This window comes from Saccopteryx bilineata, chromosome 4 (genome assembly GCF_036850765.1).
Source record: "Saccopteryx bilineata isolate mSacBil1 chromosome 4, mSacBil1_pri_phased_curated, whole genome shotgun sequence".
Classification (NCBI taxonomy): Eukaryota; Metazoa; Chordata; class Mammalia; order Chiroptera; family Emballonuridae; genus Saccopteryx; species Saccopteryx bilineata.
The window spans coordinates 66,476,750-66,765,107 of NC_089493.1; the positions used below are offsets into that span (position 1 = coordinate 66,476,750).

A 288,358-nucleotide genomic window follows, 5' to 3' on the forward strand; every position below is an offset into this window, starting at 1 on the left:
TCTCCGGCCCTGGACGGACGGGGCACCTGGAAGGCTGTGGGTAAGCCTGTTCCAGCCGCCACGGCCTGTGACAGGGAGAGAGCTGCGGCACCGCAGGGCGGGGCAGGGGGAGCAGTGGGCGGCCGAGGCCGGAGGGAGCCGGAGCCAGGCCCCAAGAAGGCGGGGGCCGCGCTGTGACCGGCCGGCGGCGGGCTCGGGGCGTGGTGTGGGCGGTGCCAGGCAGTCCAGAAGGGTTGTCCCGCCGCCCGGCTGTGCCAGCGCCTGGCTTCCTGGCTTGGGCCGCTCCGCCTCTCCGCGGCTGGCTCGGGTAAGGCGGGCGCCCCTGGGTTCCTCAGGCTCGTCGGCTCTCGGAGCCCGTGTGAACCGGCGGTTCCGACCCTGGGGCGGGGAGGGAACGAGCGCGCGGGTAGCAGTGGGTACAGCCTCTTCTTTTGCTCCAAGTTTTGCACGTGGAAAAACTGTTGTCCTGATGTCGCAGCAGTAGTGACCGAAGCCACGCATCTGTCAAGTCGGTCTTTTCGTGTGCGTGTGTGTGTGTGTGCGCGCGCGCGTGTGTGGTGGGGGAGGAGAGAATGGCGTGGGGCGAGGGCCTCAGTATTCTCCCCTGTGGTCCTGGGAGGAGCCGGCTCCCAGCGACCTCGAGACCCACCATCCCCTTAAGACAGTTCCCTGAGACTCAGAAATCAGACTTCTGTGGAACCCGCGTCCATTGAATTAATTCCAGATTGATTTCCGTAGCCAGGAAAACCGTCCCGTGGCCCTTAGAGCAGGTGTGATGGCTCGGGGCCGTCGTGTGAGGGGCGCCTGGAGAAAACTTTCTTCCAGCGCACCTGCAGGTTAGCCAGCAAAAAGAATGAGGACAGAGGAATATTGTCACTTGTAAAGTTGGACGAGGGACAGGAAAATCAAGGGATGTGTGTGTGTGTGTGTGGGGGGGGGATGTCTGCACTGAGGAAAACATGGTAAAGGAACATTGCCTTCAGCAACGGCTTCTTTCTTATTCGCCCTCATTCATTAGAACACATTTTTGGTACTAAAAATTCTCTAAGGTTTAAAGAGAAAGTTGCAGTACAGTGACCTTAACTTTTTCTTCCTCTTTCTCCCTGTTTTATCCTAAATGTGTTCAAGGTCACCTACTGGAGACTAAGTCACATGTTGGAAATACTTTTACCTGAAGAAAGGGTTTAGAAAGGGTTCTTTTCCTCACCTTTCCTATCTCTGTCCCCCACTTCCTCCCAGTCCTACCTTACAGGTGCTGTTACTCTCCACCTGGGGAGAAGACTGAAACCACTATTACCATGCAAATACTTGTGATTATTTCAGTCTTGTGACTTGTTCCTTAGTCTTGCTAAGTTCCTTCAATATTAAAATGCACCAATAGTGTTTCTTGTAAAAACAAACAACAACAACAAAAACCAAAGAGTTAAAGAGTTAGAAGAGAAAAAGAAACTGCCCATGAAATGGTCCAGTATTGTGATTAGCATTTTTTTAAACTGCAAAAATTGGGACTCTTGATTTCCAATATTTTCACCTCTTTTGGGGAAAGATATTTTAAAATTATAATATCAACAAAATATTAACCAAATATTGACTGTTAAGCCTCTCCCTGTGTGTGAAATCTCTAACTAATGAAATGAATGTCTTAGAAATCTGAGATTCTGGTTAACAGAGGCCGAATGCAATAGAAGCTCATTTAAGTTATAAAATAACTTCATGGAACCTTGACAATAATGATATTAGGAATATTTTAAGGTTTCATTATTTCTGCAGCCAAATGTCTTTGTATCTTGAAAATTCACTTATTCTTTCTGTTCTTTAATAGCTTTACAATATGTGGCATCTTTTACTAATAATTCTGTCAATGCATTATAAAGGACATTTTTCTGGAGCCCTGTTTTGAATGTATAGTTATTTTTTCCCGTTAATAATATTTTTTTATTTAGTTCTGCTCTAGACTGAATTGGGGGCAGAGAGAGAAAATAGGGGTCAGGACTAAAAGGATCTGTGCACCTCCTGACCTGTGGTGGCACAGTAGATAAGGTGTCCACCTGGAATGCTGAGGTCACCAGTTGAAACCCTGGGCTTGCCTGCTCAAGGCACATATGGGAGTTGATGCTTCCTGCTCCTTCCTTCCTTCTCTCTCTCTGTCTTTTTTTCTCTCTCTGTCACTTTTCTCAAAAATAAATAAATAAAATCTTTAAAAAAAAGAAAACTATCTGTACATGAGTTCTAGTACCAGGTCAGCTTTGAAGTCCTGGCAAGTTCTCAAATTAATTCTGAGGACCTGGCAAGTTTCTTAACTTTTATGTGTGCCATTTTTGTCTTCAAAATAAGGAGGTTGTTGTTGGTTTTACTATAGGACATTCAGATCGCTTTGAAGTTTTCTATAAAAGCCAAATCCTTATTTCTAGAGGTAAGTATCATGGCTCTAGAGAAGAATCTCTTCTAGAGTTTGGCTCTCATCTCCAGAGGGTGTCCTAACATTCTGGGCACTGCCCCTAACCTGCTAAGTAAGCAGTGTTGTGCTGTGGTTAAGAGCCTGAGTTTTGGAGACTAATAGATCTCTCCATTTTCTAGCTCTGACCTTGGGCATATATTCTCCAAGCCTCATTTTCAAGTTTAGAATAAAAGTAATAATAATGGTTAGGGTCATGAAGATCAAATGAAGTGATGTTAATAATATAAGTAGCGTAGTGTCTGTAACTTAATAAATGGTAATGTTAGAAAACAAAATTCAATTGTGTAAATTTAAGGTTCTAATTGGTGTTGTTAAGAGATTAATGAATGGGTCAGCATCCCATCTAGCAACAAGGAGTGCTCTTAAAGGTTGTACAAAATGCAAGGTCTTTATTTATTTTTATTTTTATTTTTTGTATTTTTTTCTGAAGTTGGAAACGGAGAGGCAGTCAGACAGACTCCTGCATGCGCCCTATCAGGATCCACCCGGCATGCCCACCAGGGGGCGATGCTTTGCCCATCTGGGGTGTCGCTCTGTTGCAACCAGAGCCATTCTAGTGCCTGAGGCAGAGGCCATAGAGCCATCTCCAGCGCCCGGGCCAACTTTGCTCCAAAGGAGCCCTGGCTGCGGGAGTGGAAGAGAGAGACAGAGAGGAAGGAGAGGGGGAGGGGTGAAGAAGCAGATGGGCGCTTCTCCTGTGTGCCCTGGCCTGGAATCGAACCCGGGACTCCTGCACGCCAGACTGACAGTCTACCACTGAGCCAACCGGCCAGGGCCTAATGCAAGTTCTTTATGCGAAGAAAGGTAAGGCAGGGAAGTTATTAACAAATGAACAAAAAGTTTTATTCTTAAGCAAGAACAACTTTTCTTGGGAAAAAGGTTTTTATCATGCAAATGAACCCTTTCTGTGGGGTAGGGGGGAATGGAGAGGGCCCACATAACAGATTACCTCATTGGTGTTAACTAGAAAATTGCAGACTGATTAAAATTATGTTTCTGGGAGTGTTGAAACTGCAATTAGATCAAGTATTAACTCTAAGGTTGGTATTATGGGTTTTAGCATGAGTGATGCCATTTTGGGCCTGTGGTTTTCTTTTTCACAGTAGGAATTGTTTGTTTTCAACAGTAACCCCTCTCTTCTTTTTCTTTTACAAGATGATATTTAACCTGAAAAAATGTCAAGTCCTTTGTATGGGTGTTTAAAAAATATGTAAGTGCTGGATGAGGAAGTTGTAATTAATTTAATTAATCAACCTTTTGGTTAATTGACTGTATGTTTCCTCTGAGTCAGGAGTGAGTTGTGAAGACCCAGCAAACTGATGCTTTTTCTACATCTATCCTTTGCCTTTTGTGTAGACCTCAGAGCTACAGTCAAGATGGTCATTTACAAACTGATTTGCCTCAGGGAAGAACAAAGAAGAGGCAATTCTTGGAGCCATATCATATTTATTCATAACTAAAACATTGTTTGACTTTTCTGTTAGAATTTTTTAACCTTTTGGTATATGTGAAGCTACCTGACAGCAGAAAATAAAGAAAAAAAGGCCTTGTTCCTGCCCTCTAAGCATTCATACTATAGTTCAGGTACTAGAGAGAAAGAATTAGAGCAGTGATATGAGCTCTGATAAAGGTAGAAAAAGGAAAGTTGAGAGTTGAGAAGTTCTACATATCAACCAGGGGAGGCTCAGAGTGTCACATGAAAGGGACCAGGATTTAGATGGGTCTGCCCTGCAGGGTCTGGAATGTCTAAATCATTTGATCCTAAGCTTCCTTGGTTAGGGAAAATAAGACTTTTCAATTTATGAGCTGGTTGAAAATTTCTCAGCCCTATTTAACTATGTGTCTCAGTTTCCCCAGTCTACTTGCCAAGGAATTTTCCTAGCTTTTTACTATCCTGTCTCAAAAGGAGTTAAAGTTTAGTTCCAGCTCTGAAGATTCTGTTACCAGACTGAACCAGGTCCAATCACTCAGTAGTTGCTGGCCAAAAAACAACTCCAAGAAGATTTTATAAGGAAAGTATTGCATTGTGAGCTAGAAGACAATGTGTGTGTGTGTGTGTGTGTGTGTGTGTGTGTGTGTGTGTGTGTGTGTGATTGGTTTGACCCCAAAGGATTGGATTTATGTTTATTCAGGGAAATTCATGCATAAACATTGAGGTGAGCGTCCCCATCACATATATAAGTGTGGACATTCCTGTACATGCTCAGTTAGAAAACATTGCACATTTAAATATAGCCAATCAATAATTTCCTTACTTTGCTTCCTCCTTTTCTCTATTAAATCTCTCCCTTGAGCTCATCCTGTAGGTGGAGCACTTCTAACCTCTTCCAGTTTGATGCTGCCTGATTCAAATCTATTTTTGCTCAAATAAACTCTTATCTTTTAACAGTCCATTACCACCTTTTTATGTTAAGAACTATAATGGATAAATAATTTCAAGACTATGAAAATATAAAGACTGCCTGTAGAGACCTGGTTAGAGTCTAAGCTATCTTAAATATTTTAACTGTGGATGTAAATTACCAGCTGAATATTGTAGTAATTAAAGTTCTTTTTGAGAAGCCCTCCTTGATCTTCCCAGACGGGGTTAGAACCTCGCATAAGTGTTCCATATATGTTGCAAGAATCATGCCTCAACCCTTCTCACTGTGGTGATGGTGGTTCTATGGTCCTGTCAGCATTGTGGGCCAGGAACTGGGGCCTTCCTCTCAGTCTCAAGGGGGTGACCAGAGTCAGACACACAGTACATGCTTTGTAAATACTTGCTAAGTGTAAATACTTGCTTTGTAAATACTACTTTTGAAACCACTGTTAAAACAAAATTCATTTATTTTCTGTAGCACATTTTATAATTTTTCCTCTCTTTTAAATGTGACAAACTGCTACTTTTACATGTTTGCTTTTGAAAAGTACAGTGTATTCAACAGCAATCACTATTTAGTGACTGAAAATAAATTTTAATAGCATTATATATCCTTTTTTGTTTGTTTGTTTTTTAGTTAAGAGAAACAGTGATTGTGATTAATAATACCCCATCATGTCTCATGGGCATACAGACACTTACTTTCTAATCTTCTTGAGGCACTGGGGGGTGAGCATTTGAATCATCCTTTTTTTTATGTGCATTTTGATTTCCTATTGAACAATAAATACAAAAAGGAAGAACTCTTTTCTTTTCTTCTTTTTGTGAGATCGCAGATATAAACCAAGTCAGAGCAACTCTCTTGAATAGCTAATGTCTGTCTCCTGAAGGAGAAAATTATTTTCTGCCCTCCGTGTTCATATGTCTAGAACATGTGTTCTGAGTAGCTGCTTTTCACTGCCTCTTTTTCCAGTTGAAGTGCAACATAAACTATTTTAATTAATATTGTGTCACCAAAAGGGATTGAAATAGCCAATTGAATTCTACCAAAATAGAGTCTTTTGATGAAAACATATCTTTATTGATTGTGGATGAAGAAAATCATTCTTAAAATGAAATCCAGAGAAAAATCGTATCCCTCAGAGAAAATTTTCTGAGTGGCAGGCCGAGATTAACATCATAAAATTGAATTTGTGCTGCAAGCCTTTGATATAATCAGCAGCTGGGAGATGCTGTTGCCCTCGCTGTGCTCCCTCTGATTCTGGTGAATTATTGTGTGGAATGAAATAAGTGTTTCTGCTGTCCCTCCTCCAAGAAATACAAACAAGGCATTACTAGGTAGTTTTTTGCTAGTTAAAATGGCTTGGATCGATTCCAGACCTTTCAAGTTCACATATACCCATGACCTATGGGAGTTGGGCATTTATTTGTGCCCCAGGGACAGAATTTCTTGATACCACTGGATAGTGACTTTGGTCAGTAGAAACTAGAGTAGAGAAAAGTGAAGTCCCTCTTGCCAGGGACTTTTTTTTGTAACATAAGCAGAGATCAGTACATATCAGAAAATACTACATTTGCCTGGTTTCTGTTGGCTTCTCTTAACATTCATTGCATTGAAGTCGCAGTGTAGAAATCTCACCTTGTACTGTGAGTCTTGCTCCATGGCACTGGTGTTACTGTGGGCCTTTTTGCCATTTTGTATTAAGTCCTGATGGTTTGAAAACACTCTTGCCCATGCATGCATGTCTACATGTGTAATGAATAGGTTTTAGAGATTAAGTAGAGAATATCTACTTTTACATATACCCTCAGAGTAAAGAGTGATTTGGCATCTTAACCACCACTGTGGTTGAACCTCAGTTGTTTTTGTTTTGTTTTGTTTTTAAAAATAGAGAAATAGGTGAACTGGCTTGTCTGTGAACAGGAACTGTAAACTATGAGCAGTGAGTGATGTCATCACTGTGTATTTTCACTCTCAAACCCTTTGAGAACTGGGAAGGATGGTGCTTGAAGTCAGAAAGATCTAAGATGTTACCCAAGCCAAGAGACTTAGATTTACCAAGCCCCCTTTCCTAATAATACCAACAGTGCATGCACTATTAAATGAGATAATACACGGTAACGTTCCCAGCACATCTGAAATGCCCATGATTCTAGTTACCATTCAGTGAAACACTTGTAGAATTGGATTTATAACACTATGTCTTAAGACTAGAAAAAAGGGAAAGGACAATTAAAGTAGAAGGTGAGGATGTGTTCTGAAATAATAAAAGTGGAAGGAGCCAGGATTAGGGAAAAGGCTGTAGAGGTAAGATAATATCAAAAGGAGCTAGGACTTGCCTTTGATCATGACAGACAATCCATAAAGATGAGAATGGTTGCAAATAGCTCACTTGCTCTGTCTTGAATTGATGTTAGAATGAGTTGGAAGTATCTTTTTTAAAAATTGACTATTCCAGTAAGGCTTTTAAGTTCTATTGGATTATGACTCTCAAGTCCTAGCTCTCTTCTTAATATTCTTTCCAAACTATCACATAATTCTACATCCATAGCTTTCTTGATGTATATATGTGTGTTTTTTAAGATTTTATTTATTTATTTTAGAGAGAGAGAAATAGCGGGGCATGAGCTCATAGTAGTTGCTTCTTATATACCTCAATTAGGCAAGCTTGGGTTTTGAACCAGCGACATCAGCATTCCAGGTCAATGTTTTATCCACTGTGCCACCACAGGTCAAGTTACATAAATCTGTTTTGGCCAAGCTTCTGTTAGTATCCTAGTGAGAGGGTGGGTTTAAAGGCTTTCTTAGCAGAGATATCCTTGTTTTGTGGGCAGTCAGAAAGTACTCTAGTCACAGGCATTAGGGTAGTTTCTCCAAATAGGAATGTCTACATAAGTCTACATTTCTGCCTCTGGAAGTGACTTCCATGTTTATTCTGAGAGGAAAGGAGAATTATCATAATTACAACGGCTCATGGAAAAACAGAATATTTTTAAGAGGGAAGCGTCAGTGTAAGGGATATGCCATTGGCAACATTGAGAATGAAGTGAGCTTTTCTCTTATTCCTTAGAAATACTCATTGCATCCTACTCTGCATCAATTATTTATATATTTATGACTTGATTTATAGATTATGAATTCCTAGAGGTTAGAAACCTGTGTTTTCTCATCTTTTTAAAATTGGGGCTTTTAATACAAACCTGTTGAATGAATAAATGAATAATTAAAAAAAACAGGGAACCTATAATGTGGGTAGAAAGGAGATTTATTACACAAAGTAGAGAACAGAATTTACTGTATGACTAATTATGTGATTCAGACTAAAATTTAAATATATGTTTCAAGAATTGGTACATGCATGAAGCCGTGCATTCTTACTAGGGAGAATCAAAATCGGCCAGATGGTGTATTAGGTTACTAGGGCTGCCAAGACACACACACTGTCACAAACTGACTGGCTTAAGTGACAGAAGTTTATTACCTCACTGTTTCAGAGGTGAGGTGTTTGAAATCAAGGTGTCTCCAAAGTCAGGGTGTCAGCATAGTTGCTTCCTTGTGAGGACTGTGAGGAGGAATCTGTGCCATGCCTGCCCCCAGCTTCTGGAGGTTTGCTGGCAATATTTGGCGTTACTTGGCTTGTAGAAGTATCATCCTAACTCTGCCTTCATCTTCACATGGCTTTCTCCCTGAGTGTGTCTTTCTCCCAGTATCCCTGTTTTATATGGACACCAGTCATATTGAATTAAGGACCACCCTAATTCAGTATGACCTCATTTTTATTTAGTGAATTCTATCTACAATAACTCTCTTTACAAATAAACTCACATTTTGAAGATCTGGGGGTTAGGACTTCAACCTATGAATTTTGGAGTAGGCTCAATTCAACCCATAACTGATGAGAAGGTGGTAGGTTTTGTTCTACTTTACCAATTTGGTACCTATATAGTTTTATCATCATCTCCCCTGCTTAACTCATTAGTAGATGGAATCAACTGTAAATTATGAATAATAAAATGAAGGATTATAAATGACAAGTGTTCTACTTATTGTACTACTTATCAGGAATTATACACAGATTTTGAGATTTAAGAAACCTGCCAGGCCCTGGCAGGTTGGCTCAGCGGTAGAGCGTTGGCCTGGCGTGCGGGGGACCCAGGTTCGATTCCCGGTCAGGGCACATAGGAGAAGCGCCCATTTGCTTCTCCACCCCCCCCTTCCTCTCTGTCTCTCTCTTCCCCTCCCACAGCCAAGGCTCCATTGGAGCAAAGATGGCCCAGGCGCTGAGGATAGCTCCTTGGCCTCTGCCCCAGGCGCTAGAGTGGCTCTGGTCGTGGCAGAGCGACGCCCCGGAGGGGCAGAGCATCGCCCCCTGGTGGGCAGAGCATCGCCCCTGGAGGGCGTGCCGGGTGGATCCCGGTCGGGTGCATGCAGGAGTCTGTCTGACTGTCTCTCCCCGTTTCCAGCTTCAGAAAAATACAAAAAAAAAAAAAAAAAAAAAAAAAAAAAAAAAGAAACCTGCCAATAATAGCAGTTAACATTTATTGAATGCTTACTACCCAAAGATTTCTCTCAATTATCCTACTTTGATATCAACTCTTAGATTGATATAATTATTTATTTATTTATATTTTATTTATGAGAAATCCAGCATGCATCTGTACAGTAACTTACCCAAGGACAAAAAGTAGTAAAATCGGCATTTCAATTCAGGCTGATGATCTCTAGGGCCTCACCACTGGGTTCCATACTTTCTTCTTAGTCTTATTACAGGAAAATAAGGTAGAGGTTATTCCCATTTTGTGGATGAGTAAAATAAAGTCGGGAGTAATAAGGAACTTGCTGAGTCACAATATGAGCAAGTGTATCACATTTAATGTTATCTCCCTGGGGAAATTCTTCTCATACTGGATTTCAAACTCTACCTATGTTTTTTTCCCCAAATACTTACATTTACCTTACATGACATTGATTACATGTGTGGTGACTCAGGTCACACCTATCTTCTTAGACACTGGTGAGCTCTTTGAGGTTTGTGACTGTCTTTGTCTTTCAGGTCCACATCCTAGAATTTTTCATAATCTGTAGTACATAGTAGGTACTCAAATATTGTGTTTTTTTTTAATTATTAATTTTAGAGAAGAGAGAGAGAGAGAGAGAGAAATAGAGAAGGGGGAGAAGAGCAGGAAGCGTCAACTCCCATATGTACCTTAACTGGGCAAGCCCAGGGTTTTGAACCGGTGACCTCAGCGATCCAGGTCGACGTTTGATCCACTGCGCCACCACAGGCCAGGCTAAATATTTGTTAACTAAATGTATTAAGGTAAAGGCAAGGCAACCAAGGAAGAGAGAGACCAAATGAAGATACAAGAAATAGAGTTAATAAAAGGAGTGATAGAAGATAGATTTAGGGTAAAGATAAAAAATGTTATAGAAGATTAGTATAGCTATCTTACAAAAATAAGCTAAAAATAAGGAAAAGATACAGAAGGTTGAAATGATGAGAGGAAATTCACTTATGTCTAAATGCCAGGATTTCTTGGTTAGATGGAAGGAAGAATCAACAACTAAGAGTGCTTGGGTACAAGGAATTGTCTGGGTTTGGGTGAGGTTTTGAAAATGTAGAGGAAAAGAATTCAGTATGGGAATGGATTAGCAACATGTTCCCCAGTATGATTTTAGTTAGTACACAGAAAACTTGTATCACAAGTTGTTTTAATCTGTGTTCTGAAAAAAAAATCTAACAGTATATTATATTGCTTAGTTTTATGGATATTAATAATTGAAATAATTCTAAAGAGACTTTTCAATAATTTAATTTGTTCTTAAACAACTTAAACAACTTAATTTAGCCTGATTAGTGGTGGCACAGTGGATTGAGCATCTGCCCAGGATGCTGAGGATCCCTGTTCCAAACCCAAGGTTTGCCAGCTAGAGTCCTGGCTCGCCAGCTTGAGCACAGGATCATCAACATGATCCCAAGGTTGCTGGCTAGAGCCCAAAGGTTGGCCCTGGCCAATTGGCTCAGTGGTAGAGCGTCGGCCTGGCGTGCAGAAGTCCCGGGTTTGATTCCCGACCAGGGCACACAGGAGAAGCGCCCATCTGCTTCTCCACCCCTCCCCCTCTCCTTCCTCTCTGTCTCTCTCTTCCCCTCCCGCAGCCAAGGCTCCATTGGAGCAAAGATGGCCCGGGCGCTGGGGATGGCTCCTTGGTCTCTGCCCCAGGCAACAGAGCATCGCCCCCTGGTGGGCAGAGCTTTGCCCCTGGTGGGCGTGCCGGGTGGATCCTGGTCGGGCGCATGCAGGAGTCTGTCTGACTGTGTCTTCCCATTTCCAGCTTCAGAAAAATACAAAAAAAGAAAAAAAAAAGGTCACTGGCTTGAAATCCAAGGTCGCTGGCTTGAAGCCCAAGGTCACTGGCTTGAGCATGGGGTCACTGGCTTGGCTTGAGTTCCCCTGTCAAAGCACAAATGAGAAGCAATCAATAAACAACTAAAAGTGAAGCTAGTACAAGTTGATGCTTCTCATCTCTCCCCCTGCCCCCTTCTTGTCTCTCTCTCTTAAAAAAAAAAAAATAAGTGTACCTTATTCATGGTAATGCAGGTGGTTGAGGCCAGGCAGGTTCTCACTGAATTCGGGCAGACAGTAGAGGAACTGCGGAGCCGGAAAGCTTCAGGCCATACCCGGTTATTGGAGGCTCGCAAAGACAGGAGAACAAATAAATAACAAAAAGAAACAACACATGGAAAAGAACTAATAAACAAAGGAAAATCTATCTGCAGTAAGGACAAGGAAGCAGGGACAACCTCACCTCATGGTGGTGGCGGGAGAGCAATCTGGGAGAATCGTCGCCCCGGGCAAGCACCAGCAGCCTTGCATAGACCACACACACGTGGCGCTGCCCTGCACCCATGCACCAATCAGGCAAAATGCTTTAGTAGTAAATCTGTGAGCAAGCCTAACACAGCCATTTTCCCCCAATTCACCAAGTTGTTAAAAATTGTTCAATTTAATACTTAATTTAAAATCCTATATGAGGCAAATAGTTTTGCAAATTATACTTAAGTGTGGCAAAAAAAAAAAAATCACCCACCCAAGATTGAAAATAAGTTTTATAGAATTCATGAAAAATGTTTTCTCTAATAGCAGGAATACTAAGTTAAAACTTATCATAAGATAACTCACTGTAAATATGTACTTTGAGGTCAGGGACTGTGTTTTCTGTTCTTTGTGTTCTCTGCAGCCCAACCCACCTCCTTCAATACATTTGGTTTTCAATAAATATTTGTTGGATTTTCTTAAAGAATAGACTAGAATAGTGATATTTTGTTCATGTTACATACCTCTAAGTTATAAAAAAAAAAGGATTTTGTAAAATTCAGCATGGTTTATATAGAACAGAGGTCCCCAAACTACGGCCCACAGGCCGCATGTGGCCCACTGAGGCCATTTATCCGGCCCCCGCTGCACTTCTGGAAGGAGCACCTCTTTCATTGGTGGTCAGTGAGAGGAGCATAGTTCTCATTGAAATACTGGTCAGTTTGTTGATTTAAATTTACTTGCTCTTTATTTTAAATATTGTATTTGTTCCCGTTTTGTTTTTTTACTTTAAAATAAGATATGTGCAGTGTGCATAGGGATTTGTTCATAGTTTTTTTTATAGTACGGCCCTCCAACAGTCTGAGGGACAGTGAACTGGCCCCCTGTGTAAAAAGTTTGGGGACCCCTGATATAGAATATACTAAAAGAAAGTCTATCTACTTCTTAAAGCCTATAACTAAGGTATTAGAAATGGATTAGAAGTCTATTAAGTTGTTCACTGTTTGACTATAAATGAAGGAGCCACCTAGAGAGAATTGAGTTGCCCTTGTATTTCTTTAACCACCCTAATACTATCTCTTTGACAAGGACTGTAAATGAAACACACTTGGTATTAATTTGGCTGTGTGATCTTTGTTGCATTGCAACTTAATGTACAAGAAGGTGACATTTGTAGGTAATTTAGTACTTTGTGAAAACCTTTCTCACAAGGCTAGGATTGCTGAGAATTGTGATGGAAGCTTCATCTATACAGTGAAAGGGATTGTGGTTTCTTGGTTGTTCTGTTTTATGAATGTTCCAGATCATGGGTGTTTGAAATTTACAAGATTAATTTGCGTATCTGTTTAACTTTTCACTTAGTACCTGGGTTATTTTACTTACCAAAGTATTTCCTGACCTAAAATACATTACTTTCTAGAGATTCTTAAGAATCAGGTAATCAAATCACTCAATAAAATTTTTGAAGGAGTATGGCTTTGATACTGGTTAAGGTTAATTGTGAAATAGTCATGCTTCACTGGGCAGACCTGGTGGAATTTTATGTGTAATTCAAATATGCCTTGGGCAGCCTTTGACTGTAGAAACTTTAGGGTTTTGTTTGCTTGTTTGCTTTCCTTTTTCTAAGGAGTGATCTGATTAAATAAGTTCTTTTGCTTCCTGAGCATCTGCAAACAACTCTTGGGGCATAGGGGTTCCATCTGCTGAGAACACCCCAGCTGTGCACGGAACCCTGAGGCTGCCTGCTCCATATTCCCTCTGCGGTCCCAGTAGCCCTCACTCTGGCCTACCCTAACGCCCCCATACCTTCTCTCCAGCTGTGCACGGAACCCTGAGGCTGCCTGCTTCATGTTTCCCTGCGGCCCCAGTAGCCCTCACTCTGGCCTACCCTAACGCCCCCATACCTTCTCTCCAGCTGTGCACGGAACCCTGAGGCTGCCTGCTCCATATTCCCTCTGCGGTCCCAGTAGCCCTCACTCTGGCCTACCCTAACGCCCCCATACCTTCTCTCCAGCTGTGCACGGAACCCTGAGGCTGCCTGCTTCATGTTCCCCTGCGGTCCCAGTAGCCCTCACTCTGGCCTACCCTAACTCCCACATACCTTCTCTGCAGCTGTGCATGGAACCCTGAGGCTGCCTGCTTCATGTTCCCCTGTGGTCCCAGTAGCCCTCGCTCTGGCCTACCCTAACGCCCCCATACCTTCTCTCCAGCTGTGCACGGAACCCTGAGGCTGCCTGCTTCATGTTCCCCTGCGGTCCCAGTAGCCCTCACTCTGGCCTACCCTAACGCCCACATACCTTCTCTCCAGCTGTGCACGGAACCCTGAGGCTGCCTGCTCCATATTCCCCTGCGGTCCCAGTAGCCCTCACTCTGGCCTACCCTAACGCCCACATACCTTCTCTCCAGCTGTGCACAGAACCCTGAGGCTGCCTGCTTCATGTTCCCCTGTGGTCCCAGTAGCCCTCGCTCTGGCCTACCCTAACGCCCCCATACCTTCTCTCCAGCTCTCTTCTATTCCTTTTCCTTCCCAAAGTCATCTCTGCCCTCTCCCAATTTATTGCCACTTAGGCTAGCTAACTTTGTGACATCATGCAAACTCTGATCTCCACTTTCTCTGTTTTATTTTTTTAACTTTATGAGGTGTAATTTACATATAATAAACTTCACCCATTTAAAGTGTACAGTTTGACAAATTTTAACATTCCACACTCTTTTAATCTAAACTCTAAATTTAGAAACAAACTCTTTCCGGGCTCTACATGCCCAAATTATTTTTTGTGAAAGAAAGAACATGAGGTCATTTATTTGTGTACTTCACAACATCCAGGTATAAATTTTGAAGAAGTAGTAAGATTTCTCACCACTTAGGAGATGGAATTGCAAAAGGTCACACAACTCTAAGTAGGAGATCTGATATTTCAACTCAGGTTTGTTTGTTTTTTTAAAGTTTTTTTTTTAATAGTTATTTTTTAGTTTTTATTTCTTCATTTTTAGAAAGACAGGAGAGAGAGAGAGAAAGAAGAGCAGGAAGTATCAACTCCCGTATGTGCCTTGACCAGGCAAGCCCAGGGTTTCGAACTGGCAAACTCAGTGTTCCAGGTCAACTCTATATCTACTGCGCCACCACAGATCTGGCTGTTTTTATTTCAAAGCTTATATTATTAACTACTAGGCTATTTTTACTTTCCTCACAGGTGTGACTTTGTTCAGGAAGTTATTGTGATGCATGGTCACTGAGGTCTTCATCCACTGTATTTTTTATTTGGCTTTCTTCAGTCAAGGGTTTTGAAATTTGTCTCTTTGAGGCTGGTAGGCAGAGACTCCATGTCTGGGTACATCCTTGAAGAAAGCTACTTATGACAAGGTGAACAATTTCAATGTCCAGTAGACACCAGCTCCTAACCACTCATTTTTCTGTTGGCGCCACGTAAGTCAGAAAGATAAAAACAAATTAGTACAGGGAAGAAGATGAAGTTGAGAAGGAGGATAGGGGCTGTCATGAGTGGCATGTTGTCTTTTCTTGTACTTGCCAGATAGTGTATTTATGTAGCAAGTGTTAGCCCAGTTTTTAAAGGCAAAAGAGGCTATATTGGAGCCTAAAGGCACAGCAAGTTTTATTGTTGTTTTGCTTGACTTTTTGGTTTTTTGTTTATTTTGTTTAGAAAATAAATTTTAAAGGAACTACCAACATAGCTAAGATTTTTGCTTAGCAGATTACTAAGACTTTCTGGTGGAGAAGTCTGGGTTGACTTTATCATGGTGTATGGGTGACAACCTCGTTCTAATTCTTGCTCAGCCACTCTCTTTCTGAGTTACTTTGGTCAAGTAACCAACTTTCATGGGCCTGCATTCTTTCATTTGTAGAAGAGGGGAAAGGTTGATAGAAATCTTCAAGCCTCTATAGCCCAGGGTTGCCAGTGGCCCTAGGATACTTGCAGGAAACCCAGTTCAATTCGGATTTCAAATAAACAGTAAATAATTTTTTATGCGCATGCTCCATGCAATAGACAATAATTTTCTCGTGTGTCAAATATCACACATGGACATATACAAGCACAATATTTCTTAGGACAACTTATACTTGGCTAAATATACTCTTTTCTTTTTGATTTTTAAGCTGTCTATTCCAAAAGGGGGGGAGTTGACTAAGTACATGAACTTTTTAAGTTGGGTTAGAATTAAATGTGAGTCATTTAAGCCCTTTCAGCTTCAATTTTTCTCAATACCTACCTCAGGGTATTATGGGGTGAAATGAGTGCATGCATATTATGTAGAACACAGAACAGTATTCAGTAAATTACTAATATTTTAATTTTAGCTCCCATATGTCATATGAAGTTATATAACTGGTATATAATTTATGTACATAGGTGTTCTACTTGTGGACTGAGAGCTTCTTGAAGGCCATGTGTCTTCTCAACCTGACAATTTACTGTAATATCTGGATAGGCTGTAGTCAAACATTTGTATAAAAATTATTCGAGAGTCACTTGAGAATACAGTTTGTATGTGTGTGTTTACATAATTATTTCAATATCTATACTGATTATATGATAAAACATTGATTACACAAGTTACAAAATACAATTTATCAATATCTAAGTGTTGCACTTGGTACTATGACTTAATACTTTGACTAGATCCAAATGAGATAAATTAATTTAACTTTTGTAATATACTCTGTAACAGTATCTCTGTCTGTGCAAGTGTTTCTTTTTTAATGTCCATTGCTTTTCCTAATGGAAGTGTTTATTTTAAATTGCCTTTAAATGGAACAGAAAAATCATTTAAGGGCCTGTAATCATGTCCAGAGTATTGCACTATGTCTGTTAGGTATGTACTAGCCATAGTTTTCTTCTTTTTTTTTTTTTTTCAGAGACAGAGAAAGAGTCAGAGAGAGGGATAGACAGGGACAGGCAGACAGGAACGGAGAGAGATGAGAAGAAGCATCAATCATTAGTTTTTTGTTGCGAAACCTTAGTTGTTCATTGATTGCTTTCTCATATGTGCCTTGACCACGGGCCTTCAGCAGACCGAGTAACCCTTGCTCAAGCCAGCAACCTTGGGCTCAAGCTGGAGAGCTTTTGCTTAAACCAGATGAGCCCGTGCTCAAGCTGGCAACCTCGGAATCTTGAAACTGGGTCTTTGTCATCCCAGCCCGACGCTCTATCCACTGCACCACTGCCTGGTAAGACCATAGTCTTGTTTTAGACATTGCAAAGTATCATTCAGGCACTCAAGCTTAAGATGTAATAATTATAAATTAAGGACTGTTATAGAGGTTTGTAATCTTTCCCCAAAGATTTTACAACTCATCTAGGCACATAGTTATTTGAAAGGGGGCAGTATGCTTCTGTCAGGGGCATAACATCCTCCTGCATAGCAAAGTTTCCCTTTAACTTAGAGATTCTACAATAGACTGTTTTGAAATTTATTTTTTAAAAGATTTTACTTATTGATTTTAGAGAAAGGATAGAAAGAGAGAAAGAGGGTAGAAAGTTGCTTCTCGTATGTGCCTTAACCAAGCAAGCCCAGGGTTTCAAAAAGGCGACCTCAGCACTCCAGGTTGATCTTTTATCCACTGTTCCACCACAGGTCAGGCAAGATTTATTTTTGATTAGAGATTCCTGGAAAATTGTACGAGGTCTCAGAACACATGGATTTACACTCTCTCGTATTGATAGTGATGCACTAAGTTTCAGATGTAACTTTAAATTTTGCTGCACTATAAAGAGAGAAAGAGCACCTTAGTAAAGTGACTTCTGAGATGTGCGTCCTTTTAATCAATGACTTATTTTCACTACAATTCGCTTAGTGACTCACAGTCTCAAATGATCTTAACAAGTCACATAGACCACACTCCTCATTGTGAGCTTTCTTATAAATTAGGGGGATTAGATTATGATCCCCAAGGCAACTTCTTGCTCAAAATCTAGATTATGGGAGTTTATAATATGAGTAACATATGCAAAGTATAATAATAGCATACTATTTCTATTATACCCATTTGCTTATATTTATTTTATGAATTTATTCCTTATAAGAATACTGAGATGTAGGCAATACAGGTGATGGTATCCTTATTTTTACTACATATACCTTTATAATCTAGAAATAAATGTCATCAGTGGTAATAGCCATCCTAGAACGAGGTGTCTTAATTCCAGGTCTGTTTCAACCACATTTAGCAAACTAGATTGTTCAGTTGTTCAAGATGAACTCTAGCTAAGATCTGGTTTCTTGTGGCTCTGGTCTTGGTGCTTTTCATTTTCTTTTTTCTTTTCTTTTCTTTTTTTTTCCTTTCTGTATTAAGTGAGAAGCGGGGAGGCAGAGAGACAGAATCCCACATGGGCCTGACCAGGATCCACCTGGCAAGCCCACTAGGGGGCAATGCTCTGCCCATCTGGGGTGTTGCTCCATTGCAATCGGGGCCATTTTAGTGCCTGAAGGCAGAGATCATGGTGCTGTCCTCAGCTCCTGGGCCAACTTGCTCTAGTGGAGCCTTGGCTGTGGGAAGGGAAGAGAAAGGCAAAGAGGAAGGAGAGGAGGAAGGGTGGAGAAGCAGATGGGTGCTTCTCCTGTGTGCCCTGACTGGGAATCAAACCCGGGACATCCACACGCCCAGCCAACGCTCTACCACTGAGCCAACCAGCCAGGGCTGGTGCTTTTCATTTTCTAATTCAGATGTGTTAGGAAATATCTGACTATTAAGAGTTTTAATCTATGAAATGTTTTGACATTTAATTTTTTAAACTCCAAGTGTCCTGTATTTTGGTAGGTATTAAACATTTGCAAATATTTGAGGGAGTGGATGCTTTACTAGATGGGAGTCTTTAAACTATATTGTATATCTTCATTCATTTATTCATTCATTCATTCAGCAAATAGTTATTGAGTGCTTGCCTGTCCTAAACCCTTTGCTGCACCCCGAGAATATAGCAGTGGACAAATCAAAAAGAAGTCCCTCTCTTTGGAGGAGAATTTAAAATCTAGTGAATTTGAAATGAATTTAATATAATGAGAATACAGCAAAAGTGTAATGGTGAAGAAGTTTGCTGTGGGTAATTGTTGCTATTATCCCAAGGTTGGGGAGCTAGAATTAAAATGGTAGTAATTGACTGAATACCATCTGTGCTCTACATTGCACTCATGTTCTCATTTCACCCTCACAGTACCCTGAACTAGGTATCGTTATATTTCTCATGTTATAGATGAGGAAACTGAAGCTCAAGGGGTTAAAATGACTCACGCTTAATTCTAACCCAATTTAAAATTCATACTCTTAATCTACTTCCTCCCTTTTGGAATAGAAAGCTTAAAAATTATAAAGAAATGAGTTTATTCAAACCATATTTATTATTTTTCAGTCCATAGTACTGTGTTTTAGGCACTGTTTGTTTTGTAATAATAATAAAGAAATTATTCCCATTTTTTTTTTTACAAAGGATATAAAAGAAAGAAGCATCAAGATCAGTTTGGTTAACAGAATATTTATCAAGTACCCAGTCTGAGCCAGGCTCTATGTACACAGCCTGGTCTCTGTCCCTAGGGAATTATATGATTTCATTAGGAGACATCAGTGCAAAGAAGATAATTTTAAGGAAGATACAAAACCATAGTAATACAAAGAGGCTGGTTATTGGTTGGACAATGTTACAATGATTCCAGTAAGAGAAGCTAATTATTTAGAATGACTGGGATATAAAAACTCACTTCAGGATGTAGTTAATTTTGGTATAATATTAGTTAATCATTAGAAATATATTAATTCCCTAATAAATGTTCCCCAAATTTGTTTTTGTTACAGACTAGACAAATTTCCATGACTACAGTTTCTGATGTAAAGTTTGAAAAGGTGACAGGCACATGTTTGGACTTGAACCAAGTGCACATTGCCTGTAGACAAAATATGCACAGTTTCCTTTGGAGCACTGTGAGCATGAGCATTCCCCTTTCTACCACCTCTGGGTTCTCAGAAACACACCACAGTCAAGCCAAGAGTGGAGGTCAAAATACAGGTGGTTCTTGAATGATGACTGTCACTGTAGTATCAGCAGCTGTGGTGAAAAGACAGTTGTGTTTCTTAATAGCAGATTGCTAACACACACCTACACAGGTCCTTCTCACTCCCAGTGATGGGATCTTAACTTATATCACATTTATCTGCAATTTATGCAATGAGCCATTCCCAAAAAGTATACGTTTTGATTAAAAAATTGATCCATTTAACTTTATGTTTTAGAAATTTTTAAAACTACTACTTTCTGATTTTCTGCCAGCTTAAACAAAGTATGTTGGGTAACTTTCATCTTTCATTCAGCCAGTCAGTATCATGATGGGGAGCAGCTATTCTGGACAGAAATGCAGTGGAGCCATCAAGAAGTGATAGAAATTTGGGGTGGTTTGCCCATGCAAGAGCCCCAGGATTGCCAGATATTATGGGTTTTCTTTTTTTTTGCTGTGATTCACTTTTTTTCCTGTGCTTGCTTCAGTTGGAAGTCATGTGTCTTCTTTCTTTGCTTCTTGCTCCCTTTCTCTTTAATCTGCTGATGTGAATTCAAATGAGCTGTCATTTTATTTAGAAGAATTTATGTGGTCTGCCCTGTGTGCTTTCATATGTGAAAATGTACCTGCTAATTCCCCAAGATTACATTCAATCTAAACTTTTTGCTAGAATGTGTGTGTGCCTATGTGTGTAGTTTTACTCCTCTACCCCATTTTTAATGATCAGAGTTGTATTTTATATTGATTCAATTCTAGTAAGATATATATTTATAAAAATTATTTCACTTTACCCTTCCAAATTGTGGGTATACAGCTATTTATAATATTCCCATTTAAAATAATAATTTTAGTTACACTCATTTTTTCTTTATATTATTTTTTGGTGTCTTTAATTTCTTTATCAAATTTGCCATAGGTTCATTATATTATTTCTGTTTTCAAAGAACTCAATTTAGATTTTGTAAATTTGAAACAAAATTATTATTATATTAATGTATAGTCTTATCTGTTTTGTTCTCTTTCATTCTTTGGATTTACTCTATACTTTTATAAAAGATTGTAATTTGGTTGTTTAACTCATTAATTTTCCATCTTAATATGTATTTTTAAGGTTATAATTTTCTTTCTAATACAATGCATACACCTGGAAAGTGTTTTGTTTTTCCTCCTTCTTCTCCAAGTGAGAGGAAGGGAAATGGAGAGACAGACTCCCACATGTGCCCTGACTGGGATCCACCTAGAAGCCCCTGTCCGGGAATGATGCTCTACCTGTCTAGGGCCATGTTCATAACTGAGCTATTTTTAGTGCCTGAGGCACAGGCTCACAGAGCTATCCTCAGCACCCAGAGCCAATAAGATCAAACCAATAGAGCCATAGCTGTGGGAGGGAATGAGAAAGAGAGAAAGAAAGGGGAGAGAAGAAGTGGTGAAGCAGTTGGTTGCTTCTCCTGTCTGACTTTACTAGGAATCAAACTTTACCAGGACATCCACATGCCAAGCCAATGCTCTATCACTGAGCAAACCAGCCAGGGCCTGGAAAATTTTATTATACAGAGTTTTCATTGTCTTTTGGTTGTTAATAATATTTAATCTTCATTATGTTTCCGTAGTAATCCAAGGAACATTTAGAATATATGTATGTATATTAGCCTCTAAACATTTAAAGGAGCATTTTGAACATTTGTTTGTATGTGTTGGAGAGTGGGTTTAGATTTTTATTCATTTTGTTTAAATAATGTTGCCTGTATGATATTAATCCTTTAGAATTTGTTGAGACTTTTCATGGTCAGTGTTATAAATGTCACATGTATGGCTTAATATAATGTTTTTATTTAATACCTAGGTTTAGTAATTTATATATATCCATGATATTATAAATTATGTGTTTGTTTTATATCCTTATATCTTTTTTATCTGCTTGTTCTATTTATTACTGATTGAGATATGTAAAAGCTTCCTCTTTTTTTATTTTATTTTTTATTTTTTTATTTTTCTGAAGCTGGAAACGGGGAGGCAGTCAGACAGACTCCCGCATGCGCCCAACCGGGATCCACCCGGCACTCCCACCAGGGGGCGATGCTCTGCCCATCCGGGGCGTTGCTCTGTTGTGACCAGAGCCACTCTAGTGCCTGAGGCAGAGGCCATGGAGCCATCCCCAGCGCCCGGGCCATTTTTGCTCCAATGGAGCCTTGGCTGCGGGAGGGGAAGAGAGAGACTGAGAGGAAGGAGAGGGGGAGGGGTGGAGAAGCAGATGGGCGCCTCTCCTGTGTGCCCTGGCCGGGAATCGAACCCGGGACTTCTGCATGCCAGGCCAATGCTCTACCACTGAGCCAACCAGCCAGGGCTAAAAGCTTCCTCTTTAAGAGTAAGCTTATCAACTTTTCTTTGTAATTATGCAAGATTGTATTTTATGTATTTTGATGCTCTGCTACTGTATGCCTAGAGATTGGGAACTGTTATCTTTTTCTGTTGAATGATTTATTTTATCATTATGTAATTATTATATTATTTTATCAGTATGTAATTATTATATAGTGATCCTTTTCCATCAGTAATGCTTTTATGTTAAAGCTTATTTATTGTCCAATATTACATTAGTTTACTTTCATTACTATTTGCCTAGTATATCCTGTCCATCCCTTTATTTTCAACCTGTCTTAATACTGTCAGAACTTTAAAAAAAATTTATTTAGGAAATTAAATTTAATGGGATGACATTGATCAATAAAAGTACATAGGTTTCAGATAAACATTTCTATAGCATTTGAACCATTGATTATGTTGTATGCCCATCACCCAAAGTCAAATCATTTTCTGTCACTGTGTATTTGACCTCTTTACTTTCCTCCCACTATCCCCCAGAATTTTTTAATAAATAGGTTATACTGAAATATATTCTATTTGAGAATCCTTATTTTTTAACTAGTAAGATTAATTCATCTATTTGTTTTAAATTCTGATATGTTTGGATGTCAATTTACCATCTGGTTTTGTATTTTATACTTTCAATGTTTTTTTTACTTTTTAAAAAAGAAAACAGCTTTTTTTTCTTCAATTAGACTTTCCTCCATTCCTTCCTTCCCCTTCCTTCCTTCCTTCCTCCATCCCTCCCTCCCTCCCTCCCTCCCTCCCTCCCCCCCTCCCTCTCTCCCTCCTTCCCTTCCTTTCTTTCTCCCTTCTTCCTTCCTTCTCAGAGAGAAAGAGCAGAAGAGAGAGAGAGGGACAGATAGGGACAGACAGACAGGAAGGGAGAGAGATGAGGAGCATCAACTCATAGTTGCAGCATCTCTTAGTTGTTCATTGATTGCTTTCTCATATGTGCCTTGACTGGAGGGCTCCAGCTAAGTCAGTGACCCCTTGCTGAAGCCAGTGACCTTGGGCTCAAGCTAGTGGCCATGGGGTCATATCTGTGATTCCACACACTAGCTGGGGACCCTGTGCTCAAGCTGGTGAGCCCGCGCTCAAGCTGGATGAGCCTGCACTGAAGCCGGCTACCTCAGGGTTTTGAACCTGGGTGCTCAGGTGCAGTGCTCTATCCACTGCACCACCTCCTGGTCAGGTCTTTATTTCTTTATTCTACTATCCTACTGTTTGGAAATTATACACTCCTGTTTTCCTTTTAGCATCTTGTCATGTAACCTTATGTTAAGAAAATTCAAAGTTAATTATTCTCTCTGCTCTCTTTCCCACACATGCAAGAACACTAGAATGATTTAACATAGGTTCCACATTGTCTTCTTTTATGGTCCTATCTAGGACTTTAGTTTATCTCTCAACCCTCTAATTATCCTCAACATTATTAATATTATTATTTTACAGATAATGCTTATTTAGGATTATTTTTTGTTTACTGATTTCCTTGTTCACCACTGCATTTTTTATTTCACTTTATTTTTTCTTTCTGATTTTATATATTTTTCATAAAGTACATCCTTTTATAATTTTTTCAACAACAATTATAAATGTTTTATTCTCTGAGGCCTTATTTGTTGGAAAATGTCTTTATATTGCCCTCGCTTTGAATGATAGCTAAGACCTAAGTTGGCATTTATCTCCCTTCAGCATTTTGCAGGCAATAATCCAGTAGCTTCTGGCCATTATTTTGCTGTGGAGAAATCTGTTTTAAGCATACTTGCTGTTTTGCTGGGGGGTTTATTTATTTGTTTGTTTAGGTAATTTTATTTCATTTATTTTATGCTTTGCCTTTCATATACCACAGTTTCTCTAAGATGCACTTTGGTGTCCATAATTTTCATTTTAAGCCTCCTTAATGCTTATTGGATTCTTCATTCAAAATTTTTGTATTTTTGAAACATTCTGGGAAATGATAGACTAATTTTAAATAAGGTATTTTTAAAAAATCTCAGACTTACAGGCAAGTTGTAAGTATAGCACATGGAACTATTTTTTTATTTATTTTTATTTTTTACAGAGACAGAGAGAGAGTCAGAGAGAGGGATAGATAGGGACAGACAGACAGGAACGGAGAGATGAGAAGCATCAATCATTAGTTTTTTGTTGCACATTGTGACACCTTAGTTGTTCATTGATTGCTTTCTCATATGTGCCTTGACCACGGGCCTTCAGCAGACCGAGTAACTCCTTGATGGAGCCAGCAACCTTGGGTCCAAGCTGGTGAGCTTTTGCTCAAACCAGATGAGCCCACACTCAAGCTGGCAACCTCAGGGTCTTGAACCTGGGTCCTCGACATCCCAGTCCGACGCTCTATCCACTGCGCAACCACCTGGTCAGGCGCACATGGAACTATTTTTTAAAAAAACTATTGGATAGAAAGTTACCAATCTGTTACCCCATCTTTGCAGAATACTTTAATGTATATAGTGCAAAGGTATATATAGAACAAGGATATTATCTCTTGCAATCAATAAACCTTCAAAATTTGGAAGTAAATATTGATATATTACCACCATTCAATATTTAGACTTAAGTTTTGCCAGTTATCCCAGTGAATCAATTATAGCACAAGAATCCAGTCTGAAACCATATATTGCACTTAGTTGTCATGTCTCTTGAGTCTCTTTTAGTGGAAAAGTTTCTTAGTTTTTCTTTAACTTTCATGACCATGACATGTTTGAAGATTACAGTCCAGTTATTTGTAGAGAGTCCTTCGATTTGCATTTGTCGTGATGAAATTCAGGTCCTGTACCTTTGCTATGAAAATCACAGAATTGGTGCGTGTTTTTCTCATTGTACCCTGTTAGGTGACACAGGACTTTGTTTTTGTTCCATCACTGAAGTTGTTTACTTTCATCACTTGATCAAGGTTGTTTCTGCCAGGCTTTTCCTATATTTCTCTCTGTTTGAAGCGGAAGAGGTTCAAGTTGGGATAATAGCGTCACTGAGACCAGAACTCAGAACTGTTGATTAGATTAGTACTATAATTATAATGAATATGTGTGGTCCTGATCTACTGAATTGCAAAGCTGAGAGCATTTCCTATAGAAGTCTTGTTCTCATGGTGTTTAGGTACCACAGTAAGAATAGTGTAGCTCTATTATAAGTCACAAACACTTGTATAAATATATTGGCCTAAGAATTGAGCCATGGAAAACTAGTTACTGAATTCCAAATAACTGAACTACAAGCAAAATTTTGAAGGCAATCAGTGTGTGGGTTAAATACTGTCTATACTGAATTTATGTTTACAATGTCAGTACATACTCATGGCTATAAGTCTATATGTTTATCTGTGTATAATTGAACATTCTAAATACTATATACCACATGTTCTAAAATTTTACTCACCTTTGTTATGCATTAGTACCAAAAGTCTTGCAGGATAGAAGGTCTTTATTTTCCAAACTTTCTCAAGCCAAATGTGGAAAGTAAGCTTAGTAGCTTCCTCCTCTCTCTTATCTTTGACATTTTCATTGAGATGAAATATATATTACTAAGTCACAGGAGAAAATTTACTAATTTATTCTGAGGACTTAAAACATTATTTATTCCCAAATCATTTGTATTTCTGAAAAGAATGCATATTTTAGGAGGAACTTTTAACTCAGTGTTTCACAAAATGTAATGTGCATTTCACTAGGTGATATGTCAGATCATTTTGGGTGATACACAGGTTAAAATAATAATTATGTATTCATTTTTTATATGTATTCATTTTAACCTTTATAACTAACCCATGAAGGTAGAGGTTTCATGAAAATTGTTGTTTAGGAAGATACCAAATACAAAAATGAGTCAACAAAAAATTATAATTAAAGTACAATAGTATAGCTGGAACATGAATATGACAGAAATTGTGACAGTCATACATCAATCATTGAATACCAGAAAACACTGAATTTATGGAAAAGATTTACTTTTTAATAGCAAAATTCAAATATTTGTTACTTAGGTGAGGTGACATTTTGGAGTCTGCAAAACTGTCTTCAAATTATAGTGTGTAGACAGCTCTATTCTCTTTTTTTTATTTAAGAAAATTAAAGTAACAGGGTGCCACTGATCAACAAATAGATTTTGGAATAGGATATAAAATTGAGACTCATGGACATAGATAAGAGCGCAGTGGTTATGGAGGAGTGAGGGAGTTGGGGGAAGGGTGTAAAGAGGGACAAATATAAGGTGACGGAGAATGTTTTAACTTTGGGTGATGGGATGCAAGATAATCAACTGTTCAAATGAAGTGGAGATGTTTACCCAAAATCTATGTACTCTTGTTAACAGACCTATTCTTGAGAAACCTAGTTAGGCTTTGAAGAGGTCAGAATCACCCAGAGTCAGAGCTGGGTGTGGAGTAGGTAGACTATTTCTGTCCTCCTCTGCATCAGTATCAGTGATGGAGAATTGGAATAAAAGTCATTCCTCTTTGACAGATTAACGCTAAGCATGGTCATTTCAGTGTCTCATGACTACCTTCCTTTTTAATTGATGGCTCTGGTGGAACATGTTCAGATTTGTGTCATTATAAATCCACTTTTCGGTGTGATCAGTTTCCCTGGATCTAGGAATGATTTCTGCATACGCTTCTTCCTTTCTATGTGTTCCCAGGATTCTCTCAGTATGAGGTCCTCCCTGCAGGCAGTTGCGCTCTGGGGGAAGACAGCCCCTTCCTATAGCATCACTGCCATCATGATCACCGATGACCAGCAAACAATTGTGACTGGAAGTCAAGAAGGTCAGCTCTGTCTCTGGAACCTTTCATCTGAACTAAAGGTTAGTGAAAACTATTACGTTAAACAAACAACACTCACAAAATAAGCACAGACTGCTTCATCTATCTGTAAAGACAGTGGAAGGTTTACATGATTGTTAGGGAAATGCCTACTAAAGTCATAAATTGGTTTTACTTCTGAATTTGGAGAGAATAAAATGTTGCATAGTGGATTAAGATCATAGTGAAAAATTATATTATGAATATTGCTAATCTTAGCTACCAGCTAAGTGTTACCACCCTTTAAGCTATGCTGAGTTTTACTGTTTTATATCCTGAATTATATGTTTAAGTAACTGAACTACAGACATGGAAGTATAATTCTAAAAATTATGGCTTATTAATCTAAACAAAGGGCACCCTTGAAAACCACTATTAACTACATGAGTAATATCTTAATTATCTGGGTGTCTCTGTCAGTTCACCTTCTTGCTATTCTTTTAGTCTGCTTGCCTGTGGTTTTTACAGATCGCATCACAAAACCCTAAATCCAATTTACTATTGTCATTCTTCTATTTCAGAACCTGACCTCACCTAGGATTTGGCCCATTGATTAGCAATTAATTGTTACTGTCCCAAGTCATAAACATTTAACATATTGAAATAGATATTTGCTTAGCTCTATCAGCCTGTAGACCCAGTTTGAACATTTATGCCAATGATGTACTTAAAGTTATACTGCCCTCATTAAGAAGCCTTTTAAAGACCAAAGACAATTTTCAGCCTTTAAAGTTTGTCACTTTAAAACCTAAATTAACAATTAATTGTAATTCTATTTTATGGTGTAATTTGTTAGCATCTCCCCTGACTGAACAGTTACACTACAGGGTTATTGGGAACTGCACAGGAGAGCAGCTCAGCTCAGTTTATGAACATTCTACAAAGAGGGAACTGGTATTATTTAAACAGTTGAGCTTTGAGAATGGTGGCCCTCATATTTATTATCTCTTATAATTTAAACTCAGACTCCTAAATGGCTTAAAACGTCTTGCTATTCTTTTTTTTTTACCCTAACCCTAACCTTAACCCTAACCCTAACCCTAACCCTAACCCTAACACTAACACTAACACTAACACTAATTGCTATTCTTTTTAATGCTGAAATATGTTTTCTGGCTGGAATAGTTGTAATATGTAGGTTGCTATAGCTTAAGAAATTTTGAATCCTCGCTTCTGTATTTTTTTAGGTATGCTCCTGATATTTATTCAACATTTATTGAACATGCATTTATTGAGTGAATATTATAATGAGACAGTATGCTGGGTACCTGAGTTCAAATGTGAATGAGAAGACCTGGTGCTTGCTGCCCAGAGGTGGCAGTTGAGGAAGGATGCAGGCTAATGTGATGTAGTTATGTTATAATTATAATGCAAGGTATTCTAAGTAGGGAGTGGTCTGCACTGCATCTTTAGTGGAAGATGTTACACACCCCATTTTTCTTTTTCTTTTTTTTTACAGAGACAGAGTCAGAGAGAGGGATAGATAGGGACAGACAGACAGGAACAGAGAGAGATGAGAAGCATCAATCATTAGTTTTTCGTTGCAACACCTTAGTTGTTCACTGATTGCTTTCTCATATGTGCCCTGACCCTGGGGTTACAGCAGACCGAGTGACCCCTTGCTCGAGCCAGCAACCTTGGGTCCAAGCTGGTGAGCTTTGCTCAAACCAGATGAGCCCATACTCAAGCTGGAGACCTTGGGGTCTCAAACCTGGGTCCTTCGCATCCCAGTCCAACACTCTATCCACTGTGCCAACGCCTGGTCAGGCACACCCCACTTTTCTTAGTAGCAAGTCTTTTGCTTAAGGTTAGAGAAATGGTTAACAGAGAGTGATTTTGACCCCACTCTCCTCAAGAATATTTGGTAATGTCAGCACTTTTTGGTTAGTACAATGGAGAAAGGAGGCTGCTGCTGGCATCAAGTGTGCTGTAAAGATCCTATTGTGCACATGACAGCCCCTCACAACAAAGAGTTATCTCATCCAAAATGCCAGTGGTGCCAATATTGTGCGATCCACAGTTAAAGATATGATGTAGGAGTGGGAATCCAATCAACAGGGGTGGAAGAAGCAAAGATAACCATTAAGGAGGCTTAAGTGTGTGTGGGGGGGGCATTAGATCAGCTTTGTGTTTTAGAAATTTACTGTGAGGATATGATAAAAAAGTTAATGCACATAAGATACCACTTAGTTTGAATTTGAGATTTTCCAAGAGAGTTCTCCTTAACATTTTCTATGGCTAAACTTAGGGCTAGAAAGAATGACCACTTTCTCTTATTTTTTCCCATGACTCACCTTTACATGACAATGGATAAACTATTAGCAGGAAAACTCTAGGCTTTTCAAAAATCAAGGGCATTTTTGAGTTCTCAACAATTCCTCTTGCTATCTTAAGGAGTCAAGTGAGTACTTCATCACTGATACTTTGATAATTAGTAGTTTAATTTGATTTTTGTTTGAAAAAAAAGTAAATATAAAGGCATAATTTGGGCAGAGAAAGAAGAAAGGAGGCCTTGAGGACATGGGAGATTGTAGCAAGAACATAAATGTGTGGGTGGTTGTAGGACAGCTCTAAGCCAAAGGGCATATCAGGGTGAGGACAAGGTGAGGGAGCAGGAAGTTGCAGGGGGTAGGGTGTAAAATGATGTGGAAGCCATTTATTTTCTCTTCATACTAAATTTGGAATATGCCTTCAAAGATTTACATTTGGTTCTAGGGTTTTAGACACTCATTTGCCATCATATACAGTGGGAAAACAAACCTAAGGACACTCATTTATGCAGTCAGTTGAAAAGTTACACAGATTTGCTGTTGTGTTAGGCATATACCCCTCCTTCAAGATTCTCAGAGTCTAATGTAGGAGACAAACTTGGTAAGAGGGAGTTGTAAAGCAGTAGTATACTTTGTGTTTCTATGAATATGACTATGTATATCATATAAGTAAAATCATACAGTACTTTTTTGACTGGCTTATTTCACATAGCATAATGTCCTCAAGTTTCATCCATGTTGTAGCATGTGTCAGAATGTCCTTTTCACTTTAAAGCTAAAAAACATTTCATTGTTTGGGTAGACCACATTTGTTTATTCATCCATCAATCAATAGATATTTGAGTACCTTCCACATTTTATTTTTATTTATTTATTTTTTTAGTGAGAGAGAGAGAGGAGACAGACAGGAAGAGCAAGAGATGAGAAGCATCAATTCTTCGTTGTGGCATCTTAGTTCATTGATTGCTTTCTCATTTATGCCTTGACCTGGGAGCTCCAGTAGAGCTAGTGACCCCTTGCTCAAGCCAACAATCTTGGACTCAAGCCAGCGACCTTGGGCTCAAGCCAGCAACCTTGGGCTCAAGCCAGCAACCTTGGGCTCAAGCCAGCGACCATGGGGTCATGTCTATGATCCCACACTCAAGCTGGTGACCCCACACTCAAGCTGATGAGCCTCTTACTCAAGCCAGATGAGTCCATGCTCAAGCCAGCAACCTTGGAGTTTCAAACATGTGTCCTCAGCATCGCAGGCTGATGCTCTATCCACTACACCACTGCCTGATCAGGCAGGTTGCTTCCTTCTTTAGACTAATATGAACAATGCTGCTGTAACACTGGGTGTACAAATATCTGTTTGAGTTGCTACCATCACTTCTTTGAGGTATATATCCAGAAGTAGGATTTCTTTTTTTTTTTTTTTTTTTTTTTTTTTTTTTTTTTTTTTTTTTCATTTTTCTGAAGCTGGAAACAGGGAGAGACAGTCAGACAGACTCCCGCATGCGCCCGACCGGGATCCACCCGGCACGCCCACCATGGGGCGACGCTCTGCCCACCAGGGGACAATGCTCTGCCCATCCTGGGCATCGCCATGTTGCGACCAGAGCCACTCTAGCGCCTGGGGCAGAGGCCACAGAGCCATCCCCAGCGCCCGGGCCATCTTTTGCTCCAATGGAGCCTTGGCTGTGGGAGGGGAAGAGAGAGACAGAGAGGAAGGCGCGGCAGAGGGGTGGAGAAGCAAATGGGCGCTTCTCCTGTGTGCCCTGGCCGGGAATCGAACCCGGGTCCTCCGCACGCTAGGCCGACGCTCTACCGCTGAGCCAACCGGCCAGGGCCAGAAGTAGGATTTCTGAATCATATAGTAGATCTATTTTAATTTTTTTGAGGAATTGCCAAACTGGCTTACAAAGCAGTTTACATTTTACATTCCCCATCAACAACATGCAAGGTTTCCAATTTCTCTACATCCTCACCAACACTTGTTATTTTATGTTGTGTTTGTTTTATTTTTTTTATTATTATTATTTTTTTACAGAGACAGAGAGAGAGGGATAGATAAGGACAGACAGACAGGAATGGAGAAAGATGAGAAGCATCAATCATCAGTTTTTCATTGTGATACCTTAGTTGTTCATTGATTGCTTTCTCATATATGCCTTGACCGTGGGCCTTCAGCAGACCGAGTAACCCCTTGCTCGAGCCAGCAACCTTGTGTCCAAGCTGGTGATCTTTGCTCAAGCCAGATGAGCCCGCGCTCAAGCTGGCGACCTCGAGGTATCGAACCTGGGTCCTCCGCATCCCAGTCCAACACTCTACGCTGCGCCACCGCCTGGTCAGGCTGTTGTGTTTGCTTTATAATAGCCATCTTCATCAGTGTGAAGTGGTATCTCATTGTGATTTTGAAGGAAAGGCTTTCTAAGGGTAATGTTTGAACTGAGTTCTAAAGGATGCACAGGATTTGAACAGAAAAATAATAGGTAGGAGGTGAATACAGTCAGAATAAGTGTGTGCAAAAAGCATGAATATTTTGCTTTCAAGGAACTGATAAAGTAGTCTAGTAACCTGGAACACAGAAAGCAAGATTAAAGTGATACAGGCACTTCTGTAAGGGATGCAGCAGACGGTTTGGCATTTGACATGCTGAGGGGTTTAGACTTTTTATTTATTTTTTAACTAGCAATTGCTAACACTATGTGTTAATTCAAAGTGGTGCTATTAAGGATTGTGAGGATGTTTTATTCAAGGAGATGGCATAATACTATGTTATTACATTTATGATTGAGAATATCACTGGATATTAATGTGAAGGGCATATTGAAGGGAGGGGGAGAAGAGACAAGGGGCAGGGATTATGGGTAACAGGCTTCTGCGTACTTTAATCAAGTGAGTTTTTGAGCATGAACCAAATCAGTAGCAATAGGAAAGAAGATGAGATGAAACCTGGAAATCTGTTAAGAAGAGAGAAGAGACAGAACTGAGCAAGTTGGATTAGTGGAATAAAAGAGTAGAAACGGTCAAAGATACCTTTGAGATTTGGGGTTTGGGTGATTAGTGGGATAATGGTATTGTTCATTCGTATAAAAAATAGAGGGGACTAGACAGTAAGAAATGGAAAGATAGAAGGTGATTTAAGTTCTGGACATCTTGGAGTATTCAAATATTCATCAAAGGATTGGGTACATATCTCAGTCTGTGGGCTGTAGGATATCAGCTGGAGACTAAGTCTCCCTTTCCTGGGCTTCTCATCACATGTCTAGATTTTGCATGCATCTTCCAGGTTCAGGATCTGACTCTCAAAGACCTCTAATTTCTGGAATTTTTTCTACTAATTAGAAGCCTCTCCATGTCCCATGTCCCATGCTAGGAACTTTCTCTGGTTTCCTTTGTATTCCAGAGGAGGAAATGTCCTTGATGTGCCCAATTTGTTGTTTGTCTTGCAATATGTTGGAAAGGTGGTTAAATGCTTAGGGGAATGTATTTCCAAATGTGGTGATGAGGAAACATTATATTGTTCTGAAATAGAAAGTTCTGCATTTCCCAGGAATAAGGTAGAGAGTCAGAACTTTGGTGGTAAGTGATCCTAATCAACCACAAAACTCTCCTTATAGCACTAGAAAATTAATCTGACAACAGAATTTTTAAAGAAATATTTCTGGTTATGATAAAAATAAAATAAATTGGAGCCAATTATACTATGAAATAATTTGTTCTCATTGATGTGGTTGGATTATCATCTACATACATCTACATTTACATAGTTCAGGAAAAACATAATATTCATTTGGAAATTAGATTTTTATTCCACCTAAGGCAAGTTTTATAACCACCAGTTTTCTAGTAATTGAAATTAAATTTTTAGTCTCTTAATGACAACCCCTCCTCCATTTTAGGGGATCTTGAGTGTTTTCCACTTTGTGGTTTGATTTTTATAATCATGTTTTATAAAATAATGAGAAATAGATTTCTTTCACACATGAAACAATGGAAGAATTAGCCTTTAGTGCCATATTTTTTAATTCACAGATTGGAGAAAGATACTGACATTTAAAAAAAATAGCTTGGTTACAATTTAATTAATTAATTAATTTATTTATTTTGGAGAGAGTCAGGGAGAGAGAGATAAAGAGACAGGAACATCAAGCTGTTCCTGTATGTGCCCTGACTGGGGATCAAACCGGCAACCTCTGGCAATTTTATTTTTAACATAAAAAAGTTCATTTAAGTATTTCAGAGGCAGGGAGTCAAGTAAAGTATTGTAATAGTTATAAGAAGGGTAATCTGTCATTTGTGTTTTGTAAGCTCATTTCTGAAGTCTGAAATTTGAGTATAAATATTCTATCAATTGAGGCCCATCATTTTGTACATAATAAACATCAACACTGACTTATTTGTATTTAAAACCTAAATGTTGTAAAACCGGTCTGGCAATCTTCTAGGTTTCACCATGGGTCTAAAACCAAAAACAAACAAGACAAATGTACTTACTACACAGTCCCTTTATTTAGAAGTTTGTTCTATGGATTTTGATGTATCACATACATATCAGTTTTCCTCACTTATGTACAGCAAAAAATACCCCAGATGTTTTTAGCAGAATTATGATTACATATGTAATGTATGGTTATATTTTCAACTAAAACGTGTACAGCTGTTTAAAAGCTTATCCTCATTGTTTTCAGATTTCAGCAAAAGAGCTTCTCTTTGGTCATTCAGCACCAGTGACATGTTTGGCAAGAGCAAGAGACTTCTCTAAACAGCCCTATGTTGTCAGTGCTGCTGAAAATGGGTAGGTATGATGTGTGGAACTCTGTTCCCATCTCCATTTTCTATTTTTTAAAAACTGGTGGGGTACAGAATTCTGGGGCTGAAGGAAACCATGGTGATTAACATGTTCCTTTTACGCATAGAAAAATTTAGATTTTGAATGATTGAGTAAATCTGTGATGGTCCCCAGGAATGTAATTAGTACTGTGACTCCCAGTACTTAAAAACCTCCCAATGTGTGTGTCATCAGGTTTTCTGGCAGCCTCACTGGGTAAAGGACACTGGTAAAAGCCACCTATTATAGAATTGAAGATAGAAAAATCTGGGTGCCTGTCTTTTTTCATATAGCAACTCACTTTGAGCTCTTAAGCAAACCTATCCAAGTCTTCATAATTTTGTAAAAACAATTCAGTAATTACAGTCTTTATGTTGTACACTTTTCTGAAATCATTATAAAACAAACAGAAAGTATTCATTTGTAAGTGGAATGGTGGGAGAAAGAAGAAAAAGGAATGTAGGCAGGGATTTGGGTTTTGTGTCATGAAAGTGAGGTTTGCTTCCATGAAATAAGACTTGGCCGTGGGAAAAAAGGCCCCGCCGATGGGATTGCTGCAAGGAACTAGACTCCACTGATGAGTTATTTGCCCAGGTGCCCTCACGAACGCAAGACTGATTCCACATGGATTTGTGAATGAGGAATCAGGTTTCTGACTGAAACAAGAGAACCCCTCCTTTTTTGTTTTCAATCCAAGGAGCAATTATATGGCTTTAAATTCTGAGAATCAAAAGAATGAGGAATCCAATATACAGTCCAGAGAAACTAAAAGTATATGACAAAATGCCCAGTGGAACTGATATAAAAAAAAGTACTTATTCCCATAGTTTATACCAAAGAAGCACCTATTCCCATAATTGTTATACTTAGAGAGATTGAATTTTGGATAAGGTTTTTAAGTACTGGGAGTCACAGTACTAATTACATTCCTGGGGACCACCACACAGATTACTCAATCATTCAAAATCTAAATTTTTCCATGTGTAAAAGGAACATGTTAATCACCATGGTTTCCTTCAGCCCCAGAATTCTGGGGCTAAAATGTCCTAGTACATTCTTTTTGAACAGTTGCCAGTAGCTTTTGTATAATAGGGATACCCCAAACTTGCTTGCACCTGCTGAGATATTTATTCCCACTATAGAGAACTTGGGGGGGAGTGAATTTTTCTGAGACTATTTGGAGAATTGAGAAAAGTAATAGCTAAGTGAGAAATAGATCTGAAAAGTAACTGAGTTTCAGATTGAGGGTTTTGCCCATAGTGGTCTAGCTCCAGAAAAGGATCTAGGGTTAATGGGCATATTCTTGATGACTGATGAATTCAGCTATATGAATCCTGTAAATATGACGTTCAACAGCCAAGGAGTCTGGTTTGGTCTTCCTTTTCCAACATGATTTGAATTTTTTCGAACTTTGTTCCTTTGGTGTCCAAAGCTTATCCTGCATCTAGAATATATTTCTTAGAGCCCCTGAATATATAGCATATTCTAATTTAATCTGCTGGAAATTATTAAATTTACTAGGCTTGGCCTATTATTTCTCAACAACAATTGTTTTAATTTTCAAAGGTCCCAGAAAGTGGCTGGGGACTTAGACTTTCTGCCTCTAGGATGATCAGAGGAGACTAAAAATGGCCTGATGACTCAGTTTTTCACCTTTTTTTTCAAATTATTACATCATGTGTAAGCATAAATCCTAAGATTCAGAAATCCCAGTAATTTCTAGGGTAAATGAAAAGAAATAAACAATTTGAGACCTGTTGGTGAAACAACAGAATGTCAAAGAGAGGTGGAGAGAGAAGATCCTGAAAGTAGTCAGTGAAAAAAAAGCATTATTTACAAAGGAATATTAATTATACTGAAAGCTAGCTTTTCAACAGTAGCAGAAACTAGAAAGGGGTGAAGTATCTTCAAAAAGTTGAGAGAAAATATCTATCAACTTGGAGGTATATCTCTAGCAAAAATATCTTCAAATCATGAGGGTAAGAGTCAAACATTTAAGTCAAATACTAATAAAACTTTCAGTGACTGCCAACAGACCCTCTATAAGTAATGGAATTCTAAATTACAGTATATTCTTCAGTAAGAACAATGATTTCAGAAGACATATCTGAGTTAGGAGAAGGAATATTGAACAAACACAGCAAATATTTTAAAATTTTAAATAAACACAGACTATAAGACACAATAAAATATAGTCCCCACCCCCAACCCCCACAAAATCCTAGTTGACAATTGCTTATAATAGTGCAATGATCAAATTCCACATGTTGTGGTATGTTAGGGGTGGGTAAAGATGTGGAATATTTGTAGACTTTATTCTAAATAGTGACATTTCCAGGGTAGCTGCTAAAAGAATAGACAAAAGAAATAAAAATAAAAGAAATAGAATATACAAGTACTAACGTAAAAAGGAAAACAATGTTGTTTAATCCAAAAAAGACAAAAATAAATGGACAAATAGCCCAAAATAAAATATAAATACTTGAAATAACTCAGAATAGAACAGCAATCTAAATTATGTAAAGGGACTAAGCCCTTCAATTAAATTGCAAAGATTGGACCCTGGCCAGTTGGCTCAGCGATAGAGCAGTGGCCTGGCATGTGGAAGTCTCAGGTTCCATTCCTGGCCAGGGCACACAGAAGAAGCACCCATCTACTTCTCCACCCTTCCCCCTCTCCTTTCTCTCTATCTCTCTTGTCCCCTCTACAGCCAAGGCTCCAATGGAGCAAAGTTGGCCCTGAGGATGGCTCCATGGCCTCTGCCTCAGGCGCTAGAATGGCTCCGGTTGCAACGGAGTAACGCCCCAGATGGGCAGAGCATTGTCCCCTAGTGAGCATGCTGGGTGGATCCCAGTCAGGCACATGTGGAAGTCTGTCTCTACCTCCTTGCTTCTCACTTCAGAAAAATACAAAAAAAAAAAAATTGCAAAGATTGGCAGACAATTAAAAAAACAAGCTAACAGCATAAGAACATGGAAAAGTTAAAAGTAAGTGAATGGAAAATAATTTATCAGATAAATACTAAATAATGTTGATATAGCTGTATTTATATTTTATAGTAACAAATATATATAGTTGATAAAACTTTAAGGCAAAAAGTCTTGGAATTGATAAATACTGGTATTAATAAAACTTAATCACCAGCAAGAGATGAGACTAAAGAGATAAGCAGGCACCCAGGCTTGGAGGCTTGTTGGACGATATTCCCCAAACCAAGCTTGCATCAGATTACCTGCAGAGCTTGTTAAAGTACAAATTTCTGGGCCCCACTCCTCGAAGAATGGGTTCAGAAGGTCTGGGCTGAGGTTCAAGAGCTTGCATTTTCTAACACATTCCTGTACAATGCCGGACAATTCCAGGATAGTTCCCATGCTTCTGGTTCAATGAACATACTGGGAGTAAAGAGTCTAGGAACATTGATATCACTGGGAGAGCTTTTACTGACGCCCAGGCTTCAACCCTGGAAAATGTGATTTAATTAGTCTGGCTTGATGTCTGAGTTATGTTCCAGATATCACTGTTTTTTTAAAAGCTCCCTAAAAATTCTAATGTATTGCCCGAATTTAGAACCACTAGTTTGAAAATAGACTTACTTAGAAACAGGTTAACTGACCAGGACCTTTTTAAAATTCCACATACAAGAATCCCATTACAGAGCCATAAAAGTAGAATCTCTGAGAGCATTTTTTTGAAATAGTTCCACACAGCTAGAATTGAGAACCATGCCAATAAACTCAAATTATTTATAGAGATAAAATTTTATATTGCTGACTGCTTAAGATTCAGGTGTGTTTTTTTTTTGTTTTTTTTTTACTTTTGATATACGTTGCTTTACTTGTGAGATATATTATTTCAGTTTCTCCCATTCTCCCATTCTTATTTTTCAGACAGACACACATATAAACACACAAACAGATTCTGCCCACCCCTTAGTGAGTTGCATGCCTCATGTTATTTTTAGAATAAGGTTGGATATAATCAGAGAAAAAAAAATGGATATTTTGTTTCTAGAGCATGGTTTTACAATCTCATTACTAATGACATTCGGACAACTGGAAAATTCTTTGTTGTGGGGACCATCCTATGCATTATAGGATGTTTTGCAGCATCTCTGGGCTTTGTCCACTAGATGCCAGTAGTGCGTTCCTGAATTGTGGCAACCCAAAATATCTCTGAACATTGTCAAATAACCTTTGTGGGGCAAAATCACCCCAGGCTGAGAATTACTGATTTGAAGATTGAGTCCCTGTATTTGTCTAGAAAAACAAAACAAAGAACTGGCAAATTACTAAATGCAACTAACAATATTAGCCCATGTCTTATTTCTTAATAGCAGTTTCTTTCTTAAAGCCAATACAACTTTCATTTCTTCCATGGAAAATTTTGCTTATGTTTTTAAATTGTCAAAATGGAAAAATATTATCAGATAATTTTGAAATAGCTATTTTGGTTTTCATGAACAGAAATCACAGAGATTTAAAGTGCCTTACACTAGATGTATTATTTTGCAGCTATATTTCATAATTGTATCCATCTCTTTATAATATATATGTAACGAAGTCAGAAGTTTCTAAACAATGAGAAGTTTTTTAAACATTAAGCGGTAAGGATGATTTCAAGATTTCAAAAGAAGCGAAGAAATAAATCCCATAAATAATAGACCAAATGTGGCCTCTTGGTGGCACTGTTTATATTTACAAAAATGCTACCTCGGCTCTACAAGACACAACACTTGATGCATTATGCTTTTCAGAATATGTAGTTTAAGTTCAGTGAAATAAACCGTTTTCAAGAGGATGTGGTTTCCACAGAAAGATTGTTGTACTGTCACTAACAGGTCGTGATAGCTGTATCCCCACAATTTGCTGTAGGTCAGGTTGACACGAAGTGACTAAGGTAAGGTTTGTAGGCTGGCGGCAGGGTGTAATTACCCACACACAAAGACACAGCTACTGTATGTCATTCCTGCTAATGACTACAACATTTTCTTGCCCAGTAATCTGTAACAAAAAGCCACATAAATGATCAGGCCGCATTTAAGTGCAGCACTAAAGAAAAACTTGGTGGCACAAAAATTATTCCAGCCAATTGAGTGGAAATGACAGAGAATAATATGAGGTTATCTCTGCTAGGGAGATGTGTGTTTGGAATGTCGCCAGTGGACAGTGCGTGGAGAAGGCCACCCTTCCTTACAGGCACACTGCAGTCTGTGTAAGTACATCCACTGCCCTCAGAACAGTGTGGGCTTTCTCACTCCCTTAGGGCATTTCTGCGCACACATTTGAAGATAGGTCTTTGGAGGATATTCTTTTCTTAAATGTTTTATTTTGTCATTGGAGTCTAATATTGACAATTATCCTTTTTTATTTGGGCATTTTTCTTTCCCCAGAGTTATTCTTTAGTCAATTTTTTTTTCTGATTCTTTTATTTCTGTGTCTTTCAGCATAGATAAATTTGAAAGACAATTTCCTCATTTTGCCTTTGGTGCACTCACAGAACACACACAGAGAGACACAGACACATACACAAACACCAGAAAAACTCCATTTTAATGATGTGTTATTTTATAAAGAAAAAAAAAGGTGGTTTTTGTTTGTTTCTTGTTTCCAATTTTATCCCTTGGTGGGTGGATAAATTCTTATTTTCTAAATTTCTTATTCACGAAGGGAGCAAAAGACATAGCCATAAACTTTGTAAGCGTTTACTAATATTTGAAACTGCTTTTAGCTTTTGGTAGATAGACTTCAAGCATATATAGAAGGCATTTGCATGATCCCAGTGGTGCTGACAGTTTTTCATATTTCACTCACTGCTTTTAGCTTTGATAACCTGCATGGGAACATGACAGACTTTCCTGGAACCAAAACCCTGTGCAGTGAAAGAGCTTCAAGGGTAGACTATATTACTCAATCTTCAATGAAAGCCATTCTCCAAATTTACTCAGCACCAGAATTCCTTAAATCCTACTCAAACACTTTGATTTCTTTTTAACATGTAGCAATATTGCTGGAATAAGGAACCTAGTTCTTGTTGTTATTTAGTTTCAAACAGCACTCCAGAAATGATATACTTGTGAGCTTTCCATTATTTGGAGTAAGATTCTGTTTTTCCAAAAGTTCCCCCTTTTTTCTATAGAAAAATTATGAAATACGAATGAGACTAAAGTGCAAAATCAACACTTTGGAAGTATGGAATGATGTAACTAAAAGAAATTTTACTTGCTATTCAGTCTAATACCTTAATTGAGTAGATGATAAAACTAAAATCCAGAAAAGTTTTTACCACAGCTAAAATTATGTGAATTGCTAGAGATAATTACACTTTTCTTGAATCCATTTGCATAGTACTACCACTGCTCATTCCGGATGACAGGAGAGGGCTGGCTTCTGTGTTGTGGAGAATATCAAGACATTCTTATCATTGATGCCAAAACCTTGGCTCTTATTCACACCTTCATGTCATCTCAGTCTCCTGATTGGATCAACTGCATGTGCATTGTTCACTCCATGAGAATTCAAGGTAATGGTTGGGTAAGATGTAAGACTAAGAGATTGCATATAAAAATATCACTTTTGAACTATTCGTTAAATGACTGGACAATAGTTTAGAATGCTTCTATATGTTTATCTGTTAGTGGGAAAACATAAAAAACTGGGAACACCCAGGCAAGTGGTTCAAGTCATTGGAAAGTCAACAAGAGATTAAGATAATGTGGAAAGAGGGGAATCTGTGTTTCCACCACCCAGTTCTGTATGGTACACTTTTAAAAGTGGCAAAAATGGGTTTCTTCTGGATTAGCAGGACTTTTGGAACCTTCATCCTGCTGTATTTTCTGTAATACACAACTGCCAAGGGAAAGGAAGGCTGGCTCCATTCTGATAGCTGAAGGGAGGTGTGATGTTGCCAACACAGTGGTGTCGGTGTGGTTCAGCTCTTAGTGCTTCTCTCCTTTTATGTGGGGGTCACACTAAAATTTTTTTAAGAAATTTAAAATCTTACCTAAAATGTTTATTTAAAAGAATGACAAAGCTGAATATTGTATTTTCCATCTGCATAGCCTTGCATAATCCTTAAAAGACTATGAAGTGATCTTTACACCAACCAGTTATAGCAGGGTCAACTTAAGTGCAACCTTTGTTGTTTTTACAGAAGATTCTCTCTTGGTGGTATCAGTAGCTGGTGAGCTCAAAGTGTGGGATCTCTCTTCATCTATCAACAGCATTCAGGTTGGCTTGGGAAACTCCTTTTTTCCCTTCTAGCTGTATTTCAAGCATATTTATTAAATGTTTTAAAAATTGCAGGGATAGTGCATGCTTATTTTTAGAAGTTCAAATAATATAGAAGACCATAAATTTTTACCTCCATGTACTTCCCCCATTCATCTTCCTGCTTCCAGTGTCAGGAGTGGGCATTGCTATCTTTGGATTCTGTTCTTCCATTTTCTTCTTCATGCGTATATAAATGTTTTTATCTGCACAAACACACATACAAACAGATTACATTTTAATTAAAAATAAAAATTGTAGAAGAATATCTTTTTTGTCCCTTACAGCAGAAGGACCTCTTTCTTCTGGATGTGTGTGAACAGTGGCAGGGATATGACTGTGAACAGCTGGGGCTCCCATACAACCGGGAGTCCAGTATGTTTCCCTGCTCCCCGGCTTTAGAGGCTATAAGTTGAGGTGATGGACAAAAGAACAGTCCTAGTATTTGTCGTGCTGATGATGACATTGTTTTGGCTGTCCCATGGAGCTCTGGACTCTCCTTAGGAATGTCTTGGTTCAAGAAGCCTAGGAATTATATTGGCATGCTGAGTCCAAGAAAAAGACAACCAGCATTTTCAGAAACTGATTGATAATGTAGTATTCTATATAGTTTACACTGACCACTCTTTTGTCTTTTCAAAGCACTTTGTGTATTTTTCTATTATAGTACTTAAGATCCTGCAGGGTTTTAAAAAATATTATTATTATTATTGTTATTATTATTATTTGGTTTATCTTTCTGCCAAGTCTGAATATCAGTAACTTATTCTTACCTAAACATTCTCAGCATCTAGCCGTGTCTCACACAGAATATTTGTTTAATGATTATATATAATGAATTCTCAATCCAAGTGGGTTTCCTGATCATGGTGTATTTTGCAAAATAACTTCTTCTAAGTTCAGAAAACTAAAAAGGAAACTGGGGTAGTTTTCTTTTTATAATAACGGTGTAATCTGCTTCAGATGTTCAGAGGAGTGAGTTTTCTGATATAGTCTAGTATTAGAACTAGTATTTAATACTAGTAGTAGAACCAGTATTAAAATGTTTTTTATTCTTTTTGAAGGAAAAGCAAGATGTCTATGAAAAGGAATCCAAATTTCTTGACTCCCTGAACTGCCGGGCAATACGATTTTGCACATATACAGAGAGACTTCTATTGGTGGTATTTTCTAGATGTTGGAAGGTATTATAAAATAACATAGTAAATACCAGTGAAATACAAATGTAATTAAAAATTTTTTTTGTTCATCGGAACAGTTATAAAAATATGATTTAAAATGTGATACAGACTCTTTATAGTATTATTACCAGAGCATGATGACCTGTCTTTATGACTGACTTTTACTAATTTTCTACCCCTCACATTCAGCTATTTTTTTCCTCAAGAAATTATATATGTAATAGTAAAGGCTCACATTATTAATAATGAATGAACCATATTAATAATTATCATTTCCCTAGATTATTTTTAACAGTGATGCTTGCTCTTTAGAATTAAAAAGAAAAACAACTAATACTTTTCACCAACTTAAATTCATCTCATTTATAGACTTTTTTTTCTTTTTTCACTTCGTTGCTACAGTTGCTTTTTTAGGGAACATACACTCATTTCTTGATTCACTGATGTCTCCAAGAAGATTTTTATTTTAAAAAAAGCTATGGTACCATTACTTGATAGCATCTTTTTTTCCTTTAATGTTTCATATACCTGACTCAGTTAACAACACTATATATTGTTTTACTCATGTACTTACTAAACAAAAATGCTAAGTATATGGTCTTACAAAGGCTTTCTACCATTTAAGGTTTTGTGTAATAAATTTTCAAATGTCAAGTTAGACTATTCATATAGAAAGAATAAAATTATATAGAGCTTTGGTATTTCTTGTCTCTGTGCTTAATGGGCACATTAGCCAAGCAAAGTTTATCTACAGAAATCTACGTTAGGATAAATAAGAAAAATAAAAAAGTACTTGTAAGATATCTTGATATATAAGTATGGTGTGGGCTATCAGTAATACTTAATATGTTGTTGCATTAACATTGTCATCTAAATAGTCTTGAGCACAATTTATCGTTTATTACATTGGCAGATTAGATTAGAAGCTTTTGTTAATGTGCATCATTCATTTTGTACTTTAGGTTTATGATTATTGTGATTTCTCCCTTCTGCGGACTGAAGTCAGTAGAAGTGGGCAGTTCTTTGCTGGTGGAGAAGTGCTTGCTGCTCACAGAATCATCATCTGGACAGAAGATGGTCACAGTTACATCTATCAGCTGCTGAACAGGTGGGCTCAGATGGGAGCGGCATACAAAACATTCAGGTTGGAAATGAACTTTGGGAGGCTTATTATGGAAAAATCCTTGAATGCTGCCCATGATCAAACACCAGAACAAAACAACTTTGGCACTAGAAAATTTACTCTGGGCTTGGTAGGCTTCTGCCTTTGTATAAAACAGCAGGGGATAAAGGAATGAGATTAACCATGTATAACTTGTACAGCTGGTACTGGGTTTTCAAAAAGTCACTTGTAATTATTAACCCAACAATTTCTAACTAAAGTTTAGAAACTTGAATGGTACCGTCCAGCTTTTGAAAGTGGAAAGGAAAAATAAAAACGAATAAAGAACCCCAAATTTCTAAACTTTGCTTTTTATTTTTTTGACACACAGTGGGCTTTCAAAAAGCATATACCCTGCTGATGGAAGAGTGCTTAAAGAGACCATTTATCCTCATTTACTGTGTTCTACTTCTGTGCAGGAAAACAAGGTAATGCCAGAAAAGAGGGCTGCCTCAAAGCTGTTCCACTCCATTTCTTAGATAAGTGTTGCTTTGTCTGTAACAGAGTCAGACTTGAAAAAAATGGAATTGAAGAATAACATCGAGTTGTTAATGAGAAAATCAAATCTAAATATTAATGGCTACTAAAGGAAAACATTGCCTTTAAAAAGTCTATTTTTTCCAAGTCTGATTAAACAAAACATATTTATTATAGAATAAAATTATAACTGTTTAAAAAGAGAAATTAAAATTCCAACTTTACCACTATAAATATTCACTGTAAATATTTTTTATTATGTGTCATTATTTATTTTAATTGAAAACTTTAAAAATATTTGAGAAGTTGCAAGATTAGTACAATTAGCACTCATATACTCTTTACATAGATTCACCAATTGTCAATATTTTGCCATATTTATTTTTTCTCTGTCTTTCTTTATACTCACACACATACACCAAACACACATTTTTCACTGACCCTTTTGATAGATGGTTTCATACAACATTAACATTTTGATATATCTACTCTGATTTAAAAATTTTTCCAAATAGTTTATATCCCTCTTTTTTAAATAGTAAGATCATATTCACATGTACTTAGTTCTTCTTCTGAATAAAACAAATTTAACTGTGGTCCCTGGTAGAAAATTGAGAATATAATTGTGAGCTTTTACTTGGCTGAATTATATCTTTGACACTCTACAAAGACTGGAAATTTAAGCAGTTATTTTATTATAGTAGTGTTAACCAAAGTGGGTTTTTTAAACTTTTGGACTTATTCATTAGTTAATTATCCAAAAGGCATTTCATGGAGAATGGAGGAGTTTTGAATTATTGATGCGCCAACCAAGGAAGCATGTTAAGTTTTACAGAGTGATGGTTTGCTTAATTAGACAGCATTCCATAGCTGTTGGAAATCCTATAGTTCAGTGATTTTTTTCTGCTAACATATCTATGAGGTTTGGTCCAAAAAGTTGATTAAGAAGCTGTCAGCCAAAAATTGGAACCCCAGTTGGGGCATAGGCCAACCTTAAAATCATGACATTCAGCAAGTGCTCCTAAAGTCATTTGTAGGCAGCAAGAGAGCTCTCTGTGTTGCTGTGGATCACAAAAGCAAGATGGTGACTTACTCATAAAGACACTTTTAGTTATTTTGAAAGGACCTACCTTTCTTTCTTTTTTATCTCCAGAATGCATTTTTTAAAGCAGTTTTCCCTAAAAGCTAAATATAGGTAGTATCCTATAGGAGCTTCTCATCTACTGCAAATATCAACACTATCTATAACTATGAGGAAAAAGAACAGCAATTACAAAATAACTGTAAAAATTCTAATTTTATGAGAAACTTCCTTGCTTTGTTTCTCAGTATGTGAAGATGAAGATTTATGGGTTCTCTATCAATAATTCTTATTTAGACAACCACAATTCTGTATTTTAATAGTGGGAAGTGCTTGGAAGCCAGTGCACTATGAATAGAATAATCTGAAACTGAAACACTAGGTGTACCACCTATGCTTAGACTCTTGCTTGCCCTTTATCAAGGCAAAAAAGGAAGTCAGATATTATCTCCTTACTCAAAACATCACTGCTGGTCACTACTTGTAAGACTTCTTAGTGGCTCTTGCAGTTAGAAGGTAATGAAAGCATTTTGGTGGGGCGGCTAGGTGAGTTTGATAGACCTAATGAGCTTAAGAAAGGGTGTGGTGTAAACATGTAGCATTGACTGGACTTGTTTTGTTTTGTTTTGTTTTTGTAGTGATACCATAGAATTAAATCTCAAGGTTTGATAGTAACACACTCTCAGGATTACTCTTTGTGATCTAGGGGACACGTCTGCTGATGGAGTTGTAGTAGCAAGAATGGGAACTCCCCGCTCCTTTCAGAATCTTTATGAGAGTCTTACTAGCTTCAAGTCATAGCTGATGAGGCCTTTGGGAAGGCTCCTGGCTGTTAGGATGAGGAGCTGAGTTTTCCAGGGTCTTGGATGAAGAGTAATACTGTAGCGTTGACAGGGAGTAATATATAGAAACAACCTGAGGATAGCAAGTAAGACATTGGAGTACATGAACTAAGAGTAATGACAACGGTGATGATGACAGTTCTTATTATTTTCAGACTTACACACTGCTTCATTTACAACACTTCCCATTATCATCCCATTTTAAAACTAGTGTTCAGAAAGTTTAATTTTCCAAGGTTTGAATCAGATAGTATGGCTCAAGAGTTTGGTAATGGGTCTGTGGAGTGAGTTTTTCAATTGTTCTGAAAGGTAGATAATAAGAATAGTTGATATTTATTGAGTGCATACCAAATGGCTGACATTATTCTAAGCACCTTATCTTATCAACTCAATCCTGATAGCAATCCCACATAGTAGGTGCCTTTGTTAGCCTTCTTTCAGTTAGGGAACATGAGACCTAAAGAAGTTAATTGTCTAAATCAATTAATTGGCTCCTTTAATAGATTTTGTATGTGCTAAAACCAGTATTTGAATACAGGCAATTAGCCCAAGAGAATTCACGCTAAATGACTGTTTTATTACATCTTGGAAGATGGATACTCCTTGTGATGGGTACTAGGTCCTGTGTTGAACAATCAGAATTTATATGGTAAAGGCCTTTGAGCAGGCTTTCAAATGAATTACAGAACTAGAGAGGGAACCACTAGAAAGAAGGATGATGAAGGTGTCAAGGAGTTGGGTGTAAGCATGAGAGGCATGTCAGGGCAGAAGCTGAGCGCAGAGGGAATCAGAGCCGCAGGGGAGTGTGGGCTGTAGGGGTGGCACAGGGAGCTGAGAGGGAAGAGATGTGCTGCCACCAGCTTGAGTGACCCGCCAGAAGCTTCATTCTCATCAAAACTTTGAGGGCGTTAGATTAGTCATTCCTAGGGTTCCTAAAGTTTGAGAGAGTTTGAGAAGCCAATTTAACCAAATTTTATCAACACCATTCTAACACCTACAACGATAATGGCCATGAGAACTCTAAAACCCCAAATTGCCTTATGAATCTTAAAAAAAAATTTTTTTTTCAGAGAACTGACTTCATAGAAACTGTTTTTTGCAATGCTTTCATCTCTTGGGATACAGAGTATTACATATCTTGTTTGAATTGTCTGGATTAGTTTCTCATTTTCTTCCTGGTTTAGTTTCCTTTTCTCCATACCAGGAACAATAACAATATTTACTTACTTTGCAGCTTTGTTGTGATGATTAAATGTAGCAGTATTTTGGCCCTTAATATTCTCTAAAGGTGCACTAATATATCTAAGATCAGACCTTCAAACATGTATTTTCTGACTAGGAATTGTCACTTTCCTATACTTTTTTTTTAATTAAAAATTTTTCGGCCCTGGCCGGTTGGCTCAGTGGTAGAGCATCGGCCTGGCGTACAGGAGTCTCGGATTCAATTCCTGGCCAGGGCACACAGGAGAGGCACTCATCTGCTTCTCCACCCCCCCCCCTTCCTCTCTGTCTCTCTCTTCCCCTCCCACAGCCGAGGCTCCACTGGAGCAGGGTTGGCCTGAGTGCTGAGCATGGCTCTGTGGCCTCTGCCTCATGCGCTAGAATGGCTCTGGTTGCAACAGAGCGACGCCCCAAATGGGCAGAGCATCACCCCCTGGTGGGCATGCTGGGTGGATCCCGGTCGGGTGCATATGGGAGTCTGTCTGACTGTTTCCAACTTCAGAAAAATACAAAAAAAAATTTTTTTTTTCAATTACATTCGACATTCCATATTATATTACTTTCAGGTATACAGTTTAGTGATTATACATTTATATAACTTACAAATTGATCACATCAATAAGACTTTTTTGGATGTTTTTAATTCTAGCACCAGCAGTTGGCTCTCTTGTCAGTGCCTTTGATTTATAAATCAAAAGTAGTTTTTGTTTTTCTAATCACGTAATCATTTTGATCCGTTGTGAATAATCTCTGTATATAATGCAAGTCTACCCAAAAAACATCTACACTGTATTGAGATACTAAGGAGATTCTAGCCTCATTCATGAGTGAAAACATCTTTTAAAACACTGGTGCCCAATATTCATACTCTGCCTCAGCAAAATTATAACTCTCTCTCTCTCTAAACATATAACATTAATATAAATGACACCTGTATAATATGTATTTATTTACATTAATATAATATAATAATACATATTTTAACAATTTATCAAATCATTTTTCTTTTTCTTAGTGGCCACCTAGGAAATTTGAAATCAAGTGTTTTGAATCTGAAAAATGGTAAACAGAAACTGGAAAGTGTATTAAGTATACAAAATTGCAAATATTAATTTTTGCTATTTTAACTGACAATTAAAACATAAAGAAATCAGGCCTTCTTAGTGGACAATAGAGAATTGTTAGCAAGACACAGGCTCTTGAGTCAGAATTACTAAACTCAAGTCCACTACTGTCTACATCACCTTAGATTAATCAAGCTCTTAACTCCCAGTTTATTCATCTGTAGAGTGAAGACAATGATAAACTTTCCAGTTTCTGTTTACCATTTTTCAGATTCAAAACACTTGTTTTCAAATTTCCTAGGTGGCCACTAAGAAAAAGAAAAATGATTTGATAAATTGTTAAAATAATTTCACAGGATTATTTAACTGAATATATGTAAAGCCCCTACAAGTATATGTAATATATACACAAAACATGTTCAATAAATGTTAGATATTTTTATAACACTCTGAAGTCTAACTGATGACATTTCTTCTTATTTTATAAAATTTTTTGTCTTGAATAAGAGATTATAAGTACTTGAAAACTTTGAAACAGTGGGAAAGCAATGGAAACAATTTAGTTCATCTGGGAAGCTGTGTTCCACCACTTAAAAAACAGTGGCTGTCATTTTATACTTAGATATTTTCCTACAGAAAGCTAACTTTTTGTTTTGGACTAGAGCCTTCCCATTGTCATGGGCTACATGAATGAGAGGAAAGAGCCTTTTTATAAGGTGCTTTTCTCTGGAGAAATCTCAGGAAGAATCACCTTTTGGCATATCCCCGATGTTCCTGTGTCCAAATTTGATGGTTCTCCTAGAGGTAAGGCAAGATTCACTTTTAATCACCTGTCTTCTCAGAAATGGTTTATAACTGATTTAGTGTTTTTCTAAGTTTCGTCACATGGGCTACAGACATGAAAAACTATGCAGTAGATGCCAACATAAATCACTTATACTTCTCATACAAAAATACAACCAATATAATACAAAATAACATTAATTTAACATGAGTGATGTTTTCTTGAAGTAAAATGAATGCTGGCAATACTACATAGGGGAGGCTAACACCCTATATTCATAGTTTTGGTTTGTCATGTCCATGCTTTACCCTTTTTCAGTCACTTTCTCCAGTGGGATTATTACAGCTGCTGGGAACAGCAAGCACAGGTATAAACTTGGCCACTGAAACATTTGGCACTTTGAAGGATTAAATGATTTAGCATTGGCTTATTTTAATTTTTCTTAGAATAAAAAACTGAAACCATCAAAGTAAACATTGTTGCAGGGAACGTTCAAACTCCTAAGGCTACTATGTGTTCCAAATTGAGGAAGCCTGTCTTACTTTTTTCCTTCTTATTCCCAAATCAGTGCATCGTCTCTGTGAACCCTTGTCTGGGGCACAGCAGAATCAGGGTCCTTTATACTTGAATGTCTAAGCACTAATTACCATTAGTAAACAATTTCACTGGTATAACTTTGTCCCTTTCTCAAGTGTTTTCAAAATTATTCATTTAGACGTAGATTAATAAGAAATGGGTCAAGAAATAGAATTAGACCTTGGTGTAGTGTGTGGAAAAGTTTCTTACAAGTCAATCTTGAGAGTTAAAGAGTATACACCATGCCCACTGCTGAGGCCACTGGGTGGTGGCTCTAGGACTTCTCGTGTCTGTTCTGCTTACAGCAGTAGAATTAAATGTCTAGTCAACCTTTTTTATAATTAGAACCAAAGACATTTATGACAACTCTTGGTGCTAGTCTAAGGTTTGGAGTTAAGGTTTTCACTGTCACTGTAGCTGTAACATGTATACTGTACGGTCAAGGGAACCCCTTCATAGAGAGGTAGGTTGGCCTTAACTTGCCTTCTTTGCTCCTGAATGCCAAGCCTCTCTCACTTCCTGCACATACCTGAAGCCCAGTTCATTTGCTTCGGTGGTCAGCTATATATAATAAAATGGTAATCAGTGTTCTTGGTAACCATAGATAGTTGCCTGGGGTTAGGGTATGATTTTGAGCTATTTCTGCCCTTGACATTTAAATAATAAATTCCTTCCATTTACCTCACACAACTAAAACACCCTCAGTTATTCCTCTTAACATTCATTGCTAAGGCAAGTAAAGAACTCATGAGATTGGTCTAACATTTTATAGCATTACAAGAGCTTCTCAGATTTTTTCATTTGACCAAAGTCTAAAATGAATATACTAATGCTCATTTATTCTATCGAGTCTCCTTGAAAGGACAGAGGACTAGTGACGTTGCATTTTGAATGAAGCTGGTAGATGGCAGGAGAACTCTTTGCCTACTATTAGGATGGCAAAAGAGCCTCTATGCACTCCCAACAGCTGGTGCCTTCATAATATTTTTCAAATCTATGACTACATAAAACAAATTTTTTCTTGTTATATGTTTTCTTTTTAGAGATACCAATAACTACCACCTGGACCCTTCAAGATAATTTTGATAAGCATCATATTATGTCACAAAGTATTATCGACTACTTCTCTGGGTTTAAAGACGAAGCTGGAACTGTGGTAGTCACTTCATCAGAGTATGTCCCAAGTCTTGATAAACTAATATGTGGCTGTGAAGATGGGAAAATTTTCATTATACAGGCTTTGAATGCTGCCAAAGTAGGACTTCTAGAAGGCGGTTCTTTATTAAAAGGTCATTGAGTTTTATTTATCCCTAGTACTTAATTTATCTAAATTTCAACTGTAACAATTCTGTACTATGAAGATTGCTGAAGCTGGCATTTGCTAATAAATTTGTACATGATTTAATGTTTAAGTAAAATATACATAATATAATTGTTTAAAAGTCAAACGGAGGATTAAACTATGAGAAGTATGTTTCTCTTGTTCATTTTCCTGTTCCCTTCACCAAAAGAAACTGTCAATAACTTTCTTTATACCTTTCTCAAAATTTCCTATGCATATATAAGCATATAAGAGAATGGCAATATGCATTCTTTTAGTTAGTTTATATATATGAAAACATGTTCTCCATACATTACTGAAATATTCCTAAAAAATATTAATAAAATATTATGGAGCACTTTTTAAATGATTAATAATAAATTTTAATTTTAAATAATATTCATGGATGTTTAAGTATTTCTAGGCTTTGGCTACTAAGATAATGCAGAATTAACTATCTTTGCACATATATGTGAGTGTATCTCTAGATTAATTCCAAGAATTACTGGATCAATGTTTGTGTGTATTTCTTTAAAAATATATCTGAGCCTGACCAGGCAGTGGCGCAGTGGATAGAGCGATGGACTGGGATGCAGGCGACCCAGGTTCGAGACCCGAGGTCGCCAGCTTGAGTGCAGGCTCATCCAGCTTGAGCAAAACGCTCACCAGCTTGGACCCAAGGTCGCTGGCTCGAGCAGGGGGTTATTGGGTCTTCTGAGGGCCCGCGGTCAAGGTACATATGAGAAAGCAATCAATAAACAACTAAAGTGTTGCAATGAAAAACTGATGATTGATGCTTCTCATCTCTCTCCATTCCTGTCTGTCTGTCCCTATCTCTGACTCTTTCTGTCTCTGTAAAAAAAAAATTTTTTTTAATAAAAATAAAAAATATATCTGAAAATGTACTCCAAAGAACATGCATTAATATGCATGTGTGTCCACCAACAGCCTATGCAAAGGCCTTGTTCCCCAAACCTTAGCCAACTTTATGTGCTATTAAACTCTTCAATATTTGCCAACCCATAAAAAAGGTGTGTTTGTGTTTTAATTTTTATTTTCTTGTCAATGAAATGTAAATATACTCTCATGTATCTTTGTACATTGCAACAGCAAATACCTATGAAATAAACGCTTGTGTAGTAAGTTCTCTTATGAAAAGGAAAGAAATGTAGGAAGTTATCCAGATTTGGAGATGTGCAGGTAAATTTGTATTCTATTTTTTATTGTACCGATCCTACTTGACTACAAGGTGTTTATAATCAAGTAGGTCCTTAATGGTAAGGACTAAATCTCAGTTCAAAAAAAAATAAAACTTTTTAACCTTGCCTATTATTGTTCTCAACTCTTTGGTTACTTACTAAATGCTACTAATTTGTTATTCAGTGATTGATTGTAGTAGAGAAGTGAATAGCAATGAACCAAGGAGAAGTAATGTACTGCAATACAGCTCAATAGCTGTTGCTAAAGGTTAGTGAAAAAGCTTAAGACCTTAGCATTATTTACCAAGACTGATTTGTCTTATCCAGGCAACAAACAGAAGCCTACATTTGACTTGTAAGTTTTATTATGAATTACTATTTATATTATCTTGTTCAAGGGATATAAAGTAAGGTTGTACCTGGTGGAATGGAGGTAACTAAGGATTCTTTAACAGAAGTAATAATGGCTCTTTGGCACTCATTTTAAATTTAAATAAGAGAGTTTGTGGTCTGTGGGTCCTTTCCAATTTTTTTTTAGATTTTGTTAGTAAAGGAAGAAAGAGTGTGGAAACCGGATGTCAGTAGCTTTGAGCTCTAATACAACTGTGGCATAAAATACCGTTTCCTACCCAGTGCCAAAAGAAATTATAGACTTTATCTTATTTATTCCACACAACAGTCTGATGTGAAGTAAGGGCTGTTATCTCAGTTTTTTTGAGGTGCAATACCTGTGGCTTAGAGGGACAAAGCAACTTGTCCATGTGACATACCTCATAAATGATAGACCCAGAAAAATAAAGTCAAATCTGTTTAACAGCAAAGCTATGCTCTTAAACATTATGCTGTGCCTTTGCACTTTGATTCAAGTCACCTAGCTTTTCTGAGTGTCAAATGCTTTGTCTGTAAAATGAAGAGATAGGACTAGGCAATCTCTAATATCTTTGAAAGGAAAAATATTCTGTGAAACTTTTCTTTTACACACTTCACTTGGTCATGCTATTTTAAAGCACGGCAAGTATTGTTCTAAGACTTTTTTTTTTTGGTAGGTAAAGTGTTCAAAATTGTTTGCTCTTTTAGAACAGTGTTAATTAACTGTTTTGTGGGACTGATATTGGTAACTTGCTAATATCCTTAAAGAATTAACAGACTTTGAACAACCAGTGTTAGTGCTTCAGCAGTAATGATCTGACTTATGAGGAGGCACTTGCCTTTGAGATGACCCAAGTGTTGTTTATTAATTTTGTTAGCCAATTGCCTGGCTTTTATAGTTTTCTTACATTAAAATTTTATAAAAGATCATCTCAGGACTATCTCTTGAATAAAAATAACTTCTGTATGATTTTGTGTTTGGTTGTTTTTCAGATTCCCTTCCTCACAAAGTTCTCAAAGGCCATGATCAAAGTGTTACTTCATTACTTTACCCACGTGCTCTCTCTTCAAAATTAGACCAAAGTTGGCTAGTGTCCGGGGACCAGGACTCATGCGTCATCATATGGGATATCTTTACTGAAGAAATTCTGCATAAATTCTTTTTGGAAGGTGGTCCAGTAACAAGCCTTTTGATGTCACCAGATAACTTCAGAGTAAGTTAAGATAAAGAGTAAAATATATCATAAATTTAAAAGTTGCTTAACATTACAACTAGATAATTTTTATGCATGTCTTTATAATCTTTTTATATGCATTGCATTATTATAGCTTATACAATAATTTTATTCTACAGCAAAGGTTTTGTCAATTCTTGGCTTTATAAAAGCCAGTTAATTCTCCTAAAGTACTTATATTCTCCTCTTTTCTCTCCTAGTTCTTAATTTTTAATGGAACTACCTTTTTCTTTTTAAATAAAATCATAAAAATAATGATACTCAATGCATAAGTAATTCAAATATATAGGAATTTACCAATTAGAAATTATTTTTTGTCTTCAACAATTTACTTTTATAATAATATTTATAGTTATATTTTTTTATTAAATAGATTCTTGTTTGTTCACTTAATAAATAATAAGCTTTAACAAATCTACCTTGTGCTGGAAAAAAGAAAACACTTTCAAGTATAATTTTATTGTGCTATGTAAACTTAAATTTCATAGATATTTTCTATTTGTTAAAATATAAAAAACCAACTTTTGAGTTTTCTGAGTTTGTAAGTTAGTTGATTGGCTTGTAAAAATTATTTCTCCATAGTAATATTATAAAAAATTAGCTCCAAAGTAAACTTGGGCAAAACTTATGCTGTGGTTTTGTAGTAAGACATAAATAAAGCAATATTTCAGCAATACAATTTAATAAAACAATGAAATAAAGCTAACTGACTTTACAAAAAAGAAACCACACAAACTTCTATGTGCTGATTTGGGACCCATTAATATGTCTTTTATTCCTGACGTTCCCCCTTTATCAATTTTTTAAGCAATGTTTTTCCTTTCACCTCCAGCTGGTTGTCCAAGTCAGTCCCACTCCTGATCCCTTCTGCTTCTGCTCAGTCGTAGATATTTTAACTGTAAGAATCAGATTCCAACCATATCAGATTTAGAAAGTGGGGTTATTGAAAGGGTGCAAGCAGAGATCGTTTTTTTGTTTTGTTTTGTTTTTTTGTTTTTGTTTTTTTTTTTTTGTATTTTTCTGAAGCTGGAAATGGGGAGAGACAGTCAGACAGACTCCGGCATGCGCCCGACCGGGATCCACTTGGCCCGCCCACCAGGGGCGACGCTCTGCCCAACAGGGGGCGATGCTCTGCCCCTCCAGGGCGTCGCTATGCCGCGACCAGAGCCACTCCAGCGCCTGGGGCAGAGGCCAAGGAGCCATGCTCAGCGCCCGGGCCATCCCCACTCCAATGAAACCTTGGCTGCAGGACGAGAAGAGAGAGACAGAGAGGAAGGAGAGGGGGAGGGGTGGAGAAGCAAATGGGCGCTTCTCCCATGTGCCCTGGCCAGGAATCGAACCCGGGTCCCCCGCACACCAGGCCGACGCTCTACCGCTGAGCCAACCGGCCAGGGCCCAAGCAGAGATCTTTATACATCCAATATGAAACACTATAGCAAGGACTCAGGGCAACATGAACTTAAATACAGGAGCCAAGGCTACGCCTCAAGTCTCCCTTCCTGAGAAGCCTGCTTGCTCCTTCCTCGTGCTTCTCCCTATGACTTTTAATTTTATGATTCAAATGTCTAAAAAAGGGTTCTGTTTGGCCTAATATGGCCTCTAGTGTATGTCTACTTGTGGACATAGGATCTGTGTTCCCATATTGTGTGTGCATTCACATGTGTGTCTGCATACTCTGAAGTACGTTGGACTGTCCATTCTAGAGGCTGTGGGCTGAGTAGTTCCTACAAGAGGTCATACTGGAGAGGCAGTGCCGTGTTTCCCATTCTACAAGTCTGGGCTTTCCCCATCTATTCACCTACTATTTTGTGACTTTTCTTTCTCAGACTCAGATTTCTGCAGTCTCCTTAAAAAGAATTAGGAAAAACAGCATGCTTCCCAATGCCCCACAGAAAGTGGTCAGTGATGGGCACTGGGAGATCCTCAAGGGATTCCATCTGCTGCATCTGGATAGTTGCCTTTGTGAAAGTAGGGGCATCCGTATAGCAAGGCTGCCTGCTCCCCTCCTTCTCCACCCCACCTCACTCCATTCGTGTTCATGGTCCAACTACAGCACGACTGGTGGTGGGCACAGAGCTGCCTTATAAACTCCTCACAGATTAGCCTGGGCAGCACCCAGCATGAATGGTCTTATACTAAACTGTGCTCAAGGTAACCACTTGCTGACTTTTTCTTTTTTTAAGTATCCTAAGAATCTTTGTCCTATGAGCCTATTTTTGGCCCTTGTGTCTTTGAGACTGAGCATTCATTGGGAACCATCTAATGCTTACCTCTTTTAGATTGTGTCTACACTGAGTTTCCTGTTTGGATTACAATCTGAATAGTTCTGGGAACAGCACCAAATTACTTTTTGAGGCTTTAAGTGGAAAATACAAGCTCATGATACCCTTGGGCCTAAGCTTGTGTCCACAAATAGCTTCTTTTTGTGGCAACAAATTAGTTCTGGGGTTTATTTTATTCTGCATTATTTCCGATGTCTGCCTCACTGCCTGAATTTGCTGAGTGATGGTGAAGTCCTTCATTTATCTTAGAAGTAGATCTGGCCTGGAATTCTCCTTTTAACTTGCTTCTCTTGACCTTCCTGATAGATTGTTGGGTTTAAAATCTCAGTGTGTAAAGTCCCCCTCTAGAGTGTTCTGTGGAGAGGTGCTGTACAAAGTGGAAATGGCATTTTATAAAGGGGCTTTAATAAACATGTTATATTAGTAGGGGGGAAAATCTGATTTAATTTTAGAGAGGGCATTTGATTCTTTACTTATAAGGAATGTTGATTGTTTGTTTTCACAGCTAAGAAGTAATCAGCTAATTTTCTGCGTGTGCAGTGACCATTCCGTGGCTCTCCTTCACCTTGAGGAGAAGAGGTTTCTCTTTTGTGCGCGGAAGCACCTTTTCCCCGTGAAGATGATCAAGTGGCACCCGGTTGAGAATTTTTTAATTGTTGGATGTGCAGATGATTCTGTTTACATCTGGGAGGTTGAAACAGGTAAACTGGAATTATACCCCCTTTCAACCTTTATATTAATATATGTATGCATCAAAACATTTGGCTAGGTGGAGAATTTCAGAGACTACGCTGTGATGACCTTACTTGCTTTAACTTTTGGTTGGGCTGCATTTAATGGCTTTGGTTGAAGGCAGGTGTGGGAAATAAAACACAATGACGCAAGTCAGGTCTTGACCAACTGATGATTAGCTGACAGGGCAGTGCACAGGAATGAGCTGGATATTTCTGGAAGCTATAAATAAAAACATAAGTTATCTACTTTAATTATTAACAACAGTGAAATTTAGTATCCTACTAGTTTCAAATTATCATTAAATCCTGCCTTCTTCAGCACACTCACTATCTCAGAAACATTTTGAGTTAATTGATGACCAGTGATAATGGAATATAATTAATTACAAAATTCCACAAAGTTGACTCAGGGAAATTGAAAATTGAGTGGCTCAATGGAACTTTGGATATCGTAGCAAATGCATGGTTTGAACCTCAGAGTTTTTAAGAAAGTTTTGCTATGTGATCTAAGAGTTACACATTTCAGACAAATGCTTGGGAACATATCAAATAAGGTGAGGTAATTAATGAATGTGAGTCAGGGGAGGGAGCTGGAGAGTCCATTTTACTGATGCCATGGCATTATTTTTATTGATTAATCAGTGACGGTTTTATGTTGGGCGTTATTAAGAGACTAGATAGTTTATAATATTATAGTTTAGAGTCATACATCACCAAAATAACTGCTACATTTTTTACATTTGACTTTTGTGTGTTAATGATGATGGCTAATGTACTGGTGTATAGCCGATGCAACATATATGAGTATGTTACACAAGTACTTCACTTTACAACTTTGACAGGATTTCATGCCTATTTCCTATTACGTTGTCACAACCTCCAGGACTGGAAGGAAAGGTCTTATTTTCCATTTTATTGGTGAGGAATTTGTAACTCTGATTTGTTAAATGTGCAACCAAAGTGAGGGCCTTTATTGTTCTTTGCAATATATATCATACAAAATTAGGAGAGTTTTATTTTTTTAAATTTTTTATTTATTTAATTTTTTAATTTTTTTAGTTTTTTACAGAGACAGAGAGAGAGTCAGAGAGAGAGATAGACAGGAATGGAGTGATGAGAAACATCAATCACTAGTTCTTTGTTGTGCCTTGCGACACCTCAGTTGTTCATTGATCGCTTTCTCATATGTGCCTTGACTGCGGGCCTTCAGCAGACCGAGTAACCCCTAGATTGAGCCAGGACCTTGGGTCCAAGCTGGTGAGCTTTTGCTCAAACCAGATGAGCCTGTGCTTAAGCTGGCAACCTCGGGGTCTCGAACTGGGTCTTTCCGCATCCCAGTTCGGCGCTCTGTCCACTGCACCACCGCCTGGTCAGGCTTAGGAGAGTGTTAGAATTTGTAAGTAATCTATCAACCTGAGTGACAGTTAAGTACAATGGATAAAATAGACTCTAAAGTCTAGGCTTGCCTACAGGGCTTGATAACAAAGATCTATAGGACTTTGGCCAAATTACTTGTCTGCTCCACATGTCAGTTTTCTCATCTTTGCATGGGAGTAGTAAGTAGTACACCTTCCTGTTAGGTTTAAATGAATTAATACCTGCAATGCTTGTAACAGCGCCTATAGGGTGCTATGCCTTTAGTTATAGTTAAATGTTATTACTTTTATTATCACCATTATCATCAAAGAACATTTGCTTGTGAAATCTGAGTCTGTAAAACACATATACTTATAAATCTGTGTAGTTGCATTGTTTTCAATTGTGAATACTTGCTAACCAAACATATATTTTTCTAGAAAATAAAATCTAGCAAGAATACAGAGCTGCCTGTGCACTCATGAGTGTTCATGGTTCAGTTGCCCCATCATGATACCTTTTAGCCAATGCAACTTTTTTGTTTTTAATTTACGTTTTAATGGGGGTGGGCAGTATTAGAGGGAAGACAACCCACTTCTTGATGCCATATTCTCACATTGTCTTTTCATTCTATTATTTCTTTTCAAACTCCCAAATATATAAATAAATGTTATAAAACATTTGAAAATCATAGTGAAACAAAGAAAAACAAATAACCCGATTTCACTGCCTAAAAGTAACTTCTATTAATATTTTGATCTACTTTCTGAGTCAATAGAAAAAGATGTCTATGTTGTGTTTCAGTCAGGGTCTGGCAAGAAACTGACTTCAACTCAGGTGGGTCAGATGAAGAGGCTTTAATGAAAGGACCACTTATGGGGTGTGGATAGGGGTTAGGGAACAGACAAGGAATGGATAGTGAGCCTCCCAACACCCAGATGCTGGAAGTATCAGGAGCTCTGTGACAAAGAGGAGAAAACTGTTGCCGGAACCCAGTATGAGGCTAAAGCGGGGGAGGCATGGACACTCACTGAAGTAATGGAAGAGAAACAGCTCCCACCGAAGATGCAGGACTGAGTTGAAGAGTTGGAACAAATTCTCTTCTCTCTCCTTCTGCAGCTGCCTCCATTAGCTGAACACAACTGGAAGGCAGAGAAGAAGGATGTTTGGTTATAGGCATTGGCCAGGAGAACAGAGCAGGACAAAGAAGGGAAAGTGAAGGATGGAGTAGTTTGTCAAATGGACAGTAATCAGCATAGTGACCATTAAAGACACATCCTACTTTAAGGAATCTCATATAGTTGATTATTTATATTGTTTTCTATAAAAAAAAAGTTTATTTTAGATTTGCTATATCAGATAATATGCACATGATTAGTGTATATTATTTAATATTAATAGAGTGCCATATTAACTTATAGAGTATTTGTTCTAAACAAGACAGTGAATCTCTTGGTTATCTACTTTGATGGTTTATAAACAACCGTGACCCAACTTAAGACGGAGCTTATGATTGGTGAAGATATTATTAATAATTGTATCAATGCCTTTACATTTGTGATGTGTCCTTTCACTTTTCAGAGCATCCTCTCATCTGAGCCCCACAGTGCTCTGTGGCGGTGGCAGGCAGCCTAACTTTCCTTACCATACTCATTCCTTTTAAATAAGTTTATGTGTCGCCTGACCTGTGGTGGCGCAGTGGATAAAGCGTCGACCTGGAAATGCTGAGGTCGCCGGTTCAAAACCCTGGGCTTGCCTGGTCAAGGCACATATGGGAGTTGATGCTTCCTGCTCCTCCCCCTTCTCTCTCTCTGTCTCTCTCTTCTCTCCCTCTCTCTCTCCTTTCTAAAATGAATAAATAAATAAAATAAATAAATAAATAAAATTAAAAAAAAAAAAAAGAAAACAAACTGACTTCCATGAGGTCTAAGGTCCCTTTAAATAAGTTTATGTTATTTCTCTAAATCTTGTGTCTGGTATTAACTTTGTTTTGGCTTCCCTTTAAATGCTGCAATTCCAATATTGCTTATAATTTAATGATCTAGTTTCTTTTCCCCAAGCTGGATTTCAGCTAGCTAAGATGCTTTCATCATATTTATTGTACTAAATTTCTTTTTTATCCTTTTCTTTAAAGGTAGAAAAATCTAGGGCCAGGAATCTTTTCCATGTATAGTTTTATCAAGTTAAGGAGAAAATATCAGCTAAGACCAGAACAGTTAGTCTGAATAGAGGTCTACGAGAGCATGTTTGTTCACTGATGTGCCTGGCACATAAATAAATGAATGAATGAATGAACCCAAATGTTTTTGGGCCTCAGATTAAATTCAAATGAGTTCCTCTTAACATTGGCCTACTGGTTGGCTCTTAGATCATTGCTGCACAACTGTAGATATGTTCTTAGCTTTCACCTCCTAGTCTCTCCTAGAGTTTCTCAAGTTCACAGAGAATCTCACCTCCTCAGGTATAAGTTTGTGTATTTTCTACCCTAGCCAGGTTTTTCTGGATCTTTGTCTTTAAGCTTCACTAAAAGGTTCAAACTTAGTTCGATGTATGAACAGACCCATTCTTTGCTCCATTTCTCCAGTGCTCTGCCTAAATACATGAGGAATAAATTAACAATAGGCATTTATCAGATCTTGCAGCTCTAGAGTAACTCTAGAGCTCATAGAGAAAATGAAGAAATGTCAGTGCGTTAAGGATTGGGGAAAATGGGCCTAGAAAGAAAAGTCAGGGGCAGGGGGCTGGGGCTTGAAGCCAACAGTAAGTAATTCCTAAGATTGCCAAAGTTTTCCTTGGTGGAAGGTTGAGGGAGGGGCAGGTCAGTCCCTGGGTCCCCTTATTCTAGGTGTTGAGAATGGGATATAAGACCTCTCTGGTTTTTTCACAAGCGCTTTAACAGCCTGTTCCTGCCACGAGACTCTGGTAGAATGTGCAAGCATATTCTGGAGCCATTTACCCCCAAGCTCATTTTATATTAAAATTACAAGAGGTGTTTCTTTTTTTAAATTAAATTTATTGAGGGTAAAAATGATTAATCAAATTATATAGGTTTTAGTTGTACAATTCTACAACACATCATCTATACATTGTATTGTGTATTCACCACCCCAAATCAAGTCTTCTTCCATCACCACTTATCTCTCCTTTATCTACTACCTTCACCTACTACCTCCTCTTCCCCCTTTTCCTATCAGAGATGTTCCTTTCTGTGACAGGTGGCATGGTCAGATGCATGCTGGGGTGAGATCAGGATCGTAGATGGGCATATCATCTCATGGAAGAGGTAAATAACCAAAGTAGAAGAGTATATATCACAGCAAGGGCCCTCATCTTCTGGCTCTAAAAATGTAGCGCTGCCGGTTGGGAGAGATGAGGGCCTCTAGTTTTGTGTATTGATTTGCTGAATGTCTCATGATGGTTAGGCCTGATTAGGAAGGGAAGAAATTGGAGATGTCATTTTGATTAATCTTTGAGCTCCCACAGTGTGTTTGGCACCAACAACTCTGGGCAGCTTTGTCACCCTCATTGCTATGAGACACAATAGGAATAAGGTAATACTGATTTCCATCCCTAAAACCCACACCTGAAATAAATCTCAGTTCTGAGCTCATTGTTATTTCAAAAATTAGATTTAAATAATTCTCAGGACTTTTCTGTTCATGTTAATGGACTTACATAGAAAACTTGTGTAATAATTTTTGTATGTTATTAATATAACATTATTATTAGTGAAGGTATTTTGTTAAACTTATGGCCTGCATTGTGAAAGATGCCATGTAAGCAACTGGATTTTTTTTTTTTGTAGGAAAATCAAAATTGACTTGCTTGAAAGTAAAACACCTCTGAATAAGACAAGTCAGATAAACTTTTTTGGGAAAGACTGAATAGTAAATATTTTCAGCTTTGTGGGCCATACGACCTCTGTTGCAACTACTGAGCACTGCCTTTGTAGCACCAAAAAAACCATAGACAATATGTAAAAAAGTGAGTAAGGCAGTGTTACCTTAAATCAGGGGTTGGGAACCTTTTTGGCTGAGAGAGCCATGAATGCCACATTTTTTTTTAAATTTTTATTATTTTTAATTTTTATTCATTTTAGAGAGGAGAGGGAGAGACAGAGACAGAGAGAGAGAGAGGAGAGACAGAAGGGGGGAGGAGCTGGAAGCATCAACTCCCATATGTGCCTTGACCAGGCAAGCCCAGGGTTTCGAACTGGTGACCTCAGCATTTCCAGGTCAACGCTTTATCCACTGCGCCACCACAAGTCAGACGAATGCCACATATTTTAAAATGTAATTCTGTGAGAGCCATACAACGACCTGTGTATGTTACGCATTATCCAATAAAAATTTGGTGTTGTCCTGGAGGACAGCTGTGATTAGCTCCAGCCACCCACAACTATGAACATGATCAGGGGGAAATGAATGGATTATAATACATGAGAATGTTTTATATTTTAACGTTACTTTTTCTTTTATTAAAGATTTGTCTGTGAGCCAGATGCAGCCATCAAAAGAGCCACATCTGGCTCACGAGCCATAGGTTACCAATGCCTGCCTTAAATCTTTATTTACAAAGGCAGGAAGCAAGCTGGATTTGGCCTGCACTCGTGGTTTGTAGATCCCTAAGATTGATGATAGTTCTTTTTAATGATCATTACTTTCATAATAACTAATTCTGAAGCAGTTTATAATTTTTATTATCCTTCACTGGCTATAGGGTTATCCCCATTTTGCTAGTGAGGAGGTGGAACAGGGAAAGATTGTTTGAGTCTGAGGGCTGAGTGAGCACCTGAACTAGAAGGTACCCGTCTTTCTTTCATTCTGGTGTGTTCTCCACTTTACCATATAGCATGAACACCTCTTGCAGTTGGAGGTCTGCTTTTTGAGACTGTCAAGCATGGAGTCACTTAAGAAAAGCTGTGAGAAGAAATGAAATGACTGCCAGGAACCCTGCCACAAGCTCTCCCAAATGAGATGATCTCTGTCTATCTCTCAGAGCGTGGCTCTCAATTTACACGGAGTTCTAACAGCTCTGGTCATCTGATTTCTCTGATGACAGATTGGAAACAGCCAATTACAAGCGGGGAGATTGTTAGTGGCAGGCACTGCTAGCAGCGACAGCTGACAGGAAGGGAGGAGAGCCTACACTGGGTATCACTGCTCAGAGCCATCTTTCCTCTGCTCACGGGAAGACGGTCACCAAAAGAATTTTAAATTGTGTCCCCTGTTCCGGAAGTTCTTAGATATGCCCGCACAGGTTATGGGCATCTTCCAGTTCACTTCTCATGACGTCTGCTGGAGAGCGGGGCTTTCTCCTACTTGGGCATATCTGACTTTGGAAGGTATATTTATATGTATTAATTATATCCACAATGAATTCGAGACCTATGGAAATCTCAGAAGCATCTTGGGGCCTGGAGTTCAAGGGCGCTGAAGTCTTTGGTCAATGATTATGTAGGATTTAGGGTGAATGTGAGTCTATTTTTGTTCGTTTCTTCCTGTTCTTGCTCAGGTAATATGAGCTGTGTGACCATGAGCAGGAAGCTTTACTCCTTTAGCATGGCCTGAGGACCCAGCCTCTGCTTATGATATGGTTTTTGTGGGAGAACACATTCTGAGTTTTAAAACAACCACCTTATAAACAGGCCACTGGAACAAAGCCTGTGCCTATGAAATGGAGGAAGTAAGAGAGAAGACGATACATTTTGGAGTTGTTTTAACCACAGCGGTTAAATTTTCTCTCTCTTAATTAATTTTTCTTAGTAAAATTAGTAGCAGAAAATTATTCAGTATACTATGATGCCATATAAATGAAACATTTGTTGTTCTATGGTTTCAAAGTACACAGCCTTAAAAAAGACAATTAAAAGAATAAAATTATTAAGAAAGATCATTAGAAGTTTGTCAACTAATAGCTAATAGGCCATATTTTTAAAAAATAGCCATTGTTTAATCTTCTAGGCTATATCTGTTGGCTTTCATTATTTCTGGTGAAGGGTATAGATATATGTAGGACATAGTTCCCTAGAAACGTGCAGCTAGATTTTTCTCAATGGAATAGAAACATGTGGTTAAATTCTTACTTCATCAGACAATATCACTACATGGGAAAGTAATTTTCCAGTTCACACATTATACTTGGTCACCTTTTTTTATAGTATACAGTGTATAAAATAAAAATTATAAAAATTCCACTAGTTTCTGCCTGACCAGGCGGTGGCGCAGTGGGTAGAGTGTTGGACTGAAATGTGGAAGACCCAGGTTTGAGACCCTGAGGTCGCCAGCTTGAGCGTGGGCTCATCTGGTTTGAGCAAAGCTCACCAGCTTGGACCCAAGGTCGCTGGCTCCAGCAAGAGGTCACTCGGTCTGCTGAAGGCCCGCGATCAAGGCACATATGAGAAAGCAATCGATGAACAACTAAGGTGTCGCAACAAAAAACTGATTATTGATGCTTCTCATCTCTCTCCGTTCCTGTCCGTCTGTCCATATCTATCCCTCTCTCTGACTGTCTCTGTAAAAAAAAAAAAAAATCCACTAGTTTCCAGTTCTGTTAGTCTGAGGGACGGTTGTGCTTGGTTTCCTCATCAAAGTCACTCCTTTGTGACACAAGGGTAAAGTTATGTTGTGTCAACTGCCTTGTCTGAGCAATCAGAGTATAAATTTCATTATATGAATGTTAAAGGTAGGTTTGGGGTATGTGGCATCAGACAGGTAATAGTCTCTCTGGTGTTTCATTTTCTCAAAGCCACATTATTTTGTTGGGCTAAATTACAGATGGAACCCTCTTGTGAGAGTTTTCCTAACTCACCTTTGCTAAGCCCCTTTCTTCTTCATTATAATAGTTTTTGATGTTATTACTCGACGTGTATTTTCAGTTTACTGCCTATAATTTTTTTTGGATCTTTATTTCTTTCTCTTGGCCCTTGTTATCACAGCTACACTATAATTTGGGATTTTGACTCCTGTGGTATTTTGTGTGTGCATGTGTGAGTGTACACTCAGAGGTACACACTTGTATGAACTTTATCTGCAATTTAGTTACTAAGTGTTCTCACAATTGTCAAAGTTAATTAGGAGTTTGCATCTACAGTAGTTATGACCATGAGCCCTGGGATTGAGACTTCTGGGTTTGGATTTTTGTACTACCCTTTCCAGTCCACACCACCCATCAACTTCTAATTCCTTAAGAACTGACCATCACCTAATGGCAGTTAGTACTAAAGAAATATTAAGTATTACTTATTATAAATTCTTCATACATTACCATACCAGTCTGTACTGAAAATTTCAGTGTCCCTGGCTCCATTCTTCTTCTTGAAATCAACAATTATTTCTTATTCTGATGAAATAAATGTGGAGGATATTAATTATCACATATGGCCTTCCCCCCTAAAGAGTTTTCAATATAATCAGGAAAATTTATACTTTTGAAATAATTTGAAAAAAATATAGGACAGCATATAAGAAAGTGGTGTATAGTATATGCTAACATGCCCAAATGTAGTGATGAGTATTCTGAGTTCTTGGTGGGTGGAAAGGCGGAAGTGGAACAAGTTAGCATAGGGGAGAGTTTTTGGTACTTGCTCCCATAGCACAATGTACATCCCCTTTTGTACTTGCAAATTCAGAGTTTATATTGGTCCTCCTCGTTAGCCTAAAAATACTGTGAGGACCAGAATTGCGTCTGACTTGCTCACTGTTTTAGTTCCTGAAGCTGGCACAGCACCTGACATGTGGGAAAAAAAAATATTTTTTTTAATTTAATTAATATTTATCTTCTTTAATCACAAATCTGACTTCAATAGATATTTGTTCAAAGATGCAAATGGCCAACAAGCACACACAAAGATTATTAGCATTATTAGCCAGAAGGGAAAGGTAAATCAAAATTACAATGTGATTAGCACTTTACATTCACTAACATGCTTGTAATTAAAAAAAAAAAAAGGCAGAGGAATAGGTTTTGCCTAGGAAGTGGAGAAATAGGACCTCCTTTCTATTGCTGGTGAGAGTATGAAATGGTGTAGCCACTGGAGAAAACAGTCCTGCAGTTCCTCAAAAGTTAAACATAGAACTACTGCATGAAGCTGCAATTCATTCCTAGGCATAGATCCAGGGAAATGGAAACATGTGTCCACACAGGAACATGTATATTCACAGTGGCATTTTTTATAATAGCCCAAACATGGAAACAACCCAGATGTCTATCAATGAATGAGTGGATAAACAAATTGTGGTATTTATATACAATGCAATATTATTCAACCCTAAAAAGGAATGAAGTACTGATACATTCTCCAACTTGAATAAGCCTTCAATCCTGTATGCTAACTGAAAGAAGCCAGACACAAAGATCACAGATTGCATGATTTCTTTTATATATTATATCCAGAATAAGCAAATCCATAGAGATAGAAAGCAGATTAGTGGTCGTTAAGAGATGAGAGTAGTGGAGAATGAGGAGTGATTACTTAATGGCTACAGACTGTTCTTTAGGGGTGATAAAAGTGCTTTGAAACTAAAGTTGTTGGTTGTACAACATTGTAAATGCACTAAAATGTCACTAAATTGTACATTTTGAAATGGTCCATTGTATGTTATATCAATTTCACCTCTAAAAAAATACAGATAATATAATGACAACATTTTTAAAAAATCAATAGAATCTCAACATTTGTTGATAATCTTTGTTAACAGTTGGTAGATTACACTTCCAGTGTTTTATCTTTTTTTTAAATTAATCTATAGAGACTTATATTCATATGTCATATTTATTTTTATATTGCAAAAGTCTTTTATAAGGGTTATCCAATTATTAGTATAATATTTCCATTACTAATATAACACCTGGTGAGGTGTAAAGAGAGTTTAGAAAGCCATTTCCTTTCACTGACTCCTTATCCACAGTCTCTTTTTAAGGGTTTGTGAACTCTGAATGAAATTAATTATTTCTGTCCATTTTGAATATAAGGAACACTTTACAGCAGCATTAGCAGTACCTGTGACTTTATGGTCAATAGATATCACAGATATTTTCATATCACATTACAGTTGTCAGCAATGTCTCCAACTATATTTTTCACGCCATAAACCTTTAGGCACACCACTAGCTCTTGTTACTCAATACATTAATAAGGAAGTGTGTAAATTTGGTTTTTGTTAAAGTGTTTTGATGATTGTATTTCAATATAAGTGGCCCTGGCCGGTTGGCTCAGTGGTAGAGCGTCGGCCTGGCGTGCAGGGGTCCCGGGTTTGATTCCTGGCCAGGGCACACAGGAGAAGCACCCATCTGCTTCTCCACCTCTCCCCCTCTCCTTCCTCTCTGTCTCTCTCTTCCCCTCCCGCAGCGAGGCTCCATTGGAGCAAAGATGGCCCGGGTGCTGGGGATGGCTCCTTGGCCTCTGCCCCAGGTGCTAGAGTGGCTCTGGTCACGACAGAGCAACGCCCTGGAGGGGCAGAGCATCGCCCCCTGGTGGGCAGAGCATCACCCCTGGTGGGCGTGCCGGGTGGATCCTGGTCGGGTGCATGCGGGAGTCTGTCTGACTGTCTCTCCCCGTTTTCAGCTTCGGAAAAATACAAATATATATATATATATATATATATATATATATTTAATATCCTTTATGATCATATGCATTTTATTAGCAACATTTTAAACCAATATTGTGAAAAAGTGTTCATTGTTTTGTTGTAAGGTACCAAAAAGCTGCAAATTAATATTGATATTCTGGGAGGAAAGGTCAGACTTTCCTGTCAGGTTTTCCTGTCCCGTCCCTCCTTTGAGGAGGGGAGGGAGAAGAATGTAGCAGTTTCTGGCTTACAAGAAACTTCTTGTTCTTGAGTCATTTTGTTTTAAATCTAAAATAAAGGTTAACCGAGAAACTTCTTTTTCAATAGGAGGCAGAATTTACATACCACCCTACATTGACTGTAGTTCCTCCCTTTCCTGGAATCTTGAGAATAAAATACCTCTAGGCTAGTGAGGGAAGATGAACCCTGAAAGATTTGTAAATATCTTTGATTGTGTTACCTTGAAAGTCTTAATGTTTCTGTGTATTCCCTAGAGAAATGTTATAATCTTGTTAATGATTGTGCCATAATGTCATGCTCTCCCCCGCCCATGTGTGATCAAGGGTATATAAACAGCCCCTGAAATGTATTGGGGAATGCATGATTTGGGCCTGCAGATGCCCTGTGTCAGCCATATGCGGCAGGCATATTTAAAATTTCCTCCTTCAATAAAACTCTTCAAAATTTATCTGGACTGGATGTCTCTACGTGAACTCGATGAAGTGAGGTATGGTGCCTTTCAGAATCTGGGGTGCAGTACTTTATAACAGTTTTTCCCAACCTGCTGAAGGGGTTCATCTCACTGAAAAAGTTTAGGAACTTCTAGTAATCTCAAAGATTTTTAATGTGTCAGAATTACTCAGTGGTAATACAGTAGGGGAGAATAGGTCTGTAAGGCCAGTAGCCACGGCCACCATCACAGCCGGCTGACCCATGCAGGTTCGCATTTGATTCAGACAGATGGTAATGAAACAACAGAGCCAAGAACTGGTGGACCGTTAGCTTTAATCCTAGCTTGCACCTGGTGGGCAAGTAAAAACACACACTGGGCTCCAAAATCCACTCGTTCAATGCTCACAAAACTACTGACTTATCTGAGTTTCCTAGAATCAAAGTTTCTAGCTCACCAGCCCCATTCACCTCTGTTCTCTATCTCCTTCTCTCTACACAAACTGGCTTCTCCCTCAGCATTCCACCATCTTGGCTGCTTCTCTTGGCCTCCTCCACATGGCCTTTTTCTGGTCCCCTATAGCATGGGCTTCTCCTAGAACAGGGGTCCCCAAACTTTTTACACAGGGGGCCAGTTCACTGTCCCTCAGACCATTGGAGGGTCGGACTATAAAAAAAACTATGAACAAATCCCTATGCACACTGCACATATCTTATTTTAAAGTAAAAAAAACAAAATGGGAACAAATACAATATTTAAAATAAAGAACAAGTAAATTTAAATCAACAAACTGACCAGTATTTCAATGGGAACTATGGGCCTGCTTTTGGCTAATGAGATGGTCAATGTGCTCCTCTCACTGACCACCAATGAAAGAGGTGCCCCTTCCGGAGGTGTGGCGGGGGCTGGGTAAATGGCCTCAGGGGGCCGCATGCGGCCTGCGGGCCGTAGTTTGGGGACCCCTGTTCTAGAACGTAATCACTCTTCTCTTTTAAAACCTTTTGGCGCAAAAGCCCCTCCCCAACACATATTAACATAATCACGCCCATCCCAAGCAATCACCTGGGTGATGGGGTTCCACGTGGGCAGCACCATCTTTAACAAAGTGAGCATAATATATTTTATCTGCCCAACAAGGTCAGGCAGGAGCTGGTGTTTCCAGTTCCTCTTTGGAGGATGAGGAGAATCGGGCTGGAGTTGTGATCTGCAGTCTCCAGAAGGTGAGAGCCTAGCAGCAAGGAGTACTTATTACGCTCCTGGTAGGTCTGCAATTTGGGGACATAGGGGAGTATGCCATCATGCTCTCCAGAGCAGAGCATGTTGGGCCCCCCCTTTTTTCATACCAGAGAAAAAATACAATTATAAAAATTTAACCTTATTTTCAACCAAGTTAAATACAACAATTAACACTGGGTCTCTGAAGAGATGCATATAAGTTTTATTGTATAATTTAAAAAAAATTTGATACAAAGTCTTGGTGGACACTTTTCCATGCACATGTGTACACACATGCACATTCACCCACCAAGCATGAACACATTCTCCTCCTCCCCAAACACAAGAGTATTCTGTAATTCCATCTAGGGAACATGGACCTCTGCTTCAGTGAAACTGCATAAATGTTCATTTGATCTGACAATTTTACAAGTTTTTTAAAGTGAGTAAATTCCAAGGATGTAGAAAAATTCAAGGAAATAAAAGATCTGCATGGGGTAGTTTCTGCTGTGCTGTTTAAAATCCAGATGTCATATTGAAAGGCTACTAACAAAGGAAGCACAAGTAATTTCCTTTTCCCAAATTTGGGTATGCTTATCTCTCAATCTTTATGAGTTTAAACATTTGAAAAATTAGCTATATTTTATTACAGAACTGTAATTTATATGAACATGCTTGTATATTGTTTTTAGATAACCCCTGACTTATTTTTAAAATTCTGCAGTATATGATTAATATTTATCTGGTAAAACATATACAAGATGTGTGTGTGTGTGTGTGTGTGTGTGTACATACATTTTAATTAAAGAATTACTCAATTTCACCATTTTTTAAAAAATCTCTGGCATCTTAATATCTGTTAGGCATGTTATTGTGGTATTTCTAGGATGTCTCTGGAACATTTTGCATGCTCAGAATCAAATATGAACAGCAGACAATTTCATTCTAATTATGCAAATAAATATTTTCTGCTCTTACAATTACTTTGACCAATTAAATTGCATCCTTCTCTGCCCTTATTGTTTCCTTTGTCAGTTGCTGTCTTCCTGCGTTTTACTTTAGTCAAGAAAGTCTTTGTAATCAGTTTTAGCTGACTCCTGCAGTCTGATTACACTTCTGGATCAAGTGCTGGCTGGATGTGTTTGTTACATATCTGCATTTAATGTTCATGGGGTTTATTCTACAGCAGGAGAAAGAGGAACATGTCAGCATGGCTGCTCTGTGGCTCCTCCTTGGTTTGGCCCCCTTCTGTCAGCATTTTATAGGGACATTTGGAACGTTAGTGGGTTTCACAGCTGCCATGTTTGGCAAAATAAACCCAAAGGAGCCATCTGCCCCTCCCCATGCTGCCTCCTTTCAATTCCCTAGCAACTTCCCAGTAGCCAGCTGCCACACAAACGATTGGAAAAGCAAGACTCAGTGGACTGTAATGATTGTTATTCTACGGGAAAGCAGATTCTTTGATTGGGCTGCGAGAGAAAGGATATTGGATGTACTTGATTCATCTGAGTGTATCAATAGTATCCAACTTGTACCATTCACTTTCTTGTTAGAATTTGATGTGAAAGATCTTTTGTGTTTCTAGGGATGAATCAGGTAAAAACAAATCCAAAGATCAAGTTCTAGGCTTGGGAGTGATGAGCAGAGAATTTGACTGAGAATGTTGTCAGATTTTATCTTGTGTGCTACAAAAAATGTTGGTTGCTCATCTCAGCCTTGTCAAAAAGTCCGAGGCATGAATTGGCCTGCTATTTTCCCCAGTCCACTTCACATTCAAGTGTAAGTAGTTCCATTCTGCTTTTAGGTCACTGGGAAGGCAAGGGGCTTGGACATCACAGTACCAGAAGCCCACTGAGGGACATAGATATAATATTACAGTGAGTTTGTTAGTTGAACAGATACTAAGTTGTTTTTGTAAATTTAGTTAAATGAATTGTACTTTATCCTAATAGATCAAAATTAAAAATATTTATAAGTTAAGATTAAAAAGAAAGAACTGGAATAAGATTTGACAAAATAATTTACTTTTAATCTGTGATTTACACTGGAGATGTAACCTTCATTAGTCATCACATTTATTTATTTATTGTTTTTACTTCCTTCCTGAAGTATCAACTGTAAGTGTAGTTTGAAAATCATGCTGTTACATGTTCCCTATGTTTTCATCTTCATTTTTTACATCCATGATTATTTTCCCAGACTGGTCTGTTGGCAAAGATACTCCTCAACAGTGATTTTATAAAGGAAGTTGTGCGTTTGTTAAAGCAGTGGACCTAAAAGAATCTTCAATACATTGCATTCTAATCATAAATGACATAAACAAAATAATCAGAAAAATTGAGGGTTTGAAATTAAATGATTTAGCTTACCTCTGTGGCTATAAGAAGTCAAATGCATGAGAGATATCCTGTATTCTGCAAAACAACATTCTACCAACTTATCTGAAATATCTCTTTCATTAGGTCTGGCCTCCTATCTACCAATTCTTTTAAATACAAGTCCACATATTTTTATCCACAATTTAAAATAAAAAATTATTTTTTAGTTTGTAGTATAGCAATACAAACAAACCTTCTTTATCTCACTGTCCCAAATCCAAATATCTTTTTAATTTTCAGTGCAGATATATGACATGTCTGATTACCGTCTGCTCTCCCAGACTCTGCTTTAGCTGTTATAATATATACATATGTGCATTATCTCCAAAATCTGTAAAATCCTGGATTCTAAAAACCCGTGGTCCTAAATGTTTTGGATGTAGAATTGTGGACTTCTATTATCTTTCTCTCTCCTTTTCCTCAAAGTAATTGATAGTTTTCTACAAAATTCCATCTATACACTATCTTTGTTTTCTTGCTTCATTTATTTAACACATTGTAATCTGGCTTCCACCTACACCACTCCAATGGAACTGTTCCTTTTGAGGTTACCTCCTTCCCAAGTTCGATTGTCATTCTTTTTTTTTTTTTTTTTTTTTTTTCATTTTTCTGAAGCTGGAAACAGGGAGAGACAGTCAGACAGACTCCCGCATGCGCCCGACCGGGATCCACCCGGCACGCCCACCAGGGGCGGTGCTCTGCCCCCCAGGGGGCGATGCTCTGCCCATCCTGGGCGTCGCCATATTGCGACCAGAGCCACTCTAGCGCCTGAGGCAGAGGCCACAGAGCCATGCCCAGCGCCCGGGCCATCTTTGCTCCAATGGAGCCTTGGCTGCGGGAGGGGAAGAGAGAGACAGAGAGGAAAGCGCGGCGGAGGGGTGGAGAAGCAAATGGGCGCTTCTCCTATGTGCCCTGGCCGGGAATCGAACCCGGGTCCTCCGCACGCTAGGCCGACGCTCTACCGCTGAGCCAACCGGCCAGGGCTCGATTGTCATTCTTTGGGTTGCAGGTATTTGACTTGTCTGAAATCACTACATCATCAATGTTCTTCTTCTCTCTCTCTCTCTCTCTCTCCATCCTTGCCCTTACATGGTAGGCCAGTAACTGCACTGATGGCCAATAGCTGCTATTTCTCAGATTGTTTCTCTTCTGTATGCTGCTGCATGCACTCTCTATATTATTTCCTGGGTTTATTCTCTGTACTGTCTAATCAGGTTTCACACTTGTTTGTATTTATTATTTTCTTCATTTATGTGCTTAGTTATTTTGTTAAAGAGGCAGGATTTCTTACATAAAATAGTGAAAAAAGAATAAAAGAGATCTCAATCTGTGGTGCAGAAGAAAGGTACTGCTGCAAGTTCTAGTAGTATTATTTTCCTATTGTTGTGTAAAACATCACCGCAAGTTGAGCAGCGTAAAACAACATTCATTTGCTATGTCACAGCTCTGTAAGTTAGAAGTCCAGACAAACTCAATTAGGTTCTCGCAGGGTACAAGTCAAGATAGCAGCCAACTGGGTTCTTAACTGGAAGCTCAGGGGAAGTATCTACATCTATGCTCATGCAAGTCCATGACAGAATTTAGCCTTTATGGTTGTGGGTCTGAGGTCTTTGCTGGCTATCAGCAAGCTGTCAATCTCAGCTCCCAGAGTCCTCTCTGTTCCTTGTACCAGGCCTCCTCCATCTTCAAAGCCAGTAATGGTACTTTGAATATTTCTTGTGCTTTAAATCACTCTGACTTTTCTTTCTTCCACCAGCAGGAGAAAAGTGTTTTTAAAGGGCTCGCCTAATTAGGCCTGGCCACCTGAGTAATGTCCTCATTTTAAAGTCAACTGTTTAGAAACCTTTATTATATCTTTCTAAACCAACTGTTTAGAAACCTTTATTATTTCATGTCAAATAAGTGTCCTTATTTGACATGAAATAATATAATCACTGGGGTGCTATTCCATTATATTTACAAGAAAAAGAGTCATATAAGGATGAAGGTAATGAGTGATTATTTTTAGTATCCTGCTTGTCATATTGGTGCTTAGGTAGGATAGTCCCTTGAGATTCCCCTGGGCAAGTGAGTCCATGGAACAGGATAGTGGAGAGATGGGCGAAGCCTTTTGGGACACTGAGAGCAGAAACATTTTATGAAGTTTTACAAGTGGCACTGGGAAGCCAGGACTGTAGTGAGGGAACACCAGGAGTTGGTGCTTTCAAACCAAAACCCTGACATGCCTGCTGGAGCTTTGGTTGCCATTATTTGTCTAAAGGAAACCACGCCTTTTCCCAAGGGGACACTAATTCCAGTTAAAATATTGTTGTCTTTCCATTTCATCCAGGACCTTATTCAGGAGACTGTACCCCAATTTTTCTTTTTCAAATTCTCTTCCTCTTTCCAGGCAAAGTTCCAGATCAATGCAGCAGGATAGTTAACTAATTCAATTAATTGACACAAAAGTGAATAAATGATAAAATCAAATCTCTCCCAAGGAACTTAATGTGCAACCAAGAGCATGAGGAGAGAAAAGATCTGTTTTTGAAATATTGTAAAATTGAACACTGAGCATGCCTGGTATAAAAAATTCAAACAACAAAATTAATGATATTTTCAATACTTTTTTGTTTTGTAATTAATAGGTAAATATAAAGTTTTTATATAATTTTAATGTTTAAACATTACATCATAATGCAGAAACTCTTTTCTGTAAACATTCACCTCTTAAAGTGGTTGTAAATTATATTAAGTTTAGAGTGAGCTTAAAAATTAACCTAGTAGATTCTGTGGTGTTAGTGCATGTTTCAGAAGGAGTATTTAATAAACAAATGCCTTATCCAGAAAAGTCTCCTTTAAAATTAATGCATTCTTTGTATTCCTTCTATACATCTCAACGACTCTAAAGCTCTATGTGTTTTGATTCCTATTTTTTATTCCTCCTCACCCCTTCCCCTTTATTTTGTTCTTCTGGAGGTCAATGGTCAAAATTAGATGTGAGGACTGAGTGTGGCTCAGTTGATACATCCCAGCTTTGCTCTGAATGTGCTGGAGGCAGTGGCAGAGCTGGGGTTAAGGTCATGGTAGTCAGGGACTTGGTCAAAGTGTATTCTATAAACCCTTAAAGTAGAGAAGGTTGATGCAAAGCCAATTTGAGTTTATCATATTAGGACCTTTGTAGAAGAAAATGAGCCTCATCCCCAATAGTCTATGTTACAGCTGAATTTATTATATTCAGATATATTTAGAAATGAAAGTATGTGCCTTTATGCCTAATTTAATATTTTCAGATTTATTCCCTTCCACCCCCCACCATTATTTTCTACTTAGCCAAGTTTGATACTTCTAGGATCCCCTGTTCCTGGTCAGAACCCCCATCAGCTATACATTTTCTGGAGTAAGATGCAGTAACTGAAATGGTTTTGTTAGAAAAGGAGCACCAAGACGATCTTCATACACTTTTATGAGCAAAACAATGAAAGCAAGAGTGAAGCAAGAAAAAAATTTATCTTCTTCTACACATGAAGGACATAAATGATAAATCTTACAACAGACCCAGTGGTCATATTTCTTGATATGTGAAATTTGATTACAGCTATCAGTCAGCTGATTTGTTGGAATCTGATTTAGTGAATTTGACTGCTAAATTCAGTAGGTGAGGCAAATTTTTAGTTTGTTCTGTTTTAGAGAGAATCATTTTGAAATATCACCGTCCTCTTCAGAGGCGGATTAAGGTCGGTTGAGGCCCCAGGTGCAGAAGAAAATATTGGGCGCCTTAAAAAATAAGAGAGAGAAAATAAAAATACATGTTAATCATATATATATATATATATATATATATATATATATATATATATATATATAGTATTTTTCCGAAGCTGGAAAGGGGGAGGCAGTCAGACAGACTGGGATCCACCTGGCACGCCCACCAGGGGGCAATGCTCTGCCCATCCCGGGCGTCGCTCTGTTGCGACCAGAGCCAATCCAGCGCCTGAGGCAGAGGCCATGGCTCCCGGGCCATCTCTGCTCCAATGGAGCCCCGGCTGCGGGAGGGGAAGAGAGAGACAGAGAGGAAAGAGAGGGGGAGGGGTGGAGAAGCAGATGGGCGCTTCTCCTGTGTGCCCTGGCCGGGAATCGAACCCGGGACTTCCGCATGCTAGGCCGACGCTCTACCACTGAGCCAACCGGCCAGGGCCAACTATATTTTTAAATAAATAAAAATATTATATATTATGCACATATGAAATGTTAAAATTGCACATATGAAACCAAACGGTGTCATTAGAAAAAAATGTAGAGTTGGGGTTTTGTGGGGCCCCTCAGAAGTTGGGGCCCAGGGTGCACACTGGATAGCCCACTGTTAAATCTGCCTCTGATCCTCTTAATAATTGCCCAATATCATGGTGAATTCAGTTTGAAAATGCCAGCCTAATGTAGAAAAAGACCTCTCTAATATATAATGTGTTGTTTGTTTGTGTAAAATGCAATTTATATTCATTCACTCTTGTCACATAATAGGAATTATTTTTTTTCGATTTTCTCACAATACCATAATAAGCAGAATATGTAATAGGAAATGTTTTACTTTTGTCTGAAACTTTTGTTGGTTAACAATATATGTGATTTTAGGGGACTGGGAGGGTTTTATATTCCTGTAGCAACACAATTTCTATAATAGTCTTCTGGGGACAAGCACCATGAATTATATAGTAAGATAATTACTGTCTCAAATGTATTTATGTATAATTTTTTAACTTAATTAAAAGTTAATAAAATGTTTTGTATAATGTGATAATACATTAATTATTTTGGGAATTGTGTTTGAATCTTAATTTACTTCTGGTCATTTGTAGATGGATTCATCAAGTGACTATGATTTCTTTTTAACCATATTTGTCCTTTTTGGAATAAAAATAATTGCTTTTTTTTTTTTTTTTTTACAGATTTAGCAAACCTATTATTAAGTTGGGATATAAAATTTGTCTGGCTTGGACTTTTAAATATATAATTTAAAGCCATTCATTAATTGATAGTAGACTGTGATACTTTCATTGTGAAATAATGTTTAGATAGAAGACAGCAAATATTAAATATGTAGGCAAATTACAAGGCAAAAAGATTAAGGGCACAACTTCTGGTGGTTGGAGGAAATCAACGTGTAGACTATTAATTATTCCTTCTTCCCTTTCCTCATGTAGATATTCAGGTCTGATACAAGAAAAGGCATGTTTGATCAACTAAAAGTGCTCTCCTTACTGTCAGCTTTGCTCTTCTGTCACAACTGAAGGCAGCATTGTTCGTGGTGCATTTCTTCCTTTAACATAGCTTGATACTTCAAAAATTCGATTCCATAAGAGGCACAATACAAAGTGATTATTTGCCCTATTTAACAACAAAACAAGCCTGACCAGGCAGTAGATAGAGCATCGACCTGGGATGCTGAAGACCCAGATTCAAAATTCTGAGGTCGCTAACTAGAGTGCAGGCTCACCAGCTTGAGCTGGAGTCACCAACTTGCACATGGGATCATAGACAATGACCCATGGTCACTGGCTTGAGGCCAGAAGTTACTGGCTTGAACCCATGGTCGCTGGCTTGAAGCCCAAGGTCACTGGCTTAAGCAAGGGGTCACAGGCTCAGCTGGAACCCTCTGGTCAAGGCACGTATAAGAAAGCAATCAATGAATAACTAAGGTGCCACAACTATGACTTGATGCTTCTCATCTCCCTGTCCTGTCTCTCTCTCTCACACTAAAACAAACAAACAAAAATAAAACCTGTATGTACACTATAAATATTGACCATCAAAATGCATTTAAAGTACAACTGTATTTTAGCAACATACTGATTTCCAACAGTTTCTGAATCTTCCTCCTTTCTTCTTTATGTACAGAAACTGGTAAAGGTTTTGTGCTGATAGTGCTTAAGCCTTTGTCTCTCTGCTCTGATCTCTGCATGTTAATGTTAACTTTGCATGTCTCTTTGAATGTCTTCAAACTTGACCTTTACAACAGTAGAATCATCTTCTCTGTTCCCTCTTTATCTGGGCCCTTTAAGTAGCTAGCAAACTGTCAAGGCCAAAAGAAGTTGGTTTTATGAGAAGGAGTCATTTGTTGTAAAGGATGTAAGCGTGTATTGTTGCAGAGACCTCAGGGAAGAACTGGGGGTGGGGAAATAGGCGGAGGTGGGGAAATGGGGGAAATGGGGATAGAAAGAGCCTCTGCATGGGGCAGTGGGTGCATGATGAAGTATGCAGATGATGTTTTATTGAATTGTACACTCGAAACCTGTATGGTTTTGTGAACATGTCACCCCCTCAAGAGAACAAAACTAGAAAGTTGAAACTCTCTCTCTTTTTCTCTCCTCCCCTGCCTCTCTCCATCCATCTCCCTCCTTCTTTTCCTCTCTCTCTTTCTCTATCCTTCCCTCTTCCTTCCTTCTCATCACTTCCTTTGTCTCTGCATTTTTTTTTTTTTGTATTTTTCTGAAGCTGGAAACGGGGAGAGACAGTCAGACAGACTCCCGCATGCGCCCGACCGGGATCCACCCGGCACGCCCACCAGGGGCTATGCTCTGCCCACCAGGGGGTGATGCTCTGCCCCTCCGGGGCGTCGCTCTGCCGCGACCAGAGCCACTCCAGCGCCTGGGGCAGAGGCCAAGGAGCCATCCCCAGCGCCCGGGCCATCGTTGCTCTAATGGAGCCTCCGCTGCGGGAGGGGAAGAGAGAGACAGAGAGGAAGGAGGGGGGGGAGGTGGAGAAGCAAATGGGCGCTTCTCCTATGTGCCCTGGCCGGGAATCGAACCCGGGTCCCCTGCACGCCAGGCTGACGCTCTACCGCTGAGCCAACCGGCCAGGGCCTGTCTCTGCATTTTTAAAAAAGATTTTATTTATTGATTTTACAGAGAGAAGAGAGGTGGGTAGTGAGAAATACCAACTGTTCACTGCTTGCTTGTTGTACGTGACTTGACCAGGCATGCCTAGGGTTTCAAACCAGCGACCTCAGCATTCCGGGTTGATGCTCTATCCACTGTGCCACAAGGGGCTAGGCTTTTCATTTTTTAAATTATTTTCTCTCTCTAGACTATTCAACATTTCAGTGAGACAGACTCCCATATGTGCCCCAAACAGGATCCACCCAGCAAGTCCCCTATGGGATGATACTTCACCCATCTGGGGTCACTGCTCCGTTGCTTAGCAGCCAAGCCACTTTAGAACCTGAGGTGAAGCCATGGACCCATTCTCAGTGCCTGGGGTCAACTTGCTCAAACCATTCGAGGAGCCATGACTGCTGGAGGGGAAGAGAAAGAGAGAGATGGGGGAGGGGTGGAGAAGCAGATGATCACTTCTCCTGTTTGCCCTGACCAGGAATTGAACCCAGGACTTCCACACATCAGGCCAACTCTCTACTGCTGGGCCAACCATCCAGGGCCAAGTTTCATAATTTTAGGGATATATTTAAAGAAACATTTTGCATTGGAAGTGATTTATTACATATATTAATTAGGGTCTAATCAGGAGAGAGAATTGACACAGTAATTTGAGCAGAGAAACTTTAGCATAAAGAATTAAGAGGATCAGGGATTGGTTAATGAAAACTAAAGATATAGGAATAGCAGATTAAGGAGCTACCACTACCTGTAGAGCTGAGCTGGGCTGCCCGAGACATAGGTCTTTCCCAGGGCTAAGATCCTGACCTCACTGGAGATCTCACAGCTGTGGTCACTGGATAGTAGAGAAGATGCTGTGATGTGGTTTGGTGTTGCCAGAAATATGCCCTCTAGGGTACTACGGAAAGCTGTTCATTGCAAGATGTCTCCCTGGAGGCACTCTATTATAAAACCATCCAAAGGGTGTCCCCGGGGAAGCTGCTGGCTGTCATGTATGGCAGGAGTCTGGCTGCTGCAAGAGAGCATCCCAGAACGGAGAAGAAAAAGTCCTTTCTTCTACAGATCTTTCCAGCACCTTTTATCCACAAAAATTAACGCCGCAACAGCTGTTAAAAGAAAAATATTTAAAGAGACCATATTCATTTTCTAGAGCAGGCAGTGAAAGGTGGCTTTGGAACTAAGAGACATTAAATTAATAACTGGCACACATGGGAATCCCTATCTATTCACCGTCAGTGGTTTGACTGAGGGCTTTCAAACACTGTTGTCCTGAATTTAGAAAATGAAGTTATTTTTAATATGTAATTTACTTATTTGTCTATGATAACTCTTAAAGAAATTGACTACTTTAACCACTCTTTTTGTCACATTTGGGTTACAACCAGTTCTTTGAAACAAAATATTATTTTTCAAGTATTATAAAATTAATCATGATGGAAACTATTGTTCACAAAACCACATGTTCAATATTTTGTTAGAATAAATATTAGTTTGTAGTGAAAATAGCTTATGTCTTATTTTAAATAGCAAATTTATTTTCAGATGTTTTTTGCCTCTGCACTACCATTATGTTTTTTACTTTGTGACAGAGACAGAGAGAGGGACAGAGAGGGACAGACAGACAGGAAGGGAAAAATATTTGGAGCATCAATTCTTTGTTGTGGCACCATAGTTGTTCATTGATTGCTTTCTCATATGTGCCTTGACCGGGGGGCTACAGCAGACTGAGTGACCCCTTGCTCAAGCCAGTGACCTTGGGCTCAAGCTGGTTAGCCTTGCTCAAACCAGATGAGCCTGCGCTCAAGCTGGCGACCTTGGAGTTTTGATCCTGGAACCTCTGCATCCCAGTCTGATGTTCTATCCATTGTACCATTGCCTGGTCAGGCTACCATTACATTTTAAGTAAGCTCCAGCGGGACCAGGATTGAGCTATTCTTGTTAACTCCCTATTGCCAGCATCTGGTACAGTGAATGGCACATAGGAGATGCTCAGCTGATCAGTTATCTATAAATGAAAATGGATTACAACTTTACAAGTTGTAGGTAAACTATTTTTATCACTAAAAATAAGAAATACACAAAATAGTCATGTCTGTGTAAGAATTATGTATAGAATAATATATATGAATATATAAAATAATATAAGGCACATTTCAAGAGTATTGCAGTATAATAAATTATTTCCAAAGAATTCTTAAAATCTTTAAAAAATATGATAGTTTGAAGAAACACAGAAAACCCAAGAGAAGAAAATATCCATGGTGTTACCAATATTCAAAGGGAAATTTCTCTCAGAGACAGTGAATTTTGCCAGATGCTGCAGTTACGAGTTCTGGAATATGGTTATTTTCATGAAGTAGTAATAACTATTATCTTTAGTTTGAGAAACTCTTCTTATTGTCACTCTTGAGAGAAAGGATTTTCTTGATGTTGCTGCCAACTTCATTTCTTGAAGCCATAATCAATCTTGATAGACAAAGAAACCTCAGAAAAATAACATATTTATTATGTTTTATGTTAAATATGGTAATTTATGAATGTAGGAAGGTTAAAACAAAAATAAAAAGTATTATTGTTAAAAGACTAGGGACTACATTTTTTGTCCAGTACTTCAGCATAGTAATTGTTTTTTTTGTTTGTTTTTTTTTGTTTTTTTAACTGCTTTTTTTTTATTTATACATAAATTTTTATTTTAATGGGGTGACATCAATAAATCAGGGTACATACATTCAAAGAAAACATTTCCAGGTTATCTTGTCATTTAGTTATGTTGCATACCCATCACCTCCGCCACCCTCCATCCAGTTCTCTCTGTACCCCCCTCCCCCTCTCCCTCCTTCCCTCCCCCCACCCCCCATAGCCACCACACTCCTGTTCATGCCTCTTAGTCTCGCTTTTATGTCCCACCAATGTATGGAATCCTGCAGTTCCTGTTTTTTTCTGATTCGCTTATTTCACCCCGCACAATGCTACCAAGACTCCACCATTCCGCTATAAGTGATCCGATGTCACCATTTCTCCTATCTGAATAATATACCATGGTGTATATGTGCCCCATCTTCTTCATCCAGTCCTCTATTTTTTTTACAGTGATTAAAAGCCTTTAAGCAAACTCTTGGCCAATACAGCAAGAATCCATAAATGAGAAGTGTCCTTAACATGTTCCCCAAGTCCAAGTTGGCCCCATCACCATGCCAAATCCCTGAAAAATGCAACCCAACCACAGTTCAGTCTGTTAGGAGCTGTCACAGGGAGCAGGAATCCAGGAAAGTTCCCCACAGGAAAAGTCCACATGGCACTGGAATTGTCACCATTCTATACTTTGCAGCTCATGTCCAAGTCCCAATGACTGCTGCTTCTAGCTGGTAATGATTCAGGTAGACTGGAAAAAGCCATTTGCAGCATGCGTGGATATGGAGCTTCTGTTCTCTTCTGCCTGGAGAGTTGAGACCAGGTTGCTTTTCCCTGGAGCTCTGTGACTGTGGCCTGGTAAAGAGAACCTTGGGATACACTAAGCTGGGTGGCAAAGGTAAATTCATAATACAAGTTGGCAAAAGGAGGAAAGAGAGCTCTAAATTAAGAGTAGGTCCCAGCCTGAAATATGAGTGGGGCATTGAGGTAGGAGGGATAAAGGAAACACTATATATTAAACAAAGCAGCAGAAAATAGGACTATCAACACCCACAACAGAGATCTTTGAGGGAAGAATAAAAAACCTGACTATTCAGGCAAAACATAGTTAAGTGGCCCTTGTGCGAATGAGATCAGTTTACCTGCTTCTTGGAAGAAATACCCTAGGCTCGTCCACAGTGTCGTAGATGGGGCCGACGGCCCTGGGCACCTTCAGCCTTCAGTGGCAAACCCCAGCTTTCTGGGCAAGGTTAGGTCATAGGTGGCTGGAGCAGGGCTGGAAGTGACTGAACCCTCCCTTAGAGGAGCGAGGGGGAAGCCCACCTTCCAGTGTCCCTGTTTCCTCACAGCGGAGGCCTGTAAGCCTGGCAGGCTTTAGCTCAATGACCTTCCTTTCCACTATTGAAGCAGGACCGAGATGTCATCCTATGAGACCCCTTTGGGGTGTTGGAGCCTTTAAGGGTGTATCCTAAAAGCTGGTAGTTCCCCCTGATCTCTATTGGGCTTTTTCTGCCTCTAGGTATCTTAAAAGCCATTCTCAGAAGATCTCGCTGAGGGGTTTGAGGATCCCCATCTGCCTATATAAATCTTTTCCATATATCTGGAGCTATTTGGAAAAAAGACAGAACAGTGTTATTAGCTAGATCTAGTAAAGAAGGTAGTAGTTTGCAGGCGAAAAAGATTTGGTGTCTCCTGTTCATCAGCATTCAAAAGAAATGTAAAAAATTTTTTTTTTAAGTAAAAAGCATGATATGGTAGACCCGTCGGAGTCATTGGCCTGGTGTGCAGGATTCCCGGGTTCGATTCCCGGCCAGAGCACACAGGAGAAGCGCCACCCCTCCCCTTCTCCTTACTCTTGGTCTCTCTCCTCCCGACCGAAGCCAAGGCTCCACCGGAGCAAATCCACCCTGGGCACTAAGGATGGCCCCATGGCCTCCACCCCAGTCACTAGAATGGCTCCGGTTGTAACAGAGCAACATCCCAGATGGGCAGAGCATTCCCCCCGGTAGGCATGCCAGGTGGATCCCAGTCAGGCGCATGCAGGAGTCTGTTTGACTGCCTCCCCATCCCCATCCTCAGAAATATACAAAAAATAAATAAATAAGAGAAAAAATACTAAAAAAAAAAAAAGGGGGGGGGCATTCCCTTGTGCTAAAGCTCCAGGGAGCATGGAGTGAGCTTGAGTGTGTCCTATGAAACATGGAGCTCTATGTTTACATATAAGTCTTTGAAGAAGGAGGAACTGCTGAAATAGTTTGTCAGCATTTGTCCCTAAGACAGCAGTCTTTATAGTGGCAACACCATACGTAAATATTTGCTGTCTGTCTATAGATTAAGGGGGGAATATGGCAAATGCTGAAAAGCCATGATCTTTGTGCCCCCCTCCCCCAACCCCCTCCCTCTCCTCCCCCCACCCTGTAACCCCAACACTGTTGTTCATGTCTCTGAGTCTCATCTTTATGTCCCACCTATATATGGAAACATATAGTTCTTAGTTTTTTCTGATTTACTTCTTTCACTCAGTATAATGTTATCAAGGCCCATCCATGTTGTTGTAAAAGATCCTATGTCATCATTTCTTATGGCTGAGTAGTATTCCATAGTATATATATACCAAAGCTTTTTAATCCACTCGTCCTCTGATGGACACTTGGGCTGTTTCCAAATCTTTGCTATTGTGAACAATGCTGCCATAAACATGGGGGTGCATTTCATCTTTTCAAACAGTGCTATGGTGTTCTTGGGGTATATTCCTAACAGTGGTATATTGATTTTTATTTTCTTGATGAATCTCCATACTGTTTTCCACAGTGGCTGCACCAGTCTGCATTCCCACCAGCAGTGCAGGAGGGTTCCCTTTTCTCCACATCCTCGCCAGCACTTATTCTGTGTTGTTTTATTGATGAGCGCCATTCTGACTGGTGTGAGGTGATATCTCATTGTGGTTTTAATTTGCATTTCTCTAATCATTAGTGATGTTGAACATTTTTTCATATGCCTATTGGCCATCTGTGTGTCCTCTTTGGAGAAGTTTCTATTCATTTCTTTTGCCCATTTTTGGATTGGATTGTTTGTCTTCCTGGTATTAAGTTTTACAAGTTCTTTATAAATTTTGGTTATTAACCCCTTATCAGACGCTATGTCAAATATATTCTCCCATTGTGTAGTTTGTCTTTTTATTCTGTTCTTATTGTCTTTAGCTGTGCAGAAGCTTTTTAGTTTGATAAGGTCCCATTTGTTTATCATGTCTTTTATTTCACTTGCCTGTGGAGACAACTCAGCAAATATATTGCTGCGAGAGATGTCAGAGAGCTTACTGCCTATGTTTTCTTCTAAGATGCTTATGGTTTCACGGCTTACATTCAAGTCTTTTATCCATTTTGAGTTTATTTTTGTGAGTGGTGTAAGTTGGTTGTCTAGTTTCATTTTTTTGCAGGTAGCTGTCCAGTTTTCCCAACACCATTTGTTGAAGAGGCTGTCTTTACTCCATTGTATTGTCTTACCTCCTTTGTCAAATATCAGTTGTCCATAGAGCTGTGGGTTTATTTCTGAGTTCTCTGTTCTGTTCCATTGATCTATGTGCCTGTTCATAAGCCAGTACCAGGCTGTTTTGAGTACAATGGCCTTATAATATAACTTGATATCTGGAAGTGTGATACCTCCCGCTTTTTTCTTCCTTTTCAGGATTGCTGAGGCTATTCGTGTTCTTTTTTGGTTCCATATAAATTTTTGGAATATGTGTTCTATGTCTTTGAAGTAAGTCATTGGTATTTTCATTGGTATTGCATTGAATTTATAAATTGCTTTGGGTAATATAGACATTTTAATGATGTTTATTCTTCCTAACCATGAGCATGGTATATGCCTTCACTTATTCGTATCTTCCCTGATTTCTTTTATCAATGTTTTATAATTTTCCAAGTACAAGTCTTTAATCTCCTTGGTTAGATTTATTCCTAGGTACTTTATTTTTTTGGTTACAATGGTAAAGGGGATTGATTCCCTGATTTCTCTTTCTGACAGTTCATTATTAGTGTATAAAAATGCCTCTGATTTCTGAGTATTGATTTTATATCCTGCCACCTTGCCAAATTCTTTTATCAGGTCTAGTAGTTTTTTGACTGAGACTTTAGGGTTTTCTATATACAATATCATGTCATCTGCAAATAATGATAGTTTTACTTCTTCTTTTCCAATTTGGATGCCTTTTATTTCTTTTTCTTGTCTGATTGCTGTGGCAAGGACTTCCAGAACTATGTTGAATAAGAGTGGTGAAAGGGGGCACCCCTGCCTTGTTCCTGATCTTAAGGGTATTGCTTTTAATTTTTGCCCATTGAGTATGATGTTGGCTGTGGGTTTGTCATAGATGGCCTTTATCATGTTGAGGTATGTTCCCTGTATTCCCACTTTGCTGAGAGTTTTGATCATGAATGGGTGCTGGACTTTATCAAATGCTTTTTCTGCATCTATTGAAATTATCATGTGGTTTTTCTCCTTTCTTTTGTTTATGTGATGAATCACATTGATTGATTTGCGAATATTGTACCAGCCTTGCCTCCCAAGAATAAATCCTACTTGATCATGGTGTATGATTTTTTCCATATATTGCTGGATCCGGTTTGCTAATATTTTATTGAGGATTTTTGCATCTAAGTTCATCAGGGATATTGGCCTATAATTTCCTTTCTTTGTGTTGTCTTTGCCTGGTTTTGGAATCAGAATTATGCTCGCCTCATAAAAGGAGTTTGGAAGTCTTCCTTCCTCTTGAATTTTTTGAAATAGCTTGAGAAGGATAGGAGTTAGTTCTTCTTTGAATATTTGGTAGAATTCACTTGTGAAGCCATCAGGCCCAGGACTTTTCTTTTTTGGGAGTTTTTTGATAGCTGTTTCAATCTCATTTGTTGTAATTGGTCTGTTTAGGTTTTCTGATTCTTCCAGATTGATTTTTGGAAGATTATATGATTCAAGGAATTTGTCCATTTCATCTAGGTTGTCTAGTTTTTTGGCGTACAGTTCTTCATAGTATTTTCTTACAATATTTTGTATTTCTGTTGTGTCAGTTGTTATTTCTCCACTCTCGTTTCTAATTTTATTTATTTGAGTCCTCTCTCTTTTTTTCTTGGTGAGTTTTGTTAAAGGTTCATCAATCTTGTTTACCTTTTCAAAGAACCAGCTCCTGGTTTCATTGATCCTCTGTATTGTTTCTTTAGCCTCTATGTCATTTATTTCTGCTCTGATCTTTATTATTTCCTTCCTTCTACTAGCTCTGGGCTTTACTTGCTGTTCTTTTTCTAGTTCTTTTAGATGCAGGGTTAAGTTGTTTATTTGAGCTTTTTCTAGCTTCTTGAGGTATGCCTGTAATGCTACAAACTTCCCTCTCAGGACTGCTTTTGCTGTGTCCCATAAATTTTGAGTTGATGTATGCTCATTATCGTTTGTTTCTAGGAATTTTTTAATTTCTTCTTTGATCTCAATGTTAACCCATTCATTGTTTAATAACGTGCTATTTAGTTTCCAAGTGTTTGAATGTTTTTCAAATTTTCTATTGTGGTTGATTTCTAGTTTAATGCCATTGTGATCAGAGAAAGTGCTCGATATGATTTCAATCTTCTTAAATTTGTTGAGCCTGCTTTTGTGCCCTAACATGTGGTCTATTCTAGAGAATGTACCATGAGCGCTTGAAAAGAATGTATATTCTGCTCTTTTAGGGTGAAAGGTTCTGAAGATATCTATTAAATCGAGTTCATCTAATATGTCCTTTAAGTCTGCTGTTTCTTTGTTAATTTTCTTTCTTGAGGATCTATCTAATGATGTTAATGGGGTATTGAAATCTCCTACTATTATAGTATTGCTGTTGATCTCGCCCTTTAAGTCTATCAAAGTCTGCTTTATATATTTAGGTGCTCCTATATTAGGTGCGTAGATATTTATAATGGTTATATCTTCCTTTTGTATTGCTCCCTTTATCATTATGTAGTGACCTTCTTTATCTCTAACTATGGTCTTTGTTCTAAAGTCCATTTTGTCTGATATAAGTATTGCTACCCCAGCTTTTTTTTCATTTCCATTTGCGTGAAATATTTTTTCCATCCTTTTATCTTCAGTCTGTGTGCATCTTTTGATTTAAGGTGTGTCTCTTGTAGACAGCATATGTATGGGTCCTGTTTTCTTATCCACGCAGCTACCCTATGTCTCTTGATCGGATCATTTAATCCATTAACATTTAAGGTTATTACTGATATGTAATTGTTTATTGCCATTTTTTTTCTTTAAAACTGTTTTTCCCTTTTGCTATATTCTTTTTTTCCTTTGATCTGTTTACAACAGGTCCCTTAGCATTTCTTGCAGCCTTGGTTTGGTTGCAGTGAAATCCTTGAGTTTTTTTTTGTCTGTAAAGCTTTTTATTTCTCCTTCAATTTTAAATGATAGCCTTGCTGGATAAAGTAGTCTTGGTTGTAGGTTCTTGTTCTGCATTACTTTGAATATTTCTTGCCATTCCCTTCTGGCCTCAAGTGTTTCTGTTGAGAAGTCAGAAGTCATCCTTATGGGGGCTCCTTTGTAGGTGATAGTCTTTTTTTCTCTAGCAGCTTTTAATATTTTCTCTTTATCATTTAGCTTTGATAATTTAATTATGATGTGTCTTGGTGTTGGTTTCTTTGGGTTTCTCCTTAATGGAGTTCTCTGTGCTTCCTGAACATGTGAAATGTTTTCCTGCCTTAATTGGGGGAAGTTTTCTGCTATAATATGTTTGAACAAAGTCTCTATCCCTTGTTCTTTCTCTTCTTCTTCAGGAACCCCTATGATGCGGATGTTATTTCTCTTCATGTTGTCACAGAGCTCTCTTAGAGTTTCCTCAGACTTTTTGAGTCTCTTTTCTTTTTTCTGCTCTGCTTCCATGCCTTTATTTATTGTGTCCTGTAACTCACTGATTCGATTCTCTGCTTCATCCATCCTGCTTTTAATTCCTTCCATTGTATTCTTTATTTCAGATATTGTATTTGTCATTTCTGTCTGATTCTTTTTTATTATTTCAATGTCCTTTTTTATATTTGTTATCTCTATTTAGGTTTTCGTAATGGCCATCTATGGTGGTTCTAATATCTTTGAGCATCCTAACAATCGTTATTTTAAACTCTGCATCTGGTAATTTGGTTATATCTGATTCACTTAGGTCCTTTTCTGGGGATTTCTCTTTGTTTATTTGTGTTGTATTTCTCTGCCTCCGCATTTTCTCTTTACGGGAGTGGCTGTGATCACGTGCTCGGGTGCACAAGGGTTGGTGGCCTTGGCCTTTGCCCCGCCCCCGTGTGTGACGTTATGCTCGGTCCTGAGCGCACTGGTGAGCACCTTTGCTCAGCTGCGGGTCTCCGCCTGTGTCCGAGCTTTCGCCCTGCCTTTGCAGGATGATCCCACTCAAGGAACAGCTGCTAGCCTTGGCTCTACCGCCAGGCAGGGCTGCGTGCCCAAGCTCAGCTTTGTAGCGGAACTCCGCCTCTTCTGGGCTTTTGGCTCCACCCCCAAGGGAGGAGCCGGCTACCAAGTCAGACCGCAAGCCTGGGTTGCACGGGCAGGGCAGGGATGTGCTCCAAGCCCTTGTTCCAGGGCTGGTTTCTACCCTTTCTGGGTTTCCCGCCCTTCTCCCGGAGGCTGGATTACAGGCTGCCGGCAGCTGAGCTTGACCGCTTTTGCACGCCCCCTTCTCCCCAGCTGGGCAAGATTGAGCTCACACCTGAGCCCAGTGGTGGCCAGCCGGCTTCCGCCCCTGTCAGCAGAACCGCGCTTTTGTCTCCCGCTGCCGCCCGCTCTCCGGTGCGCCCTCAGCCGCGTGGGTGGGGGCGTTGCAGCTCAGACCCTAAGACTCACTACTGTAGACCTGAAAGCTCCCTCCTTCTATGTGACTCTGCTCTGAATGCTGTGGGGGAGCTTGTTTGGCTGCTCTCTTGCTTCCCTTTGCTGGTATTGCTGTTTCTGGGGGAAATATTCACTTCAGCTTTGGGGAGTGACTCGTCCCAGGGGTTAGGGTGGCTATCTCCCAAAATGTCTCTCCCTATGCCTCCTAGATTGCACTCTCTTCCTGTTACTGTGGTTCTCTCCCCTCTCCTCCCGTCCCCAGGAGCCCCGGGTGAGTGTTTGTGAGAGAGATGTTCTGCGTGGTCCCTTTAAGAAGGATCCTGGGTCTGAGAAATCAGACTTTCTCACAAACAGTATCCTGACTTGTTTCCAGCTAAATACTGTCCTTATGCTTCTTCTGGGCTCTGGGGCTGCAGGCTGGGGCTTTGTTCCTGGGGCTCAGGACCCTTTCCCCTCTGCTAAACTCACTTCCCGCCACGCGAGACTCCCACCCTGCTGCCATTCGCTCCGAGAAGCTGGGCAGCCCTCTCCACGTTTCCGCTTTTCCTACCAGTCTCTGTGTGGCTTCTTCAGCGTTCCTGGGTTGAAGAGTCCTTTTAGTTTAGTCCAAAGTTGGTTTTTCCAGCTGATAGTTCATAAAATTAGTTTGTAATCCACATTGGTTCTGGGAGGTAGATGCTGGTACGTCCGCCTACTCCAGCACCATCTTGTCTCTCTAGCATAGTAATTGTTAATGATTCAGAATCCAAAGCACTAACTAATGGTCGCTTAGTTGCTATAAAGGAAGATATAGAAAAGAAAAAGAGAAATTAGGGTTGGACAGTCATAATCTTCAAATTGATCTACCTACCTTTATAAGGCCATAGTGGTATAGAACCATTATTTCTATTTTTTATAGATTTTATTTTCTGATTTTAGAGAGAGGAGAGAGAGAGAAAAGGGGCAGAGGAGCAAAAAGCATCACCTTGTACTAATTTCTTCTCATATGTGCCTTGATTGGGCAAGCCCAGGGCTTTGAACCAGCAATCTCAGTGTTCCAGGTTGATGCTGTATCCACTGTGCCACCACAGGTCAGGTCTTTATTTCTGTTTTCTAACAGTAATTACTTTGAATAGATATTTTCCTAATACCATCAGTAAGAATGATCTTTTTTCTTCTTAGCAAATAGTACAACTATTTCTTTCTCATTGGTAGAAAAAGAATAAATGAAATAAAATCTGTATTTAGGTTATATGTCAATATTTCTCATGTTCTTTAATTAGTAGGGTATAGGTAGTATATTCAATATGGTATGAATAATGCAAATGAACTCATAACTGATATGAGACAATGGCCATGTTTAATTCATTTTAATTGAGATTTCAATGAGCATCTGGCATTGTATATCATAAAAACACTAACTCTTTGTGAATTGTTTTCTGATACTTTTGCTCTAATTTATATTTGTTCCTTTTAACTTTAAATTGAATTTACCAACACTTTGAAATTCTGAAACTGCAAGAATGGCAGAGAAGAGGGGAAAGGAATTTTTTCCCCTCTAGTAACTTAAGAAATAATAGCCAAATGTTGTAACAGCTACAATACCAACAATAACAACACTTTCGAGTAGCCAGCATTCCTGAGGCTGTGAGAACACTTGGATGAGCTAGGTAGTAATATAAAACATGTGTGTTCTTATCTGCCCTATTTACTGAAATTATATATCAGGAATAGAAATCTTTTAAGCTTAGGAACCCAAGCAAAGCACTGTGGACTCTGGAACACTAAGAGATGACACTGAAATATTCCCTAGTTTTTTGTCATTGATTACCTGTATAATAATAAGATATTTTACTGCTAAAGGCTATTGTATACCTTGTTAATTTTGGTGGATGAAAAAGCACAGAGAGGAAGGTGAGCTTTTCAAATCCGTAGTTTCAGGCTTTGTGAGCTCATGATTTGAATAATTTAGAGAAAGCTTTCAAACTGTTTATTAGATACAGGAAGTTAGTAAGGCATGATAATTTTAAAAATTGTGGGAAAAATAAATAAGAAATAAAGAATTGCAATTTTTTTGTTAAAAGTGTTTTGTTTGGCCCTGGCCGGTTGGCTCAGTGGTAGAGCGTCGGCGTGGCGTGCAGGAGTCCCGGGTTCGATTCCCGGCCATGGCAAACAGGAGAGGTGCCCATCTGCTTCTCTGCCCCTCTCCCTCTCCTTCCTCTCTGCCTCTCTCTTCCTCTCCCGCAGCTAAGGCTCCATTGGAGCAAGGATGGCCCGGGCGCTGGGGATGGCTTTGTGGCCTCTGCCTCAGGTGCTAGAGTGGCTCTGGTCGCAACATAGCAATGCCCAGGATGGGCAGAGCATCGCCCCCTGGTGGGCAGAGCTTCGCCCCTGGTGGGCGTGCCGGGTGGATCCCGGTCGAGCGCATGCGGTAGTCTGTCTGACTGTCTCTCCCTGTTTCCAGCTTCAGAAAAATACAAAAAAAAAAAAAAAAAAGTGTTTTGTTTGCATTCTTTTGGAGTAAATATCTTGCATAATTTTCTTTATTTCTAATCTTGTTTTCCAGGCACTTTGGAAAGACATGAGACGGGAGAAAGAGCAAGAATTATTCTTAATTGTGATGATTCGCAGTTTTTAAAGCCTGAGTCTGTACTTTCAGTTGCCACAGAGACACGTAAGCACAGAAGTGTGGAACAGAGATCCTCCAGCTCCTACCAGTTTGGACCAATGTCTTGCACTAGTCTGCAGGTGAAGTCCTCATGTAAGGTAAGTTCAAATTGAGCTGTTGCTTACAAAGAACATCATCAACTTTAACTAAGAACTAACATGGCTTCATAAATATGTGGAAATCAAATATCAGTGGAAAAACAAGAACTTAGCTATGATTGCTTCTACCAGACATATCTATCAAGTGACCTTGAGCTAATCAGGATGACTTTCTGAGTGATTATTATTCTTGGTATAGCATTTTTTTATATATAAAATAGGTTCTAACTTATCAAAAGTGAGCCAATTTTAGTTTCATTTTCTTTTTTAAATTAAAAAAAAATATTTATTGATTTTAGAGAGAAACGGAGGGAGAGAGAAAGACAGGAACATCAATCTGTTCCTGTATGTGCCCTGTCTGTAGATCAAACTGGCAACCTCTATGATTCAGGACAATGCTCTAACCAACTGAGCTATCCAGCCAGGACGATTGAGCCAATTTTGTATTAACTCTTACTTAAATAGTAGTTGGTTTTCCACCGCTAAGAGGAAAAAAAAAAAACCCACTACATACTGTGGTCTAGGTCTTTTTTTTTTTTTTCTTTCCTTTTTAGTTGAGAGTATTAGACCTTTTTTTTTATAATGATAATTGTACAAATAAGCCAAAAGTGTATTAGAAAAACTGGATCATTGTATGGAGAATTCTTTAGATTTATTCTCCTATCTCTAGGATCACCAGCTTTTTAAGCTGCTGAGCCTCAGTTAATACACAGTGATAGAGTTTGCATTAAAAAAAAAGATTTTATTTTACAAAAAGGAGGGTGGGAAGAATGAGAAGTATCAACTCATAGTTGCTTTACTTTTGTTGTTCATTGGTTGCTTGTTTTATGTGCCTTAACTGGGCAAGCCCAGGGTCATGAACTGGCGGTCTCAGCATTCCAGGTTGATGCTCTATCCACTGTGCCACCACAGGTCAGGCTGGAGTTTGCGTTTGTTTTCATAAACCAAGTCAACCAGCTTCACAGAAATTTGCAAGAGCTTTATTATTCCTAATATGATATAATAATTCAACTTGATTTCTTTAAGGGACTCTTCTTTTTGTTATTTACACCCCTAAGTTATCTTCTTATCTTGTTATAACTATGCTATACATGTGCATATATTTACTGTAGTATTTTCCCATGTAAAACTATAATATATTATTACCTATTTTTAATGGATAAATTATACCCGTGTACTGTGTATATACTGTTACTCATATGAATTATTTTTCCATGGCTTAATATTTGGATTATGTTTTATGTTTCAGTTTTGTAAGTTACACATCTATAAACCTAAAACTTTTTTTTCATATCCAATGTTATTTAATAGACTATATAATTCCAGGAGTGGGATTTTTAAGTTAAATTTTAACTCTTGTTGTTACATATTATTAACATTTTCCATTATTTTAGTGATATAAAGACTGTTAAAACATCATTAATAAGGACTTTAAATAAAATTTTATTTCATCTGATGTGTACATAGAGTGAGAGAGACAAAAAGATGTGTCATCTTCAAGAAAGGCCAATCAGCCACTCAAGCTCTGCCTGAAGGCTGCAGGGTGGAGGTGGGGGCATGAGCATGTTATCTTCAGCTTTTTAGATTTAGTGGCTTGATTTAGATCTCAAGACCAGGTTTTATCAACCTTTTGAGAACTGAGTCTTACAAACCAAAAACTCAAGAAATGAATATGTAAGCTAGAATGATTATCATTTAATTTACAATGATAAATATAATTGCAATTGTGTTCATAATTGAGCACAATCTCACTGTAGCAAAGCTACAGGGAATGGGGGAGAGGAGGGAGGTGGAATTACATATGCCATTGATGGCCATGGAGATGGAGTATTCACTCGCTGAGCTCTAAATCTAATGCAGGCATCCCTTTCAGCCCATTAACGCACTATTTTCCTTGTTTAAAGCTGATATATAAATACATTGAAAAGTTCCTAAATTTTGGATTACTCTTTTTAAGACTCTATTTAGGCCATCTAGTTTGTTTATACTTTCCTCCTTCAGATCTTGAAACCAGTGATAAAGCAACAGCTGCTTTTTTCTCTTATTTAGTCAAATTGTTTTTAGATTTTCCAAAACTATTGTTCATGTTCCTAACTTGAAAGAGGTCATCAATGTGATAAAACTTTAACATTAAAAAGAAGAGGAAAGTCATAGGCCTTAGTATCCTAAGGCAGAAAAGTGAACAACACTTATATTATGAATTATATGGTTGAAATACATAGGCTCAGCTCAGTGAGTGAGCCCAGCTGACTGCCAAGCATTTCCATCTTAATGTGGCTTTGTTGCTCTCTATTCATAATAGAGTGTGATTCTAATAGTGGGAATTATTGTACGTTAGATTAGTAGGTGAGAACTTGGAGATGTCTCTTGACTCATGCATGTCAGATTCTAGGGTTTGCAGGAACAAATCTCATTCATCAAGTGCCCATTTTACTAGCTTAGTGTCCATAAGGTAAACTGATTGCTATTTCTTTCAATTTTTTGAAGGACCTCAGTGCTGTGCTTTACGTAGTAATAATAGTATACATAGATTTCATTTTCTTTATATAATTTTATTTCTTTCATGACTCCAGTAAGCAATAAAATGCCAGGGTCTTGTTTTCTTACTCTTGGGCTGGTTCCCACTTTACTTTTTAGCCGCTGCCCTTTACATCAGATGACTACAGTTTTCAACCTTCACTCTGTACAGAGTAAGAGAATTGAATTAGATACAGCTATCACTTCCTTTGTTCTATATACTATGCTTCTAATATTAAATTTACTGTTAACTAGAGTATTTTTTATTGCTTTTAGAAAGACAGAAGGAGGAAGGGAGGAGAGAGAGAGAGAGAGAAACATTCATTTATTGTTCCACTTAGTTGTCCATTCATTGGTTGCTTCTCGTATGTGCCCTGACTGGGGATTAAATCCTCAACGTTGGCATTTTGGGAAAACACTCTGGGCTAACCGGCTAGAGCCATCTAGAGCTTTTTTGTGTGTGTGCTTTTCCTAAGTTACATCTTCTTCAGTTATGTGGTGAATCTCTTCATTTCATTCTCTTAAATTTGAGCCATTGAGATTGTTTTATCATAATCTTATTTATGAATTTGCTAAGCATGGAATTTCAAGAGAACTTATAAATTCTTCATTCTTCTTATTGTTAATATAATAAAATGATTCATGAGTTTTTATTACAAAAACATTCATTTTAAAAAATAGGATTTAAATAACCGTCATTTTAGAGGTAGGAAAAATGAGGGACAATAAATCTGTGAAATTTAGATTTGTCTAAGGTTAATGTGTGTTTCAGGATTTTTTTAGTATAGATTTTAATGAAACACAGTGAAATACTTTCAAATGGTGGAGTGAACTGTCTCACTGAGAGGACAGCATGTAAGATCTATGCAGTGAACTCTTTTTTTTTTTTTTTTGTATTTTTCTGAAGCTGGAAACGGGGAGAGACAGTCAGACAGACTCCCGCATGCGCCCGACCGGGATCCACCCGGCACGCCCACCAGGGGCGATGCTCTGCCCACCAGGGGGCAATGCTCTGCCCCTCCGGGGGATCGCTCTGCCGCGACCAGAGCCACTCTAGCGCTTGGGGCAGAGGCCAAGGAGCCATCCCCAGCGCCCGGGCCATCTTTGCTCCAATGGAGCCTTGGCTGTGGGAGGGGAAGAGAGAGACAGAGAGGAAGGAGGGGTGGGGGTGGAGAAGCAAATGGGCGCTTCTCCCATGTGCCCTGGCCGGGAATTGAACCCGGATCCCCCGCACGCCAGGCCGACGCTCTACCGCTGAGCCAACCGGCCAGGGCCTGCAGTGAACTCTTTTGTTTGACAATATTTGGAATTCTTTAGCTTGCTCTATTCATATTTTCTTCTTGCATTTGAGGAATGCATATAGATTTGGAAAAGATTTAAAATAGAACAACTACAAAAATCCATTTTAAAAATGGGTACAATTTTAAATGCTAGAGGAGTTAAATTTGTGTAGCTAGACAAAGAAAAGCCTTTGAGGTAGGAGAGGGCCAAGATCTTAAAGGATTTGAAGAAATACAATATCATATTAGTGATGGGGAACTGATTTTCTCAGATTCTGCTGAGGATAGAAGGAGATAGAAACTTTTTAAATTGCAGTGGGAGAAAATCAGCTTCAAAGTAGGAAATAAACAATCTTATTAAAATCATCTCTACATGACAGAAATTTTTGTAGCTTCATTATATTTTAAGGAGAGAAGGCCTATTTTGTCTGATGGCTTGTTGGTTTTAATATCTTTTTCTGAATTTCTTGTATGTAAAATGAGTAAAGGGATCAACTGGATTACTTTAACTTAGACCCATTGTATTGTCCTGGAAATGTTTAAAACAAACAAACAAACAAACAAACAAACTGATTTTCTATATAATGGGTCCCCAGGAACCTCCCCCTAGTTCCCTATTTAAATCTTCACTATTTAATATGGTGGCCATTAACCACATTTGGCTATTGACCACTTGAAATTTGGCTAACACCACATGTTAAATGATATTTTGGATATATAAGGTTAAATAAAATATATTGTTAAAATCATTTTCACCTGCTTCTCTTTATTTTATTTTTTTAATATGGCTACCACACAGTTTAAAGTTACATATGTGGTTTACATTTTATTAGTTTTGTACATTGTTGAGCTAGACTAGGGATAAGCACACTTAAAGGACTATATGGTAAATATTTTAGACTTGGAAGGCCAGATTTTTTGCTATTTTAACTATTCAATTCTATTGTTGGAGCGAGAAAGCCATATCAGACAATTCTTAAACAGTAAGGTTGTGTTCTAATAAATTTTTATTTACAAAAACATACAGTGGGTCATATTTGATGCCCACTGACTTTGGTTTGCCAATTTCTGATCTAGATAGTACTCTCTGGACTTGGAGATAATGGGGTTCTAGGATGAACTGGCAAAATAGCTAATACCTTCAACTCTCCCTAGATATCTGAATATTTAATAAGGCAACTCACCCTACTTTCTTCGGTGCTATATGTGGAATGCAGTCCAAATGATCTTGTTTCAAGTCTGTCACCTGACAAAATTCATGAAACTCTTATGCCTGTATATCTGCCCTTTGTAGAAAACAAATGTGTACATTATAGCTCCTAATTCAAGCAAGATTTTTAAAATGGAATTTTCTTTATTTAATGCACTCATATGTGCATCATTCTCTAAACATATAAAATTGATTGCAAATAAAGAATTCATTTACATTTACTTACATTCCAGTTGAGATTTGTAAAAATATGTTTTTATTTTCTGAACGTTTAGTTGACCTTAAGGTAATGTCATTTTGGTGGCATTTGATGAAAAATCTTATTAGAACTTTATTGTACTTCCTCTCATAAAACACAGCTGATAGCCACCAATAGAAAACTGCACCACACTACTACTTATTACTTTGTCAAAACAAAACGTTAGTTCTTTCACATTGTGTGACACAAAAACTTGAGTCAGAGAGAGGGATAGATAGGGACAGATAGACAGGAAGGGAGAGAGATGAGAAGCATCAATCATCAGTTTTTCGTTGGGACACCTTAGTTGTTCACTGATTGCTTTCTCATATGTGACTTGACCTTGGGCCTTCAGCAGACCGAGTAACCCCTTGCTCAAGCCAGAGACCTTGGGTCCAAGCTGGTGAACTTTTGCTCAAACTAGATGAGCCTGCATTCAACTGGTGACCTCGGGGTCTCAAACCTGGGTCCTTCCACATTCCAGTCTGATGCTCTATCCACTGCGCCACCGCCTGGTCAGGCTGACACAAAAACTTAAAAGTAGAACCAGAGTAGTTTCAAAATGTCACCTGAAAATTTATATGTAAAAATAGTAAAATAATAATTTTGTCAATATTACATGTTGCAAATTAACTCTGTTTTTATTTAACAATATATATTTAATTATCAAAACTGAATCACTATAGGCCCCGGGCCCATTGGCTCAGTTGATAGAGTGTCTGCCCAGCGTGCATATGTCCTGGGTTCGAGCCCTGTTCAAGGAACACAGGAGAAACAACCATCTGCTTCTCTCACGCTTTCTCTCCAACTTCTCTCCCTCTTCCACTCTCACAGCCAGTAGCTCAATTGGTTCTAGCGACAGCCCAGGCTCCTGAGGATAGCTCGGTTGATACAATTAGGGTGCATGAAGGAGTTTGTCTCTCTATCTCCTCTCCTCTCATTAAAAAAAAAAATTGAATCACTATAGAAAAGAATAAACGTTACTTATTTGAAAACAATTGCATTATATAGGGGTAAATCTCAATATAGAATAATAATTTTTTTATTTTTTTAATCAGTAGTTAATTTCTGGTGTATTCTTTTTAAAGAAACTAACAGCATGTATCTATTTTTTCTAATGTAGAAAATATTTTGCATTGATTTTTCTATAATTAAAAGTAGATTTTTATTATTAGACATGCAAGCCTTTCATGAAAATATAGGAATTTCTTTCTGTAAATATTGGATTAAGGTGTTTAAGTATTTTGATTTTGTGAATCCAAACTTAAAACTTCAGTATCTAGATGATAACACCCTTCTTGGTAAAATAGACTAGGGAAATATACAATACAGTAGTGAAGAAATATACAAGGAAGTATGCTGTTTGAACACATGTGAAGTGATACAAATTTTTGGTAGAGTATAACTATTTCTCATTAGTATTTTCATATACATATTAACTGCTGTGAAGTTAAATGAAATTTTTTGTAATATTGAATACTTTGTATATAACTGCTTAAAGAAGAATGTCCCTTTTCTCTTATTGTGGTACGAGTTTAAACTTTTTTTTTTTTTTTTGGTACAAAGATATCTAAATGTTGAAGAAAACTATGAAAAGCATATCACAGCTTTGCTTCAAAACTAATTTAGGCGGTCTCCGAGTCACTATAAAAAGTAGGAAATGCACCATTAAATGTCTCCAGCTGTCCCCTTGCACACAGAAGCAACCTTGAATTTCCTCACAGGACTTCAAAGCCCTGCTTGTCTCTAGACATTTGTTGGCCGTGTAAATCAAGGCACAAAAGGAGAATGCCCGTATTTCATGGTGCGTGGCTGGTTTCAGTCTCGCATTGTGCCGCACGTGCCGGTGGGCAGTGCCAGGAACAGAAGGACACTGTTCTGACTTGTGTGACAAATGTAGTTAACACCAGATCCATATTAATGTTGTCAGTTCCCTTGATGGATTTAAACAGATTTTAATTATTTTCAGTGTCCAAAGGCCTGAAATATATAGCTTAAAAGTTCTTCGAAGAAAGCTTAGTTAATGTGTGAGTGTAAAACCTCTTGTAAAAATGAAACTTTTTTATTGGCCTTAGTCATTGACATAGGTTATTCATCAAGTCAGCAATTTGTGTGGCAAAGTGCCATTTGAATAGTGTATTGTTAGAATACTTATGGTCCACTTGACAAGGGCTCTTGCTGTAAATAGTGCAATTTGACTCCAGCTGTTAAAGAGTGGCTTTGACAGCAGCCAAATAGAATGGAGATGCCTTACTGCACCGCCGAAAAATCAATATTGGGTTCAGAGTAACCTGTTCTTTTCTCTTTTGTAGATTTACAAATGAGTATCAAGGGTTCATAAGTGGGAGTTTAAATATTATTTTAAATGTAATTTACTTGGAGTTTCAAATTTAAGACTTGTGATAAAATGGTGCAAGTGCAGTTTTAGAATATTATTTCCACCCCCTGGTTCATGTTTAGTCACAATCACAGTTTAGTTGAATTCGGGCTCTCCAGCTTCAGTAAAAAAGAATTAGTGTAAAAATAGGCTCTAAATTGTGTGCCTATTCTATGCTGCAGGGTAACTATTCTTCTTTTTGATTCCCTTGTTAGGGTATGTTAGTGTATCTTCTGTGGCCCTCTCATCTTCTCTGTGTGTATACCCTTTTCATAGAGATGGTAGGGTTCTTTGTGGCTGTGCCTATACAAATACCCACAGATGTTGATAACCAATAATGTCCTCGGTGTTGTCCATGATTTTCCTAAAGCAGACTCTTGCTGGTTTTGAAAGAATTTTCTAGCAGTTTTCTGCAATACAAGGTTGCTATGATACCTGACTGGCAGTAATAGATATTGAATCATCTGTTAATTATAATAACTGCATGTAAGGGATCTTTCTTCATTGGGTTTCTCTACTTTGCTAGCTGTTATGTTTGAGATACATGGAGCCAGGGAAATTATATACTCAGGATGAGAAAAAAATGTTTTAATAATTACCTTATATCCTGATGTTGAATAAAAAATTTCCATGTTTAAAAAATCTTTGAGATGACTATTGATTTACCAAGGTTGCAGATGAAATTTATTAAAATCATTTCTAGTTTTGACTGAATTTAATTTTGAATTTTATTGTTGTTTATCTGACATATAAGTCTTTTTCTAGGACAGAAACTCCACAATTTTTCTGTCCCAAACTCCTCTAACCCCACAATATTTGTTAATTCTTAAGAAACATGAGAATCTAAGATTATAATTTTCTTCTTAAAGCTTTTGCCTGATGTCTTCTCAATAAATTATTTAATGCTTGCTTCTAATTCCCATTTTCAGGATATGCTGACTTTTATACAGAGAAAACATGCAACACCATATTTTAATTAAAAGTTTCCTCACTTGACAAGAGGACTTGAAAGAGCTATTATTTTTAACATGGAAAATGCTGGTGAATTGTGTGCTTTCTCAGAAACCTTTTCAAATGAAGATTGTAAAAGAATCATCTTTCTATTACTGACCAACTCTGCATTTATTGGATTTGTGGCTGAGATAGCAACTGAAAATTCATAAAGCTGATAATATAATGGTGTACAAGGACCTTTAAGCTGATTCAAGGTCAATGTTATTGTTTTTATAATTGCTGATAGGCAGTTGTGATTTCTACCAGAAAAAGGATTTGTTCTGCTTTAGTTTTAGCTGGTTTCAAAAAATGTTATCTTTTCTGTTAATTCCAATATAAACCTTTTTACTAAATAAATGTTTGTTATTTTTAGTACAGATTTATCTCAGTTTCCTCCTCTAACCCCACAATATTTGTTAATTCTTAAGAAACATGAGAATCTAAGATTATAATTTTCTTCTTGAATTAAACATTCTGATTATAATCATCAATTGACTTTTGGGGTAGAGATTCTAGTATAAAAACATAAATAAGAATTAAACAAAAGGCATTATAAATTTGTAGTTAGCTTACTCTAGAGACAGTGTACCATAATTTATTAAGCATATCTTTCAATTTGCATTAATCATTTTATACAAATACATTAGAAGCTATGAATTCTGCAGTCATGTCAATCCTGTATTACCCACCTATATCCGTTTACAAACATTTTTCTCCCTCATTTCTTCTTTTCCTTTCTACTTTTCTTTTCTTCTCAGTTGTAAGTTGATTTTGCTTTTTAAAACCTGTGACTTGTCCAGGTATATCAAGACCTAGCCTTTTACAGGCCCCAAATATGGATCTGTTCATCTTACTGAAAGAGGTCTCTGTCTGTAATCTCACTTATTGACTGAGAGTGCCATCTGGACCCATTTAAAAGAACCCCAACAGGGACAATTTTTCTGTCCCAATGACTTATGTTGAAACAGGCCCTAAGAGAGCAACAAATGCAAAAATGTAACAGGAAGCAATTCTCAGGAAAAAAAATAGAGCATCTATTCTAATAAAATATTTTCCCTATGCTGGTAAAAACAAAATGTATTAAGACTTCAGCTTTATTCATAATAACTAGGAGCATGAATTTACTGAAAAATATATCCAACTAATATTCCCATCTATTTTTTGAATTGCATTTAATAGTGACTTCCTGGAGGCACAGCCAGTTCTCTGCATTTACAAATGCATTCATGACATTAAATACAAACAGTGACATAAGTGGCATTACTTGTTATTTTCTGCATACTATAAAGCTTATGAAAATGGCTGTTTTAATCCTAAACTATCTTGCATAAGCTTGTCGTCTTAAGTATGATTAGTCCTACCATGTATAAAAAAATGGTCACAAGAGGCTATTATGAGCAACAAGGGCCTTTATTTTTCTATTTCAGAGAGGTTGGAAGGGAAAGAAAGAGAAAGAGGGGAACTTCAAGCTGCTCGGGTCTGTGCCCTGACCGAGGAACCGGCAACCTCTGGTCTCCTGGACAATGCTCTACCCAACTGAATTATCTGGCTAAGACTTAGCAGGGGCTCCTTATACACATGTTTAACTCCAGGGACATCTACAGAGGAATGAACATTTTAAGGCTTTTGTTTTGTATTGTTTTTTTGTTTTTGTTTTTTGTCTTCCTATGTTGTCTAAGACCTGCTGGTTTTTTGAAGGTCATTATGAAAGCTTATGAAATACAGTCATGCTCTCTCCTTCATTACTTTCTTCCCTGCTCCCACTAGACCTCTCTGGCCATTATACAAAACATGGCCTTCATTTCCCCTCTGGTAGCAAATGTTTTGTTTTCCTTATTGCTCCTTGAACTAGTATATTAATTTGGATGCATAAGGAGTAGTAATGGAGGAGTAGAGTTCACCAGAACCTATATTTTTGGGTGTAGCATGTTAGAATGGCAAGTGGTCAAGACACCTGTTCTCTCCTTCCTTTCTTTGCTTAGATTTTGGAGCTCAGTCTTGACTGAAGCATATGTACATTGGATCCTATCTCTGCTCTCTTAGCCTCAGTGTAGCTGAGTTCACTGATGGCTGGTTCCAGCAGACCAGATTTTTCTCAACAGAGCTAAGCAGTATAATTCACATGATAATCAGTGCTTCAGTGGTACTTCACTCTCTGTAAATGATATAGCATATCCCTTAAAGCTTTTGCCTGATGTCTTCTCAATAAATTATTTAATGCTTGCTTCTAATTCCCATTTTCAGGATATGCTGACTTTTATACAGAGAAAACATGCAACACCATATTTTAATTAAAAGTTTCCTCACTTGACAATTAAAGCAGGTGTGGACAGTAATTTATGAATGATATCTGGGGGAAATTTTTAATTTATTTTCACTATTCTCTGGTGAAATTTTGTTTCCAAATTCTGGACATCTTGATGCATAATAAAAACCTAGAAAGAGCCCTCTTAAATATTTCAAAACATTCATAAAATTAAAATGCCAACTAATAGTATTATTGTGTGATTTATGTTTTATCTTTGAAACTGAGTATTGTATCTACTCTTTTCTTAGCAAGAATACCTTCTGAATTTTACATTTGATTTTGATGCTTATCTTTTTTATGTTTTATAAAGATTACACATACTCTTCAGCCACATGACTTTCCAATCTGCTGAGCTCACATCACCATTTATAAATTAGTCTTTTCAACTTCTACTAGCATGATCTAGATAAGAAGACAGAGGCTTGGAAATGAACGCTCAATTATTATTAACTTGAGTTGTATTCATCCTTGGAATACAATCTAAAATTATGAAGCAAACATAAAAAAAATATTGAAAAATGTAAATTGCATATTTTGCCACATAACCCAGATATTTAATTCTCAGTTACCTGGCCTGGTTAAAGAAATTCATATTTTCTATACTGCTCCTTTCCCACCAGACTGTTTCCTTCTGATTCTTTACCCTGGAGTGTCTATCTAAGCTTCAGTGTTACTAGCCCATACACGAAATAGCAGTCTACCTTTCATTCTTTTTCTCAGCATCCTTTTTACTTTATTCTTTATCTTTCACACCTTCCATGACAAGCTAGGTTTAAAGGGGGCAATGATCTGCTTTACCATTTTGTCACAGTATCCTCATCCTCATAGCACATGTCTGACACAAGGCAGGCATTCAAAAATACTTGTGGAATAAACACATACACTGAATAATACTGAAGTCTAGGTATGAAAAACAGATAGTAAGAAAGTGGAGGACATGTCTGTTATGGAATTGTAAAGGAAAAATATAGAAATGACTGCCAGCAAAGCATACATATTTTTAGTCAGTCAATTGCTTTAAGTCCAAGTTGGGTTTATGTGACTTGGTCTTACATAGGGGAATGACCTAGTAAAAATAGTCAATAATAGCAAAGAGGCTGTTAAAACACAACAGCACCCCACTGATATTTAGACACCAGTCCCAATCAATTCAACCATTTATAAGGCATATTTATATTGAAACCAGTCCAAATCAATTCAAAAGTTTATTAGAAAAAATATTAAACACTGGTGATGAAATTAAGGATGTTTAGGACGTTAGGGAGAAAGGATTCACAATAGGTAACATGGGCACACCAGTGAGCTGATAGAGATTTATAAAGGAAGATTAAAAGATAGCGTGATTATATGGTTTCTTACACCAACAAAGCTTATATTATTGCCTTTTTCACTTGTCCTTAAATCTCAGACTTCTTTTTCTCGTAACAAAATTATCTAAAATAAACACTCAAAAATAGCCTGAGGGTTATATTGTATATCACGGGTCCTCTGCTTCCCTTAAATAATTACTTTACTAAGCCCTCCCCTCAATACAAAAACCCCAAAGCCAGAAACAATCTAATCAACAGGTTTGTAATAACTTCTAGAAATATAAGTGTAATAAATATGAAGAGGCCTGATTTATGTTTCATTTCCCAGATGCAAAGTTTTTGGCACAATCCTGCATCCTTCAAGTAGCAAACATGGTTTCCTACTTTCTGAGATCATTTGAAAATTGCTGAACTGTCCCTGTCATCAGAGGTTGGTGAAAAGAGGATTGAGTCTACTCTGTGATGTGTATGATAGAAAATGCTTGTAGGTAACTCATTCTTGTGGGACCGTAGGGTCACATGCTGAATTAACAATCCCAGGAGACACCAAGCCTCACCGGATTTGCTCTCCCTTGTCTGCTTGCCTCCAGGAAAGAGGTGTCTCACTCAGTATTGTGGACAAACCCATGCTCCTCCTGGCTGCTGCCCTGCTGATTTTGCTCTCTAAGCATCTCTCCCAGCCCAATCCTATGAACAGGAGATGTTCTGCATTCCACCTGTTTAAATCCCACCCAAACTACATACAGCATCTGCCTGTGCTATTTAATATGCAACTGCTAATTAACTATGGATTACCTGGTTATTTTACTAGTATTTATTTGTCTTATTTTCTCAATTAGGCCTAAAGCTCCTTGACAACAAAGAAGTGCTGCGTCTGTATGTTATATCAATTTTGTAGTAATAAAACAGGAAACAGAAAACTTTATTCAGTAAATATTCAAGGGATACCTCGTATGAGCCAAACACTTTTTTTGATATTAGGAATTTCAACAAAGTCCTGGCACTCATGGCTTTTAACATTTCTGAGGAGAGGAGATAGACCATAATTTAAACAAAGGAAAATAAAACAAATCAATGTCAGATAGTGCTAAAGGCTCTATGGGGAATTAGCAACAGGTAGTATAATAGACATGCCTGGGGATTTACTCTAGGCTGAGTGGCCAGAGGTCAGAGGAGGAGGTAGCATTTATATTGTCTGAATGAGGGGGAAAAGCCAGCTAACCATGTAACTAGCAGAGGGAAGAACGTGCTTGATGCTGTAGGCAATGAAGTAAAGGCCTTCACTAGAGAGAAGTGTATGGGGAGACAAGTAGAAGTTCATATTATAGAGTGAGGTGGTGTAGGTGATGCTGAATATGCTAATTCAAAGTGCAGAGTTTGGGTTCAATTTTATATACTAAGGGGAGTCTTTTCATGGTTTTACTCTAAAAAATGATAAAATCTGATTCGGTGGTGGGATTCAGTGGGTTCACATCCATTCAGCAGAACCAATATCTAATTTTTTGTTGAGTTTGGTGAACTGGTTGTTAAAATGGCACTTGTAATCAGGGTTCTCTCTAAGGTAGGATCCTGGGCAGCCACCCAGTGTGGAAACCACAAATTTACATTCCTTTCTCTTTTTTAACGTTCATCTGCATGACAACGTATTCTAAGTGCCTGTCGTATTGTTCATTCATCCATAGGTGAAAATATTTGACAGAACTATGCTTGTAATATTTATTTATTCATTTCATAAAACTCATTATACCTTTGATGAATGTTGGGCAGATAAAATGTATTATGCTCACTTTGTTAAAGATTATGCTGCCCACGAGGAGGCCATCGCCCAGGTGATATTAATGTGTGTCTCTGTGGGCAGGTAGAATCCTTGTAGCCTGGGGCTTGGTTTTGGGATTAATCCTTTCCTACCCTTTTTGATGTGGGGCGGTACAATCCAATCATGCCTCAGAGAAGTGACTTTGTATTAGAGACTTCCCTATTTTGTATATTGGATTAGAGGTTGTGAAGCTACAATATAAAATGGGGGCAGAACAGAGTTTGTGCTCTTGGTTCCTGAGATTATCATTAGAAGAGAGAGCAGAGGAGAGCAGAGAAAAGCCACGTGGAGGAGGCCAGGAGAAGCAGCCAAGATGGCGGAGTGCTGAGTGAGATGCCAGTTTGTGTAGCGTTTGTATCTGGGATAAGGAAGGAGATGGGGAACAGAGGTGAATAAGGCTGGTGAGCTAGAAACCTTTGATTCTAGGAAACTCGGATAAGTCAGTAGCTTTGTGAGCACTGAATGTGAGTGGGTTTTGGAGCCCAGTGTGTATTTTTACTTGCCCGCCGGGTGCAAGCTAGAATTAAAGACTATGGCCCATCAGTTTTTGGCTCCGCTGTTTCTTTACCGACTGTCTGAATCCAATGCGAACCTGCATGGGCCAGGCAGCTGCTGTGTTGGTAGCTCTGGCTATGGCCACTGGCTTTACAATGAAATACTACATTTTAATTCCCTTGTGTTTGTTACTTTAGTAAACAAACATATAACATAAAGAGAAAAAGGGCCTGTAAAGCCAGCAGCCAGGGCCAGGCCCACTATCACAGCAGCCTGGCCAGAGTAGGTTCGCATTGGATTCCGACAGTCGGTAAAGAAACAACGGAGCCAAGAACTGGCGGGCCATAATCTTTAATCCTAGCTTGCACCCGGCGGGCAAGTAAAAATACACACTGGGCTCCAAAACCCACTCACATTCAGTGCTCACAAAGCTACTGACTTATCCGAGTTTCCTAGAATCAAAGGTTTCTAGCTCACCAGCCTTATTCTCCTCAGTTCCCCATCTCCTTCCTTCTCCCAGATACAAACTGCACAAACTCTGCACAAACTGGCTTCTCACTCAACACTCTGCCATCTTGGCTGCTTCTTCTGGCCACATGGCCTCTTTCTGCTGCTCTCTCTGCTCTCTCATGCTAATCATCCCAGGAACCTAGAGCGCAAACTCTCGTTCTGCCCCCATTTTATATTGTAGCTTCACAACCTCTAATCCAATATACAGAATAGGGAAGTCTCTAATACAAAGTCACTTCTCTGAAGCATGATTGGATTGTACCACCCCACATCAAAATGGGTGGGAAAGGCTTAATCCCAAAACCAAGCCCCAGGCTACAAGGATTCTCAATATACATTAATATCACCTGGGCGACGGCCTCACGTGGGCAGCACCATTTTTAACAAAGTGAGCATAATACATTTTATCTGCCCAACAGGGCCAAACAGGAGGTGACAACTTGTATTTTTTCTTTGTCAGGTATTATTTAATATTTTTTCAATAATCTTTTAAAACTTATAAAATAATCTCGTTTTGTGTACCTCATTGATTGTTCTTATTTAAGTATTAAATGCATGAAATAATAAACTACCTTTTAGTATATCATTTTTTTATATTTAAAACGGTCATTAGGGCAGAGAACTGGTTATTAAATTATTTGAATCTCACCACTGATCTGATTTATTATTTTGAAAAGATCACTTTGGTTACTATATGGAAAACTGTGTAAGTGGAGAGGGGTGTGCCAAAAAATGGAAGTTATTGCATAGTTGTATCAAGAGAATGAATATATTGAGGGAGGTAGAAGGTAAATGGGGAATAAATCATGATGAGAGGAGACTTGACTCTGGGTGGTGTTCACACAATACAATATACAGATGATGAATTAAAGAATTGTAACCCTGGAACCTATATATTTATTAATCAATGTCATCCCAATACATTCGATAAAAATTTAGAAAGAGAGAGAAAGAAGAAAATTATTAGTTAGTGTTGAAATTTTGAACACCAAACTGGTAAAGGTCATGGTATATGCTCTGGTAGACCTATATTCCAAAGTGCCAGTAGAACCTCTGTACATGGTGAGACTGATGCTGACCACGGAATGCAGGGAATAATGTTAGGTCTAAATCTTAATGGATATGCTTTTGCTATGGGGAAGAAGCAGATCCAAAAGCCCGTACTACAGTCAGGGATTGATGAGAAGTTGATATGACTGGAGATAGAATTTAAGTGGGAATGGTGGAAGATGACTGTGTCTTCGAATCCTGCAGGAAAAGAAAGTCTTCGAGACTGGCCTTGGACATCTGAGAGCAACTTGTATTTGTAATGGGAAATTACATAAGTGACATACAAACACACAATACAACCTTACAATAGAGTCCTCTCATAAAATATAACTCACCTGAATCAAAGGGATTTAACACCTTTAATTGCATGCTTTATATTTAAATTGTGGTGTGGCTAGAAAAATGGTTTTTACACATTTAAAATTTCTGTTAATTTAGAATAGGCCCAGGGTTGGCAAACTTTTCCTGTAAAGGGCCAGATTGTATATATCAGTGGTAGTTAACCTGGTCCATACCGTCCACTAGTGGGCGTTCTAGCTTTCATGGCAGGTGGTAGCAGAGCAACCAAAATATAAATAAAAAGATAAATTTAACTATAGTAAGTTGTTTTATAAAGATTTATTCTGCCAAACTTAGCGAAAATCTGATGTAAAGTACTTCGTAAGTAATTATTATTATATGCTTTAACTCTGCTTTATAAATTTTATAAAGTAAAGTGACTTCCCTACTTTATAAATCACCATTACTGTGAAACTGGTGGGCAGTTAGAAAATTTTCCTACTAACAGAGATACAAAAGTGGGCGGTAGGTATAAAAAGGTTGATTACCCCTGGTATATATTTTTGGCTTTGTAGGCTATACAGTCTCTGTCATAGCTACTTAACTCTACCTTTTTAATACCAAAATAGCCATAGATGATACATAAACAAATGAGTATTTCTGTGTTCCAATAATGTTTTATTTACAGAAAAACAGGTGGTAGCCAATGTTTAGCCTATTGGCCATGGTTTTCTAACCCCTGCGGTTGGCAAGCAGATTCCATTATAATTCAGTGCAATAGACCACAAGAAGAGGAATAGAGGCTTTTTACTGGAAACACTGTATTTGGTTATTTTCATTAACCAATATTGTTGTAATGCTCCCTCTTTATAACTGTTTTTCACTTAATTTTTGAGCAGTGGTTTGTAAAACCTATTTTGGCTTTTTGGACATTTTTATTTTCCTTACTCTTGCTTCTTTAAGGTAGTCTTACATACTTGACCTTGTTGATCAATTACTAGATATGTGGTAATTCATTGTTGTATGGTCCTTTGAAAGATCTCATGCCCTCAGGCATTTCATTAACTTTAGTTTAAATTATATAATTTTTTTTACATGAGGGTATTCTCTAGTTATTGATTTCAATTTAATAAATATGTGTTAAATTGAATTGACTACAATATCTGGTAACTATATAGAGACATACACCCAAAATGTGTTTGGCTGGTTATTCTTAATGTAAATACACATATATACATAAAAATCATTCCAAAGAAAAGAAGTACCTTTTTTTTTTTTAACCTGTTTTGTGATAAACCAGTTCAATGTTATTTTCTTTCAACCTACATCTGACCTTTGGCCAATTATTAGCTTATTAGTATGATAGTTAGAAAGCATCAGTGTCATACCACTGACTTACATGTCATAGTTGGGAACCAAAGATGTTAGAAGTGAGTCTAATGAGTATATCTATGGCACATCTCTTTTAATTAGTTTTCCTCTCTAGGGGGTGAGTACTGAGTAATTTAGCAACCCTGTTATATTAATTGACAATTATTTACAGAGAGGAATACAAAAATTGATGAAAACAGTTGCTATTTATAGAGAGTGTATGGGACAAGTATCTTTTTGCCACATATAATTTAGCTTATTAATGAAATTGCTTTTGAATTTGAAATTGAGTAGTTTTTTTATTAGTGTCACTGAATTTTTTTATAGGATGCAAAGCAAATGGAAGTTGAATTACGGTGTGTTTGTTCAGTTATGACCACCTCTCAGAAATAGGGGGGGAAAGTGGTTTCAGTGTCTTCCAGTAATTTCCCAGAGAAACATGGGGCACATAACCGTGAGGGATCTCATTTATATGGTGAAAAGAGCACTGGAGTGGGATAGTCAATCTGTGTCCTATTTCAACGGTAGCCCTTAAATAGTTGGGTTAATTAACCCTTTGAGTAGTACGAATGTTCATGTATGTCCTCATGCCTCCTGACCATCCAGAGTACGATCATAACAAAAATTTTTATTTTAAAAATGTGTAAGGTGACATTAAAAAAGGCAAATGTATGTTCTTATTTCCATAAATTGGTTATCAAACAAACATGATTTTAAGTTAATAAAACTGTAACTGGAACTAATTTCATTTTTCGAACTCCAGGGCTCAGTGAACATGAAAAAAATCACCACTCAAAGGGTTAAATCAATGGCTGAATGACTTTGAGTCAGTCACCAAGCCTCTCTTTGCTGCTGTGATAGTGTTATATATAAGAAATTTATAGTTTGGTCTTCATCTATGGTTCCTGACACACAGCTCCTCAAACCCTTGGAATTTCCTAAGTGATAAGAGCCATCAGGGTATATTTTATTATTTATATGAAGCCTTTTTAACCACATGGGAGTTTATGTTAATGAGATGATTTTTTTTTTTTTTAATTTTTTTTTTTGCATTTTTCTGAAGCTGGAAACAGGGAGAGACAGTCAGACAGACTCCCGCATGCGCCCGACCGGGATCCACCCGGCACGCCCACCAGGGGCGACGCTCTGCCCACCAGGGGGCGATGCTCTGCCCATCCTGGGCGTCGCCATGTTGCGACCAGAGCCACTCTAGCACCTGGGGCAGAGGCCACAGAGCCATCCCCAGCGCCCGGGCCATCTTTGCTCCAATGGAGCCTTGGCTGCGGGAGGGGAAGAGAGAGACAGAGAGGAAGGCGCGGCGGAGGGGTGGAGAAGCAAATGGGCGCTTCTCCTATGTGTGTGCCCTGGCCGGGAATCGAACCCAGGTCCTCCGCACGCTAGGCCGGCGCTCTACCGCTGAGCCAACCGGCCAGGGCCAATGAGATGATTTTTGAAAGGGCTCTAGATAGCCTCATGATGGAAACTGGTTGCCCGCTGAATCAACCATGTCCACTGGAGGTGGAACTTTCAGTGCCACACACTGACCTCCAGGGCAGGGAGAGGAGCTGGAGGTTGAATTAATCACCAGTGTCCAATGGTTTAATCAATCATGCCTATGTAAAGAAGCCTCAAAAAGTACTCAGAAGGAAAGGGTTCAGAGAACTTCAGGGTTGTTGAACACAGAGAGGTCCTGGGAGGGCCATGCACCTGTGATGTCAGAGGCTCACAGGAAAACCAAGAGGGACCTCAACCCAGTGGCTGTGTTCAGGTCCTTGTCACTGCACAAGAAATAATTCAAGAGTGAAACAAAAAGATTCAGGAAAGCATAGAAACTTTTTTGAAGTGAAAGTGCACACTCAGATAAGAGTGTGGGCAGACTTGAGAAGCAAATCTCCTCAAAGGGTGTTGGCGGCTAGGCTTATATTTGGGCTACTGAAGAATTCGGGAAGGAGTACATTTTGGGTGGTCTTGGGTGGAGTTGGGGTGGGGTAGGAGAAGCATTTCCTTTACAATAGGAGAAAGGAATTTTGTTTTCATCTGGTCCACTTCAGAAGTATCATGGCATTGGTGCATGATGGATACTGGTCTATCTCCCATGCTAATATGATGGCATTGCAACTAGGTCATCCTTTAGTCAGGGTTCTTGGCCTGGCTAGACAGAACTGGTTTTTCTTTGTCTTTGTGGCTTCTTAGAAGCCTGCTTCCTCTTCATTCCTTAGAGAGGGGAGTGAGGAGGAGCCTGGTATCCTAATCTAGTTATCCTGCCTCACCTGGAGAGGACATGGATGCACCATGCTCCTTCCCACATGTTTCCCTTTGTACAAATCAGGCATTTACTTTTCCTCTCTAGCTCTGCCAGTCCTAGATGGCATATAAATGTTCTAAATGGCATCCTCTTCCAATATAAGGTTGTTTTGTCTACATTAGGAAGCTCTTGTCTAGTGCAGCCATTTTTGCTTACCCTCTTAGCTAGAACTCTGGGTAACTTGCTGAAGCTCTTATATCATCACTTGCTGCTTTTCTGTTATGAAGATGTCTTCTTTCCTTAAACCTCATTATTCAGACCTTTCTTTTGCAGCTTCCTTACTTCTCTCGACCTTCCTAGAATAGAAGAGAGTTAGGGCCTTGGCTTCAGTTTAACAGAATATAAGGGCTAGATTAATCTGTCCAGCCCACTATAACTTTCTTTATATTAACAGTAAAGCTGGTTCACTTTATTATCATTTGTGTGTTGACTAGAGTGGCACTTTTAGTTTCCTTCAAAACTTTTTCTTTGTGTTTACAACTGTTTGGCACAAGAAGCCTAGTTTCAGCCTGTCTTAGCTTTTGACATGCCTTCCTCATTAAGCTTAATCATTTTCAGATTTTTTATTTAAAGTGAGATATGGTCAGAGGTCTTTGTAGGATTGCTAATTGGCTTAATTTCAGTATTGTTTTATGTCAGGGAATAGGAAGGCCCAAGGAGACAGAGAAAGAGGAATGGCTGGTCAGCAGAGCAACAGAACACACACAACATTTATTGATTAAGTTTACTATCTTATATGGGCTCAGTGCATGGCACTCCCAAATAAATATAATAGTAACATCAAAGATCACTGATTACAGATCACCATAATAAATATAATAATAATAATGAAAATGTTTGAACTATTGAGAGAATTACCAAAATGAGATACAGAGACAAGAAATGAGCAAATGCTGTCAGAAAAACCTGTGGACTTGCTTGTCTCATCATTGTAACAGACCTTCAATTTGTAAAAAAAAATAAAAATAAAAAAATGCAGTATTTGTGAAGCACAATAAAATGATATATGCCTGTATCTCTTTATCAGAAACTCATTCATGTCCTTTGTAATAAACTGGCAATCAAGTAAGTAAAGTGTTTTCTGAATACTGTGAGTCATTCTAGCAAATGATAGAACTAAGGAGAGGGTCATAGGAATCTCTGATTTATAGTCAGTTGGTCAGAAGCAAAGGCCACAACCTGGACATCCAGTTGATGTTTGTAGTTGGGCAGTCTGTGGGGGTAAGGACTTAACTTGTGACATCTGATGTTATCTCTAGGTAGATAGTGTTGGAATTCAGTTAAATTGTAGGACACCTACCTGGTTTCTGAGAATTGCTCAGTATGGCGTAAAACTCTCACCCAGTGTCAGGGTTTTGAGAGAATAAAAGTTTGAGTGGGATGGTGGTAGAGAGAAAAATAAAGAAGCAGCACAGGAATGTTTTTTCCTTTGCAGTTAATCTGTCTATTCATCCATCTGTTAAGATCAGATTGTGTAGTGTCTAGATTAGGATAGGCTAGCAACAAAGAATGCTCCAAATAAAGTAAAAACAACCCAAGTTCAGTTTTTGCTTACTCTATGCACCTACTGAGGTCCAAAGAGGGTTTCTATTCTTGATAGTCAGAGACCAAACTAATGAATTCGAAGCCATGTGCTAGAAAAGACAGAGAACTAGAAACATTTGGTAAATATGCTAAGGATCACACCGATATTAATTTCTTAGACCTTGTTATCTGAAAAAGTCTGCGAAATTTTGAGAAAAAGCCTAGTTTCTTTTTTAGATTTCTATTTCAAAAAGTTAAGAATCTCCTAAATGTTGAGATTATGGATGATTTTTTTTCTTTGTTTATATGTTTAACATTATGTAAGTAGTAGTAGTATTATTTATCAAAGGCAAAACAATATAGCAAAAGCTATTGTGGAGCAGCTGTGTTAGGCTTGCTCGCAGGTTTACCAGCTGCAAGCACTTTACTTGATTAGCGCTTGAGCACATGGCAGAGGCACACGTGCAAAGCTGTGGGTGTTTCCCTGGGAGGCGATTCTCCCAGATTGCTTTCCCATGACCATAAAGTGCGGTTTTCCTTGCTCCCTTGCCCTTACTGTGAATAGCAGATTTTCCTTTGTTTATTAGATTTGCTTGCCTGTCTTTGAGAGCCTCCAATAAACAGGTATGGCCCAACACTTTCCGGCTCCGCATTTTCTCTACCATCCACCAGAATCCAATGTGAACTTGCTTTGTCTCGGCCACCAGCATTACAGCTATTTTTCTATATTTAAGTATCTCATTCAAATGCCCCTTGTTTATTTTACTAAGTTTAAAAAAAAATCTATGAGTATATATAAATATCTTCAGTCCCTTTAATATTCAGAAGTTTGTGCTTGAGTTAACATTTTATGTTCTGTATCATTGTGATTTTATAATAATGAAACATATCTTTTCAAGTTTCCAGACTACCCTATTATTTTTTAGTTTTTCTGAATGCAGAAGTAATTCCTCCCCTGCGCATTTTGTTTTTGAGATCAGCCAGATTTATCCAGCATTCTGATGGAGTCCTCACCATAGCCTTGTACCATGACAGAATAATCTCTTCTATATTGTCTCTAATTCTGGTGGTGCCCTACACTTTGGAGAAATCTTTTGGCTTCAGTAGACAGATAAATAAGTTTATCAGCAAAAACCCTTAATTATTCCTAGTTTTGTTTTTTTTTTAAATCTTAGCTTGGACTATGTGAGGCAGCTGTGTTAGGCTTGCTCGCTGGTTTACCGGCTGCAAGATCTTTGCCTGATTAGTTCATGAGCACGTGGCAGCACCACATGTGTATGGCCTATATAAGGCTATGGGTGCTTGTATTGGGGGCAGATTGTGGATGGCGGTTTGCCTGCCTGCCACTCTGAGGGTCCATTTTTCCTGTTCATGTGCCGGAGAAGAGGTTTCCTCTGCCTGTGTTCTTGTCCGCCATTGTGAGACTTTTATTAAAGGAAATGGCCCAATGCTTTCCAGCTTCTCAGTCTTTCCACCATCTGCCCGAATCCAATGTGGACCTGCCTTGCTTTGGCCACCAGCACTATAGGCTGCTATAATAAAATACTATAGATTAAGTAGCTTATATAAAAGAAATGTATTTCTCAGTATTGGAGGCTGGGAAGTCCAAGATCAAGGTGCTAGCTGATTTGTTGTTTGGTGAGAGCTCTCTTCATGGTTGCAGGGTTTATTATTGTATTCTTACATGGTGGAAAAGAGCTAGCTGGCTCTCTGGCCTCTTCTTTTAGGAACACTAATGTCATTCATGAGGGAATCTATCCTCATAACTGCCTCTCAAAGTTCCTGCCTCCAAATACTATCACATTGAGATCAGGGTTTTAACATGGATTTGAGTGCAACACAAACATTCAGTCCATAGCAATTGAATATGTAAATTATTTCCCATAATTTTTATTTAGCCATACCTCAATTTACCATTTCCTTTTCTGAATTCTCTCAGAGCCTTTCCCTGATGTTGAATTCTGTCACTTCATTATTTTACTGCATGAAAAGGAGATTATGTTGTGCATTTGCTTTTCAGAATTATTTATAAAACCCTGAAAATTTAAAGCTGATTTTTGGCTTTTATCCCTTTTCAGAAGGTGAGAACACACTTCTGGTTGTGGTTCTTTTTGTTGGAGAAAATACATTTGTCCCTAAAGATTAGTGGACATTTGGTCTTGTCCAGAATGTCCACAGAGATATTTGGTCTGTGCCACAAAGATTTTCAGTTAGTCTACTGAGACAAGAATTATTATTGGCAATACAGCCACAACACAGTTACTGGACCAGTAAAACACAGTAATTTTTATGTTAAACCTATAAACCAAATGTATAAATAAACAGTATGGGCTATTTGAAACCAAGGATGTGTTTTCTAAGTGTGTATGTTTCTGGCAGAGTAAATATCAGGGACCATTTGTCATGAGCTGAATATGCTTATGGATGCTTTTGATAGGACCAAATCTGAAGACCCTTTTGGCATTTATCAAATATGTCCGTGGAGTTTGGGCAGGACTAAATGTCCTGAAAGTGTTCCTAACTTTTGTTTATAGTTTGTTAGCCAGTTCCCGATACAGGGTGCCCTGAAACATTTCTTCTGACCCCTTGGTTTTTGTTTACCTCTTCTCTTCCTTCATCCCTGCCTCTCTTCCTGAACTTGTAAGTTCTTCAAAAAGTAGTGAGTGGTTTATTTAACTCTAAAGCAACTATATCTGTTGTTTCTCATTTGCCTGCAACCAAATCTTTTTGCCTTACAGAAATCTAGTTGGTTGCTGAGAGAATATTTTGGAAATAACATTTTGGATACTAGTTGCCTGAACTTTATAAGCATATAAGCACTAAATTTAGAAATAAAAAGTTTTGGGCCCTGGCCAGTTGGCTCAGTGGTAGAGCATCGGCCTGGCATGTAGATGTCCTGAGTTCAATTCCTGGTCAGGACACACAAGAGAAGTGACCCCTCCCCCTCTCTCTTCTCTCTCTCTTTCTCTTCCCCAAGCACAGCCATGGCTTGATTGGAGCAAGTTGGTCCTGAGCACTGGGGATAGTTCCATGGCCTCCACCTCGGGCACTAAGAAGAGCTGTGTAGCTGAGCAACAGGGCAATGCCTCAGATGGGTGAACATTGCCCCCTAGTGGGCTTGCCAGGTGGATCTTGGTCAGGGTGCATGCAGGAGTCTGTCTCTGTCTCCCCTCCTCTCACTAAAAAAAAAAAAAAAGAAAGTTTTGAATTAAAAAAAATCTCTTTTTTAGTCATTTAAGAAATTAACTTATAGAGTTATAATTGTGATTTACAAAAAAAGTCACATTTCAAGAATGATACAGAAATATAGATTTTTTTAATACACTGAATACTCATTGCTATATTTTTTAAAGATAGAGTTACCATACATCCAGTTTCACTGGGACAATTATAGTACATGTCTATTCTTCCAATATAATTGTTAATAGTTCACTGTTCCATTCTCAAAAGTGGCCTGGTTTCAACAATAAATTATATGATTACTTTTTTTAAAGGAGTCCTTAGTTCAAGTGAAAAAATAATTATATATATTAATATATATATATATCCTACTATATGTTAAACTAAAAATGTTAAAACATTTAAATAAACCATTTTGATACCTAACACAGAGATTAATATAGTATAAAGTTGATGCTTAAACATTTTTCTTTCACATTCAGATATGTAAAGATATAAGAATCTCCTTCTAGGTGGTGAATGGCATAATTTAAGAGAAAAATTTATGTTTAAGTCAAATTAAAATCTTCATTTTTGTTTTGTCCAAAACTTATAGTCTCAGTTTCTCTGTACTACATATAACTTTTTGGTACACCATTAATTAAAAAATAAAAAACCTATGCAATGATATCATTGCACAGTAATAAAAAGTAAATTCCACAATTTAAATGAGCTATTACAATAGTAATCAAAATGCAACCAAGTAAGACACAGTGGTGCTTTCCAAAGTTCTCTTATTCATCAGAATTAAACAAAGAAGCAACTAATTCTGTTCATCAGCCAGAGTCAGAGGGTGCATTTTAAAATGAGATTTTATGGGATACAATATTTTACACTCATAAACCAGTTTAAAGCCTCAAACAATTTCATTTATCTTTGTGTTCTAACCTTTATAGTGTCACAGAAAGTGTCCATCTGTTCAGCTGAGATTGCTTCAAATAGTGAGTGGTCAGAAAGACTTAGATGATAAAGGTCAAAAGAGCCTCTTGACCCTGTGATACTTGCCAAAGCAATTGGAGCATCAGGACTGATAGACTGTTAGATACAGTTAGCTAAAGCAGGTTTTGCTTTAATTTGTAATCATAGCAAGAATACACTGTAAAGCTATTCTGTAAGAAAACAAAAAGTAGCCAATATAGTAATTTATTACCAGTCAGTGGTTTTCCCCTACTAGGTTGTTTTACCCCTGCAGTGGTGAGAAAAAGCAAAAAGATACTCTAACACTTAGCTGCAAATGGATGCCCTGCTGATACCAGAGATGCATGGTGGCCCCATGATTGCCTGTGTCATTAGCTTGGTAATGTGGTCTCTATTGTAAACTCAGCTCCCCGTGTTCTTCCTGTGCATCAGCTGCAGATTGAAGGCTTTCTCTTTTGTCATCTATTTGTGCTGCCAATCACACTGCTTTCCACTGACCCTTTGGAGGATGAGAGTTTTTACTACCAACAACTATTTCCAGCAACCCTAGGGTTCAATGGGGCTAAAAATGAATGGCTGGCACTTTCACTTATACCTTGTTTGATTTATGCGATGTTAGGAAATTTGTTCATACCTATCATTCCACCAATGGTTTCTTCATATCTTTGTAAGCTACATGTTTTCATAACCAGTATATTCCTACCTGCTATGGTTTTCTATGAAATTAAGTCATTTGTTATAAATGTTGAAATGTATTTGGTGCAATAGGAAGCAAAGCCCTTTGTAGATTTTTTTATTTATTCAATCCATAAAAAATATATTTTTAAAAAAATAGTTACTGGTTTCTGTCAATGAAGATAAAATTCCCATGGAAAAATATAAATGAGCTCTTTTGAAAGTCCAGACTTATTTTCCTTAAAAATATCTTAAGATAAAGTATGTAACACTGAGAAAAGATAAAGGATAGAATTTTCTAATTGCCAGCACAGACATGGTAAAATAAATCTTATTTCAGGTTTCCAATTATATATGGAAGGTGCAATTATTGTTTGGGGTTTGTGTCTGCTTTAAAACAGCCTCAGCCTTAGAGAATAAGTAAAACTCAATAAGCATATAGATAGTCCTGCCTTCCTCAAATGTTTGTGTTCACTTCAAGGTCTGCTTCTTCTGTGACTTAAATTTATTCCTGAAATACATAGAAAGCATTATTAACTTAGCATTTACAATTAAGCACAACAAACTTGATTCTGTTTTCATAACTTTGGGACCTGAATTTGTACTAACAGTTTATTACCATTTGCATTTTATTGGATAAAAAGTAGTCTTTTATACATTTAATTTTTATATTTAAAATTAAGTTATGTATTATCATCCTTCATGGAAATACCATTTTAATTAAAGTTTAGACATTTTAGTTTACACCATGTAAATAAATAATAGTTGGAAAGTGTTATTTTCCTTCTACTTACAAACACACACGTTTCAGCTTTTAAATTATACGAACATTTAAAACTACATCTTTAAGGAGCTAGAAAGCTCCAGATCAGTCCTCCACCAGCTCCTTTTATTTTGATCAGGTTCTCAAGATTCTCTCTGATTACTCCAAAAGCAGTTTCCAAGCTACCCCAAATATATTTTAGAAACCATAGTGCTTTATACCTCAGAACAATTAGGAACTTTAGTTTTGAAGGCTAGAATGGAGCTTTACCATCTTTTCAAGGATAGGTAGAGGAGAGGATTTATTTTTAGAAAGAAAAATAAATCCTAATAACCTGTTTCTACACTTTGAAGGATTGCTTGACTTGCTGAATTAAAAATTTTTTTACTCAATTAACACTGAATTAATAAATTAACTACTGATATGGAGATCAGGCATTCATTATGCCCTATGTCATAGATTTATAAACCAAAGAAATGTTAAGTCAACATCTGGTTTAGCTCTGACTTCAAAATTTTTAGGCCAAATGATTTTAAAATGAAATTGTGTGAAAGCTGTTAGCACTGGATAAATTTTAATTTATAATTACATTTACTAGCAATTCTTTCTAACTTGTATTTCTACCCTAGAATCAGCCAAAGGACAAAGCAGCAGACAAAGCAGGAGCTTGTTCATTAGGAGTGTGTGTCTTGTTAGAAAAATTACTAGCGTCTTAGGAAAGGGTAAACCAATGTGGGACTTTCCATCAGCTAACTGAAATGTGTATTTTAAAGGAGAGAGCAGAGTTCCCAGAATAAGTTGAATCCCAATGGTAAACAGCCTTCAGAGACAAGAAAGTAGATAGGTAAGACGTCATTTAAGTTGTACTTCCCATGAAATTTTTATGTGGTTATGTGTATGAAATCAGTTAAAGTAGATGGCATGTCTTGATATACTTGAGGGGGAAAAATATGAAAGCATTTGCTTTTCTTGGACAGCATGTCATTAATATAAACAGTAACTTGACTTTTCAGGTATGGTTTCTGTTGTAATTTAACACTTTCCAAAATACAATGTAGCAGCATTGGTTTTCCTGTATCACTAATGGATCAAGGCTGAATTTTAGGAAATGAGTGCTTGACAGTCCAGGAGGACCCTGACATTTATAGATTCTAAGCAAACTTCTCTCACTTTTCAAATCACTGCCTTTGTGTTAGTCTCCATTATGACAATGCTGTTGATGTTTCTTTCTAGACCATTGAATAAACACGTTAGGTCTCTGTGCATGTATATAAATTTCTTTTTCATATAGAAATGAAATTATATTAGAGGTGCTGTTTTACAGGTTGCTTTGTTAAGTGACTGATATTTGGCACAAATTCTTTTGTATCAGTACATCTAGATTACCCTGGTTAGAGTTTTAACCAAGCCTCAAATAAATATTGTTTTAACTTTTCTCTTTCATAAATCTTTGCTGGGGAAGCTATTTAGAAGTATATGTTAATATAAAATTATTACTAGTTTATGTTGTTAAAATGAACCCAGTATTCTTTCATCTGCCCGATATTACTGTATAAATCTAATTTAAATGACCAGAGATTAAAGAAAGGTGGCTACTCACATAAATGGACTTAGGAAACCATTGGAACTTCTCTAATATTGGGAAAAGGTATTAATCAAGTAATTTTAAATAAAAAAACAGCAATAGTCACACTGGTTTAGTTCTTAATAATATACCATTTCTACTATTGAACTTTTTTTAATGTTTTATTAAATGCCAAAGGTTAAGAAAAATAAGTAAAAAGAATAAGGATTGAAAGAATGAAACAAATAACCTTTATTTAAGTATAGTAATGGTGAATATTCTATATAAAAATATGAATAGAACAGAAAACCTAATAAAAAATAAATAAAGCTAAGCATAGTAGTGCTTAAAACAAAACTCATAATACCAAAAAACACTAGTTTGAAAATACAATGAAAAAATTCTCTTGATACTATCACTAAAAATAGAAAATAAATAGAAATAAATTTATTAAGAAATATGCAACACCCATATGAAAACATATCTTAAAAAGTACTAAAAATATGAAAAATATTTTGATTTAATAAGAAATACAAGTCCAGAGAGAAAGCACAGTATTTTAAAACTTAACATAGTTATAAATGCTTAACAAAGTTATAACAATAACTTTCAAAATCTCATTAGTGGGTTTTTGGAAATTTGATGTTTAATACAAAAATCTTCTTGAAAAATAAATGTTTAAAATAAGCTAAGAAAACTTAAGAAAAAAGAGGAATGATGGGAATGGAACTTTATTCTCAGCTGTCAAATATTATCTATCTACCTATCTATGTCCTTATCTATGTATTCATCCATCCATCCATCCATCCATTTATCCATCCATCCATCTGTAGTAGAGTGCATCATGGTTCAAGAACAGACAAATATATAAATAAAAAAGAAAGGAGCATATATATAAATGATAATATGTTCCTAGGAAAAAGGTGGTACTTAAAATTCTAGAGAAAATAAGTAGCTTTTGTATAAGTGAATGTAACTTTTGAATAAAATGTAAAATAACACCCTTTCTTTCCACTTTTAGCATAAATAAACCAGATGAATAAAAGTTTTAAATATATATTGATTATGAGAATACCATTTATAGTCATAGTTTTACTAATTGGGTTGTGAAGGGGCTAAGAATGGCAAAATTTCTTAGACAAAAATAAAAATAATTATAATTTTTATTTACATTTTTTAAAAATTTCATTTTATCTTAATTTATTGGATTACATAGATTCTAGTGTCTCCCTGAATACATCCTCCCCTCCCCCATGTTCCCCACCACATCCCCCTTCCCTCCTCCTCCCAGTGCCCTCCCCTGTTCCCTTCAGGATTTGCTTTTCTGCTCTCATCCCATCCTATCCCTCCCTTTCCCTCTGACACTTTGATCCCACCTCTGCCTCTATTCTATTCCTCAGTTCATATTGTTCATTGGATTCCTCAAATGAGTGAGGTCATATGATATTTTTCTTTCTCTGCCTGGCTTATTTCACTAAGCATAATAGTTTCCAGGTCCATCCATGTTGTTGCAAAAAGTAAGATTTCCTTCTTTTTCATGGCCTCATAGTATTCCATTGTATATATGTACCACCGTTTTTTAATCTATTCGTCTACTGTCGAACACTTGGGCTGTTTCTAGATTTTGGCTATTGTAAACAATGCTGCCACAAACATGGCGGTGCATTTCTCCTTTTGAATCATTGATGTGGTGTTCTTGGAATATATTCCTAAAAGTGGGATGACGGGGTCAAAAGGCAGTTCCATTTTTAATTTTTTGAGGAACCTCCATACTGTTTTCCACAGTGACTGCACCAGTCTGCATTCCCACCAGCAATGCAGGAGGGTTCCCTTTTCTCCACATCCTCACCAGCACTTATTATGTGTTGTTTTGTTAATGAGTGCCATTCCGACTGGTGTGAGGTGATATCTCATTGTGGTTTCAATGTGCATTTCTCTAATGATTAGTGATGTTGAGCATTTTTTTATCTGCCTATTGGCCATCTGTATGTCCTCTTTGGAGAAGTGTCTATTAATTTCTTTTGCCCATTTTTAAATTGGATTGTTTATCTTCCTGGAGTTGAGTTTTACAAGTTCTTTATAAATTTTGGTTATTAACCCCTTATCAAATATATTGTCATATATGTTCTCTCATTGTGTGGTTTGTCTTTTTATTTTGTTCATATTGTCTTTAGCTGTGCAGAAGCTTTTAAGTTTGATATAGTCCTATTTGTTTATCCTGTCTTTTATTTCACTTGCCCATGTAAATAAATCGGCAAATGTATATTGCTGCAAGTGATGTCAGAGAGCTTATAGCCTATGTTTTCCTCTAGGATACTTATGGTTTCACGACTTACATTTAAGTCTTTTATCCATTTTGAGTTTATTTTTGTGAATGGTGTAAGTTGATGGTCTAGTTTCATTTTTTTGCAGGTAGCTGTCCAATTTTCCCAACACCATTTGTTAAAGAGACTGTCTATATGCAATTGTATATTATTACCGCCTTTGTCAAATATCAGTTGTACATAAAGGTGTAGGTTTATTTCTGGGTTCTCTGTTCTGTTCCATTGATCTAATGCCTGTTCTTATGCCAGTACCAAGCTGTTTTGAGTACAACGGCCTTGTACTATAACTTGATATCAGGAAGTGTGATACCACCCACTTTATTCTTCTTTTTCAAGATTGCTGAGGCTATTCATGTTCTTTTTTGGTTCCATATGAATTTTTGGAATATGTGTTCTATATTTTTGAAGTATGTCCTTGGTATTTTAATAGGAATTGCATTGAATTAGTAAATTGCTTTGGGTTATATGGACATTTTAATGATGTTTATTCTTCCTAACCATAAACATGGTAATATATGCTTCTACTTGTTTATATCTTCCTTTATTTCTATTATCAATGTTTTATAATTTTTCAAGTACAAGTCTTTAACCTCCTTGGTTAAATTTACTACTAGGTACTTTTTTTTTTAATTGCAATAGCAAAGGGGATTGTTTTCTTAATTTTTCAGACAGATCATTGTTGGTATATAAAAAGCCTCTGATTTCTGAGTATTAATTTTATATCCTGCCACCTTGCTGAATTCATTTATCAGGTCCAGTAGTTTTTTCACTGGGACTTTAGGGCTTTCTGTGTACAGTATCATATCATCAGCAAATAATGATAGTTTTATTTCTTCTTTTTCAATTTGGATGCCTTTTATTTCTTCTTCTTGTCTGATTGCTGTGGCTAGGACTTCCAGAACTATATTGAATAAGAGTGGTGAAAGGGGGCACCCCTGCCTTGTTCCTGATCTTAAGGGGATTGCTTTTAATTTTTTCCCATTGAGTATGATGTTGGCTGTGGGTCTGTCATAGATGGCCTTTATCATGTTGAGGTATGTTCCCTATATTCCCACTTTGCTGAGATTTTTGATCATGAATGGGTACTGGATTTTATCAAATGCTTTTTTGCATCTATTAATATTATCATGTGGTTTTTCTCCTTCCTTTTGTTTATGTAATGAATCACATTGATTGATCTGCTAATACTGTACCAGCCTTGTCTCCCCAAAATAAATCCCACTTGATCATGATTTTTTTCATGTATTGCTGGATCCAGTTTGCTAATATTTTGTTGAGAATTTTAGCATCTAAATTTATCAGGGATATTGGCCTATAGTTTTCTTTTTTTGTGTTGTTTTTGCCTGGTTTTGGAATCAAAATTTTGCTTGCCTCATAAAAGGAGCTTAGAAGTTTTCCCTCCTCTTGAATTTTCTGAAATAGCTTGAGAAGGATAGGAGTTAGTTCTTCTTTGAATGTTTGGCAGAATTCACCTGTGAAGCCACCTGGCCCAGGGCTTTTGTTTGTTTGGAGTTTCTTGATAACTTGTTTCTATTTCATTTATCATAATTGGTCTATTTAGGTTTTCTGATTCTTCCAGATTGATTTTTGAAAGATTATATTTTTCAAGGAATTTGTCCATTTCACCTAGGTTGTCTAATTTTTTGGCATACAGTTCCTCATAGTATTTTCTTACACTTCTTAAATTTTTGCTGTGTCAGTTTTTACTTCTCCACTCTCATTTCTAATTTTATTTATTTGAGTCCTCTCTCTTCTTTTCTTGGTTGGTCTGGCTAAAGGTTCATCGATCTGGTTTACCTTCAAAGAAACAGCTCTTGGTTTCATTGATTCTCTATTGTTTTTTTTAGCATCTATGTCATTTATTTTTATTTTTTTTATTTTAATAATTTTATTTTTAATGGGGCGACATCAATAAATCAGGATACATATATTCAAAGATAACAACTCTAGGTTATCTTGTCGTTCACTTACGTTGCATACCCATCACACAAAGTCAGATTGTCCTCTGTCACCTTCTATCTAGTTTTCTTTGTGCCCCTCCCCCTCCCCCTTACCCTCTCCCTCTCCCCCCTTCCCCCGTAACCACCACACTCTTATCAATGTCTCTTAGTTTCACTTTTATGTCCCACTTACGTATGGAATAATGCAGTTCCTGGTTTTTTCTGATTTACTTATTTCACGTCTTATACTGTTATCAAGATCCCACCATTTTGCTGAAAATGATTCGATGTCATCATTTCTTATGGCTGAGTAGTATTCCATAGAGTATATGTGCCACATTTTCTTTATCCAGTCATCTATTGATGGGCTTTTTCGTTGTTTCCATGTCCTGGCCCCTGTGAACAATGCTGCAATGAACATGGGGCTGCATGTGTCTTTACGTATCAATGTTTCTGAGTTTTGGGGGTATATACCCAGTAGAGGGATTGCTGGGTCATAAGGTAATTCTATTTTCAGTTTTTTGAGGAACCACCATACTTTCTTCCATAATGGTTATACTACTTTACATTCCCACCAACAGTGTATGAGGGCTCCTTTTTCTCCACAGCCTCTCCAACATTTGTTATTACCTGTCTTGTTAATAATAGCTAATCTAACAAGTGTGAGGTGGTATCTCATTGCAGTTTTGATTTGCATTTCTCTAATAACTAACAAAGATGAGCATCTTTTCATATATCTGTTGGCCATTTGTATTTCTTCCAGGGAGAAGTGTCTGTTCATGTCCTCTTCCCATATTTTTATAGGATTGTTTGTTTGTTGTTGAGTTTTATGAGTTCTTTGTATATTTTGGATATTAGGCCCTTATCTGAGCTGTTGTTTGAAAATATCATTTCCCATTTAGTTGGCTGTCTGTTTATTTTGTTATCAGTTTCTCTTGCTGAGCAAAAACTTCTTAGTCTGATGTAGAAGACTAAGAAGACTAAGACATTCATTGATTTTTGCCTTCACTTCTCTTGCCATTGGAGTCAAATTCATAAAATGCTCTTTAAAACCCAGGTCCATGAGTTTAGTACCTATATCTTCTACTATGTACTTAATTGTTTCAGGTCTTATGTTTAGATCTTTGATCCATTCTGAGTTAATTTTAGTACAGGGGGAGAGACTGTAGTCCAGTTTCATTCTTTTGCATGTGGCTTTCCAATTTTCCCAGCACCATTTATTGAAGAGGCTTTCTTTTCTCCATTGTGTGTTCTTGGCCCCTTTATCAAAAATTATTTGACTATATATATGTGGTTTTATTTCTGGGTTTTCTATTCTGTTCCATTGGTCTGAGTGTCTATTTTTCTGCCAGTACCATGCTGTTTTGATTGTCGTGGCCCTATAATAGAGTTTGAAGTCAGGTATTGTAATGCCCCCAGCTTCATTCTTTTTCTTTAGGATTGCTTTGGCTATTCGGGGTTTTTTATAGTTCCATATATATCTGATGATTTTTTGCTCCATTTCTTTAAAAAATGTCATTGGAATTTTGATGGGAATTGCATTAAATTTATATATTGCTTTGGGTAATATGGCCATCTTGATTATATTTATTCTTCCTAACCAAGAACAAGGTATATTCTTCCATCTCATAATATCTTTTTTGATTTCCCTTAACAATGGTTTATAGTTTTCATTATATAAGTACTTTACATTCTTTATTATGTTTATTCCTAAGTATTTAATTTTTTTGTTGTTGCAATCGTGAAGGAGATTATTCTTTTGAGTTCATTCTCAAATGTTTCATTGTTGGCATATAGAAAGGCTATTGACTTCTGTATGTTAATTTTGTATCCTGCGACCTTACTGTATTGGCTTATTCTTTCTAGTAGTCTTTTTGTGGATTCTTTGAGATTTTCGATGTATAGGATCATATCATCTGCAAAAAGTGATATCTTTACTTCTTCTTTTCTGATATGGATGCCTTTTATTTCTTTGTCTTGTCTGATTGCTCTGGCGAAAAACTCTAGTACCACATTAAATAAGAGTGGAGAGAGTGGACAACCCTGTCTTGTTCCTGATTTACGGGGGAAAGCATTCAGTTTAGTGCCATTTAATATGATGTTAGCTGATGGTTTATCATATATGGCCTTTATCATGTTGAGATATTTTCCTTCTATACCCATTTTGTTGAGACTCTTAAACATAAAATTGTGTTGTATTTTATCGAAAGCCTTTTCTGCGTCTATTGATAAGATCATGTGGTTTTTGTTTTTTGTTTTGTTGATATGATGTATTCCGTTAACTGTTTTACGTATGTTGAACCATTCTTGAGATTCTGGGATGAATCCCACTTGATCATGATGCATTATCTTTTTAATATGTTGCTGTATTCGATTTGCTAGTATTTTGTTTAGTATTATAGCATCTGTATTCATTAGAGATATTGGTCTGTAATTTTCTTTTTTTGTGCAGTCCTTGCCTGGTTTTGGTATGAGGGTTATGTTGGCCTCATAAAATGTGTTTGGAAGTATTGCTTCTTCTTCAATTTTTTGGAAGACTTTCAGTAGAATAGGAACCAAGTCTTCTTTGAATGTTTGATAAAATTTGCTGGTATAGCCATCTGGGCCTGGACTTTTATTTCTGGGGAGGTTTTTAATGGTTTTTTCTATTTGTTTTCTACTAATAGGCCTGTTTAGGCTTTCTGCTTCTTCTTGACTCAGTCTAGGAAGGTTGTATTGTTCTAGGAATTTATCCATTTCTTCTAGGTTGTTGAATTTAGTGGCATAAAGTTTTTCATAGTATTCTACAATAATTCTTTGTATATCTACGGTGTCCGTGGTGATTTCTCCTCTTTCATTTTGGATTTTGTTTATATGAGTTCTTTCTCTTTTTTCCTTGGTAAGTCTTGCCAAGGGTTTGTCAATTTTGTTGATCTTTTCAAAGAACCAACTCCTTGTTCTATTAATTTTTTCTATAGTTTTTCTGTTCTCTATTTCATTTATTTCTGCTCTGATTTTTATTATCTCCTTTCTTTGGCTGGTTTTGGGTTGTCTTTGTTCTTCTTTTTCTAGTTCCTTAAGGTGTGAAGTTAAGTGGTCCACTTGGGCTCTCTCTTGTTTGTTCATATATGCCTGAAGTGAGATGAACTTCCCTCTTATCACTGCTTTTGCTGCATCCCACAGATTCTGATATGTCGTATTGTCATTTTTATTTGTCTGTATATATCTTTTGATCTCTGCACTTATTTCTTCTTTGATCCATTCATTTTTTAAAAGTATGTTGTTTAGTTTCCACATTTTTGTGGGATTTTTTTCCTCTTTTTTGCAGTTGAATTCTAGTTTCAAGGCTTTATGATCAGAAAATATGCTTGGTACAACTTTGATTTTTCTGAATTTGCTGATGTTGTTTTAGTGGCCCAACATATGGTCAGTTCTTCAGAATGATCCATGTACACTGGAGAAAAATGTATACTCAGTCACTTTGGGATGAAATGTCCTGTAGATGTCTATCATATCCAGGTGCTCTAGTGTTTTGTTTAAGGCCACTATATCTTTGTTGATTCTCTGTTTGGATGACCGATCTAGTGCTGTCAGTGGTGTATTGAGGTCTCCAAGTATGATTGTATTTTTGTCAGTTTTTGTTTTAAGGTCAATAAGTAGCTGTCTTATATATTTTGGTGATCCTTGGTTTGGTGCATATATATTAAGAATTGTTATGTCTTCTTGATTCAGTGTCCCCTTAGCCATTACGAAATGGCCATTTTTGTCTCTGAGTACTTTTGCTGTCTTGTAGTCAGCATTATCAGATATGAGTATTACTACGCCTGCTTTTTTTTGGATGTTATTTGCTTGGAGTATTGTTTTCTAGCCTTTCACTTTGAATTTGTTTTCATCCTTGTTACTTAGATGATTTTCCTGTAGGCAGCATACAGTTGGATTTTCTTTTTTAATCCATTCTGCTACTCTGTGCCATTTTATTGGTGAGTTTAATCCATTTACATTTAGTGTAATTATTGACACTTGTGAGTTCCCTATTGCCATTTTATATATTGCTTTCTGTTAGTTTTGTGTCTTCTTTGATCCTTCTCTTTCATTTTTCTATCTTTTGTTTTTATTTGGTTGTATTCCATACATCTTTCCTCTGTTGTTATCTTTTTTATCTCATGTGCTTCTGTGGCGGTTTTTTCAATGGTGGTTACCTTTAAGTAATGAAAAGGGTTCCTACCCTGTTCATTGTAGTGCACTATTTTGTGAGTACTTTTGCACTCCATCGTCCTTTGCTACTGTTAATCTCCATCCTCTTCCCCCCTTTCTTTTTGTTGTTATCACAGTTTAAATTTGGTTTTATTGTGTTCTTCTTGGAGCTTTTACTTGTGGCTTTGTTTTTTTGTTGTTGTTCTTTGTATCTGATTGGAGAACCCCCTTTAGTAATTCCTGGAGTGGGGTTTTTTTTATGATAAATTCCCTCATCTTTTCTGTATCTGTGAATGTTTTTATTTCTCCTTTATATTTAAAGGATAGCTTTGATGGGTATAGTATTCCTGGCTGAAAGTTCCTCTCTTTCAGGACTTTAAATATTGGGGTCCACTCTCTTCTAGCTTGTATAGTTTCTGCTGAGAAATCTGATGATAATCTAATGGGCCTTCCTTTATATGTTGTATTCTTCTTTTCCCTGGCTGCCTTGAGAATTTTTTCTTTGCCATTGGTTTGTGCCAATTTCATTATGATATGCCTTGGAGTAGGTTTGTTGGGGTTAAGAAAACTCGAAGTTCTGTTTGCTTCTTGAACTTGAGGCTTTAGTTCTTTCCACAGGCTTGGGAAGTTCTCATCTATTATTTGTTTGAGTATGTTCTGCATTCCATTTTCTCTCTTTTCTTCCTCTGATATACCTATTATTCTTATGTTATTCTTTTTGATGGAGTCAGATAATTCCTGTAGGGCTATCTCATTTTTTTTTTGAGTCTCTTTCTTCTTCTCTCTATTGTGCCTCAAGTTGCTTGTCTTCTATTTCACTAATCCTCTCTTCTATCTGGTCTGTTCTATTATCTAAGCTTGTTACCTCATTTTTCCGCTTGTGAATTGAGTTTTTCATCTCTGTTAGATTTGTTTTTATAGTTTCAGTTTCCTTGGAAATATATTCTTTGTGTTCATTGAGTTGTTTTCTGAGCTCCCTAAATTGCCTAACTGTGTTTTCTTGTATATCTCGGAGGATTTTTAGGATTTCTGTCTTAGATTCTCTGTCATTTAGCTCCAAGGTTTCCAATGTATTAAATTTTTTCTCCATAGATTTTTCCTGATCTAGCTGTGTTACCTCTCTTTCTTTTGTATCCATGATATTCGATTTTCTCTTCCTTAATGGCATCTGAGGGTGGTTTTGTTGATAGTATTAATGAGATTTAATAAAGAATAAAAATAAAAAAAATGAAAAATCGAAGAGTTGTTTTTTTAAAAAAAATTAATAATGAAATAAAGAAAAATAAAATAAAAATTAAAAAAAGGAAATTAATCCCCCCCTCCTTTTTTTCTCTCCTCTCCTCTCCGCTCTTTCTTGAGAAAATCTTGTGTTGAACTGTGAATTATATTGTACTAAATAGAACAAACAATGCCTGTAATGGAGGGCCTGAATTGGGGAGAAGTAATAAAGGAGTAAAAGAAAAAAAAGAAAAAGAAAAAAAGGGCGTATGGACCCACAAAAAGCAAATAAGAAAAAAAATTGGGTCAAGTATAAAATGATTTGCTTTTAGCTGTTGGTTGACTAAGAGTTATGATGGGAGGAATAGAAGGAAACAGGAAAATGGGGGGACAAATCATAAAATTACTATTGTACTTAGTGGAACAAGAACTAGATAAAATGGAGAGCCAGGGATGGGAGCACTGCTAGTGTGTTAAAAAGGTGAAGTAAAAACCCCCCAAAAAGCCACAAACATAAGTTTGAGTCCCAGATAAGATATTGTTCGTTATTGAGGTTTGAATGAGAGGAGACGTAAAGGAGAAAGGAAGAAATTAATATATAGGGAGAAAAGAGAGAGAGATAGAAAAAAGAAGGAACCACTAAAAGAAGAAAAAAGAAAAAAGAGGAGAGCGAGAGAGAGTTAAGGGTTTTGGAGTGCAACCCTCATAGAGAGAAAGGAAGAGGAAAGAAAAGATAATGGGAGATATAACACTTATGGATAGTGTAGTTCAAGGAGAGGAAAGAGTAAGACCAGCAGAGAGTTAAATGACCAAATTGGAGGAAGAATAAAAAATATCAAGAATGAAGATAAGAGAAACGAACAAATATAATAAAATGGGATAGGCTATAAAGTCTGCATATTATTCTTCATTTTGAGTGGTTATCTTCATGCTTTTTCTTTTCTCTCCCTCTTCCTGGTTGGTGACTCTGTACCTCTGGTTCTGCCCCTTTGGCACGCTCAGGTAGAGGTTTGCAGTGGATAAGTCTCTATGACGATGTCATGTATTGTGCTTCAGTCTCGTTGATAGTCGAGGCTCATTAGCATTTATAGGCTCCGACAGTGAGAGAGTCCGTGTTCCTGGAGCCTTTCTCCTAGTCTTTCCTTCCTCAATTAGTAGCCTGATAATCCAGCTATGGGGTTGCTGCTGCCTCTGCCTGGATAGTAAGAGGCTCAAAGAGCTGGCAACTCTCCACTCTATTCCCACTCAGCACTGGGCTCTGTGTAAGGCTCAGTCAGTCAGAGCTGCTAGCATAATCAGGCGGGGCTTCTGCCCACTCAAAGACCTCTGGCTCTGCCACTCTGTGGGATAACACGGGCACACACTGCCGAGGCACTTGGAGGAATCTCTCGCCCACTATCTGCGCACGCAGATCAGGATATCAGGCCAGTAGTCTCACACTCTGAGTGAAACCCCCTCCTGCACGGAAAAGTTCCAGAGTTGGAATTGGCTCTCGCTCCGTCCCCGGGCGTGGCTTTTTCAAGGCGCTGGGGCAGCCTGAGATTCCGTTTTTTGGCCCACACAAAGACCCCTGACTCTGCCCCTCTGTGGGATAACACGGGCGGGCACTGCCGAGGCACTCGGAGGAATCTCTCGCTCACTATCTGCGCGCACAGACCAGGATATCAGGCCAGCCGCCTCACCCTCTGAGTGAGTCCCCCTCCCGCACGGAAAAGTTCCAGCATTGGAATTGGCTCTCACTCCGTCCCCATGCATGGCTTTCCCAGGGCACTGGGGCTGCCCAGAGATTCTCCTTTCAGCCCACACAGAGGCCTCTGACTCTGCCCCTCTGTGGGTTAACACGAGTGCCCACTCCTGAGGTGCTGGGAGGAATCTCTCGCTCACTCTCCATGTGTGCCAACCAGGATAACAGGTCAGCCGCCTCACCCTCTGAGTGAATCCCCTCCCGCACAGAAAAGTTCCAGCGTTGGAATTAGCTCTTGCTCCCTCTCCGTGCGCGGCTTTCCCAGGGCGCTGGGGCGGCCCGGAGATTCCACTTTTGGCCCACAAAAAGGCCTCTGACTCTGCCTCTCTGTGGGACAACAAGAGCACACACTCTCGGGGCTTTGGAAGGAATCTCTCACCCACTATCTGCGCGTGCCGACCAGGAGATCAGGGAAAATGGCTGCCCCGCTTGTCTTTCTTTGTCTGGGTTTGGCGCGAGTGTTAGCTTGTATTGCTCGGGTTGCCACAGGAACAGTTTTTCCTCAGCTTGGATCTCTGTGCCACAGCCTGGTTCGGCCGTTTGTGCCGCGGCCTGAATCTATTCACCTCCTTTGCCCGTCTCAGTTTCTATATTCTCAGTTCCCAGTGAAAGCCACCCTGTTTAGGTTAGTGAGGAAGGTGGAGCATTTCTTACTCCCTATTTCCTTCGGGGTTTGATTATATATTTAGCCAATTTTTCGCTCGACCATACCTTCAGGTGTATTGCAAAACATCTGGAGGCTCCAAGGATAGGTTTTTCTGTTTCTGGTTAAAGATCTTGTTGAGTTTGGGGGGAGATTTGTCAGTATCGCTTCCTACTGCGCCATTACTCTGACGTCATCTCTATGTCATTTATTTTCCCTCTGATATTTATTATTTCTTTTCTTCTTCCTCTGGGCTTTACTTGCTGTTCTTTTTCTAGTTCTTTTAGATGCAGGGTTAAATTGTTTATTTAAGCTTTTTCTATCTTCTTAAGGTGTGCCTGTAATGCTAGGAACTTCCCACTCTGGACTGCTTTGGCTGTGTCCCATAGATTTTAACTTGTTTTATGCTCATTTTTATATGTTTCAAGGAAATTTTTGATTTTTTCCTTGATCTCATTGTTGACCCATTCGTTATTTAATAACATGCTCTTTAGTTTCCAAGTTTTTGAGTGTTTTTCAGTTTTTTATTATAGTTGATTTCTAGTTTCATGCCATTGTGGTCAGAGAAGATGCTTGATATGATTTAAATCTTCTTAAATTTGTTGAGACTCATTTTATGCCTTAATATATATATATATGTTGTCTATCCTAGGGAATGTACCATGAGCACTTGAAAAGAATGTATAATCTGCTGATTTAGGGTAAAAGGTTCTGAAGAAATCTGTTAAATCCTGTTGATCTAGTGTTTCCTTTAAGTCTGCTATTTCTTTGTTAATTTTATTTCTTGAGGATCTACCCAGTGATGTTAATGGGGTGTTCAAATTCCCTACTATTATATTATTTCTGTTGATCTTTCCCTTTATGTCCATCAAAATCTACTTTATATATTTGGTTGCTCCTCTATTAGGTTCATAGATATTTATAATGGTTATCTCTTCCTGTTGGATTGTTCCCCTCTATCATTATGTAGTGTCCTTTATCCCTTATTATAGCCTTTGTTTTGTCAGATACAAGTATTGCTGTCCCAGCTTTTTTTTTTCATTTTCGTTTGCATAAAATATTTTTCCCATTCTTTTACTTTCAGTCTACGTGTATCTTTTGAGGTAAGTCTTTTGTAGACAGCATATGTACGGGTCCTGTTTTCTTATCCATTCAGCTACCCTATGTCTTTTAATTGTAACATTTAATCCATTTACATTTAAGGTTATTATTGATATGTAGTTGTTTATTGCCATTTTTTTCCTTTAAATCTACATCCCTGTTTTACTAGATATTTTTCTCACTTTGTTCTGTCTACAGCAGGCCCCTTAACATTTCTTGCAGCATTAATTTGGTTGTGATGAATTTCTTGAGTTTTTTTTGTCTGGGAAGCTTTTAATTTTTTCTTCAATCTTAAATGATAGCATTGCTCGATAAAGAAGTCTTGGTGTAGGTTTTTGTTCTGCATTATTTTAAATATTTCTTGCCATTCCCTTCTGGCCTCAAATGTTTCTGTTGAAAAGTCAAATGTTATCCTAATGGGGGTTTCTTTGTAGGTGATTGACTCTTTTTCTCTTACAGCTTTTAGTATTCTTTCTTTATCTCTTTGCTTTGGTATTCGCTTGGTGTAGGTCTTTTGGGGTTTTTTAATGGGGTTCTCTCTCCTTCTTGAAACTGTGTGACTCCTTCCTGCTTCAATTTAGAGAAATTTTCAGCTATAATTTCTTCAATCAGATTCTCTACTCCTTGTTCTTTCTCTTCTCCTTCAAGAATCCCTATTATGCAGATATTGTTTCTCTTCATGTTGTCACTGAGCTCTCTTAGAGTTTCCTCAGAATTTTTGAGCCTCTTTTCTTTTTGCTGTTCTACTTCCATGCTTTTGCTTATCTTGTCCTCTAAGTCACTGATTTGATCCTCTGCTTCATCCAGCCTACTTTTAATTTCTTCTAGTGTAGTCTTTATTTTGATATTATGTTTGTCATTTCTTTCTGGTTCTTTTTTATGATTTCCATATCCTTCTTGATGCTTACAATTTCTTTATTTAGGTGTTTTTTATGTCCATCCATTGTAGCTTTGAGATCCTTAAGCATCCTAACAATTAATATTTTATACTCTGCATCTGGTAATTTGATTTCTTCCATTTTATCCATATCTTTTTCTGGGGATTTTTCTTGTTGATTCATATGACTTAAGTTCTGCTGTCATTCCATTGTTTCTGTGTGTGGCTTGCAAATTTGTTTGAGTTGTTGAAGAGCCGCTTTAATGTCTTTATTTGTCTGTTTTCAGTTTACTTAACTCAGTAGTGGGCTTGTTTACTGATCTCAGCAAGGGGCTTATTTGAAACTATATCCAGGAATGTGATGGCTGTGACCTCTGAGAATCTGAAGGCATGTTATGCCAGCTGCTCTCTGGGGTTGGGGCACATTCTCAGTATCAGTAGGAGGAGGTGTATCTCAGATCTTCCTCGAAGCCTGAGTTACTGCCCCTCCCCCCTACTTCCTGCTGTTGGCTGTATCTTTCATGCTGATTGGAGCTGGAGAGCTTTTTGGAGGTGGAACATCCAGAACCACTTTATGCTTGTGCTGTATAGAGGGATCATCCCCTCCCCCAGCAATGGCCACCTCCACCCTGGAGAATGAGTCAGCTTCTCAGGTCAGCTCAAGCAATACTCTCCCTGTCACCATCTGTTTTGCTCTCCCCACTTTCCTCGTGGAAGACAAGCCAGTCCTCTCAGATCTCCTTGCCCCCAGAGCCCCAGGCAAGTGGCTGTGAGTGATATTTTCTGCTCTGTCCCTTTAAGGTACCCCCGCCACTTCCCACATAAAGAACATTCACTCTTCTCCTCACTCAATGCTTTCCATCTGTCTGCTGCAGTCTCTGGATTACAGTCTTCAGTTCTGAGATTGAGGGCCCCTGTCTCTCAGGGTCTCTCTCCTTGTAATGAGACCCCTTCTGGACTCTCAGCCTCAGGCTCCCCTCACTTCTGAGAGCAGGGAAGCCCCCACCATGCTCCCCCACTCCCTACCAGGATCAGTGTGGATTCTTCTGTGCTCCTTGGTTTTTGAGACCTATTCTTTTAGTCTAAAGTTGGTTTTTCATGGTGATTGTTCCTAAATTAATTTTTAATCCAGTTTGGTGGTGTGAGCTGGCAGTCTGTGCATCTGCCTACTCCACTGCCATGTTGGAAAAATCTATTAAAATTTTAAAAATATATTGAAAGCCCCCAATCTAAAAATTTAAAGCCTGTTGAGATTTGAAAATTATTTGCAATATATTCAATACAAGATTAATACCATTACATACAAAGGGCTCTTACAAATTGATAAAGAAAACATGAATAGTAAAATAGGGAATTAGGCAAAGATTAATACTTATCACAGAAAAGTACAAATAGTCATTAAGGTTTTTTTGTTTGTTTGTTTGTTTTTACTAAATACTTCAATGTGAAGTTTTTTATAGATTAATAAATATTTTTATTTATTATAAAAATGTTAACTTTTTAATGGTTCTAACAAAATAACATAACATTTACTTTTGATTGAAGTGTGGTTTGAAAAAACCTTGGTGGAGCACAGTTTAATAATTTAAAAGTATATACTTATTCACCATGAAATTCTACTTTAAAAATTTTTAAGAGAACCAGAAAAGTGTTCAGGTGGTTTTAGAGAAAGAATAGAAAACAGTGGTTTTTATTTGAAACCTATGGAAAAATGGCTTACTTATAAAATGCTTTTGTTCTTTTCCAAATTACTCCAAATTCTGCATTGGTAAGATTTTGAGAAGACATACTTCAAAGTCAAATCAATGATATACAAATATACAAATATACCAAGAGTGGGGCATCTTGAGTGAAGCCCTGTGTAGATGGGAACCCACTGACAAAGGCAGTCTGCTATGGAGCAGGTTGACTCTTGACTGACCCTGTAATTAGGTGCTTAAATGGGTTAGTGTTGTGAGACACTTATTTTTCACTTAGGAGACAGTTTTTTAAGTGAATTTCCCTGGTCACACAGAGGTTAGCAATGGGTTTGTGGAGATGTGCAGAATTAACACCCAAGGGCTAAATCCCAAATTACCGTAAACAAACATATACTTAATAATAGCTTTTAAAAATGCCCTGACTTTTATTTGTTATTTTCCCAAAAGACCTGGGATAACATCTTTTGGCCATTATATTTCAGTACTGAATGTAATCAGTGCATTTACCCTCAATGGTTATGTAACTCAGCTCAGCTAGCACTTTTGCACTCAATGAAGTCTCTTACAAAAACCTCATATTTTTTGAAATTTCAGCAGAACAAATTCTTGATTGTGTAACGCACTGAGATTGAGATAAGCTAGCTTTTTAGAGACTATAATCAACAAAAATAAGTATCCTTATATATACATACGATGATGACAAAAGGTAAATTGAAAAAAAAAGTGTCATGAAACATCCAAGAAAAGCAAGATTACAACTGGAAAGGGAGATTAGAGAAGGTTTATGAGGTTTAAGTCTCTCGGGAAAATGAGCTTTCTTTAGGGGTAGAATTTCTGTTGATGGGTGTTAGGGCATTCTCAATGTGAGAAGAGGCAGAAAAAGCAGAAAAGGCTGAAAGACCAAGACCAAAAGACGATCACAGCCGAGGAATCAGGCAGTAGTGCCAAGCACAGATTGCAATTAGGAGAAGAGGTTGGGAAAGAATTCGAGTGAGAGGAACTTCACTGGAGGCTGCATGCTTCAGGGACTCTGTCTTGCCCACCACTGAGTCTTTCACAGATGGCTCAGCAAGCAGCTCATAGTAGGTGCTTAGTAAACATTTGATGGATAGATAGATGATTGAATGATTAATGAAATGTAAAGGCAAGGACTTGGTGTGGGAGGCACTGAAGAAAGAGAAACTAAGAAAAGAGGAAAAAGTGTTATTCAAATGTATGCCTGGTTCACTAGGAGAATGCCTCCAGGGATGACAGTAGACAGAACAGACTTGCTTAGGAACGAGACTGGTGCTGCACTATGGTTTAATAAGCATATTTTAAAGCACAGGTAATACCTTCTTGATATTTTAAACTTAGAATATTTGTCTGACTTTTCAGTATATTTCCCTGTGATTTGGTGAAAAGCATCGCCAAACAAAGAATGTGATGAGGAGAAACATAAAATCCTGATCACAAATCTAAAAGAACATTTGTGGTACCAGTGACTAAATGTCACTTTTCCTGACTTCTGGGACCATGTTTAAGGAAGGCTTTGCTATGTTGCAATGAAGTAGAAATGTCAGGGGTCCTTGTGTCACTTTTCTGTTTTAGGGTAACCCTCTGTTGTCTGAATGAAAGGAAAAGAAAGCCCTGTTAGATTAGAATTTAGACCTGAGAATCTCTGACTTTGCTGCGGCACTAAAGGCAGTGATAGATCTGCCTTTAGTTAGCCTTGTTGTGGTGCTGAACTTTTTCGATCTCACCCCTAAACAAAGACTTTGTCTAATGTTATAATAAGAGATTAGCCGCACATATCTTAAGAACTGTTCCTAGTTTTATGTTGGTCATGTGGAGACAGTGAGGCTGAAGCTTACTTTTGTTCACTTTTTCTCTTAGTGGAAAACAAACTGCTATTTTATGCATGTGATTTTCTGGTTGTGTAGAAGATTTAAAAATCTTTCATTAATTTTCTTAAGTATATACTATTTGTAATTGATTTGAGAAGTAACCAAAAGAATCAGACATGAATTCCACTTTCAAGTACCTCACACCAGAAGTTAAAAAATATAGTTTCTTTATTTTTTTTAATGTGTTTTTCTGAAGTTGGAAATGGGGAGGCAGTCAGACAGACACCCGCATGCGCCCGACCGGGATCCACTCAGCATGCCCACCAGGGGCGATGCTCTGCCCATCTGGGGTGTTGCTCTATTGCAACCAGGGCCATTCTGGCACCTGAGGCAGAGGCCATGGAGCCATCCTCAGTGCCCGGGTCAACTTTGCTCCAATGGAGCCTTGGCTGTGGGAGGGGAAGAGAGAGACAGAGAGGAAGGAGAGGGGGAGGGGTGGAGAAGCAGATGGGCGCTTCTCCTGTGTGCCCTGGCCAGGAATCGAACCTGGGACTCCTGCACGCCAGGCCAACGCTCTACCACTGAGACAACCGACAAGGGCAAAAAATATGGTTTCTTGATTAAAGTTGCTTCACTCCTGCCTGACCAGGCAGTGGCACCGTGAATGGAGCATCGGACTGGGATGCCGAGGACCAGATTCAAAATCCCAAGTCGCCGGCTTGAGCATGGGCTCATCCAGCTTAAGTGTGGGCTCATCCAGCTTGAGCATGCGTTCACCAGCTGAACTTGAGCTCCCTGGCTTAAGCCCAGGGTCATTGGCTTGAGTGTGGGATCATAGACATGACCCCATAGTTGCTGGTTTGAGCCCAAAGGTCACTGGCTTGAGCCCAAGGTCGCTGGTGTCACTCGGTCTGCTATAACCCCTCGGTCAAGGCACATATGAGAAAGCAATCAGTAAACAACTAAGGTGCTGCAACAAAGAACTGATGCTTCTCATCTTTTTCCCTTCCTGTCTGTCTGTCCCTATCTGTCCCTCTCTCTGTCACACACACAAAAAAGGAATATAATATTGATACATAGTACAGTATAGGTCCCCAAAACTACACTTAAGTACAAGAAACCAGATGCAAAAGTCCATATTGAATGGTTTACATATATTTAAAATGATGAATACGAAAGATGATTCCATTCTTTGAAAAATTTGAGTGGAGAATGTCATCTGAAGAAGAATCATAAGAATAGATTTGGAATCTTGCCTCAGCTATTCACCAAATGGATAGTTTTGAACAAGTTACTTCGCTGTTTCTCATTTTCCCTTCATTAAAGGGAAAAGGGTCAGATTAGATGATTTCTAAACTCTTGTCACTATACCATAACTAAATATTTAAAATATTTTTGCAGCTATTTCTATATGTTTCCTCACAAAGTATTTAAATATTTGTACTAGATATTATTGCACAAAGTTGCAAAGTAAGAAGACAGAGGTAGTTTTATATTTATTTATTTTTTTAAGTTGGAGGAGGGGAAATAGAGAGATAGACTCCCGCGTGTACTCCAACCAAGATCCACCTGGCAACTCTCCTCTGGGGTCCATGCTCAAATCCACCAAGCTATCCTCATTCAGCACCTGAGACCAAAGCTCGGACAAATCAAGCCACTGGCTGCAAGTGGGGAAGAGAGAGAGAAGGCAAGAGGGAGGGGGAGAGAAGCAGATGGTTGCTTCTCTTATGTGCCCTGACCAGGATTGAACCCAGGACACCAGAGAGAGAGATAGTTTTAAGCAAGAGTTTTGCTGTATGTATAGAATGGGGCAAAAGTGGGTTTACAGTTGTTCATATGGAAAATAATACAACTATTACTTAAGAATAAACTCTGTTTCTCATACTCACAGCTGTAAACACGCACTGTATTTTATGGTTGTGGTAGATTGGGCAGGTCAAATCCTTTACGACAAAGTCAGTGGGTTATCCACTATTTTTCAGAGAATATGTTGCTAGGGCATTTTTATCATTGAAGACAGGGGCTAAAACTAGTCTTGTTTAACTATTTTGTCTTTCTGAGTCAGAACAGGAAGAGGCACGAGCTGAACACAGTGGGATATAAGAAAAAAATGAATAGACTTTTTTTTTTTGTATATAAAGGTGTTAGACTTATACCTTCAGACCAATTACATTTTTTTCCCCAAATTTTGGGTCCTTTGGTTTCCCTTGTTATATGTATTTTGGTTTGTTGAAAGTTTGAATTTTGTATTGCTAACTTTAGTTTCCTGGTCAATTATTCTTCATCTTGTGGGGAGTAGAAGAATAACGTCTGCCCGCTGGCCATCTGGGATTCAACTTGCCAACTTTCTGACTCAGTAGCTTTTCCCAAAGTCTTTGTGCTCCAGACAAAGGGCTCATTTCTGTGTGCCCCTTTCTACTGTTCACCTGCTATTATAGCATTCACACATAGCTATGTCAGTACCACTTTGCACCCCAGCCTCACCACAGTTCAGAGGCTGGAATGGAAGGTTGTCCTTTCCTGCTACCCTCCAGCTCTCCAGATAAACATCACCTGCTTTCCAGATTGTAAACACCACTTTTTCAACCTGGAACCTCAGAGAGTGGGAGTAAAAGTGATATGCCACCAGGGAAAATACCAGCACGTTTTGTTGTTGTTGTTGTTGTTGTGGTGTGTGTGTGTGTGTGTGTGTGTTTAGTGAGAGGAGGGGAGGCAGAGAGAGACTCCTGCATGTGCCCCGACCAGGACCCACCTGGCAAATATACTAGGGGTTGATGCTCTGCTCATCTGGGGTCCTTGCTGCATTGCAAACAAAGCCACTTTTTAGTACTTGAGGCAGAGGCCATGGAGCCATCCTCAGTGCCTGGGGCCAACTCGCTCTAATCAAGCTTTGGCTGCAGAAGAGGAGGAGAAGAGAGAGAGAGGGAAGCGAGAGGTGGAGGGGTGGAGAAGCAGATTGGTGCATCTTCTGTGTGCCCTGATCGGGAATCGAACCTAGGACATCCACACGTCAGGCTGATACTCTACCACTGAGCCAACCAAGAATTAATATTATAAGCATTTATTGTTATTCTTTGTTAATTATGTTAAAATAATGGTAGATACTCTTTTTAAAGGCCTTTGATAACATGACTTTAACAATATACTTACTATTTTTAAAAGAAAAAATTCAATAATAACAGGCTAGAATGATGATATTTAATCATTTTAGTATATTAAAATATAACAATGGTTTATGCTTATAGAATTATTTCCAAATGGGAAATAATTTTTCAGTATGTTAAATTACTTCGGAATATTATTTATGACTTGAAAAGAATATAAAATATCCAGTTATTCTTGAGGCTTAACATGACTGAATTTCAGGACAGATTTGTTTACAACAGTGCAATGGGCCTATTGTGTCTCTACAGATCACAAAATGAGAAGATTAAACCTGGTCAGGCAATGTGTCATATTTCTAGAATTGTTGTATGGTTTTCATTGGCCCAATAATTGAGGAGGTCTAGACGCTCTGGCCACAGAAGATTATAGCTTTGGGGAAGTAGAAGTGTATAAGAGAACTAAATGCATGGTTTATACATTATTTTATATGTATTAAACGTTACATGATAAAATAATGTAAAAAACTCTTTTTACTAAATTAATAGGTAGTGAATAGTATTACTATCTTAATTTTATTTCTTGGTTACTACTAGTTGTAAATATTTTTCATTTTTAATTTGAATGTTATTCTTTTTGAATTGCTATTGATGTTATTTACCTACTTTTCAGTCTGTGTACTTTTTTTATCTTTTATTTGCAAAAATTACTTATTAATAATTATACTAACCCTTATACTATCTTATTGGTAAAATAAAAGTAAATTTTAAGTTTATCCCCATTTTGGTTTTTATCTTTAAAAAATTTTAATGGTTTGTTTTTAAAAAAATTTTTATGATTATAAAATAGATATCATCACTACAAAAAAAATCCGAAAATTTCTGCAATAGGATAAAAAGTATAAAATTCCTCTTATTCACCTGACCAGGCAGTGGCGCAGTGGATAGAGCACCGGACTGGGACGCAGAGGACCCAGGTTCGAAAACCTGAGGTTACCAGCTTGAGTGTGGGCTCATTTGGTTTGAGCAATTGAGCCCAAGGTCGCTGGTTTGAACAAGGGGTCACTTGGTCTGCTGTAGCCTCCTGGTCAAGGCACATATGAGAAAGCAATCAATTAACAACTAAAGTGCCTCAGCGAAGAATTGATGCTTCTTATCTCTCTCCCTTCCTGTCAGTCCCTGTCTGTCCCGCTCTCTGATCTCTCTTTGTCTCTGTCACACACAAAAAAATAATAATAATAATAAATCCTCTTGTTCTAATTAACCCTTTGAGTAATGAGTTTTTTCATATTCGTTGACCCCCTGGAGTGAGTTTTTTTTTCAAAAAATGAAATCATGGGCCCTGGCCAGTTGGCTCAGTGGTAGAGCGTTGGCCTGGCATGCAGAAGTCCCGGGTTCGATTCCCGGCCAGGGCACACAGGAGAAGCGCCCATCTGCTTCTCCACCCCTCCCCCTCTCCTTCCTCTCTGTCTCTCTCTCTTCCCCTCCCACAGCCGAGGCTCCATTGGAGCAAAGATGGCCCGGGCGCTGGGGATGGCTCCTTGGCCTCTGCCCCAGGCGCTGGAGTGGCTCTGGTTGTAACAGAGCGACTCCCCGGAGGGGCAGAGCATCACCCCCTGGTGGGCCGGGTGGATCCTGGTCGGGCGCATGCGGGAGTCTATCTGACTGTCTCTCCCCATTTCCAGCTTCAGAAAAATACAAAAAAAAAAAAAAAAAATGAAATCATGTTTGTTTGCTAACCAATTTATGGAAATAAGAAGAACATACATTTGCCTTTTTTAAAAGTTGCCTTACACATTTTTAAAATAAAATTTTTTTTTATCTGTATGGTCAGGAGGCATGAGGAAGTACATGAACGATCATATTACTCAAAGGGTTAATTGTTGTTAATATTAATATTTATATCCTTCATAAATATGATGTATATATTATATATAAATGTATATATGTTACTATGTAAAAATGTCTAAACATTTATACACACATGGTTTTATTAAAAGGGGATTATTTTTATAACTTATAGAATACATTTTTTCACAAATATAGTTTTATAACATTATTTCAAAATATTTGAATAGTATCCCATTATATACATATGGTAATCATTCATTCAACAAATATTTATTGAGCCCTTAATAATATTGTATAGAAGTCTTTTTTTATAGGCACTGGAAGCAAAGCAATATACAAAACTCCTGTAAAGGTGGGCTTTGAATGTTTTGGAGAAAATATGCAATAAACAAATATTTTGTATAATATGTGTATTAAGAAGAAAAAAAGTATAGAAGAGGATAGATAGGTTGGCAGGAGGCCTTATAATTTAGGAAAGCTTTATAATTGAGCAGGAACCTAACTGAAGTATAGGAGTCCACCATGCCAATAATAAGGGCAAATTCATTTTAGGAAGAGAAATAACAAATGCAGGTCCACAAGATGAGCTTTTAAAAATATAAAAGCAGCCTGACCAGGCATGGCGCAGTGGATAGAGCATTGGACTGGGATGTGGAGGACCCAGGTTCGAGACCCCGACATTGCCAGCTTGAGTGCGGGCTTATCTGGCTTGAGCAAAAAGCTCACCAGCTTGGACCCAAGGTCGCTGGCTCAAGCAAGGGGTTACTCGGTCTGCTGTAGCCCCACGGTCAAGGCACATATGAGAAAGCAATCAATGAACAACTAAGGCGTTGCAAGGTAAAACTGATGATTGAGGCTTCTCATCTCTCTCTGTTCCTGTCTGTCTATCCCTCTCTCTGTCCCAGTAAAAAATTAAAAATATTAAAAATAAAAGGATGAAAAATATAAAAGCAATTTGATTTGGTTAACATTTAGGTTACTTCCAATTTTTAAAATTTTAAACAAAATTTTAAATAATTTTAGAGAGACTTTCTAAATTTTTGCAAGTATACTAACTGCTCTTCTCCTTAATTTTCAAACCTACTTTTTCCCTTGGGTGTCTCCATGGCTATGTTGATAGGAAGATGTGAACATATATATAAAAGAATGTGTCAATTTGGTACCATATTATTCCATAGGTTCTAATTTATATTTTTAGAGGAAAAGAAAAGTTTTAAAAACAAAAAATGTTTAAATATATTAGAATATATAATTTTTAATTTAGAGGGGAATTTTTTTTCACATATATGAGATTTATTTCATATTTTCCACCAACTTTGCCATTTGACCCATTATAACATTTATCAACTTTCTGAGATGAAGTGGCAGATATCTATAATACAAGCAGCTTTGGTGAAGATTTAAAAATATAATGGAAATTGGACTCTGATGATTTATAGAAATGAAAAAAGTAGGATAAATTCCTAATGCAAATTTTTAGTTGGGACTATTTATAGTTAAGAAAAAAATTGAAATGCCTTGTCTTTACTTGTACTGCTATTAAATACTTATGCCATTTTACTATCATGAGACCTTGAATAAAATCACTTAAAAATAAGGACTTTGAAACATAGACACATAAAGGTTTTTTTGTTTGTTTTTTTAAATCTCCTTTAGGTTGCTGATGACAAGCCGTTCTCAGGTCCTTTTAATGTCTTGCCTGTGAAGACAAAATGGAGTAACATTGGCTTTCATATTCTTCTATTTGACTTGGAAAACCTTCTTGAACTTCTGCTGTCGACTTCAACCCGTGATAGTGACCCTTCTAATTCATTCAGTGGTAGTGAGATCCTGAGAAGAGCCAGAAGTACAGTAGAGAAGAAAACATTGACACTAAAAAGAAATAAAACTGCCTGTGGTCCTCTCTCAGCAGAGGCGCAAGCCAAGCCTGCTAGTGAAACCCCAGCCCAAGGAGATAATTCCATCGCAGTTTTAGAAGAAAATGATGGCATTAAAAGGCAGAAGAAAATGAAGAGCTCCAAAAAGACACACCCAAAGCCATCAAGAAAATTTGATGCCAACCTCATAATAGATGCAGCCAAATTGCTTCTATCTTGCCTTTTGCCATGGGGAGTGGATAAAGAATTCGATAATCTCTGTATTAAGCATCTCAATATTTTAAAGCTGCAGGGCCCTGTTTCTTTAGGACTTGCTTCAAATGAAGAGCACTTTTCATTGATGCTGCCTGGCTGGAATTTAGACAATGCTGAAATGAAAAAAGACTGTTCAACAGTAAATCTGTTTTCCAGAAAAGTTTTGGACTTGTCAAATAAATACATATCCACTCTTCCAAATGAGGCTGGGATGGCAAGAGGGCTGGAAAATAATTGTGATTCTTTGCATGAGTCAAACACTATAGCTTATTTATTAAGAAGACTATTTTTAGTTAACAAATTCGTTAACATGCCTGTAGAATTGGCAAGTGGAATTGATAGGTAAGGCATGCCTAAACGTTATGACTATTCTTATTTGAGACATTTAAAAAAATATTATTTGCTATATTTAACTCTCTAGCTTCTTTCCTCTCTTTCCTTCCTTCACATGAAGAATAAATGTGCAGCAACCTTTAGCTCCAAACACATTTTAGAAACTCTTTCTTTTAATTTTTGATATCTGAGGATAATTTGGGCAATAAATCGATGTTTTAAAATTATTCATTCAACAAATATCCATTGCTCTCATAATATGTGCCAGAAAAATCAAAGTTCTGGACACTGAATGATTCAATAGACAGATAGATAGATGATGTTAGATAGATAGATAGGTATATAGATAGATAAATAGATATACAGATAGATGCACACATACATAGCTACATACATACACACATACATACATGTATGCATACACCTTGAAATCCATTGTAGTTACTGTGAATTAAATATGAACAAAGAACATTTAAGTAAATGCTTATGATGATATATTTTATATATCATAAGGAAAGGAAAAGTTTAAGAATTTCATTCCTCATATCCCACCATTTAATTTATACTTTGGAATATTAAAATAAAAAAACCATCAATAATTTATAGAAAGTACAGTTTAATAATGATAACTATTATTTTTGAGTGTTTAATATCTACTGTTAACCATGTAAACCCTTTACATACATGATTTCATTTAATATATATAGCAAAGCTGGGTTAGAGGTCCTATTATCTTGCTCATTATATATGTGAGGCTATTAAGGCTTATGGAGAGAAGATACCAACCCCAAGATGAAGTCAGCTTCTTAGAGTCTGATTCAAGGCTGAACACCATTGTCTAATTCTAGAGCCTGATTAATTACTAACCATGACTCTGAGTGTTTACCCTTTCCCACTGCTAAATTTCACTGTAGTTTTTCATGGCCTGACATTAGAAGATTTAATTCAATTCACCAACTACTCACAGAAAATGTCCTAAGCACTAGCCTACAGGAAAAATATAAATACATTTCTCCTTTGAATATGAGCTTATTTAAATGATAAAGATAATGCACATGAAACACAAAAAAATATAGAAGTAAGGTAAAGAAATTAGGGAAAACATTTATAGTATAAATATTATAGGTGATCAGTGTAAAAAGAGTAATTAGTGCAACATGAAACATCTAGAAAGCCTTTACAAAAGAGATATTATTTAAACTACCCAATACATGGTGGTAAATGGTCCTTGACATTTCTGGTCTTTGATAAGAGCTCAATTCCATACATACCTATGCCAGGCACTGTCACAAAGTTCCCGCCCTCGGTGAACCTGCAGTCTGGTAGCATGGCAAGTCCATGTGGATTCCGTAGGATTCCGTGTTGTGCTTCCTTCTGTTATAATGTTTCTGTGTTACTGGGTTTTTCATTTTCTGTGTGTGACCTTAAAACTGAGAAAATAGACTGGAAAATTTTAGTACTTTATTATCCTCTATTTTCTTCTATTTATTTGATTTTTTTTTTAATTTCATATAGGCTTCTTTTACTTTCTTTTCTATTACTAAGAAAATTACATACCTAAAGTATGGTTTAAAAAAAATACAGTCATCCTAGAGCCTGAAAACCCTGACATGAATCCTGATTTTATTGTTTATGTAGCTATGTGGCTTTGGACTAGTCACTTGATGCTTTAGACGTTTCTTTCCTCATTTACAAAGTCAGGTAAGTGGGATAGGTGATCATTAAGATGTCTTCAAATCCTTTTTTTTTTCTTTTTTTCTTTTTTTTTTTTTTTTTTTGTATTTTTCTGAAGCTGGAAACGGGAAGGCAGTCAGACAGACTCCCGTATGTGCCTGACCGGGATCCACCTAGTATGCCCACCAGGGGGCGATGCTCTGCCCATCTGGGGTGCTGCTCTGTTGCGACCAGAGCCACTCTAGCGCCTGAAGCAGAGGCCACAGAGCCATCCTCAGTGCCCGGGCAAACTTTGTTACAATGAAGCCTTGGCTGCGGGAGGGGAAGAGAGAGACAGAGAGGAAGGAGAGGGGGAGGGGTGGAGAAGCAGATGGGTGCTTCTCCCGTGTGCCCTGGCCGGGAATCGAACCTGGGACTTCCTCACGCCAGGCTGACGCTCTACCACTGAGCCAACCGGCCAGGGCCAAGATGTCTTCAAATTCTTAAAAACTGGGGCTGCTAACAAATTATATTCATTTGCCTAATTGTGATCCCACAGCAGGTCAGCAGGTGAGGGACTTAGTTATTGTTTGCCAGAGGTGTTTATTCTGAGTTTGGTCTTGATTATGAAATAGTGAAACACAGGTATGTCTTGAGCACTCTAAGGGAGGTGAAACGCTTTCACCATGCCTTCTCATTTAAATGGCCTCAAAATCATTACTACATCTTAGTTAATTCTTTACAGAATTATTCATTAATACAAACATTGTTAACAGCAAATCACATGAGACTGCATGTCCCTTCTCAGAAAATCAAAATAATGTGTATTAGATTTGTCACCTCAAATTCTTCCAACAGATTTGACCATTTCACTAACATTTTACTGTGGTTATGAATGAAGGTTGAGAAACCCTTCTCTGCTTAACAGTTGTGTTCATGATGTCACTGAATATTAAGAAAAGAGCTGTCTGCCTCTGAGAACATGCTTGGACAGTCTCTGAAAGTGGCCACGCAGTCCCTGGATTAGAGGAAAGCCTGCCTGCAGCAGCTCCTGATGGCACCTGGGGAGAATTCTTCGGCAGATGTCAATGTATTAGGATTCAAAAATATATTGCATTAGCCACAAATTGCATGACCTAAAGTAGCAAGGCCCCTGCTGTAAAAGTGAGTCCAAGAGAATATGGGTAAACTAAAATTCACAACTTAATTAGGACTAAAGTTTTAGGGGAGAATAAGATTCATCAAAGAGGTTCATATGAAAGACATTGCTTAAAATAATGTGTTCACTTCCCAAATTTGTTAAAGTGGTCATGCGTTCATATCTTCAATTTATTTTTCAAGATATTCTTCATACACCTTCAAAATTATTCTTTAAAAATTTTTTAAACAGCTCTTTCAAAATGGAATCTGTGCATAACAAAGTGAAAGATCCTGGGAATGATATTTTGCATTTTTCAAGCTTCTACAGTTACTTACGAAGTGGTAAGATGTTAAAAATACAGTGTTTCTTTCTTTCCTTTTTTTTTTTTTTTTTTTTTTTACTTCTATGATATAAAATAACTGGTATTTCTGTAACTGGATTGCACTCTACAGTTTGGAATGAGCAATGTGTCTAATTATTGTTTGACTTAGTCTGAATTTCAATGGTTATATTTTTTGTATTCTGCCAATATGGAAACATAGATGAAAACTTTTATTAAGTAATATCTTATAAGACATGTAATATGATGATTTCATCAAATGTTCTTGAAATGCCTGGTAGTCTGCAACTTTCTGAAAGTAGTCTGAGATATTTGTATGTTAAATGAAGGTCTTATGTGATTTATGGGGAAGTTTATTGCATAGGTACCTGTATTACCAAATAAGTAATTATTACATGAAAGAATTTTAGAGCTATTTTGGGAGTCATATAATGGTTCTTGAAATCTTCTGGATGTTCAGATACCTCCTCAAATCTTTGACATCTTAGTAAGTAGCAATTCTAGCCTTCCAGGTGTTAAGACCAAAACTTTGGTGTTTTTGACATTTTCCTCTCTCTCGTACCAAGATCTAATCTCCTAGTGGTCATGTTGGTTCTACCTTCAGAATATATCCCAGATTTTGACTCTTTCTCTCCACTACAGAACCACCCTTCTTGACCCTTAATCACCTGTTGGACTTGATAACTACAGGAACCTCCTAACCATTCATCTGCTCCTATTTTTGGTTCCTACACTTTATTCCCAATCAAGAAACCAGAATTTTCTATTCAAAACTAAGTTAGAACTTCATGCTTTGACTTCAAAACCTTTTGGTGGCTTCTTTGTCACTCTCAATAAAAGCCACAGTATGTAGGGTAGCTCACAAGCCACTAGATGACCCGGCTTTTCTACCTACATCATTGCGCACACACGCCCATTTGACCTTACCTCTCTGTGCTTATTTTCTGCTTCCGATGGTCCAGCTACCTTGGCCTTTTTACTGTCACCCCTACGTTTCAGGCAGATCTTTGGGCCTTTGCACTGGCTGTTTCCTCTGCCCGGAATTCTCTTTCCCCAGATTCCACAGCGTTCAGCCTGCTGCCCCTTATTTTCACTCCACATCCTTCAAGTCTTGCTCAAATGCCATTTCATCAATGAAGGTGCCCTCCCTTCTCCCAGCACAACCTATCCCTTGCCCTGTTTTACTGTTTTCCACAATCTTTTTCACCATCTGACATACGTATATATACTTTTTGCTTTTTATTTACCATCTACCTCCTGCTAGTAAAATATGTCTTATAGATTTTATTTCTTTCTATGACCGTTTTATGCATTGCTATATTTCCAGTTCCTAGATCAATGCCTGCAAAGAACTAAGCAAATATTTTTGAATTAATAGTTGAATAGTAAAAAGAACAGTTATTATGGAGATAGCTAAAGTTTATAGATCCAGTTCGGCCAGTTACTGCTTATATAACTTTGGGCATGGCTTTTACTTCTTTAAGGACTATATTTATGCATTTGTAAAATAGGAATAATATTCCAGACTTGATGTGCATATTGCCTCCAAAGTTGTGTATTATATTACTGATACATTGGAATGACCTGAATGACATTGCATAGGGGCCCTCACAGTGCTACTGAAAAGAACAATTGGGATGTTTTAAAGTGGTATGTTCAAAGAATTATGCTAATAATTTTGTGTATATTATCTCAGTATTTATAGGACCCTACATACACAGTAGGAGAGACTCTCTCTGTTTTACTCTTAGAGCAGCTGGGAGTCAGGACTTAGATAACTTACTCACAGTCATAAGCAGAGAGGGCAGGATTCCAGTCCAACTCTGTCTGATTCCAAACTCCTTTCATATCATGTCAGGCCACTTTTCACATTTGTGATTACAAGTAGTGTCCTCCCTCTATGGCCCCGTTTTGGGGCGCCTGCTTTTTCCTTAGGTAGTGGTCCTTCTAGTATTTATCCTTATTTTCATCTTTTGTAACACTAGGAAATGGATTAGAATTTAAGGCATAATACAGGTGGTTTGACTGGAGTTGTTGACCAGAGGCACAGGCGCCCCAGGGTTTCCTAAGGCTGCCCCAACCGAAGCAGCCTGAGCAGCTGGTGTTACTGCTGATGTCTCTGTAATGTTTACAGTTGGCACTTATAACATTTAAAGTCTGGTTGGGTCATAAAAAAATATGATTTTGTGTTTTAATAATTGGAAGATGAGAGGTAAAAAGAAAAGAGGAACTTATTTTGTGCTATTAATTCTATAATCAAATCCTAAAGAATAAAATAATGCTGCAGTGCTTATTCCAGAGGGTTGACAGGAACAATACCCACTTCTGTCAGCAAGAATGGCAACTCGATACTATTGGTAAACCAGGGATGTTTTCTTTATATCTTTCTTTTTGAAGTTGCAATTAATTTTTTAACTCACTGACATTGCCAAGAAAAGTTGGCTCTCATTTCTGCCCGATATTAAAATTTTAAGATCACCGTAAAGTGTGCTGTGAAGTATCCCATGATGCCAGTAAGCAGCTGTAGTTGAGACCAGTCCTTTTCTTTGAAGGTGGAGTCACAAGGTCATTAAAAGGAGAGAGGAAAGAGGAGAGAGATCAAAAAAAATTTTCTCTGACCTGCTGTGCTTATGACTCTAAAATCATAGTGCCCTATCATACTTGCAAGTTTTCTTGGTCAGTTCAAATTCACATTTGATGTTTCATCAGGAAAAAATAATGATTTAATGAGTGATAATTTTCTCATATATTTTTTTTATGTTCTCAATTTACAGTATACCTAGTACCTTCTAACACATTTCTCTTGACCACAAAGTTAATACATATGCACATATGCACACATATCTATTAATATTTAAAATGATTTAATGAAATACATATTGGACTAGTACTAATTTAAAAGGTTGATGGCGGGATTTTAAATGTATATTAATACATTAATTTAAATAGACAATTATAGTCATTGTTCCCTTCAACACAAGCGCTCGTTGTTTTTACCTCATTCCTGGGACCTGGAACCTCAGTAATATATTTTACCTATCAGAAAGCCTTAATTCATTGATTTTTCACTTGGGTGATAATACATACATTTTCAACTAACGAAAAGGTACTTTTTAAGTGCTTTTTTGTGTAGGACACTATAGATCGATTTAAATAAACCAAGCCCTAGCCCACTCTTAAAATTTCACACTGAGCATTAAGGCAAATGAATAGAAAGGAGATTCAAGAGGGCAAACTTAAAAGAAAGAATACATAACAAAATGAGGCAAGTTAAGACTGAAGTGCTGTCCCTATTGATCAGAGTAGTACAGCCAGGTAAGGATAAATCCAAGGAAGTCTTATATATGATTTCTGTGTAACAGAAACAATTTCAGGAACTATTTGTATGAAGAAGGAATTACGTATAAAATTTGTTAATCTGTTTTGTGTAGGAATATTAGTCTTTTTGTTGGCAAAAAAGTACAAAGATGGATTTAAGGTGTAAAGATGAAGTTGATTTAAAGTGAATATTGTTAGTATAATTATTGGTAATACATATAAGTTAATTAATGGTTCTCGACTTTGGCTATACATGAAAATCATCTGAGGTACTTTTACAAAGTATTAATGCCTGATCCACCCTCCTTCTGAGACCCATTAAACCAGAGTATCTGGGAGATTGACCTTGGGCATTGGTGTTATTGAAAAAAATTTCCCCAGGAGATTCTATTTTTTTTTCCTTTTTTTTTTTTAAAAAGTGAGAGGAGGGGAGGTAGTGAGACAGATTCATGCATGCACCCTGACCAGGATCCACCTGGCAACCCCTGTCTGGGGCTGATGCTTGAATCAACCAAGCTCTCCTCAGCACCTGAGGCATAGGCTTGGACCAACTGAGCTATCCTTAGCGCCTGAGGCTGATGCTTGGACCAGTCAAGCCACTGGCTGCGGGGAGAGGCAGAGAGAGAGAGAAAAGAGAAAGGAAGGGAGAGAGAAGCAGGTGGTTGCTTCTCCTGTGTACCCTGACCGGGGATTGAACTTAGGTTTCCATATACTGGTTGATGCTCAATCCACTGAGAAAACTGGCTGGGGCCACTCCCCAGGTGATTTTAAAAAAAATGTACTTATTTATTTATTCATTTTAGAGAGAGGGGACAGAGAGAGAGAGAGAGGGAGAGAGAGAGAGAGAGAAGGGGGGAGGAGCAGAAAGCATCAACTCCCATATGTGCCTTGATGAGAGAAACCCAGGGTTTCGAACGGGCAACCTCAGCGTTTCCAGGTCGACGTTTTACCCACTGCACCACCACAGGTCAGGCTCCCCAGGTGATTCTAATGTGCCGGTGGAGTTGAGGACCACTGGAATGCATCCATCTTTAATACTTTCAAGATATGTGTTCTAAATGTTTCTAGGTAAGAACGAACCCCATATACCCGAAGTTGACGTTTCACTGTTGAAGCTCATTTCCTGTTGGAGAGACCAGTCTGTGCAGGTAGGATCCTGCTCCTGTTCTAGAAATTGTGGGAGCTTCTTGCTGCTGGGGTTCATGCGTACTCCCCTTTACTTGAAAGTACAAGTAAATAGGTACTCTTGTCATCACACAATGTCCTCTTCCCACAGCATTTTAACAGGGCTCATGTAGAGACTAAAAATAAGTGGGGGAAGTGGAAAATAACCCGCGAGAATGCACCGAGTGAAGGGGTACGGATGGAGGGAGCTGAGGAAGGAATGTCCATGTTATCAGTAGCCTATTGTTCATTGAGGTTTTAGTTTGTGGCAGAATTGTCTATTGTTTTATTTCAAAATGTGCCACGATGTAAAGGCCCCCTAGGCTTAGGAATTTGGTAAGTGTAGTTAGAAATCATTTTTCTACCCTGAGAGTACTGCATCTGTGAGCTGATTTAGAGAGCTGGTTTCAATGCCCGATTTAAGTCCTTTCTCTTTTCGTGCTTTTTTAGGTCCTAAAAGCTATGTGGCTAGCTTTGTACATTGATTAGATAAATATTTATTGGGACTTTATTTTTCTTCATGAGCTTAATGCATATCAAATTCACAAGACAAGAATAGCAATAACTATAATTAAAAATGGTTATTTTGGGTTACAAGGAAACAAAGAAAAATTAACTCAGAACAAACTGTGGGGGATAACCCTATAAAGCAAAATAAACATGATTGAAATGGCTATTGCAATTGCCTACAAGTTTTTATATGATTTGTTGCTAGCCTCACCTCTTTGCTCATCATTCCCCCTCCTAGTCTTTCTAGCCGCATTGACCTTCTTTATATTGCCAGAACACATGAAGCTCATTTTCACCTCAGGACTTGACTGTTCTCTTGCACTGGAACCCTCATCTTTCCATTCACCTTTTGCTCAAAAGCCGTATCCTCAGAGAGGTCTTCCCTGATCACTCCACCTAACAGTGCCACCTCACCCTCCCCCATCCTGTGCCTTCAGTCACTATCACATTACCCACTTTTATTTTATTGGTTATACTTGTTTTTGATGGGAATCATACCATTTTTTGTTATTTATTGTTCTTTGCTTGCTTATATTCTGTCTCCTTGCTGTTATAGCCATTTTTTGAGAGCAGGGATTTGGTCTCAATCACCCTTCCTTGACCAGTGCCCAGAAAAACAGTAGTGACAATAGATAGTCAATAAATGTTCAATGAATGAATGGCTATGCAAAAAACCTCTGTGATAATCAAATGAACATTAATACATGTTGACTTTACCAACATATTAGTTATCACCCTAAAAGAGTCTATCTAGTGAATGTAGACTTTCCCCCCTAGTAGCCAAAAAAATTTCACAATGGGGGAAAAAAAACCTTAAAGAAGAGAATTCACTAGAACATTTATTCTGAATTGCTCTAACAAAGGATCTTTGTAGCTGTTCATTTGACCTTCAGATAAGTTTTAATGTGGTTTGGACATGTTTGGACTAATGGATCTTTAAGGTTCTATGATTTTATGACCTTTTACAAAATGCTGGGAGCAGAAAAAATACTACCAGAACACTTATGACTCGCACTATAAGAAGTCCAAGCATCACAGTTTTCTTTTCCTCTCATCTCTGCCACTACCCTGATGAATGACTGGAAGATAGGTTTAACTTGACTGTTTATTCTCCTCATGTGCAAAGTGGGAATGAGAATCCCCCCGCCCTTCAGGAAAAAACGGAGACTTTGCGAGTATCCATTTAAATGCTTCATTAACCAGTCCTCAAATTACTAATAAAGCTGTTTATTTAAGCAGTTAGTCTAATCATGTTAACTTGAATCAACTTTTCAATGTATCTTGGGAGCACTGGGTGGGAATGGAGTGCTTTGGTAAAATAGAGCAAAATCCTACTTCAGCACTTGAATGGGGTGCAGGGGTTCCCTTAAGGAAGGGGTTAAGAAGGAGCATATTTTTTTTTGATGAACAAGTTTGTCTGAAAACTGCCTCTTTCACTTCTCACACACTAAACATACCCAACATAGCGGTAAGTGCTGGAAGAGCAACTGCAAGGTTTCGGGGTGCTAATTTGCATGTTTCTGAAGTTGCATTAAAGTTATTGGGATTTCCTAATCTAATTCTAGTGGGTGAAATATGATATCCTGTAAGGCAGAAGAAGTGCTGCTTCTTCAGGAGATGCTGCAAGGACACGAAGGGCCAGTGTGAGCTGAGTGTTAGAGAAATGCTTTTATACCAGAAAATCTGGACATCAGAACTACAAGCAGGCCTTGGGGCCTCGAATGAGCTTTCATAATATTTGGTGCTATTTTACTTTGCTGTTTCAAGGTGTTAGTCGAAAACCATTAAAATTTTTAGCTTGCCTATGGCACTGTAATAATACTTCTAGCAATAAGCATGTGTTCCAGATTTGTGGCTGTCTCCAGCCAATGGATTTGTAAACCTTATTTTAAATCACTGCACATTCTCTCATATGAGTGTAATATTTGCATATCTATTTCAGAGAAAGTTGCCTTTGGAAGACAGCTTTATAGGCATAGTGTTTTCAATTCTAACTCATTATTAAAATTCACAAAATTTGTAAAATACTGTAGAAATTTCATATTTTGTTGGGGTAAATTTTATCCTGCCCATTTATAAAATTTATCTACTGTGTTTATATACTAGAGGAACTCAAGTATTAATGGTTAGAAATTATCAATAAATTCTACTTTCCTCTATTTATTTTAAAGTGTACAGAATCTATTTTAATTCCATTAATATTTATTTAGTGCCTACTGTATACCAGATTCTGTGATAACGTTACTACTTGCTAATAAGCAGTGTCATTTCTCTGAGTGGGGACAATGCTTTATTGTTTTCACACTGAACGTAAGCATGTATTTTGAGTTTGTTTCCAAGTAGGCATGTGTCATTCAGTATTCAGTTTTAAATTTTATGGCTCTGAGTAGCCTGCTCATTATGGGTAATATGTTTTATTCTGTTATTTTTACTTTCTTTTGTTTTTTAATGATGCTATTACTAATTATTCTTACAATATGCATTTGTAATGACAAATACATAAAAAATTTAACAGTTAAAATATGTGGTCATACTAGATGAATCCAATAACTAGAAATGTTAGATAAAAGTACATACATCTCTGTATATTTTTAGAAAGAATATTGTTGCAGGTTGTTATAGACTGTTATGTCCAGTGATTTAGAGGGTATTCTAAATCACAATTGTGGGTGCTCCTCAGAGATGATAATGATCCCACTGAGAGGACAGCCATAATTCTGTGGGGCATGTGGCCAAACTGCTCATTCTCAGGGTTAGACCATATTCTAAATGCACCATGGGCCTGGAAATCTCTTCCAGTAGCCCTTCTGAATTATAGACAGAAGAAAGTTGCACACAGAATTCTGTGACTGGAAGCTCTCTTTCCAGCCTCTCTCAGTATCACAGACTTTGTTTTATGAGTACTTAAGTTCCAGAGTAGCACCTGAGCTTGTCAAAGGTTGCATTTGTAGTTACTGTCATAGTTGGATCAGGAACTCAGGCTTTCTCATTTATGACTCAGAGCTCCTTTTACCACAACATCCATATCTTGTATCGGTGCTGCCACATAAAATGTGTGACAGAATTAAAATAAAAGTCAGTGATGCAAAATTGTTCATGAATAATTAATATAGCTTGTTTCATCATATGTAATTTATAAGTGAGCATGGTTCATCTATATTTTGATATAGAGTATATATCGGTAAACATTTTTTAGTTGTTAATATGATATATATTATAACATGGTAGATATTAATAGGCATGATTCACCCTTATTATGATATGTAGAACTGTATGTTAGATTCATGGTTTCGTAATAGCTGACACAGTGTGGAGAGTCTCATCGTGTGATGCGCATGAGTAAACATTTCATACCTGAATTGTGACAGGCAGTACTACAGTGTTCATAGACATGGTATGCAATAGTAAAAATCACTTTATTCATTATCCTTTCTTTATAATCAAGCCAAGCATTTGAGTGTAAGCATTTGGGTGGACAAGAACAGAGGGATAATCAGTGATTAGGAAGCTGCTCTGACACTTTTGGGAAGCTTCCCATATTAAAGGTGAAGGGCCCAGCTGTTCCTACCCCAGTAGTTCAGTAAGTATCTTCCACACAACAGCTGTCTGAGTGTCCCTGGAGTCTAAAAGTCTCCTATGCTTCCATACCACATAAAGAGACTAAATAAATACTTAGATGACTACATGTTCTGTTTCTTACGTCACCTTTCTCCATCACCAGTCTCAGTTAGTGTTGTTCCAAAACCCAAGCCCTATAAAGCCCTAGGCATTATCAGGGTAGCCTGAGGATAATGCAGAGGGGGTCATGGCAGTTGTGGAACAAGTCATTGGGAGGCAAAGTTTGGAGGGAAAAGGAGCAGGCATTGGGCTGTGGTATATGAAAAGTTTAATTGTCAACCAGAGAAGGATAATAATAGGTGTCCCAAGTTCACCTAGATCAGTGGTGCCCTTCCTTTTTTCTCCCTCATTCAGCACTTGGTTTCCATGAGCTTGACCTAACTCCTGGACCTCGTCTTATTTCTTCCCAGAAAGAGACTCTGGTACACTGGCTTTTTCCTTGGGGATAAGGGTATAGAACTTGAGATAAGATACACAACAAAGACATAGAAGCAAGACTCAGAAGGCCTGTCCACCAAGTCTGTGTAGATCTTAGGATGGCACATCCCAGATTCGTCATTCTAAAAATGAAGATAGTGGATTCAATGCACTGTGACAAACATTCCCCCCCTCTTTCCATTAAACCACATGTCCTTGACTAGGAATGTACAATAATTTGAAGTTTAATCTTGCAGTATTTTGAGCTATATAAAGCCACACACACACACACACACACACACACACACACACACGTAGATTACTGAGATTTATTATTAAAGTCTTGCTTTTTTTTTTTTTGTATTTTTCTGAAGTTGAAAACAGGGAGGCAGTCAGACAGACTCCCACATGTGCCCAACCAACTGGGATCCACCCGGCATGCCCACCAGGGGGCGATGCTCTGCCCATCTGGGGTGTCATTCTGTTACAACCACAGCCATTCTAGCGCCTGAGGCAGAGGCCATAGAGCCATCCTCAGCACCCGGGCCAACTTTGCTCCAATGGAGCCTCGGCTGCGGGAGGGGAAGAGAGAGACAGAGAGGAAGGAGAGGGGGAGGGGTGGAGAAGCAGATGGGCGCTCCTCCTGTGTGCCCTGGCCGGAAATAGAACCCAGGACTCCTGCATGCCAGGTTGATGCTCTACCACTGAGCCAACTGGCCAGGGCAGTTAAAGTCTTGCTTTTAACTTTCTTATCAAACCTAGTTTAAATAGTGTTTTCAACTAAATAGTGCTTTGGAGCTAGACATTGCTTGAGAGGCTAAAGTTGTTATAAAGAGTATTATGATATATTCAAATTAATTCTCTTTATTTTCTTGTAGAAATGAAAATATCTTAGGAGAAAATTCAGAACTCTTTTCAACTTTCTTCTATAATCTCTTGCATTTGCAAAAGAACAGTGTGATGGTTTAGGCACCAGTTTTCAATATCTGCATTTCAATTGTTTCAGGTGCTAATTTTAGTGGAATATAATGTTGCAACCTATTGGAAACTTTTCTAATCAAAATTCCAGGCTTTGGGTTTTGTGCAATACTACAAACCTTTGTAATAGTACTAAATGTAATTTATATGGAAACACAAACTTAACAGGTAATGGAAGCAATACAAGCTGTTCTCTTGGCGGAAGTTCAACAGCACATGAAGATCTTGAGAAAGACACCAATCAACAGTCAACCAGGGACCATGACTGAGACTGGTAACTATCAGATGTTTCAGATCCCACCAAAGACAGAACTGACGGAGGAGCTAGAGTTACAGTGTATTACTGACAATTTGCCTCTGCAAAGTAAGTGCAAAATTTATTGGCCTGCTCTTTCATCAGAATTTTTTCTACTACTTAGAACTTGTTGAGAATATGAGTTCACAATATATCATTTCTGCAAACACTGTGCCAAGTGTCCTATTTCTGACCTATTCTGCTATCAATTTCCTCTTATAATTGTCAGGCTTTTAAAGAACTTCTAAATTTTATTATAATCACTAAAAATTTTTCAAAATTAAAAAAATGTATTGAAGTTAAGATATTAAAAATGAAAATAGGATAGCTTAATGGGATATATACATTATAAGGATACTCTGATAATAATAGCTTCTAAGTTTGTTTCCATTTGATACCTTGATAGTAGCCAAGTGCCAGATTTTTTCTTTTATTGGAATAAGACATGTAATATGAACTAAAATTAAATGGGTTTATAGTTGGATTTTATAACACATTTCATCATTTTAACTTTATAATGATAATATTTATAGTTTATGGCTAGCAGGTGACTCTAAATTTCTGCCGTAAAACGTTTACTAATCTTTTAGCCATTAACTGTGACTTCAAAAAAAGAAAAAACAGTAAAAAAATTAAGTACAAATCTGATTTTTAAATTTAGTAGTAAGCTTTTTTTTTTCTTAAGTGAGAAGTGGGGAGGCAGAGAGACAGACTCCCTCATGCACCTCAACTGGGATCCACCCAGCAATAGCCTACTGGGCAATGCTCTGCTCGTCTGGAGCCATTGCTCCATTGTTTGTCAGCTGAGCTATTTTAGCTCCTGAGGCAGGGCCATGGAGCCACCCTTAGCACCCAGGGCCAACTTGCTCCAACTGAGCCATGGCTGTGGGAGAGGAAGAGAGAGATAGAGAAAGAAGAAGGAGAGAAAGAGAAATGGAAAAGCAGATGGTCACTTCTGTGTGCCCTGCCCAGAAATCAGACCGGGGACATCCACATGCCGGGCTGATGCTCTACCAGTGAACCAACCAGCCAGGGCCTATTCATAACCTTTTGATGAATAAATTGATTTATAATATGATTAAATGTAATTTTTTTCAGAAAAATGTTAAAAATCTACCGTTCTTTCTATTTATTTGGGACTCACAGAATTGTTGCTATAAATAAATGTTTTAATCTTAGATGAGATATCATTCCTAAAAATGCATTATACTTATTTCTTCTTACTATTTTTATAAGATTACTGATTGGAGAGAACTATGTAGTGAGAGAGGATATTTAGCAGAAAAGTGCTTCTTCAGTGAAGGCCAGAAATCAAAATAGAATATTTTTTGATACCAAGACAGTTACTGAGGGTGGAAAATTCAATACATAATTTGATAAAATTTGATCATGATTTTAAATTGTTTATTTCTTTGTTTTCCAGGATTTATGATTATATGATAAATTCACCCACTTGGAGTTTTTTTTTATCATATCACATAATTGTAATTGTATTACACATTTAAGCAAGAAGCATAAAAATTTCTTTTTAAATCAATTTCAGTGACTACATATGAGTTCTTGATTCATTTGGAGAGGCACCCATATTGTCATTAATAGGTTTCTTTCAACTCTCCAAAGACAGCTAGTGTCATTCATCATATGTTAATGCTCATTAGGTGGCGTTTCTGTACCTTATTCCTAATCTTGAGTGTCTAACAGATCCACTGGCTCAAAGCCCTCTTTTCTAAGTGAGAAATTCATGGCAGGTTATCAAGGTGAAACTTTTGATGAGTTTTGCTGTCACATGGTTTACCCATTATTTGAGTAATAATTAACTGTTCAGTCCCCAGTTAATTATTGGGTATAAGAACTATTAACACTATGAAATTTAATCTTTCTCTAAAGATTTTCTTACTATAACTAAACACCCAGATTTCATTTTAGGAATTAATGATATTTTGATTATTATTGGATGATTCTTTGCCACTGTTAAAAGAAAATTGAGGGTTATTTTGTGATAAGAATTGGAAGACAAAAATAATATAGTTACTTAATATGTCAGTAGATGAAATTTAGAATATTTAAAAGAGATATACTCACAAAGAACTGAGTGTATATATACATGTTTGTTTTTTGCAGAAATATTGCCTGTAGAAAACTAGTAATTGCAATTACAATTAAATCAGAAACACATAGCATTCATTGAAGAGGAAAATTTCCAAACAATATTACATTGGATATTTACATTACCTTTTTCTTTGTTTTGGAAAAGTCTTATTAAAAAAACATTATTTTACCAAATATTTTTATAATAAATGGTTTATGTCATTTAATTTTATCAGATCCTTGCTCATGTGTTTTCTGTAAGTTCCCCTCCACTCCTTTTAAAAAAATTTCTTTTCATTCTTAATTTATTTTTCCTAGTTACTTGATGCATCCTCTTTGTTAACCACTTGAAAAGTAACAGATGATGGTTTTATTATGTACAGATACTAAAAACATCCTTTTATGGCAGGGTATAGTGTATTTGGTTTATTAGCATTACAGTAATACAGCAATAATAGAGAAGAAAAATAATGACAAATGTGTTCTGAGTATACTTCAACATGATGCTAAATACTTTATGAATGTTACCTCAATTCTTTTTTCCTTTGATTCTTACATAATTCCATGAACCCTAAATCTCTGTTTTCAGTATTTGAGTCAGTTGTGTGAACAATTTTACAGTTTCTTAAATGTCCATGGTCATGGAAATGAAGTTTCAAAGTATAGCTAAAACAAAACAAACAACAAAATAACTACTCTCCGAGAAAGAGAGATTCATGAAAAATTGCCTCCTTAATACTTTTTGACATGCTAATTATATATCTTCCTCATAAAAATTAAATAAATAATATTTGAAAAATAGTCCATCACTGTACCAGGTATCTTGAATGCCACCAGTGGTGTGTATCTTGCACCTTAAAATACACTTTACACTATTATTCCACTTTTTCAATGAATACACTACTTTAAAGAGGGTATGTGCATGGTCCATAGTAAAAAAAATTACTAGAAACAGAAACGCAAACTCAGATATTTTATAAAACACTGTGTTCTTGTCCAGTAAACTGCATTTTCCATACAGGCAGCTTGAAGAAAATTTGTTCTAAATCAGTTTGATATAAAAATTGAATAATTTATTGAGTGGTTTAGATTTTCATTTCTCTCTCATAAATCATATTTTCTGTTACCAAAGAAAATGCAGAGTGTTTAATTGTTGCTTTCTCAGCCCTTGTAATAAAGAAAACCACCTGAGTTATTGAACTATTTGTACATGAGGTACATCTAGAAGGCAATGGGAATTAAGTGAAATGAAAGTTGATTTATAATGTGTTTGAACTTTATAATTTTGTATCTTATTTATTTTGTGTTTTCATTTCTTACATTTCACAGCATTTATTTTATTTGAGGTTTTAATATTTCTGTATTGGCATTTTATAGGAGAGTGGTGGATTTTATCTGAGTTTACCTTTTCATAATGATTACATTACTATCTTCCTTAAATCTCTTTAATAAGAAAGTATATAATTAACACAGTTGAGGCTAAGATTCATTGATTTAAAAATAGTAGTGGTTTTCATTATTAAAATACATTTAAAAGTTATTTTCCTTTAGTTTTTGAATGTTATTTGGATCAGTTTAAGCAAGTGCTATAAATTGTTCTATTAAATAAATTGGTTTAAATAGAAACGGAGGCTTTGTAGATAAAGCTGTCACCTGGAATTATTGGCTGAATTTAAATTCACATTAAACTGTGGTTGTGAAGATGATTCATCAAATATGGATGGGTAATGCAAATAATCTTTATTAGTTGCATCATTTTCAAAGACTTATCTACAAAATTAAATAATGAAAATGTTCTCTGTTTAAATAAAACCATGAATTTGTAGTAAATCAAGGAAATAAACATTGATTCAACACAAACGTTTTGTGATCCTGGTGGCCAATCACAAAAGGACTTGCTTGGGACAGGCTTTCTTTGTCTCCTGAATTTTTCAGAAGAAAATCTGTCTAGCTGTTGAAAGGCTTTGAAACATAGTAGACTACTTCACAGAGAAACACTTTCTTGACTGTCTTTATTTATAGTAAATGCATCTTCCACCACCCTCTGTGAGGTCTTCAGGTCAACAAATTCTTTATGGCCAAAGAAGTCATTTGGAGAGGGTCTGTGTGAGGTGAGAGAGCGAGGAGCAGAGAAGTAATGGGAGGGGGTGCACATCATAGAAGGCCTTGCATGTCATAGTGAGATCTTAGGTTTTTTCTCTGAGATGGAAAACCATTTGAGCAGACAAATGGCATATATTTTGATAGAATCATATTGTCTGAGGTTTAAGGGTCAAGGACAGAAGCAAGGAGATCAGTTGGTAGACTATTATGCTAATCTTGATGGTGGAAACTTATATCAAATATGGTGGTCTACCTCAAGAAGATGAAAGTGATTGGATTCTGAAGGTATTTTGAAGGTATAGCTGACAGTATTTGATGATGAATTGGGTATGGAGGAGTAAGATGGAAAATCTGTACTTACATTATTTCAAACAAAAACTATTTGATACAAGATTGACCCTGGTGTTTTGGCTTGATTCTTATGCTGGGTAGTGCAGTGTTGCATATGACATTCCAGGTATGCTGAAAGAAGAGTGAAAACCCACTCCACATTCCCACTCACCCCTGCTGTGTTCAGTTTCACGTGTCCCTGCTTAGAAGACTTCTAGTAGTAACTAAACTAACCTTCAGAAAATGAACAAATGTGTCCTGCCAAGAAACTATGGATTGAAGAAGATAATTATAATGCAAACGTAAGCAAATAAGATGTAAATGACATTGACAAACTTATCTTAAGCTACATCAGAAGCTGTGTGTATGTGTGTGTAATATTCTTTTGAAATTTCTGCTTTTGTATATATTTTATAATGGGCATAATGTTAATATACTAATAACATATATGTTGTTTGTAAACAAATGTATATATTAGTGATGCATGCTTTAGACCACCTCCTTGTTATATTCTGTAATGAAGTATCCCAAGCACAGCCTTTGGGTGAATTGAGCTAAGTAGGCAGATATGATAAGCTTCTGGTTATGTGGGGTTGATAACTTGATAGTCTATATTGCACAATGTGCTAACTCTAAAACTTTTAAAATCTTTATATATCATTCCTTTGTATCACTTGTCTCTACCTCTGCATTCATCTAAGAATTGAGGATACTGTAGAGAATTAATTGTAAACCTTTGGTGGAAGACACAAACTAGCATCAAAGTAGACACACAAGTGGATCTGACAGCCCAGAAGAGGCTGTAGGAGCACATCAAAGAGGCACCTAACTCAGTCTTTGGGGTCAAGAAGGCTTCTTGGGGAAGAAAAGATGTCTAATTGTGGTCCTGAAATACAAATATGATTTAGCCAAGCAAAAAAGTTGGAAAGGGAGAAAGTAGTTATTTGTTAAGATCAGTCAAATCACCTATACTCTTTTCTTTCTCCAAAGAATCATCTGATTAACACATGCATGAATGATGAACTTGCACATGAGAGAGAAACCCATGTCTTGCATTTGCTCTCTGGAACAGCTTTTTGTCCTCTTTAAATTTCATTGTGCCAACGCCTTTTTTTCCTAACCCTCAGCCTTTCAGAATAATAATGATAATAATGGCAATGACAATAATAACATATTGATATGGCTTAGTATGAGTGCCTCACATACCCTTAACTTAAACCATTTGATCCAGGAAACAATTCTCTGGAGATAGGTAATATTGTGATAATTGTTATAGCCATTTTAGTGATGAGAAAATAGATAAAAAGAAGTTAAGTAACTTGTACAAAGTCTTATTGCCAACAGAGCCAGGAGTCAAACCCAGGCAGTCTAATTTCATTTCTGGATTCTCTGTCATTATCCTGCATTGCATCCCAATTAATCATGGTTCTCTTTCACTACTCCTTAATTCAGCAACTGTTTACCTGTGCCTTCTATATGACAGGTATAGAGAGAGCTATTACTCAGGTAGGGGATTACAAGACAGCAAAAACTGAGATAGTTGGCATAACAACAGAGGAAAGATTGTCTTGAAGTTAGCAAATATTGAATACTTAATTTTTTCTAATCTTTGGTGTGGCACCTATAAGCTATTCCACTAGAGATGTACTTAATACTAAAGATTTTTATTTGAAACATAATTTTAAGCAATGATAAGTTTTAGTGGTTAAAAGAATGTTTTATGACTGGGAACTGGAAATGCAAACTGGTAGATGGTGGAAATAGAAAAGGTTTGGCATACATACTAGTTGAAGGGGTCAAGGGTTAGCAGTGAGGAAGAGAAGAGGAAATTTAAATTTTTATTTTTGGATTAATTTGAACCATGTACTAGACCAGGGGTCCACAAACTTTTTACACAGGGGGCCAGTTCACTGTCCCTCAGACCATTGGAGGGCCGGACTATAAAAAAAACTATGAACAAATCCCTCTGCACACTGCACACATCTTATTTTAAAGTAAAAAAACAAAACAGGAACAAATACAATATTTAAAATAAAGAACAAGTAAATTTAAATCAACAAACTGACCAGTATTTCAATGGGAACTATGCTCCTCTCACTGACCACCAATGAAAGAGGTTCCCCCTTCAGGAAGTTCTGCGGGGGGCCGGATAAATGGCCTCAGGGGGCCGCATGCGGCCTGCGGGGGCCGTAGTTTGGGGACCCCTATTCTAGACAATCTTACTTAAATATCAAAGTATTCTTGTTAGATAAAGGCAAATTTATATATAAGTAAATAAGTTATTTAGCACCTAGAATATTGCATACCTTGCAAAAAACACTGTTGTCATTTAGGTTTAATATATATCCTATCTTATTTTGAGCTTCTTGTAAAATTGATGAAGAAATTTTATCATTTCCCTTTTCCCCCATATATATACATTCTTCTGAACTTCTCCACTGCCTCTGCCTTCTCTGTATCATCTTAAAGATTACATTGCCTTAGAAAGACTGATAGAGTTCACTGCTCTTTTTCCAAAAGTAGTTTCATCTTTCACAGAGATTGAGATTGATGATTTTCATCTTGGCATATGAAGACCTAGAGTATTTCATCGTATTTTTTCCTCATGAGCAATCAGAATGCCAGCCTGGCCCAATTGCATAGAGATTGTAGCATCTAGGAATTGAGTTAAATATTTCCTTGGTAACAGTTGTGCAGGCACCACATATTGATTATTGTCTGCATACACATTTAAATTTATTGACAAAGAAAAAGTGATCTAGATTCTGTTGCTAAAATCGATGTGTTTTGTGCTATTGTTCTCCCATGCTGAGACTGGCCTCCCAATACTGACCCCTCAAGGACAAGGGTCAGGTCTATTTATCTTTTTTTCTCCCCTCACCCAGGATGGTCCTTCACCTAGTAGCTGGTAATAAGTGTTTATTGAGTGGATGGATAAATGGATGGACCGGGGGATGGCTTATACGAAAGATTCGGTTAACTCCTAATTAGTAAGAGAAAGAGGAGACAGGGAAAATCAGCGAATTGCTTTTCGTTAGCAGCCAGATAGCGTCTGGAATATAAAATAAAATTGTGCTTTCTAAGCATCATTGCCCTAGGTACATGTGGTACACACATAGCAGGCTCACAAAAAATTAAAAACAGACACATAAATGAATCTAGTTTGTAACCATCCAGCACACTTCTCTTTCCTGATGGCTGATTCTTTGACTTCTTCACTACTCATTTTGTCATGATCTGATTCCAGTCTGATATTTTAGAAAGCCCCAAGCCTTCCCTTAAACTTGTCTTTGTGTTCCTCATCCAAATACAGCTTCTCCATGGAAGAATTTAAGGAGCTGCTATGTCAAACACTGTTTCACCAGCATTTGGATTCACATCCTGGGTTATGACTCATCGGCCCCTCTCTGGACTTCTGGCTCACTCCTGATCTCTTGGAGCCAGGAGCCATTTAGGCTGCAACCCTGGAGCTCTGTTTGCAGCCTGGCTCACCTGGTCAGCCTCCTCCCTTTTGACTCCTTTCCTATTTCTGAGCCTAGGACTTTGTGTGATATTAGTTCCTCTCTATCAAATGCAGTTCCACTAGCAAGTATGGCTATGCATGCATTCCTCACCCTGCAACAATTTTGGGTATGACTACATTCTTTGAGAGAAAAAGCAGGGCTCGATTTTGCTATTCTCAGCAGATAGCACAGTGTCTGGCACATGGCAAGAAAATTTCTAGAGAAATGGTGGCTAAAGAAAAATTTGCCCATCTGCCCCCATGGCATTGCAATATCCCATTTTACCAGAATGCCATCTGCCTTTCTAGCAGTAGCCTTATTTTTCCATTTTGACTTTTCAAGATATCTGCCCCATTTTTGGCCCTGGTACAATTTGAATAATTTCAACATGGCTCTTATTAAGGGCTTACTATGGCTAAGGTTCAGTGCAAGGTAATGAAATTTTCAATTACATCATTTTCTACACTTTTATATATCATTTGGCAAGCTAATTGTTTGTTTATTTGCCTTTTTTCCACAATCTCTCCATACTGCTTCAGGGCAAAAGTTGGAATTTACTAATCTTGTTGTCCTAGCAGCTAAGGAACCACGTGGCTCATGATGGGTGCTCATTAAATGTCCATTGCCTGAGTAAGCGGATAAATAAATGACAGTGACAGACATGTATCAAAGAACTCTGATCTAAGGCGGAATGAAAAAAATGCTAAACAATATGTTAATGTTCTGCAGGTAGAAAGAGAGTTGAAAAAGATTATTATATATTTTCAAACCCTGAGAATAACTATAAGAAATGAAGACCATTTCAAGAAGTGTTATTACTTTTTTTCTTTTTACCTGTTACAGGTGAACATGGCCCTTTATTTATATCTATGCAGGAACTCCCCTGTCCCCAGGCCCTGAAGCCCTGCTAATCTGGGGCACGTAAAAGCACCCATTAGGAGCCGACTAAACATAGGCTTGGTAATTGTGGACACTTTACCAGCTTCTTAGGTTTTTTCTCATCAAAATGAGGTCAGTCTTGAAATTTATAAAAATATTAAGTGTAGTGATTCTCAATTCTTCAATCTAGCATGGCCTTTATAAGTCAATATTTAGTAATGTCCCTATATAATCCTAAAATAAAATATATCAGTAATACAACCTATCTGCACACATAATTTATATAAAATTTAAAGGGAAAAAGCAAAAAGTAAGTAATGTATAATAATAAGTGTCTCAGTAGGTAAAAGCTTGGGCATAACCATACCAAAGGATGTAATAAAATGCTGACAGGGACACAGCCCATTGCTGAGAAGATGACAGTTACTAATGCAGGCCCCCGCACATGTGTGTTGGTGCTGTCATTGACATGGGTGCCCACGTGGATTTTCTTTGTAAAATTCCAGCAATGGCAGCAGCAAAATATGGCTAATTCCTTTGATCTATAGAGCCAGTGTCCTTTCTAGAAAATTAAGGGTACATTAAAGTTAGATTCTGGGCTCAGGGAATTATAGACAGAGCTTTCACTTTCACGAATGGCCAGTGGAATATTTGGAAACCAAGTACGCTGTCAGGACAATCATCCATTGCTAAGGACCATGCTGAGCCTTGCAGGGCATCTGGCAATTCTGTTCTGAATGCCAGTAAGTGTCTCCACAATCATTGGGGAAACCAAATGTCCCTCACCTCAGCAGTTTGCAAAGCTTTCCTCTAGGGGGCAGTACCAACCCTGCTGAAAACCACTTCTTTCAGGAAAGGGATTCTATATGTTCTGAGGCCTTTCTTTGTTTCCATCTCTCTCTCCTTTTTGAATCTATATAAACACAAATTAAAATCATAAATTTAAAAAAAAGTGCACAAGGAGATGAAACCAAATTAGTAACCCCCAACTAACTCAGGGCAATGCTTCTTGAACTCACTCTGTTTGCTCCACCCACATTGTTTACACTTTGGTCATAGTATTTCCAGGGATGTGTAGTAAATCATCTGTCTGCAGTTCTGTCTCCTCCATTAGAAAAAGAGCTTCTTGTCCTGTTTTTTTACTTTCATCTTTGGCTCTGGGTCTAACACAGAGTCAAGGTTGTTGACTGAATAAATGAACAGTGCATGTTACTGAACTACTAAGCCTTCTCCAAGAAAGTCATCCCAGAAAACTCAAAAATTTACAATTGAAATTATTTTATTCTACAATACAGAATAAATACAGTACAACTTATCATTTAATAATTAGATGGTGACCAATTTCCCAACCGGCGAACTGAGGAAACTGGAAAGGAGAAAAATGGATGGAAAGTGCTACACAATTCGGTTCATTAAATGATTGGGAACAGAACCAAAACTTTGGTTTGGCACATACTAATTTTTGATACATTTCATTCTTAAAGTCCAAAAGCTTATTAGTGCTTAAAGTCTATTAAAGTTATTTTTTTGAGAAGTTTATAATACCCTTTGCCATATAAGGTATTCCCTTTAGTGACTCTGCAGCAGAGTAGGGACACCCAGCCTGCTTGATCACCCAGCTGGTAGGGCCACCCAACCACCCTCTTTTGAACATATTACATGTTAGGTGTTTTTTCCCCAAGATATCTACTATGAATCTGACAAGCATATGGTATAGTTTCTCTTTTCTAAAGGTCGAGTCCTGTAAACATAATGAGGCCACAATGTAATATGAGTTGCTAAACTTCACGTTGCTTCACATTACTGTGGAAGCATGGCGAGCCACTAGTTGCCTGGGATGGTTTTTGGAGGTTTCTTGTGGGAGCAGACATTCACTCATGCTTGGAGAATGATGTTGTGGCAGGCATGGAGAGATGCACTGCTTAGATCACTCTACAAAAAAGGGCTCCTTGCCCAGCAGTGAGGAGGGTAGCTGGCTGATAGCTTCCAGCTGTTGGCACCTGCAGAATCCATTTCTTGATTGGAGCAGAGGACAGACTCTTTCTGAGACAATGAATGAGCAAGATGGTGATGCCAGGACCTGGCTATTTCTGGTTTATACATCCCTCTAACAGCCCATTTTGTCCTGGAATTTTCATTGGGCTGATAAAGAGACTTCATCAGATCTGCATAGTGAATAGTGAACCCAATTCTGCTTTTGCTCTTTTTATTTCTAAGGTGTTACTCTTAGTATACCTTTTGCACTTCTAACTCCATATTAGCATCTGCTTCTGGGAGGACCCAGGTAACACCAGTGGGAAAGAGCTTGGTGTGAGAAGCATATTTCCAGCAAAAGGAATAGAACAGACAGAGCAACACACAATGTGTTCTGGTCAGGAAATGGGGATAAATTTGGTGTGGGCAGTGTATAAGAAATACTCCAGTCTGTATTCAGAAGATGAGAGATCTAGAAGGTAAAGGTTCTGGTGGGGGCTTTTTCCTGAAAGATAATGGGAGTCCTTGCAAATCTTTTAAAGAGAAAAATGAGACATTTCCAGTGCAAAAAGTAGAGAGTGAACAAAGCAGGAGATAGAAACCCTTGGGTCCAAATTTGTCAGAATACTTCTCTGTTTAGTATTATACTTATAAAGCAGTACGTGTGTGTGTGTGTGTGTGTGTGTGTGTGTGTGTGTGTGTGTGTGTGTTTCCGAAGTGAGAGAAGCAGGGGGAAGCAGACAGACAGACTCCCACATGCGCCCGACCAGGATCCACATGCCCACTAGGGGGCGATGCTCTGCCCATCTGGGGTGTTGCTCCGCTGCAACTGGAGCCATTCCAGCACCTGAGGCAGAGGCCATGGAGCCATGCTAAGCACCCGGGCCAACCTTTTGCTCCAATGGAGCCTTGGCTGCAGGAGGGGAAAAGAGAGACAGAAAGAAAGGAGAGGGGGAAGGGTGGAGAAGCAGATGGGCGCTTCTCCTATGTGCCCTGGCTGGGAATCGAACCCAGGACGTCCACATGCTGGGCCAATGCTCTACCTCTTGAGTCAACCATCCAGGGCCAGTACTTATTTTCTCAAATTTGTTTTGCTTGGTTATTTAGATGGAATATCAGTACCTCATGTTTCACATGGAGAAAGGACCTTCATATTACATAGAGGAGAGAAATTTTGCCTCCTTGCTTTTAGGCCAAACAACACTGAATGTTCTTTAGAATATTCAGAATTCCTGTGGTTCTTGGCACTAATTTTAAGATAGTTGGCCATTATCTCAATCTCTTGAAATGATTCTTATATTTTCTCCAACTTGTATACAATAATATTTGGTCTGATTTCTCATTTGCCTTGGATACATTTCTATCATTTGCCATTTATTGACAAGTTTGGGTGTTACAATCCAGTGTGTGTGTGTGTGTGTGTGTGTGTTTATGTAGATGTTATTGACTTCCTTTTTAAAAAAACAGTCATAACTGAAACATTAAGTAAGATCAGGCTTATTAAGTGTTTGTGATTAGATATTTTCCAGGAATAGGATATATTATTTCTCTTTACCACTTAAGAAAAATATTGACCTAAGGAGTTGAATTTTAGCAGATGCAAGGTAACTTTGAAATGTGCTTTTTCGTGTGTTTATATTAATATCAATGAATAACTTCAAAGGTTAAACTTTATGATCCATCTCTTCAAGTCATCTACTTCAGTCTAGAATCATTACATCACCTACTTCCCTGATGCCGCTGATTTATGTTTCCTTCAAACTGCTGAGTCTGGGAAGTATCATTTATTTTTTTAATATGACATATCCTCCACTATGAAACAGTATTTCAAAAGGTAATGGCAAGATACCTGTAACATGGTATAAAATTGCCTGCTCACCTGTTTGAATCAGTAACCTGCCCATTAGCATTTGTCTTGGGTTCTCATTATACTGAAAGTGAATGAAAGGTTTTAATCAGTCTTTTTTCTGTAGTAAAGATGTCAGGGAAATCTCTAGATAATAATAGTATCAGGTATCACAATGTGCCTGCATTTAAAGTTGAGGGATGCAAAATAGTTTTTAGAATTGTCTTAGGGCTCTCATATTCCAAGCTCTGCAAAATACCTAAAGTTTATTCAAAATATACTGTAAATACATGGCCATTTTGGATCCCTGAAAATATTTACCTGGACCTTATTTTCAGAAACTAAAAAAATATATAATAGGTGGATTATTTTCAAATGTTTTTTTTTGTGTGGTTACATAACATTCCCCACATCCCCAAAAGGTTTAGGTATGTCTTTTTCTCTTCACAAATATTAAATAAAGTGATCCTTTGCCAGTTTCATTGAGAGAAATACCTAGGACACATTCGACTTAAGTACTTTTACTATGTTGATGTGACTTGTTACAAAATGGCCTTAGGCTAGATTGCAAGCTCCTATTTTCTAATCTCAGATTCTTTTATGGAAATCACACTGTTTCAACCTGGACAGATAGCATGGTTAGTTAGAACATCGTCCTGAAGCACAGAGGTTGCCGGTTCGCTCCCCAATCAGGGCACATACAGGAACAGGTTGATGTTCCTGTCTATCTCTCTCCCCTTCCTCTCTTGCTAAAATCAACAAATAGTTAAAAATAAATAAATAAATCCCACTGTTTCATGGGGCTTTATGTAAAGCATAGAATTTACACACACACAAAAATTATTTATTTATGAAAATTGATGGGTTTCCCTCTAGCTAAATCCAGACCTTTTCTTAGGAAGATATTGCTATTTTCATATTTTCACTGGATCATTTTAAAGAAAATACATTATACATAAAAAATGAGTTACACTATGTCGACTGTTAACAGCAATCCACTGTTATGATATTCATTAAAAGCCAACTATTAGTCAAAAATATATTTTGATGAATGTGTAGTATATTTATAAATTGAAGATAAGTCATTTCATTTCTTCCACAGTAAATTTACTTCAAATATTAGTTTATTATATATGTTTGCTTATGTTACAAATATTTCCAGTAAGCAAACACAAATCATTTTTATATTTAGCATTTAAAATGTATCTTAACTTGACCATTAAATCATCTATTAAATATTCAATTAAGTGGGTTTTGATCCATCTTTTTAAATTAGTGGTCAGGTATTCGGGGAAACAAGCTTGCAAGATATTTCTAAAACACAATTCACTTCATTTTTTTTTGTTCTGTATATTTTGTCAGAGAATGCCTAATGTAACAGAAATCAGATTTGGTGTGTATTTTTACACCAAATCAAATTGTGCAGGCGCCACCCTCAGCTTTCTCCAAAACGTTATAAAGGATAAGATTCCACCATGGTATAGCTTAAGAAAGCAGTGCAGGCCTGGAAGATGTCTGTACGTGGAGAGTAAAGTACAGGAGTATGTTTTACTGGAAAACCACATGTCATATAACACCATTACCAAATTGGGTTAAAAAAAAAAAAAGGTTTACTTATCTGAGTTCTATCTCCTTCTGGAATCTGTATGTAAGGCATATATGGTTTTTCCTAGTTATTCTGTAAGCATAAATCATCAGTATAAAAGATACTGAAAAACGTTAGAATGAAACTGCAATATAGTAGTGACTAATGGTAGAAAGCACTTAGATGCTCTGGTTATAACAACTATATGAAGAGGGTGAAGGCATCATAAGTCATTTTATTTATTACAATTGGCAGATTTCCCTTTCCAGTTGTATTGAATATAGTCTTACTTTCTCTGTTCTTTTCTTGCCCAATCCTCATTGGCCCAAATTCACAGGACATAATTATAAATTTTAATATTGTGAATCTATTCTTTTAATGTGTAGCAATCAACCAAAATTATTCTTTTATCAAATCAGAAATGGAAAATGTCAAGTATCCTTCATGGGCTTTTTCTAGTATAAAGTACTTTTTATAAGAATACAAGTTCTAAAATTTTTCATTTTTGATCCTAGAGGAAAGAGCTATGTGCTGTCCCTGTATACATAGTTGTTTAAATATCAGAAAGTCACTATAAATAATTCAAACACTATGAAGAGAATTAGGTTGTTTGCCCCTTTGTATGGGGTCTTCTACACAGCTGTAATTTAGAATTTGCAAAATATTAGAAAAATAAAGCCAATCTTCATTAATAGCTTCTATCTTATATGTAAAGCATAAATATTTCTAAGGATTTTTACCAATGACTAATTTCCTTTTGTTATTAGAAAAATGATATAAATTAGTGTTTTAAAAGTTTTGTAAGCATCTGAATCTTTGTAACAATGAGTAATCAATCAAATAAAACTGTCTTGCTAGTTTAATGATAATAATTCACATATTACAAAATTAAAACACTGAAGTCAAGGATATTTCAGTGAATTATGAGCTTTAAAAGTGAACAGATGGATGACAGTCATATAAATTTTTGGTCTCAACATCTAATTCATTTTAGATGATAGCTTTGGATAAATTGTCATGAAAAAAGAAATGAGTCATCCTGGTAAGCACAATAGCACTGTTTGTATAATTTAGCATGAGTGGAATATCTACTACTAACATTAGAACACAAACACACACACCTCTTTAATCAATAATATATTTATAAATTTAAATATAGGCACAGAGATTAATCTCAGATTTGCACCAATTATATGGCAGCACATAAATCAATGTGTTTTTGATTTTCAACTTTATTAAAAATTAGCATAAAATTTTGCAGTTTAAGATCACAGTTCTTTAACAATAGCTACATTGCATACATTTTAAAAAGAAAACTTGAATGAGACAAGTATGTAATCCCCCCTGAGAAATAATGAGATTCCATGAAATGCAGGTTGAAAATCACAGGACAGGATCATGAGAAGAGAGTCTATATCATTTCTTCTATACACCCCTTTACAAAATATAAAATTGTGGCAGTGCGACAAATACTTGCCTAATTAATTCAATTTCTTTATTTATTTATTTTTTTGTGACAGAGACAGAGAGAGGGACAGATAGGGACAGACAGACAGGAAGAGAGAGAGAGATGAGAAACATCAATTCTTTGTTGCAGCAACTTAGTTGTTCATTGATTCTTTCTCATATATGCCTTGACCGGGAGGCTACAGCAAACCGAGTAACCCCTTGCTCAAGCCAGCAATTTTGGGTTCAAGCTGGTGAGCCTTGCTCAAACCAGATGAGCTTGCTCTCAAGCCAACAACCTCAGGGTTTCAAACCTGGGTCCTCTGCGTCCCAGTCCAACGCTCTATCCACTGCACCAACACCTGGTCAGGCTAATTTCCTCAATTTCTTTTAATAGCCATTTTTAGTTTCATCTCTTATTTTTTAAAAAATGAAGAAGAAGAAAGCTGATCTTGTGGTATGAATAGCATGATCTGTTGTCTGGCTGCCATGTTTTAAGACTCAGTATGCTATATTTAAGACAATTATATGCTCTATCACCTCAGAATATGTGCCCTTAGATTATCCAGGACATCAGATGAGCTAACTTGCACAGATACGAATTCCAGGAAGTTGTCAGAGTGGGCCATTTCCCAATAATGCTCCCTGGCATGGACTCAGTTCAGGGCTCTTTTACAAATGGCTATTATACTGAGATCATGATGAGATTTCCTAGAAGTACCCACAATGCTTTTCACTAAAATTTCCTAATTCAAAACTTTTTGTAAAAACAAAGGTTTTTATCCCCTGCATTCTTAATGCCACATAACCATTGTCAGTACATTTTAGTGTCCTCTTAAGATATTAAAGTGCTTAGATATCTTGGAGACATGCTTTGTAAAATTAAATTATTATTATTTTTACTTTGCATCATTTGCTTTAGACATTAAGCTTAAATTATACCAGATTTTAATGTCTTACTTCGCAATGGTTGAAGAACACAAGAGTACTAAATTATTAATTATTTTTATTAATCCCATCAATCATCAGCAGTCACTGAGCTTACGGTGGGTAAATGTTGCAGTAAGTTCTCGACATGTGGGCAGCTATCTTGAGTGATCTTAAATTAGACTGTCAGACCAGAGCTGTTGTAGCATCCACCACTTGAGGAATCAAAGCACATAAAGTCATCTTGACCAGGCGGTGGCACAGTGTATAGAGCATCAGACTGGGACGCAGAGGATCCAGGTTAGAAACCCAAGGCACAGGCTCATCTAGCTTGAGTGTGGGCTCACCAGCTTGAGCCCAGGGTTGCTGGCTTGAGCCCAAAGGTTGCTGGCTTGAAGTCCAAGGTCGCTAGCTTGAGTCCAAGATCACTGACCTAAACAAGGGTCACTCACTCTGCTGTAGCACCCTCCCCCATCAAGGCGCATATGAGAAAGCAATCAATAAACAACTAAAGGAGCCACAATGAAAAATTAATGCTTCTCATCTCCCTTCCTTTCTGTCTGTCACTATCTGTCTCTCTCTCTCTCTCTCTGTCTCTGTCAAAAAAAAAAAAAAATCAAAACATAAAGTCCTTCAGTGACCAATGTGATCATCATGTTACCCAGGGTGAAATTTCGGTGTAGAGATGTAATGGAGTCCTCAGATCCACCTTGGACTAAGGACTGACTCCAGCTATTGACCCCCATTCCTTGATCTTTCTTTTACAAGCATTTAGTGTTGACTTGATTTTAAATGGCTTGATAGAGGGATGGAGGGGTGTTAGAGAATCATATGTATAGTACTTGGCATATGAGCAGTGCTCAGATGAAGAACTCATGACCTTTGAGTCAAGATCATTTTAAGGTCATTGAGCCTAAGCCCTTTGTTTTTCTGCCTAGGAACCTGAAGTTCTGAGAGGCTCAGTAGTGACTTGAGGTCATACAGATAGTTAAAGAGGGAGACAGTATCCAAACCTAAGATTTTCTTATATTCATGATTTTTAAAAATGGCCAGATGGTCCCTATTTAGTATTTCTTTCTTTTCTTTGTTTCTTCTTATTTGCCAGTCAGACTTACTGTTTTCCCCAGTACGTGACAGACGAAGCAAGGACAAGAAGATATGGAAGCCATGTTGTATTCCTGTAAAATCTCCCCCATTGGCATTGTGCCCCTAGAACTAGATGAAATTTAAATAGAGGGTGCTTTCCTCTCTGTTCCCCCATCTTATAGGCTTCCATCTTATTTCAGTAAGGATATTAACTAATTCTGGTTAATGTATTTATTATTAGAGTAACCTGCCCTGGATGCAAATGTCTACAATAGCTGAGGTGATCCTATAGACACAAAGCTGTTCGTATTAATTCTCCTACTTAAAACCCTTTAATGGAGCAGTACCCACAAATTGTTCTTCTTTCGTGTCACCTAAACATTTAGACTCACAAGATGATGATGCACCACACCTGGCATCTGTCTACTTAGAAGGACAGAGATTAGGAACCACAGTTTTTCTTCAGTTTAGCAGCGGGCCTTTCCCATTGAGAGTCCTTGCAGGAATCCAAAGTTATCTGTGGAAGTTGCCCTGCTTAACAGTTTTATATCTTTTGCCACAATTCATAGGCATGATGTGTTGAGTCTACTCACAGGAAAGCCCAAAGCCATGATACCAAATTTTTATGTTTTCTTTACAGTTTCTCTTAGCCCAGATGCAAGTTACCCATGAGAGGCTATTTTTACTATTAGCAATGTCATTTCGAGATATTGTTAATATTCTACCTTTGTCAAGTTATCAAGGAAATCCAACTAGTTAAGCAAAGGTCAAACTCTTATGCCTAAAGGGATAAATAATAGTTGTATTTCTTTACTTAAGCATGTATTATTTTCTCATAATAAAGTGCATATTATTTAAGTAAACAGCAAGGTTTATTTCCAACTGGCTGCTGAATGCCCCTCTAGTCTCATCTTGCCCCCTTGTATCCACCTTGAGTTCTACAATTCAGCCAAACCAAAACCTTTCAGTTCCTCCCAAGGACTTACTCCACTCGGCTTTCAGCCTTCACACATACTATCACATCTCTTATTTGTTTTGAAAGTTCTGAGTGAGACAAGTCTCCCTAAGCCAAGCAGTGAGCAAGGCCTGGAGAACACGACAATGAAAACATCAGTTTGTGGAGTCTACAGCCTTTTTCCAAAAGCCTTTTCCCTCGCCTACCATTGCCTGATACCTTCATGTCTCTTGTTGAATATCACATCCTCTGGAATGCCCCAAAATAGATTAGGTGCCCCAACTTATACTTCTGTCACAACACTGCCCTGGATTGTCATTGCCTGGTTTCTCATCTACTCCCCATGAGATCATGAGCTCTGTGATGGAAAGGAAGTATGTCTGACTTTCTCATCATTATATCTCCAATGCCTTGGTCAGGGCCAGTACCCAGCAAGATACTCGTTAAATATTTAATAAATAGGTGACAATTCGAGGAATTCTAGAATGGCTAACCTTCTCTTCTTTCATACAACACAGTAATTTTAGAATTGCAATATATATTTGAAACAACAAATAATATATGTCTAAAGTGAAAATATTAGGCCTGGTTATAAGTAATGAAAAGGATATTTTAGAATTAGATGCCCACACAACTTCATGATATTAATAAAATTCTTTTTATTTTAAAAAAAATTGTATCTGTAAATAAAAAAGCAAAACAATAATGTTATAGAAAATAAAATAAATAAATTTTAAAATGCTAATTACTCACAAAAAGTCACTTGAAAAAAGCAAACTACTATAACTGGGTTATTCCCAGTTATCTAAAACCTAAAGCCAATGTTAACATTAATAGACTAATATTGAAAGAGAGTCAGTAAGGGCATCAAAAACTCAGAAAGAAACGGAGTTATCCTGTTCTCACTTAATGTAGTTTTTGAAGTTTGGCCTAGCAACCAAAAAAGAAGAAATTGTTTTCCATTAAGATATCATATACTGATGCATCTGTGAGGATACACATCCTTTTCTAGAAGTGCTTTTCCTGGATTTTGTCACATGAGTCCCAATATAAAGTAGTAACAAGTCACGCAGTAGAATATACCTCCAACCAGCCTTCTAAAAGGTACAAAAAGTATGCTTAAATATGACACTTTTTATATCAGTCATTATAAAATCAAAGAACATGATATGGAGCCATAGTTCACAAACTATGTCTTTGATTGACTGAGATAATGTGGTCCAAGATATTATTTTCTAATGGTCTGAGAGTGCAGGGATAGAATTTGAAATTGTGTAGGTAAATGGATAGTTAACATACCAATTTAGGCCTTTTCTCTCAAATATCAGGTATCTTAAATGTGCTATCAAGAGGTACTGGACCATATTCAATTTGCAATCAAATTCCCTTAATAGGATTTTACAGTGTAGAAATTCTTCTTTGCTGATTAAAATGAGGACCATAATTGTATGAGTCAGGTACTGACCAAACTTTTTACATAAGGAAAGACAGCAGGCTGACATCCCAGCTATGAACAGCCTGGGTGCTTACAAGTAGCATCCTCGTCTTTTGGAGGGAGCAGTGGACCTTTCCACAATCAGAGGCATAGTAGTAATTTCTAAAGACTGTCAAGCCTTCGAGCTCTATAGCACGGGTTCAAACTGGTCCCTTGTGTATGGATTCTGCTTGATTTACCCAGTACTTCATGGCAAAAACAAAAAAACTGAATTATCAACACTTAAAAACTGGAAGATTTTACATAATGTTCTGGACTTCTGGCTTCTCATAAAAAGTAGGAAGAGAGGACATACTTAATCATCATTTAATATAACATTAGGCTGTAGCTGAGTAGTAGATGGTGATGAGAGACAACCTTTTCAGAGTGAGCGCGTGCTCTCCAGGGCACCTCAGTACCAACCAAACATGTTATATTCAATTTTCACCAGGTTCCTAAAGTAATCTGAGCTTTTGACTTGCTTAGCACCATAAAGCTATAGCTTGAAAAGTTCTGCATGTGCCCGTCTGTAGGGTTGGGAGAGGAAGAGAAGAGGAAAGGAATTAACCTTTAACAGGCATCTAAATTTCACCTAATAACTAATGGGCACTGCACAAATTTCTATAAATACGAAGAGGAATAAGAAACAGAATTATTTTAAGATAGACCCTTTATTTAGATCAAAGGGAGTAGCTGCTCTGAACCCACTTATTTCTGGAGAGCTTCAGAGAGGTGGGAGGCACTCTATCCGACTTCTCTTTTTCAGATATTCTTCAATTTTAACTTCAAAATGTTCATCTACTGATACCCACAGAGGTCTGGAAAAGATGATTGCCATGAGGAATCCTTTCAAGTGTGATTGTCTTGGGAGATATGGAGAGGCATGCCCTGGTTGACTTGTCCCCAGCCAAACTCTAGTACCTTGAGGCAGAGTCCCTGGTACACAATCTAGAGGAGGTTAGGTACCTGATGAACTAACAATAACACAATGCCATATGGGCTATTTTAGGAGTGTAATTGAAGTAAATTTCATGGGTGAGTAGAGCAGGCTTAGAGTGAGGCAGGTCCTCTTTATAAAAAGTTTTACATCCCACACTGTAGGTGCTAAGAAGTCTTCAGGTTTATAATTTAGATATTTCTCAGTATAATAAATGGATCATAGACCGTAAAGCAGAAAGACCAGTTGTTAAGTATTTGTGTGTTATGGCCGTTGAAAGCAGCTATTGAAATGCACAAGTTAATATAAATACTAATCCAAATTTGGACATCAATATTCAAATTCAAGTTTTTATTATTCCCAAAATTCTGTGTGCTTTGCACACATCTAATTTAATATCGGTAACAACTTTGTGAGCTAACAACTATTACCTCCATTTCACAGGTGAGGACACTGAGTTCAGTCTTCCTCCCAAGATATATGGCTTTTTGAATAAAAGAAAATGCACAGGCTCAGGTTGTACCTTTCAAATGTCCACACTTAAAGACTTTTAAACCCTTGGTTTATTTTTAAGCCTGGTAATAAAGTTGTGTTAGAGGATAAACAGGGTCACTAAATTTCAAAACAGAGATGTTTGTGTTAGTAATTAAAACTTTATTTGCAAAGCAATCACAGTTTGATTTCAGTGACAGAGCATGTAGCCAATAGTATTGATTATAGGCTAATACATAAAGTGTAAGTACCCAGATATAAAACATCTCCTTGGCATATTGTGGAAACTGGCCATGAATCACTTCCCTTGAACATCAAAGATTAAATCCACATTTACACATGAAAGTACATGCTCTCTTGGCAGTTTTCAAATACAATTAGTAGTGATTCTCCTGTTGAGTTTGGAACACATGATATGTTAGTACTCACATGAAAAAAAATCTATTAATTTCTCTTTATTGCTTTTTGAATATATATCAACACACACACACATATATATTATATATACATGTATATGTACATATAAATTTAAATATAATGTATTGCTTTTAATTTTTAGCAGCCTATTTTAAATGTATTCTAGGACAGCATCTGTTGGAATTTTTTCTTGCTTTGATATATTTTTTTAAATTTTTTTTTAATTTTTATTTTATTTATTCATTTTAGAGAGGAGAGAGAGAGGGAGAGAGAGAGAGAGAGAGAGAGAGAGAGAGGAGAGAGACAGGGGGGAGGAGCTGGAAGCATCAACTCCCATATGTGCCTTGACCAGGCAAGCCCAGGGTTTCGAACCAGCGACCTCAGCATTTCCAGGTCGACGCTTTATCCACTGCGCCACCACAGGTCAGGCCATTTTCTTGCTTTGAAATGAAGGCTTGATGTATGAGTTATTCTCATTTTACCTAGAACCACCCTGAGTACCTATGTACTTCTCCCCTCCTCCTCATATACAGTTTTTCATATCTGAGCACAGAACAAATATATGTACTATACCCTATGGAAAGCCTCTGTTGATTTGTTTTATAAAATAAAAAAGGAGGAGGAAGAGAAGGTCTGGGTTTTGTGCCAGTTGTTATATAAAACTGTAGTATTTTGCTTTAGAAATTATATAATGAAAGAAACATCTTTTCAAGGACAAAATTTGAATACTAAAAACAGTCTTTTTAGGAAAAGTTTTTAATAAAATTAAGTGCATTAGAAACAGTTGAACTAGAATATCTGGAAGACTCTAAAGCTACATCATTGTTTTCCTTTATTTTGAAATGCATATTTTATATATTTCTGAAATCTGGATGCCTCTTATAATTGAAGAACATAGCTTGATGAGAATAAAGATTTTATTTATGTTATTCATCTTTTCTTAGAACCTAGGTCAATGCCTGCTAACATTAGGCTGTACATAAATATTTGTTGTATGAATGCATGAATCTAAGTTAAAGACAGTTGCCAGTCACCCAAAGAATGACTGTCATTGCCTATGCATGAATGTAGCCTTGTGTAGAAGGCATTTCATCATGTAAATTTTACCTTGTCTGAATTATTTGCATTTGTAGCAACTGCTTGTATCTAAATTTTAAATTAAGTTTGGACTTTTAATCATCACTTATAATATCTTCAAAAGGTTTACACTGTAATATAGAATTGAAACAAATACTGCCTTGTATACAGAAGACTGCCTGTCACACATGAAGAGACATGATTAAAGATAGTAGAAATGAGTAAACCTTTCATAAGAGATCATCAGGTTTTCAATCTGGAAATGTCCTTGTAACCAAATCATGCATCATGAAGGACTAGCAAGTTTCCAGCTGACTTTCAAAAGGATGTTTAATATCCTGGGATGAATCATTAAAATTAAAGAAATAAAAGCAAAAACCAAAACTATGACACTAACAAATAGAAATGCAAATTTAAACAGTGATGTTAAAATTGATACAGGAGTTAAAATTACAAACAAGAATTAGGAAGAGCAGTTTATCAAATGACATTGTACAGAAAGGCAACAATCATAATGAATCAGAGAAATCCTTGCCTCTGAAATCAGGATTATACCTCAACAATATTAGGATATTGGAAAAGAAAGGGTATGTGTTGTATGAATAAATGTATTGTGAACTGATACAAAATAAGAACAAATAATGTGGACTCTTCTTTGGCCTAACACATATTAGAATTGATGGCAATTTGGAGTGAAGGAAATACACACACACACACACACACACACACACACATTTTGGAGAGTGTCTTTGAACAAAATGAGGTACTAGTAAAAGGAAAAAATAATAACTCAGTTGATATTTAAATGTTTCCGAAAGAAAATAAACAGTTTTTAACACAACATTTGCTATCAGAATTGGTTGGGCATTATCTGGAATTCACAACTCTGGGAAAGAGTCTCCTGATTGATCATTTGCTGCCTTTGTCTTCTCCCATCTACAACTCTAAGATCACTGGATTCAATAATGGTACTTTGCTTTACTTGGATTTCCAATTAATAAAAACCCAGTGATTGTGGAACATGTGTGTTTGTAGTGAAATAATAGAAAATGTGGTTCGCTGAAAAAGACAGGCTTAATGCTGCTGGAAGCTGGTGAGGTCAGAAGTGTTTCCAGGAGAGCAGTACCTGGAGCACAGAGTGGGTGGTGACATGACAGAAGACCTGGGCTTTTTGTTTGTTTGTTTGTTATCAGTATCCCAATAGGGTATGCAGTTTCCCTGGCATTGCTAGTCAAGTTGGAGCCTGTCTGCTATGGTTAATTTCCAGAGAAAGGTCAATAGTTTCTTGCAGCAGTGCCCTCATTCTCTCCCACAGGAAAAAAATAATTTTGATGATGGCCGTGGCCAGTGACTCAGTGGATAGAGCATAGGCCTGGTGTATGAATGTCCCGGGTTCAATTCCCAGTCAGGGCACACAGGAGAAGTGACCATCTCCTTTTGCCCCTTATGCTCTCCCTTTTCTCTTCCCTCCCACTTCTCTCCCTTTTCTCCTCCCGCAGCCAGTGGATTGATTGGTTCGAGTGTGACTCCAGGCATTAAGCTATATTGAAGCACATCAGCCTTGGGTGCTAAAATTAGATTGGTACTCGAGCATCAACCCCAGATGGGGTTGCCTGGTGGATCCTGGTTGGGGCACATGCAGGAGTTTTCTTTACTCTCTCCCCTCCTCTCACCTACAATAATAATTATTATTACTATTATTATTATAATTCTGATGAAGTCCCAGTTATCAATATTTTACTTTTATGTGTTGTGCTTTTGGAGTCAAATTTAACTAACAATTCTTTGGTCCTAGATCCTGAAAATTTTTCTATTTTTTTATGTTAATAAACTTTAAAATTTTTTCAGCTTTCAATCTGAAAGCAAGATATCATAAGAAAGAGAAAAAGAGAGAGTATGTACCAACAAAAGCATATGTCCTGGACAGAAAACCAGATCACTTCTACTGAGTGGTTGAATGTGAATCACCTTTACATACCTTTCACTAAAGACCACCTACTTTCAATGTTCATTGTTTTCATAGTTTATTTTTTCCTTATTCACTATTAATACAAGGATAAACAAATAACCAGAATTAAAAAACATATAAAACAAAAATTATATGTAACGGCATCCTTTTGGGACATAATGAATGAGATCATTACTCTTGTCAGAGCAAACCTGAGTGCTCTGAGAGAAGGGGCCTAGTTAAAGCTGTAGTAACTGTACTTCTTTAAAGATGTGCAGTTGACTTATTGGTATCCACATTCTACTTTTGGTCTTGTGCATACAAATAAATACTTTATAAGCCTATACTAAGATATTAGATGGAATTCCTGACATTTGGAATTCTTATAACTTTAATGGGTGATTAACAGCATGACTATTCTATGATGCTATCAATCTTTGCTCTATATTTAACATTGTGTTTTATCTGGATACATGATTTGATAGTATCACAGTAGAGAACTTTCAGAGTACATGTCTGGTTGATGCTTCCTTTCCCCACAGCCTTGTCCATGACCAGTCAGAGAACCTAGACTTACAATGCAGATACATGAGCTACTGGTCATGAGCTACTAGTCATGTAACCTTGTGAACCTGGTCATCTATAATTGGACTAATAGTGGGTAGAGACCTGAAACAGATGAAATTTTATGTCCCAGAAATTGGAAGCTGGGAATATAGAGGAAATGCAGTTTCTGTTTGATATAGATCAGAATGACCACGAAAAGACAAGGATGGGTTTGCTATAGCAATTCAAAGTATTGAGGGTCCATCTTCAGAGAGAGAAAGAGAATGATCACATGTGTGGAAAGAAGGAGAGCATAAGTCTTAAAAAGGGGAAAGAAAACCTTGGATTTGCATGTGTATATATATATACACATATAAAAATATATATATATATTTTTATATATATATTTGTATTTTTCTGAAGCTGGAAACAGGGAGAGACAGTCAGACAGACTCCCGCATGCACCCGACCGGATCCACCCGGCACACCCACCAGGGGCGATGCTCTGCCCACCAGGGGGCGATGCTCTGCCCCTCCAGGGCGTCGCTCTGCCGTGACCAGAGCCACTCTAGCGCCTGGGGCAGAGGTCAAGGAGCCATCCCCAGCGCCCGGGCCATCTTTGCTCCAATGGAGCCTTGGCTGCGGGAGGGGAAGAGAGAGACAGAGAGGAAGGAGGGAGGGGTGGAGAAGCAAATGGGCGCTTCTCCTATGTGCCCTGGCCGGGAATCGAACCCGGGTCCCTAGCACGCCAGGCCGACGCTCTACCGCTGAGCCAACCGGCCAGGGCTTGCATGTATATTTTAATAAACTCCCCATTGTGCTTAAATACTCTAAATTTTTCCAATTTTTCTAATTACCCTTAAAACAAATTGGTAAATTAAATATTATTTTACAATTTAGATATATCATAATTAAAATTTTCCCCTACCCTTTATGCTAAACTTCAAAAAAAAAAACCCAATGGAAATTTGATCATGCCAACAGTATATTAGAGTTATATATGCTTGTAATATAGTTTATTTACATTGATAGAGGTTAGGTGCCGAACTCCTGGGAAATAATAACCCTACACACGGTGTTGTGTGGTATTTGAGTGAGATGATCATAGTCCTTCTAGAGAAGATCAGAAGTGCTTTTCGAGCAAGAACTGATGAGAAAGTGGAATGCTACTGCTAACTTAGGAGATATTATTATAATTTACAAGATGAATTCTATAAACTGTTAAACAAGAAAATAAGTCCCATATCTCTGGGTAATGCCATGCACAAGATATACCACAGAGATTGTGCCACCAATTTCAAAAACAGCACCTCCCTTTGAAAAATAGGTCTCTTTTTTTTCTTAAGAGGGAGTTGGGGAGAGTGGGCAGGTTGAAACTTCCTGAGACTGAATCCATCAATTGACTGACAGCACCTACATATTCTCCCCACCCCACCCCCACTAAAATATATTGTATGAACTGCATATTACACAATCTAGGCAGCCTCAGAAAATCTATACTCATTTCTTGATTCCAAGTGTGAAGGTCCCCCTTAAACCTAGAAGACTTCTGGAAGGATTTACAGGGAAAATATAACGAGACAGATTTTCTAACACGTGTTAGACACACAGGTCACATAAAACTTCGGATAGCCCTCCACAGATTTATACGAGGTGGTGCAGAAAATTCTAGCCATTGAGTGCAACTCTTCTGCTTCTGAATTATGTCAGGTACATAGGAATCACTCCCAGACACTCTCCGGAGACTATAGCCATTGCCTTTAAATCCTCAATTTGACACTTTTCTGCATGGTTATTAGAGCTTTAAAGAAATGTATCAGGACTCTCAGCCGGTTTACGGAAAGTGATTTTTCCCCTGGACTATCACCTCCACAAGACAGTAGTGGTAGGGACGTGTTAGTAACCTTTTCTTTCCTTGTGTTTGGGAACATTTCATGAATATACTTTCATAATATAGGAGAGATCTTAGAAATAAGAAAAAATAATTATTTGTAAAGTAATTCAAAATGTTTTTGTTCTAGTTTGGTTTTTATTTGGTTTTGGAGATCACATTTATTTCTGTTGTTTTTTTTTGTCCTTTCTTCTTAGCTTCTTGGTTTATTCTTTGTCTTGTTCATGTTCTTCTCCTTTTTGGCCTGTTCCTAAAACATGACTTCCCAGCTACATGACGGTGATGCCCCATCAGCGTCTCGTGACCGGAACGCTCTCCTGATTCTCAGTGCAGGGGCATCCTCTGCCTCACCTCCCAATGGCACCTTGAACCAAAAATCAATTTACCCTCCCAACCACATTCCTTGCTTTCCAATTTTAAGTCTTCATGGATCCCCAGTCTCACAGACAATACTGATACATCCCTTTTTCTTTACGCTCTGCATCATGTCAGTTACCATTCTGCCAATTCTACCTCTTTGATAAATCTCAGATGCATCAGCTCTTCCTCATCCCAAACAGGATATTACAGTGGTTGAAAGCACCTGCTCCGAACTAATAACTTCCTTGGATTTGAATCCCAGTTTTGCCATGAACAACCACCTGCATAAAAAGGCACAACTAATTAACTTCAGAATCTCAGCTTTTTAAAATTTTTGTTTCTTTTTTAGTCTGAAATCAGAAGTAACAATTGCTATGCATCAATGCTGTTGTAAATAATAAATGAGATAATGCAGTTTAGATGCTCAGTACAGATTCTGGAATATAATATATACGTAATAAATATCCTGCCCTTCCATATGACCCATGCTCGGTTATCTCTTTGGTGAACTGCTGCATAGCTTTCTAACTGCCTGTCTTGCTTCCTGTCTGACCTACTCCCAGCCATCCATTCTTCACATTTCAGTGAGGACATATATTTCTAACATATTAGCCTAATGAGGTCATTTCCCCTCTAAAGACTCTTGACTTACTCCCCCATGTTCTCAAGGTAAAAGTCAAACTGCTTTTTGGACAATAAGGAAACCATTTTCACATATCTTGCAAATAGGATTGCAAGTTAGTACAGTCACATGAAGAACAATTAGGTAAAATCTACCAATATGCCAAAGGCATATTGACTCCAAAATTCTGTTTCTTGGCATTTAACCTATGTGCATGTGTTTGAAATGACTTAGGTGTAGGTTTATCTTGTATAGTACTGCTTATGTGAGCAAAAAGTTGGAAATAAGTTAATCGTCCATCAGCAAGTGAATGATAAAATAAACCATGCTATGTTTATATAATGGCTACTATGTGAGTATTTACAAAGAACGAGATATGTTTCAGTCTCTAAAATATGTATGTCAAAAAAGCAAGATACAGAACTGTGATAGTATACCTTATTCTTTAATTTATTGGGATAGGATATTAGCAATATAGATTAATATATTCTTATGTGTGCATTTAATATCTATGGAAAAACACACAAGAAATAGTTAGTGACATTTTCCTTCCAGAAAGAAAAATGGGTAGCTGGGGAGAGGATGGAAGGGAAACTTTTTTTTCTATATCCTTTTTACACATTTTGTTCCATCCACACATCCTCAAAAATAAATCATTAAAAAAAGAAGTAGATGTTTTTCATGAGAGGCTCATTACATTCTTTTCATATGCATCTCCTGTCTTGGCCTCTTGAGTTTTCAAAACTAAACTACTAAAAGTACCCCCCCCATGTAGGTTCCTTGCTCTCTTCCTAGATTATGTCTGTGAACTTTCTATTTCTCTACCACCTTTTCCCAAAAACTTTTCTGGGTGTTTAAGATTGAGTGAAATGGGCCCTAGTGAGTGGCTCAGTGATAGAGTACTGGCACAGTGTATGGACATCCAGCATTGGATTCCTGGTCAGGGCACATTGGAGAAGCAACCATCTGCTTCTTCCACCTTCCCTCTCCCCTTTATTCCTGTTCCCTTCCCACAGCCAGTGGTTTTGTTGGATTGAGCATGGCCCCAGGCACTGAGGATAACTCTGTTGGAATACGTCAACCTCAGGTGCTAAAAATAGCTCCATACTCAAGCATTGGCTCCAGATGGGGGCTGCTGGGTGGATCCTGACTGTGGCGCATGTGGGAGTCTGCCTCACTATCTCCCCTCCTCTCACCTAAAAAATTAAAAAAAAAAAGATTGTGTGAAATGTTCTTCCTGTATCCCAAAGCATCCAGCACTTACTACTTGCACTTAGGAAATCCTCTTGTAGGTCACTATCTGCATTAGAATCATCTGGAGTGCATGTTTATAAGGTAGGTATCTAAGCCCAGTGCTAGGTCTGTTGACTCAGAATATGGGCATTTGGAACCCTAGAATTCTGATTTTTTTTGTAAGCACCTGTACAGTTTGTCTGCACACTAAGACTTCTATGGTACTTAACTGTTTTCTTGTCTGTCTTCTTACACTGGGCTTTCAGCAGTACTTGTGTTCTCATTATTTTATCTACTTAACAATGTGACTGAAAATAGGAGTGATTAATAGGGTAAAATAATTTCTTTTTCACTTGACTAAGACTTTGGCTAGACCAGTAAATATCATTCTTTTTTTTTTTTACAGAGACAGAGAGAGTCAGAGAGAGGGATAGATAGGGACAGACAGAGAGAGATGAGAAGCATCAGTCATCAGTTTTTCGTTGCGACACCTTAGTTGTTCATTGATTGCCTTCTCATACGTGCCTTGACTGCAGGCCTTCAGAAGACCAAGTAACCCCTTGCTCGAGCCAGCAACCTTGGACTCAACTGGTGAGCTTTTGCTCAAACCAGATGAGCCCACGCTCAAGCTGGCGACCACGGGGTCTCGAACCTGGGTCTTCCGCATCCCAGTCCGACACTATCCACTGCACCACCGCCCAGTCAGGCAGAAAATATCATTCTTATGTTACCAAATGTGGACACTAATGGTTAAGAGTAGCCAAGTGGAATATCTAAGGCCATATGGTAAATTCAGACATAGATGCTGGAGCAAAGCCAGGCTGCCTCTCTCCTGTATCAGTCTTCTTCTAGGATTGTTTAGTTGACCTGGAGATAGTTTCTTTAAGGTTGAATTTCAAATTCCAGCTTCTTTTAATCTTGGGAAATGAAGCAAACAGGTAATATATAGCATGACCACCAGGTGATTTTCATGCTTTTTTTAGACAGTTTTGAGATATGCAAGCATAGCACAGCACACAACCAGAAATTTAGATAGACATTTGGAGAGATTTAAAACTTTTTAAACATAAACATTTAAAATAAAAGGAACTATTGACAGTTTAGGTTTATATTCTTAATATGTTATAACTACTCTCATGTGAATTTGACACCAAAATATTAATTATCATATTGGGCAATTTTAGCCATGCTGTGATGATAGCCATTAGACACCTTGTTTATTAAATTCTGTTGAAGATAAAGGTGCCAAAAATAAATTAATGACTGTTATAACAGCTGGGCTTTCTTGGTTACAAGAAAAATACCTTGACATATTTTTGACTTTGTGATTGGTCTACATTTCAAGGGTATAAATTAATCTTCAGAAGATCCTAAAGAATATCTTCCCGAGACACTTCACTTATACATCAAGTTGGCCATGTTAGCAATCTAATCACAAACCTGTAATTCAGTGGACAACAATTTCTTATTGTGAACAGCATAGTGGCTTTTACTATCATTTAGGTCAGCCCAAGATTGCTGATGCACCGTATGTTTCAGGCCAGGGATGATGGATGGCGAGCTCTGATGCCCATCCCTAAGTGATTGGAAAGATTGAAGACACACAGTTCACTTAAGCTTGCTTACTATTACATCAAGTAATCAGTGTGATAGGCAAGCCTATGCTCTTTATATCATCCAGCCAACTTTCTGCATGAACAGTATTTCACATTTAAAAAAAAAAACAACCTTAAGAGTTGTGTTCAAGCTGACATTCCTATTACCAGATCAAACAGTTCACCTCAAACCTGGGTGTTAATGGACATTTTTAAAATACCTTCCTTATAACAGGCTTTTTAAAATCTTGCTTTTCTTTATTTTAATAGCTCAAGTAACATACAGGTGGCATTGAAGTTATAAGTAAAAGATGAAAGTTTATTTCTTTTAAACTTTACTCAGGCCAGGAAGAGAAAGAAACCATTAAAATAATTTCATATTTTTATGCCTAATTTCTAATTTAATAAATTAGTCTGCTGGTTAACTTTAAGTCATAAAGTTATAAAGATTTATCTTTGCTAGACCTGATTTATGTAAATACCATCCCCTAAATCTCATCTGACCAATATTTAATGCAATAATTAAGGGCATCTTCCTAGCTACTATTCTGTTGTGTGGGAGATTTCTTTCCAAAAGTGATGAAGAAAAACCATGTGTATATCTTAAATTGTCAATTTTGTACTAAGAGCATAAATCACTGAGATAAACTCAACAATATTCTCTTGCTTTATTGTTTCAGACACTATAATTTATAACTTGAAGCAAAATATTTCATGGAATAATTAAATGTATCTTGATATGATTTAAGTAACTTAGGGAACACAAAGCAGAAAAGACCTTAAAATTGTTCATAATTGCTCATTTATTTTTAAACAATGTCATAATGGAAGTTCCTTTGATGTTTAGAATACTTGCATTGCCTGCCATCACACACCAAGTCTAATTTTAGCTTTGCAGAGAAAAGAATATTGAAGTCTATTTATCTCTTGGGAAGGGTTCGTAGCAGGGGACAGAAAATCACTTCTTAAAATTTTATTTATTTATTTATTTATTTATTTATAAATATATATTTATGTTTAGTGAGAGAGAGAGGGACAGACAGAAAGGGGGGGCAATAAGAAGCATTAATTCTTCGTTGCATCACTTAAGTTGTTCATTGATTGCTTTCTCATACATGCCTTGACCGGGGGCTTCAGCCAAGCCAGAGACCCCTTGCTCAAGACAGTAACCTTGGGCTTCAAGCTAGAGATCTTTGGGTTCAAGCTAGCAACCATGGGGTCATGTCTATGATTCCACGCTCAAGCCAGCAACCATGTGCTCAAGCCGTTGAACCTGCACTCAAGCCAGATGAGCCTGCACTCAAGACTACAATCATGGGATTTTGAACCTGGATCCTCTGCATCCCAGGCCAAAGTTCTATCCCCTGAATCACCACCTGGTCAGGCTTAAAGTTTTATTTTATTATCAATTCTAATATAGTTTATATATAACCAGCCTTCCTTCTTTTCTATTTTTATTTATATGTACATTTTTCTCTTTATATAAGTGATTTGAGGATACTCATAATGAATACAGGTAACATAAGAGTCATTACAATTAGACCACCCCAGTGATTCTTTATTCTTTCTTTCTATTTTAAGTGAGAGGCGGGTAGATAGAGAGACAGACTCTGAATGTGCCCCAACTGGGTTCCACCTGGCAACACCCGTCTGGGGCTGATGCTGGAATCAACCATTCTATCCTCAGCGCCCAGGGCTGACACATGAACCAATCTAGGTCACAGGCTGTGAGAGGGGAAGAGAGAAAGGAGAGGGAGGTGAAGAGAAGCAGATGGTCATTTTTCATGTGTCCCCTGACTGAGGATCAAACCCAGGATGTCTGCATGTCAGGCCGATGCTCTATCCACTGAGCCAACCAGATTTTAAGAATCAACCTGCTGATTCTTAAAATACCAGCGGCATCAGTATCACCTGGAATCACCTTAGAAATACAAATTTCTGATGCCCCACCCAGGAGGTATTGAATCAGCAATCTGTGTTTCAACAAACTTCCCTGTTGCTTCTAATTCACATTCTAGTGTGAGGCCCAGTTTCACTTTAGAGTCTAAGCCAAAGCTAGGAACTAAGAAATAAGTAGGGCGCACACCCATGTATGTGTCTCAGGAAAGAGAGGTAGCAATAGAGCAAACCATTTCACAGATTCAGAAAAGCTACAAGAATCGAATACTTGAAGAGATTTTAGAGTGTGTGCTCTGTATTTAGACACAGGGTGTTTTGAGTCCTGGATATTCTGCTACTGATGGGCTATCTGACCTTTATCAATTTATTATACCCCACCTAGTCTCATTGATTATATATAAAATGAAGAAAATAACATTGTTTTGGGAATTAAATGGAAAAAAAATGTTTAAGAAAGCTTACTGTAAGCCCTGACCAGTTAGTTCAGTTGGTTAGAATATCATTCTGAAACACCAATGTTGTGGGTTTGACCCCCAGTCAGGGCACCTACTGGGAGCAACCAGTGAATGCACAACTAAGTGGAACAACAAATGAATACTTCTCTCTTTCTGTCTGTCTCTCTTTTCCCTCCTCTGTCTCTCTAAAATCAATCAATTTTAAAATAAAAAGCTTATTGTAGTTACTATCATGATATATATGCATATTGCTTCTTAACTTATTATTTGTTGCTTTTAATGTAAAATAATTCATATTTTAATTTACCCCATTTAAGACAACATGGATGGACCTTGAGGGTATTATGTTAAGTGAAATAAGTAAACAGAGAAAGACAAATACTGCATGGTAACACTTATATGTGAAATCTTTAAAAAAATACAAAACATCAAAATTGGAGAAACAAACTAGAAAAGTGGTTTCTGGAGTTGGGAGATGGGGAACATAAGGCCCTCCTTATGTTAGTAAAAGGGTTAGACTATCAGCTGTAAAATAAATAAAGTCTGAAGACCTAGTGTAAAACATGGTATCAATAGTTGACATAGTTGATAATGCTGTATTTGTATAATTAATATTTGCCAAGAGAGGAGGACTTATATGTTCTCACACAGAAAAGATAAATATGTGAGTTTATGGGTGTGTTAACTTCCTAGACTGGAGGGGGAATCCTCTCACAATTTGTACATATATCCAATCACAGAGATGTACACGTTAAATATCTTTCAATTTTATATGTCAGTTATATTACAATAAAGCTGAAACTTTAAAATATAATTTGCCCAAAAAATTTATGTTAAATACTTGAGTGTTCTAGAAGCATCTCTACACATTTGAAAAGAGAATGATACCCCAAAATTATAAAAAAAAACTTATAAAACACAACACCAAGAAAAAAATTCAATTAAAAATAGTAAAGGACCCAAATAGACAATTTTCTAAAGAGGACATACAGATGACCAATAGGCATATAAAAAGATGCTCAATGTCACTAATTATCAGAGGAATGCAATTTAAAACCACAATGAGATGTCTGTCACCTCACACCTGTCAGAATGGCTCTCATTAATAGATCAACAAACAACAAGTGCTGGCAAGAGTGTGGAGAAAAGGGAACCCTTGTGCACTGTTAGTGGGAATGCAGATTGATATAGTCACTGTGAAAAGCAGTATAGAGTTACCTCCAAAAATTAAAAACAGAACTGCCTTTGACCTAGCAGTTCCTCTTCTGGGAATTTCTCTAAGAAACCCAAACCACTAATTTGAAAGAATGTATGTTTTTTGTTCATTGCAGTATTATTTACAATAGCCAAGATTTAGAAGCAGCCAAAATGTCCATTAGTAGATGAGTGGATTAAAAAGCTGTGGTACATTTATACAATGGAATACTACTCAGCCATAAAAAAGAAGGAAATCTTACCTTTTGCAACAGCATGGATGGACCTGAAGAGTATTATGTTAACTGAAGGAAGACAGTCAGAGAAAGACAAGTAGCACATGATTTTACTTATGTATGGAATCTAATGAACAAAATGAATTAATAAGCAAAACAGAGACAGTCTCATACATAGAGAGCAGGCTGATAGCTGTCAGGGATAGGGCTGGGTGTGGGAGTGGAGTGATTGAGCAAAAAGAGAGAGAGAGAGAGAGAGAGAGAGAGAGAGAGAGAGAGGAAAAACTCATGAGCACAAACAACAGTGTGGTGATTGCTGGATCAAGGGGTGGGGAGTGGAGGAGAGAATAAGGGTGACAAATGGTGATGGACAGTCTTGACTTGGTGGTTGAACCACAATACTGTGTACAGAGATGTGTTGTAGAATTGGGCACCTGAAACCTGTAGAATTACATTAAGCAATGTCACCCCAATAAATTGTTTTTAATTAAAAGATAGAAATAATATATATTTATATAATATATATAAAAAGATAAACACAACAGATTACATTGCTTTGATTGGAATGGCGGCCCCTATCTCTGAATGCACATTTGAATCGCCTGGGGAGCTTTTAAAAATACCAGTGCTTGGACCCCACTGTCAGACATTCTGATTTAATTGGTCAGTAGTGAAGTGCTGGCATCTCTATCCCTTAAGAGGTCCTCAGGTTCACCTAAAATGCAGGCAGGATTGAAAACCACTACATGAAAGCAGGTCTTTTCAAACTGAAAGTGCGTATGAATCACCCAGGGAACTTGTTAAAATGCAGTTCTTACTCTTGTGGGGTGAGGTCTTAGTCTAAGAATTCCCTGGGTGACAGGTACTTTGAATAACAAGCAACTCACGGACTGGGAAATATGGAGTTCTTAAGAAGAAACAAACTTTTTTTCTTTCTAGCTGTGAGATAAAATAGAGCCAGAATACACAAAAACACATACTTGTTTTATGCAGAGGAATACTCACACTGCTGTCAGCTTTACACAAAGTAAAACTGTGTTATACTTTCATATACTTTAATAATTACTTTGCTTTATATTTATATTTTTATATTTGAGATACAAATTTTGGCTCTGAACAGATTGTAATAGCTTACACTGTCTTTGTTTCCTTTCTCAGGAAAGTTTACTGTTGTATTATATTTAATACAATTCCTAATTTTCTTTAGGGGGAAGAGTGCTAATATCAGGTTTGGTCACACATTTAGGTCACAGAAATAGATCTTTATCAGAGTTAATTTCAGATGAAGTCCTTCTTGTTGAATGTGCTGTATCAGTTTGCTCATTTATTAAAGATAAAATTTCAAGTGAACAATGCAGTTTATGATACTCAAAATCAAATAATGTAACTCTAGAGTGCCAATAAAGGGATAGAACATGAAGATTTATGATGTTCTAATCTCAGACAAAGGACTATGGTAATAATATCTTTAGACAGTGAACTCTGGGAATGATGAATAAAGAGATAGTGTAGAAGAATATAATTTTTAAAAATGATTCTAAAGCAAGTCTCTTTTCTTTCCCCTTATTCTTTCCCTCTGACTCAAAAATAAGAATAACTCTAGAAGAATACAGAGTAGTTATTCTGATGTAGTTGGCAAAATCAAGCTAGAAGTGAGGAACAAGGTGTTCTATTTCCAGTCAGACTCCTTAGCAAAACAAATTTCAATTATTGAAACCTATCAAAAGTAACTGAAAAGTTGATGGCCTTCTTTTAAACAATCCTCCCAAGAGTGTCCTTACCCTATTTAAAACCCATTCTCTAGTTTAAAGTGTAAAATGAAATAAGTATAAATATAGCATTTTTAATATAAATAAACAAACAAACAAATAAATGCAGCATCTTGTTTCTTGAGGAAAATAAATCATCTTGCACGTTGGGGCAACGGTACTGCAGGTGCGTGAAGAAAAAGTAGGTCAGCTCAGGAAACCCACAGCAACACTCTGGGTTTACACCACTGCCATCAGAAGAACCATTGGTAAGGACAAGCAAAGAAGCACAGTTTTTAACCGGTGTAGTCGTAGTCTTCTGTCCTTTATAATAAACCTTAAAAAAAAAAAAGTTGTGATGATGGGAGTCCCCTTTATGTTAAACACAATGGCTGACTGGTTATGTCAACAGAAAGTGGCAGAATATGGAGCAAGGTGCAACCTCAGTCTGGGCCCTAATGAAGTAGCTGTTCATCTGTGGTCAGAGAGCACCATGAGAGACCTTGAGTTCTTTCATTTTATTTTGCAGAAAGCCGTCGGACAGCTTTGCATCATCTAGCTCTATCAATCAAGGACCCCAACCGCTGCTCACTGCTGAAAGCTTTCCTGTTTGGCTCTGTTTTTCCACAGACAGCTCAATAACTTGTCTGTGGAGCTGTGATAAATGTGCCACATGCTTCTAAACTGTCTCTTTACCCAGGGCTGCATTTCCACTTGTAATGCTTGTGACTAATTGCTTGTATCAAAGGCTTTTTATTTATTTGTAATGAATATCCAATAGGCTTATCATTTATGTTTCTCACTTCTCTTCATGAAGTGGTTTTATTTTAAAGTTGCACACAGCAGACTGTCAAGGAACTACTAATGGAGCATCTCTTGCTCAACGAATAAGCTGTCAAGTTAAGAGAATATAATTGGCAAACCCTGGTATATAACCAGAGCAAGTGCTAACTCCTAATGATTTTTCTTTCTCTATTTGTGATCACTGCACATCAGCCATAGTTTTAAACACCAACTTTATGGCCACCTACTGTGGCTATCGGCATGAAAATTTCCTAGCAGTTTTGTCCTCTTGTGTAAGGACAGTCATCAGGATCACAAAACCTTCTTATTTAGGCACAACTGCAGGTTGCTGCTGAAGAAGCTCGGAATAGAGCTATTATGATAAATGAATAACTTCTCACTTAGAAAGAAGGTGGTTCTTTCAGGTTACGTTGGAGGTCAATGACAGGGCAAGGAGAGGAAGCTCATATCGCAGCTGTCTGCAAAGGAGCTTTTCCTGTGGATACTGTCAAGAGAAATAACAGTCCATTGGGGAGGCTGATCTCCACCGAATCTTTAAAAAACATATTTTAAAAAGAAAGGAAAATCTGCATGCTTTTTAAAAAGATTTTCATTGTACTTTTGGTGGAAAAACAATCCACACAATTACCCTCATTAAAGGTTGTTCATAATGGGAATGAAAAAGTATTTCTGCTTTCTAGTCCATAGTTAAAAGAAAAAAGAAATGTATCCATTTAAGGTTGCTTTACTTTTTAATTATATTTCCTTTGACTAAATGCTTGGTTTGATTCATATAGTATTAATAAACCAAACAAGCCTGACCAGGTGGTGGTGCAGTGGATAGAGCATCAAACTGGGACATGGAGGATCCAGGTTCAAAACCCCGGATTGCTGGCTTGAGTGTGGACTCATCTGGTTTGAGCACAGCTCATCAGCTTGGACCCAAGGTTGCTGGCTTGAGCAAGGGGTCACTCAGTCTGCTGTAGCCCCCTGGTCAAGGCAGATATGAGAAAGCAATCAGTGAAAACTAAAGTGCCACAACAAAGAATTGATGCTTCTCATCTCTCTCTCTCTTCCTGTCTGTCCCTATCTGTCTCTCTCTCTATCTCTGTCACAAAAATAAATAAATACATAAATAGATAAATAAATAAATAGATAAATAAGCCAAACAGATAACTACTTGTTTACAAGCCTGAGACTCCAACTCACTATGAAAGTGAATTTAATAAAAATAAATTATACACATTTTAAGTATGCAAATACAGTAAGTTAACTAGTAGAATGTACCTTTTTTTTGAAAGGCATGAAAATGTTTTATTAAGACTTTAATTCTAATATTATTTTCTTCATTCTAAAAAATTTTTATTACACAGATGAAATAAAAAGGTGAGTGCCATTTACTACTGAGGATCAGAATAAGCCAGCCTCATTCATTGGCTCAACTGAAAGAAAAGTTGCACATAAAATCAAAAGGTCATCTACATAAGGTTTTGGAATGCATTAAAGGGTCCTCTCTCATACAGCAACTTAGTTTGTGGACTTTAACATTTTTAAATTTATAAATTAGGAGATTAATTTGAGATTCCATTAAATATACTTTAATGGAATGTTGAATTGCTAAATCATCATTTTGAGGGATTAATCAAATAATCTTCTTCCTCCTTCACTCTGTCCTGAAGCCATTTCCCTAAAGATAAAAAATAAAGGATAGTATATATGAAACAATATTCAATGAAGTTTCAGGTATCTAATGAAATTTGGTATGTAGAATTTACTTTTTATAACCAATATTTTTCAGAATTTGTTTTTGTTCTTTCTTTCTTTCTTTCTCTTTCTTTCTTTCTTTCTTTCTTTCTTTCTTTCTTTCTTTCTCATTCTTTCTCTTTCTCTCTTTTCTCTCTCTTTCTTTCTTTTCCTTCTTTTTTTTAATATCAGGGGTACCTTATGTTATACTTCTAATTAGGTGTGGTTTGAACAGTTAGTGTCTGTTGGAACAATCCCCCCAAAATGCTAGATGCTGATAAGAGGTAATCTGGACTTAAATATGTCACAGATAATATTTAAAATGTAGACAATTAAGGGTATACTATTATAAGACAATTGTATACTATCAAGCTACAATAAAACATTAAAGTAATATTAGAGGTTATCAATTCATATTATAAAAGAAGCAATAAATTCCAGGTCACATTTGCAGTAGAAATGGAGCCATGTCAATCAGTGTCCATGGGAAGATAATGGGTTGGGCTCTTGTCCTGAGCTCTATCCACTATGCCATGGTTCTACCATCACCACTGTGATAACATCAGCAGGGAAGAAGTCATTCCTACCCACTATTCCATATAATCTAAGTGCAGCAGTGAAGTTACTGAAAGTATTTTCCTTCTTCAGGTTCAGGTAACAAAATTATCTATTTTTTTCAAGCTAGTCTCAGCAAACATAATAAACTGCTTCTTCTAATGCTTTCCAGTGACAACATTATGGTTCAGCTAATCTGTTTTTATGCCCCACAAAGCAGGTAGCAGGATCTTGAAGAATAACGCACCTGTTGCTCTCCTCTCTTCCTGAGTTCAGGTTTGGCTCTAGCTGGAGCTCCTTATCCATGTAGTGGACATTTGTGGGACTGGTCCCTCCTGAGCAGAAGGCCCATCAATGAGTAGTTGCTCCAACAGTAATGTATTAAGTAGTTGCTCCATCAGTAATGTATTAAGGAGTCTAGCTCTAGGTCTGGGCTATGCAGGAAAGGCTGCCAGGATAGATTAGTGATCTCTACCATGGGCAAAGGATAGGATAGAGGCTTCAGGAGGAAGGTGTTGGTGGAGGTGCTTGACAATTTGATAGGTGCTGAAGTAGGAAATACAGTTGCTGCATCCATAGAAATGTATGTTTGCATTTGTATGAGGCAGTGTGTTAGCTGGATGAAAACTAAGTTTGAATCCCAGAACCACTTATATGTGTCTCACTTTGGTTAGCCACCTTATGCTTTAGTTTCTTTACCTATACATTAATAATAATGATACAAGAAATTAATATATGTAAAATGCTTTTTGAATTGTAATATTGCTGTACAAATATATATATATATTGCACTTGTAAGTTATCCAGAGCTAATGAGAACCTTGAAAATTATCTAGTAGACCCCCACTTTATTAAAAGGTAAAGAAACTAGCTTCATGATGGTCAATGACCACTTTCTGAAGTTCACAGGGCTGGATATCTCTTGACCTCAGCCCAGATCTCCTTACACAAGATCACAAAAGGTGCCATCTAGGCTTCCCTTTCTCCCTTCCTAGCTCACAGCACACATGGCTCATCTGTCAGGGTACTTACTGCCTCTTGTTGGGTCCAAATACCCATTAGAAATCTGGAAAGTTGCTACACTCTTTGAATGTGTCATATGAGATGGAACTCTTAGCCATCTTTATGTCTAAACAACCCTGAAGCTCACCCAAGATAAAGTTGTACATATAGTGCTCCTTACTCTTAGTGCCCTTATTATTATATTAAACTCACAGTCAACTTGTTTCTCCATGATTGTCTGACATTTCAGGAAAATTCAATAAATGCTGAACACAACATGGTTCTCTCCACTAGAAAAGAGGAAAGAACTTCCTAACCTTAGAAAATTAAGTGTAATGTCATTACAATTGTTCATTTTTCTCTGATTGCTATGGCCCTACCTCTTGGCATCTAAATTCTCTGGATAGCCTGATACACTAAGAGTTAATAAAGCAAATTACTTTGTCAAGTGCAGTTTCTTACTCCAACTGAGACAACCTTAGCAATATCCATTGTTTAATTGTTGAAGTCAGATTTCTACTGTCAATAAACCTTTTATTCTTCTTTTCTTTTTAACCTATTCAGAATGAAACTCTTTCATGGTTGTGGCTATTAACTTGAACTCTTCATTCAGGTTATTGTAGGTGTGTGTGCAATGTATGTGTATATTTGTATGCATATATTGTATTCTATGTGTAATGTGTATTGACACTGATAACTTTTCTGCATGCACTCAATATGATTTATACCAATAATTTATGTATTTATAGAGACCAGATTTATGCTATGTTTTGAACCAGGTATTATAGCATAACTGCAAGAGCATTTTATAATTTTTGTCTGATTTTAGATGGCTTGATTGGCCTGCTGTTGTGAATTGAATCCAGTCAGGATATTATATTTTGAATCATCAGAAAGTATTCTCCATGATTTCCCAATGCAATTATATTTATTCTTTGAACTTTTATCAGTCTAGGGAGTTTACTGGGCTGGCTTCACCAGATAATTACCAGCTCAATGCCAAGTCAGCCTTCTCCACATGGATGATTTGGGTGATATAGGTGACAGTTGATAAGTCAGTTCCATCCATCCATGTACAGGAACACTGCTGAATGTCACTCTGCTGATTTCTAGACCCTACGAGAAGAATGCTTCTCAAAACATTTAAGTAAATTCTGTGAACCAACAGATTAGAGGTAAAAAGTGACTTCTTTGCAATATAATTAAAACTAAAATGAAGAAAATATGAATTTTTAGTTCTAAATGTAATGCTTTATAGTTTTGTTAATGCTGCAATGTGTAAATGGCTTTATCATCATAGCCCATATCTTCAAACTAATGTTAATTTATTCAATCTTATTATTTAACTACTTGTAAAATGTTTTCTCCAAGAGATGGGTATTATATCAGTCCTATGTGTGTATTTGCCTCTTTATTATATTTCTGTTAAATATTTACAGTGGCAAGTAAAAGATAGCATTATTATTTGTTTTCTTCATAGAGAAAGGATGAAATATATATATAATTTTACCCAAACATTTATCTTCAAAGAAAGGATGCATATTTTGATTTTAAAATAGTGTATCACACTGGATAATATTATAGAATAATAATTTAGATATATGGATTCAAGCCTGAGTTTATTTTGCTATTTTTTCAAAGAAAATTAGCTTGTTTACTTTGTCTTTCTATATTTTATAAAATGAAAATATGTAATAGCCTCTTTTTCTGAAGGGGTGCTATAAGACTTTTAGGCAATGAATATAAACCTCCTATCTTTTTTGTAAAGTAATACTATCATGAAGGGCAGGGAAACATTTTGTTGTTAATTGCAAAGCAGGGATTCAGCAAAATGATCATATAAGTGGTCTGATTGTAAAACAATTAAACCAAACTCATTTTAATTTACTTACATTTTGGCTGACAGCATGGAAGAGTGGAGGAATGAAGTATTAGGTGGTTTGCTATATTAATAGGGATTTAAAAACTGCAAAGAGTACCACAGATAAGGAATATATTTATTACAGCATGAAGTAGAGGAAGAATAAAAGTGGGAAAGAATAAAATGAGCCAAAAATGAAAAATTAATACACATCCAAAAATAGAAAGAGATGAAAATGGTATGAAAGAGATGTCCTAAACTTGTGGCATGTTAATATATTATAGCTGAAGACCTTCAACAACACTTTGCCTTTTACTAATTACGGAGTAAATCAGGATATTACATTTAATCTGCCATATTGCCTAGATGAAATTAAGTCAAAGGCCAGGAGTGTTTCAGCCCTGCTCTAAATTTTTAAAGTAGAATTATTTTTACTGGTTTTCATAATCTAGTAAACAGATTTGTCTTGCAGTTCTGCCAGATGAAACAAACTTCATGTTGTCTTGTTAAACTGATTTTATCTTGCTTTGTTTTTCAGTAAGTGGATTGGACTATTTGTCTCCCCTTCCCCAGCATCCCCACCCAAAATAGTTCATTTGGTGTACAACCTCAGGTGAGCTTTAGAGGAGAGAGAGGGAACTCCTGAAAAGAATAAGCTTGACTCAAGGATATACCCCATTATCCACATTCGATGGCCAGGCATATAAGAACACTTCATAATGCAGGAAGAGAGACTGATGCATTCTCAGTGTGTTTCCATAAGTACCTGCTTCAATAAGGGCAAAGCATCTTTATGTAGGGAAAGAAGGCAAATCTAGTCAAAGGAATTTGGGACCAGTGGTATCTGAGGCAGTATGCTTTGTTTGTATGAAACTTGTGTGTTTCCTCTGGTGCTTTTTCTGTCTACTTTCTCTCTCTTTCTCCATATACACACACTACACACACTACACATACACACACACACATCTCTATATGTATGACTATTTCTCTGTTTCTCTCCCCCTGCCTTCCAATCTATGTGTATGATTTTATCTTCCACTGTTTCTGCCCTTCCTGTCTATCTCTGCATCGGTGTCCATGTGTCTGCCTGCCTCTCTCGCCTCTATGGAGGGTGTGTGTGCATCCCTATGTCGGTGTACAATTCCCTTACTCTTTGGGCACTTATGCTTTTTCCTAAATGGTTTCATAGTACAGAAAGAGGAGAAAAGCTTAGAACCTGGTAGTAAAATGTATCTAGTGTTAAACTCTGCTATTCTTTACCTCTTCATCTCAGATCAGTTTCCTAATCTCTTCACATCAGTTTTCTCCACACCACATGAGGATACTAACATCTGCCCTATATCCAGAGGTATGGTGGATCTAGCCAGCTCAAGGTCAGGAGGCCAACCATGCACATCTCTTCCTGACATCATTGGTAGCTTCAAGTTGGTTATGGTGGGAGTATCTGCATCATGAAAATCAGCAAGTGGTACAAATTAAGTTTTTGTTACTCATTTATTGAATTATTTTTTAGAGAAGATTGTTAAAAATTTGCCAGCACACAATTGCACATGATCTTCATGTGTTATAGTGAGACTAAAATTCAAAGTAATGTGAAGTGCTCTAAGGACAAAGAAATGCTCCACAATGCCTACCAGGTGTCATTTTATTCCCAAGCCCATAAATTTGCTGCCTTTCGTCTCCTGTATCACAGTTCAGCTGGTCCATGTCTATAGAACAATAGCATTTCATATCATTAAATAGAATGTGATCTCACCATAAATCTAGGTCAAGTGCTTTTCTTTGGAAAATTTGTGACTTTGTAGAAAAGTTCAATTTGCACAAGACAAAATGTGTTCACAAAACCCAATGATACATATCAAGTTCCTACACACCAAAAATATTTAATATAAATTTATTCCGTTGAATCAGGTTAAGTAAACTTGAAACAAATTGAATAGTGACTAGTCTGGGCTGCCATTTTGCTTTCTATTTTTTGCAACTGTAAAGAATTGTGATGAATATACGATGAAGTTTTCTCTAAATCTTTCATTGTTAATTTTTTTTCCATTCATAATAAACAACAAAACTATTGGTTCAAAAAAACTCCCTACTCACCTGTGTTACATTATTGCAAAGGGAGATAATGCTATTTTACTAAGTGACTCTTCTGTAATTCACACATTGGCAAGAGTTTAATATGGGGAGTAGAAAAGAATAACATTTTCAGCTGAAAGGTGAAAGGGGACTTAGCAAGATAAATGCAATTAGCTAAACTAGAATTTGGCTAGACTCCTGACATTTTTAATTTTTATTTAAAAGAATAGCAAGTAAACACAAATTAAATGCACTGCATGTGTTTTTAATCAGAGATATCAAAAAGACATATTAAAAGATATTCATTAAAATATTGTAAACATTTACTAAGTTGATGTTACAATAGCTGGTATTTCCCAAAAGCAAAAGTGAAATTTTATAAGAATAAAATGATAAGGATGGTGAGTTTAGCTTAAAGCCATGTTTCTGTTTTTATTTTTGTTGGAAAAAATTAAATTTCTATATTAGATCACTGTGCCATACAAATAAACAAAAAATTTTAACTAATTACTAAAACAAATATTCATATAGCTTAACACTGTACTTCTAAATATCTAAATATAGGACTATTTGCTATAAAATGAAGGGCAAAGTCACATTGTTAGTGATAAGTAAGCTCATTCCTACAGTCAGAAAAGTCTCATAAAATCACCTTGCTGACAGCATGAACAAAAAAAATATAGTAAAGGGAGCTTTTTATTTTTCACCATAGTTAAAATAATAAAATAAATTAGAATTAGAAGATAACCCTTGGCCAATGCTGAGGTTTCTACTAAATTTTACAGCTAAGTGAAAGCATTAGGAAGCAGGAAAGGATCCTCCTAAAAGAACAATAGAAATATTTCTATCATATCTTTTTACATGACACACCAGCTTTAAAAACCTATTCTGTCCTGTGCTCCATCACACTACAATACTGCAGCACCTACAACCTGGGTCGAGACAGCTCATTAGCTGAGCTGTCTCTGAGTGTGTGTCTGCCATCAGCATCTGGTGAAAGGGGAAACACTGACCCTGCCAGATTTGGGTCACGAGGTCAACAGGTCTCATTTATTATTCAAAATTGCTTTCTGACCTTTTATCTGCTAGGTCAAAGGACGTTGTATTCCAGTTGGTTGAATTTTTTAATGATGAAGCCACTATCTTGCCAGATAATAACATTACTTCTCCTTTCTACTGGGCAATATGATTTTCTCCTCCCCTATCTAACCATGACATATTCTGAATCATTGGCTGTGGGAAGGTCCTCGAAAGAGTGCCATTAGTATTAGGTTTTACTTTTTTAAATAAGATTTCTAGAGATTTAAATGATATTGACTTTTGACACTGGTCAAAGTCATTTTCTTGGCTGTGATTTGAGCCTTTCAGCCCACATTTGGAATTCCATCACTTCCTGTGGGTTTCTGTACTCCACAGAAACTAGGACTCATCATGCTGACTCTCAGTGAATTTGGGTAGTCAAAGATTTCCAAAGCAAAAGAGGGTGAAATCAAATGGCATTAGATATTTGCTGGTTAATATTTGCTTTAGAAAGAGAAATAAGTGAGAGACAAATGTCCTAACATGTCTTCCAATGCAGAATGTATTTGGTAGCATTCATCTATATTACACAGGTTTTTCATCCAAAAAGAGTTTCCTAAACTACTTTGTTATTTTCAATTTCTCATTTTATAAAACATAAGGAAAGAGAAGCAGTTAAGAACCCACTCCAGTAGAAAAGCGATTTGAAAATATTCATACCTCTAGTCTATCCTATAAAATTAGCTATAAACATTTAACAGGCAATATTGCAGAAAACTGAGATTCCTTTAATAGCAGATTTGGTAGCTGTGTGAATAGACAATTTTCCTAAGAAAATTATTTTTTATCTTCTGTAAAACAAAAAGTCAAAGGCCATATTTGTTCTGCCCTTGAAACAGACATATGAGATGTGACCATGTGCTTTGTGACACTGTGTATGATGAATAACTGTGACAAGCTAGTAAACAAATAGTGGAGAATTGGCATTCATGAGCCCAGTGAGGTATTAATGTACTATTCAATCGCTAACTCTAATCTCAGATGTATAGCTTTATTACCAATATGAAATTGCCTACTACTGACTATTTCTGTGCATTTATACACAATAGAACACATTCACAGATACACACAAGGCAGAGATAGATGTAGAAAAAAGTCAGGTGACACTTAAGGGGCATTCCAAACAACCACACTCTGTCTTTTCTCTGACTATGCTCTGCAGCAGATGGCTGAATGGCCACTCAGTTCCTTCCTCACCTTCATATTATGGGACCATGATATTAAATGGAGACCAACTGCCAGACAGGGTCAGAAGCTTCCTGCTCAGGAAATAGTGTTTGAATGTCTGCAACTGTGTGTGTGTGTGTGTTCTAAGCCTTTTCCTGTCTCAGAATGATCACCCTACACCTAGTTTTACCACCCCTCGTTAATGCCATTCTTTAGCAGAATCCTCTTCAAGGGAGTGTCCCCCTCTGGTTCCCTTTCTTTATCCAGACCATCTAATGCAGGGGTCCCCAAAATTTTTACACAGGGGGCCAGTTCACTGTCCCTCAGACCGTTGGAGGGCCGGACTATAAAAAAAAACTATGAACAAATTCCTATGCACACTGCACATATCTTATTTTAAAGTAAAAAAACAAAACAGGAACAAATACAATATTTAAAATAAAGAACAAGTAAATTTAAATCAACAAACTGACCAATATTTCAATGGGAACTATGCTCCTCTCACTGACCACCAATGAAAGAGGTACCCTTCCAGAAGTGCGGCGGGGGCCGGATAAATGGCCTAAGGGGGCCGCATGTGGCCCGCGGGCCGTAGTTTGGGGACCCCTGATCTAATGGTTGAATCTTAATTATTTTATGTGGTGACTCTATAATTTATAAATAGCATTCATACAGCATTGTAATTGTGTGTTTGCACAAGGAAGTAAATTTATGATAATAAATGTGTCTAGTTAAACATATGCCCTGGGAAGGGGCGGTACGTCTTTCTCCTTTTACCCATATCCTTACTGTGTACTTGCTTCAGGACACTTTGCCCAGAGAAGGTGCAAGAAGGAGGAATGACAGAGTGGGTTTGATCGAATTTTCCTTCTAAGCCATTTTTACACAACAGTCAGAATGATCTTTTAAAAATGTAAGTCTAATAATCATGCTACTTCCAGCAAAATGCCTTCTCATCGCACCTAGGTTGCAAGACAAAACCTTAACGGGTTCTGTCAAGTTTATGGTTTAACCCCTCAACCTCTCCAGCATCAGGCCCTTGCCTGGTGCTTCCTCTGTTTTCTGCGCTCCAGTGCACTGGCCTTACTCCCATCCCCAGGCTGGGCCAAGCTCCTTGCTGCCTCAAAAATTTCACTAACTTTTGCAAGGTACCCATTCATTTTGTGATCTTTCCCATCACATAACCTTTGCCTAATTTCTACCCCTCTTTTAGGTTTTAATTTAAAATTGCTTCCTTAGAGAGGTCTGACCTTCAAGTTTCAATATGTTCACTCCACTATTCATTCTTATGGCATCCTGCAATTTTCTTTCAGATCACTCATTTCCAAGGGCAATTAGTAATTATTTATACTTTTTGAATGTGCATGTATTCATTGTATGTCCCTAATAAGATTCTAATCTTTATAATGGATGGAGATTGTGTGTTTTGTTTGCCATTCGAGCTGTATTCCAGAACTTATCTCATAGTAGGCACTCAATAAATATTTCTTAAATTATTGGAGTTATAATTCTTTCTTGATTCATAGTACTTCTAGTATGAAGTCCTATTTATCTAATAAGATGATGTGTGACAGTCTCTATTCATGGACTTTAGTGACCTAGAAAAAGGTGTAAATTGGTACCTTTCCTTTCCTCAACTTATTGTGGAGCAGGAAAAAGATTTAAGAGGGAACAATTATTAAGCACTTACTGTATATGCCTGGCTCTATGGCAGGTGCTATTTATTTATTTATTTATTTATTTAGAGAGAAAGGGAGGGAGATGAGAAGCACAAACTCATAGTTGGGCAATTTAATTCTTTGTTAACGGCTTCGCATGTTCCTTGAAGGGGGTGGGGAGCTCCTGCTGTGCCAGTGACCCTACACTCAAGCCTATGAGCCTGCACTCAGACTGGATGAGCCCATAGTCCAGCAACAGTGGGGTTTCAAATGTGGATCCTCAGCATCCCTGGTCAACACTGTATCCACTGCAACATCACCAGCCAGGCTAAGACAGGGGCTTTAAATAGATCATCTAATTTAATCACCATGGAATTGCTAAAGTCAATAGTTCCTAATGCTGTACCTTAAGTTTTAATTTCCTCCTTGACATATAGGGAAACATGGACCTACTTGGCAGGGTTGTATTAAGGATTAAAGGACATAATGTATGTAAAGAATGCACATGTATGTGTATGTGTGTGTGTCAACAACCACGCCTTCTGAAAATTAACATAAGTTTTAAACAGAGTCTATGTGCTACATTCCAGCTCTGTCAAGAAACAAAATGATCTAGCATCCCCTTGCTGCACACTCCAAAAGCACTCTGGAGTTCCCCAGTGTGACCGTCATCTCATGCCTGATTGTAATTCCTTGTTCAGTGTCTCTTTCCTGTTAAACAGTAAGATGTATTAGACAGCCATACCTGTCTAATTATGAATAAAATATAAATCCCTAAGAATAAATAACGTACTGTTGTTCATACTTAACTGCCACAAACTTATCTGTTAGTGTTTGTGTTCTTTATGCTCAGGGCACAGCTGTGGGTTCTCTTTCTTCTCTAAGTTTCTCCAGACTCTTTCAAGAGCTTCTTGCCTGTCATTCCCAGTCTTCTCTGTGTTTTAAGAAAATGAACACAAAAATATAAGCACTATTTGTATTTTTTACTCTGCTAATCTCTCTCTGTTGACTTTGAATTCTAAATATGTCTTTTGTAACCACTTTTGACTAAGTCCTGTCCAAGGAATGGCTCTTTTATTTTTCAGTGGCCAGAACTGTATGTTTTGTTCGTTTGTTTGTATTTTTCTGAAGTGAGAAGCAGGGGGAGGCAGACAGACAGATTCCCGCATGTGCCTGACCAGGTTCCACCCGACATGCCCACCAGGAGGTGATGCTTGGCCTGTCTTAGGCACTACTCTGCTGCAATCAGAGCCATTCTAGCGCATGAGGATGAGGCCATGGAGCCATCCTCAGCACCGGGACCAACTTTGCTCCAATGGAGCCTTGGCTGCTGGAGGGAAAGAGAGAGACAGAGAGGAAGGAGAGGGGGAGGGGTGGAGAAGCAGATGGGTGCTTCTCCTGTGTACCCTTGCTGGGAATTGAATCCGGGACTTCCACACACAGGTCTGACGCTCTACCCCTGAGCCAACCGGCAAGGGCCCAGAACTGTTTTTGTTTGTTTGTTTTAAAATCTGATAATCACATACACTACCAAACAATATGTAATGTTTTACAACCAAGCTATATGTTTTTCCCCTGAAAAGAACAGTTCATGACATGGTCAGAAAATCATTAGCATTCACTACAAGTACTTCCCTCACAGCTTAGTTTTGCACCTTACCCCAATTCCCATTCCTTTATAAAATAGTAAATGGAGCTTATTAAAGATTAACACCTTGCTTTCTCCTTTTGGTGACTAACTCTCTCTTCTCCAAATTACTTTCTTTGAAGTCAGCTGAAATTCTGCACATGATCTGGAGGCACAAGAGGAATTCCAAGCCCTGTGTGTGATGGAAACTAACCATATTGCATACTAGAGTGAAAGTTCTCACACCGGACTTGCTCTGCTTCCTCCACAGGAGCAAGGTGGCACTGGTCATTTCTGTTCTATAACACAGGGACATTTCAGAGGAAGGTCAGGAATATGGTACAATGTCAACATATACTATTTTATTTAAAGAAAGGAAGATTTAGGTAGGAGATGACTGGCATATAGTTCTAAATTATGATACGGAGTGAGCTGAGTTGATGAACGCCCTATGATTAGCTTTATACTTGTCATTATTTTATTGGATAAGGTGCTACGCATTCAGTAAAGACATATACAGCAAAGAAATCCAAGTTATCAATTACAAAGAAGTCATGCAGCTTATTATATCAACCTTGATAAGTAAGTGGCATCTGTCCTTAACTGCTGCCCAACATTCATTGCTGCCAGGAAGGCACCTCATTTTCCTTTGTACATTTCTGCAGAGACAATAAATTCATTTGTCTTTCCACATAAGATGCCATAGGCATACTTGAAGCATGTACAACCCAATTAATTCCTCTATTATTACCACAGTATGGCCAAGGGGTGGCAGGTACCTGAAGCTCAACCAATCAATTAATTTTCTGAGCTCAGAACTTTACGCCCAGTAAAGCAAAGGCAGAACAAATGGATGCAGTTCATTCATTCCAGGCGTGGCATCTAATAGGGACTAAGGCAGTTTTTCTACAAAGAAATTTTGGATGCTCCCTGGTCCTGTCTGTTCTGGGCCTAGTTTTCCAGCTCACCCTTTGACCCATTGGTGAGCATTCTTCTTGTAAATGGTCAACTTTTAGTACTTAGAACCACCAAAACCTGAAATACAGATATTACCAGTGAAATAGAGACTGATCAACATGGTTACCTGACACCTCACATGGCACCTGGAATCCAGTCAGCACTCACTGTTTATGGAATTATAATATAATAATAATACCTCAGTTATTCAGCAATATCAGAGCATAAAATGTTCATGCAGCTCATTTCTAACAGAAATAATTTCTAGATGTTTTGATGAAAATACCCATTCTGTTTAAATTTTTCTTCTTTTTCCAAGGGAGAGAAGGGAAGATAGACAGACTCGTGCATGTGCCCCAGCCAGGATCCACCCAGCAACCCCTGTCTGGGGGCCATGCTTGCAATCAAGCTATTTTTAGTGCCTGAGGCAGAGGCTTCACGGAGCCATCCTCAGCGCCCAGGGCTGATGCACTTGAACCAATTGATCCATGGCTGCAGGAGAGGAAGATAAAGAGAAGGGGAAGGTGGAGAGGTGAAGAAGCAGATAGTTGCTTCTGCTCTGTGCCCTGACTAGGAATCAAACCTGGATATCCACATGCTGGGCTGACACTCTACCACTGCGCTCCTGTTTAAATTTTATGTTTAAAAACTTTATAATAAAAATAATTTTTGTCTTTTTCTTCATGTGATAATCACAATTCTTAGAAGACCGAACATCAAATCATGAGGTCAGATCTAAGGCCGTGCTCTTTTACTATAGTGAACTTTTTACTGGACATCTCTGAACTTTTTTGCTTTGTTTTGTTTTCTAATGTTATTAGGCCATAGGACTAAATTCAGAGAGTTAAATAATTGAGTCGTCCGCTCAAAGATTTTTCTTACAAGAATAGGATATATTTTGCCATTTGTTCCAATTTACCTTTGTGACTTTTAGGAGTACTTTAGAGTTTTATATAACTCATATAACTCTTGGATATTTCTTATTATTTTTTGAAATTACTATAAATACAAACTTATTTTTCATTATATCTTTTAACTGGCTTTGTTTGTATTTTTGAAGACTATTGATTTATATGCCATCCTATTTTATTATTAGATTTTCTTTTGCTTGAAATTTTTTTCATAGATTCATTGGGTTTTCAAGATATATATACCTTATAATTTAAAAAAATGCTTTACTACTTCCTTTTTAGTTACCATGTTACTAATTGTTTTTGTTTGGCTAATTGCACTGATGAATACTTCCAACACAATATTTTATAGCAGTTGGAAATAGTAGGCATCCTGTTGTTTTTCTTTGGTGGCAAGGTCATTGGTGTTTCTATATTAAGGATAGAATGCTGGCGTTTGGGCTGAAGCATATATATTTTTTATCATATCAAAAAATGTCTAACAACCCTTTGTATCAAATATTTTTGCATGAATGGGTGTTAAATTTTGTCAAGTGAGGTTTTTACCCTCTCATTTCTGCTATGGTAATTGTCTATTTGCCCTTTTGATCACTACCAATTTTTTTTCATAAAATTACTTATTTAATTTAGATTTTCAGATTGATTTGTACAGGTCTGAGTAAAGGCATCTCATGGCTTTTTAAAACTTTCTTCCTATTGATACCTATTTTCCTCTTTCATTTTTGAGTTTGTGCATTTGAGAATTTTTCTTAACTTCTTGATTAGATTTGCTAGTGACTTGTTGGTTTTATTGATTTATTTTTAGAAAAATAGCTTTTGGATCTAAGTCTTTATTTTTCTGTTTCATTATTTTTTAACCCATCTGTACTAATTCTTTCCTCTTAGTTTCTTTTGGTTTACTATATTCCTTTTTACCTTTTGATTTGGGTATTTAATTCGTTTTCATTTTTATTAATTAGGTTTTTAATGTTATAAAATGTTTTTTCCTAGCTGGATTAATTGTACATTAATTTCATTGATTTCATTATGCTAGACTTTTATTATTGTAATTTTGTAAAAGTTCTTCAATATTGTATTAAATTTCCATTTAGAGCCAAGAGTTATTCAGTATGGTGTTTAGAAAGTTTTGAAATTTCCAGGTGGAAAGACTATTTTGTTTTTTAATATTCTTATTAATTTCCAGTTTTATTGCTTTGTGATCAGAGAATATTGTCTGTACTAATTCTATTTCTTTGAATATATGGGAGTTTACTTTGGAGTTTAAGATACAGCCAATTTTTATAAATGTTCTATGTGCACTTAACAACAATATGTGCTGTTTGTTATTGGTGTTCAGAGTTTGATTACTAAATCTACCTTCTTGATTTAGTTGTGTAAGTTTTCCATATACTTGTCAGTATTTTGTTTCTATCAACTGTCCCAGATTGAAAGAGATGTGTTAAAGTTATCTATTATTAGTTTCTGTTTCTCTTTGTACTTCCTACTCTTCTTTTTATTAAGGTGGCTGTGTAATTATGTGACTTACACCAGTAATTGAAATAACTTCATTGTGAATTGTAGCCCTAAGCATTATAAAATGTCCGTAATTGTCTCTTTATTTAATGTTCTTTGGTTTCCATTTCACCACATTCAATAATATTGTGACTGCTGCTTTCTTTTTATGTATTGATATTCTATCATTTTTAATTTTTCTTAATCTCTGTTTTAGTGTGTCTTTTATGCAAATAGTATTAGATTTTACTTTCTAAGTCAATTTTTTTTTTCTTCATTTTTCTGAAGCTGGAAACAGGGAGAGACAGTCAGACTCCCGCATGCGCCCGACCGGGATCCACCCGGCACGCCCACCAGGGGCGATGCTCTGCCCACCAGGGGGCGATGCTCTGCCCATCCTGGGCGTCGCCATGTTGCGACCAGAGCCACTCTAGCGCCTGAGGCAGAGGCCAAGGAGCCATCCCCAGTGCCCGGGCCATCTTTGCTCCAATGGAGCGTTGGCTGCGGGAGGGGAAGAGAGAGACAGAGAGGAAAGCGCGGCGGAGGGGTGGAGAAGCAAATGGGCGCTTCTCCTGTGTGCCCTGGCCGGGAATCGAACCCGGGTCCTCCACACGCTAGGCCGACGCTCTACCGCTGAGCCAACCGGCCAGGGCAAGTCAATTTGAGCATTTTTCCTTCTAGTAGGTTAATAAAGTCTATTAACACTTACTGATAATGTTGCATATACACAAATATTTACATATGCATGTCTTCTTTCACTATATGGTCAGTTTTACTTGATTTTACTCAAAATCTCTTTTCTTCTCTCTGTTTTTTGGTGGCAGGAACAGGAAATTATTTGGAAAAGTTTATTTTTTGTTCTACTGCTTACCTTTATGCTAACACCGTTATTAATAAATTTCTTTTTTTCCATTGCTGATTGATTCTCAACTATGAGCAATACTGAAATAATTTTGCTAGTAACACTTTAGCTCCCTCTTTCCCAGAATCTAGTTTGAAATAATATTATTTAATCCCAGGCAACACTTGTAATTAGTGAGTTTAGCTTGCTTTCTATTCACTCTTCATATCCTTCTACCCCTTGCAGTTTTCACAGTTCTATTCCTTTATTGTTAGAGCAGGTAGTCATGTTTCCATAGACATCACTTAGTCTTAGTCCTATAGGATTAATGTATGCAGCGATGGGCAAAAGTAGGTTTACAGTTGTGAGTACATGAAAAGTTTACTTTTGTATTATTATTATTTATTTGTATTAGGTAAAAGTTACTTTTTTCCACCCTTGTATTTAATTCTTACCTATTGTTATCATGCAGATATCTCTTTAATTATGCTGGGTGTCTAAAGCTCATTCTCCAGTAGACGCTTAGGAAAGGTTTATTGGAATTATATTCCTTAAATTATTGTATGCTCATATCGAATTGCAGCCATTAGAATTAAAGGCCAATTTTACTGGATAAAAAATTGTAGCTCAAATTTTTCTTGTTCTGAATTTTTAAAACATGTTACTCCATCTTCTGGGGTGAACTATTGTCATAAAAATCTTATGATTGTTTGATTTTCTTTTCCTTTTAAATAACCTGACTGACTTCTTATTCTATTTCTATTTAGAAACTTTGTTCAAATTGGTAATATTGCTATCATCAGTTAGTTCATTACTAATGAGATTCCATGGAATATGTGTTGTAAAAGACCAAAAGCAAGGCACTACTTACTATCTAATGTACCTGCTAAGATCTTGCCAGACACCAAGTCTCTGCTATAGTTATCTCAACTGTTGTTACAAAGGCATCAACCAGCCTAACCAAGCGGTGGCGCAGTGGATAGAGCATCGGACTGGGATGCGGAAGGACCCAGGTTTGAGACCCCGAGGTCGCCAGCTTGAGCGTGGGATCATCTGGCTTGAGCAAAGCTCACCAGCTTGGACCCAAGGTTACTGGCTCCAGCAAGGAGTTACTCGGTCTGCTGAAGGCCCCCAGTCAAGGCACATATGAGAAAGCAATCAATGAACAACTAAGGTGTCACAACGAAAAACTGATGATTGATGCTCTTATCTCTCTCTGTTCCTGTCTGTCCCTATCTATCCCTCTCTCTGACTCTCTCTCTGTCCCTGTAAAACAAACAAACAAACAAACAAAAACCAACAACAAAGCCATCAACCATGTAGTGATCAGAAGATCAATTTTTTTTTTAATCCACTACACATTTAGGGGCAGGGGAAATAGCAGTAAAATAATCTGGGTTAAACTAGATGTGTTTTTAGTTGTGGCTTGAGTTGGATATAAAACAACCTTAACTTATGATTTACGTTTATAAAACAATATTGAACTGAAATAAATAAATAGGTTTTTCAACTTTGTACTTAACACAGATGTAGGCATACTTTTTTATTATTTTTTATGATTTAACTGGGTATTCAAGAAATAGGTTTTATTGTTATTATATTTGATATGGTGCTGTCCATACTGAAGAAACAAGAGAAAAGGAAAATGCCAGTAATAAGTATGCCATTATTTCTGTGTTTGCGTTTTATACTCCATCTAATGACTCCTTCATGAATGTTTTGCCTTTGGTGAGACTAAGCTGGACTAGACTTTCAATTTCAATAACTAGCACATAATATGTGAATGGAAACTAGTAAAAAGACTGGCAATAAAGCATCATGCAACAGTGATGGTAAAAGATCTGTGCCTAATTCACTTGCATTATCAGAAACTAGAAAGTATCACTTTTTTCTATATTCAGCATTCTTGATAGAAAAGGGGGAATTACAGATGACTTTGTGCAGGATTGTATCTGGTTATAGATATCAAATGGATACAAACCCACATTGACTCCTTAAACTATTTTTTTTTAATGGGCCACTGCCATTTTCTTCCGGATTCTACAATTTTAAGTGAAATTCAAGTTTATATCACTATTTAAAATATTTATTTTATTATTAGGTCTGAGAAATTTTAAATATTACTATGTTACTAGTCAAAATAAGGTGCCTTGATCTGAAGGCTGGACATCTTGCTATTTACACACATTTTAGGAAAAAATATATATATAACAAAAATAATAATATTAAATTTTTTTAGGCCTTTTGCTTTTTGGGCACTAGTCTAAGCTCTTTTTGTTTTAACACATTTAACTGTAACAACAATTCTACTCATCTGGTAGAATTATTGCTGCTATTATTTTGTAGATGTGGAAACTGAGACACAAAAATAATAAGTAACCTGACTAAGACTGCCCCATTTGTGGATAATTCAGGATTTTGTTTTAATTGGCTATTCAGTAGGGATATGTTTCCATAGCAATAAGCTACTTACCTGTCTTTCAGTTGGGAGAGCTTTTTTATTCACAATCCTAAAAGTGATCTAAATCAGTGTTTGTTGAAGAAAACATTTATAATAAATAAACTAGCCAATTATAAAAGAAAGGCAATATATGTAATTCTTTCAACATCTAATTATTCTATATCTTTCAATTAAATGATCACTCTTAGAAGTAAAATCCATGTATTGCCAAGTACAATCCTTGCCAAATATCCAGATGCAATCATGGGCTTTAAGGATTACAAGTTACATAATAAAGGATAATGACCTAAAATTAAGCACAACAATATAGAAAGATGGGAATGCCATGCTCTATATAAATCAGCAATCTATTAGATTTAATGTGAGATTAAGGCACCGAGTAACCACAATTATGCTCTTTTTCATTAAGAAAAAAAAACAAAACGGGATGATGGTGCTCAGTAGAATTCTTCCTCCTAGTTACCCCTGTTTAATTGGATTGGGCGCTGCTTAAACATCTTTGAGTTGGAGCTTATAAGAAGATGATCCCAGCTGTTTTGCACAGCTTAAGGCAGCAGCAGTCAGACAACAGGATCATGTCAAGGCTCATGCAAAAGCCTTAATCCTACTTTTTTTCCATCAACCAGCTACTGCAGCCCAGTGTTTAACCTTCTAAGTACTAAATGTACATTGTAATTGCTTTGGTAAATTTGCCACTGAATTGTTATTGTTTAATTCTGTTAGTTTCACTGCCATGAAAAGGTCTTCTCAATTCCTTCTGCCTTGGGATACTGACCATGTTACCATTAGGATTCTCAATATTTTATGCCTTAATTTAAAAATAGTGTTCTAAAATGTCAAATAGAGAACAGTGCCTTGGCTGTTTGTGCACTCATCATTCGTCTAACACAAAAACTGAACCCTTTTGTGTTTCCTAAACTCTGTTGTAGACACAGGAGAGCAAACATCAGGATGGTAACCAACTAGCCCTACAATCATATCATCTTAGCTAGCTCTTTGGGCTTCATTGATGAAAGTAAATAAAATAATGTGGAGTTCACTTTTACTTATATTTTTAGCCACATTTGCCTATTCCAAATATCTGGCATCTTAACCTTAGAACTGTCAGCTACAGTTTTTTTCTGAGATCAGCAATCTCATCTCATTTAAACAGTGATGGTTAAAGGGCCAAATTAGCATTCCCCGCAGCTGCCCATGCTACATCCTTGGATGGTGTTGCACTTTGTTTTATCATTTCCTTAGGAGGGTGAGGAGTAAAGGGAAAGGGGAGTGGCTCTTGGACTTGTCCCAGTGGCAGCGAGCAGTCAGCAGAAAGGCAGACACAGTTAATGCTGAGCTGCTCAGAGCAGTCAAGCAAGTGACCAAGTCCCAGCTGTGTCTCTTGATGTTTTCTGATTACACCTACTCTTCAATCTGTGAACTGTTTTCTGGACTCAGATTCATCAAGCACTGCTGCTTTAGAGACACATGCAAGCAGGCATCCTAGGATACGCCATTATAAGCTGCTGCCGGGGGATCTTCTAGGAGATAAATGGAATCGGTGTGAAGTAAATTAGTGTGAACCAGTTAATCTGAGTGTCAGCCTTGAGCCACTTCCATGGATAATGAGCCAGCCGGCTGGAGGCCAGGGTTTTCTGCCACATGTGCGTTGGAATCTCAGATCCTATTCCACATAATGGGGGCAATGTTGGGGCTGTTTATTCTTGGAAGAAGGCCAATTTTTGTTTGTGTTTTAGATTTGTCAATGGAATGGAAAGCGTTTTTGTTTTCCTTCCTACCCTGGCTCTACTGAATGGCTCTAACTTGGACTTCTTTTCTGGGAAATAGATGAGAGAAATGCCCTGGAAAGAACTGCTTCCTCCTGGGTGAGCAGCCATTTTGTACATTCCAACTGTGCTGTGCTTGGTCTGAGCTTCCGAAGATCTTTAGGGTTTTAAAACAAAATAATTACCATCATTCTGCAAAACGAGTTCAATCCAAACCTCTTGATTTGTTTTTGTTTTTATTTTGAGGAGTAAATCATTGTGATTTTTAATTCATGATGAGATGGAGATTTTATGCAAAGCCTGATGATCATGGTTCCATGCAGATGCTCAGCATAGGAAATCAAACTGTGGCAACTAGACAATGGGGGAGAAGCTCCTCAATAGCAATAGAATGAGAACGCTTTTAAAATAACTGACCCATAGAAAGAACTTAGCGACAAAAAAAAAGGATATGAACCAATAGATCCATAAGAATTATTATTTGGTATAATTAAATGATAAGTGTAAGTGGTTCTATTATGTAAAAATCATGTTTTCATGTTTCTATAATTCAGTATTCCTTTAGAGAACATAGTCTATTCTTACATTAAGATCACAAGAATTCAGGGCCTGGCCAGTTGGCTCAGTGGTAAAGTGTCAGCCTGGGGTGTGAATGTCCTGGGTTTGATTCCTGATCAGGGCACACAGGAGAAGCTCCCATCTACTTTTCCACCCCTTCCCTTCTCACTTTTTTCTCTCTCTTCCCCTCCTATTGCTCAATTGAAGCAAATTGACTCAAGTGCTGAGGATGGCTCCATGGCCTCTGCCTCAGGAGCTGAGAAGAGCTCAGTTGCTGAGCAACAGAGCAATGCCCCTAGTGGGCTTGCCAAGTGGATCCTAGTTGCGCCACACATGAGAGTCTGTGTCTGTCTCCCCTCCTCTCACTGAATAGAAAAACAAAAAATGAAGATCACAAGAACTCATTTTGTCGGTTAAATTATGACAAATTACACTGGGTAACAAAATTTTTGTTGCATCCACAAAAACACTTATTCTTACCTAATTCGAGTATGCTGATCTCAAATCTGACATTAGTTTTTCTCTGTAAGCTAGTTTTTTTGCAATTCAAGATTTTAGGTTTTCATCTTCTTGTAAAATTTTCAACATTTAGTTTAACATAATGAAGTAGAATGTCTTCTTGGGCATCATCTTTGTGAAAATATAATAATTTATATAATACAATAAATACACTAAAAGATATGATTGCATCAGAATTTGTCTACAATTTCAAAATAGAACATATTAAAACACTATTTTAATCATAAAATTTGTGCAAAATTTATTTAAATTCTATTCATGCAAAAATTTGCATTTGTAGCTCTTGTGTTTGTGTACTTGTTGAGGACAATCTCGTTTGATGCTCCAGAAGTAATTTCCTCATCACTAACAGCTCCAAGATTTTCCAGAAACTTATCAAGGTGACTGTTCAGGAAGTGAATCTTAATGCTCATGTTACATCCAGTGTTGCGGAAAACCAACAGCATACTTTGAACCAGAAGTTCATAGTTTTCTGCTTTTTTGTTGCCAAGGAAGTTCTTTGTAACTGCCACAAAAGTCTGCCATGCTGCTTTCTCCTCCTTATTCATCTTCCTGGCAAATTCTTCATCACGTATGAAGGTTCGAATTTGAGGTCCATTGAATACACCTGCTTTTATCTTCTTGAAAGACAAGGCAGGAAAAACAGAAATAATATGTTGAAAGCATTCATTTTCTCTATTCAAAGCCTGAACAAACTGCTTCATTAAGCCAAGTTTGATGTGAAGTGAGGGAAAAATGATTCTGTCTCTATTAACTACAGGTTCATTCACAATATTTTGCATCCCTACTTCTAGAGCTTCACGTTTCAGCCACTTCTTCTATGTCCAGTGTTTCTCCCGAGCTCGGCTGTCCCACAAACACAGAAAGCAAGGATACTTCGCGAAACGTCTCTGTTGTCCTAACAGGAAATTTACCATTTTAAGATCCACACAAATGATCCAGTTATGCTCTTCATACTTCAGAAAGTTGAGGCAATTTTTATGTCATTATAATCTTCTCGCAGATGAGTGAGTAATCAATTGGAACCTCTGCATAAACATTACCATTGTGTAGGAGAACACATTACAGACTTCATTTAGAGTTGTCAAGAAATAGCCGCCATTCGGTTGGACTGTAAGTGGTAACACCTAGCTGGCTGAGAAGACTACTGATATCATGATAGTAAACAAAGTGTTTGTCTTAGGAAAAAAAGTCCACAAAAATTTGTTCATGCTTCCTGAAATGGGATACTTTAGCTGACCAGTGAAGTACATTTTTTTCTTGAAGCCTGGAGGCTAATAACTCAGTTCCTTTCTTTGATAGACCCAAATCTCTTACTAAGTCATTCAATTCAGGTTGGCTAAACTTCTGAGGGGTTAATGACTGCTTGGCATCAGAAGAAGACCCTTCAGATTCTATAACCATTTCCTCAAGCATATTATCAAAATACACTTGATCACCATGTTCACTTTCTTCGTCCTTAGGAGAAATAAAACCATTGAAAACTGGAACCAGGAGTGTCTCAGAGTGTGGTATAGGTTGTATTGCTGAAGAAATATTAGGATATGCGATCATATGCCATTTTTTCTTGCCGATGCCCTTTGTATGGGTCAGACAGAAATAACAGTCACTGCTGTGGTCCTTAGGTTCACGCCAAACCATGGGAATACCAAAAGACATTCCTTTGTGTTTTCCTTTTGTCCAGTCATGAAGCATTTCCTCACAATTATGACACACAATATGAGGAGCCCAATTCTTGTCTTGATCGCCAAGGGGAACTTGAAAATAGGCAATTTATGCACGTGTCACAAATGATGAAATATTGTGCCTTTGACGTTGAAGTGTGTAACAGTCACATCTATAACAGAAGGCATCAGGACTATTCTTACATTTATGCCTACTTGAAGAAGCCATGATTCAATCTTAAAACAAAATAAGGGGTGTTTTTATCAGATAATAATTTTTTACATTTAAAAACAACTACAACTATGTAAAAGTGATGTTTGTAAAACATTAATTGCCTTGTGGTTATGTTCAATCCAAGAGTCGTTGCCCTTTAACTCCAATTTAAAAACCAATGCATGCCATTAACTGTAACAAAAAGAAATTAAACATGCATAAAAACTAGAGCATGCACCAAAAAACGGATTTCAGATTTGGAATCAGGGATGCGGGAATATATAGAAACAGTTCTAAATCCTCATGCAACAGAAAATGAAAAAAAAATTGTTCCTCAGTATTATCTTTATTTCTTTGTTCCTTTATTATACATTTTTAATCTCCTTTCTCTATGAAGAATTAAATATTAGTAGTGAGATGATTGAGCATAGAATAAAAATATATCAAACAGAATGAAAATAAAGGTAGGCCTCATATTTGGTAAAATTTTCAGCCCCATCTTCATGGGGCTATTTTTTGAACTTTTGCCTTTCAAAAAAAAAAACTGCTTTGGCCAGTTGTCTCAGGGGTAGAGCACCAACCCAGCGTGTGGATGTCCTGGGTTCAATTCCCAATCAGGGCACACAGGAGAAGTGCCCACCTGCTTCTCCATCCCTCCCCCTTTCGCTTCTCTCTCTCTTCTACTCCCCTTCTTCAGCCATTTTTCAATTGGAGTGAGTTAGCCCCAGGCGCTGAGGATGGCTCCATGGCTTCTGCCTCAGGCACTAAAAAATGGCTTTGGTTGCAATGGAGCAAGGACCCCAGATGGGCAGAGCATCACCCCCTAGTGGGCTTGCCAGGTGGATCCTGGTCATGATGCATGTGGGAGCCTCTGCCTCCCCTTTTCTCACTAAACAAACTTTTTTAAAAAGTTTATCTTGAAATCAGAATTTGGACAAAGCAAAAATTGTTTATTCAACAAAATAAGTGTTTTCTTTTTCTTGTTTTCTTTCTGAAACTCATGCATCTGTAAGGTAGCTTTTGCACACTTTATGTGAAGATCCAACTATTACAGAGTCTGTAGAGACACATTTTATATATATAGTACATTTCAGTATATAGTATGTCTATGGATGTTAGATGGCATGAATCATAGCAAAGATCAAACCAAATGCTTTAAAAATTGAGTGACCCTTTCCCTGAACTAATGAAACAAAAATGGGATGTCCTGTGAGAACAAAATTTGTTTTATGCCTGTACATTGAGTTCAGAGGAATGAAATCCCTAGGGTAAATTTAACTTTATGATTTTTGAGGGGAAGGAAAAGAGAGTAAAATCAGTGAATTTTCCCTTCTGCTGTACAGCATAGGTATAATATTTTACAAAATATGACTCTTATTTTACAAAATCATTTGAAAGGAGGGAAAGTGAGTGCTGTGGAAATGATAAGTTGATCTGGCTAGCAATCTTGCTCTGCGTGGTTCGCCCAATATCTACATAGTCTCATCCAGTTCAGAGAAAGTTGACTTCCCTAGCCATTTCTGTCTCATCCATTAGGAAGCTGTCTCATGAGCATGAAACTCATGTTTGTGGAACAAGCACACTGTCTATGAATTTCCAACAGTCTGAGACAAGCTATGGATGGCAGAATTTGCCACACTGGGTCAGGCTCATGATCTTCCAGCTCAATCTTCTTTTTTTTTTTTTTTTAATTTTTTTTTTCTTTTCATTTTTTCATTTTTCTGAAGCTGGAAACGGGGAGAGACAGTCAGACAGACTCCCGCATGCGCCCGACCGGGATCCACCTGGCACGCCCACCAGGGGCGACGCTCTGCCCACCAGGGGGCGATGCTCTGCCCATCCTGGGCGTCGCCATATTGCGACCAGAGCCACTCTAGCGCCTGAGGCAGAGGCCACAGAGCCATCCCCAGCGCCTGGGCCATCTCTGCTCCAATGGAGCCTTGGCTGCGGGAGGGGAAGAGAGAGACAGAGAGGAAGGAGGGAGGGGTGGAGAAGCAAATGGGCGCTTCTCCTGTGTGCCCTGGCCGGGAATCGAACCCGGGTCCTCCGCACGCTAGGCCGACGCTCTACCGCTGAGCCAACCGGCCAGGGCCAGCTCAATCTTCTGATTGCAGTATTAGAGGTTCCATCAGAGAGAAGTAAAGTTGTCCTCGTGATATCATCCTCAAAATTTCAAGATCTGCCTAAAACATCTTTCTTCTTTATTAATGTAGTCCAATGAATAGACACAAGAACAAAAGAATGGAGTAAGGAGAATAACACAGGCCAAATAAAGTGCTAAGAAACACAGAAGAGGGAGAACATTTAATGCTAACTAGTAAGTTAATGAAGACTTCAGGAAAAGATGGCAGTTGAGCTGAATCTTGAGTTAGGAGTATTTTGGCAAGCAGAGAACTGGAGATTGAGGTGAGACAGGATGTATGAAAATGGGATCTTCACAAAAGCACCAATGTGGAAAATAAACAGAATATCTAGGGGATGATGAGCAGTGTTGTCCACTATAGTTTATGATATCAGAGACTAAGATGGGGAGGTGGGGGGCATCCAGTGAGAAATTTCTAGATGTGACTCAAGACTGTATCATGAAGGGCCCTTAATTTCATAGCTCCAGAATCCCTTATTGCTGACAAAAGTGATTTTAGGTTTTTCTAAATACAGAGTATATGATTAAGCCTTGGTTTTAGGGATATGACTTGTCTCTGTTTAAAGAATTACTGGAGAGAAAGACATGCCTTATCAGGCTATTAAAATGTAGCAATGATTCTGGTAATGGAAAATAGGGTGAGAGTAATCTTGAGGAATTGGAAGCATTATAGATTAGAAAATGGCAGTTATAGGTATATATAACATCTTGGCAATTTTACAAATATCAATCACAGTCTTCGCTTGCTGAAGTCTTGGTCTTCTAACTTCTTCTTGAGATATTCTGATACTATATAGACCTTTAGTTGGCCTCTTAAATTTCATTGTATCCTGTATTGGCTACAATCACTGGCAGGGTTCCAGGCACAGAAGCTTCTGAACTCAATGTTGGTTTATTGTGTTGATCATTTCCTTAAAGTGCCAGTGTTCTGTTAACAACTTGCCTACATTTTTGCATTGACTAACTAATGTCCTTAAGTCATAGCAAATGGTGGCTAATAGCCACATTCTTGTTACATTTACTTTGATCATTTTTTTAATGTTTCCCGGGATTTGCTATACAGTGAAATGTTTATAGAACATATATTCCCACTGATTCAGGCTAAGCATTATTTCTGTTGTTAATCAAATCAATCTAATATTTCACAATTCAAGAAACCTAATGTTCTTTTGTATCCTGGAGATTTTGCCATGTATTCTCTCAAAAGATTTGTAAAAATTTATTAAGAGGAGTATTTTATGCTAATCTGGCACACTACTTTATACTGTCTTATCTAAGAATGTCTGTCTCTTACCTTTTGTTTTCTATTTCTCAGTTCTCTAATTACAACATATCATTTGGATTGAGCCTAGTTTTTTGAAAGTCTCATTAGATTACACTTGTTAATTTCCCTTTATACACATCAAGCTTGCTCTTTAAAACTTTGCTTTCTTTCGCTGTATTTTACTTATCCTTTTTTTTTTTTTACAGATGCCACTGGCTTGTCTAGTATCCAGCTGAGAGTCTCTACGTCTTATCAAAGTCATTTCTATATTTGGGCAATCATCTCTTAGTGATATTAGTATAAACACTGTTATTCAGTGACACAGTTTAAGGATTTGAGGATTATTTATCCCCCAGCAAAACTAGTACTTTCAAATGTGTGGCTGCATTTTATATGCATGACCATAATAAGCAATCAATTCCAACAGGCCACCTATGTATTCTGTGTCTGGCGCAAATACATGCGTTGGACGTGGACTATGAAAGAGTGATGCTTGCTGCGGACTGCATTATACTGCAGTGGGAAATCATGTTATCAACATCCAAGCATGTCTTCCATTCAATTTCATCAAGTTTTCAAGAACAACTAACATACCATTTTAATGTTACTCAAATGAAAATAAATCACATTCAGAGTAATCGAGGCTAACATTACAAGATGTGGTGACTGAGACCTTTCCTTCCTTGCATCCTTCTTCGTGTTGACAAAGAACTAGAAAACGAAGGCGTCGTCTGGATAATTTGATTTTCTTATTTTCCATTTCCTGTCTAGCAGATAAAAGAGCTCTGACACTTGACTAACCATCTAAGACAAAGGTTTTCCCCTGAGATAGAACGAGCTATCAGCTGGGAATTTGACACTGCCTGCCAACCATTCTCCCCACACTGATGGTGTCATTGGAGGTCCAGCCTATGGAAAAGTTGCTGCTCTTAATAAATTCCAGTGGTCGTGCCATATGACAGTTTCTGTTCCCTCTGATTCAAGAGGAAAATGTTTCTGGTGTTTTTTCTTATGGTTAACTCTAGCCTTCACTGTGGTTTAAATTGTCCTATGCTGTGATTCCTAATCTTACGTTCATATATAAATCATCTTTATCTCTAATCTCAATGCTATCTTGATGTTCTTTGGGTTGAAGGATCTCTTTTGTTTTCCTGACTTTCTTCTACATTTTCAAATGCTAGCTGTGAAGTTTACTATAAATTCTTTCTCAGGATTCTTCCTTTACTGACTATTGCTCAATTTATCAATATGTGAGGATCTATTTGTTTTCTTCTTTGGAATCTGTTCCTGGCTTTTAATTTCTTGAACCCTCTGAAGAGCAAAATTAATGCATTTCTGTATTTACCACAGGACTTGGCCCTTATGAGAAAAGTCAAATGACTTTTGCCAAAAACCTGAACTGCATGAAAAACATGGGAGTTAATTTCTGTACATTATTAGAATTCATTCTTCGCCTATACTTCCTTTTAGTAATGAAGGGGTCCTTTCAGATAAGATGTTCTGGAGTTCCTTTGTCTTGAATATTTACCTCTATGGCTTAAAATAGATAGCAGGGATTGAGCTTGCTGACTTAGCCAGTTTATTTTCTGTGTGTAGAAATTCTCTACCAAATTATAGATAAGTATAAAAACGATATAAGTAATGTGTTCCTGAGTTTGTTCTACTCTGAATTTACAGAAAATAAATTCAAGGACTAATGTTGTGGGAAGATGCTCATGGACTAAAGTAGGGTAAATTATTCTGATTTGATGTTTAAGGGGGAGGTGCTCATCTACTCCTCACCTCTCCTTAGAGTACTGCTTGACAAGGAAATGGTACTCTAAGAGAGCTCATACAGTAAGTCAAGCAAACCTCTCGTTGGTGACTCTGAAAATTACCCTTTTGGGGGTGGGGGTGAGGAAATGCAACAGATAGAGGAGAAAGAGTTGTATCATTCCTATTATTCTTCCTTCCTACTTCTCAGCTTACACATTTCCTTTGTCATACTCTCCATCTCCATTCAATACGCCTCAATAGTCTGCTTTAGTCTGAGAGTTTAAATAATTTGATTAGAGTTGGTTTTCATGCCAGACTTGACTTGACTAAGACAAATGACTTCACGGGCCCTGTCCTTACATATAAAAGGAATAGAAAGTGTTGAGATTCCACTGATTCTCCTTTTAAGAGATTTGACTGGAGGGAAATAAAATTCCACAGGAACACCACACCTCTCCAGAAACCTGTCCCTTCATTCACAAACAGTAATTGAGAACTTCTTCATGCCTGGAGCCCTGAAGCCACAATAGAGTTTGTCCTGGGAGGAGTCTTTGGCATGTGCAGCCTAACGTTACCCAGGCTGTCTAACATCCAGGCCAGGGCTTGTCCACTGCAATTGTATTTCTTTTTTTTTTTTTCATTTTTCTGAAGCTGGAAACAGGGAGGCAGTCAGACTCCCGCATGCGCCTGCCCGACCGGGATCCACCTGCCATGCCCACCAGGGGGCGATGCTTTGCCCCTCTGGGGCGTTGCTCTGTTGCATCCAGAGCCATTCTAGCGCCTGAGGCAGAGGCCACAGAGCCATCCCCAGCGCCCCGGCCATCTTTGCTCCAATGGAGCCTCGCTGCGGGAGGGGAAGAGAGAGACAGAGAGGAAGGAGAGTGGGAGGGGTGGAGAAGCAAATGGGCGCCTCTCCTGTGTGCCCTGGCTGGGAATCGAAGCTGGGACTCCTGCACACCAGGCCAACGCTCTATCGCTGAGCCAACTGGCCAGGGCCACAATTGTATTTCTTGCAGTTATTGCATGGACCTGATTAACTTAGTTTAGGATAATTTATTTAGTACTGAAGTTTGTATTTGCCAAGTTGGTTGATGAAGAGAGGGATTGTTTAAAGGAATTGATAGCGTAAATGTGACTCTAAGAAAGGTAAGGTTTGGTGTTAAAGATTTTTTTCTTTTTGCACCATTAGTAAACATATAATGGATGGTTTTCTATGCACCCATTGTTAGTTCTCAGGAGTCACCATACTATGGCCACAGTTCTTTCTTGGCCGTCTTTTCATAGGACTGCCTCACCCTGGCTACCCATCCATCTCTCTGAAGCTCCCTGATTTCCTCTGTCCCTCAGTCAGATTAGACATCATCACTACTTAATTCAGAAAAGACCCCAAAAGTCCTCATTATTTACAAGGCTAGTGTAGTAGCCACTTATGCTCCTAATATTCTGTTCAGTGATATATTCAGTGGTTGGTTGGTATTGGAAATTGAACTGGCAGACTATTTGAGTCCCAGAGTCCAAAGATGTCAAGGAGTCAAAATGTTCATTTTATTAAAAAAAAATTCCAGGAGAGTGAAATGACATGCTCAAGGTTGCACTGTTAGGAGTAGAGGTGGAATAAAATACAGATTTTCTGAGTCCTGTTAATTGAGCTCTTTTCTAGAACACTCTACCACCATTACCGCCACCGCAGGGAACTCAGCTTATATCTATAAAAATTATTGATATTGATTTTTGTTTTAATTAATACATATATTTAGGTACTATATAATGAGAAATTTTATCTATTTTCCATTCAGAAATAAGGCAGATAGAGTCTCCCTTATTATGTAGACTATTGACAATAATAGATTTGGGGGGGGGTGTCTGGGTAGGTTTGAGCTATATACCCTAGGCCTGACTGAATTTCCCCCCATTTTCTAGCCTGCTGAAGACAGTGTAAGACTGAGGTCTGATGCAGGATGTAGCTATTGCTATTTAAATAGAATCGAGGTCCTATAGCTTAATTATTTCAGTAGAGATATTAAAAGTAAGGGTAGTATGTACATAGCTCTTTAGCTAGATATGTTTTCCTGATAAGACATCTGTCCAGAGAGAATCACTTTGTAAACTGAATTGGAGTTCTGTTCAAGTGACATCCACTTTGTTTACAAATTTGTTGTTTCCACTTAGCCTTTTCACTGCTTATACCTCCATCTAATTTTAAAAATATTACAGTCTTTTGTAATCTGTGAGTATTGCATTAGTATTTACTTCTACTTGAATTTAATATAGGGTTTTTTGTTTATTTCTTGTAAGCCTCTGGAAAGATTTTTCTTTAGTTGATTTTGTGCTGACTCCTTAAGATAGGGAAGTTATCCTCTTGGTCATCATACAGAGCTAGTAGATTTGAACTCTGGATTCTGACTTTTTTTTCATTACTCATTCCATAAACCTGAGCAGTTTTTTAGTCAGCCGTTCCTGACCTCTGCAAACTCTACGTTATTTTTAAGATGTGATTAAGATATTTTTCTCTGAGTTTTATCTGCTACTGCAGTGATTTGTTCTGTTTAGTTGACCAATATTTCAAACTGTTATGTTTTTATTAATGATTTTTTTATCAATACCTATAATACTTCCAAAAAGTCCATACATATGATGGATGGGATCTATTTTTAAATCATACATAAGTCATTGTATTGAAAACGTTATTTGGACTGCAGATTTTATTCACACTGTGAAGGATATGGATTTTTAACAAGGGCTCTATATATACTACATACTGTCCTGCTGGGAAGAACAAGTTGCTATTGTGGAAGAAGATGGAGATTTTTGTCAGTGGTCATCCTCTTTTGGGGGTGAGGTTATATTTTTTGGAGTTGTTTGCTGCCTAGGCCTAGCCACTTTAAAAGTTAACACCATCTAAGCAAGTGATGTGAAAAGGAAAGAGGGAATTTTTAGAGGTTAATCAAAACCAAAATAGAGATAGAGAGAGGGAAGAAGTATCACAACTGATAATCCTATCATCACATTCTTTTTATAGTAAATTTTCCTCTACAGTCTGTCATGCAATCTTCTGGTTTCCTCTCTAGGTATTATGTTTTTGTTTTTGTTTTTGTATTTTTCTGAAGTTGGAAATGGGGAGGCAGTCAGACAGACTCCCACATGCGCTTGACCGGGATCCACCTGGCATGCCCACCAGGGGGTGATGCTCTGCCCATCTGGGGCGTCGTTCTGCCTCAATCAGAGCTATTCTAGCACCTGAGGCAGAGGCCACAGAGCCATCCTCAGCGCCTGGGCAAACTTTGCTCCAATGGAGCCTTGGCTGTGGGAGGGGAAGAGAGAGACAGAGAGGAAGGAGAGGGGGAGGGGTGGAGAAGCAGATGGGTGCATCTCCTGTGTGCCCTGGCCAGGAATCAAACCCGGGACTCCCACACGCCAGGCCGACACTCTGCCATTGAGCTAACTGGCCAGGGCCTCTCTAGATATTCTTAAATGCAGTTTAAAAATTAGTGATTTCATGTTGTCTGTAGCTGAACCATTCATTTGTTTAGAATCTAGAAGCATTATATTTACTAAACACACACCAGAGTCAAACACATCCATATAGAGTACATGGACTTCTCCCTCTATCTAGCTACCAAATATATTACAAAGATATTTAGAACATTGGCCTTTCAATTGTCAATATTTTAGGTGTGTGTTGAGTAAATGGATGAGTCTTACATCTTTCAGCAGTAGAACTGTCAAGAAGAGTTTTGTGGGAGTTTTTTTGTCCCTCGCCCCCCAAAAGCAGATTATTTCAGAATCCATTACAGAGACAGTTGATTTTAAGTTAAGGATGAGCCTAGTAACCATTTGCACTATATTGATGTAAAAAGTATCTCTTTGCCAAGCTCTAAAATGCATCTTCAAATACTACTGAAAAGATCCAAGAACTTTAGTGATGAGCTACAAATGGACTTTGGTATTGATAAATAAAAGTCAATATGTATAGTGAAAGGACAACTTACTGTGATAAATGGGCCCACCATCAGTAAAGATCAAATTATTGACTATTTAAGGCTAGGAAAAAACCTGTCTATAACTAAGTTCTACAGGTGAGAAGAATTAGCCACAACAGCAATTCAAAAAAAGCTCAAAGAGGTGTGTAAGGAGAATTCATTAAAAATACATACAAAAGTAGGCAGCAACATTCTGTTTACCAATACATTTGTGGCACTAGGCTAATGTATTTCTTTGGGTATCTCTGGTCAGGTCTACAACTTTTTCTTTTGCCTGAATGAGCTCCCACTGGGCTAACAATTTTTAAAAATTTCTCTTTTGGGCTACCCTCTTACAGGGGAATTACCTCTGGATTCCTAAAAACCACGTCACTCTTGAAATAGTCTCTCTAATGCTCCTACTGGTTACTCTTATTTATACCTCAACTAGATCACAAGTTGTATGAGGGCACATAAAAAGTGCCTTCATTTTTTTATGCCTCACATGGTCTAGCACAGAGCTCTACCCATAATAAGTACTAAATCAATATTTATTGATTTCATCATTTTTGAAATGATTCATTAGAGAAGCCTCGGCCACACATCATGTCAGAGTTTAATGATGAAACATCACAGGAAACACCCAAAAGAACAATTGTAAAGATACACCTATCAAAAAAAAATTAAAAAGAAAGAAAAGAAAGAAAAAAAAGTAGAATGGCAGTAATTAACCTTTCAAATGCCTGTTTTCCCAATTGACAGAATGCAGTTACTTCTTTTGCAGTAAATTTAATTGGATACTCTATAAACTACCCAGTAAAAATGACAACTTCTGTACCATATCAAGTTTGAAAGTTAACATAAATAATTAGGCAAAATACCTGAAGAATTACCCTCTTCACTCCCCTACCCCCAAACAGGCCACACCCCTCAACATCAGAGGTGAAGACAAAAATAGCTGCATGGCTCCCATTCTTGTGAATTTAAAGAGGATCATGCCACTAAAAGCTACAGCTAACTTTCCTGCTTTCTTGAGGGGTGTAGGATGTCAGTTCATCCCACGCCACTTTATTGCCCCTAACAGTGATTGCAGATATTTACTTTGTTGTTCTAATACCATGCTCTCTTCCGTTTGGGGGCCCTTCTGTCTAGAACACAGTCTTGTTGGAAGAATGAATAAGTGAATGGGAATAAGTGAATAGGTGAATATTTTAAATGATGAAAGAATAACATATGAGATGAGTGCAATGCATTTACCCAAATAAACACCGGTTCTACATCATTGGCTATTGGTAATAAATTTCACTATATGATTAATTCTCTATTATAAATAGCACTATAAGTATTTCAGAAAATTAACAAGATATACAGAGATAAAAAAAATTATTAAAACAGACCAAGAAATCTTGACCGGTGTCACAATATTATATAATTTTGGTGCCTTTAATTATCCCACTGAAACATTTTACTACAACCTCTGGATTCATAAGTAATCTGTAAGTATGATCTAAAGTGAGAAACATTAAATTAAAGGCGGCTACACCAGTAACTACTTAGGCCATATGTGTCGTGTCTCTCCTTTCAAGTCACAGGCTAACTCATACCACCATTTTGTAAATAAGCATCCTTCGTCAAAGTGTGCCAAACAGGACACCGACGGATCAGCTGACGATAGTTCAAAGCACACATCCTCTCAGATCGGGAGGATATCTAGCATGATACTTCTGCTTGCTTTGTTTCTTCATTCATTCATTCCACAAATCCTTCAAGAGGACCTTCTGTGGCCCAGGGCATACTGAGGTGAATAAAACAGACAGGGTACCTATTTTCATATGTTTTTCTGAAAATTCAAATGTACAACATGAAAAATTGGGTTTGTTTATTTAAAACCAGATTTCATATGTTTTTTTCTCATATTTCATTTCCAAAGAATGATTCAGAGATGAGTGAATCCAAACTCTTATGCTCGCGCTTCCACAGAGCAGACAGAGAAGATTGTTGCGTCTGTTTGAAGAGAATATTTGGACCAGAGTATGTTACTAGTCCTCTTTGAAGTGTGCATATGTGAGCCCAGGTTCTGATCGCCAGTGATGTGCACACACTATGAAAACGAAACGGAGAGGGTGAGAGCTGAGAGCCCCACGAAAGCTGCTTCCCTTCATCAGGCATGCAACGTGTGAAGTCACACGGGTTCAACCTCTGCATGTGCTCTCTCATCTTTGAAAGGAGGTTTAGGAACACTGTCCTGGTCTGGTCCCCTGTGCCAACAAACATACTATTTCCTGTATGACTTATAAATATATATTTTCTTTATTTCATTTACAACTTATAAGTAACACGTCGTGTGTGTTATAAAGACCTGAGATGACAGCAATTTTTGAGAGATAAAATTCCAATGTAGTCACTAACACACATATTTATTTATATTGTTTGGCTTCACACAAGAAAGTATGACAATCTGTTTGGTTGCAGCCCTGCTTTGTTTTGTTATTCACTGGGTTTTCTTCATGAAGACAATGTCTACTTTTCCTGAGAAGTGATTCCTTGAACATATGTAATATGAAGCTATGTTACTTATGGAGCTAATTTAGGCAAAGTATTACAACTTGTGGAAAAAAATGTGGAAACTCGAGTCTATGTTTTCTCTAACAGAGCTAGTGGTTGTAATGTGCTTCTAGGAAAAATTTAGATTCCTGTGATCGCTTCTGTTTCTGTTCATAGTTCCTACTCAGAAAATAATATCTCATGACAAGTTTTCTGGAGATCCACCATTGAAAATACCAGCCTTCTTTATTTGAAGTGTATTTATTCTCTATCTTATAATTTATTTTTATAGGGCTTTGTTTAGATAGTTGGTACCATAATTTTTGATTTGATGAAAGAGAACCAAAATGCATGAGAAGTGTTTATCTGCTGTGATTTGTGCGACAAAAGGAACCTTGGACCAGCGTCGCACTGGTCTCTCTAATTGACTAGCCTGGTGTTCTCTCTATGGCCTGCTACCGTTAATTGACTATATTGTTTTAGATTTATGCATTAAAAATACGATTTCTACTTTGAAGGGATCACTTTGTTACTTTGTAGCTTTTAAGCTGATGCCATTGAACTTATTTTTCTTCTAAGATAAAGTCCCATCTATAGATTTTTCAACTAATTACATGCCTGCCAATACATACTTAACAAATACATTTTATTTCAATTTATTGTTTGTGTTTACATCGTGTGTCCCTGGAAATAGCTGTGGAACTGGAAGGAAATGTTTTAATGGTGTTTATTACTACTTTTTCATCACTCTTTCTTTTCTCTCTCTCTCTTTTTAATAGCTTCAGCCAGTCTGGTCAAGCATGACAGCAACTCAAACTCGGCAAACTTCCAAGACACCGAGGACATGCCTGACAGATGTGTCGTGAAAGAGCCTGAGAGTCCAGGTGAAAGCCATTTAAAAATAGCCAAGTATAAAATGATAAATTTGACACAGCTTTGGGGTCTTTGGAAGGGGGTGGGGAGAGAGGACATTGTAATGCTGTTTTCTCTTAGCAGCTGCTCTGTCAAATTAATGGTCACCTCCAGGGGTCACAGTGTGGAGCTGTTATCTTTTCCTCTTTCATCAAGAATTCAGTTGGAGGAAGTACAAAGGCTTTATGACTGAAAAGGGAAGCTGACACTATTAGTTCATTATCATCAATTTTAGGCTAAACTGGTTAATAGAGGCAGAGATTGGAAACTGAAGAAAAGGTAATATTCTAAATATTTCAAATAATGGGATCTAGAGGAAATAGAGAGTTAGAGAGAAAAGAGATGCCAGTTGTCATCATTACAATCTATTTACCTTTCTAAATACAAACAGAGCTCTAACTGGGATGGGAGAATTTCGGCATAACAGTAATGCACTAATGGATGTTGTCAGCTGTTTAGAAAAAAACAACAACAAAAGAAATAATAACCCTTCCTCACACTATAAAATTTACCCAATGTCCAAGTTACTTGTGTTTGTATTTTCTTTCTAAGAAGAATAGACAGATATGCACTGAAAAAAATATGGCCAGGAACATTTAAGCGTAGATATTTGTTTCTGTTTTTGTTGTGTTTTGAACTACACCTAGTCTTAACAACTAACTAATTAAAAAGAAAAAAAAATCTTGTGAAAGTTGAATGGCATTCTTGGATCACTACAGTGCTGTCAGGTACTAAAAGGTGCCTTATTATCATGAATGAAAGAGTTAATGATCTTCCCCTACTAAACATTTTCCTTTCCTATTTTCTCTGGCTGCTATGCACCCTCTCCCCTCTCACATCTTTGTGTGCTGATCCATGTATCAGATTTTTGATTCATCCTCTCTGTGGCCTGTCAGCTTAGTTAAGAGATTTCCAAATCTTGTAGCCTTTGCTGACAGGGGGCAGCTGCAAACAGTCCCCTGATCCTTCCCTGAGGAGAGCTACTGAGATTTAATTTTCAGTGAAAGGTGCAGCCTGCAATCTATGTCAGGTCCCCTAAGTCATCTTGGAACCCCAATAGGCCCAGTGGCGATGGCATTGTATTTCAGTCGCCTGCACTACACTGAGATTCCTCAAAAGATGGACTGCTGTCGCGGGCCTGTCCCAACCACACTTCTGCTTTCCTGTGGAACCGAGAAATGACATCTTTAGCAATGACAGAAATGTTTAATCAGTGCATTAAACCCATTTCCTGCCATAACATCTGAAAGACAAATGTAGATCAGCCCCACCCTAAAAGGGAGAGGATATTGGTAGCCTTAAATTTCTAAAAAAAATTAATTTAAAATTAGTTTCTGTTTTGATCCAAATTGCCTAATTTTGACCAAGGTTATAAACTGTCTTAATGATCAGTTTTGAACTATTTGTCAGGCAGTTCAATCCATGAGTCCTGTCTTTACCTAAGTGTTCATTGTTTTGGCAAGAATAGATCCTCTTTATACCATTCCATCATATGTTTCCATCATACGTCAGTACAAATAGAACTGTATGTAGTGTGATTCAAATATAACATAGTCTGTCTGATTGATATTAACAAAAGGATATATCAAAGCAGAAAGATTAATTAGAAAATATAGGTGCTGATAAAGAATCTTAACTTACAGAGTGAGTACTGTTCTATACATCGGACATCATTACACTGGTAATAAAGAACAAATTACTCTGGCTTTTTCCTCTGTCCATTCCTGCATTTTAAGACATCTTGCCTTATAGGCCTAGAAACCTCTGGAGAGTTCACTACTGGTCTCACCGCCTTCCACTGAGAATTTGTGGCTTGGTTGTCATGGAGACATCGTATTTCTCCAAGAATTTCTCATATTGATCCGTGGCCAGGCGTAAATGGCCAAGTGAGTGTGAGGAATAAAGGGGGCTGGGCAGTCCTATAAAATGACTAGGGCTTGTGGGTTGGAAATAAGCTCATAGCAAACACTTAGGTAAAAAGAAAGAAGCAGTTTTATTTTGTTTCAGGATTCCTTTCTGCACTTTGGGCCATTGTCTTCCTTCACTATGAACTGAAAGAAACTTGTTAGTCACTTGTCATGTCAGATCTTTGGTGCTTGTCCTGACACAGCTGTCAGCCTTCCAGCTCTGTGCAGTTCAGGGACACACAACAAAGAGGCAGTGACATGAATTATTTATTGCTTCTCGTGTGGATAAAATTTTGTGATAAGAAATTAAGACACTTCTGACAGAGGTGCTTGTTTAGTAAGAAAGATTTTGATGAAAGAGTGCATCTCTTTCCAGTCTGAGCACTTGAGAGGCTAGATTCTTAAAACTGAACATAAGGAAGATATCTGAAATTGGGGGCACAGAGGGACTTTCCTGAACTGTGAAAATACGACTGTCTACTTCTCAATATCCACAGATTAACTTCAAAATATCACGTCATTCATTCAAATGTAAGGGCTCCAAAACTAGAAACATTACTTTGAGGGTTTAGTTACCTCTGTGTATTATGTAAGAAGGTATTTCTCTGGAAAGTATGTTTAACTGGCTTTATTAGAAGAGAAAGTAAAATTTTGGTTTTTAACTGATAAGCTTTAGAAAGGTGTCTTTAAACCAATATAGGTGCTTCGGTAGCTAAGCTTATAATTGTGTTAGTATATTTGTTTTTTTCTTTTATAGAAGGAAGTGAATTTAAATCATGAATGCATCATTCTCACCATTTTTACCTAGAATATTATCACTCATTTAAAATTCCTTTTAATATTTTCATGTATGTGCAAAATCCCCCAGTTACAAAGTTGAATGTGGTCAAGTCCTCTGGCTTTAATGGATAGTGACCTTGCATGAGATTTATCTATACAATTCTAAATAACTAATATATTTATTGCATCATTTTTAATAAACAGACCAGTTGTTTGAGCAACATGTAGAAAGTGAAAACACAAAAAATCACTTTCCCCTTTCAAGTACAATTCAAGAATATTGTCTCCTATTTTGCTCTTTTTAAATAAAGCATTTTCTTAGTAAATCCTCTAAATATCATTTTACTTGAGTTCCTTTAGCTTCATATTGCTGATACCAACTCATATGCATATGCCGAGGGCAAAGGGGCATTGGAGTACAGAAAAACTAAAACAGTTTTTTAAAAATGTGTTGTTTTTAAAACATTGATGGACTGTTTTAAAATGTCATGATTAAAATCAAAGTTTTAGAATTTCTATAAAACAGTAAGATTGACTTTGTGAATTGATTATATTCAAATACAGTGGGTTTTGAGCTTCATCTGTAGAGTGTTCTTTTTCCATTGACCTCACCGCCCTCCTGCACTGAATGGACTGGGATGACCCATTTGTAAATGGGCTGGAGTGTGCATATAGGTCACGAGTTAGAGTCCCGGTGCAGTGGTTGTTCACCTGGTCTCGGAGCACGCTACCTTCTTCATCAGGCCTCTGTGATCTCTTTATTGGTTCAAGCTCTATACCCAGGTGGGTGCCGGCAGTCCATTAAGGTTGGCAAAACAACTTCAGACCAGAGCATTCCTGTTACTCTGACCCTGCTGGTGAACCTGGAGGTCTTGTCTGTAGGTTAAGGTCTCCCTCAGCTGTATCTTTCCTTTGGAATAATTCATTAGCAAAGAGTTTTGCCTCACAGGTGAATCCCAGATTGAAGTTTCTGGCTTAGACTCTGTGAAGTCTACTTTCTTCTTCACTGGCATTTATACATTCCTGAAACCTGTGGGAATAACTTTGATGTCTAGTAATAGAAGTACCAAGACAGCATCGTGAACTTACAGCTGCATTTCTTGAGATTTTAGGGCCATTAGGCTTTCTTTGGCTCTTTAAGACCTGGTCCCTTCTGAATCTGAAAGACGCTATCACAAAAATAGTTCAGTATAGTCCTTTGCTGGTTAACATCTTGTTAACTGTTTCATGCAGTGATTAGAGCTCAATCCCCATTCTCTAGGAGATAATATTTATATAAAGTCGTTTTTGCACTTCATCTTTGCACTCATGATGATAAAACATTTAGTGTGACATTCACAATTTTTATCCAAATGCTAATGAGAGACCTTGAACTTTTATCATCTTATTGGCTTGGAAAATTAAAAATTCTGTTTCCTAGCACTCTAGACAGTACACATAAACACAGTTTCAGATGAAAATAGTAGTGATGAGAGAGCTTGAAAGTACCCCCAAAAAGGAAAAGCATTCAGATTAGCATTTTCACATCATTCTGAAGTCATTTATAATCAGTATGCATTCTGCCATTAATAGAACATTTTAGTGGTATTTATATAGCATGTTATGTGTATAGATCTATATATATCATTGTCAATCAATATTGCATTTGCATGAATCTGATGAACAAAACTAGATTTCTCACAGTTTCCACGAGATCCTACCTTGTGAAAAACTAGGTTGGATGTTTTTTTCTTTTACTATTCTGGCTCATGAATCACCAGCAAAAATCAGGTAACAGAAAGTAGGACAGATTCAGGGCTGGAGTGTGGGAGATGGTTGATGATGATGCATGAAGCAGAAAAAAAATGTGGACTGTGTGAGCAGCCCATCAATCATAACCATCGAGAACATACTTCTTATGGTTACTGCTAAAAAATGTTCTAGAAGGAGTAAGAACAATCTCAGTAGAACAAATTTAAGCTCTAATTGTGCTTAATAATGTCAATATATGTATATATTTTTAAATTACCCAATGGGAAAAATTTAACCTTTTTAGTAGAGTTCTTTGTTAACCCTTTGAGTGAGGACGTACATGAATGTTTGTACTACTCAAAGGATTAAGCACCAATCTAATAACTTTTAAATTATGTAAAATTCTAGGCTATGTTATTACATATAGTATATATAATTATACAATAGTGAATATTGGTTTAACTAAACCAAATAATCAGGTTTTTGAGTTTTTGCCAGCAGGACTAAGAGTTAATATGCATGGTCACATCATTAATATAAATGTGTTTAGAAGTAGTTAACTAAGCCACAATGCTCCAATTAGTCTGATAATCAAATTAATTTAAAGTAAGTGATATTTTTTAGACTACAATAATAATCAGCCAAGTAGTCTGAGAAATAAATGGGATTTTTAAATTCTATAATTCCAATCACATTTCAACTAATGTTTAAATATTTGACCCTAAATCTTTATTTGTGGGTTCCTCTAAAAATAATTCAGTTCCTTAAAACTTGTGGAAATTTACTAACTTGAAACCTAATTCCTCTTGTTGAAAACTTTCAGCTTTCTTGGCAATGCTAAAAACAGCCTATATTAATAATGTATCCAATTAAAATATATTTACATTTACCTGGGGTCCAGTTTATAAGATAATAATATTTTATTATATTAACATATTTTATTTCAGGATAAAAATGTGCAGAAATTATAGGCAATTTCTTCCTTTTATCTTTCCTTTCTTCCTTTCTAGCTTCTTTTATTTCTTAACTCATTCCTTCTTTTCTTTTATCCTTCCCTCTCTTCCTCTTGTCCTCTCTCCTTTTTTTCTTCCTTCTTTCCTTCCTTCCTTCCTTCCTTCCTTCCTTCCTTCCTTCCTTCCTTCCTTCTTTCCTTTCTTTTTATTTCATCATATAACACAAGATAATCTGTTTTCTTTCTAGGTGAGCCAAGGCGCCGTTCATGGATAGCAAAGATGTGCTTCTGCAAACTGTGCTAAATGAAATCTCATAGAAATTGAATTTCAACAACTTAAGAAACACAAAACATGCCATTCGTCTATCATTGTATATATGCTATGTTGTTATTGATCAAGATATTAGTTTGTAGTAGATTTGCTAATACTTTAGCCAGAGTATATTGAAAAAGTAATTACTGATAGAAAATATCCAAATTTACCTAATTTTAAAAAATCATTATCTAAATCATCCTATACTCCTGTTGCTTACTTTTATTCTAATATTTGCAACAGGAATGCCAGCCTGCAGACATAAATTTAACACCGTTTTAGATTTTCTTCTATCTTTTCAGTTCTTGAGTTATATAATAAGCAGTATTAAAATCATATTGCTTTTAAACAATATAAATACAATTTTTTAAATTTAATGTTGTTTCAATGTATTTAATCTAAAATCTTACTAAATTTGTTTGATCCGTTAGGTTAGGACATTTTGTTTTAGTAGATGCTTTAATTCAGATCAATTGCCCTGCAGAAAATCTAATCCCTAAGGATGAAATGTTGTCAACAAATAGCCAGTTCCATTTAGTCCTCAATTAGCCCAAATAAGTGAAACAGAGTATAATCGGGACCAATCTTGTGAAGTTAAGTTAATTCAGATTTCTAATAACATAGAAGCTAATGTCTTTAGCTAAAGGTTGATCTTGTTGGCCCTATAGATGTGAATTAGGAAAGAAGGCCCTACTTATAGCACATCACAATTGATCCTTATGAAGTATAAACTCTTATAGTACTTTTCCCAGAAAGAAGCTTAATGGACAGAAAATTTTAAACTTAAATATGCAAAGCAATATAATAGAAACAGATATAAAATGCTCATCTATTAAGACCCTTAGTGATCTATTTGCTCTTATTTATATTGTATGTTATTCCCTTTTCAAAGAAGAATAAAAATAAGTTTAAACCATTTCCAAATTTAACATTTCTTTTTGTGTGAGGAAATCAATACTGAAACCTTGATAAATATTTTATGATGTCACTAGCTATAGGAAATTAGGACTGACATAATCCTAACAATACTAAATGAAAATTTAAAAAATTTTTGGCATCATTTTGTAGTTGCTAAAATTAATAATTCATATTACATAGTTAATTAAAATATTTTATTAATATGAATTTTGGAGGCCAACACCATTAACTATCTAAAATGTTAATTCCTAAAAGTGAGAGTTTTAGAGATGCACATTTAAATATTTCCTAATATCCATGTGCAAGTTGTTTATTAAGTCTGATATTTGTATGACTTATGTTCAACATTTCAATAGTTTCTGTTGTAAAGAGAACTTGAAATAGCAATTGTCAGACAATTAGTTGGATCAACCACATCAATGTGTAGGTAACCCTAACTACAGCTAAAAACTCAAAACTTGATTATGTGTTTATCCTTTTAGATGGCCCAAGAGGAGGACTTGTATTAGTGAACAGATATGTTGGTATCCATAGTCTTCCTTGTCATTGCAATAAATAACTCATTAAAATTTGTCTTGTGTGTGTTTTTTGACAATAATCTTGGTGAGATTTATGATTATATATTTCCCTCCAAGGCATATCGCATTTGCAAGTCTGTCCGTGTGAGTTGCACACCGGCTATATTTCCGAGAACAGCATCTGCAAAAAGTTGGAGGTTTAAGGCCTAAGTTTCACTGTTAAGTGCCCAGGCACGTGTCCATCCGCTGTGTCTCAGAACCTTGCTCCCTATCTGTTTAGAGCTCCCACCAGGGGGTTCCCGGGAAGACACCACAGGATAGTTTATGGAGAGCAATTTGAACACTGTAAAGCACTTCAAATATAAGGTGAACTTTATAGTATTATAAACGCACAACTAGAGAGGTGACCTGAGGCCTGAAACATTTTGTTGCTATGCCAGAAAGTAAGTTAATGCTACTTTGAACATGTCACATTAGAAAAATGATAAGAAAATACTTTGCAAACTATTAACATTCTATTGAGATGGTGGTATTTTGAGGTAATTTTTATTTCCTTCTTTGTACCTTTTTCTCTAATGTCTGGGGTTTTTTTTTTAACTTTTTATAATTACTCAAATGAGTCATTACTCAAAAATAGAGTTTTTCTTCAATCTTTAGAGGGCACATTATAATAATTGAATTTTTAAAAACTAAGTTTTATGCCATGTGTTTAAAGTGAAGGCTCAGAATACATTAATCCAATGGATTTTAAAGTCTTATTTTCACAGACTGGACCATTCGTGTAGTTTTTAAATTTTTATATGGCAAACATTATGATTATGCAGTTACATAAAAGCAGTGCTATAGACCCTTTGAATTCTCCACAAAATGGTGTTTTACATGTGAAGTGCCCAAAGTTGTATCTAATCATAAGAAAGTCATTGCTTTGTAAATGTATACATAATTAGCATTTTAAAATACTTTCAAAGTCAGCAGTAACCAAGAAAGTTAAAACTTTCTTGAGTAGGCAGTTTTTTGGTGTAATTGCATTGTAATCCATTTTTGGTTTCTTGTACAGTGAGTGGTTCCCAGATCACTATGCTTGGTTCCATCAATAAGGACACTGTGGGTGACATGATGGAAAATACATAAATTGGAAATAAAACAGATTTCCCAGTGAGAGCATGGCGCTGGGAACTCCCATCCACCCTCAACTGCTCGAAGGGAGCATGCATCATTTCATTTCATCAGCAGGGCAGGTACGGGCGGGGGGGGGAGGGCTGCCCTGGCACAATTCCTCCCTCATTCCAAACTTCTCATATCCCATCCTTATTTCAAATTTTGACATCATGAGTTTTTTGCATTGATTTTATTTTCATTAATACTATATTTAACATATGTATTTTAATCACGGAGTTTTGTTTTGTTTTTTTTGCCACCATCTAGTCTTAGACCCTATTTATTAAATCTGGGGAGAATTCACCTTTATCTTGGGAAGCATACTGCAGGTAAATAGATGGACCAGTACATCATTATGAACATGATTATAATAATACAAATGGTAAGAGATAGTTTTTTTATACCTGTGACAACTAAAGCCACAGAAAATGTTTGAAATGGCTTCTGTTAGTGTACAGGGGGAAATATAGTCTTCTTTATTTTGATATTGTTTCTCCAAATGCCTTTTTCTATTGCACAGAGCACGCTTTTCTGTCATCCATTTTAGGGATTCTTTCCATCTTCAACAAACTAGTAACTAATTAGAAGGGTAGCAGTGATTTTTCTTTTTTACTCAAAGATACGAGGTTTTTAATAATTAGTACAGATTTAGTACAACACTGCCTAAGTCTGCAAAAAGCCATATGCTTGCAAAATGCCAATATTCATAACATTATGCAATAGCCATAACTGGTTGGTACATGCTTGCAAAGGCTATCATTTATTCACTTAACAATTATTTTAATTGCTATTATCAGTTAAGTCTTCAATCAGCTTTTCTATCTTGCCTGTATGTTTCCTAGGGAGAAGGTGTTGTCACACAGCCTCAGTGACTGAGCATCAGAGCTCAGATGATGCCAGCTCAGATAAAAGGACAGTCTATGATATATTCTTGACATATCAGAAGTTTCCTTTAGACTTTTAAAGAGATTTCCTGTTGATTCTGCAGTGGCAACTACATTTCCTATCCAAAATAACCTCTCTTATCTATATAAAAAGAATTCTTACATTTATGTCATCTCCATTTACATCAGTTCATAGTCGTACTCAGCTGAAGAAACATTCTTTAATTTCATTTTTTTTCCTTCGGTATTTTACACCTGCCAAGAAAACAAACAACAAAAAACCTATAGCAGAGTGACATTAAGAGCTTTCATTCTCTCCCTGACACAGTCATAGCCACAGGGATTAAGTAACACCTAGGATAGTTTCTTATGATAAGGAAGCTTTCCTTGGATCAGCCTCTATTTAAAATAATATCAGTGCTTTCCCACCAATCTAAGCAAAACCATTTGGTACAATTTCTGCAAGAACTTAAGACAGGAAGTGAAGTGAAAATAACAAAGACCATCATTTTGATTGTCACTGAGATATCCAAATTAAAGAAACAAATTTGGGGATTTCTAAAGTGAGTTTTCATAGAACACATATTGCAGTTCATCCCTGTTCAGAAAGGTGTCGGCCTTGTTTGTAGTCTTCCTGCCATGTAGGTGGCAGTAACACTCAAGGCTAGAAATTTTCTTTCACACTCCCGTAGCTCTAGCCCAAAGCATATTGTTAAAAAAAAAAAAGTCTTTATGGAAAAGAAAAGGTTTAAAGTGTAGAGACAGATTTCTCGATGTCCTCACATATCTCTAAAGCACCATTTTAAGGTTGTGTTAAAGCGGTTCCCATAATGTGAAAACATTCATCATGTCCCTTAATACAGAAGTCATATTCTGCTCTCGTACATGTTGGTAGTATTAGGTTTCTGTTTATTTACTTACTAGGATCTTACTTCTTGACCGTTTCTCAGGCTAAAGTCTTTTTCTGATGAAATAAAGAAGAAAACTCTGTTTCAAACCACTACCACCTAAGAAAGAGTAAAAGTCTGTCCCTTTATTCTTTGTACACAACTAAGATGCCAGGGTATTTAGTAAACGTGGACTGGTTTTCCTTTAGTCTTCCAAATGAAACCATTTTCTCTGATTGTCTTAACTAGAGGTGACTGCATTCAACTTTGTTCTGTGTGCAGAGAGGCCCAGGACACCTGAAAGGGAAGCCACAAGATAAACAAAACAGGAACTCTAATACTAAGGATGTTGAGCTATTTGGTAAATATGGGACCCTGTCTTAAAAAGCTAATGGCTCCAAACTGAGGCAGAGACAAAACCTGGAAGCCAAAATAATGTAGTTTTCCCTTCCTTAGTATTAGAGATTGATGTGCAGTTAGCTTTTCTTCGAAAGTGGCATTTTGCTAGGACTCAGACATATTATAGCAAACATCAGCTTTGTGAAGAAGTATTCAGCATGTTCATTTTATATAGGCTTGGTCATGATGTCCAAAATACCAGGCTCCCATAGATTGTCAACTGGTTTCTCAACAGAAACTTTGCGGGCTAGAAGAGATGGGAAGCAATGAAACACAAAGACCTACAGTCAAGATCACTCCACTCTACCCAGCAAAGCTACTATTTAGAATGAAAGGACAGATAGCTTCTCAGACAAAAAACAGCTAAAAGAGTTTATCACTGCCAAACTAGTATTACAAGAACTGTTAAATGGTCTTCTTTAAGAAGAAGAAGAAGAAGAAGAAGAAAAAAGATAAAAAATATGAACAATAAAATATCAATAAATACATATCTATTATCCATATGTTCACTGCAGTATTATTTATAATAGCCAAGATAAGAAAGCAGTTTAAATGTGTATCAATAGAGGAATGAATAAAGAGGTAGTTTATATCTATAATAGAATATGATTCAGCCATGAAAAAGAATGACAACTTACCATCTGCAACAACATGGCTGGACTAAAGGGCATTGTGCTAACTGAAAAGATAAATGAACAAGCAGAACAGAAACAGATATAGAGAACATTTTAATGATTGCCCTATGGGAAAGGGATTTGGGGACAGGTTAAAAAGGTAAAGGAATTAAGGAGTTCATATTGGTAGTTACAAAATAGTCATGGTGGTGTACAGCATAGCCAATAATATTGTAATTACTATGTATGGTGTTAGATGGGCATTAAATTTTTCAGGGTGATCAATCACTTTATAATTTATATAAATGCTTAATCACTGGGTCATACACCTGAAACTAATATAATATTGTATATCAACTGTAATTGAAAAATAAAAAATTATTGAAAAAAAGTAGTTTTAGATAACACCCTGAACCCCAATTTTCTCCTCTATACATTGGGACTAATAATTCTAACTTCTCAAACACCATATGTGTGTGCTATTATTATTGAATATAGTATTACAAATAATTAAAATCACTACTTATACCAGAAATACCTGATTACAATCTTAATTAGAAACTACCATAACGGCATGCCAGTGCTTGAGCAAACTTTTCACTCAGATTGGAAAGAGAAGTTTGGCCTAAACAGGCTAAATAGGTTGTTTTCTTATTTTAAAATGTTTCATGTTTACTAAGTACTCCCAGGATCAAGGACTAGTTTCAAAGTTCTGTTTTAAGGGCAAGGCTTTCCCCTGCTCAGTGAGTAATAATAAGTAGTAAACAGTTTTAATTCTGGGTACCAAAAAGTAATACTCTGGGAATGTTTTATGTCAAATCAGAAGGGGTTCATCTAAGGTTCTACAAAGTGATGAGTAGCTTCTCTCTTGATTTCTATTCATCTTCATATCATCAGAAGACACTAAAAAGTTTGTTTCTGTATGAATGTGATGAAAGGGACCAAACCAAACCACATAAGTCTTTCCAAAGAGGTAACTCAAAACAGAGTCAGTGGGTTCCTGGGAGACTGTGTGTAAAGCAGTGTATATCAAATTCTACCTTCCCACTGAGGATGATATTAGAAATGTTTTCCTATTAGACAAAAATCTGAAAATGGATGTGCTGAGTAGAAAACCTGAGTCAAGAAAGGACCAAAGTGGGAGGTGACTGTGGCATCAGCAGCATCAAACACCTGAAGAGAGATGCTCATCTTTATTTTTATTTTAATAAATCCTGGTAAAATGTTCAAAAGAACTCTGCTGCTGCTTCTGTCCCCTACTTTCCCATCTCTCTAAGTGGGAAAAAATATATATTGTTTAGGAAGAAGGAGGAGGAGTGAGTGGAGAAGGAAAAGGAAGGGAGGGGAAGGGAGAATGAGGAGAAAAAGAAAAAGGACAATGATAATGACTAGGAGGTTTTCAATTAAGGTGGCAAATTACAGACATATTAATCTCCACTCTCTCCTGAAGTTCCATGGAAACAATGGGATAAAAGATATACCCCAGAAGAAATAGAGAATGAGAAAAGGAAGAAAAACAGCAAAATTTTAAAAACTAGAAAGCAAATAAATGCCATAGGGGATAATTGCAAGAAGTGAACTGATTGGTCTTACAGAGCTCCTTAAGCCTCAGAAATTAGAGTCAATTGTGACCTCTAAAAGTGGGGATACAGGTGCCACTGAAACAGGAAAACAGTTTAAAAGAGTTAATATATTTGACTCCCACCCCTGTTTCCCCACCTAGCTGATGTCTGGAGGTTCCTTCCCAGGACAGGTTAAGTAGGAGAGATTCAGGACTCAGGACACCAGGACCAGGTAAGTGTCAGGCATCATCCTGAAAATGAAAAATGCATAAAAAACTGCACACTGATAACCAAACCCCACCCCAGCTACCTTCTGCTTTGCTTCCAAAATGGCAATAACCATTCCTATTAACCCTGGACAAGAGATAGATAACTCTCTTCTGATAACATAACCAGCCTGAGGCCAGCAAGCTCATAAAAGCATGCTCAATCATCCGAAGGACTCCACAAAAAGATAATTAGAAACAATAAACCAATACAGTAAGGTCACAGGATACAAAATTAACATACAAAAGTCCATAGCCTTTCTATATGCCAACAATGAAATATTAGAAAACGAACTCAAAAAAATAATCCCCTTCACGATTGCAACAAAAAAAATAAAATACCTAGGAATAAACATAACAAAGAACGTAAAGGACCTATATAATGAAAATTACAAAGCATTGTTAAGGGAAATCGAAAAAGATACAATGAGATGGAAAAATATTCTTTGTTCTTGGATAGGAAGAATAAATATAATCAAAATGGCCATATTACCCAAAGCAATTTCCAAATTTAATGCAATTCCCATCAAAATCCCTATGAGATTTTTTAAAGAAATGGAACAAAAAATCATCAGATTTATATGGAACTATAAAAAACCCCGAATAGCCAAAACAATCCTAAGGAAAAAGAATGAAGCTGGGGGCATTACAATACCTGACTTTAAACTATATTATAGGGCCACGATAATCAAAACAGCATGGTATTGGCAAAAAAATAGACACTCAGACCAATGGAACAGAATAGAAAGCCCAGAAATAAAACCACATATATATGGTCAAATAATCTTTGATAAAGGGGCCAACAACACACAATGGAGAAAAGAAAGCCTCTTCAACAAATGGTGTTGGGAAAACTGGAAAGCCACATGCAAAAGAATGAAACTCGACTACAGCCTGTCCCCGTGTACTAAAATTAATTCAAAATGGATCAAAGACCTAAATATAAGACCTGAAACAATAAAGTACATAGAAGAAGACATAGGTACTAAAATCATGGACCTGGGTTTTAAAGAACATTTTATGAACTTGACTCCAATGGCAAGAGAAGTGAAGGCAAAGATAAATGAATGGGACTACATCAGAATTAAAAGTTTTTGCTCAGCAAGAGAAACTGATATCAAAATAAACAGACAGCCAACTATATGGGAACTGATATTTTCAAACAACAGCTCAGATAAGGGCCTAATATCCAAAATTTACAAAGAACTCATAAAACTCAACAACAAACAAACAAACAATCCAATAAAAAAATGGGAAGAGGACATGAACAGACACTTCTCCCAGGAAGAGATACAAATGGCCAACAGATATATGAAAAGATGCTCAGCTTCATTAGTTATTAGAGAAATGCAAATCAAAACTACAATGAGATACCACCTCACTCCTGTTAGATTAGCTATTATCAACAAGACGGGTAATAGCAAATGTTGGAGAGGCTGTGGAGAAAAAGGAACCCTCATTCACTGTTGGTGGGACTGTAAAGTAGTACAACCATTATGGAGGAGAGTATGGTGGTTCCTCAAAAAACTGCAAATAGAACTACCTTATGACCCAGCAATCCCTCTACTGGGTATATACCCCAAAACCTCAGAAACATTGATACGTGAAGACACATGTAGCCCCATGTTCATTGCAGCACTGTTCACAGTGGCCAAGACATGGAAACAACCAAAAAGCCCTTCAATAGAAGACTGGATAAAGAAGATGTGGCACATATACACTATGGAATACTACTCAGCCATAAGAAATGATGACATCAGATCATTTACAGCAAAATGGTGGGATCTTGATAACATTATAAGGAGTGAAATAAGTAAATCAGAAAAAAACAAGAACTACATGATTCCATACATTGGTGGAACATAAAAATGAGACTAAGAGACATGGACAAGAGTGTGGTGGTTACCAAGGGTGGGGGGGAGGGAGGACATGGGAGGGAGGGAGGGAGAGAGTTAGGGGGAGGGGGAGGGGCACAGAGAACTAGATAGAGGGTGACGGAGGACAATCTGACTTTGGGCGAGGGGTTTGCAATATAATTTGATGACAAAATAACCTAGACATGTTTTCTTTGAATATATGTACCCTGATTTATTAATGTCATCCCATTACCATTAATAAAAATTTATTAAAAAAAAAAAAAGCATGCTCAATCAACATCACTAATCACTAGGGAAATGCAAATGTAAACCACGGTGAGATACCACCTCAGACTCATCAGGATGGCTACTATTAAAAATAAAAAACAGCAATCACAAGTGTTGGTGAGGATTCAAGAACCTAGAACCCTTGTGCACTGTTGAGGATGTAAAATGGTGCAGGTGCTATGGAAGATAGAATGATAATGTCTCAAAAAATGCAATATAGATTTATAATCAAGCAATTCTACTTCTGGATATACCTCTAAAAGAATATTTGAAAACAAGATCTTGATGATCTATTTGCACATTCATGTTCACAGCAACATTATTCAAAATAATCAAAAGGTGGAAGGAATCCAAGAGCCCATCAATAGATGAATGGGTAAAAAAAATGTGTTATAACCACATAGTGAATATTATTGAGCTTTAAAAAGAGAAAGAATTCTGATACATGCTTCTACATGGATGAATCTTGAAGACATTATGCTAAAGAAAATAAGCCAGTCTCAAAAAGACAAATACTGCATGATTCCACTTATGTGAGGAATCTAGAATACTCAGATTCACAGAGACAAATGTAATTCAGAAAATAGGGGAGAGGGAGGGGAAGGTTGAATAAGGAGTTGTTTAATAGGTATAAAGTTTTAGTATTGCAAGGTGAAAAAGGTCTACAGTACAACACTGAGAATATACGTAACGCTAGTGAACTGTACACTTAACAATGGTTAAGATAGTAAATTTTACATTATGTATATTTTACCCCAATTAAATTTTTTTAAAAATTAGCCTGAGAAAAATGATCCACAGGTGCTAACCACTCAAACTCCTCTGATGAAGTTCATAGCTGGATAACCCCAAAGAGCAACCAGCAACAACACAAAGTTGTTTTATGCAGTGGTGGGATTCAAATAATTTAGCAACTGGTTCTCTGCCCTAATGACTGTTTTAAGTATAAAAAAATGATATACTGAAAGGTAGTTTATTATTTCATGCATTTTATACTTAAATAAGAACAATAAAAGAAGTACACAAAGTATATTATGTTATGAGAGTTTTAAAATGTTAATGAAATAATATTAAATAATACCTGACAAAAAACAGTAAAGTTATTTAAGATATTTCCATATTGCTTCTTCATTACATCCTCACTTTCAATTTTTTTCACCTATGGATGGAATGGACATTACTACAGATAATTGGAATATGCTGTTGCACAGATATAAGTTAAGAAGAGTAAGGAATGTAAATTTGTTATTTCCACATTGGTTAGCTGCCCAGGCACCCACCTTAGAGAGAACCCTGATTACAAGGGCCATTTTAACAACTAGTTTGCAGAACTCAACAAAAATTAGGCATCAGTTCTGCTGAACCCATGCAAACTGGCTGAACTTCATTAGTAGGAAAGGTAAATATCACCAGCTATAGAAAGAGAGCTTTCAGTATAAAAGAAAGAAACCAGAATAAAGAAGTAAGAGACAGAAAAGAAAAGGTAAGGTAGGGTTTTACAAGAAAATTCTAAAACATCTATGGTTGATATAATCATAGAGATGAAAGAAATTACCTTCACAAAAAAACATAGGAGGCCATACAGAATATTCACAAAGTTAAAACTATGTGTCAGCATTCATTTATTTAATTCATCAAATCTTTTTTTTTCAATTTCTACTGTGTGCCAGGCACTGTTCTAGCCATGGAGCATTCTCCATGGAGCAATAAACTAAACATATATGCACACACTCAAAGGCTAGCAATTTTTAAAAAAAAAAATAATAGTAAAAAAGTTTGGAAGATATAATTGAATAAATTTCCCAGAAAGTATAAAAATAGGAGAAACAATATGAAATTTTAATGATAAATTTATTAGAGAAGGTCCAGTATTAAAAATAACATCAATGAGGATTCCAGAAGGGGAAAACAGAGAGACAATATTATGTAAAATAAAATCAAGTAAACTTTCTAGAAGTGATAAAAACAAATTCCAGATTGAAAGAACCCATGGATTAAAATAAAGTCTAGAGAGTGGCAAGATGGCACTGGAGTAGGCGGATGTACCAACTTTCACCTCCCAGAAACAAAGCAGATTACAACTTAATTTTAAGAACCATCATCTGGAAAAACCAAATTTGGACTAAACTAAGAGGACACTTTAATCAAGGAACACTGAAAAAGCCACAAGCGAAAACACAGAAAGGGCTGCTCAGCTCCCAGGAGCAAACGGCAGCCTGAGAGACTCGCATGGCGAGAAGTGAGTTTAGCAGAGAGGGGAGGGTCCTGAACCCCAGGGACAAAGCCCCAGCCTGCAGCCCCAGAGCCTAGAAGAGGCGTAAGGACAGTATTTAGCTGTGAAACAAGTCAGGATACTGTTTGTGAGAAAGAGACAGATTTCTCAGACCCAGGATTCTTCTAAAGGGACCGCACAGAAAACCTCTCCCACAACCACCCACCCAGGGCTTTGGGGGATGGGGAGAGAGGAGAGAACCAGAGTAGCAGGAAGGGAGTGTAATCTAGGAGGCACAGGGAGAAACACTTTGAGGGACAGCCACCCTAACCCCTGGGCTGAGTCACTCCCAAAATCTGAAGTGAATATTTCCCCTGGAACCAGCAATACCAGCAAAGGGAAGCAGGACACCAGCCAAACAAGCTTTCCTGCTGCAGTCAGAGCAGAGTCACTTAGAAGGAGGGAGCTTTTGGGACTATGGTATGGAGTGTTAGGGTCTGAGCTACAGCGCCCCCACCCACATGGCTGAGGGCTTGCCAGAGGGTGGGCAGTGGAGGGACAAGTTCCGACAGCAAGGGCAGAAGCCAGCCAGCTGTGACTGAGGCCCCGGTATGAGCTCAGTCTTGCCTGGTGGGGGCAAAGGGGATGCGGGATAGCGATCCCATCAGGCTGCAAGCCCCCTTGCAATCTTGCCTGCGGGGGAAGGGTGGGAGCCCCAGAAGGGGTTGAGACCCATCACTTAATAAGGGCATGTGGGCTTGCAGCCTCACCTGGTCTGCAGAACTGAGGCTTGTGGCTCAGTGGGCCACCTGGCTCCTCCCACGGGGGCAGGGAGAAAACCCGGAAACAGGTGGAGACCCGCAGCTGAGCAAAGGTGCTCAGCCCTGCCCTTGGAGCCAAGGCTTACGGCCCCAGCACGGCGCATAACCCCACCTACGGGGCAGGGCGAAGGCTGAGACTGTGGAGGCTTGTAGACCTGGGCATATGATTGCAGCTCCTCCCAAGGAGGAGAGGCAGAAATAACAGCAACAGCCCTAGCAGGCTGGCATTGGCAACACCCATACCTGAATGCCCTAGGCTGCAGCAGCAGAGGGGGTTGTGGGCCTGCAGACAGACCACACCTAGGAATTACAGAGGCCACACCCATTGGACTCCAGTGGCCAAAACCTTCTTATACACAGACAAAATGGGAAGGCAGAGAAATGCAACACAAATGAATCAAGAGAAATCCCCAGAAAAGGACCTGAATGAGTCAGATATAACCAAATTACCAAATGCAGAGTTTAAAATCACGATTGTTAGGATGCTCAAAGGTCTTAGAACAACAATAGATGGTCATTACAAATACCTAAATAAAGACATAGCAAATATAAAAAAAAGACATTGAAATAATAAAAAATAATAAGTCAGAAATGACAAATACAATATCAGAAATGAAGACCACAATGGAAGGAATTAAAAGCAGAATGGATGAAGCTGATGATCAATACAGCAAGTTAGGGGACAAGATAAATGAAGGCACATAAGCAGAGCAGAAAAAAGAAAAGTGACTCAAAAAGTCTGAGGAAACTCTAAGAGAGCTCTGTGACAACATGAAGAGAAATAACATCTGCATCGTAGGGGTTAATAAAGAAGAAGAGAAAGAACAAGGGATAGAGATTTTGTTCACTCATATCATAGCTGAAAACTTCTCAAAATTAAGGCAAGAAAACGTCTCACAAGTTCAAGAAGCACAGAGAACACAATAGAGAAACCTAAATAAATCTACACCAAGACACATCAAAATTAAAATGCCTAAGCTAAATGATAAAGAGAAAAATATTAAAAGCTGCTAGAGAAAAAAAGGCTATCACTTACAAAGGAGCCCCATGAGAATGACATCCGACTTCTCAACAGAAACACTTGAAGCCAGAAGGAAATGGCAAGAAATATTCAAAGTAATGCAGAACAAGAGCCTACAACAAAGACTACTTTATCCAGCAAGGCTATCATGTAAAATTGAAAGAGAGATAAAAAACTTCCCAGACAAAAAAACTCAAGGAATTCACTACAACCAAACCAATGCTGCAAGAAATGCTAAGGGGCTTGTTGTAAACAGATCAAAGGGGAAAAAGAATATACCAAAAGAGGAATTCAGCTTTAAAGAATAAAATGGCAATAAACAACTACATATCAATAATAACCTCAAATGTAAATGGATTAAATGGTCCAATCAAAAGACATAGAGTATCTGCATAGATAAGAAAACAGGACCCATACATATGCTGTCTACAAGAGACACACCATAAAACAAAAGATGCACATAGAATGAAGGTAAAAGGATGAAAAAACATATTTCATGCAAATGTAAATGAAAAAAAAGTTGGGGTAGCAATACTTATATCAGAAAAAATAGACTTTAAAACCAAGACTATAGTAAATGATAAAGAAGGTCACTACATAATGATAAAGGGAGCAATCCAACAGGAAAATATAACCATTATGAATATCTGTGCACCTAATATAGGAGCACCTAAATATATAAAGCAACTTTGATGGATATAAATGGCGAGATCAATAGCAATATTATAATAGTAAGGGATTTCAATACCCCAATAACATCATTAGATAGATCCTCAAGAAAGAAAATTAACAAAGAAACAGCAGACTTAAAGGACACACTAGATCAAATGGATTTAATAGATATCTTCAGAACTTTTCACCATAAAGCAGCAGAATATATATTCTTTTTAAGTGCTCATGGTACATTCTCTAGGATAGACCACATGTTAGGGCACAAAAGCAAACTCAACAAATTTAAGAAGATTGAAATTATATCAAATTTTTCTTTGATCACAATGGCATGAAACTAGAAATCAACCACAACAGAAAAACTGAAAAATACTCAAACACTTGGAAACTAAATGGCATGTCATTAAATAATGAATGGGTTAACAATGAGATCAAAGAAGAAATTTAAAAATTTCTAGAAATGAATGAAAATGAGCAAACATAAACTCAAAATAAATGGGACACAGCAAAAGCCATCCTGAGAGGGAAGGTCATAGTATTACAGGCATACCTTAAGAAGCTAGAAAAAGCTCAAATAAACAACTTGATCCTGCATCTAAAAGAACTAGAAAAAGAACAGCAAGTAAAGCCCAGAGGTAATAGAAAGAAGGAAATAATAAGGATCAGAGTGGAAATAAGTGACATAGAGGCTAAATAAGCAATACAGAGGATCAATGAAACCAGGAGCTGGATCTTTGAAAAGGTAAACAAGATCGATGAACCTTTAACCAGACTCACCAAAAAAAAAAAATAAATAAAAAAAAAAAAAGGAGAGGTCTCAAATAAATAAAATTAGAAATGAGAGTGGAGAAATAACAACTGACACAACAGAAATACAAAATATTGTAAGAAAATAATATGAGAACTGTATGCCAAAAATTTAGACAACCTAGATGAAATGGATAAATTCCTTGAAATATATAATCTTCCAAAAATTAATCTGGAAGAATCAGAAAACCTAAATAGACCGATTACAACAAATGAGATTGAAACAGTTATCAAAAATCTCCCAACAAACAAAAGTCCTGGGCCTGATGGCTTCACAAGTGAATTCTACCAACTATTCAAAGAAGAACTAACTCCTATCCTTTTCAAGCTATTTCAAAAAATTCAAGAGGAAGGAAGACTTCCAAGCTCCTTTTATGAGGCGATCATAATTCTGATTCCAAAACCAGGCAAAGACAACACAAAGAAAGGAAATTATAGGCCAATGTCCCTGATGAATCTAGATGCTAAAATCCTCAACAAAATATTAGCAAACCAGATCCAGCAATATATGAAAAAAATCATACATCATGATCAAGTGGGATTTATTCTAGGGAGGCAAGGCTAGTACAATATTTGTAAATCAATCAATGTGATTCATCACATAAACAAAAGGAAGAAGAAAAACCACATGATAATTTCAATAGATGCAGAAAAAGCATTTGATAAAATCCAGCACCCATTCATGGTCAAACCTCTCGACAAAGTGGGAATACAGGGAACATACCTCAACATGATAAAAGCCATCTATGACAAAACCACAGCTAACATCATACTCAATGGGCAAAAATTAAAAGCAATTCCTTAAGATCAGGAACAAGGCAGGGGTGCCCCTTTTCACCACTCTTATTCAACATAGTTCTGGAAGTCCTAGCCACAGCAATCAGACAAGAAGAAGAAATCAAAGGCATCCAAATTGTAAAAGAAGAAGTAAAACTATCATTGGTTGCAGATGATATGATATTGTATATAGAAAACCCTGAAGTCTCAGTCATAAAACTACTGGACCTGATAAATAAATTCAGCAAGGTGTCAAGATATAAAATTAATACTCAGAAATCAGAGGAATTTTTATATACCAACAATGAACTGTCAGAAAAAAGAAAGGAAAGAAACAATCCTCTTCACTATTGCAACAACAAAAAAATAAAGTACCTAGGAGTAAATTTAACCTAGGCGATTAAAGACTTGTACTTGGAAAATTATAAAACATTGATAAAAGAAATAAAGAAAGATAAAAACAAGTGGAAGCATATACCATGCTCATGGTTAGGAAGAATAAACTCATTAAAATGTCTATATTACCCAAAGCAATTTATAAATTCAATGCAATACCAATTAAAATACCAATGACTTACTTCAAAGATATAAAACACATATTCCAAAAATTCATATGGAACCAAAAAAGAACATGAATGGCCTCAGCAATCTTGAAAAGGAAGAATAAAGTGGGAGGTATCACACTTCCTGATATCAAGTTATACTACAAGGCCATTGTACTCAAAACAGCCTGGTACTAGCATAAGAACAGGCATATAGATCAATAGAACAGAACTGAGAACCCAGAAATAAACCCATAGCTCTTTGGACAACTGATATTTTACAAAGGGTGTAAGAGCATACAATAGAGTAAAGACAGCCTCTTCAACAAATGGTATTGGGAATATTGGACATCTACCTGCAAAAAACTGGAACTAGACCACCAACTTACACCATTCACAGAAATAAACTCAAAATGGATAAAAGACTTAAATGTAAGCCGTGAAACCATAAACATCTTAGAAGAAAACATAGGCAGTAAGCTCTCTGACATCTCTCGCAGCAATATATTTGCAAATTTATCTTCACAGGCAAGTGAAATAAAAGACAAGTTAATCAAATGGGACTGTATCAAACTAAAAAGCTTTTGCATAGCTAAAGACAAGAAGAACAGAATAAAAAGACAAACTACACAATAGGAGAACATATTCTACAATACGTCCGATAAGGGGTTAATAACCAAAATTTATAAAGAACTTGTGAAACTCAACACCAGAAAGACAAACAATTTAATTGAAAAATAGGCAAAAGAAATGAATAGACACTTCTCCAAAGAGAACATACAGATGGCCAACAGGCACATGAAAAAATGCTCAATATCACTAATCAGTAAAGAAATGCAAATTAAAATCACAATGTGATATTACCTCACACCAGTCAGAATGGTGCTCATCAACAAAACAACACAGAATAAATGCTGGCGAGGATGTGGAGAAAAGGGAACCCTCCTGCACTGCTGGGGGAATGCAGACTGGTGCAGCCACTGTGGAAAACAGTACGGAGATTCCTCAAAAAATTAAAAATCGAACTGCTTTTTTACCCAGCTATTCAACTTTTAGGAATATTCACCAAGTACATCATAGCACTGTTTCAAAAGGAGAAATGCACCCCCATGTTTATGGCAGCATTGTTCACAATAGCAAAGATCTGGAAACAGCCCAAGTGTCCATCAGAGGCCGAGTGGATTAAAAGCTTCAGTACATATATACTATGGAATACTACTGAGCCATAAGAAATGATGACATTGAATCATTTACAATAACATGGATGGACCTTGATAACATTATACGGAGTGAAATAAGTAAATCAGAAAAAACTAAGAACTATATGAATCCATACATAGATGGGACATAAAAATGAGTCTCAGAGACATGAACAAGAATGTGATGGCAACGAGGGGTGGGGGGTGGGGGGAGGAGGGAGAGGGCGAGGAAGGAGAGAGGGAGTGGGGGAGGGGAGGGGCAGACAGGAAACCAGATAGAAGGTGACAGAAGACAGTTTGACTTTGGGGGAGGGGTATACAGCAGAATCAAATGTCAAAATAATCTGGAGATGTTTTCTCTCAACATATGTATCCTGATTTATCAATGTCACTGCATTAAATTTAATAATAAAAAAACAAAAACAAAAACAAAAACAAAAACTTTGGTACATATATACTATGGAATACTACTCACCCATAAGAAATGATGACATCGGATCATTTACAACAACATGGATGGAACTTGATAACATTATACTGAGTGAAATAAGTAAATCAGAAAAAGCTAAGAATTGCATGATTCCATACATATGTGGGACATAAAAATGAGACTCAGGGACATGGATAAGAGGGTGGTGGTTATGGGGTTGGGGGGGGAGAAGCACAAAGAAAACCAGATAGAAGGTGACTGGGGACAATGTGACTTTGGGTGATGGGTATGCAACATAATCAAATGTCAAAATAACCTGGAGATGTTTTCTCTGAACATATGTACCCTCATTTATCAATGTCACTCCATTAAAATTAATAATAAAAAAATTTAAAACATCAAAAAATAAATAAAGTCTAAGCACCCCAGTCTAAGCACCCCCCCAAAAAAGAACCCATGGTGTGCCCAGCAAAATTTATAAAAAACGACCTACATCAAGGCACATTTTAGTGAAAGTTCAGAACACTAGAGGCTAAGAGATGGTCATACAAGCTTTAGGAAAGGGAAGTGAACTTTTGCCCACTGTAAATAATAGGGAATCACAATGGCAAGTGACTTCTCCATTGCAATTAAGGATGATAGAAGAAAATGGAGTTACAACTTAAAAATCCTAATGAAAACCATCTCCATTCTGGAATCCTATACATAGCCAATCCATGTCTTTCTCATAAAACTCTGGAGGGTATGATTCAATATCAAGATGGAGTAAAACAAGAAAGAACAGCATATAACAATATAGGAAAGTAGAAAAATTCCCCAGAGGAAGGGAAGATAGATTGCATGTCAACTGCTGCATACAGCCCTCAAAAGTAGCTGGGCCAGTTGTAGCAAAGAGTAGAGGATTCTAGGAGAGAGGTCTCTGGGATAACAATCAAGTTGTTAGATTACCTAATAAGTCTGACTGCACTGAGAATTATTTCAGAGTTCTATTGCTGGGCTTGGTAATGAATTAGTGGCAGGTGTGTATGACAGAAAGCTAAAAAAATAAAAAGAGAAGAAGAAGAAATATAATCATAGTGTATTATATGGACCAACTGTAAATAATAATTATTACTTAATAATTATTATATTAACAAAAGAATATAATATAAGTATCAGGAGGAAGAGAGAATTTTGAGGGTAGTAGGAATAAGAAAAAGGATTACTAAATCCTTATCTCCTAGAAGTCAATAGAATAAATATATATAGAATCTATATATAATATATATAGAACTGAGAGAGAAGAAACAGCTAAGGAATCACTAGAACTGAGAATTTCAATTAACCTGGAACAGTGAGTAAATTCCAACTTTACAAATTTTGTTATAGCAAGTGTTGGTACATTACATTTATTTACAAAAAGAATTCCCTGGAATCTTTGAGTGTCTCATCTCTGCTTGTCCTGTGTGTGGTTCTATCTTTGCTTCTCTCTGGTTATTTAAGATCACGGTTCAAGAAATTACCTGGGTCATATGGTTCCTCTGAGCTCCACAGGAATATCACCCAGTTGACGCTATCTTCCAAAGCTGGTGTAACCCTGTCTGAGGAGTAATCCAGCAGGCACAGTTTCCAGGCAGGGGATTTGCTTGCACATCTGGCCTTAGTTGTTAATGACTGTCCTTTATAAGGTGATTAATGAGTGTAATGTGTGATTAATGAGGGTGAGGTAGTGACACTGAACAGCTAAAAATGATATTGAGTATGTAGCTATTCGTAAGTTGTTTTATTTTTGACAGCATCTAAGAATATTGGTCAAAAATATTATAGACCTGCATAGCTGTCCAGTAAACCAGGACACTATTTTAGTGTTCATAGAATAAAAGTAAAGTAGTATACAAAAATGGCCTCAAAATAGCACACTGTAAATTTGAAATTTCTCTGGCATCTCAGAGTTGATGGTTAAATAGTTACTTAAATTTCTCATGCATATACATTCATTGTTGCTAAATACTTACAATTTAAATAGCTAACATTTACTAAACAATTTTCTGGTGGTGCTGTGCCTAATACTTTACATAGGATTTCTTATTTTATCATAACAGTCATTTTATGAGATAGTTTTTATCCTTATTTCTTAGAGAAGGGGAGCAGAAACACGGGAAGGCGAGGTTATTTTCCAATGACCACACTGCTAGTGAGCAGTAAAAAAAGAATTTAAACATAACAGTGTAGTTTGTATGCATGCCGGCTCTGCATTAAGACTCTTTGGAATCATTGAGTCTGTACGACTGACTTCCCATCATATCTGTGGTTCCCACTTTTTCACTAAGGTTATGAAAACTACAATTTGAAAAGCAGGAATCTAATTTATTCATTCCCATTCAATATGATAGAAACTAGTGGAATTTACAGTAAGACTGTCCCCACTTTTAACAAATATTGATCAGCAAAGTATCCATTTGGTTTAAAAAGAAACAACAGGCATTGTCATAATCCCAGCATTAATACTATGAATATCTTTGTGTCAATGACCTGGAAGCCTTTAGGTAAAGGGTCATTTTGGAAGCAGGGGGTTGGGTCTAGGTTTTCTTTTGCTCCATTGCTAGCACACTCTACTAGCTCCTAAAGCACATTTATTACCATGTGCCAATCACTTCACTAGCTCTGTGTGTGATATTTGATTTACTCCCAGAAATAACTTTTTAAAGAAAGTATTATTCTTATCCCCATTTTACACATAGAAAAAAAAAAGTTTACTTAAGATCACCTCATTAATGAATCATAGGACTAGAAGCCTTATAAGTCTGGACAGGAGGAGTCAGCAACCTGTGCTTTTAAGCACTATCTTATCATGTTGTTGACTACCTTTACCATTTTCTGTCCTCATATCTGACAATGCAGTAGCCAATTTAATGGTCATTTTAACCCTCTATTTTTTAGATGTCTATGGTGGTATATGCTTTCCCATATGATTATATGACTTATCTGTACATCAACTGCTAACTTCCATTGTGAGGTTCAGTGAGTGAAAGTGCTATGCTTCCTTGGGGCCCTTGCTGTGGCATACCCAGAGAGCCCCTGTGCACACAAAGGCTTTTGACCAGATGAGTGACCTTTTGAGTTGAAAAAGCTAACTGAAATGGACTAACCAGCTGGAATTTCAAGGTTCTTTTATGCATTACATCAAACTTTTTCTGTGTTGTTTCTTTTTTTTTTTTTTTTTTTTGTATTTTTTCTGAAGCTGGAAATGGGGAGAGACAGTCAGACAGACTCCCTCATGCACCCGACCGGGATCCACCCGGCACGCCCACCAGGGGCGACGCTCTGCCCACCAGGGGGCGATGCTCTGCCCCTCCGGGGTGTCGCTCTGCCGCGACCAGAGCCACTCTAGCGCCTGGGGCAGAGGCCAAGGAGCCATCCCCAGCGCCCCGGCCATCTTTGCTCAAATGGAGCCTTGGCTGCGGGAGGGGAAGAGAGAGACAGAGAGGAAGGAGGGAGGGGGTGGAGAAGCAAATGGGCTCTTCTCCTATGTGCCCTGACCGGGAATCGAACCCGGGTCCCCTGCACGCCAGGCCGACGCTCTACCACTGAGCCAACCGGCCAGGGCCTCTGTGGTGTTTCTTGATCAGAAAAACAATTTAAGGATGTTTCAGCTCTTTCAACCAAATTATTAGCTCAACTGTCTAAGGCAGAGGCTTCTCAACCTAAGTACTGTTGACATTTTGGGGCAGACACATCTTTTTTGGCGGGAGAAGAGGATGCAGCCTGTGACTTGTACAATATTTAGTAGCAACCCTGTTCTCTACCACCAGATGCCCGTAAGAGTTCTCCATACCCACTTCCAGATATGACAACCAAAAATGTCTCCAGACATTGCTCAATGTCTCCTCGGGTGGGGGGAGGACAAAATTGTCTCCAGTAGAGGTGAAAGAAAAAAATCTTTCTACATGCATTTCTAAGTAGAACTTCATAAACTACTATGTTTATTTTTGTTTGAAAATAATGCCTTCCTGTCTGACTTCCACATAAAGCTTATTTGGGTTAAATTTTCATCTACTAAGAGACTAAAAGAAAGCACAGGGGTCCTCAGGTTAGGGCAGTCTCAGCATACTACATTTCAAGTTTATGAAGCTCAATCCCATAAAAATTTAAAAACATTGAGAAGTGAGTGTTTTGGCTTGCACCATTAGTGTGGTACCTTACGGACTACGTGGGCAAACGAGTTCGGTTGTGGGCGGAAGAATATGCAGTACAGTGTACAGAACAGTATATTTATGTCCTTTACCTTTCTCTGTGGCTTAGCTGTGTTTTTATGTTCTAGATTATGATTTTACAACTGTGTTAGGATAAGTAAGTGATTTAGGCTAGGATGTGTTTTAATTTACACCATAATTCAGGTTATGTCACTGTCATGTTATAACCCAAGGACCCCCTGTAATCACCACTTTTTCTTTTTCTTTTTTGTGTGTGACAGAGACAGGAAGAGAAAGACAGAGGGACAGATAGGGACAGACAGACAGAAGAGAGAGATATGAGAAGTTTCAGTTCTTCATTGCTGATCCTTAGTTGTTCATTGATTATTTTCTCATATGTGCCTTGACTAGAGGGCTACAGCAGAACGAGTAACCCCTTGCTCAAGCCAATAACTTTGAGCTCAAGCCTGAGACCTTGGGCTTCAAGCCAGTGACCTTTGGGCTCAAGCCAATGACCATGGGGTCATGTCTATGATCCCATGCTCAAGCCAGCAACCACGTGCTCAAGCTAGTTAGCCCACACTCAAGCTGGTGAGCCAGTGCTCAAGCCAGATGAGCCCGCACTCAAGTCAGTCATCTTGGGGTTTCGAACCTGGTCTTCTGCATTCCAGCCCAATGCCCTGTCCACTGCTCCACTGCCTAGTCAGGCTCTTTTTCTTTTTCTTTTTTTTCTCAGTGCTTACTACTTTTTCTAACTCTTACAATCTAGTGCCTCAAAATCACTTGTCGTTCATACACATCTTAATGTCAAGCTCTAAACTCCAAACTTCACCTGTCAAACCCTTATCTCCCTTTAAATATCCTTTAGGATACTGAAGCCAATGTGTCCCATGCTGAACTCACTTCCTACTTCCACAAATGTTTCGTTCCTTACTCCCAGAATAAAATTAGTCACCATATATCTTCTACTGATATCCTAAATGGCCATCAAATCTGTTCTTTTGGTGTCCCCACTGTTACTTCTTCTGTGCAGACTCATTTCCCACCCATACTGCCACAGGAATTTCCTGACTAATCCTTTACCCCCACATCCACACTGTCACCCAAGCTAATTTGGAGAACACAAATTATTTCTTCTCTCCTTTGACTATATATAGTCCAAACACCTTAGCTGGGCTTATAAAGCCCTTTATAAAGCATCCCTTGCTTTCTACCATCTTATAATAATAAATTAATGAGTATTGCACTTGCTGTTAGAAAAAAAGGCACTGTAAGAACTTGAACCTGAAGTTAAATATATAAAATATTGCAATTTTATATATATTTAGGTAATGGTATATGCATAGTGTAATGGATTTTAAATGCGACCTCCTGATGTTCAGGTGTTAGGAAAGGTGAATTTCAGTACCTGTACACTATTTCATGTATGCCAAAACCTCCATCTTATTTTCATTAAAGATCAATTTAATTTCTATGTTTGATTTTCCTCTCTAATTTTTTCAGGTAGCATAAACTTAATCTCTGCTAGTTTAGGCTTCCCACTTTATCTCCTATGTTATATCTAGTTGTTGAGGGCTCATGTAGATGACCAGATAGTGTTAAGTGCAAAATAAGACACTTTCCAGAGGGAGAAGGGCTGCTGTTTAACAATTATGCATGAGGCAGCCAGTATTGTCAGGACTACCCCAGGCAAATGGAGACAACTGGTCACCTTTGACTTCAGTAATATCAGTTTTGTAGTAGAGGGGTGTAGGTATCTGGGAATTATTCAGTCATCAACTATCTATACTATATAGACATGTAATACTATATCCATATACACAGTGTCCAGAAGTGAAAAAATGTTTTACCTCATTCCTACCTGGTCTTTGGTCATCTGTCCTTACATAGCTGCTTCCATTCTCTTTTCTAGAATAAGAATCTCTGGTCTAGCTCAGTTTCAGGTCCTTTGAAACCCTGCTGATGTGAACAACAAAAAATTTAATCTCCTGTATTTCATTGTCATGGAGGATGGCTGTCTCTACCATGTCTGTGTCATCCTGCATTCTAGAACATTCTGTGGGGCTGGCAGACCTCTTAAACTTCACTCAGAAGTCCAGATAGAGCTCTCCACTGTTCTCGAAATGTGAGTTCTATCTCAGGTTTTACTCTGCACCCCATCCCTCACTAGGAAGCAGATATTGAAAGAGACACAGGATTGCTTTGTAGAAATCTGACTACATCTAAGTTTTTGTTTTCTTCTGTTTGCCCTTCCCATGTAAGCTTTACCTCTTCTGCAATGAGATAGCTTGACTTGTCTATTTACTCAGATACATTATTTATGACATAAACATATACCCTGATATTATGGAGCTAAGAATTTATTTTTTCTTTGCAGCAAGAGAGAGAGAGACAGAGACAGAGACAAAGACTGAAACAGAGAGAGGGACAGACAGGGAAAGACAGACAAGGAGGGAGAGAGATGAGAAGCATCAACTTATAGTTGTGGCACTTTAGTTGTTTATTGGCTGCTTCTCATACATACCTTGACTAGGGAGTTCCAGCTGAGCCAGTGACCCCTTGCTCAAGACAGTGACCTTGGGTTCAAGCCAGTTAGCATGGGGTCATGTCTATGACCCTATGCTCAAGTTGATGACCCTACATTCAGTCTAGTGAGCCCGCGTTATAGAGCTAAGAATTTTAAAATGCAAAAGCCTTATTGACACTCAAAGTTGTTTTTTTCTCATGTCTTTTTGTCTTTCCCCCAAGACAATGAATGCTGCTGACAATAAAAGGGTGTGTGTAAGAAACTGCAGAGCATAATACAAACTATATTCTTAATAAGCATAACGTTGTATTAATTTTTTTCATACACTGAAGGTGAATGAATTCTAAAGTAGAAGAAAAAGACTACAGAAGTTGTAATGGTTTTGATTCCCAGCCAGGGCACATAGGAGAAGCACCCATCTGCTTCTCTCCTTTTCCTTCTCCTTTCTCTCTGTCTCTCTTCCCCTCCTGTATCCAAGGCTCATTGGAGCAAAAATTGGCCTAGACACTGAGGACGGCTCCACGGCTTCCACCTCAGTGCTAGAATGGCTCCGGCTACAAGAGAGCAACGCCCCAGATGGGCAGAGCATTGCCCTCTGGTGGACATACTGGGTGGATCCCAGTTGGGTGCATGCAGTAGTTTGTCTCTCTGCCTCCCAGCTCCTCACTTCAGAAAAATACAAAAAAAAAAAAAGAAAGAAAGAAGAATTTGTGATGATTAATTTTATATGTCTAGCCCATGCTGAGACGATGGTGACCAGTTATTTGGGCAAACATCAGTCTAGATGTTGCTGTACAGGTAATTTTTAGATACATTTAACATTTGAATCAGGAAAGTTTGAGTAAAGGTGATTACCTTCCATAATGCAGATGAATGCCATCTAATCTGGTGCAGGCGTTAAGAGAAATAGCTGAGGTTTCCTGAAGTGGAAGGGATTTTCCTCAAGACCGACATAGGAACCCTGCCTGAGTTTCCAGCTTGCCGCCCTTCCTTACAGATTGCAATTATTCAAAACTACAAAGAAAAGGAAATAAAAAGGAAAGTAGATTTCAGTATTAAAGGAGTAAAAAAATAAGTAAAATTAATTTTAATAGTATATTTTGGCCCTGGCCGGTTGGCTCAGTGGTAGAGCGTCGGCCTGGCGTGCAGAAGTCCCGGGTTCGATTCCCGGCCAGGGCACACAGGAGAAGCGCCCATTTGCTTCTCCACCCCTCCCCCTCTCCTTCCTCTCTGTCTCTCTCTTCCCCTCCTGCAGCCAAGGCTCCACTGGAGCAAAGTTTGCCCAGGTGCTGAGGATGGCTCTGTGGCCTCTGCCTCAGGCGCTAGAATGGCTCTGATTGCAACAGAGTGACGCCCCAGTTGGGCAGAGCATCGCCCCCTGGTGGGCATGCCAGATGGATCCCGGTGGGGCGCATGCGGGAGTCTGTCTGACTGCCTCCCCGTTTCCAGCTTTGGAAAAATACAAAAAAAAAAAAGTATATTTTATTTAAATCTAAATATTCAAAATATCATTTCAACATGTAAGCAATATAAAAATAATTAAAATATTTCATATTCCTTTTTTTATAGCAAGTCTTCAAAACTCTAAACATAATTTATACTAACAGCGCATCCCAATATGGACAAATTCCATGTGGCTAATGGCTAACATATTGGACAGTGCGGGTCTAGGTTAAAATGTGTTGCCAGAGACAAGAGGCATTTCTGTGTATCACAGTAGCCTTACAGGTTATTAGAGTGGGGAAATACATTTGAAGTTTAAGCTTTTCATCTAACTCCTTCATTATATGAGTAGAAAAACCAAAACTCAAAAAAAGTAAAATGATTCACAAGAGATCATTTTGTTGATCACAGTGGTAGAATCAAGACAACAACCCAACACTTTTTCATTTTTATCTGTAGCCTTCAAATAAAGTTACATAAAAATGATAGAAAACAATGTATCAGACAAGCTATAGTATCAGGACTTCAAGGAATCAAACACTCCAATGAAATGGGCTTAAACAATACCATGGGTAATCTTTTCATCTGCCATAAGACTCCCAGGTTGGCTGTTTCTTAGGCTCAACAGAGTCACCAGCGGGCCCAGTTCTTTCCATTTTCTGTGTGCCAGCTATGCCTCACCGGCCTCCTCATGGTTGCAAACTGACGGTGGCAATTCCAGACAAAACCTCTAGCAAGTAGGATGTGCAGAAGAAGAAAAGAGTCATCTCTTATTTTACCTTCTTAGGGGGAGAAAACCTTTTCCAGAAGGCTACAAACAGCAGAATTTCTCTCATCTCAATGTCTAGGACTGAGAGACATGCATGTCCCTAAAGCTATCACCAAGATAAATAAGATTACCTAGATTCTCTGAGATTACTTACGTGAGTAGAAGCGATGTTAAAGGAACCAACAACAGAGATTATCATACCTCTGATTAAAATCAATAACTGAAAACCAATTGTAGTAGAAATATACTAATATCTGTAACTTTAGAATTCTACAAAAAGGTGCCTTTTATTAGCCCCAAACTCCATTTGGGTTTAATTAACTAATAGCTCAACAAATATGCATGAAATTACCCAACTGGTATCATGCTCATATTTTTTGGCCAAAACTCTCATTATATTAAAACAGAAATTTGACAAGTCTTTTTTAAGGGCTTACTATATAGTGGATACTGGTATAGTCACATATTTGATCTCAACAAACACTTTATGAAATGACTATTAAAGTCATATCCATATTAGCTCAAGTTTCAGTTAAGTTAATAATTTGCTCAAGATCACTTACCTCTATGGTTATATATTTATATATAGTCCAATTTCAAATTTGAGTTAAGACTGTTAAGTCTATTAATTGAATATTACACTAATAAATATTATCAACCTAGTAGCTTGTTAGGAAACATGTTCTCTTCTTTACTAATTTTTATAAGTAAACTTTGTTAAAATTTAACTTGAAGAAAGTTCATAAATCAATCTCAAATGGAGTGGAATGACAGGGAAAACAGTTTTATTGGAACACAGCCAGAGACTACCTGGTTTGTAAATAAAGTTTTATTAGAACACAGCCATTTGTTTACATATAATCTATGTCTACTTTTTCTCAACAAGGCAGTGTTGAGTAGTTGCAATAGAAATGCAATGGCCTGCAAAGCTGAAAATATCCACTATGTAGCCCTTTACAGAAAGCGTTTCAGCCTCTCGTATAAAATAAAGCTCTTAAAATTTGAAATTAAGAGACTGGAATTTGAAATCTTGTTCTAACTAGATTTAGTGGTGGGATACTCTTTTTTTTTTTTTTTTTTCATTTTTTCTGAAGCTAGAAACGGGGAGAGACAGTCAGACAGACTCCCGCATGCGCCCGACCGGGATTCACCTGGCACGCCCACCAGGGGCGACGCTCTGCCCACCAGGGGGCGATGCTCTGCCCATCCTGGGTGTCGCCATATTGCGACCAGAGCCACTCTAACCAGAGCCACTCTAGCGCCTGAGGCAGAGGCCACAGAGCCATCCCCGGCGCCCGGGCCATCTTTGCTCCAATGGAGCCTTGGCTGCAGGAGGGGAAGAGAGAGACAGAGGAAAACGCGGCGGAGCGGTGGAGAAGCAAATGGGCGCTTCTCCTGTGTGCCCTGGCCGGGAATCGAACCCGGGTCCTCCGCACGCTAGGCCGATGCTCTACCGCTGAGCCAACCGGCCAGGGCGGGATACTCTTAAGTATTTCATTTAATTCAGTTTCCTTCTGAATTCAGTTTTCTTCTCTGAAAAGTATAAATTATGTTTAATTCAAGAAACATTGAAAATTAGATAAGCTAATTCACACGACAATGGTTTGTAGTTGAAAAGTTGTAGCCAGTGTATGTGAATATGAAGCATAGTATTGTCAAGTCTCAGAGAGAGAAAAAGACAAATTCTCATTTCTATATTATACTGAGGTTTTCCTAACACGAGAGTGGAAATCTAGGTTGTAGCCAAACTGGAATAAAAAGAACAGGGATGTTTTGCTTTCCAAGGTAGCACTATTTGCTCAGCTGAACAATAGCTGATTGTGAAATGTTCAATGACACTAGAGTCAGGTGACAGGTATATCTCTTTCATGGCTTCTTACAAGATGCTTGACAAATAGATAGAAGCCAATGAACATAGATGGGTAGCACGATTAGTTAACCCAAATAACTCAGGGCCAGTTGATTGTACTAAAAGGAGAATTTAAAATGAGATTGAAAACATAAAGACAGAGTATTAAGCTCTATTTTCTACCAATACAATGTGCACATTTCCAACTACAATGGTTGCACTGTCAGAAGATAATAGCATTTATGTTCAGAGTTTTAAAAGTAAAAATAATACACCCTAGCAATTCTTTAAAATGTCTTGTGCTCTTTGTTTATGATGCACTTATGTAAATTCCTTAACCTTGCTGGTGACCTTGACCACAATTAAAAAAATAAAAGAAGTTGTATCTCAATTTTAAGCCTATTCTAGGCCACTCTGGATTATAGAGCAAAAAACAATTAAAATATGGAGCAAAGTATAGCAAAAAGGGCCACTTATACTGCTATCCAGACTGCTATTACCAGTAATGACTATCATCTCTAAACTGTTCAGGAGAGAGTTCACAATAGTAAGTGGAAACATTTTTTATAAGTGCTGTATAGTAATATCTGACATGTATATAACAACTTTCATCTGTAAGAATCCCAACAGCCACATGAAGTATCCTGGGATCACTTCATCTAGTAAAGAAATAAAGCAGTCTCTGCAGTATAAAGTGGTAATTCTCCGTACATGTAATATTCCACAGTCTTGATATTTTAGGGGAGAAGGTAAGAGTAAGTATGTTTTACTTTTTTAGACACCACCTCCACCCCCAAACTTATGCTCCAGTTCCATATGTACAACCTATGGACCCAAAAGATAAACTCTTCATTTTTTATCTTTTTTACTTTAGTGGGAATGCTGATTTATTGGGACACTGTGGGGACTTGAAGAAACTTTACCTAGGTTCTAATTTATTCTGATTGCTCCTTATTTATAAGAGAGTTTGTAAAAATTAATTAAAATACACCAATCATAAACCTTTTTTGGTAACTTGTTCTGCTAATTTCTAGCTATAGATTTGAAGCAGGTTTCTTAATATCTCTCAGCCTCATTTTTAAAAGTGGATATACTAATACCCATTTCAAAATAAACTTATGAATTTATTTATTTATTTATTTATATTTTTCTGAAGCTGGAAACGGGGAGAGACAGTCAGACAGACTCCCGCATGCGCCCGACCGGTATCCACCCGGCACGCCCACCAGGGGCGACATTCTGCCCACCAGGGGGCGATGCTCTGCCCCTCCAGGGCGTCGCTCTGTTGCGACCTGAGCCACTCTAGCGCCTGGGGCAGAGGCCAAGGAGTCATCCCCAGCGCCTAGGCCATCTTTGCTCCAATGGAGCCTTGGCTGTGGGAGGGAAAGAGAGAGACAGAGAGGAAGGAGGGGGTGGGGGTGGAGAAGCAAATGGGCACTTCTCCTATGTGCCCTGGCCGGGTCCCCCGCACACCAGGCCGACGCTCTACCGCTGAGCCAACCGGCCAGGGCCTAAACTTATGAATTTAAAGTGATCCTCAGAGCAGTCAGGAAACAGGCCATGTTCATTGATTAAATCAAGGTGGAGAGGTAGACAGTAAGGGTTCCATTATTTCTTAACAGAGAAGTTAACTTTAGTAATGGTAATGTTATGAATTAAAAATCAGGAATTTGATTTAACAGTCTTTGGGTATGTCAATTATTTGATGTCTCCAATTACCTCTGTCCACCAAAAGGAAAAAATTATATCCCCTACTCTTCTCATTGAAGACTGAGGATAAATTCAATATTGTTTGTAATACAGCTCTACTTTCCTGAAAAATGGTGCTGTGTAAAGGTAATGCAACTTTACTCTGGTTATGACTGTTGACTAAGACCAGGTAGAAAGAAACAAATGAATGAAAGAAAAAGACTCAGAAAGGTTACATATTAAAGTCAATAGATGAAAAGATTTACAAATGCTATCTCAAACTGACTCCTCATCACTTCCCTATCTCTCACTGTAAAAGTTCAAAATAAGGTAGAAACCAAGAAATGATAAGCCACCTAGTTTTTCTAGACTATGTAATATGATATTTTAGCAAATATTAGTTAAGAACAAAACTATGTGCCCATGATGAGAATATGTTATTCTCAGATCAAACTAAAAGACATTCATTCAGTTTAATTAGTATTCCTTGATACCTCCTATGAGCTAAGCACCATGCTTATGCTAGTACTATGAGCTAGAAAGATTAAACAAAAACAAAAACCTTCATTCTCCAAGGAGAAAAAGTGCACATAGATATAGCTATGTCATAGAAGACAAGATGTAAATATATATGACATAATTGTAAAAGGCATAAGCTTTGTAACTAGCTAATTGTTTAAAATACAAACAACTTTACCATTTATTAGCTATTTTACCTTCTCTGAATCCTGTTTTTCTCATACTTATTTCATAGTTGTTGGGTATTTTTTAAGTGAGAAGAAAGGGAGATAAAGACAGACTCTCACATGTGCCTCGACAGGGATCCACCCAGCAAACCCACTAGGGGACGATGCTCTGCCCATCTGGGGCCCTTGAACCATTGCATCCAGAGCCTTTTTTTAGTGCCTGAGGCAGAAGCCATGGAGCCATCCCCAGTGCCCAGAGTAAACTCGCTCTAATCGAGCCATGGCTGCAGGAGGAGAAAAGAAGAAAGAGAGAGAGAAAATGAGAAGAGGAGGGGTGGAGAAGCAGATAAGATGCTTCTCCTGTGTGTTCTGTCTGGGAATCGAACCCAGGACTTCCTCCATAGGTTGGGCTGATGCTTTACCATTGAGCTAACTGGTCAGAGATTCCATTGTTTTTGTTTGTTTGCTTGCTTTTTTAAGTAAAGAATAAGTTCATATATGAAAGTACTTTCCAAAGGGACTGGCCTGCAGCAGTCACTCAATTATATTAAGTTAATTATCTGTTGTCAATTTTATTTAAAATAATTAAGAGTAAAATAGATTTAAAATGCTGACTCTTAACTGGGGGTGATTTTTAAAAAAAGATTTATTGATTTTAGAGAGAGAGAAAAGAAGGGGCAGGAGTGGGAAGCATCAACTCATAGTAGTTACTTCCCATATGTGCCTTGACTGGGCAAGCCCGGGGTTTTGAACTGACAACCACAGCATTCCAGGTCAATGCTTTATTCACTGCTCCAAAACTTCCAAAACTCAAAGAAGGTGTAAAATGAGCAAGACTACTATTTAGTGGGTAAAGAGAGGCCCAGTTGAACAGGGATGCTGTTAAATATCTTGCAATAAACAGAAAAGCCTTCACAACAAAGAATTCTCCTGCTCAAAATATCTATAGTCTCAACTAAGACATGGTGATTTGGAGAAAAGTATCTATCTATCTAGCTAGCTATGCTTTTTATCCTTTTATCAATAAAAATTGGTTTTGAATCAGTTAAACTAATTGAGTTGTTGTTATGATGGTTGAAAATAAAAAGCAAACTACATCTCTAAACTGAAGTTCAGAGCAGATGTAAATCCTAGAGGATGGGAACAGAGCATAGAATTTAGAACAAAATCTTGGTACTGTCAGTGACCAAATTTTGAAGTCCATTATTATTGTGATTAAACATAAAAATTGCAGAAGTATTGGAAAGTATAACAATCTTAACATTACTTGCTGCTCTGTCAATGAAGAAAGAACAGAAGAAAAAAAAATAGGTAGTCAAAACAGAGACCGCTAAAGCCAGTGAAACTCTTATGGCGGGTGACAAACAAACCTCAGGGTCCTGCTGCTTTACTAAAGGGAAAATGATAAAACTTGAAGTACCATGAAACAATTCCTGGTCTGTCTCCTGGGGGAATGGACCTTCTGTTCAAATAAATAACTCTTTTGTGAAATAGAGGGTGAGGAAGAGAAAGATATAACAGTCTCCCATGGGGCAGATGATAGGTGGAGAGACTGTCAGACAACTGGTAGCCAAATGTCTGGTTTTAGGAGGGCAGGAGGCCCCAGGGAATCAGCCAAGAGCCAAAGGGAGTCCAGAAGAGTCTATCTTGGAAAGAATGAATGCACAGGGAGGAGACAGGATCAGCACATTATGTTTTATGAAACTGCAATAAAGAACGTTGCAGAAGAGAAAGGAAATCTAGATAGGGTGAGGAGGGCTGGACAAAGGGAAAATGGTCTATCTTAGAAGGATGCACAGCCATGCAGAGTGCCCTAGTAATATGATACGTGACATTAAGTAAATAAATGTAGGGAGAATTCTGAATGCAGTTATAATACACACGGAAAACAAAGATCATTTCAACTGACTGAAAAAGTGGGGCTGAGACACTCCTCGAAATATTCCAGGCCAGAGACTTCTTACACAGACACGGTGCTTTTGGAAGAGTCAGTAGTCAGACTTCACAGGTTTGCTCACATGTCATTAAGAATGTTTAAATGCATCAAATATTGAGCCGCTCTTATAAACGTAAACAAATCTCAGTATTTAAAATTAGAGTCAGGGGTATAGTGGGATGGGATACAGTGTTGGTAGCATAGAGTAGGGCACAGGAAGACAGGCACTAACAACTTGTTGAATTTCAAGGTACAATACAATAAATATTTTAAGAACAAGTAATATTATCTGCATCAATAGAAGAAAAATTAGATATGACCACAGAAACTGTGAGAAGTATCACAAAAGAGATGGTATTTGAACTAAACCTATATCCACCTATATAATGAAGATTCCCTCAAGCAAATCTATTTTTGATCATAGCTTAGTCTAAGTATCTAAGTACTTTCACAAGTTAGTAAGTATATGAATGGAATCTGGTTCACACTCTGAAACTTGGAGGGAAGAGAATTGAGAAAAGAGAAACACCATCAGGATAGCATAAACGTGCTCAGATCAAACAAATCTAGCAAGTATCCTGGTGGAACCTACCTCAGTAGAAGAAAAGGGGTCAGGGCAAAGTTACAACAGACATGAGTATGAATGGGCAGTCACAGGCTTTCTTCACCAAAGAGTCCTTTAGCTCTTCACTTAGCTTCCAGTTAGGAGAAGGCAGAAGGGTTACTGACAAGCCTCCTATTAGCCACCAAGAGCAAGGGAGGAGACAGAGAAGCTGGCTAAAGCATTCACAATACTTGCAATCTGGGGCAACTCAATATGGAGACAAATAAGCCTTTTATGCCTAAAGGTTTTAATTTATTTCATAAGTTATGAATTAATTATTGCTCATAGTAAATATTCTCAGTCATTGAGAAAGGCTGAAATATTAAGCAGTAATTTCTATTTAATAGCTAGGGTAATATGGAATAAATTTTAGAAAAATAGGTAAAAAAGACTTCTGGATTTTAGTCTTGCAAGTAAGAACCTTGGAATTCATCATTTTGTTCAAGCAAGTCAAAGCTGAATAGACTGAAAAATCAACCACTCTTCTTGGATCCACGAGAGAAGAGAAAACAGAGCAAACCTCTGCCTCAGAGAGTGGAGAAATAGACAAACAGATACATTCACAGCGGAACTAAGCAGGAATGGGACCTGCAGGAGATCCTGTGCTGAGGTAGGAAAACTTGAACTGTAATTGATGAAGTGTTGGAGGCTCAGTGTGGATTAGTCTGAGAGTTAAAAACTCCAGGGTGACCTAGTCATTGTGGGGCCCCCTCAATATTGTCAGACTTAGCAGAATCCTCTCATATTTTTAGCAAGTATGGGGAAAAGAAATCATTTTGAAATTTACCTGAGTATTCAGTTCTCCTTAACAGGGCCTGCCCCCAGGAGATAAAAATTTAACAGAGCCCCACCAGCTGGGATATTATAAGAGCCTCACAGACCAGGGAAGAAGAATACAGAACTCCAGACCCTTCTAGCCACGCTGTCCCACCTACTGGGGTTTGGTGGAAAGGATTGAGGAACACATAAGTTATCAGTTTGGGGTCATAGGCTCACTAAAAGACTGAGTCCCAATCATAAGACTGTAGAATACTTCTCTCCTCCCACAACTTACAACCTTATTACTAAAGACCTATTTAAACAAGTTCTTTTTATCCAGTACATAGTGTCCAACAAACAAGAAAAAAAACAACTACAAAGCATAGAAAGACAGAAAACACAATTTGAAGAGAAAGAGCAACATCAGAAACAGAAATGGCAAGAACATTAGTTATCAGATCAGATTTTTTTTTTTATTAATTTTAATGGGTGACATTGATAAATCAGGGTACATATGTTCAGAGAAAACATCTCTAGGTTATTTTGACATTTGATTATGCTGCATTCCCATCACCCAAAGTCCAATTTTTGTCTTCTGTCACTTTCTAACTGGTATTCTTAGTGCCCCTCCCCTCCCCCAACCCCCTTCCTCTCCCACGCTGTAACCCCCACACTCTTGTCCATGACTCTGAGTCTCATTTTTATGTCCCACCTATGTATGGAATCATATAGTTCTTAGTTTTTTCTGATTACTTATTTCGCACAGTATAATGTTATCAAGGTCCATCCATGTTGTTGTAAATGCAGATCAGAATTTAAAGCTATTATGATTAATATACTAAGGGCTTTAATGGGTAAGGTAGACAGCATACATGAATAGATGGACAATGTAAGCAGAGAGATGGAAATCATTAGAACCAAAAAAAGATACTGTAACAAATATGAAGAATACCTTTAGTGGGCTTATTAGTAGACTGGACATGGCTGAGGAAAGAATCTCAGAGCTATTGGGTATGTCAATGAAAAACAGAGAGAACAGATACTGAAATAATAATAACAACAGAATATCCAACAACTATGGGACAGCTACAAAATGTATAATGCACATAATGGGAGCACCAAAGGGAAAACAAGAGTGAAAAGAACAGAAGAAATACTTAAAACAATAATGACAGAATTTTTCCAATTAATGCTAAACAACATATTCAGAAAGCTCAGAGAACACCAAGATGGATGAATGGTAAAAAAACTATACCTAGGCATATGACTTTCAAATTACAGGAAATCAAAGATAAGAAAAAATCCTGACAGCAGCCAGGGGGAAAATACCTTACCTATAGAAGATCAATAAAACTGAGACTCATGGATATAGTTAAAAGTGAAGTGGTTACCAGGGGGAGAGGGATGTGGCAGAGGGAGTGGGGGAAGGGTGTAAAGAGGGACAAATATAAGGTGACAGAAGATGATTTGACTTTGCGTGATGATTATACAACATAATCAATAGTTCAAATGCTATAGAAATGTTTACCTGAAACCTATGTACTCTTTCTTATTGATCAATGTCACCATGTTAAATTTAATTTTCTAAAAAAAAATAAAAATAAGTAAAAATAATTATTCTCTAAATATTTTGGGAAAAGGTCAAAGATAAAAAAGATGAATTCTCAACAAAATACTAGCAAATCAAATCAAATAAAGTATAAAAAGAATTATTAACCACCCCAAGTGGGATTTATCCCAGCCATGCAAGGCTGGTTCTCTATTTTGAAATCAACTAATGTAGTCCATCACATCAATAGACTAAAAAAGAAAAATCACAGAATCATATCAACAGATGCAGAAAAACTATTTGCAAAATCCAACAATCATTCATAAAAAACAAACAAAAACCTAGTAGACTAGGAATAGAAGAAAGTTTTCCTAACTTGATAAAGACTATTTATTAAAAACCTGCTTGCTTGTAGAAAAATGAAGCTTACCCACAGAGATCAGGTACAAGGCAAGAACATCTCCTCACAACTCCTTTTCAACAACATACTGGAATTCCTAACTAATGCAATAAGGCAAAAAAGGAAGGAAAAGGTATACAGATTATTAAGGAAGACATAAAACTGTCTTTGTAAATGACACAATCATCTATATAGAAAATCTGAAAGAATAGATATTTTAAATCCTCCTGAAGCTAATAAGCGAGTTTGCGGGATAAAAAGTTGATATAGAAAAGTCAATGAGCAGTATTTTAAAAATAAAAACTCAAGAACATTTATATTAGCACCTCAAAATAGGAAATACTTAGGGTATAAATCTAACAAGATATGTATGAAATCTATATGAGGAAAGTTACAACATTTTTTTTTGTTTTGTTTTGGTTTTTTGTATTTTTCTGAAGCTGGAAACGGGGAGAGACAGTCAGACAGACTCCCGCATGCGCCCGACCGGGATCCACTCGGCACGCCCACCAGGGGCCACGCTCTGCCCACCAGGGGGCGATGCTCTGCCCCTCCGGGGCGTCGCTCTGCCGCGACCAGAGCCACTCTAGCGCCTGGGGCAGAGGCCAAGGAGCCATCCCCAGCACCCGGGCCATCTTTGCTCCAATGGAGCCTTGGCTGCGGGAGGGGAAGAGAGAGACAGAGAGGAAGGAGGGGGTGGGGGTGGAGAAGCAAATGGGCACTTCTCCTATGTGCCCTGGTCGGGAATCGAACCGGGGTCCCCCGCACGCCAGGCCGACGCTCTACCCCTGAGCTAACCGGCCAGGGCCAGGTTACAACATTTTAATAAACAATATCAAAGAAACTCAATGGAAAATATTTCATGTTCACAGAGAGGAAGAGCCAATATTGTCAAGATGTCAATTCTTCCCAACTTGATTGATAAATTCAATGCAATTTCATTCAAAATCCCAGCAAGTTATTTATAGATATTGACAAGCTGAGTCTAAAATTTATAGAGAGCTGGAAAAGACTCAAAATAGCCAACACAATATTGAATAAGAACAAAATTGGAGGACCAACACTATCAAACTTTAAATTACTAAATAGCGGCAGATATTAAGACAGTGTGATATTAGTGACTAAATAGACAAAGACATCAATGAAACAGAATGAAGCAGTGATTTTCAACCTTTTTCATTGCACAGCACACATAAACTAATTACTAAATTCCTACAGCACACCAAAAAATATATTATAGCTTTTGCTGATCTGAAAAAAAAATAGGTATAATTTTGATTCATTTACACTAGAAGGCTATTGTTGTGTTGGCTATTGTCATTTTTATTTGACAATCTAAAGGAAAAGAGTTCAGTGCCCCTGACTAAATAGTCAGATATTGCGTGTTTTAAAAATTCTTCTAGTACACTGGTTGAAAATCACTGGAATAGAGAGTCTAAATATATATATATATATATATATATATATATATATATATATATATATATATATATATAATTATATAGTCAATTGTCTTTGCAAAGGAGTAAAGGCAATACAATGGAGCTGATAGTTTCCTCAACAAATGATGCTGGAACAGCAGGACATCTACATGCAAAAAATAGGCACAAACCTTATACCCCTCACAAAAATGAACTCAAAATGGATTATAGACCTAAATGCAAAATGCAAACTTATTAAAACCCTAGAAGACAACACAGACAACCTTGGATATGGTGAGGCCTTTTCAGATACAACACCAAAGACATGATCTATGAAAGCAATAATTGGTAAGTTGGACTTTATTAAAATTAAAAACTTCTGCTCTGTGAAAGACAATATCAGGAAAAGAAAAAGACAAGCCACAGACTGGGAAAAAATATTTGCAAAAGACATTTGATAAAGGGTAATTATCCATAATATGTAAAAAAAAATAACAACTCTTAAAAACTTAACAGTAAGAGAAGAGAATAAACACTCTGATTAAAAAAAGAAATGGGCCAAAGACTTCAACACCAAAAAAGATATACAGATAGCAAATAAACATATACAAAGATGCTTTACATTATATGTCATCAGGGAAATGCAAATTAAAACAATGATGGCTAACTCCTATACACCTATCAGAATGGCCAATATTCTGTACTCTATAACACAAAATCTGATAAGGATATAGATAGAGCAACTGTCATTTAGTGCTGGTAAAAATGCAAAACAGTACAACCACTTTGGAAGATAGTTTGATAGTTTCTTACCAAATTAAATATAATCTTATCATACTACCTAGCAATCACACTCCTTGGCATTTATCCAAAGTTGCTGAAAATTTATGTCCCCTAAAAAACCTTTACATAGACATTTATAGAAGCTTTATTCATAATTGACAAAAACATGGAAGCAATCAAGAAATCTTTCAGGAAGTAAATAGATAAATAAACTGTACTGCACCTGGACAATGGAATATTATTTAGCACTAAAAATAAAAAACATGGAGGAGCCTTGGTTGAGTAGCTCAGTTGGTTAGAGCATCACCCTGATATTCCAAGGGTGCCTGGTCAGGGCACATATAATAATCAATCAGTGAATGCATAAATAAGTAGAACAATAAATCAATGCTTCTCTTTCTCCCTTTTCTTTCTCTAAAAACAATCAATAATTTTTTTAAAAAAATGGAGAAACCTCAGGTGAATATTGTTAAGTGAAAAGAGCCATTGAGTTAAGGCTACATAGCATATGTTTTCAACTATATGACATTATTAAAAAGGTAAAAATATGGAGATAATAAAAAGATCAGTGGTTGCAGTTTGCAGGGGTGTACAGAGATATTTAGGGCAATGAAACAACTCTGCATGATATTACACTGATGGATTTGTCCAGATCCGTAGAACATACACCTCTAAGAGTGAACCTTAAGGTAAACTGTGGGCTTTGGGTCATGATGATGTGTTCATTAATTATAATGAATGTATTACTCCAGTGGGGATGCTGATAGTGGGGGAGGCTACCCATGTGTGAGAGCAGGGGCAACATGGGAAATCTCTGCACTTGCCTCTCAATTGTGATCTCTTTCCTTGATCACCTTGAAGCTGCTTCTGACAGTTGCTATTTCTGAAATACTCAAGAGATCTCGTTTGCCTTTTTAGTTCTTCAAAATGCAATTAACAAGTCTTTTTTTTTTTTTTTTTTTTTTTTTTTTTTTACAGGGACAGATGTCAGAGAAAGGGATAAATAGGAACAGACAGACAGGAACGGAGAGAGATGAGAAGCATCAATCATTAGTTTTTCGTTGTGACACCTTAGTTGTTCATTGATTGCTTTCTCATATGTGCCTTGACTATGGGCCTTCAGCAGACCGAGTAACCCCTTGCTTGAGCCAGCGACCTTGGGTCCAAGCTGGTGAGCTTTGCTCAAACCAGATGAGCCCGCGCTCAAGCTGGCGACCTCGGGGTCTCGAACCTGGGTCCTCCGCATCCCAGTCCAACGCTCTATCCACTGCACCACTGCCTGGTTAGGCACAATTAACAAGTCTTTATATCAAATCATTCCTGTTAAAGTAGCTAGTGTTGCTCCTGTCTTTTGCCTGGAGCCTGAGTAAAGCTGCTGTGTGCCCACCTTCAGTATATCCTGATGTGACTTCAAATGGCTTTCTCTTTACTGCTATCTACATAAATGAGTCCTTGGATCACCCGGACATGCACTTGCTCTGCCATGTACCAAGTTAGCAGGCGGTGTCTCATATGGGCCTCAGTAGAAAGGACCAGCATTCAGCAGGTTTTTAAAATAAAACTCATTGGAGTAAGATTAGTTAATAACATTATATAGTTTCAGATGCACAATTCTACTATACTTCACCTATATATTGCATTGTGTGCTCACCACCCAAAGTCTTGTCTCCCTGCATCATCATATATTTGACCCCTTTTGCTGTAATTGTGGCTTTTGTTCCCTGCCTTCTGCTATTTTGTTCCACATCCCATCTCAAAGGACACATAACCATTTTGTTTTAATTCAAATATTCAAATTACTCTCTGCCCTCACCCATTTTCCTTGCTTCCTTCAGGTCCCCAATGTTCTACAAAGTCCCTACAGTTTTTGAAATTTTCTCTCATATATAAGAAGCACAGCAGAGGGACAACAATAATATTTCCTGGCATTTATTAAGCATTTACCATAACCACAAAGATGAGAAATATTCATTTAATCCTCAAAACATTCTTATTTTATAGATGAGGAAGCCGAGACACCGAAAGGTATAATCAAATGCTCAGTGTCATAACTTAACCAAGATTTAGCCCCAGGCAAACAAAGCTATTTCCTTCTTAATGACCATGAGAGTAATATTAAGTGGGCATTAACTAGTTGTCTTTCAAATGATAATGGAGCTGTGAGGTTTCAACTAGAACTACATTTAGTGTATGTGTATATATATAGAGTGTCCGTAAGCTCTAGATTTTGAAAGGCATACATATATTAAAGCTGGGAAAGGAAAAAAGGCTTCTGTGAGGCTTCTCTGCAAGACCATAAAACCAGAGGTCAAGAGTGGGGAGGGGGGAGGCACTGTCATAGGAAAAAAATATATAACTGCCCATTTCTCTTGGCAGTACATGGATGATTGCTGGCTCCTTGGCATTAATCACATGTCAGAAATTACCTTCCCCACACCTGACACTTCTTCCTTGACAGTTTTTGCCTCCTTGCTCATGAGTGATGGGATGATGGTTAGGCCCTATCCATCATGTATTTTGATCAGACTGTCATCCCTTGGTGACTCACATCTCCTGGCTGGGACTAGGCCCCAAAAATGTCAGCCCCAAAGTGATATCTTGTAATGCTTGGGTAGATGGTTCTGGGGGAAAATGGATGGCAGGCGGGGTTTGCTGTGTGTCAGTACCAGGTTGCCTTCTGTGACATGTGAGCTGTGCACTCATGTAAAAGTACAGCATGGAGAGGATACTGGCCCGGGACCACCTCTTAGCATAAGGATGAGCCTAATTGGATAGGTGCTCAGCTGTGCTCCATCTGAGGTCAAGGACAGGTCAGAGAGGAACAGAATTCTAAACTAGTAAGAAGGTAGAGTTTCTACACTGTCTGAACAAACGACTCAGAACACCTATTGCTGCCAAGCTTCGAAACAAAAGAATTGGATGTATAAGTAAGAGAAGGTTTCTAGAGCTCTGAAAACCAAAGAACTCCAAAGTAGAAAGATTGGGAGAAACCGTGAAGACCTAAGCATGGACTCTGTTTTCAGAAGAAATGATAGTTTGCAGTTAGCATTATACTCTCTGGGTAATTTCATAATTCAAGATCAGTGAAATCCTTCCCCACTGGGGAAGCCCAAAGATTTTTTTAAAAAACCATTTACAATATCCCTGATCTTTTATCAACATTAGATACTGCTGCTTCCCCTCTTTCTTGATATGCTCTTTTTTTCATTGTCCATTGCCTAATAATCTAAACCCACCTAAAATTCTTTCTCCAGTCCTAAATCCTTAGTGGGCCACTCTTACTCAATTTTTGTGCAATTAGATTTTTATTATGTAATTCATGAACTATATTTTCATATTATACCTTACTAGGTATGTTTTGTGGAAACAGCAGTTTCTAGAAACCTGTCATCTGCGTGTATAGTTGTGTTTGTATCATCTCCCTTTCAGTTGATTATGATGTCTTTGAGATTAGAAATTATATCATACTTATTTTAGGTTCTCTAGTATTTAGCACTAGAGAATGTTTACTGACAAAATTATATTTATGCCTTTGTTCTCTGATAACATCTAGCACAGGGCTAGGTACCTAAATGCTAAGTAAGAGCTATTGACAGGCCCATGTAGAAACTGATATATTATTTAGAACTGTCAGCAAGCCTTTTACAGGACACATTCTGTCCCTCTTTTCTGGATACACCAATGCTATTTCTATTGTCAAGGTCACAGAAGTCAGCAAATTGAAAACATTTCTTGGGCCTCACTCAGTAAGTTCTTTGCAGTTAAAATGGTATCTGTTCCAAATGTCACTTATAGGAGCCAATTATAATATGAAAGCTTGATATTCTGGACAGCAGGCAAATGTGTTAACTTTCCCAATGTTTTATTGTTACTGCAGTTGTGAGTAAATTTCACTCTTCTTTTCCTTACTACCTCGACTTCAGACTCTCTCGTTTGAAGAGTAATTTCGTTGGAATATTGCGCAGTTAACAAAGGACAGCCTTTATTGTATTTACTCCTAATGTTGTCCTTAAACTGAATGCTTAATTTCTTCTTACTTTTCTAATGTTTACCACCAATCTTTTGTTCAGTCATTCACTCACACATTCATTCAACATTTATTAACACCAGCTGTTTCCACTGACCATCCTAGTTTTACTCTTTACTAGCCATGTAACTTCCACCCTCTCTGTGACTCAGTTTATTCTTCATAAAATAAGGATAATAACAGTGGCTGTCTTATAAGATTATTGTAAAGCTTAAACAATGTGTGTGTGTGTTCTTTGTTTGTGTATGTAGTACTTAGAATAATATACATGGTTCATACTAAGAATTTGTTATGTTTATCTCCAGAGAACAATGGCGCCAAATGTATTGAAGAGGACATTCTAAGACTCTAAGCATCCATGCAGCAAAAGGAAGAGAGCATATTGCAGAGGGCTGACTAATGTGAAAATCCAGAGAGCTCAGCATAAACTCAGTTTCCATAGAATACTTGCTCATTTATTGATCTGCTAACTGTCCATCGTCAGATCATTTACAAGGACCTTGTCTGTGATCATGATTCTCCACTGAGTTATAAGAATGGAAAATTTCAGATACAGAAGGATCTCAAGAAATAAAATAAAAGTATTAAAAAATGAGTAGATGTTTTCTCAGCATTCCTCAAACTGTGTCCTGACAAATTATTGAAATATAAGGAGAGAAAAGTTCACGGCGAAAACATTTGGGAAACCTTCATTGTGGCAGGTTCACATTACCTACTGCTGCCATGCTATTTCAGGTTGTAAACGATCTTGTGTGGATGGTTGTTATAACCACCTGCCTAGACTCTCAGCCTCTCTTTCTCTTTCCCCTTCTAGTCTGACCATTCTATTTTTATTAGAAGAACACTTCTAAGATTATATATCTGATCACATCACTCCCTGTTTGAAACCCTTGGTAGTTTCAAACTACCCTCAGTCCCAGTAAAATAGAATCCAAATTTCTAGGTATGATTGTACAAAGTTCTCCAGGATCCTGGCCGCTCACCACATTTCCAGTCTCACTCTAACATCTTTCTCCAAACCCACTCTGCACTCTATTCACACCAGAGGTTTGTTCTTCCGTGGTATTCCCTGGATGCCCATCAGCTCACACTGTTTCCTGTGCCTGGAATGACACGTTCAGGTTCACATGCACAGAAGTCATTTCATTGTCACAACAATATTACAGGGGACATACCATTATTATCCCATTTAACAGTTGAATCAGCTGAAATGAAAAATTGTTAAATAATTTGGCAGTGGTGACACAGGTCATAACACTGGATTTGAACATAGCTCTGGAGTCAATGCCTGTAAGACTTAAACTTCCCTGCCCCTTGAAAGTTGAGAGAGAGAGACAGATAAACTCCTATGTATCTAGCTCAACTTAAGCTTCTTTCTGAACAAATATATACTATCTTCTTCTTCCCAGAACAATGAATACATTATCCTTTATTTTTTCTCCACCAAGTATATACATATGTTACAGTGCTATTTTAGTTGTTTTTCCCATGGGATTGTGAGTTCCTTAGAAACAGAGAGAGACCCTTTACAAGTATTCTGACATCCATCTCTGTCCTAACAGCCAGGCACAGCACCTAGTTCATGTGAGTCACTTAAATCTTTATGGAGGGGAATTAAAATGAATCTGTTTGAAAGTAATGGGAGGCCATAATGACAGCTTGGCTATGACTTCTGTCCAACAATTCCCAGACACAAAACTGATAAATGCAAACCCCTTGTCAAAAACGACAGTGTCTGCTAAGCTATGTATTGCAAGCAAGAGTTTCTGAACTGTAATTGTCGCAGCAGGGTTTAAATGGAACTCAAAGTACTTTTTAGAAAGTGTGCCTTACTCAAGAACTCCTTCCCTTGAAATGGCCTATGAAAAATCAATTTGGCTTTCTGTCTGAGATTTTTTGGTCACTTCTAACAGTTGTAGGTGTTCTTGGTATTCAGTGGTTCTTCACAGTCCTTTAAATATCAGAATCAATTACAAGCCTTTTAGATCTGGCTCCCACTTGGTGTTTCATGTCACATGAAAAGCTCTCCCACAGTCCAGAGAGCATGATTCTCCCCAAAATTTAAGATCTATTGAGAACCTCTTATGCACAGGGCTCTGGGCTCAGGCCAAAAGTACAAAAATGGACAAGACACAATCATTGTCCTAAAAAGGTTCACAGTCTTATAGGTGGCAGGTAAAACAGTCCATACTATGGTGTGTCATACTGTGGAGTCATGTGACAAGCTGCTAAGAGAATACCAGGGGATCTCTAACCCTGTGGGTATTGAGAGGCTTTCAAAATAGCTTTGTAAGGGAAGTGATGCTGGGGTTGGAACTTCAAGGTAGTAGGAATTAGTCAGGATAGAGGAAATCTTGATTGTGTTGTTGATTCTACCCCCATCTATTTCTTGAGTGCATCCACTATCATCCCTGCCCTGGTTTCCCAGGATAGTCTCCTAAGTAAGTATTGCACTCACCTGTTCTCTTGTCGTTCTCCAATATATTTATCATACAGCTGCCAGAGTAATTTTTATAGACATACATTGAGACATAATACAACTTTGCTTAAATCCAACCAATAACTTCTTATTGCACTGGGCTAAAACTCCTTGCCTTGAGCCGCAAGGCCCTGCTTAATCTGACATCTGGCTATCCCTTCATCTTCATCTCGTGCTCTGTCCCCCACGCTGTACAATAGCTACACTGGCCTTTATTCAAGTCATTGAGCCTGAGAAAGTCTTTCATACCTTAGAACTTGTGTATGTTGTTTCCTCTGTCTGGAATCTGGGTCTCGGTTTCATCTGGCACACCCTAAACACCACCGCCCCCTTCCTCTCACCTCCTTTTAATCTGTATTAACTCTCCTGGGTTTTTGTTTTCATTTCCAGCACCTGTCACCATCTATAATTAATTTATTTGTGTTTATTTACTTATTTTTGGCAGAGGAAATGTTTTCTTTGTTAACCCCACTAGACCATAAATTGCATGAACCTTGTGTCATGTTGCCTTGCTCATCGCTTATACAATTGCCCTTGGCACTGTGTGGCTGGCTAACCCCCAAATATTTATTGAATGGGGAAAGGAAGGCATGGGGGCTTGTGGACACAGTCCACTTAGGAGCTACAATAATTAATTGTGTTACATCTGTGGTGATAGGTGGCGGTGTGAGTGTCACAATATGAGACTGAAGAGGCAGACAAGGGTCAGGTTGTGAAGTATCCTGTGTGCCGTTTGGAGTGATGAGAATGTCAACCCCAAATGATGGGGAATTGCTGAGGAATGGTAAAGTAGTGTCATGACACATAATGAGGTTTTGGTATTTTGTCCAAGGTCACCCATGTAAGAAAGTATGACCTTGGGGACAAAGCATGCTTAGTAATTGCCCAGTCTCTGCTCTATGTACTTCTGCAGGATTTTGAAAGGAAATGCTACATTCTCCTGTTGGCTTAAACACAATAATTATATCTTGTTCCTTGCTAACTACTAACTATATTATTGCTTTTTCCTTCTACTGATGAGGGACAACTTTGGGAAAGTGGACATTTTACTGATCTTATTTCTTAAATGATGCTAGAATTTAATAGAAACTATGACCTAAAGGGTAACAAAAAAGTGATGTATAATCATTTGTCATTTTCACATTGTGATGGACATTTCCATATTTTTGTTTTTATTACCAACACACTGTAAAATGTACACAACGCACATGATATGTAAAGATTTTATGTTGCTTCCCACACTGACTCTATTGCAAAAGAACTGAGCAGGCTGTCTCCCAGGATGTATTTGTACAATTGGGATAAAATGCAGTGCAGTGTATTCTGGATTCTCCCTCTGCCCAATTTCCACATGTTCAAGCAATGGGTAGATTTTATTTTTTGTACGGGAAATGTCCTGTTAATTAATTTGTACAAGTTTCAGCTTTACTAAGAGAAGGCGTCTGCTTTGAATATTTTCTAGAAAAAACAAATGTTGAATCTGAATGAGAATATATTCACTGGATAATATTTATTAAAATGTTAATTATAAGAGAGCCATATATTAATGACCTGAACTGAATCCTCTTATATTCTTAAAATGAAACTGGTCTACACCAGTAATTGAGCAGCATATCTAAAAGCCTGATTAAACTAAGACCATAAGATAAATTGTCTACCAATTTTATATCTAATTCCTGACAATAAATTTTAATTTCTAAATCTTTTACCCCAATCTTTTAAAGAATTCTAATAATAGTTTTATTTTTATCAAATGTAAACAGAATTAAATTCCAAAATATTAAAAGACTTGATTTTTTGTTTATTAGCTACAGTTTTTATTCCTGACAATGAGTTATATTTTCTAAATCTTTTACCCCAATCTTTTAAAGAATTTTAATACTGTAATAGTTTTATTTTTTATCAAATGTAAACAGAATTGAATTCCATACTAAAAGACTTGATTTTTTGTTTTTATTAGCTACAGTTTTTATATCTGGGACCTCTAATATCATCACTTGCATCCTCATAGGAATCTAAAAAGTCCCCAAAAGTATCTATAAATACGCAACTAAACCAACTTCTTCCCACCTGATCCCCAAAGCAGAAGACTAATATTAATTGTTTAGAGACAACTTCTTTTTGAGACCATCTGAATCTATTCTTTGGGGCAGCATAGTACACCTTTGCTCCTATTTGTCTTTTCAGCTCTTTCAGTTGGATGCATGACAAAGAAAATCCTTCCATATGCAAAACTAGAGAAATTTAGGATAAAAATATGGTACTCCATCAGGGTCTATTTATGTGTATTTTCTTTGAGTTCAAAAGCTTGTTCGATTTTATAGGAGATTAAATATATAAGTCTATTAGGTTATGCCAAGTGTCTGCTTTTAGTGCTATGAAATTCCCAGCAATATTCGGACATTTCTGCTGTGGTAAACATTTGACGGCACTGAAGTATTTCCCACTAGGTAGCTCACTGTGTTTCTATCAACATTGAATGTGCTCTTTACTCTGGAAGAGGCTGAAAGTCTACAGCAGGGTAACTGCGGGTGGGGGAATCCAAACTTCACTTTGCGCTCTCATTTTTCAAGAGCAAACGTGTTATTGTCAAGTAACTCTGAAATTCCACTTTGAGATGAAACTGAAATTGAGCTCTGAAAACCTCAATTGAAAAGCACCAAATTATAGATGAAGCTATGTTTAAATACTAGACTCCCTATCTTTCTCATAATTCCTTATGGGCCAGGATGAGGGAGAATGTGCTCAGCATCTGAGATGGCCACCTAGCTTGTCTCCTTTTCTGTAGTCATAACCTCATTGATTTCCCAACATTGTGCTATTTCACATCCCGTAAACAAAGTGTGTATCTTCTACTGGCAACTTGTTACAGGCTCCACAACAAATATTAATGTTGCAATTGTCTTCCTTACGTCAAATAAAATTGAATATTCTGCAGGGAAGCAGTGTCTTCAAGGAGGAGCAAGGTTTCAGTTAGAGTGGGAGAAGGAAGAAGAGTGGGCATCACGCTCAGACCTGGCCAAGCAGACCCTGTCCTGGGCCAAACTGCAGAGGACTCTGCTTTTGTCCATCATGGTCAACACCTTGACATGTGGAGCAAGGCGTCCATGGGATCACAGACATGTACCCACTCAGAGGTCGTGCATTCTTCTAGACCATGCGTTAGGTACCCAGACGCAGAATTCCCTGCACAAATATCTTTGAGCTCCATCCTGGCACTTGTGTGTGCTCTTCAGCACTCCATTCTCCTCGGGACTGACTAATCCACCATGTTCCAAGGAAACATAGAGACTTCATGGTGCTGGATACAACCAAGATGTGAGCAGAAGGTGGGTTCAGAGGTGGGTTAAGGTGGGTTGAGGCCCTGGGTGCAGAAGAAAATATTGGGCCCCTTAAAAAAAAAAGGCAGGAAAAATAAAAGTATATGTTAACCATATTTTTAAGTAAATAAAAAAATATTATGTACTATTAATGTTAAAATTGCACATATGAAACCAAACTTGGTGTCATTAGAAATAAGTGTAAAGTTGGGGTTTTGCGGGGCCCTTCAGAAGTTGGGGCCCAGGGCGTGCGCCTGATGTGCCCACCGTTAAATCCACCTCTGGGTGGGTTGGCTTTAAGGCAGGAGCCAGGAGCCTGAGCCTGCTCACCCTATAATACTACATGAGCTCCAGAAGTCTAAATACAAACTTGGTCCTGCAGGTGGTGATTAAGTTCTATTTTTCAATATACAAAGATAAAACACAATTTATTTTTCAATCTGTTGCCTCAATCTATAACTTTTAAATACTTGTACTATGCTACATGGGCCTCTATTTCTGCTCTTGTCAGAGGTATGTGGCCCTGATGAAAGGTTTGAGAGGCTAGAGAATTTGGCTGATGTCAGAGTTCAGGAATCTTTTTTTAAATCTCTTCGAGCAGAATTAATGACGCACTCCTTCGTGCTTCAGTGAAATGGTGATCGTCATCAGACATGGCCCTTAGACTATTATGTTATACTCATACACTTAATATCTTCCCATTCAACTGTGAGTTCCAGGAGGAGAGAAACTGTGCCATCATTTCTGTGTGCCATCAAACTGTGGCACTAGCCACAGAATATACACAATGTCTGGTACATAGCGGTTACTTTCAAAAAGGGAAACAAGTTCAAAATGATAGGAGTTAGACCAGATGCAGACTGGAAGCATCTCGGAGTGCAGCCAAGGTGTGTTTCCGTTTCCTGGACAATGCTGATGAAATAGCTCAAAAATAGAAACTGAAGTCCACGTATATGTTTGGTTCTG

The 288,358-nt window shown here is 37.6% G+C and overlaps 1 protein-coding gene and 1 non-coding gene across 4 annotated transcripts; one reads left to right on the top strand and one right to left on the bottom strand.

Moving 5' to 3' along the window:
• The first annotated feature begins 241 nt into the window (after window positions 1-241).
• Window positions 242-239,709, top strand: WDR72 (WD repeat domain 72). Of its 3 annotated transcripts, none has more exons than XM_066276258.1 (20): window positions 242-307; window positions 26,664-26,828; window positions 33,773-33,879; window positions 39,045-39,123; window positions 40,257-40,431; window positions 41,062-41,138; window positions 42,242-42,361; window positions 43,321-43,466; window positions 43,852-43,948; window positions 48,868-49,009; window positions 50,609-50,854; window positions 53,448-53,668; window positions 56,477-56,672; window positions 91,793-91,992; window positions 144,869-145,686; window positions 148,721-148,812; window positions 153,198-153,277; window positions 158,985-159,180; window positions 233,336-233,440; window positions 239,087-239,709. In XM_066276258.1, exons 2-20 carry the CDS (start codon window positions 26,676-26,678, stop codon window positions 239,140-239,142), a joined length of 3,306 nt encoding a protein of 1,101 aa, XP_066132355.1. In that variant the 5' UTR covers window positions 242-307; window positions 26,664-26,675; the 3' UTR covers window positions 239,143-239,709. The 3 variants fall into 3 exon arrangements, with proteins under 3 accessions (XP_066132355.1, XP_066132356.1, XP_066132354.1); XM_066276259.1 differs by having other exon boundaries at window positions 158,985-159,090; XM_066276257.1 differs by lacking the exon at window positions 239,087-239,709 and having other exon boundaries at window positions 233,336-233,939.
• TRNAA-AGC (transfer RNA alanine (anticodon AGC)) lies at window positions 75,998-76,073 on the bottom strand. Its single transcript has one exon. It is a non-coding gene; the product is annotated as a tRNA-Ala (tRNA).
• Window positions 239,710-288,358: the final 48,649 nt, after the last annotated feature.

Bases quoted from the DNA above. Each gene is read 5' to 3' on its own strand.
- WDR72 (XM_066276257.1), top strand. From the start codon at position 26,676: ATGAGGTCCTCCCTGCAGGCAGTTGCGCTCTGGGGGAAGACAGCCCCT. The intron at 145,687-148,720 runs GTAAGGCATGCC...TTTTTTAAACAG, and splicing joins TTGGCAAGTGGAATTGATAG to CTCTTTCAAAATGGAATCTG. The intron at 148,813-153,197 runs GTAAGATGTTAA...AAATGTTTCTAG, and splicing joins CTACAGTTACTTACGAAGTG to GTAAGAACGAACCCCATATA.